Source organism: Pogona vitticeps, chromosome 6 (genome assembly GCF_051106095.1).
Source record: "Pogona vitticeps strain Pit_001003342236 chromosome 6, PviZW2.1, whole genome shotgun sequence".
NCBI lineage: Eukaryota > Metazoa > Chordata > Lepidosauria > Squamata > Agamidae > Pogona > Pogona vitticeps.
The window spans coordinates 22,273,427-22,502,160 of NC_135788.1; the positions used below are offsets into that span (position 1 = coordinate 22,273,427).

At 39.4% G+C, this 228,734-nt stretch overlaps 2 protein-coding genes and 1 long non-coding RNA gene across 5 annotated transcripts; 2 read left to right on the plus strand and 1 right to left on the minus strand.

The window, feature by feature from the left end:
- The first annotated feature begins 273 nt into the window (after nt 1-273).
- Nucleotides 274-33,470, plus strand: MINDY3 (MINDY lysine 48 deubiquitinase 3). Its single transcript, XM_020806650.3, has 15 exons — nt 274-518; nt 4,682-4,761; nt 5,414-5,471; nt 6,948-7,121; nt 13,710-13,761; nt 14,857-14,971; nt 16,215-16,288; nt 16,648-16,727; nt 19,303-19,373; nt 20,297-20,377; nt 26,688-26,760; nt 27,369-27,441; nt 29,557-29,644; nt 30,831-30,902; nt 32,300-33,470. Exons 1-15 carry the CDS (start codon nt 422-424, stop codon nt 32,447-32,449), a joined length of 1,338 nt encoding a protein of 445 aa, XP_020662309.2. The 5' UTR covers nt 274-421; the 3' UTR covers nt 32,450-33,470.
- A 6,225-nt stretch (nt 33,471-39,695) lies between these two features.
- ITGA8 (integrin subunit alpha 8) lies at nt 39,696-180,402 on the plus strand. Of its 3 annotated transcripts, XM_020806655.3 has the most exons (30): nt 39,696-40,073; nt 43,404-43,528; nt 61,288-61,388; nt 69,064-69,187; nt 70,359-70,420; nt 74,677-74,722; nt 75,609-75,734; nt 77,499-77,543; nt 79,749-79,792; nt 80,757-80,813; nt 81,012-81,064; nt 85,229-85,434; nt 86,696-86,887; nt 98,352-98,397; nt 100,558-100,665; nt 109,298-109,353; nt 111,547-111,701; nt 113,486-113,623; nt 114,064-114,131; nt 115,204-115,351; nt 120,275-120,367; nt 123,439-123,518; nt 125,181-125,261; nt 127,970-128,075; nt 129,147-129,305; nt 131,785-131,907; nt 136,690-136,803; nt 150,269-150,370; nt 173,883-174,005; nt 178,032-180,402. In XM_020806655.3, exons 1-30 carry the CDS (start codon nt 39,841-39,843, stop codon nt 178,116-178,118), a joined length of 3,201 nt encoding a protein of 1,066 aa, XP_020662314.3. In that variant the 5' UTR covers nt 39,696-39,840; the 3' UTR covers nt 178,119-180,402. The 3 variants fall into 3 exon arrangements, with proteins under 3 accessions (XP_020662314.3, XP_072859222.2, XP_072859223.2); XM_073003121.2 differs by lacking the exon at nt 150,269-150,370; XM_073003122.2 differs by lacking the exons at nt 39,696-40,073; nt 43,404-43,528 and adding an exon at nt 46,280-46,332.
- Nucleotides 180,403-192,223: 11,821 nt separating this feature from the next.
- Nucleotides 192,224-207,980, minus strand: LOC144583819 (uncharacterized). Its single transcript, XR_013537789.1, has 2 exons — nt 196,182-207,980; nt 192,224-194,612 (listed from the first exon to the last, which is right to left on the minus strand). It is a non-coding gene; the product is annotated as an uncharacterized LOC144583819 (long non-coding RNA).
- Nucleotides 207,981-228,734: the final 20,754 nt, after the last annotated feature.

A 228,734-nucleotide genomic window follows, 5' to 3' on the forward strand; every position in this document is an offset into this window, starting at 1 on the left:
TTATTATTATTATTATTATTATTATTATTATTATTATTATTATTATTATTATTATTATTATTATTATTTTATTATTATTATTATTATTATTATTATTATTATTATTGCTGCGCTGGGCCTCGCCTGTCCCTCCTCGCCGCCTCCCTGTTGACCCTTCTCTCCTTTTTTTGACTCCCTCAGGCCTGCCAGCCCGGAGTGTCAGCCTCGTCCTCCACCTCCTCCTCCTCCCGGCGAAAGACCCTCCTGGCCGGTTTTCGCCTCCCGCCCCAGCAGCCCATGTTCAGCGCAGACGGGTTGGCAGCCGCCCCTCAACCGCCGCCTCGTCGGCCTCGTCTTTTCCCTCTGGCTTCCGCCGCCGCCGGGAGTTGCCTCGGAGCCGCCCGGCTAGAGGGCCGCCCCGGTCGCTCTTGTTGCCGCCACCATGGCAGAATTAGGGCAGGAGGTGGTCCACTTGGTCTGGGGCAAGAAGCCCGGCTCGCAGGGCCTCGGAGACACCATCTTCTGCCGCTGGGCGCAAGGTAGGTCCCTCGTCCCGGGGCTCCTCCTCCCGGCCTCCACCCAGTCTTCCCCTCTAGGAGCTCCCTTCTTGTGCCTTTGTTTTCCCTTCCTGCTTCTCTTCATGCCTTTCTCTCCCCCCCCCCTTTAGATTCCCTTTTATCCCACTTCTTTAACACCCACACCTCTACACCGCCATTTGCCAAAAATAATGCTCCTCCTCCTAGTTTATTTGTTTATTTATTACATATTTATTACTATTTTATACCAACCAATAGCTGAAACTGTTAGATTCCTTTGTAGACCAAGATTTGTTACGCTAATTTTCTTCTCCCTTTGGGGTAATGAGGGAAAATGAAGCATGGGTGTTTATCTGAGGAATAATTATTCATGCTTGTTTGCAGGGCCTTGATCTGTTTGTTTATAGGGCTTTAATGACTATGAGGTGGATGACTTGCAACTTGCATATGAGGGAATAAAGGATATTCTCTTTGCTTTTTTCTCAGTTTCTGAATTATGGTAGGTAAGATGAGATTGACTGTATCCACTTCTTCATATTAGTCCTGCATTCTTCCCTTCTCCTCTGCCTTTTTCTGGTGGGTGGGAAAGAATCCAAATACACCAGTTGTGATAAATGCTAAAAGGCTTCTCCCCCATCCATTTTACATATGGATATGAGATGTCATTTCCAATTTGTAATATAGAAACTTTATTTAGATAGGCAGTAACTTTTTGCACATTATAATTGGGAGGAGTTTATTTGTTATCTCTAGTTGAGGAACTGATGCATCTTTTCTCTTCTCTGTTTATGGCCATTGCCAAAGTAGTTATTCTACAAGTAGTATTTTATCATAAGTATTGTATTAGCTTAAATATAGCTTAATTGCTCTCTATAATAACCATCTTGTATTGTTGATATTTGTGGTCTTTGGTAACATGTGGAAGTTGAAGTCCCAAGGCTCTTTTATAATGGCCATCCAATTGTTATGTATTCCTCTGCTATGTTATATGTCTTGTACATTTTGTTAATTGTCTGGTTTGTCAGGACTGGGAAAATCCCCACTACCAGGCTATACAGGCATCTAGAAAACAGATGCTAGTAGCCATGAATCTGAAGTGTTTTCCTCATCCTTACAAAGGCTGGATTTTAAAAAGGTTTTGGCACTTGGTCTCTAAAAGCCTTTTGGTGTTATTCTGAATGTAAAGGATATAAGACCCTATTGCAAAGTTTTTTTCTGCTTCAAGCATGCTCTTTACTTATACCGTGGAAATAATGGAGCATCACTGACAGTGGAGTTTATCACTACATTGCCCATGAATAATAAATTCAGATACTTCACAAACTAGTATTGTTGCTGTTGGAGGTTTTTTTAAATCTGAAGATTCTTGTATTCTTGGATGAAATATTTTATCTTTGATAATGATTCTCAAGGTTGATACCAGCTGTAAATGGCTTAGTAGAATGTTAGGGAATAAAGGCAATGAAGAAACAGCACCTTATCCAAGAGGAATGATCTTTTTGCCCAACCCAGTAGCCCAGCTAAAGTAACTAACAGCATAACCTTGTCAATGCTATATGTAGAGATGGGGGTGTTTTTATATGCATACGAATGTCCCTTTGCAGCTAGATTTAATGAGGGGCCAGCCCCTGGGGCCGGACCATCCACTCATGCATCTGGTGGTGCCGGCGGCCCGGCTCATTCTTCCAATCATGCCCAGAGCCCTGCTCTCTTCGCACTCGGCTAGCCACTCAGCGTCCATGCAGAGAGACTTGTCCTCCCTCCCCCTGCCTGGAGTGGCTAGCCAAGTGGGAAGAGCGGCACTCTGGGAGTAATTGGAAGGATGAGTGAGGCCACCACCAGGGCCAGGCCCTCGTTAAATCTAAGTGCATGGGGATATTCATATACAAATACCCCCATCTCTAGCTATATGCTTAGAGGGGAGTGATATGATGTTACAGTATTAATGTTAAAAATTTTCAAATGCAATTGCAGTATGTCTTCTGCAAAGATAGAGTATTTGCACAATATATCTACTAATTGAAATGTGTCCAATAAACCCCACGGCAATTCTACAGAAGAGGCACTAGTAAGTGCAATATGTAATATCATTGCCTCTGGACTGACAACCTTGAAACTTTCTCTCCTCCCTTCCAGCGTAAAGCTGAAAGATATAGCAATCCGCATTAGGAAAATATTTATTTTGCTATGACAGATTTATTGAAGAAAGAATATAAACTTGACTGGTGATAAACATATCTCAGAGCATTAAACAGTAAACCAGAATATATAATTTACTTCCTGTTATAAGCAGGTACTGAGATGTAGTTTACCATTCCCTCCTTCTGGGGACATCCTGGGGCTGTGCAGCAAGCCTTGCCCAAGGCCACACAGGCTGTTTTTTATGTGAGGAACTGGAATTTCAACCTCTAGCTCCAGAGGCCAGATACTACTGAATTCACTGGGTTATCCAGCCAGCTTCTGTTGATACAGTTACTATGTTATGGCTACTATGTTTTATCCTTCCTTTCCCCTCACTTGGATTCTTATTCTCTTCTTGCTGTATTTGACTCCCTGCAGTTTTCTGAAAAGTCAGAAGTAGAAGCTCTAACATTAGAAACTACTTTTTTTTTATTAATATAGGCTTTAGTTATTTGAGTTGTTATAGTCTTACAGATAACGTCAAACTGCTGTTTCTCTGCAGTATCGTTGCAAAATTATTTATGATTGTAAAAGTATCCATACATTATATTGAGATAACAAGTCTTTGATCTTGGTTGATATCAATCTTATTTAGCTATTGGAGTAACTAAACTAAAGTGACTTTTGTACACCATTCATTCCAGTATTTCACTTGTGTCAAAACAGTAAACTCTGATCGTTTTAAAAGGTTGTATAAAGTATGGACAATCCAATATAAATTCAGCAAAACTGCAGAACACAGCTGATTTTGGCCAAAGATTATCATAAGAGAATGCATCCATTCTCAGAGCAATGTTCCCTCTAAGATGCACTGGTGCAGGCATGCAGATAATTAGAGGGAACATTGGTTCAGAGGGAACTTACCACTTGAACATTGCTGAAGGTAATCCCGTGATACTATGATGATTTTTTTTAACCTGTGGACATTGTAATGTAGATGATTTTGTGAGTATCTCCCTATTTTTTTGCCCCAGAGCTTTTACCTTAAAATAAAAAGTATGGTCTCTCCTATTATCCCTTAGAGTTCAATCCAGGGTTTCACTCCCATCTGGAAAACAGAACTTTATTTGAGGTCTTTAATTATTTTGATTATGGCAAATGTAATTATATTATTGGCTGAAATGGGGTTGCATAGCTTCACTTGAGTAACTTGAAGTTGCAAGAGCAATTGTGAAATTTGCAGCAAGATGAAAGTATCCAGGAAATAGTTTCTTAGATGCAGTAATGTGGTCATTTGCACAGTTTCTTGTGTACCCAGGTGTGGGCTAACTCAGCATGAACGTCGACAGTTGTGACTTGATAGTATGCCACATGCTATAGGATTTCAGACATTATTTAATTTATTTTAATTTGTTTTGTTTTTACTTCATTTTCCAGGATGTTTGTTAGTTATTTTCCACTGTTTTCTAATTTATAACGAATGGTGAAATAAAAGAGTAATGAGATATCAGTGTGAAGTTTTGATTATCCCAAATTTGGTCTTTTTAATGTCATATTGTTTAGGCTTGTAGGATTTTAAAGAAAGCCCAAACATTGCAGAATGGATAAAGAGCAAGCATTTAGATATTCCTTGTGTAGGAGAACATGCATTGTGTGATTCTTTGTGATAGGTTAGGAAAGTACCGTGAATGCTTGATCTGTTGACTCGCAGGCAAAGAAGTGATGATAGAACTGGCTTTCTCATTACTCCTGCAGTTTGTTATTGTGCTCTCAGTTTTTAACAGAAGTGAGGTAAAAGTAACAAGATTATAGACAGTCAAGAAGGGAAAATTATGTATAAATCTCTCCAAGCACTGTCTGATGTCTGTAATTTCCTGAGAACATACTGTAACTGCAGTTCTTTTATACTGTTTAAAGAATAATGAGTTTGAAAACATAGGCAGAGAATAATGAAAATAGCATGCTGCAGTTTGACCCTGACAAAAATAAGTGTCTTAACTTTGCTTTGGAAAAAAATAATTTATCATTTTTGTTCCTTCTTTTAGGTTTTGTGTTCAGTGAATCAGAATCTACTGCACTAGAACAATTTGAAGGAGGTCCTTGTGCTGTGATTGCACCTGTTCAGGTAATACAATAAAGATCTGTGGAAACTAAATTGGTAATATATTTACCCTTCTTTCTTTGCTGAAGTTAGTAATTTAATGTAATAAAGCATATTTGAGTGGGTTTATTATTGGAGACTGCATTCTGTATGTACCACTCTAAGGTAAACAGCAATTGCTTTGACACTCTTTTGATATGTTGTGTGTACCATTCATTTAATATAATAAAAAATAATACAAATATCTACATATTTTGAGCAATTTTGAACACAACATTTATTTAATATGTACAAAACCAGCACAAACACCTGACTTAGATGCAAGTTCAACAGTTAATTTGCTTCTTCCCCATGTGTTTCTGCAGCATTGACTCCCGTTAAAAGTAACAGATAGGTAGAGGAATATTTGTCCATTGTCATCAAATTCTTCAAGCATTTTCAGGTCAGGAAAAGGTAGTGTAGCTGCCCAAATTAGTAATCCCTTCTGCAGTTAAGCGGTTCATAAACTATTCAGCTATCTATGGTAGACTGTTGCATGTTTGAATGAGAGAAAGTTTTCAATAATTTGGAATATCTTTTTTTTAAAAAAAAAAATCAGTATTGAAAATGGAGTGTTTTGCACCACTGGGGAACAAATCATACATTTCTGATATGTCAATATTATTTTTAATATAAGGCATTTCTTCTGAAGAAGTTGTTCAGTTGGGAAAAATCTGCTTGGAGACAATGTCAAGGTAATGATAAAACTACTCTCAAGGGTGATTTAGATGTTGTACTTGTCATCAAATATGATATGCTAAGCCTATGTAAGTTTTCTATCATTGGTAAATACTTCTGAGTGATGCTTTCCTGCAGTAATTAACATAAAATAGAGAATATGTAACTGAGTTTTCCAAATCTTCCATAAGAAAGGCCAGATCCTATAAATCAAATCATTGGGCAAATTTGGTAAGCATAAAAAAAGTCACTAGTGTATGTGTTCTTCTGACCGGACAGTCTATCTTACTGTTTTACAGAGATTTTTCTTTCTTTCTCTTGGGGCCAGGGAAGGTGGATTAAGTTTAATTGATCATTGTCTTAAGTAGTTACAAGAGGAAGAATTTTACTGAATGAAGCTATGAACATGACCCTTGAATTTCTAAGACTTGATGGAAACCACCCATACAATCTAAGTTACTGCAATCTTACATTTTTTTAAAAAAATGAAACTAGATGTCATGATCTATGGTTTACTGAAAAACCGAAGATGATATGACCTTGGCTTGTTTGAGTAAACCGTAATTTTAAAGTAAGTGAGGTTTTGTAATCTCACTTATTTTAAACCAGGATACAGAGGGTTGTAATCTTACCTCATGGTTGCCCTAGAGGAGCGGAGGAAAGCGGTAAGCGTGAAAACCCAATGCTTCTTCAGGTTCATTCTTCTAGCCCTAAAGCAGAAGTAACCAACCTCTGAGGGTCCAGGGTCTTTTTGTCCTCTCCATAAGATCTCTGTCTTCTGGAGATCTCTCCCCCCCTTTTAACATTTATATGATTGCCATATCAGGCCTTCAGAACTCTCCAAAGGGTTTGATTTACCTTTTGCATATAATTTTGCCCTCCATAAGTTCTTTTGTGGACCAGAGAAGGTCTGATGAATGGTTTGTTTGTTTGACTTTTATACCACCCATCTGGCTGCCAAGACCGATCTGGACAGTTGCCTTGGCGGTCAGATGGGTGGTCGCCCAGAGTTTCAGGTTAGGTGACGTTTGGCCTCACATGTGACTTCCCCAGGTTGTGTTTATGGCTGGGGCTCCAATGTAGTAAAAGGATTTTGGCACAAGAAAGTTTATTGCACTCCTGGAGACTTCCAAAATCTGACCACTTTTTAAATAGGCGATTGCCTGCTCTAAATGATGATCCATTTAGAAGTAATGTTTGAATTTGGCTGGTGAGAAATGGAGGGCTGAAAGAGCCAAGACTTCATGCCTCACTGATTTCGTTCTCTTCCACAGCTTGCTGTTTAAATTAAGTAGAGAACTAAGTTGCTTGGTAGCTCCAAAGTTATGGGCTTCAACTAGAGATTTCAGGTTGCCAGTCCTCCTCCTGAATTGTCTTAAAGCTTAGAATGATTAAGTAGACTACTGGTTTATATAGTATAATGTACCTTGCTAGATTTTTTTGTAGACGTTACCTGTCAAAAATTGTATTTGTTCTCTATTTCACTATTTTAGAGGAAGAGCAGAAGAATCTCCTTTGCCATACATTAACAGAAATTTTGGAAATGGCTTGCTCTGATCATTCAGAATCTTACTGTTTGGCAACTTGGCAAAAAAGAAAGACTGCAGAAGAAAGTGCTAGTATTTCTGAGAGTCCAGCTGAGTCAAGCCATCAGGAGGAGCAGCCCTGTAAGATATGTCTTGTGTAACATAATTCCAAGTGAGGCTCCTGTGCTTCTGCAAGATTTCTTCTTCAAAAATCTTACTCATTCTAACTGTACTGCAGCTAATGGTCTGCCCAATGTCCTGGTATATGTAGGCTTTATGCTTCCAGGTTTGAACTCCAAAACTCAGTTAAGGTCTGTGGATCTAAAGTAACTGACAAGTGTTTTTAATAGAGGTTTGCTCTTTGATGTTTTCGGGCTGCATTCCCTAGAATTCTCCCAGAATTCCCCAGATGAGAATTCAGGCAGTTGCAGCATGCAGACACAACTCTTTAGACCTCTAGATTTCATCCTGCTAGATAAGGACTTCTGGATTATTTACCTCTGACATCGCAGCACATCCTCTATTGGCTGCCTTCTGTTGTTATTTTTTTGAAAAAGGAAGTTGCCCTGGTGCTTTCCAGGAGCCAGTTCTTGGGGAGATGTCCTTTAAAGCAGTGATCCCCAACCTTGGGCCTCCAGATGTTCTTGGACTACAATTCCCAGAAGCCTTCAGCACCCCCTCTGCTAGCCAGGATTTCTGGGAGTTGAAGTCTAAGAACATCTGGAGGCCCAAGGCTGGGGACCACTGCTTTATAGAGTCTAATGAAAAATTAGGATGTGATTCCCAGCATCCTCTGCATCTGAGAGCACTTGGCCCCTACTGGCCGATCATCAGTGATAGCAGTGGTGGTTGGCTGATTATTGGGGTCTGGGCTCTTCTGGGTGCCAAGGACACTGGTAGTTGTAGTCTCCCTGCCTGTTGGGCTCTGTAAAGGGTACCTCCCGAAGACTGAAGAACTCCCAGGAAGCACAGCAGCAACTTCCTTTTTTATATTTAATATAAAATATATATATTATATTATAAAATATAAAAAAGGAAGTTTTTATATATATTAAATATAAAATATAAAAATAGCAGAAAGCAACTAATGGTGGAAGTTTGGCAGCATGGGAGGCAAATAACCCCAAAAGCCTTATGTTTGTGCACTGCAACTCCCTGAATTCTGGGCAGGAAATTCTTGGAGAATTCTGAGAGTTGTAGTCCAAAAATGTGAAAGAGCATCTCCACCCACCCAGGTTCTTAGGAATAATGTTGCATCCCATTTTATGGTCCCAGGCCACTATAGCTATTAAAGATGAGAATTGCAATGTTTAGGTTACAAGTTGCCCAATTGCAACTTTGTAACATTCTACAAAGGCTGTAAGTGGCAAATACGATCTTAGAAGAAATACCCTGATATTTCCTCACCCCAATGCAACAAGGTGCAGAATGGCAGTAGCTGTAATATGTTTGTGTTGTTGTGATACCTATGTGTAGCTTAAAAACTCATCTGTGGATTTATTTCAATTTGTTAAATGTTGATTAAAGCTTGGAAGCTGGCATTGTATCTTATCAGGGCGGATTTGTTTTAAATCAAAAGAATCAGATTTTTTTGACTATTCAAATCAAAAAATCAATTTTTTATTTAGATCATGATTTGATTTTTAAAAATCATTGATTTTTATTCACCCTGCTACTTACACTGGCAGGTGCATCCCCTGAATTGAGTGCTCTTCATAGGACATTTCCACCAGGTTAAAGAGAAAGGCATCTTTCTCTGGCTTCCTAGTTTCCTGTATATCCTCAGAAAATGTACTTCAGATAGGGCATCCTTTGGAATACTGGCAGTAGAGGATGCACTCAACAAACATTACTTCACACCCCTCTTCTGCCAGCTGAATACAGTTCCTGTCCATGAAAGGAGGAAGCTCTTATGTCTATGAAAACCTAATTAGGCTTCACTCCATTGAACTAACTAATCTGTTTACAGGTGAAAATATATGAAAACTAGGTGACCAATTTGCAGATAACTTGCAGTCCTATTTTACAGTCCATGGTTAATTTCCTTTATATTTGTCCACTCTTCAGTTCTGCAGTCTTGTTTATTCTGCAGAATGGTATCTCCGAGTCATGCAGAATAAACAAGGAGAAGGGAAGAGTTTTTTCCCCCAAGGCAATTTAATCACTCTTGAATCAGTTTTATGTTAATCTGGTATTGTTGAAATGTTTCTCTCCTAATAAACAAATACAACAAGACAGTGAGAAACTTCTCCCTCAGCTAAAGATGCTTTATTAATATGTGGGTGCAGATCAAAATACTGTTCTTTTTGACTTACAACACCTTGTGGTAGGAGAATACAGTGGTGCCTCGCAAGACGAATGTAATTCATTCTGCGAGAAGTGCTGTCTTGCGAAAAAGTCATCTATGGGAACCTCGCAAGACAAATGAATTTTTTTCATCTTGCGAGGCATCAGCTTTTTAAAAAAGTCTTGCGAAGCACAGCCATAGAATAAATCGTTTTGCGAGGCACCATAGCAATCGCAAAAAACAATCGTCTTGTGGTTTTTTCGTCCCACGAGGCATTCGTCTTGCGAGGCACCACTGTATTGTGAAGCCTGATTAAATGCCTCTTCTGAAAATTATCATGAGTAATTTCTGATAAACATAGAGTGATACAATGATCTACTACCTTCACACCACTACAGTAGTATCTTATGCATATGGGTGTGCCATGTTAAGCTTGATCTTGGCATATTCTAATTTGAACTTTTCATCATCCCTTAATTTAATTGCACTGGAATGATCATATGTTTAATAATAACATGAGTATTGGGCATCTGTCTTGGGCCTTTAAGAGTATGTGTACAGCCTGAGTTAAAAATTAACAGACTAAGCCATATTAATTACAGAGTACCATATTAATTACAAAGTTGTCTCAGAGAAAAATGTCCATTGTGGAAGAATTTGCCTCTGTAATTTTTAGATCCTTTAACATTCCAGTCCCAAGTTAATGATATTATTTTCTGTATAATTCCCATTAGCCTACTTCCATTAACTTATGTGCTGGATAGTTTAAAAACCCCATAGGAATGTAGTATGTATAGGCTGTATTAAAGTAATATGTGCATGAAACAACTAACGTTTTTCTCTAAGTAGCTGCTGGTCTTCATTGGGAATGCTAATAATTTAAACTGGGAGAATTGACCAGTTGAGATGCAAGAGCATATTTTCCTTTCTTGAATCCCTGTTGAATAATTGAACTCTGAGGGCTATATTGTAGAATGTTCTTGGCTGTTAAACATAGAATTATCTTTTTAAGTACAGATGCATATAGCTTGTTGAAAGTGGAAACAGAAATGTTGTGATACAAATTATGTGTCTGGTCATTCCATTGCAACTCAGAATATATTAGGAAGAAACACGTGACCACAGTTTTGAATTGGTTGCACTCTTTTAGTACATGGCTTTGAAAGCCTAACTAATATGTGAAATATAGTTCACCGAATCTTAGAGCATAGTAAATTCTATGTTGGTTTTGCATTAGTGTTATAGTTCATAAATTAGGTTGTGCATGTAGCCCTATTTAATGCTTACTTATTCTCAGCTAAGGCTCTCTTAAAGTGCAGTGGGGCTTACTCCCCAGTATGTATTTATAGAACTAGAGTGTTAACACAATACTGGGCAGTCTCCAACGTCTGGAGGATTCAAACACCCATTTTTAGACCTTGGAGCGTCACAACTGCTCCCACAACCTCGAACTCCCCCCCCCAATTCTTACCTTTTTTTTTCCCCAAAAAAAGCGTTTTGGAGCTGCATATTTCCCATCCTGTTTTAACAAGTGGAAACCTAAAATATTTTTGTACTATGAAGGTTTGAGTAACAGGGAAGTATTGAGTGATTAGTATTCTAAAATCTGTCAAGCAATAGGGAAAGCTAGATACTTTACATTATTGTGAGTATAGCCATTGGTTGTGTTAAGTATTTAGATCATGAATCTCTGAAGTAAGGATATCTATATATATATGCTTCCTTTCTTTAGATGTTCTTGTTCAATGTGTGGGGAGATACTTGACATGGGGAGTCATGGACTCCCTGTTTTTTCTAATTACAGAATCTTCCATATATGAATAAAATATAAAGGGGTAGGAATTTCAAAATGACTGCTGTTGTTGTATCAGCTCACCAAATTTACTTTGTGATCATCCTTCACCCTGCTAGGTATTTCTTGCCATAAAATTGGCCTTTAAGAGTCTTAACTTGAGTTTCTGATTGCACGACATTTCAATCTACCAACATTGGCCATGAGTCGTAAAATGGGATGTAATATTGAAATTCTGTTTCTTATAATTTGTGAAGACAATGCACATCTGGAAAATCTTTTTTATTTTATATATTAATACTATGTTGTTTGCCAACATTTTGCTGGTCTGGTACATTATTTATATTTGATTCTCAAATATGTCTTTTTTTTTTTCCAAGCATGTACTAATTTGGAAACCCCTATTTTTTTCATGCTAGAATGTGAGGCATGAATATGTAAGATGTTGTGACCATTTAGTAAAGTACAATTTGAAATTGGTTCCTAGCATTTCAAATCACCACTTAATATATGCCACACTGGGATTTTTCAGCTCCTCTGTTGATGGCAATCTACCACATCTCCCTAGAGTTACTGAAGGATTAGAAATCTTTTAAAACAGCACCCCATGAGGAGTGCTTGCAAGAGAGCAAAACTTGTGGTTTTACCCTTGCTCTTCACATACCCTCCTGCATGCCAGCTAATTTGATTATGCTTATAAATTAAAAGGACAGTATTCTAAATACAATATAAAAATGACTTACAATTTTTTTTCTTAAAAGGACAAAGAAAAAGAATTAGCTGGAAAATCAGTGACAATTTTTCTTATTTTTCTCAGCATTTAATTCAAGAACTATAAAATGTGTTAGTATTTTATATTGGTAGCTGTAAACAAGAGAGCTGAGACTTTGGGTAAATCATCTTTTTGATACACATTTGACTACAAAATAAAGGTTTCATATTCTTTATCTATTAACTAGTGGATCAGACTTAATACTCTCCTGTTTTTCAGAAGATGTTTCTTTCAATAGTGTTTGTGTTCCTCTGTTCATAATTCCATCTTCTGCTGTCCCACCCAGTACAAAATGTCTGCAAAATTGGCAACCATCATTGATACACAGATTGCCAATACAAAGTCTCCTCGTTTCATCTGCTTTATGTGGTGTACATGTATGACTTGTTGCCATTCTTTTGGTTATAATAGTGCAAGTTCACAGGTTCAGATTTTTTTATATCATTATTCCTTCAACAATTTGTTTATTTGATCATAGGCATAACTTCTATAGTGGTACCTTACCCAATGTGGTGTAATGGATACAGTGATGGACTTGGACTCAAGACCTTTGTTCAGATCTTCACTCAGCCATGGAAACTCATGAGGGTGGCATGGGTAAAACTGTTCATTAAATATCTTGCTTACTTTGAAAACCCTATTAGGGTTACAGTGGACCCTTGACTTACAGACGGCTTGACTTACAGACTTTTTGAGTTACAGACTTCTCTGGCCGCAAAATTTAGATTTGACTTGCAGCCTGAGAATTGACTTACAGACCAGAAAAAAACCAAAATGGAACAAAAATGGCCTGTTACGGGATTAATCGGTTTTCAATGCACTGTAGGTCAATGGAGATTTGACTTACAGACTCTTTGACTCGAGAACCGCCTTCCAATACGGATTAAGTTCTCAAGTCAAGACCCCACTGTATTAGGGTTACTAAAAGTCAAATTCATATGACAGAGGCATATGACAAACATAAGTATTACCTTTTTCTTACTGTAATTGGAAACGCAAAAACTCCTATATGTCTTTTCCTATTTTATCAGTGTTAACAGTTCTGCTTACAAAGGTTGCTTGTACAGTAATTTTGGGGACTTCTCTTTTTATCTTTAGTTCTTAAATATGTTATGGATGGCTAGCTCAACTTCACAACATTTAAAACTGATTTTTAAATTAAATTATGCCGAACCCATTCATGTATATACCCTGTAGTCACAGTAGTAACTTTTTACTTCAGTCCTCTGTAGAAAAACCTCATTTCAATTTATCTTTCAAAGGAGTGAGGAAAGGTGATATAAAGTCTGAACCTGGGAAGGCACTAGGTGCTGTATTTTTTTTTCTACTGTTAGGTTATCTAATATTAAGTTGGATAGTTTTTTTAAAAAAATAAGAAAATGCATTACTTTAAAATATGTGGTTCTAATTCTTTTGCAGCACAATATTTGAAAGAAAGTGAATGAAAATAGAGAAAATACAGCCTTTTATCCCTAGTTTTGCTCTGAAATATGGGTATCCATGCTTATTTATCTTTTCAGAAAATCTGCTCAACTAGCAGACCTGTGTTCTGTATGCTTGCAGTTGGCGATTTCCCTGCAGTCATTGTACTCAAAGCTGCCCCTGGAACTGTTAAAGGCTATTAAACTGCAATGGTTTTGCTAGCCTTGGCAGTATTTTGTCTAATGGCTTTGTGCATCCAGTTCCCTGTAAAGTGGAGACTTAGATGGTTTGCTTTAAACTGGTTTGTGCCATGTAACTATGCAAGTCTAAGATGGTCCGAAAGAGGGTGGGGGAAGGGCTTAAATTATGAAAGGCTTGAAAGTATTCTAGCTTGCTGTGTGTTTCTTGTGTCACTTTTTGCCATGTGTAGTGCTGAAAAGTGTCTCTTGTGTATAGCTGCCTTGGCTGTCGAAGAGCTTGGCTTTGAGCGATTTCATGCATTAATTCAGTAAGTAACATGTTGGAACACTTAAATACACTATCTAGTCCCAGTAAACAAAATTTTATTTAAGCTGTGAGCCTAATACTGTTCAACTCCATGTGATTGAACACCAGAGTTGAAACCTGCTTATGAATGAACAGTTTATTACGGTCAAAGACCAGAAAAAAACCTGCTTATGAATACATAAGCAAGTTAGGTCTGGAAGCAAATGTGATAGCTATTCCAAACTATATTTTAACAGTTTCTTTACAAATGAGGGTTGGGGGTGGTTTCATTACCCATAGTTGAGCACTTAAGGTAGCCCTGAATATAAAGCTGTTCTTTGTGTGACACATATTTAGACAAGTTCACAATTTAGCAATCACCACAGTTGGGCTGTCTGTGTAGAAACATTTCTACAATCAGATTTTTTTTGTTTCTGATGCTCAGAAGCTGACTTGGAATTGGATGGACAGGTATGTATGTCTAGTGGCCAGTGATGCACCCCTTGAGAGTGAGGCTTATTACTAAGTGACCTGTGCTGTAACAGCCTTCTGAGTGAAAATTCTTAGTAGCAATAGCTGGGGTTGTGCTGATGGGGTACCTGAAATTACATTGCAAAAGTAAACATATGTGGGATGAGGCTTCATTATGTGAGTACAGGAGTACATGCACAGTTTTCTGAATTGGCCATCATTATGCTTGCTCATTTTTTTTACACTAACTTTGTTAGCTTTTTGATAATTTAAAACATTTATAAAAGGAAATGAATTAGTTGCATGTTATGCATTTATTACTAAAAACAAAATTTAAAGTGGTTATTATATGTGCCCTAAAAGAACTGCAGGTCTTTAGTGACTGTGGCATTGTGAGGTGTTTTCAAGTGAGAAATCTCAAGTCAAGCTTCTATAGTTCTGGCACATGCTGCCACACTGACACCATTAGTGCTGTGTACATGCTATAACTTATTTTTCTCTGTGTAGGCATTTGCTGCTGTTAAATTACAAACACTTTGCATTATGCTCCATTTTGTTCTTAGTCAACTACAAATACAAAATCAGATTCTAAAATTACAAACAAAGGCCAGTACAAAATCTAATTGTTATTTTTTTAAATCTGCAGCAAGCAGTCATTCACAAGTTTTCCTGATTTCAAAGAGGCAGTGTGGAATCACTTTTCGGTCTGGACAAACAAATTTGGCGTGTTGCTTTTTCTGTATTCTGTGATACTGACCAAGGTGTGTGTTTTTAACTAATTTAAAGTACTCATTTAACCTATATGTTAAGCATGTAGAATGAGGATTTGGAAAGGTAAGGTAAGGTTTACTTTATAAACTTGTGTGGTGAGAGCTGTACTAGGTATGAAAGGAAGGGTAGACGGCATTTCAGGTGGAGGTTGCTCAGTCTACTTGCAAGAAGAATAACACTTTATCTTACGGTTTTCCTTTTCTTGAAATGATGGTGACCTGAAGTTATCGGTCTTCTATTGGGTGGGTTAAATCACAATTTAATTTTTTTTTAATTGGATTTTATTTTACGATTTAAAATTTTAAAAATAGATTTTATTTGAATAAATGAACAAATTTATATATTACAGTTGGGTGACCAGCCCATAAAACATATTTATGGCTAAAATATACAAAATGCAGTTTAAAAATATATAACCAATTCATGAAACATATTATGTGGCTAAAATATACAAAATGCAATTTAAAAAGTGTACAACAGCCTCTATAGAAAAGCCTTCTCTATAGAAAAGACAGTACAGTAAGACATGACCTACAGTTTCCACTTGGCCATCATTACATGGACACGGGCAATCTGAGATAGGTATATGTTGAAATCTATTTAAATGAGGATTCATTTTTATTTTTTAAATTACTGATTTAAAATAATTCACTATTTAAGTAAATGTACTTCATATTAATAGGGACGTGGTGGCGCTGCAGGCTAAACCGCAGAAGCCTGTACTGCATGGTCAGAAGACCAGCAGTCGTAAGATCAAATCCACGCGACGGAGTGAGTGCCCGTCACTTGTCCCAGCTCTCGCCAACCTAGCGGTTCAAAAGCATGCAAATGCAAGTAGATAAATAGGGACCACCTTGGTGGGAAGGTAACAGCATTCCGTGTCTAAGTCGCACTGGCCATGTGACCACGGAAGATTGTCTTCGGACAAAACGCTGGCTCTATGGCTTGGAAACAGGGATGAGCACTGCCCCCTAGAGTCGAACACGACTGGACAAAAAAAAATTGTCAAGGGGAACCTTTACTTCATATTAAAATATAGCAGTTTATTTTTGAAGTGCCACAGTGTTTTAGTCACTTGGGTTATTTTCCCTATTGGAACAAATTAGTCAAACTGAGAGCTAGTTTTCAATATTTACATTTATGGTAGAAATTTAAGAGGTATTTATTTGTTTTAACATTTCATGACTCATGAGAAGGTTGCTGTAACTAGCATAAAATGTTGCCGTTTTTTAGGGCATTGAAAATATAAAAAATGAAATAGAAGATTCAACAGAGCCATTGATAGATCCAGTGTATGGTCATGGAAGGTAAGATCTGGTTGTTTTGGTGCTTCTGTTGAAACATTGACTGTTCTTTAATTAAAACATACTTCTGAAGTACAGTATTTGCGATAATAAACTATAAAGAAATTGACAGCAAATGCATGAAGGTCATCATTCATATCATCATTCATATCATTTCTTGAGATTGCTAACCAGATCACTTGTATTGTTGATATTCTTTTAGATTCGATAAGCTCAAAAGTTTGTCTTAGTGCATGTTCAGTTTACAGCATCTGATATACTTCTAAAAAAATTGGTTAGGGTGCCATTTGAATTCTCAGTTTAGAAAGAGATAAAATCATAACATGTTTGCAAATCTAAAATCTTCTCTTCTTCCTGTTAAGTCAAAGCTTAATTAACCTCTTGTTGACGGGGCATGCAGTATCTAACGTCTGGGATGGAGACAGAGAATGCTCAGGAATGAGTAAGTTTGTGTTTAATTTTTCTTGCTATAATATGATATGAGGAATGTATAATATTTGTTTAACTGTTTTGAATTTTAATACTAAATACTTCCTATAAATTTGAACTGTGGGGTTTTTTTTTAGCAATACTTGGTTCTTTTCATGCCTATTTATGATTGTTCTCTTCATATGTAACACTTTTGTGTTATCATGCTTGATATGGAGTCTGAAATTTATAAGAGCTGCCCTCCAGTCTGATTTCTGGTCACTTGTAAGTCACTTGTAAGAGTCTTGTGCTTGGCAGGATGTACTATAATTGAATACAGTATCACCTGCATGTCCTACAGTCTAAATTATGTCACTAAGTGTAGATAGCCAGGGTGCTGTTTTAATATGCAGGTAGAACAACTGGCCTGTGTACATGCTTCAGAAATCAGACTGAAATCTTGAGTGGGAAATTAGAACCACTGCTGCTCAGAGATTTTAATTTGGAATACTATGATTTACAGTACCTAATTTGCTGGTTATTGGGATAGAAATACCATCAGATGTAAACACATTAGGGGAGGAAAAGGAGAACAACTAGATTTACAGACTTATTTATTTATTTTATTTTATTGATTGATTGATTTGATTTGATTTGATTTGTATCCTGCCCATCTGGTCTATGCGACCACTCTGAGTGGCTTGGTATACTTAACACTTCATGGCCTCAACCTGGAGGACGACATGTCACATCTTCCATTCACATTGGAGTACTGTGCATGCTTAGTTTCACACTGGACACCAAACATCTTTATTTAAAACAATTGAAGAAAGTAGAAGCCAGAATATATTGGCACAATTCTTTCAGTTTTTCTGTTTTATTGATCATTTTACTGTGTGTATATTTTCCTGAAATCCACTTTTTGGTGATGTCAACATTCTTTAAATATGTAAGCTTGCATGCTTTGGTTTGCCACAAGATGGCAGTAGGCCCTAAGGAAAGAGAATAATTGAGGAAACTGTGCAAACCTAGGAGGGATGTAAAACTGCATGACAGAATGAGACAAGCAGGTGAATATGTTTGTTTCACTTTCAGAGGTAATTTCAATAAGAAGGCTGCTAGTTTTGTTTGTTTGTTTGTTTGTTTGTTTGTTTGTTTGTTTGTTTGTTTGTTTGTTCGGTTTATATCCCGCCCATCTGGTATATTCTACCACTTTTAATGTAGTACGCGTAGGCATCCTGGCAGAATCTCTTCTTGGATCTAGACTTGTGACATTATCAAAATGAAAAAAGAATGTGTGCCAACTGCTTAATAAATTCATCTCTGTGCCATGATTTTTTTCCATTTTTTATCCTGAGTATTTGTGTCTCATACATTACCATATATAGCAATATTGCTGTGAGTGAATCACAGACTCGAGATTGGGAAATTAAAAGTATAGCAATGTTGTCTGTTGTGCCTTCTAGGAAAAGAGTTCTATAGGATTCTCTAGTATGGCAGGAATTAATATAGAATGCATGGCCATATTCACTTTTCTTATGAAGATATCTCCATCAGATGCAGCCTGGACATAACACAATAATGTATTCCTTGGGTATTCAGAATGCATCTTGCAAACAAGTGCCTGTGGCAGAGCCCTAAAGATCACTGAGGAGCACTTGGAGGGGGAATGCTTAATCCTTTGCCTGCCAAGTGACCTTTTTGCTCCAGACAGGCTCATCTGCAAAATTACTTTCCTGGCACTTTATTCTGCTTTCCTTTAAAAAAAAAAAAAATTAAGATGCCCCTACCTCTTCCTCCTTTTGAACAGGGACTGAGCTAATACCACAAGCTTCAAAATACTTTTGCCTTTGTATTTAATATTCTGAGACACTCATGGAGTTGTGTGCTGGTAATAAATGTGTTTAACATACCTATTCTGGTCCTCTTCTGGAGTTTCTGAGACTGCTGCTCGGTATGTTTTTGTTGTAGTGGTTTGTACCAGGCAGTGTATCTCATCATCTATACATACATATCCATTGTAGAATGCTAAAAAGCAAAACAGAACAAAAACCCTCATACATATTTTACAAATATTCTTGAGACGTTTGCCTAGAGTTAAAGCATTCAGATCTTTAGCAGTTCAAACTCTAATTCTTCAATTTGTTTGCAGCATGTTCTGTGAGTTGTCAATAAAAATTTGCACTAATCCTGCATTTTTGGTCATCAAAAGGGCCCCTTTCGAAGACAAGTTTCTGGAAAAATGAAGAGCTCATCCTTAAATGCATATTCCGTGCAGAGGATAAATCAGATATGGAAAGAACAATGCCATAGTTCAGTATCTTTGCCAGCATTGTTTCTGTTGGATAATTTGCATTATATTTGACTTCATATGCTTTGTTAAAAATAAAAGCCTTTAAACAAAACACAGAACTTATTCTCTGACATTAAATGTTCTCTCATTAGCATTACTTGTCCTCACATATTTATAGTACACATCTTATTTCTCTGTTCTTAATTTGCTTTGTTTCTTAATTTGTCCGTCAGTGTTATGGCATGTTTTTGGCAAGAAAGGGAATATGAATAAAACTTTGTGACTGGTTTAACACACAGGATTTGTTTCTTTTCAGAACTGCTTGGAATACATAAACAAGCAGCTGTTGGTTTTCTGACACTTATGGAGTCACTGAGGTACTGTAAGGTAAGCTGTAAAAATTTTCTCATCTGAAATGTGGGATTGATCATGCTTTTTTTTTTTTGAAAGCATGGTATATCTTTGAATTGCTGTATCCAAAAATGAAGCATATGTATTTATAGTGATTTCTCAAAATCACATTAAAGCTTATTTTATTGTCCTGACTATTGTTTAAAAGGCGCTGCCTTTGCAAAACAGTTCTTTGAAGATAGCTCACAGTATTATGAACAGAAGAAACGATAATGTTACAAACCACAGAACTAATAGAAGTCATCAGGCATCTAGAAATAGTAACAGAAACTACAGTGTATGTATATATGTAAATCTGCCCTTTTTTAAAAAAAATAAGAATACACTATAAAAAAACAACAGTAACAATTACAGTCCTCCAAAGTAACATACACAACAAAGAGCAATAAGTTAACAGATCTATCCACATGAGAGGGTGAGCTGGCCTGTTTTGTGTGCATGTCATGTGTGTCTAGCTCTTTTGCCTCTATAAAAACAATATATTCTAATTTATATTCTATAAAATTATTTATATTCTAATTATTTATATTCTTATTACCCTTTTCCCCCAAAAATAAGAACCAACTTGTTGTCAGAGGCCTTTTTAGCATCTAATACGAGAACGGGAGCTTTACTGATTTTCTCATTATGTATCAGTCCAATATTATCAGTGCTCTGCTGATGCAGAATAAATCCGATTTACTCTGTGTAAAAGCCTGTTTGCTAAATTGTTTGGGTTGCTTTAAGACTTTCAGACCTTTTTCAATAGTTATTGTTGTTCTAAAACAATTAAAAACTAGTTTAAAAACATGTTTGTTTCGTTTTTTCTCCGGATGATGTGGTGCAGAATACTGCAGGCAGGATTTACATTATGAACTCACCAAACAGTACTTTCTATTATTGTCTCTCTTTTTTTAAAGGTTGGCTCCTACTTGAAGTCCCCAAAGTTCCCTATTTGGATTCTTGGCAGTGAAACTCATCTTACAGTCTTCTTTGCCAAAGTACGATTGTTTTCTTTTTATTTCATTACTCTGGGTCAAATCCCATTTAAGTCTTATGGTTCAGATCTTTTATAGAGTATAATTCTGTTAGCAAGATGTTTTAAAACCTTCAGTACCATTTTGTTATCACTGCAAGTTGTAAGAAAATGTACAGGGTTTTTACAGGATGACTTAAACTCCTGGTTTATTACAAGCCAAAAGATTTTGAGACTCATCTTAGAATCTACTTGTTCTTTTGTATGGCTAGGAATCAATTCTCAAAGACTCCTTATATTTTTGCTCGGATAAAGCCATTATTGTACATGGATATTTGTGCAACGTCAAGTATCAAATGCTGTAGTCCATTTTTTAACTGTTGGGACAGTGGATTGTTCTTCAACTGATCCCAGTTAGTATGAATTGCAACAAGGAATATGAATGTTGCTGCTGCTTCTAGTGCATTGATTTGTAAAACAAAGGAGGTTTGGAATGTTCCTGATGCCCAACATTATTTAAAACTTATCTTGACTTCTATCAGGTCACCTCTGTCTTGCCCACCATCATCTTCCATTGTTGGATGGGTGTTAAATTGCAAGAACGACTTTAATGATAGCTGTGGGTGAATAAGGTGAAAGGATGGAATGATATGAGAACAGGGGGATGAGTATGTAAAGAGAGAGACTGGGACATTTCAAGATGATATTAATCCATGATGTAAATATTACTCAAGAAGGAATTAGCTAACATGGCCTGAGGGTAAACTCAAACTTCCAGGGGGGGCAGAAGGCTTTCCAACTGTTTGTCCAAATGCCCAAAGTGGATTTGCATTCTCAGGCCTCACTAAAGATTTAATAACAGTCTTGTGAGTATGCAAAACATTATTGTGATAATGCTGGTTTGTTTTTACCTGTAAGTTACAACTTTGTATATTAAGTAAGTTGAATTTCCTTTAAAAGGAAACTAGGTCAGCAAGTGAAGCAATATCATTTCTATTTAACTTATTGCACCACTTTCCCCCCAATTTGTTAGTATTTGGGCTCTAAATTTCATAGCCTGAAAGACTGTTCATGGCTGAATATAAAGCACAAAAAATGTAATTGTATATGCCCCGAGGTGACTGAACCATTTATTTTCTTGGGGGAGGGGGAATCTATTTTCCATCTGTTTTCTTTTCAATTTGTAGAAGTTCCACATGGAATAACAACCAAATGTTTTGCATTTCACATAGTTGTAGATAGTAATAAGCTTGAAATGCAAATATTCAACAAGTATGAAGAACAGTGGAGTTGTAATTCAAGATAAATTAATTTTCTCAATCTTAATTTTACAAGGTGTTTCCTTGTATTTCCTAACAGGAATAATGAAAGCTGAGGATTTGAAATTCTTACATTCTTTATCATTACTCATTATTTGTTGATTAATTTTCTGTCTAATGTAACATAATTTTCTTTAATATTGTTCACTGCTCTAGAAGCTTCTTAGGTGAAAGGCATGCAGCGTAGACATTTTGAAAACAAATAAGTGACAGGAAGTGCAAATACAGTTTTTAAAACAGGTTTTATTTGTGGTGTTAAAATACATAATTAGGCAAATGCCTAGCCAACAGTTCAATGATTATTTAATAATACATGGGAGCTAACACTAAATCATAATTTGAGCTTAAATAAGAAGCAGTGGAGAAATTTTATGGTGCAGTCTTCCAAAGACAGTTTCATTCAGCAATGAAACGATGTTCTTGGTTTCTATATTCATTACTTGTGGTCACTATCTAAAGAATGAGCTTTCCTCAGGTATTAAATTGCTTATTTATTTACAGTATTTTTACCCTGCCTTTCTCCTTAAAAGGACCCAAGGTATCATCAAAAGACAATATTAAATCTAATAACAGTGATTAGATGTAGGTGATCGCAGAGCAAAGAAAGGCTATTAACCTTAGAGAAAGTACAGAGAAGTCGACCACAGATGTCCGAGCCAGCGGAGCTTAAAAGCAACACCTTGAGAACTCTTCTTATTAACTTGGCATGATTACACAGAATGTTGTGAGAATTCAGATAGGATATTGGTTACCTAATCACCACTAGGATTGGCCGGAGAAAGTCTTTGAACCTATGCCCTAACTCTTAAGGGAAAAGGCAGAATGAGGGGTCATTCCGCCCCCTGGGAGCTGCTGCTTTTGTGCCAGGAGTGTTTGTTCTCACTGTAACAGATAACAACTAACGGCCTTGGGTAGGAGCTTCCCACAAATATACAAATACTAAAAAAGATCAATCAACCTCTTTCCCAGCTACCACCCACATAAGAAGCTAATATGAGTGTGATCTCATACAGGGTCTAATAAAGTATAGGAACCTGCTGCAGCTTGTAACTAATATCAAATGATACTTTCAGTCTCCCTGTACTTGCTCAGCTGGGAGGGAGGTATTACCTTTTAGATATTTCACTGGATTTGTGAAGCTTGCTCCATGGCTTCCTGCTGACTTTTAACTCTTTTAACATCTGACTAATATATTGTTGAACTTCTGTGAACAGTGACACAAATTACATGGATGACAGAAACTTACTGAGTCTGTCTGTTTCCTGTAAGCTATTTGATAATCCAGCTAACAATAATGCATGTGGCAGCTGTTGACTGCCCATGAACATTGCATGTTATGTGGTATGCAGCATCCAATTTCATTGTCTACTAATTAATATCCTTGCAAATGCATTTCATGCTGTCTTTTGAAATGGTGAGAAATGAGGTTTACATTCCCTTCATTGTCTCCTTGTGTTGAGATAGATAACCTTATATAAATAACAGTATTTTTGTAGCTCTCTTAAGATAGCAGTTTTCCTGCAAGAACAATTTAAATACTTAGTCTTACTAGTGAAGGGTTTATTGATTCACTAGTTATAAATGCCGTTTTTACACCAGATATTGCACAATATATATCTAAATTAGAATGGTGATTTGTAGTCGAGAAATATGCAGTTTTATTTAACATCATAATTTAAGATTAAAATGCTCTTAAAGATGAAGGACCCAATCCACGTATTTCTTTGAATGAGTACCCCCCCCCCTTGCTGTGAAGTTTGTTCTATCTAATCTGTGGCAGGCATTGGCCTTTGTACTAGTGCTGATCTGGTGTGGGAAAACGTGCTAAAAGTTTGGCTAAGACACACTTATTCATACCCCGGCTGTCAACTCTCTACATGGACATGGTCCAGCTATTGTCTCTCTAGCCTAAGTCGTTTCCTCCACACATGATGTAGAGTGACATTTATCTAGTTGGTTTATGGATTTGCAGTTAGTGTTTGAGAAGCAATTTGAATTCCCAAATCATCCATGAATACAAAGGAACCACATATGCAGAGAGCTCACAACTTATTGTACATGTATGGAGTGCAGTGTAGAACATTTTAGCTAGCAAAAACGGATTCAGTGATATCTTTACAACTTCAGTAATTATTTGAAATTTTCAGTATTTGCTTCTTGTTTTCTATAGTGAACAGGAGCTACTTTAAAGATATAAATAGAAAATCATAGTCTGGATGCTCTAAGCTGCTAGTATATTCTGAGAACTATATAAATTATATAGTTGTGGTCATTTTAAAAACTTGATCTTGTTTGCCACAATTGCAAGTGAATGTAATTCTTAAATACTTTTCTAATGCAAAAAGACTCAGCTTCCTGTGTTTAAATACAGTAGTGCCCCGCATAGCAATGTTAATCCGTTCCAGGATTAACGTCGCTATCCGGATTCGTCGCTATGTGGGGGGGAAACCCCATAGGAACACATTAAACTCCGTTTAATGCATTCCTAATGGGGTTTTTTCGCCATTTAATGCGTTCCTATGGGGGAAAACTCACCGGTAAGCGAAGATTCCCCCATCCGGCCGCCATTTTCGCTGCCCGGTAAGCGAGGGCAGGGTGCGAAAACGCTGCGCGCGGCCATTTTGCTGATCTGGTGGCCATTTTGGTTAGTTCCCATATGAACTAATGCAAAGCCAATTAATCCATACTCTACCACTAGGGGGAGAATTTTTTTCTTCTTTTGACCTAAGATGAACTTAGGTCAAAAAAAGGGCAAGAAAGGGGGTTTTTTGTTCATACGTCAAAGCACAGTTCGTACCTCAAAGCAATATTCTGCATCCGGAGCTGTTCGTAACTCAAAACGTTAGTAGGTCAGGATGTTCATAAGACAAGGCACCACTGTATTGCTGAAACAGTGTAACTCAGGTGTTGAGGGCAAAGTAAGCTATTGACAGACAGAGTAGACAGTACTTGGCCACATCTGACTGCCATCATTATAGCTCCCACAGTGTTATGCTGTGTCTTTTGTTATTTACAGATGCAGTTGGTAAACTACATTAAAAGGCCTGTGTTCCAGCATGATAGTTCTAATATCCTTTGATTTTGTTTGTTGTTGCTGGAAGAATTATTTGAATTATTTGAACATATACAGAAAGGTTCTTGTGGTAATGCATTGGATTTTTGAATGGCTGGCACACATATCCATGTGCCAAAATAAGATTGTTCTGAAACTTCTGCTCATTCAGAAAAGAATTTGCTATGGAACATTTCAGAGGAGGGCAACTCTGTAAGACAAATGCAATAAAAATGGGCCAGGAGCTACTCTTTAAGATAAGTGTTTGGTCTCTTTTGGGCCATGTTTTAATATTTGATATATATTTATTTGATGTATGTTTGACTGTATTGGGTTGGATTCAATTTTTTTAATGTTTTGCTAGTTTCTGGCCTAACATATTATTCTAATGGTGTATTTAGCTGCAGCTTTCAAAAATGTATAAGAATTTTTTCGTCCCAAATGCTATAATAAGAATTGTCCACAGTTTTGTCTCACTTTGATTTATTTTTTTTTTAAACAATCAGTATTGTTTTCTTTAAAACCCCATAAGGTTTGTCAATACTGTAGTTATTGTAGGGACTGTACGTGCTGTTTTTGATTTTTTAAGAATGTAAACAGCTGAGATATATTTGTTATAATAGTGTGTGTTTGCCTTCAAGGGTAAGCATGAGGTCCTAAAAGAAACATGTATTGTCAAAGAGAATGGTTTTTAAAATGAATCTAAATGTTTTAAATCAGAAATATCATCAAAAGGTGAAGAATGTTTTATTTTGTTTTCTGCCTTTATGACATTGTGTACTTGATACTTTATGAATAGTATTTCCTTGTATGGAAGGTTAGAGATTCAGGACGTTTTTAGACAATTTGTAAGTCTTGGATGCTTGTGTTTGGCAGAAATTATGGAGCTTTGGCTGGTGAAATACATTTTTGGAGTGCTTCCCAAAGTGAATGAATTGCTTGCTTTTTACAAGTTGCAGAAATCAAATCTTGGCTGAGTAGGATGTAGGAAACACAAGACTTTCTGCAAACCAAACATAGTATATGACAGCCATAAGGTAGAAGCCGGCTGCTCCACTTGTGAACAGATCAAGAACTAAAATAATAGATGACAAGACAAGGAGAAGTAAGGCTGTTCACTTTGGACAGAGCTAGCTTGGCCTGCTTTTTCTTTGCCCTAGACTTGTGGTATGGACTTATTTTTTTCTTAAAGGAATAGTAACTTTTAAATTTTCTCTTCTTTAATCTGTGTCCAGCTAGGATTTGGTCTTGAACAGAGCAAAACTTACCTTGTAAAATACACAGTAGGCCTTTATAGTAATAATTCTTAATAGCTCTGACATTTTGAGAGCTTAAAATTAGAGTGGGTTTAGGAAACAGAGCAGGCAAATAGAATGAATTAAAACAATAGTGGACAGATAGAGACAGTAACAAGGCAGAAGCAGGCTAGGTTTGGGAGCTGCTCCCCCCCCTTTTTTCAGGCCTTCTTGTAGCCACACCAGCCCCTTGAAAAGAAAACCCAGAAGTCTTGTGAACCTACCCCCAACCCCTAAAACTACAGTAGAGGATTCACACCTTATTTTAGAGGAGGATTGCTACCCATTTATTTAATTGGTTGGTTTGGTGCAATGTTCCTTCTAAGCTGTGTGTGTGTCTGTGCACCTGTGCAGCAGTGCATTGATTCCACACAGCCAGATTGATGTTGCTGCCCATTTGTTTTCAGTTGCAGCTGGAACCCCGCATGGTGGGGGTGGAGTCTTGTGCAGCAGTAGCAGAAATTAGAGGGAACGTTGGTTTAGCATGATGTTTAATAGAAGGTCACACTGAACTAGTGTGACTGTCTACTTCAGAGAATGTCCTTTACTCTGGTTCGATTCTCATGGTTTATTTTTTCTTGTAGCTTTATATGAGGTGCTGCCACAGTTCATTCTTTAAAAACATTGCTTTTATGCTGTACTTAATCTTATGGATTTTTTTTTGTTAAGGATTTGGCTCTTGTTGCTCCTGAAGCTCCCTCAGAACAAGCCAGACGTGTCTTTCAAACATACGACCCTGAAGGTAAGAGGTGGAATGAGTTTATGTAACACTGAGCAATCCTTACTCCTGTTATTGGTATTATGGTCCTGTACTGTGTTGCTAAGTGGTAAAAAACAGTATTGTCTACATGGTTAATAATTAAACATTTTTCCAATGATTACCTAAAATTTCATTTTCAAAGCAAGAAAATGATTGTTCTTTATAACTTAACCTCCGAAACAAGGATATATTGTTTGAGTAGAATCTAATAAACAGATATATGCTTTTGTTTCTTAGGGTGTTGTATATCTTAAATGCAACTTCAGTGATTCTGATGTACAACTGAATTTTCCAGTTCTACATGTCTGCTCAGTTATTCTTTATTAGATTTGCCTACAATCTTATTTCAACACATCAGGACAAGTATTTTCATACAGTGAGGCTGTGTTGCAACAGCAGACCCATGTAGCATAGTTTAAACACACAGTACCCTAAAAATTAGCAAGACAGGTGTATTGCCCAAGAAAAATGAAATGTGCTGCATGAGGGCATTGGAAGTGCCAATAGTCATCAACTTGTATAAAGTTTCTATTTTAATGCTTGGGCGTTTGTTAGTATATACTAATTAACGTATTTCCCCCCCTTCCCAGATAATGGCTTTATACCAGATACTCTTTTAGAAGATGTAATGAAGGCTTTGGACCTTGTATCAGATCCTGAATAGTAAGTGCGTACTAATTTCTGTTGCTGTATTGGTTCCTTTAATTGCTTTCTATGATGATGTTTCATTTTAGAGAAGAGTTTTATTCCAATGTTTGCAGTTAGTTCAAGAATTTAATATTTTAGCTGTATGTTTTATAATATTTTGTAAGCCACCTAGAGTAGTCGCATGCTCACTTAAATGGGTGGGGTACAAATATAAATCAATCAGAAAGAAGGAAGGAAGGAAAGAAAGAAAGAATTACTGGATATTTATTTTTTGTCAACGTCCAAAATGAGTTGTAGTAGTTCTGATCTAAATAATTGACTATGTGTTATAAGGTGAGTTAGTTTAGAGCTGCTTTAGTATATACAGTGGTGCCTCGACTTACGAACTTAATTGGTTCTGGAACTCCCATCATAACTTGAAATGGTTGTAAGTTGAAGCACAATTTCCCATAGGAATGCATTGAAATACAATTAATCTGTTCCAGCCGAAGAAAGAAATCACACACACCCCCAAAAAAACATTGCAAGACCCATCAGAAACTCGATTAATCCGTTCCAGCTGGGAAAAAACCCTGAAAAGCAAACAAACCGTGCAAGACCCATCAGAAATACAAAAAAAAAAAAAAAAAAAGCAGAAAGCAAATAAACCGTGCAAGACCCATTGGAAATGGGCAAAAGGGAAAGCAGAAAGCAAACAAACCCTGCAAGACCCATCACAGCACAGAAACATAATCCCACCACCCAGCCCAAAATCACGCAGCAAAACCCCACCCAGAATAGCTTTTAAAAAGCAGAAAGCAGCACCTTACCTTACCAGGCAGTCCGAAGCCTCCTCCAAACACACATGTCTAGCCACTTGGGCGAAAGAGCTACAAAGAAGCACCCTCTTCGCCACCAATAGTTAGCAATTTGAATTCCCCGCCTTTCTTCCTTGCCCTTTTCTGGTTGTAACTTGAAGCTCCAGACCCAAGTCAAAGCAACATTTTGGCCTTCCAGGGGGGACATGGTGGTGCTGCGGGGTAAACCGCAGAAGCCTCTGTGTGCTGCAGGGTCAGAAGACCAAGCAGTCGTAAGATCGAATCTCCGCGACGGAGTGAGCTCCCGTCGCTTTGTCCCAGCTCCTCGCCAACCTAGCAGTTCAAAAGCATGTAAATGCGAGTAGATAAATAGGTACCATCTCGGTGGGAAGGTAAACAGCAAGTCGAGCTGGCCACGTGACAACGGAAACTGTCTTCGGACAAACGCTGGCTCTACGGCTTGGAAACGGGGATGAGCACCGCCCCCTAGAGTCGAACACAACTGACTAAAATGTCAAGGGGAACCTTTACCTTATGCATTCCAATAAATGGGCAATAGTTCTTTGGGAGGAGGGTGAAATATTTTTACTTGATTTTCAACAACAACAAAAAACAATAACTGAGATCAACAAACTATTTCACTCTAGAAATCAATTTCCTATTTTTAATCAGCAATCATACAGTGAAGCTTGATGTGCTTAGTTCAATATGTCGGTCCACATTTCTGCATGGTTATTAAATGGGGCAGAGATGCAGTTGGTAGGATTTGTATTGTCAGGGAAAGAACCAAGTGGCAAAGATTTTGCCAGTTTGTGATGTTAGTAGAGAATGCTCACAGGCAACATGGCTAATGATAAGGGATTGTAAAAGTTGCAACCCACAACATCAATGAGAAGCAGAAGGTTCCATGGCCATGCTTTGCTGCAGGCTTAGTTTTGTTCATTTCAGCTTGACACATAAATTTCTAAAAATGTTTGGTCTTATGCAAGACAGTTTGAAAGTTGATGGATGTGTTAAAGTGTAGGCCTTTTTGCAATATCCATTAAGTCTTCTGGAGTATAATCCCAGGAATTAGACAGTGTGCTTTTCCTGAAAACTTTACCTAATAAGGCATAGTATTTCAATTATTGCTGCGACTTTTCTTTTAAATAAGATTGGTTTAAAAATAACTCTGTTTTGGCAACAAGATGCCATTCCTTTGCACTCATCATTAAGATGTTAAGTACAACAGCTTGATTGTTTTTGGCAGTTGAAAGTGTTGCACAAGTATAGTACTTAGTCATGCAAGACTACAAATGCACCATATTTTGTGTTCTTCATTTTCTTATCTTAGTGTAAATCTCATGAAGACAAAATTAGATCCAGAAGGACTGGGAATCATATTGCTTGGTCCCTTTCTTCAAGAATTTTTTCCTGAACAGGTAATGTAATGACATATTTATGTTGCTATGTTGGGGGAATTTGTAGTCATACGTTGATCAGTGATGCATTCAACTTTTTTTAAATGTTCATAGTATCTCAAACTGTTCACATTTATCTATCCCCTCCCTCTTCTTCCTCTCTATTTTGTATACTGCAAATTAATGCAAAACACACTTCTGTAATCTGCAAACAGTAGAAACTACTTGAGGAACAACATACTAATTCCCTCTTTCCACACTTCCTATCTAGTAACACCTCCTTAGCCCCAGATGCTGAGAAGCTGATTTAAGTTACATGGTAGCTACTGTCACCTATGATAGAATGATAGTAAAACTGGAAAGCCACATTTGGGTTTTCATCTGAAAGTTTTGATGCAGCTTTAAAGGTTTAAACAAATTGAAACAAATCTTTAGATATTTTTATGGGGTGGTTCTGAAGCTCAGTGCTGGAGCATAAGCTTTTAATGCAGAAGGCTCTAAATTAAATTGCTATCTTCAGAAATATATGTCTGAAAACCAGTCAGTATAGGCAGTATTTTCTAGGTTAGAGATTCAGTGTAAAAGAAGAAAGGGATACTTTCATATGGGTGTTCACACTACATCTAGTTGCCTACTAGAGCAGTAGAGGTGTAACTCTTAGAAAAGAAAGAGGCAACAACTGAATCCTGTTGCGCAAATTACATTGTGGAAGGCTGAAGACATCATCAACTGTGGCCGTTTTTCTGAAATTAAAAATTTCTGATTTCTTCCCTGAAAATCTTGAGTCTCTTATGTAATTACTTTGAGAGCCACTGTCAGGAAGCCATTCCTGACATTTAATATCCAAAATTCACCACTACCAGGATGGCTTTACAGGATTTCAGCCAGTAATCTAAATTAGTCATTCTTGAGCCCAAGATCAGTGAAACAATTAACAATAATATTCTCTGTCTGCCTTTTGTAGTTATGTTTACTTTGCAAAGGCAGGGACAACATCATACGACGCAACATGTGCATGTTTAGTTAGACATAAGACCAAGTATATTCAGTAGGGCTTGCTCTCTGAAAGTGTGCAGAAGAATGCAACCTCAGTTTGCCTTTTTGTTCTCCTGACCTCAAAGTTCAGGTTGCATGTTTTGCAACAATGTATAAATGCTCTGTTAGGGAAGAAATATGTTCCATGATACTAACTTGAGTGTTTTCTTAGGATTCAAAGGTTCAAGAATCATTCACTGTATACCACTACAATGGACTGAAACAATCTAATTATAATGAAAAGGTATGGCACTATCAGGTGAAGCTAATTCAGAGTAGTGTTTTCTTGAAGTGGCAGTTACATGATATTGCATGAATTCCATGGAAAGTAATTATTTACACTGAACTGTTTCCCAAGGGAACAGCACTATAAAACAAAGCAATGAATTGACATTTTGCTAGTGGTTACATTTTACAGTGTGAAAAATTGAGTAATGATCTGAGAAAATGCAAAGGATTATTAAAATTTCAGAAAAGAAATTAGTGTTTTTTCAGTTCAGTCCAGTCAGTGTGAAGCAAACTAGGAGTCATTATAAAACCTGTAATGATACTCCAAACTGTCAGACATATTATCCTGGGCAGAGAGGGGAGGAATCATTTTGTGTTGTAAGAAGATATTCTGTTGCTAGAGCTTTGCTTTAGAATGCAAGGAAGAATATTCTGAAATGGGCCGTTTTCTTGCAGGTAATCTGTTAGCATCTGTTGTAAGTTTTCAAGTTTTCCTCTTTCAAGAATATAAGAATATTTCAGTCACCGTTAGCACTGCATACAGCTCTGTGTATGGTTTGTTGGTTTGTTTTTTGTTTTGAGGCAGTCAGGCAGGCAGCATGAGAGCAATAGCAATACTTATTCTTAGGAGAGCTGACAGTTGAGCTAGGAAGGAGCATATGTGCTTTCCCTGCCTTGTGTGTGCCTCTGCTGGGGGACATGCTGGGTGACTGAGAGGAGCAGCCATCTAAACCCCTATTTGAAAGCTGCCTCTCAGGAGTATTGATAAGGATGAACATGTGGGGAAGAAAATAATTAGTTGCAAAAATGCTACATTCTTCTCCACTGCTACCCACCCCTGTTGCTAATTCGCTTTGCAGGAGCACATCTAACAACAGGCTGAAGAAAGGGATAAAATGGGGAGGGCAGTTTGGCAGGAGAGGAAGTGCGTTTGTTTGGCTCACTTTAGCTAGAAAACCTGATTGCCCATTGCATGATGCACCTGAAGAAGTGCTTCATGATTAGCACCTTCCACCATAACACAATTGCAGCTGCAGTGGGTGTGTAACATCACATCACACGTGTAGCTACTCAACAGGATTTCAGCCAATATATCCATAGACCACCAATGTCTCTTCCATCCTATATTTTAAAAAGGTTATATGAAATTGTATCACATTGAGATTAAACTAATGAAAATGCCAGTTTTAGAACAGATTTTGTTTTCTTTATAGATGTTTCTACTTATTTTACAAAGATCATGTGTAATGAGGCACAAAAAATTAAGAGTTCTATTAGTTTTTTACTTCTGAAATTGCTGGTAGGGAAGAAAAGCTTTTGTTCTCTTGAAATGTGTAATGCCTGTTACTGATGTCAAATAATTTGACATTTCTTTGCAACAATATACTGAACTAGTTAATTCAACCCTGACAGGTCATGTATGTTGAGGGTACAGCAGTGATTATGGGCTTCGAAGACCCAATGCTACAGACTGATGATACTCCAATCAAGCGCTGTTTGCAGACAAAATGGCCATACGTAGAACTGCTCTGGACCACAGATCGCTCTCCTTCGTTAAATTGATGTTAAAAGGAGACTTTGTATTATTAATAACCAATGTTTTGAACGAGATTATGAGAGGCAGATGCCTATATTTAAAACAAAAACAAGCAAACTATATTTTGATTTTGTGCTATACACTGGTGTCATTGAGAAACTGTAAATAATCACTTTTTCAGTGTTAATTAGAATATTTAATTTTTTTAACAACAGGATTGATTTGTATTTTACCAATTAGTTCTTCTACAGGATTGCAGCACTGTTAAGTTTTCACCCAGAAGCCTCCTAAAAAGAACCTGAAAATACTCTAGTAGTGCAGCACCTGCAAATTAAATAAAAAATTGTCTTAAATACCATAGTTTCCACTGTTTGCACACTTCTTTACCCATGTTTTTAATTGGAATCATACTGCCTTAGAGCTCAATCCATCCAGGAGTTTCCTTCCATGAGCCCCAGCAAAATGGAAGAGGGCTGTGTGAGATCGTAGTAGTGTTTGTACACTTTTCCCACTTCAGTGGGGTCTATGCAGGGAACCTGCAAGATGATATTTAGTCTGGTACTATACTGCTGTATCTGAGCTTTGGGACTAGATTGGGATTTGCACTGAATATATTTAGATGAGTTACATTTACGTCTTTTCCCTCTGGTAATCTGACTTTTTACCTACATGGCTTTGTGCAAATGGAACAAAAATGATGACTAGCTATAAATGATAAATTATATTTATTGGTAGCTCTGTTCCCAAGGTTTACCTCCTTGGCACACTGAAAATAAAATTTTAAAAAATAGAATAATATTTAAAGTTGTGTACAAGAAATGTTTCTAAAAACCAACCTAACAGCTGAAGGAGTTGGTGCTATGATTTTTGAAGCTGTTCATATTATTGTTGCCAAGTACCTCTTCTCAAATTGTCCTAACAGAAACATGGGGCCAGAACTATTGTACATGTTAATTAATGCATGAAAACAACTGTTATTCAGGTAGTATACTCCATTATTTATTATCTAGGAAATACTACATTAAAAAAAACCCTGCTGAATACTTACCTGATGGCTTTCTTCCTTGTCCATTTCATTATTTTCATATACATCCACATTGGTTTTTAAAGGTTCATAAAAGAATTTAGATATTGCGTATGGTTTTAAGATATACTGTTTAATGAAGTTTGAGATTTCTCATGTGAAAAACAGAGTTACTTTAAAGGTAAGTCAACCTAACTACTGATAACAAAACTGTCTTGATTCCAAAGCATATGAGAAAAGAAGTTCTATCACTTCAGAGTAATTCATCTGTGACTTAATTTCTTCTTCCAGCTCCCCACCCTAACTTATACCAAAAATTGGGGGAAACAAGAAGAGATGAAACACAAGGTATGATGTCTTACTCAGCAGTGGCACACCACCTTTTCTTAAGTCTTCTGGAACTAAACAAATTCATCCATCATGTTAGTGGATCTACTTCAGTGTCACATGTGCATAGAGTTTCTGTATTCATAAAAGCTTAAGTACTTATCCTGCACAAAACAATTTTTTTAAAAAAATACATCCTTAGATGTATTATTGTATAAATGTACACAGCATTTTGCTCCACCCACCTCCTTTTTGATATATGGGTAATCCAAATTGTTCAAATATAGCCCTGTTAGAGCAGTACGGCAATGGAATCAGTTACCTTGAGAGGTGGTGAGTGCTCCAACATTAGAAGCATTCAAGAGACATTTTGACAACCACCTGGCAGATATGTTTTGATATGTATTCCTGCATTGAGCAGTGGGTTGGACTCAATGGTTCTGCAGGTCCCTTCCAGCTTCAGGGTGCTATGATTCCTTTGTGCTTCTCCTGCCTATACATTCACACCTGAACGTAAGTAGAGATAGAAATCTGGATCCTCTCAGTGGCAAAATGAGCTAGGCTCACTCAGCAGTACTACAAAGAACAGTACCTTTCATCACAGATCAATACGCTTAAATGTTTGCACATTATATTCCTGATGGAGCTTACTCTGCTAAGAATACTCCCAGTACAAACGAACTTCCAGAGTTTTTTTTAAAAGGTGATAGAGCTGTTTGATTGGCTCCTGCATGGAGACTTTAGCAAGTGGACACTTCTGGCTCAGACAGCATGCCAGTCCTTTCAGAAGAATGTATTAGACTGATTGGCTTTGTCATTATTGCGGTCTAGCTGATTTTAGCATCATTACTTCTTTTAAAAAAATACAGTTTGGGCAGGAGGAATATAGAAGTGCAAGAACTGTAGTGAAAAATATATTATGGAAGACTGCACAAATATACTGGAGTCCTGTATCTAAAAAGTTTAGATTCACTCACAGTAAAATGGTATTGAAATAGTATTTCTAATTCAAGTTGTGGATTTACACTCATTGCTCTAGTCTCAGGATCATGTAGCTGGCACGGTAATTTTATAATACAGAAGCATTCTCTTTATTTTTAAGAATTTTAAGTCATAACAGTTTTTAAAATGCATGTCTGCAGTAGTATCTTATGACCATCAAATTTCAAAACAGTAAGTGCCTACTTTTCACTATAGTCAATACTGGCATCTGCTCATTTGCTAAGATCAGATTCAGCACACATTCAAGAAACAAACACTTCAGGCAGTAGTAATCACAGAATAGAAACAAATTCCACTTTAAAAATTCAGCAGAAAATGTGTTTGAACTAAAAAGTTTATATATAAATCCAGATTAAAGTATAGTACTGTACATAAGAAACATCCAATTCTGTGGCTTCCGCAGTCCACTGAGGTTTCCTTTAGAAATCCTTTCTGTGGCCATAGTGGGAGAGTTTTCCTTGGAGAGTGATTGTCAAGTTAATACTTCATTAAGGAAGTATGTTTCTCCTTTATTTCAGTGCAGTGCATCAACTAGTTTCAAAACCAACAGGGTCAAGTTTAGCTGTCTCCATATTTCAGAATTGCAGGCTTCTTTTCTTGAAGGAGATGGGTAACAATTTCCAACTGTTTATGGAATAGAGACCCAATTGTTTCCAGTATTTTCCCAGTCCACAACTACAGATTATAAATGTTTCAGATTACTTTTACTCAAGAAGGTAGAGAGGACAGAAGCTGATTTCCATGGCTGTATTAAATTATAGCTCTAAACAGTTGCTCACTGTTGAGTTCAAGTGTATTACTGTATCTCTATTAGCACACAAGCAGGTTAATTTTTGTTGAAAACTGATCTTATTAATGATGGAAATGGTGATGATGCCACAATGTAGTCAAAAAAGGGGAAACAAGCATTGTAAATGAAAGAAGAACTGTAGAGGTAGGGAAAGGGAAAGGTTCCCCTTGACAATTTTTGTCCAGTTGTGTTCAACTCCAGAGGGCGGTGCTCATCCCCGTTTCCAAGCCATAGAGCCAGCGTTTGTCCGAAGACAATCTTCCGTGGTCACATGGCCAATGCGACTTAGACACGGAATGCTGTTACCTTCCCACCGAAGTGGTCCCTATTTATCTACTCGCATTTGCATGCTTTCGAACCGCTAGGTTGGCGGGATGAGGTAGGGGAAAAACAAAGATTAAGCCAACTGAAATACTAAAAATAGTGTCATGTCTTTGAAAGTAGCTAATGAGAAGCTTTCTGTTGTCCTGGTTTCAGTGCCATCCTGTACAATTTGAGAACAGAAGATTTCATACATTTCAGGTCCCTTTTATTCTAGGACTTCCCTTTCCATTTTCACTTATTTGAACCCAAAGGTCATGACCCTCCTGTATTTTTTCCTGTTGGGTTTTTTATTACACTGTTTTACTGTCATTGCTTTTCTTTTATTTCATGCTGCGTTTTTAAATTTTGCCTGTATGCTGCTTGGAGAACTTTAGTCATTTGCAGTCTAAACGTACAAGTAAATTAATTTAGAATTAGAGATTTAGGAGAGATCTCTGAATACAATCTACCCCAGCTCTGTTAATGCAGAAACCAGATCACTAAAGCACCCTCACTAAATGACTGTCCAGCTGCTGCTTAACTCATCAACAGAGATGGGATGTTTTAGCCCCCCAGAATTTAGTTTTGATTTAAAATTGACACAGAACTAAACCTGCAAAGGAGGCATTCACCTAAAGAGTTGTCTTACAAGTCTTTGGGTTTCAGCCACTGGTTATATGCAGGATGAATGTTAAAAATGTGATAAAAATTGTCCCAACATGATTTTTTCCCACTTTTTTTTTCCAGGAATGTCTTTTATTTTATTCTTTAGTTTGTCTAGTAAAAAAGTATTTGGACAAATTACTGATTACAGTATTTAAAGATCAATATCATAAGTATCAACCAGCACAGAATATTTTTAATGCAATAATAAGCATGAAAACATTCATTCTAACTCTGGGCACTTAATGAAGCTTAAATTTTACTTTAAAACATAGCCAGATTCCTATTATACAATTCTGCCTGTGCAGTGAGAATGATTACACTATTGTCAGTACATTAAAGACTTCCTTTTTTGATTTCAGCGCTCACCCCACTTATACACAATGAGTCAAAGTAATCTTTATCCTAACATTGAAAAAGGAGGTCTTTAATGAGTGGCAATCTGCCATTGATGATGATGTCATTTCATTGCACAGGATGAACCTGCTCAACAGGATTTTGGCCACAGACTAAAATTACTGGGAGGAGGTATGTCTTCACCTGAAACCAAAGTAATAACAATGTAGGTGCCTGGTAAGGCAGGACATGCTGCAAACTGTCTCAACTGAGAAGATTCTGTCACTCTCACCCTTGTGACTTCTCCCATCAGGATCCTCCAGGTGACAATCTCCAGCAATGGCCTGAAGATCTAGTCAGTTATATGCAGAAATATATCTAAAATTTATTCTAAAACCCTCTTACTTTGGAGCAATTGAAACAATAGGTAGTCCTTCAGAATATCTGGACATAGTTTATACCACCTCCTAATTGTCTTCCCTACAGTGAATGCTAAAATTTCTACAACAGATCTGTATCTGTTGAAGAAATTTTGGCATTCACTGTTTCTTCAGAGATTAAAAAAAAATCTTCAGTCATCTTTTAAAACGGTCAGGTACTCCAATTTCTTTAAGAACTTGCCATAGTTTGCTGTGGTCCACACAGTCAAAGGCTTTTGCGTAGTCAATGAAGCAAAAGTAGATATTTTCTGGAACTCTCGGGCTTACTCCATAATCCAGCACATGTTAGCCAATGCAAACTGGTGATGACAGCTTAGGGGCAACACACTTAACCTCAGGAATGAATACATTCTTATTTACAGTTTATTGCCTAAATCACATGCATTTGGGCTGCATGTACAGGCACCTAATATCTTAGGCTTTGTTTTTAAAACAGCTTCACTCCAGATGTTCCCAACCTACTCCTCAAAACTCCTCCTTCCACTACTTTTGTTTTTGCTGCTGTCAAAGCTGTACAATAAGCTGGTGCAACAGGATATATTTATGGTTAGTCAGCTTGGCAAAAAAATACTAGTTTTAAGGCATTGGAAAAGATTAAAAGGAATCTATTGTTCTGTAAACAACAGTCCTGTGGCATCTTGAAACCATTTATTAGGGCATAAGCTTTTGCAGAGTCAAGTCCCCTTCATCATGTGTAATTCAGTTGGTAGGTAGCTGAGATATTCTGTCAAGTCTCATCAGACTAACAACAACTCTGGTAGGGTTATCTTACTTTGGGCATATCAGGAGGCAAATTTTTCTGCAAAAGACAATAATGCTGGAAAAGTTTGAGGTCATCAGGAAAAGAGGAAAACCAAACATGAGATGAACTGACTCCCTAAATTCTTGAATTTACAAGAGCTGAGTAGGGCTGTTGAAGACAAGACATTTTAGAGATTGTTTATTTGTAGGATTCCTACACCTGGGAGGTGACCTGATGACAGCAGTTGAGTTTTCAAGATAAGTGAGATATTTAACAAGTGGTTTTGTTACCTGCAGGGGATGTGGTGGCGCAGGGGACGTGGTGGCGCTGCGGGCTAAACCGCAGAAGCCTGTGCTGCAGGGTCAGAAGACCAAGCAGTCGTAAGATCGAATCCACGCGACGGAGTGAGCTCCTGTCGCTTGTCCCAGCTCCCGCCAACCTAGTGGTTCGAAAGCATGCAAATGCAAGTAGATAAATAGAGACCACTTTGGTGGGAAGGTAACAGCGTTCCGTGTCTAAGTCGCACTGGCCATGTGACCACGGAAGATTGTCTTTGGACAAAACGCTGGCTCTATGGCTTGGAAACAGGGATGAGCACCGCCCCCTAGAGTTGAACACGACTGGACAAAAATTGTCAAGGGGAACCTTTACCTTTTACCTTTTGTTACCTGGAGTTTCCATGGCTGAGCAAAGATTGGAACCCAGGCCTCCTGAGTCGTAGTCCCTAACTTCATTTGCTATACCATTAGTGGACCCTCGATTTACGGAATTAATCCATATTGGAACGGTGGCTGCAGGTCAAAAAGTCTGTAGGTCGAGGCTCTGTTGACCTACAATGCATTGAAAACTGATTAATCCGTAACCAGCCGTTTTTGTTCCATTTTGTTTCTCCCCCCCCCCCCCCGTCTGTAGGTCGATTCTCCGGCTGCAAGTCGAACCTAAATTTTGCAGCCAGAGAAGTCTGTAACTCGAAAAGTCTGTAAGTCGAGCCGTCCGTAAGTCGAGGGTCCACTCTATTGGGTACACGCAGTAGGTGGCGAATGGCAAAGAATTGCAAACAACATGGCAGAGTGCTCAGGGTGAAACACCACACGGCTCTGCTGCCCACTCTGACCAGGGCTAGCAGAGTATTCAAGCCAGTTAAGTCATGTTGAGAAATGAGGCCAGCTGGGGCCCCCTCCCTCTCCTTGACAGTAAACACTCCGCAGTCAAACCCTTCCTCAAAACGTTCGCCATGTCTCCTGCTGCTCCTTCACGAGGTTCAGAATCCGTGACCTGAGGCAACGGCCTCAGCATGCTTAATAACATCAGCCCTCCGCCTCCCCCCAACCCGCTATGTATGGAAGTGCAGGACCTTTCCTCCACCAACTCGCCGGTGTCCCCCCCCCCCCTCCTTTCCTGGCCATTGCGCTCTGAGGCACGGCGCCCGGCGCTCAGTGCTCCCCCGGCCGGGGTGCGCGGGAACGACGCCAGGGGGCGCCCTGAGAGGCCGCCTCGCGCTTCCCCCCCCCCCGCCGCCTCTCCTCCGCCCGCCGGCGCGGCTCGAAGTTTGGAGGCGAGTGCCTTCGCGCCTCCCTCGCCATGGCATCTCTCGCTCAAGGCGGGCGGCTGGGGCGGCGGCGGCGGCGGCGCGCGCAGAGCGAGGCGCGGGGGTGGCGGCGAGGCTGCTTCTGGCGGCCCGCAGTCTCCGCGTGAGGCTCCCTGAGGCGGAGGCACGGTCGCCTTTCCCCTGCGCTTGGGCTTCGGGAGGAGACAGAGCGAGAGCAAAGGAGGGAAGCGCTGCCAGGAGGATGTGGAGGCGGCGGCGGAGGAGGTTACCGCTCCCGCCGCCTTCCACGTCCCCTTGGTGCTGGCGCTGCGCGGCGGGCGACGGCGCGCTCTTCTCGCTCTTGCTGCTCCTGGCCTCGCTGGTTGGGACTTTGCGCGCCTTCAACCTGGACCAGGAGAAGCTCACCGTCTACAGCGGCCCCGAAGGCAGCTACTTCGGCTACGCGCTGGATTTCTACAGCCCTGCGCCGCACGCGTAAGTAGCGCCGGGCTTTGACAGAGACGGATAGGGATGCTCCCGATTATTGCCAGCGGAGAAACGACTCGGTCCGGCACAAGAGCATCATCATCATCGCCGCCACCACCATATAGTGATAATTAAGCTATGCCTAGGGCTCCTGGACCCGGCTCGTATATTGCAGTCCCCGACAGATCCATTAAGAAGGAAGAGGCACTCGATTTTTATGGACATATAGTGCACTTTTCTCTCCTTCTAGGAGATCCGGTTATCTTTTCCCTATGCACGCGTGCCTTGCTCAGACGCGCATCCAGCGAGGTATCCCGTGCAAGCGCGCACACGACTGCAACTCTATAAGGCAGTTCTGTGCGGGTTTACTGAGAAAACAGATAGATTCCGTAAGGTAAACCTCTAAGTAAATGCGTATTGCAGAGTCTGCAATCTGCTGTTCGCGTTTTCCTAGTGCGGAGACCCATTGAAATCAATGCAACTTACTTCTGAATTAGACACTTCTGAGCCTTGTGCTGTTAAAAGTACAGGTCCGGGGGGGGGCTAACATCTGTGTGAGAAGCCCCATAAAACTTGTGATGTGACCTCTATAACAATACTCTAGAGCAGGGATTCTTAACGTGTCTTTCATGGATAGACCCCCCCAAGTGGTCAAGGAATTGAATACTCCCCCCCCCCTTCCATTTCTTGTTTCTCCAAAAATATTCTTAGTGGGAAAGAATGTCAAACTGTGTGCTATAATTCTTGGGAGAGGAGCTGAAGCTTCCATCATATTTTCAAAAGAGTCTGTGACCAAAAGAAAAAAAAAAGTTGAAGAGCAAATTTTGAGTTTATTTGCAACCTCCTCTAAATCATTTTTGAACTCCCAGAGAATTCATGGATGCTATGAAAATCACTGCAGATTTAAAAAAAAAATTCCAGCATCTCTTGAATCTTTAACTGTGCTGTGGCTCATGCAAACAGGTCACAATGCACCACATGGTTAGATTACTCTGGAACAGTGTCACACACCAGAAGTTTACAAATGAATGGAGTCTTCATTGTGAATTACTGTAATGTGATTTTTGGTTGTGCTGAGATAAACAGAAACTATGCAAATATAGAATCAAGTAGGAACATATGTCAAGCTGTGACAGGTGAATGTATATAATTAGTCAGTCTGAGAGAATCAGCTATTTGAACTTTACCCCAGAGATTAGCTGATGTAGTCCCTCCAGAACATAAGATGTATACATTCTCAACTCATGAGAAGGCCTGTCCATTTCAATGGAGCATCCATGAAGTCGGGACAGAGCAAGAGGTGAGTGGGTGGGTGTGATGGAGAGGTTAGCAGGTGAGATGCTTCCAGGCAGAAGATTCCTACTTCTCACAATGAAATGATATTGTTCAGGTATTCTGTATTTTTTTCTTTTTCACCTGCTTTGTCAAGAAAGAAATACGATGAAATAAATAACTAGACAATCTGGAAAGGGTTCCAAACTGAAGGTGGTGGGGTCAGTGCCGCCAACAAACATCCATGAATGAAACAATACAATTTTTCAATAAAACTCTTGTATGGAAATCTTCTGTGTTGATACGCATTTTGAAGATAACTTAAAGGAAATTTCTGCTGATTCAGCTCTACTACATACAGCATGACTAAAGTCGGTTGCTTTGTCTTAACTGGGCAAGAAATCAAAAAGCTGCTCTTTGATTTTAAGAAAACAGCTGTTTTCTCCTGATAGTTGCATTGTGGATTATTTCCTTAGACTTCAGTGGGGCTTCAGAGAAATCCTCCTGTCACTAGCTATGTATTGCTGTGATTTAATAGATTGGGCAGAACTGCTTCAAAGAGGCAACCATATGAGCAGAGCCTGGAAAAATTAATTTTATGGACTACAAGTGTCCAGGCTGGGAGTTGTACACAAAAACATAACATTTCCAAGCCCTGAAAACATGTCCAGCCAACCATGGGTTTGCACATGTATATCATTTGATCTCTGCACTATTGATTGCAAGATGATTGAATTCAATGAATTACCATTTCCCTCCACTATATTTTATTTACACTTGTCAGCTGAAAACTCGTAGGCCCTCTGAGTCTGTTGCTGAGAGATCAGCAATATAATTGCTGAATCAAGTGATCTTTCACCAGAATGAGAAACCGGCCAGAGACATTAGATGCCACGGTGACCAGGGATTTGAAGGAAGATGTTAGAAGGTAGAACTGTGTGTTTTAAACAAACTGCTTTATACGCGCAAAGCTAGTCTTCTGTGATGTAATGGTGCAAGCATCACCTGTGTTGAAGTCTGTTTGGCTTCTATTATGTGAAATGTTGCAGAGGAAATACATTATCACATCCTTCAATTCAGGCAGCAAAATATCTTAGGACAGCCTTGCTCTTGCTTTAAGGGTTTAATTACTCTTATCAAGCTTTTTCTGCCATCTACGTTGGCTTTTTCTTGGAATGTGCATTTGTACTGAAATAGGTTTGTTCTTGAACTTTCACAAAATGCATCGGACACATAGGTATTAAGCAGAAGTGTCATATTTGTGCAGTTGATGATAACTGCCAGTTAATGATAACTGCCACACTTCCCCAGGCAGCATGCACACAAATCTTGCACACCTTTAGTCTTAAGATTATGGCATTACAACGAGTAACATGTCATCACCATAATCATCATCAACATGTTCTGACTTCTGGCAATCATTTTCAAGCTTTTCCAGGTAGAGAATACTCAGAAGCGGTTTACTATCCCCATCATCTGGGGGCAACCTGGGATGTACAGCTTTCCCAAGGCCACAAAGGATGGCTAATTGAACTCCCAACCTCTGGCTCCACACCCAGTTACCTAAACCACTGATCCGTCCAGCCAACTAAGCAACATATCTATGAAAAAAATGGAAGCTGACTTTCCAGTGGTCAAAGTTGTGAGCAATTACCAGGAAATCTGATGCTCTTACCCATGACTGGCTATGCTTCTGTTGTTTTGTGAGCAAACAGGTTCCCAGGAAGAGTATTGGAAAATCAATGTTTAGGCCAATAGCTGTCTCTGCCTCTTTTTTTTTGTTTTGTAGATCTTCTTGATGATCTCATCAGCAGCACTAGGAGGCATGGAACCAAAATGCTCTAATTTCATCAAAAAACAGAAAACAGAAAAATGAGGGGAGAGGAGATTCTGTGCTATCACCTGGGGTCATATAATAATTATAATTACTCTTTGCACAATCAAAAAGTTGTTATAGCTATTGGGCTACCATTCTACAAGCAGGCACTTCTCAAGTAGAATAACTAGCACAGATACTTGAGAGTCATTTTCTATCTTTCATGATTTTTCCCCTTCTGTATTCTCCAGAGTCAGTGTCCTCATAGGAGCTCCAAAGGCCAACACAACTCAGCCAGACATCGTGGAAGGAGGAGCAGTCTACTATTGTCCCTGGCCAGCCGTCGAGTGTAAACAGATCCCCTTTGATACTACAAGTAAGTCAAATGGCATTGTACCACCATCGGCATGGGAACATTCTGGTGAGATTCAATATTTACAGGATTGCCCTACCTGTGAAAACAGGTTGTATGCTTTCTCCAGTGTTTTGTAGTTAATGGTCCTCACAGAAACAACAGTGGGATGACCTCTAGAGCTTGCACTCATATGCTGTACCTTAACTAAGTAGTCTGATTTCCCCCCTTTGTCTTTCCACATTATGTGGTTTACAGTGGACTTATAGATACATATGAGTGTGTGTTTCAAACAGAGTTTTACATAATGAATCCTTGGTTCAGTGTTCCTTTCCAAAGTTGCAATCTGCATGTTTTGGTGTTTAACACTACTCTCTACCAGCAATGTTCTGTCCAAGTTAAGTGAACCAAAATGTACACTGTAGAGCATTCAGTTCTTTTCAGAAAAAGAAAAGGAATAGAGGCTGGGTAGAAACCAATGTAGGAATAATATGGGTTACATACAATTCAAACTCACCCCCCATCCAACAGATGGTTTCTATTTAATTAAAGGGAAAACACATTTGAGACAATTTGGACTGTTTATGTTTTCTGTTGTTCTCCCTTTATGGCCCTTGAAAAACATTTACTGCTAGTGTCTTCTGAAGCATTAAAATTGAAAGGTTTCAATTTAGACATATCTGATCTTTAGAAGTGATGGCTATGATTCATCAAACTCAATTTAACTTTCATGGGACTTTGATGAATGCATGAGTTTAACAAATTCATTCTTGTTGTTGTTGTTTAGTTGTTAAGTCATGTCCGACTCTTCGTGACCCCATGGACCAGAGCACGCCAGACCCTCCTGTCTTCCACTCCTCCTGGAGTTGGGTCAGATTCATGTTGGTAGCTTTGATGATACTCTCCAACCATCTTGTCCTCTGTCACCCCCTTCTCCTCTTGCCCTCACACTTTCCTAACATCAGAGTATCTTCCAGGGAGTCTTCTCTTCTCATGAGATGGCCAAAATGCTGGAGCCTCAGCTTCAGGATCTGTCCTTCCAGGGAGCACTCAGGGTTTATTTCCTTTAGAACGGATAGGCTTGTTCTCTTTGCAGTCCAGGGAACTCTTAAGAGTCTCCTCCAGCATCACAATTCAAAAGCATAAATTCTTTGGTGGTCAGCCTTCTTTATGGTCCAGCTCTCACTTCCATACATCGCTACTGGAAAAACCATAGCTTTGACTATGTGGACTTTTGTTGGCAAGGTGATGTCTCTGCTTTTTAAGATGCTTTTGAGGTTTGTCATCACTTCCCTCCCAAGAAGCAGGTGTCTCTTAATTTTGTGGCTGCTGTCGCCATCTGCAGTGATCATGGAGCCCAGGAAAGTAAAATCTGTCACTGCCTCCATATCTTCCCCTTCTATTTGCCAGGAGGTGATGGGACCAGTGGCCATGATCTTAGTTTTTAGTTGGAGCATTCTTTGCCACTGCCCTTCTTTGGGATTCGGATGCAGACTGATTTTTTCCAATCCTCTGGCCACTGTTAAGTTTTCCAAAATTGCTGGCATATTGAGTGTAGCACCTTAACAGCATCATCTTTTAAGATTTTAAATAGTTCAAATAGAATGCCATCACTTCCTTCAGATCTCCTTCAGGCACAAATACAAAAGCTGGAAGTAAAACTTCGCTTGCCTGCACAGACAGCATGCAATCTCTCAAAAGGCAAAAGGGGGCTCTGCATGAGTAAATAGTGTAATCGGTAATTAGGCTTTTCTCCACCACACATGAAGTCATGTGAGACAAAGAAGTTAGTCTTAAGAGATTATGCAGACTCTTGTAGTGACTCACAAAGAAGCAGTGGTTGGCTTTTATTAAATATGTGTGCACGTGTATGTGCATGTGTGGTTCCTGCACACACGATACAATGACCATGCTCTGAATGGTGGAATCGGAGATCTTTGAGGCTTTATTTTGGAATTGTCATCACATTCTACAAAGTTTCAGTGCTAGGTCTGAATAAGTAGGTTCATCCTCATGTGTAGGCACTACATGTGAGTGTGGACCCTGGAAAATGTAGCTTGCATGTAGAGCTTACACACAAACAGAAGTCTTTTCTTCAGATCTCATGCTGGAACCTTGAAAAGTGTTGCCAGTGCAGGATAGTACCAAAGGCTGCTCTAAGCATGCTCACAGCCTCAAGTAATGTAATGCCTGGTTAGGGCTTTTGAGGACAGGCCAACAGGGACACAGAAGTGCCAACGGGAGATAGGTTTGATTTGGTGATAGGCTGATTTACTGGGTCTTACAGCAAGGGGGCAGGAGAGAGATGGAGATCTACTGGTTGAGCTCTGTACTAATTTTGTGGGCTAAAGTGCAGTCTGCCTCCAAGTTGATTAACAGCTGCATCACCAAAACAGTTTTCTCTCGCCCTCATACCTTTTAAATCAGATTTCTGAAGAAAGCTTGACTGGAAAACCAGGAGTGGATTTGGTTCTTAATTCTAAGTGTATGTATACCATTGCTACCCCAGCCAGTATATTGCATCTGGTTCTCTTTGGTAGACACTGGAAAAACAAAGTAGATTTCTCAAGCCCTTCTCTTCTGCAGTAGAAATACTGGCCCACATGGAACATGTTGGGGAAGTACAATTTGGCATGCTTCTCCTTTAACACTGGTTTTCTATGGGAAGAATGCTCTGTATTAGACACTAAACTTAAAGGATACTCCCCCATGCTGCTCTTTCCTTTTGTTAGCTGCCTTTCCTTTCTTCTCCATTTTCTGCTCTCTGCAGATAGACATCTAGAAATGTAGCTGCACTCTCTACATATAAAAGAACAAAGCCATGAATTGTAAGTAAAAGTTTGTCTCCTTTCACCAAGAAGCATCTGAACTGGTCGTTTTTAACTTATCCAAGGGAAAGGATGAGAATAGGGTAAAACAGTAGATCTTTCCATGCTTTTCTCTGCACTGAAAAGGGAATAGCCCAATTCCAAACCTCTACAACAGTCTAGTATGGTTTTGGAAGCTAATTAGGATCAGGTGTGGTTATCATTTGGATGGGAAATGAGCCAAGAATGGCAGGTATATAATAGACAGGGTCAGTTGCTCAGTGATACAGCATACATTTTTTATAGAAAATCCCAGGTTCAGTTCCCAGTATCTCCAGATAGGATTCAGAAAGATTTCTGCTGAAAGTCCTGGAGAGCTGCTGCCAGGCAGAGCTGACCATACAGGGTTAAATGGATCAGTGTTCTGACTTGATTTAAAGCAGTTCCTCATGATCCTTGAAATGAAGCTAAAATTTCTGCAGCAATAGCCAAGGTAAGAATGTAGCAGAACTGTGGAAGATGCTTTAACACGGTATCTAACTGGTAGAGAGACCTCTACCAAGAGGCAAGCTAGGACCAGGGTGAGGAGAAGCCACCTTTGCAAGGCCAGCTCTATCCCCTACTACTCATGATAGTGCTTTTGGATGGGGTACAGCCTATAAGGATAGCAGACTCCGGAGATAGAAAGACACATGAACACCAGTCTTGGGCTAAGCTGCCCAGCTCCAAGACACAAGGTACAAGCCATGTTTCATCTGCAATATTGTTTCACAGATTTCTGCCTTGTCATGGCAAAGGGGCTTGAGTAATTCAGAGAAGCTATGGGCTATGCAGTGCAGGGACACCCAAGACGGACAGGTCATCATAGAGAGTTCTGACTAAACGTGATCCACCTGGACTGGGTAGGTAGGGCTCGTCAGCCTTGGGAGGCAGCCCATGTAGGAGAAGGAAAACTCCTATCCCAAACCTCCACTGCCTTGTGGCTATATCCACTCATGGAAAAGGCTTCAGGAGTTAACCTCGAGGCAAAATCCGGAGCCAGAGTCCCGGAGGCAGTTCATGTCGTTCTGGCAACTCCTGTGACGTCACTGGAACCAGTTGTATTGGCTCTTGCCTTTCCATTGGACTATTTCAGCAATGTGGAGAGGGGGGATTTGCTGCTTGGGTAACAGCCTATCCTCCATATTATTCTACCTGGGCTTCGTGCTCTGGAGAGGACACTCATACAGAGCACGTTACCATGGTCTTTTGAGACTGAGGGATATCTAAGATTGTTTTGTAGATTGTTTTGAGAGTTGCCTGGAGGACCATATGTCGCAACGTTAGAGTATATATCTTGAACATAAATAAAAGCACTTGTGATGTGGCTAGAGGGAGTCACATAGGAAAGCATTTGCATGGCCCCCAAACTGAACCACTAATGGTTCACATCATGGCCTTACCTCCTCTTCTTTCCAGGCAAAAGAATCTGTCTGTTGTTGAAGGATACCATGTGGGAATGGAATCCAGCTGGCTTTAATTATTGAAAATGGGACCAGTTCAAACATTATGAACTTTATAGAATTGGGGTTTGCTAATATCAAAAGCTGGAGTGCTGGATGTGACCTCCTAAAACTAATGAGACTGGGGAGTGAGAATGTTTTCTTTCAGAATGTCCAGAAGCTCAGTTCTAGAAGAAGAGAAAACAACATACATTTGAATTCAGTTTCACTAATAATTTTTTTTTGTAATACAAGAAAACCAGTGATTAATGACCATTATGTAAGAAAGATTATAGACCTTATAATTACAGGCAAGAAAATAATATGTCAGGCCATGAAACACATTCCTAGTGTGGCCCCCCAAGCCCAGCTTGCTCTTAAAGAGGGATTAAAGATTTTCACACTAAGAGGCTTATGCTCCCCCCTCCCCAATTTTTACAAGTGAGCTGCGTCTTCAAATGTTTAATGGGGTTTGTAATCTTTCATTGTAGACAGACTGGACAGAACACTTGGGTGGGTTTCTCACTTCCAGTGCCAACAATAACTGTCATAAAATAAACAGAAGACTGGCAGGAATAAGAGGACTTCCTGCAACCACAGGAAAAGCAATAGGAATATTTCTCTTTTGACTGGCACCCCTTTGAAGTGATTGCCCCTGATTGTGGGTTGGTGTCACTGAATGTGCCCACCCAAACTTGGGAGAACAGAACTGCTACAAAGCAAGTTATCTGTGTCAGAAGTGCCAGTGTAGTGTAATGGATGGAGGGTCAGTTCAAGACTCAAGAGATCTGGGTTCAAAGGTTTCCATGGAAACAGTCTAAGGGGTGGTAATGATAGGCTTGTAGCCGAACATCTCACATGTCTCAAAAACCCTATTAGGGCGGCCATAAGTCAGAAGCAATTTGACAGCTCATAACAACAGCAACAAATCTATAGGCAGGCTGTTCTTTACTCAAATACTCTTCCATCTATAGTATTTGACAGAGGTGTCCAAAGATTTACAGTAAAGTAATATGTACAGTTTGAATACTTGTAAGTGCTATACAAATAAGTAAAGTAAGTAAATATGAATACAGTGGTGCCTCGCAAGATGAGCGGCCCGTTTAACGATGAAATCGCACTACAACGAACTTTTTGCGATCGCAAAAGCGATCACAAAACAATGTTTCCTATGGGGGAATTTCGCTTTGCGATGATCGGTTCCCTGCTTCGGGAACTGATTCTCGCAAAACGATGATTTTCGGCCAGCTGATCGGTGGTTCCAAAATGGCCACCGGGTAAAAAAATTGCTCCCCGCTCTTTTCTGGGATGGATTCCTCGCTACACGGGCAGCGAAAATGGCCGCGCTATGGAGGATCTTCGCTGGATGGTGAGTTTCAAGCCCATAGAAATGCATTAATCAGGTTTTAATGCATTTCTATGGGCTTTTTTATTTCACATTATGACATTTTCGTTCTACAGCGATTTCGCTGTAACGAATTAACGTCGTAATGCGAGGCACCACTGTATATAATAAAATATTAAGTATACATACACAATTACATTGCACTTGTAATGTCAATTTATTTTTGTTAACTTATTCTAAGTATGTGTGCATGCATGCATGCATGCGTGTGTGTGTGTGTAAGTATGTCCGTTGTTGAAGGATACCATGTGCATGGATACTCTCTGCATATATATATGAGAGATAGAGATATACTGTATATCTTTGTTTTTCTTGGTGTTGAATGGGCTGGATCCAGAGTTAGTCATATTATGGTAAATAAACTGAAATTAGTGAGACAAAAAATAATTATGACAATTTCTCATTGGTATTAATGTGTTTTCTCAAGAGAGAAACAAACACTTGTCTAAATGAGCAAAAGAACCACAGCAAATGGGCTAATTTTGATTCTTCCTGGTCTTGAACTTTAAAATGTTGGTAGCAGTATTTATGTCTTTATTGCTTTACTCTTCCATTGGATTCATTTCCTTAGTCCATAAATCTTTCATTTGGTTTTATGCATTAGTTTCCTTGTACCGTGTCACCAAAAAAAAAAAAAAGGACAAAACTTTGTGTATAATTTGAATATGATAATTTCTCGGACAAGATGTAAATTTAAAAATAATAAATGTGATTTAAATTAAAATATATACTTCACTGGGGTTGATTGTAATCAGGTGACTTACCTTTATAGCTTATTCTGCTGTGCACCTGATAACTGTTCACAAGCATCTTCCAGATTTATGTTTTTCTTGCAGTTCTTTCCTTGTAATCCAGATTTGGACTGGGCTGTCCTTCTGAGTTTGAAAGTACTTAGTTACAAATAACTGGGAAGGAATTTATAATGAGCAACTAGTTATAAATAATTAGCTACTTGTGATTAATTCATTCTGCAGTCATGAATGGATATGATGATTACATTACAATTAGCTACAACTAATAGCTTCACTCTGTTTGTGGTGTAACAATAACTTTTAACAAAGGTTAGCCTTACTTGGTGGTGGAAAAATGCTGTCACATGTTTTGAGTGTTGGTTTCTGTTCTATGTTGCCATGGAAACAGGCAATTATTGGGATAGAATTGCTGCACTTCAATTATTATATTGTTATTTTGATTGTTGCTTATTGTCTTATGGAATGATAATTGTTTACTGCATGTTTTTATCATTGTAATTATGTTATGGTTGTATTTTAACCGTTTTTGACTATAGGAATGCGCTCTGGTATAGAGTGCAATATAAATAAATATTATTATTGTATTATTATGTTGTGCTTTTCCCACATGCTCTGTTCCGACCATTGAGGCAACCGTTAGGTGAATAAAAGTTTCGTTTCTTTTGGATTAAAAATATATCTGTGAGTTGATTTAGAACTTGATCTATTTACTGCTTATGTACTGCTTCTCTGTCTTGGCAAATACTATGGCATTTCCAAGGAAAATGATTTTCTAAGATGAAGTCATGTGCTGAAAAGCTTTGATTTAATGAGAAGCAACAGCCCAAGTGCAGCTGATGATTTCAAAATGTGTCTATTCTTCAAGTTTTTAATCTTTTTACCAAAGGTCTTTGTGAGAGACAAGGAATTAATGTGACTTCTGCATGAAGTAGGCAGTAGCTTTAAAGATGGTCAGTAGACTCCCACCCTGTACATTGAGGAGACACCCCCCAAAAACTTCATAAAGTGAACCGTATAGTCAGATCTTCATGGACTCACACCAGAGTTGTACAGAGGTACAGTAGAAAAAGGACATGAATCAGAGCCTGCTTGGTGGCACCTCCCAGCAGGGCAAAGCCCCAGAAGGGCTCTACCTTAGGGGAACCAGCACACAATGCTCTTGTCCCACTTCCAAATCATGGCAACTCAAATGATTTTGACAACTGAAGCACCACATCCCTCAAGCACCTCTGACTCTCTTTGACAGGAAAAACACAACAGCAATACGTTCCTTAGCTAGCAATTTGCTGCCCTTTCTTGACACCTATGTCCAGTTGCCAGAAACAGCCACCTCACTTTGCCTAATGGTAGAGCAAATCCCGACACCAGTATTTGAACTCTTCTGCCTGCAGAAATTCACCTTGTTCTCCCATGCAGGGCTTAAGATGGCAAGCCAAGTTGGTTCTCTTGTAGAGAATGTTTGGGATCTTCTGAGTATTTCAGTGAATAACTGTACATTGGTTAGCTTATTTATCTTCCATACATTTGCCTTGATCCCTTTCAAAGTCATCTAAGCTGTCAGTTTTCATTGCATCTAACTTTGGATAATATCACAGTTTAATTATGCTGATTTTGCCTGGTACGTTCCTGTTTTTTGTGCTTTCCTTAGTCTGTTTCTTCTGTATGTGTTTTTTTTTTCACCCTTTGTATTGGAAAGCAGAATATAAATATTTAAATAAAGAAAGAAACAAATAATTTCCTTTTGAAAATACTGTATTTCTCTGAACTGACCAGAAGAGGTAACTAGAGAGCAATATTGAAACATATCTCTTTATTAGATAGGGATTAGAGATGGGGACGAATATAAAAACGGATTGCTTTTTCTGACGAATAAAGCCGACTCATTAAATATTTGTCGATCTGTATTTGTGGGTTTCAGAGATCCCCACGAATACAAAGGGACAAATATTTAACTGTTTTTATTCATCCTTTGTATTAAAAAAAACCCCGAAACCCCACCATTCTGCCTACCGGCCACCGATCAGCTGATTGATGGCAGAAACGTAGCCACCACCCCACACAGCCACCCAATATCACAGCCTACTCCCCACCCCCTTCCTTTCCCTACCTTAGGCCCCACCCCACCCCGCCCACCCCCTCTTACCTTAATCGCTGCTGCTGAGGTCTTCTGGTCTTGGAGCCACACATGTAAAAATGGAGACTGGCTGCCCTTTGCAAAGATGGCAACTGCAGGTTCATTTAGAATAGGGAAGCTGCAGCTACCATCTTTGCAAAGGGCAGCCTGGATTTCCTTAGCCTGCCTTTAGGGAATCCAGGCTGCCCTTTGCAAATATGTCAGCTGCGCCTTCCCTACTCTAAATGAAGCCCCAAATGCCATCTTTGCAAAAGGCAGCCAGTCTCCCTTTTTACACCCAGTGGCTGTGAAGGCCTGATGGAGACCTTGGCAGCAGCTATTAAGGTAAAGGGGTGTCGGTGGAAGTGGGGTGGGGGGCTAAGGTAGGGAAAGGAAGGGGGTGTGGGATTAGGCTGTTGGGGTTGCTGGATGTAGGGGTGGGGTGGCTGCCTATTGGCTTCTGATCAGCTGATCGGTGGCCAGTAGGCAAAATGGGCTTCTGTGCCATGTGGTAAACTCTCCTGGGGGGGACACCCAATTTGTGGGTGAATAACTAGGATGTCCAATATCCAATCTTCACCAAGAAGCTCCATTGTGATTTTGGAGTCTCTAAGTACCTGAGGGGAGCTTTCCTGGGGGGTCCTTTTTGTGACTATATAACTTGGGGGTCTGTGATCCATTACTCACCAAACTTTCAGGATTTGTAGAAAAGCATCTGGGTAAGCTTTCCTGCAAATTTGGTGTCTCTAGGTCATGGGTGGGCAATTTATTTCTATAGGGGTCCACATGAAAAATCTGAACTGTGTTCAGGGGCCAGACCAACTTTACTTAAAAATAAAAGATAAGCAACTGATCAACTTTAGACAAAAAGCTATGAATGGTTTTGATGTTCAACTTGTTCAGTGAGAGAAATCCAGTCTGTCTTGGGCTTGAACAAACGCTTGAACTGGAGTGATGATCAGCAGGCCGGACAGGAGCAGCTTGTGGGCCGTATGTGGCCCTCGGGCCGCACCTTGCCCAGGTCTGTTCTAGGTGGTTGGGGGCCAGTGTTATAGCTGTTTAAAGTGCAGACAAATTGATGGATTGATCCATCGATTCGTCAAAGAATATTCATATATTCGTATTTGTTGATCTGTTAACCTTGACGAATAACAGATCAAAACGAATTGCCTTCCCGCCCCCATCTCTAATAGGGAGGATGAGATTTTTGCTTCTTTTGTTTATTGGAACTTTAGGAAATTTTCAAAATTCTTCTTAAGTTGGAAGGGGGAACTTGTGATTTAAAAAAACAGTTTGATTGGCAAGTAAAATTGACAGATTCAATCCTACTTGTCAATCAAAGGTAGAAGATTTGAGTAGCTAGCCCTTGAGTTAACTCTGGTTTTGAATCTATGCCTACCTCCCCCATGCTCCTAAAAACCTATTATAGTGGGCTACAAACCCTTTTTGGGCAGTAGCTCTGGGGTGAGAAGTTTCATCTTGCTGATGTTTAGATCTGAATACTGAATTTAGACCCATGTTTGTTGTGCTGAGTTAGGTTTGCCAGCTATTCCCTCTCATAGGCTTCTCATGTGCCCCCTTTAAGAGCCAGATGGTAGAAGGTATAACTTGGTTCTCTCTCCATACTGGGAATAGCTGTATATGTTGAGCTCAATGCAGGTCACTGACAATTTTTGAGAAGAACAAGATTGGCCATTTTCTTTGTAAAGCATTTGAGATTTCTTCCCCAAATTCCCCTTACCTTCTGTACTCCTTACCCTATCCCCAGTTTTTAAAAAAAGAAGGAAAAAAAGAATTTCAGATTTTGAAATTTTGGGAGTGTGGGAGAAAGGAAAGTTGACAGACCCATGCACTGTTGTATCTAAATCTAAGGATATTGTTCAGATGGAGTCTGAAAGACATTTATAAAAAGACATTGGTTTAAAAATGTATTCACTAAAATGTAGTTGTTCTCCTCCTCTGGCCAATGTTAACATGAAAAATTGCTAGAACAAGATATCCTGATTACTGTGGGTGATCAGGATATTTTTTGGCCTTTTGGGACTAACTCAGTCACATCTCGGTGAAATAAGTTGTGCTTTTCAATCAAAGTATTAACTGCCTGTCAAGACTAAAAAAGGAAAAATCTTTGGCCAAGTGTGTTGCTGAGAGAAAACATGAGTCAGAAGCAGAGTTGATCCTAACAAAGGCCAGGTGCTGTTCAACTTTAAGTAGAAAAGATGTCTTGTGAGACACTGGGGAATAAACAGATGATTAACCATAGAGATGGTAAGACATTTATCACAGAAAATATTGATAAAAAAGAAGTTTGCCCGTTGCTTGCGGACAGTAGAGAGGTGGGGATGACTGCATCACCTCTAAATGTTATGGAGCCATTTGCTCATTGCCAAAAAAAGAGAGGTAAGGATGCAGATCTGCATGATATTTGCAGGAAATAATTTATATATGTATATGCAAATTATGAAACATTTACTATCTTTTCAGTAGAAATAGTGGCAAAGAGTGATTAGATGATCTGGGGGCCTTCTGCATCTGTCCAGGGGTTCACTGTGGATAGACAGTTTCAAAGGCCATGGTACTATTCCCTTTTGACCCCTGTTTTTCCTTAAACTGGAGTTGGACTATCCAGACTCTCAAACAGAACAGGAGTTGGCAACTCTGGCTCTCTAAGTGATGCTAGAATACAATCCCTAGAATTCTTCACCAGTATTTTTGCTGGCTAAGACTGATCAGAGTTGTACGCTGAATATATCTACATGTATCCTTTTCTGAATTAGGGGATTGTTTAATGAGGAATGTCCTTGATAAAGTAGGGCATAGGCCCTCTGGATATATGATAAAATATAAAGCCCTAAACAGTCTAGGACCTCGATATCTAGCGGAACGCTTCCTCCCACCTAGATCTACCTGAATCATTCATTCTAGCCAGGAAGGGCGGCTGAGGGGCCTAACGCTGAGGGAGGCCCAGAGAGAAAGAATAAGAAACCGGGCCTTCTCGGCAGTGGCCACTCACCTTTGGAACAGTCTACCCAGAGATCTGTCTGGCTCCCTCACTGTATGTTTTAAGAGCTAACTGAAGACCTGGCTCTTTAGGCAGGCTTTCCCTCCTGTCATTACCTGATTATTTTTCCCATCTTGAACTATATTATTACTGTTGTTTTTTTTTAATTTTATTATATTGTTTTTATTTTATCTATTATTGTTAGCCATGCAGAGTAGACTTTGGTCTAGATGGGCGGGGCATAAATTTAATTAATAAATACATAATAAATAAATAATAAATATGATAGGTTGTTGTGGGTTTTTCGGGCTCTTTGGCCGTGTTCTGAAGGTTGTTCTTCCTAATGTTTCACAGCAATGCACTTTTCCACTGCAAAAAGCCAGAAAAATAATGATTTAAACCCAACATATTTGGGGCAATTTCTTGCAACATCTGCATATATTAGTAGAAAATATCGATGAATTTGCCGGTAAAGTTTTAGAAGGTTCTGTTGCAGAAGTTAATTGAAGAAAGGAAATGTGGGAAATTGGTTAAAATTGAAACTCATAGATTAATATATCCTAGGTGTCTTTTGAAGTCTGCTTAGGTGAAATAGACCTGTGAGTTCAATCACAGAAGAAAAAACTAGTGGTTGCTATAAACCAACAGTTTGGTGACTCATAATCCCTCCAACCAGCATAATTTCCATGCTTTGCAATACTGTAGTTACAAAATCCTACCCACCACCTTCGAATCATTCTTAAAAGAGTTCATTCCATTAAACTGCTTTCAGAAATAATGCATTATCTTTGTTCACTGTCTATTATGTTTGTGTCCAAATTTTGAATACTGCTATGAATGACCCTTTAAAAAAACCCCACAAACCCTAAAAAGTTAAAAGAGTTCTAAATATTTACTTCTTAGAAGGAGACTTAGGTTTCTTCCCCCCTTTTAAGTCAAGGTCATGTCTGAGTTTCAGACTCTGAAAGTTTTGTTTTCAATTAAGACTGCATATTTGAGCAATTTATGCATTCAAATATGCTAGCTTAATTGCCAATGAAAAACTGTAAAACATGAAGCTTATTTGATCTGTCTCCATTTCCCTAGTGAGCAGCAGCAGCAATAACAACAACAATAGTAGTAGTAGCGATAATAGCTTTTCTTTATGGATCTCTTAAACAGAGGTGGGAAAAGTCGCTTCAGTATACTTTCCACAAGTTCTATGGTCCTGTCAGCCATCCTACAGTTTTCATTGCTCATTCTCTACATTGTTGGACAACTGGTGTTCTTATTTCACAGGCCTTTGGATGTACCAAGCAAGGACTCACAAAATAAATAAATAAATAAATTATCAAGTGTTAAATTGTGTTGCTAGTACGTGGTGGCACTGCGGGCTAAACCGCAGAAGCCTTTGTGTGCTGCAGGGTCAGAAGACGAGCAGTCGTAAGATCGAATCCACGCAATGGAGTGAGCTCCCGTCGCTTTCTCCCAGCTCCTCGCCAACTTAGCAGTTCGAAAGCATGCAAATGCGAGTAGATAAATAGGTACCACCTCGGTGGGAAGGTAAAACAGCGCTCCCTAGTCACGTTAGCTACGTGACAACAGAAACTGTCTTCGGACAAGCGCTGGCTCTACAGCTTGGAAAACAGGATGAGCACCGCCCCCTAGAGTTGGATACGACTGGACTAAAAATGTCAAGGGAAACCTTTACCTTTACTTGATGTTTTTAGTATTCTTCATGAGATTTTTCAGCATCTGTTTCTTTAAGCAGAAGCACTGCTCTCTTTTTTAAAGTAAAAATGAGGAACTGGAATATGATAAATAATATCCTCAAAACAAGATGCTTTTTTGACGACCCTTCATATGGAGGTCTCCTCTGTAAGGTAGAATACACGGTCACCCAGTAGCAGTTTATCCTCGCTTTTCAGCTATCTGAGGTGGGAATCAAAGCACCGTCTTCCGCACTCAGGGAGCAGCCCAGAGACTGGGAGGTGTGTTCTGCAAAGCTGCACCAACTACAAGAAGCCGCTAGAGCTGGTTGCTTCCTAACCGTTTGGCTCCAAGCAGTTCTCCGAAAGGAAAGGACACGGCTTATGCGTGTTTCCAACATAGTGAGAAGCACTGTTCTCCCTCCCACTGAGACATTTAACATTTTGTAGCATATAGGTTTCTGGAACATTGTTTTCCATCTTGGGTGTTCTGACCTCTAAGGGGGTGTTTTCTGGGGGGGGTTTACGGGTCACCGTGCATATATTATAGTCGTTAAATAATTTCTTCCTTGACCTTTTGGAGCTGGATATATATGAAAAACGGGCCCTTTGGTGGGGTGAAAGAAAGCTCTACTTTCTTAGAAGGGTTGTTTCACAGCACAGTGGTTAAACTGCTGTACTGCAGGCAAAACTGTGCTCACGACTCAGGGTTCAAGCCCAAGTAGCCAGCTCAAGGTTCACTCAGTCTTCCATAATTCTGAGGACAGTAAAAATGAGTACTAAGCTCACTGGGGGGGGGGATGGGAAATGTGTAGTCTGCATAATTAACTTGTAAAATGCCCAGAGATTGCTTTAAGTACTATGGGGCAGTATAGAAGCAGAAAACTTTCCATTAAAAATTACTATTTATGCAAATATGACACGTGATCACAGGCTACTTGGCTATTATAAAAGGGGATTGTGAATTTAAAAAGGTTGGGAAACACTGGTCTAGAAACCTGACTACAGTGATCTTTACAGCCAGAGTGTTCTGGAGAGGGGTGGCCAAAATTATCTCCTGACAGGGGAACAGTAACAGATGAAAAAGGGTCCTGCTGACCCTTCCTTCCTTCTCCTTCTCCAAGAGTGTGGGGTATGGGAAGGTAGTGGTGGATTGAATAAGACTGCATGGCACTACTTTTCCTCCCATCTTGGGTGGCAGGAAAGTTTGCACTGGCATTTCCTCAGCAGTAACATGGTCACAATTACGTTAGCGCTGAAACTATCCTATCCTACTATTGTACAGTAAAGCTCATGGGTCATATAGCTGTCTCTCAGGAGAAAAAACCCAGCTTCATGGCTTTGGGCAAGCTGCATGATCCCAGAGCGCCACCAGAAGGAAGGATTGGTAAACCACTTTTGATTACGTTATACCTGGAAATCCCTCGGTCGCATTAAAGGGAACCACAGAAGCTTAGAGGGGGAGACTTGAGGGCAGAGCAGAAGCTGGGAGTACACAAACCCACAAGCCCAAAGTCTGGCTATCTGGAATGTTAAGCCTGCGCTGTGGTGCAAATATTAACCAGTGTTACTGGTATGTGTTTTGTATTTCAGTTTTGTAAATATGTATAATATAATCCGACAATGAAAAAATACTTTACATTCCTTCTTTGACAGAATGTGTGTTTTTATTTTCACTTAGCGCGAATAACAAAAGTAGGTCTTGGTGAACAACTCCTTGATATGAACCAGAAGCAGAGCATGACTACCCAGATACGAGGGGCAAAAGGGGTTTTGCGTTCACTTGTGGGTATAAATAGAGAAGTTCATTAGGAGTGACTGGCGAGGGAGGAACGTAGTTCAGGGAACATGTGGGAAATCATTTCACTTCAGAGGACTGAGGGTGAAAGGAGTGTAGGTCTGCTTTTTATTAAAACCTGAAATGCATTATAATTGGGCTGAGTTTTTACCCAGATGGCTTTTCTTATGTTGACATCTGCAGTGTGTGTCTTAGCCATGTTAAAGAGCTGTCTCTTGTAGCAAGGTAGCATGCATGTAATGCTGGTCAGAAATGGAGTCTTCTGTTGTCTCCAGAGCTAACTGTGGAGCAGTAGATGGTGAGAAATGGCCCTGGTCCAATCAGAACTTGGAAAAGTTTCTTTTTGGGAACTACAGCTCCCCATAACTCACAGCTAACATGACCATGCGATGCTGGCTGGGCAGTTCAGACAGTTGTACATTAGTTGTTCCCCAGACTAGCTTTTCCAGGCCCTGCGACCGGTCAGGTTGGGCTGCACTGGATGGTTCATCCTGAAGTTAGGATTAGGACCTCTTAGAAATATGCATTTCTTGGTTATTTCTTTGTTTCATAATAAGAATACTGAAGAATATTGGCTAGTGGATTTGAAGATAGGCAAACAAATGGGTTTTGCAGCCAACAATCTGAACAATTTCGTTTTCAATTTGTGAACAAAACTTGTCATAAAAAGGTTTACACAAGTCTGCATAAAGTGCATCCCTATATACACGTCTGTGTCTATTTTTCATGCTGTATAAATTTTAGAATACACTTTTCACAAGCACTTCAACATAATAGAATACACGGAGATGTGGGTTTTGTTTTATTTTTTATTTTGTTTTCTTCTATTGACTAATTAATTAATTAATGTAGTTTTACTGGACCATTGAATTTTGAAAAATGCAGATTTTGGCATGTGATTGTGATCTGGTTCATTTTCCACAGATCCAAATTTAGTAAATGCTGTTCTGGTTTGGTTTTCACAGACCCAATTTTAGTAAATGCATGTAAATATCCAGACCTAATTTATTCCTCCTACATCTCTAGATGATATTCTTAGATTATAGCTGCAGGACAGGATTACTTTTTAATTTCCCAGTTTATTTTTATTGAAACTAAATGAAATTCAGCAGAGAGATGTCACTTTGTTTAGTCTTCATTTCTTTTTAATTCTTGAAGTATTTAACAAATTTGAATGATGTCAAAATATCAATAACTTTAGAAATTACCTATATTGTGACCAAAGTATAAACTCATTATTCTGAAGGAAATCTTTCTTATGTACACAGACCAGAGACTGAAGTGAAATAAGGGATTACTGTATTTGCATATAATTGCTCTGGTGTAGCTTCTTATGTATATTGCAGAGCACACATGGGGCAGGCATGCTCTTTTTTATTTTTGTTTTTATAGTTAGGTATTTTAATTAATTATTTATGATGTGAAAGACAGTTCTGCTGTCTTTATGAACAGGAAAATTGTATAAGATCTTGATGTGTGGATCAGAGTGAATGTGTTCCTAAAGGAACTGGAGTGACTCAGCAAATAGATTACTAAACTGGAAGATTCAGAGATTCGAAATGGTGTTTCACACGAAAGGGTTAACACAAAATCAAAATCCTGATCCAGAGCACAGGTTGCTGTCCTCTGAAGATGCCGGCCACAGAGACTGGCGAAACGTCAGGAAGAACAACCTTCAGAACACGGCCAAAGAGCCCGAAAAACCCAGAACAACCACATGATTCAGAAACATTAACTATTTTAGTGATAATTTAAAATTAATTCATAATGTTAATTGTGATCTCTTGAATCCCTTTAATAGGAGGAAGCTGTGATATAAATAAAGTGAATGAAGGAATGGTTCAACATTTACAGTATTTTAACAAAAGAAAATTTAAATTGTGTTCTCAATGGCTTTCACAGCTGGGATCTGGTGGTTGTTGTGGGTTTTTCAGGCTGTTTGGCCGTGTTCTGGAGGTTTTTCTTCCTAACGTTTCGCCAGTCTCTGGCTGGCATCTTCAGAAGACAGGAGCTAGAACTCTGTCTGTGTCCTGGTGTAGTCCCACACACTACACCAACAACCCCACACACTACTTCTGAAGATGCCGGCCACAGAGACTTGCAAAACATTAGGAAGAAAAACCTCCAGAACATGGCCAAACAGCCTGAAAAACCCACAACAACCATCAAAATATAAATTCTTAAATATGGGCAATTTGCGAAATGACCTGCAGAAGTAATGAGAAACTAATGTAAAATTTTACATCATTACTCCTGTTGACCTTGTTGTCATTTAGCAATTTAAATAATAACTTTTGCAGTTATTGCTGTTTTTGTGACAGAAATCTTTGAATTAGAAGTAATGAATGAATTTGTAATATTTCTAAGCTGTGGCTTATCTGAAATCTTTCTGTGTAACTTTGAGTCTCAAAGTTTCTTAGCTTTTGTTTGCCAGCTCAAGAATGAGAATGAATGACACAAGAATAGAAGCTCTTTATATACTTTAGCCTTTACCACACTTGGAAATAAGCTTCACTGTTATAAGTTGAAGAATGTGTGTTTATAAACACTGGGTTGTATCTGGAGTTGGTTAGTTGCACTCCATCCACACAGAAATCAGTAGGGTAAGTTAGTGGTGATTATTTGTGAAAAGTTCAGCTAACCTAGCCTAATATTTTCAATAAGATAATAATTTGCATTCTGTCCTATCCATGATGATAAGTGGACCAGAAATATATTGTATTTCCTCTCTTTTGCAGACAATAGGAAAATAAAAGTGAATGGCACAAGGGAACCTATTGAGTTTAAATCAAATCAATGGTTTGGAGCAACAGTCAGAGCTCATAAAGGAAAAGTTGTGGTAAGTTATTAGATTTTTCTGGCATTCAATTTTCTGAGATTTTTCTTTTTCAGTCATATATGTTCAAAATGAACACACACATATAACTATGAATAAGCGAAGGTAGTCCTTGTCAACCTGGTCCTTTAGGGGGGAAAACTCTCTTCAAAGACCATAGTTGAGGATTATTTTTACTAGGGGGCCATAAAACAAGGTGTGAGCTTTCTAGTTCTCCAGAACTCTTCATCAGGTCGGGATAGTACAAAAAGAAAATATGTAATGGTATGGCTGTTTAATTTTCATGTTGAGCCTGGAAGATGCACCCAAGCCTTTATTCCAACATAGCCTAGAACAAGCACAGAGAGAATCAAAATGTGTGTGCAAGAGGAAAATTAGAAGACAGGATAGTATACAGCCCACAAGCCACAAGAACACTTGAGGGGGTTACTAAAGCCAGGTGAAGTATTCCTGTCTCCTGTTGATGCCGGTGACCATTGTTCCTGTCGGAGATGGAAGAGGTTGTGCTTTGCACAAACTAATGTAGAAGCCTACAGTTCCTCCATGCTGTAAGAAATACCAGATATATGCTAGGCCCACCTAGTTCAATGACACCTTCCCTGTGCATTCTTTCAATGTTCTTGGGAGTGAGGATCATTTGAATATCCTAAAATACAGAAAAGGAAGGATTGGGAAGGATCTGAAAGTGAGATTTCCAAAAGTAATTTTAACTGATGGACCATTTTGGAGCCTCAGTCCTAGATAATTCTTCATGGGCAGCATGAATGACATAAAGTTAGTATGTACAGCAAACGGTTAAGTATAAATTGTTACCTTTGATTGATTTCAGGCAATTTAGGCCTCTAGGTGAGCATGTAATTAGTGATCTGGTTGTCTTTCTCTAGTCCAGTCAATATAAAAATAGAAATGACTTGGTATGAATTGAAGGGATTCTGCAGTTTCCTCTATCAACTGCTTGTACTTCATCCCAGAAGCCTACATCATAGTGGCAAATCTGTGAGATTAATGGGACTATGATTCCAAATCCAAAGTTTTCTTTAAAAAAAACTCTATGTGCCTGTTGTGATTTTATAGAGCTTTTTACGAGAACTGATAGAAACCCGCAAGTGCTACTCCATAATGATCTATCTGTGTTCTTTCAAGCAGTTTTATTAACTAGTAGGGTGATGGCAACAGTAATTTGTTTGCTACTTAGACAGGCATTTTATGTTAACAGCTAATGTGCTGGGATAATAAAAGGCTTTATAAATGACAATGAAATATCTTGCCTAGTGAACCTTGAGTTTGGTCATGCTTAATTTTCCCAAACAAGTACGAAGCAACAAGTGTTGTCTGGGGATTTGTTTTAGAACGATTCAAATTATTTTTAATGGGAATGTGTATCTAAAGGAAATGCCTTGCTTTAAATATTCACTCATGTGGTTAACCCCAGAAAAGGACTTTGACATAAAACAGGTGATGAATAAAACATCACCTTCTCCTGTTACGGAGCTAGCCTGCATGTTGGATTCCCAGCAGTCTTTCCTCTGAGCAATCACAGCTCTCAGATTCCAAACACAGCACCTTTAGTTTACCTCCTTTGGGCATATTCTCTCTCATGCACACTCTCTAAATGCAAAGTTGATTTCCTTACATAAAGTGAGTGTTAGAAATAAATCCTGTATGCGCATGTGACCCAATGACCTTCCGTGGTCCTTGAGTATGTAGTTCAAAGAAGGGGAGTATTTTCTTCCAAAAAATAAAATCACACATGCACATCCTACTTCAGTGTTTTGTTTTGTTTTGTTTTTGGTGGCTTGTAGTGATTTAAGGAGGGTTACAGAACAGTGAAAAGGGCATATAAAATTGTATTATTACAAGCTTTCCAGTCCTCTGTGTGATGAAGCCCTAGGGTTTGGTTTCCTTTGAATTAGAAACGAAGACTCTAATGTCTCTGTAATATTTAAAGGAATACAGTGGCAGAAATCATACAGTTATGGAAAAGGTGTAGCTTTTAGAGATAAATCTCAGTAGACTTTATTTATTGCATGCCTATTCATATGACTTACCATGCAACGGATAATGCCTGCAGAGATGTCTTAACTTACCGCAAATAACCTCTAAACATTATGCCTTTTATATAACTGTGCGATAGGATTTGGGCCAGTTTCTCTGTACAATATTGTACAAATGCACAAGCAGACCATAAGGTGAGAGAGAGATATTCCTCCATAGCAGCACATCCACTATTCTGTCTGAGATCTTCATGTTGAAATTCTGCACCCCCTCACCTTCATCCAACCTGCACCTCTGTCTCCTGCACCCTCCTATTGCAAAATGATGAGCAAGTGGGTACACATGTGCCTGAAAGAGTGAGACAGACCAGATGGACTTCCCATGTTATCTCCTAAACAAATAAAAGGCAGTATCCCATTGCTAGTTTCAGCTATAGAGAATAGATACACTAAATCAATTGCTGAACAACACTTCTGTAAATCCTGTTGAGTCAGCAGGTTTGCTCTCATTGGGACATGCAATAGGATACTGACCAACATGTACACAACACATGCAAATGTGCATTGCACTAAGTCAGTTACTGTGGGAAGGAAATCACTACCCTGACACTGAAGGTACCATGCATAATAAAATCAGATGTTCTTCCTCTTCCAGTACCACTCACTCTGAAATTCATCTCCCTGAAGAAATAAGCATAGCACTTCCTTGAGACTTCAGCTGGTAACCTGAGTACTAGCAACCTTACTACCTTCTACTGTAGTTCAAAACTATCTACCAGTTTGTGTCTTGGAGCCAAACTGCATGTTACAGGGAACAAATAGTTTTCCTTCAGTATCAACATGGCATGGGCAGGTTTGCACCTTTCTAGGAACAAATCCTAGCACATGGTTTCCTGCCCTTGCGTACTCCATGTACATTGCAAATGTAACTGCCCCTCTTGTGTCTGCTGTTAAAGTAACCCTCTCAAAAAGTCTCCATGTAGAAAGCACACTTAGAAGAAAGGCAATGGGTCTGTGGAAGGAAAATCTTGTTTCTTGGTAACAGCTGGTAACAATGATCAATATCAGGTCTAACTGTAGAAGCATATTGGTGTTCCTTGCACAAACTATTGATTAGTGGTTTGCATCACTTGTCAGACTTTTATAGAAGGAAGGATCAGGATTTCTCTATTAGCATGTCAGTGGTTCTTTGATATACAGAGCAAATAAAACAACTTTCTGGAGTAGCTATTTCTGAACCACTGAAGGCCAAAAAGGCTTGAAACGAGCATGACTAAAGGATGCTTCTTCCTCCCATTCTGTTTCATTTATCTGGGTACCCTTCTCTGAGAAAGGTATATATAGTACCAAAGAAAGTGTCTCCTCTCACCATTGTCATCTCAGCTTTTGGAAGAAGCCTTCCTAGACCTAAAGCTTGGGAAAGTTACAATTTTGGACTCTGCCTTCTAGAATCCTCCAACCAGCACAGACAGATAGCTCGAGAGATTTTCAGAGTTGTCATCCAAAATGGAAGTTTTCCAAGCTCCACATCAGATTAATTCATGACATGCTTCTACTGGAGATTTTTTTAGCTGTCCAAAGTAAAAAAAAAAGTATTTAATGTATTCTCGAATGCTTTCACAGCCGGGATCTGATGGTTGTTGTGGGTTTTTTGGGCTCTTTGGCCATGAATGAATGAATACTTTATTACGGTCAAAGACCAGTAAAACCAGATCAATATAAAATAGATACATATAATTATAGCTTGGTAAGATCAGTCCAATAAATTCCAATAAAACATGATAAAACAACCCTTCTTTCCAGTTAATAACATTGTGTATCCTTGATATAAATAAAACCTCAATCAGTGTTATATTTAAAACATATCCATCTAAAATCACCTATCCAAACATTTGATTACGAATAACCATTGCTGCCGCACAGAATTTGGCCACTTGTCTCGTAATATAAGGAGTGTTGTCAGAGAGTAGCAGTTGGACATAATCCTCCTCTGATCTCCCAGGAGATTTACAAATAATAGGTGATAAAAGCTCCATACGAAGATCCCGATAGCAGGTACAGAAAAGGAGAACATGACCAACTGATTCAACTTTCTCACTGTTACAAGGGCAGAGACAATCTGCTGTAGGCAAACCTCGAAATTTTCCCTCCAAAAGCTTGGAAGGAAATACATTGAGCCTAGCTAGCATAAAAGCCCTTATGGCTTTAGGTGACATAGTGCTGGCTAAATACGAGGAGATGATAAAAGCAGATTTCTTTAGAAAATTATATTTCCCTAACTGGCCAACATGGTCCTGTAGTTCAATGTCCCATACCCTTAACTTCACTGCTTTGATGGCATCCTTGAGACCCATTGCTATGAGTATACTGGGGGAAAAGCCAATTTTCGATAACTGTTCATTTATATGCTTCTTCCACTCTGACTGATAGGGATCAAGTAGGGTCAGTGGGGCCAAGCCTTCTACTGCAAAAATCAGTTTAAGCCAGTATTTCACCATAAGGACTTTAGCCCGTGCTTTGATGGAGATTAGCCCAACCTCTAAGCGAAGAGCCACATTGGAAGTACAAGGTGGAACTCCAAGAATGGCTCTCACGAATTTGGTCTGGACAGTCTCCAGAGGTTGTAGATTAGCGCAAGCGAATAGTTGAGAGCCATAAAGCATTTGTGAAATAATCCTGGCCTTAAAAACTTGTATTGCTGATGGTACATGTTTACCCCCATCAGTATGTTGTGAAGGTTGTTCTTCCTAACATTTTGCCAGTCTCTGTAGCTGGCATCTTCAGAGGACTGGAGTAAGAAATCTGTCTGTGCTGTGGCTTTTTAATGACACTTTTGACAGATGTGTTCCTGGATTTACCATGATGTTCATTGCATTTATTGCTGTTAGTTTTACTGTAGCAATTACTTAATTTCATAAATTATTCACTTTGAATATCTTTTAGCAGAAAAGTAGTGTTAAATAATATCTGTTTTTAAACAATAAATCTGCACAATCCATCCAAGCTTTTTAATGCTGTGAAGCCTTCTCTGCAGAGTGGGAGAAAACATAGTTAAAAGTAAACCAAGTGCCAGTTTCTCTTTCCTTTTATCTCCCAGACTTCCCTCTCTATGTGTTCTTCTTGGTTTAAATTGGAATTGTTTTAATAATTTAGAAACTTCTCAGATCATTGGAGCCTTAAACATTTGTTGTGGGGTGCTTTTAAACAGCTCTGTGCAAGATGCAGCTGCTGATATACAAAACTTGGACTAAAAGCATCTAAGTACTTTTTTCATTTTTGTGTTGTTTGCTTGTTTGTTAAACAAAAGACTTAAACACACTTTTGTGTATCTATATGTGCCTATAAGCCACAGTCCTATACTTCACAAGCTGGTGAAAGACATTGAAAAAGATACCACATGCTACTTCAGGTTGTTCATCTGTCTGGTCTAGATTGCTCTGGCTTGCCAGGGTCTTCAGTAAATACCTGTTGCATCTCATCCTACCTGAAGTGTTTAATTGGACATGTTAGGAATCAAACCTAAGACTTTCTTCTTCATCATTTTTTGGCCTTGTGAATGCCTTCTGAAGAGGGCTAGAGGTATGGGGCATGCAATGTAGATTTTTCCACACCAAGTGTAGAAAACATTCTAATGATTTATAGTTTGTAATTCTGTTCAGGAATAAGGTTTGGTGGAACAGTTTTCAGGCATACAAAGTGAAGTTCAGTTCTATGCAGTTCTTAACTCAGAATTCAGCCCAGTGCAAAGCATAGCTCAGTTCCAAACTTTTAAATAGCATCCTATCTGCAATCACTGTTCAGAGATAGCAGCAGCAGAAGTTTGCAGACCACACTGGGGAACTTCCATAGACTGGATCCAGACTTCCTTATCCTTCTGCAATGCTGTGGGTTGTTTGCTGAATTTCTTGGAGAAATAATATTCAGTTCATAATACATTATGGCCCAAATCCTATTACATAATGTTAAGCAAAGTAAATTCTTGGGAAGCACACAGAAAAAATCAAACCAGTGTGTACCTACACCTCTGAGAATTATGACAGGACTCTTTATTTGCCCATGAGGAACAGACTGAAACTTATGATTTTTCTTATGTTACATGATAGGGTTTCAGCCATTATGTTGTACTGTAAGCTGATGTTCCAAACAAGATAATTTTAGCTTTTAGTAACATCAGTATAGTTCTGTCACATTTTTACCGATGGGCAAGCAGACAACAGCTTCAGTCCTGGTCCAGTTTTATCATCATCATCATCATCTGAGAACTGCAGAGCTGGAAGGGACTGTATAGATAATCAACTCCAGCCCCCATCAAGGAGGCACAGTCAGGAATCAAACTCCTGATGCCTTAAACCACTGAACTATCCAAGAATTCCTCTGCTGTCAGTTACAGACACCCCAAATGTCTTATTAAACAAGAAATAAAATAGCTTGAAAAAAATAAAGCAATAAAATGATACAAATTTTAAACAGTTCATTAGAAAACAGGGTTAACTTGAAATGTTAGTAGTCAGGGAAATCTTTGGATAAACATGTCTTTAATTGATGGGAGCAACACCCAACACTGGTAAACATGTCTGATTTCTGTATTAATCTTTGAGACTTTTCTTTATCTCCTACATTTAAAGGACTGTCCAGTTAAAGTTTGATTTAAAGATAGAGAACTACAAGTAGGGACACCAAGAAGCTTCAGGCTTCTCATATTTATTTAAAATATTTTTACCCTGTCTTTCTCCTTAAAAAGGACCCAAAGATGCTTACTTCATTAAAAACACAAAATTAAAAGCTAAAAACAGTGAATTATTCAAATATTTAAAAAGAATTAATCATATTTAAAAGGTTAGATAACAGCATTACTAAAAACAGGTTTAGAAGCAACAGAATATAAACCATCCTGCTTATTGTTTCCTAAGGTTAAGGTAAATAAAAGGTTCCCCTTGACAATTTTTGTCCAGTCATGTTTGACTCTAGGGGGCAGTGCTCATCCCTGTTTCCAAGCCATAGAGCCAGCGTTTCTCTGTAGACACTTTCCGTGGTCATGTGGCCAGTGCGACTTAGACACGGAACGCTGTTACATTTCCACCAAGGTGATCCCTATTTATCTACTCGCATTTACATGCTTTTGAACCGCTAGGTTGGCGGGAGCTGGGACAAGTGACGGGTGCTTACTCCGTTGCGTGGATTCGATATTATGACTGCTGGTCTTCTGACCTTACAGCACAGAGGCTTCTGTGGTTTAACTCGCAGCGCCACCACGTCCCTAAGCAATCACTAAGGTTTCCTAAACAGTCACTAAAGAAGAATCTACTTTACAGGACGAGGGTGACAGTAGTCTTCTATTGTCTTGATGCTTTCATAGATCAGCCATCATCCCAGACATTCTGTTGCACAAGCAACAACAAAACAGAGAGCTGGGAAAAGTGAGTGCAACTCTCATTAAAGTCATATATTCTGACTACCTGGGCAGCACACTCAACAGGCAGATGGTCACTTGGTCTTCCCATCTGCCCTAGTGAGATGCATCACAGGTCAATTTAAATTCTAAATATAATTTCTGATTTTTACATCTGTTTAAATAAGTCAGCATATGCAATTTTGTACAAAATTGTCTTTTGTCCTCCTTTTGTGTAATGCATGCCGCCACCAGGTGAAAATGGCCACCTTATTTGCAACTCTTGTTTTGATAGGCGTGTGCTCCTTTGTATCACTGGAGGACGCTAAAGACTTCACCCGAAAAGGACCCGGTCGGCACGTGCTATGTTGCAATTCAGAATTTCAGCACGTATGCTGAATATTCTCCTTGTCGCAACAGTAAGTTATTTGCCTTTCTTACTTGAACTAAATAATGCCTGTTATTGTTATACTGTTGTCATAATGAAATTTTGTAAATGTTATAGTAATAACAAATAGATTTATAATAATAATAATAACAACCTTAGAACTGCAGAGCTGGAAGAGCCCGTTATGGAACACTGAGTCCAACCCCTTTCAAGAAGGTACAGTAGGAAATCCATCTCCACAGCCAGATAACTAAACCACTGAGCTATCCAAAATTAGCTCATGTAGACCTGAAAATGTAGACAGTGCTTTCATGCATTCATCCCAGGTGTAGACTTGACTGAATGGCCCCTCCCAGGAAATATTTTCTCACAAAGTAGATCTTGAGTTAAAAAGAGACATCAAATTATATGTTTCTACTTGAATGCTTTTCTATTTAATTAAAAGAGTACAGATGAAGCTGGTGCTCGCATGCTGACATGTGAAGACAAAATTGGCTTAATTTAAAAGTGCTTTAAATATACCGAACAGATCTAGATAAGCGGAAGCCAACTTTTAAAAGCAGCTGATTATTTCAAATGGAACACATTCTCCCCTCTCTTTTTATAGAACTAACAACCTACAGGTTGTACTTATGATGAAATAATCATACTGTTTTGTAAGCAGGCTGGCTATTGGTCATAGCGTAGAATGGGGATGTAACTATGAATTGTGTAATGTCTACAAAGCTTCTAATAAGTCTTCTGTTTGACTGCAATGTCCTGAAAACAATTGTTTGAACATATTAAGGCAACACTGAATTAAGCAGAGGTCTGTGGTGTTTTTGCTAACTCAAGGTCATTTTCTTGACCCTGGCTGGTGTCAGTTAGGATAAACCAAGTGTAACATCTCACATTCACCTTTAAATCTGCCAAAACAGATTTGAAATTTGAACTTCTTGTTTTGGGTTCAGATTTTCCTGGCAGAATTCACGTATTTCTGGTTTTGACATGAGCTTTGGATAATCACTTTTTCTTCCTCTTTGAAGCCGCCATTCAGCTTGGAAATCAGTGCTTGAATTTCAGCACAAAAACAACAGATGAACTTTTCAGATGCTTGCCTCGTTTTCTTTCTTTCTTGTAAAGCTGTCTCCATTTCCTGTGGTAATATATGCGTCCTTCCATATTACACAACTAATTTAAACTTTTTGTTTTGATGACTTCAGACAACCCAGATCCTGAGGGACAAGGCTACTGTCAAGCGGGATTCAGCTTAGACTTTTATGAGGTGAGAGGGTGCAGTGGTGGGCTTGGCTTCGCACCTAGCAGCTTTCACCTTTACTCTTAAGATACATGGAGGGATGTGGTGGCGCTGTGGGCTAAACCGCAGAAGCCTGTGCTGCAGGGTCAGAAGACCAAGCAGTCGTAAGATCGAATCCACGTGACGGAGTGAGCGCCCGTCGCTTGTCCCAGCTCCCGCCAACCTAGCGGTTCGAAAGCATGCAAATGCAAGTAGATAAATAGGGACCACCTCAGTGGAAAGGTAAACAGCGTTCCGTGTCTAAATCACACTGGCCATGTGACCACGGAAGATTGTCTTCGGACAAAACGCTGGCTCTATGGCTTGGAAATGGGGATGAGCACCGCCCCCTAGAGTCGAACACGACTGGACAAAAATTGTCAAGGGGAACCTTTACCTTTATCTTAAGATACATAATTATTACTTCCAATTCATTCTTTCACATCTCAAAATGTTTTTCTTAATTTTTTTTAAACATGGTAACAGATATCTGGAAACTACTGAGTTCCATTCAGATATATCAGATAGTTTTTATCTTAATCATAGAAAGGAATCAAATATATCCTCCTGCACTTAAGAGGAGATTACATCTTAACTGAAAAATTGATTAAAGAACAAATTATTAATCAGTAAACAATTATGTGGCCAGTTGGTAATAATAATTATGTGCTGCAAAGTCAATTTAGACTTACGCAACCATTTCCAGAGTATTGTTCTTGTTTAGTCATGTCCTACTCTTTGTGGCCCCATGGACCAGAACATGCCAGGCCCTCCTGTTTTCCACTGCCTCCTGGGATTTGGTCAAATTCATGTTGATAGCTTCGATGATGCTGTCCAACCATCTCGTCCTCTGTCATCCCCTTCTCCTCTTGCCCTCACACTTTCCCAACATCAGAGTCTTTTCCAGAAAGTTTTCTCTTCTCATGAGATGGCCAAAGTATTGGAGCCTCAGCTTCAGGATCTGTCCAATTTAACTGTTGCTTCCTGTCCCACATATAGATTTCTCACAGGAGATGGATAAGTTGGTCAGGCACTCCCATTTCTTTAAGAACTTGCCGTAGTTTGCTGTGGTCCACACAGTCAAAGGCTTTTGCGTAGTCAATGAAGCAGATGTAGATGTTTTTCTGGAATTCTCTGGCTTTCTCCATAATCCAGCACATGCTAGCAATTTGGTCTCTAGTTCCTCTGCCCCTTTGAAATACAGCGTATACTTCTGGGAGTTCTCGGTCCACGTACTGCTGAAGCCTACTTTGTAGGATTTTGAGCATAACCTTGCTAGCGTGGGAAATGAGTGCAATTGTATGGTAGTTGGAGCACTCTTTGACACTGCCCTTCTTTGGCATTGAGATGTAGACTGATCTTTTCAAATCCTCTGGCCACTGTTGAGTCTTCCAAACTTGCTGGCATATTGAGTGCAACACTTTAATAGTGTCATATTTTAAAATTTAAAATAGTTCAGCTGGAATGCCATCACCTCCACTGGCCTTGTTGTTAATCATGCTTTCTAAGGCCCACTTGACTTCACTCTCCAGTATGTCTGGCTCAAGGTCAGCAGACACACTATCTGAGTTGTCCGGGGCATCCAGATCTTTCTGGTATAATTCCTCTGCATATTGTTGCCACCTCTTCTTAATGTCTTCTGCTTCTGTGAGGTCTCTACCATTTTTGTCCTTTATCATGTCCATCTTTGCACAAAATGTTCCTTTAACATCTCCAATTTTCTTGAACAGATCTCTGTTTTTTCCCTTTCTATTATTTTCCTCTATTTCTTTGCATTGTTCATTTAAGAAGGCCCTCTTGTCTCTCCTTGCTATTCTTCGGAAGTCTGCTTTCCATTTTCTGTAACTTTCCTTATCTCCATTGCATTTTGTTTCCCTTCTCTTCTCTGCTATTTGTAAGGCCTCATTGGACAGCCAACTTTGCTTTCTTGCATTTCCTTTTCTTTAGGATGGTTTTTGTTGCTGTCTCCTGTACAATGTTACGAGTCTCCATCCATAGTTCTTCAGGCACTCTGTCCAACCAATCTACTTCCTTAAATCTGTTCTTCACTTCCACTGTGTATTCATAAGGGATTTGGTTTAGATTATACCTGACTAGCCCAGTGGTTTGTGTTTGTGATGACCAACTTATTCTCTTGACAGAACTTTATTAGCCTTTGCCCTGCTTCATTTAGAACTCCAAGGCCAAATTTATCTGTTGTTCCTTTTATCTCTTGACTCTCTAATTTAGCATTTCAATCCCCTATAATGAGAAGAACAATATTTATTTGGTGTCAGTTCTAGAAGGTGTTGTAAGTCTTCATAGAATTGGTCAATTTCGGCATCTTCAGCATCGGTGGTTGGTGCATAAACTTGGATTACTGTGATGTTGAAAGGTCTGCCTTGGATTCGTATTGAAATCATTCTATCATTTTTTAGATTGTATCCGAGTACAGCTTTTCACATCTTTTGTTGCCTATGAGGGCTACTCCATTTCTTCTACGGGATTCTTGCCCACAATAGTAGATATGATAATAATGTGAATTGAATTCGCCCATTCCTGGCCATTTTAACTCACCAATGCCCAGGATGTCAATGTTTATTCATCAATCTTACATTCCAGGTTCCTATGCAGTATTTTTCTTTGCAACATCAGACTTTCCTTTCACTTCCAGGTGCGTCCGCAGCTGAGTGTCCTTTCGGCTTTGGCCTAACCACTTCATTAGCTTTGGGGCTACTTGTACTTGTCCTCTGCTCTTCCTCAGTAGCATGTTGGACGCCTTCTGACCTGAGGGTCCCATCTTCCAGTGTCATATCTTTTATCCTTTTGTTTCTGTCCATGGAGTTTTCTTGGCAAAGATACTGGAGTGGCTTGCCAGTTCCCGCTCCAGGTGGATTACGTTTAGTCAGAACTCTCCACTATGACCTGTCTGTCTTGGGTGTCCCTGCATGGCATAGCCCATAGCTTCTCTGAATTACTCAAGCCCCTTCTCCACGACAAGGCAGCAATCCGTGAAGGGGTTCCAGAGAATACTAAGTATATTCATAAGTAGTTTATCAGTTTCTGCTGCTGGTGCTGTGGGACTGTGTAGCTCCCTCAAGGTTGCACAGGTGGCGGGGCACAGAAGCCACCTGTGTAGCTTCTGCATCAGCCACACAGGCTCTTGGTGATGTTGACTGGCTCCTCTCCCAGGAGGCGTAATAAGGCTTCAGGGTTCCAATCCCTGACGCCACAGAAAGCAGCACCAACCCACTGAGCTGATAATCCTCATAAAAACATGAGATTTCTGATTCACCAAATAAGTGCTGATGTAGTTCAACAACAAAGATAGTAAAAAAAAAAACTACAATTTCTGAGGCAATCTGGCCACCCAGGTGTTTCATTATCTGCAAGTCCTATTAGTCCTAGCCAGGATATACAATAGTTAATAGTTTCCAGGAGAGCAGCCATGTTAGTTTATTGCCTGAAACAGTAAACAGTCTTATGACATCTTAAAGACCAATCAGTTTTATTGTGGCTTAAACTTATATGGACTACAGCCCAGCAATACAAAGTCGTATATATATATATAACTAGCAAGGTTGCCAGTAAATATTTTTGGCTATATTAAAAGATAGTTCCGTTTATAATGCACAAGCTTTGTGGACCTTCTCCGCTTCACTTAGTTTGTTATGCTGAGCTATGAAAACACTGTTATGTACTAAGACTGTGTGAATTGGCTTCTTAATGGGCAAACATTAGACAAATTGTACTGACTCTAATTGAAATGGTGTACATACTGTAATGAAGAGATTTGAAAAATTACTTTTTGAATCACAGCACCAAGAATGCACTAGGCAGCAAGTTCACTAGAGTAGGGAATTCCTGGAACTGCTGTCCAAAATAGTAACTTTTTCAAGCAAATTCCAAAGATGGGCAAATTGCATTTTTGCTCCAATGACATCATAACTGTGGGCCATGCCTTGTATATATTTATTTTTCTCCCACCAAGACGGGTGAGATCAGAAGTGCAGGTTATGTGGCCCTGCAGATGCTGCTGGATTGCAGCCACCCCATCAGTCCTGGTCATAATTGTGTGCTGTCAACTTGATTGCCTTCTTTTGGGAATTGCAGTCTAGTAACATCTGGAGTAACATCCGTGCAGTCCATCCCTGGATTGCATGGTACTAATAGATGAACATTACTTGTTTGAGTCATTTGGTTTTATATACGTTTGCTTTTGGTTACTGATATATTCATAGTTTTCTTGTCTATCATGTCTCTAGAATGGAGATCTCATAGTAGGAGGACCTGGCAGTTTTTATTGGCAAGGTATGTTCCTCCACTTTAATGAGAGAAGACGAAATGACAGGGAAAAGCAATGCCTTTTGAAAAGTCGTCAAATAAGACGTGCAATCCTGATTCACTTGCTAGGGAGTATGGCCAATTTAACAATTTAACACATTGAGGGTTGCACTTCTCAGCTGTAAGTTTTTGTTCTTAGTCACATCATTGAAACCTGCCAGTGGAATGAGAGATCTAAACCACTGGTTCTTAACCTTGGGTTACTCAGGAGTTTTGGACTGCAAATCCCAGAAGCCTTCGCCACCAGCTGTCCTGACTGGGGTTTCTGGGAGTCGCAGTTCAAAAGCATCCGAGTAACAAAGGTTAAGAACCACTGATCTAAACCATACTCTTAATCCCCCTTACATTGCAAGTAAGACAGATATCCCATTGTTTGAATGTTGCTCACTGCAGGGTTTTCCAGTCATGTTTTCTATGGGTTGAGTTTGTTTATGACATATCTACCATTCATTGTCTTGCTTTCTTTCAGTCCTGTACCCTCTTGCATCTCTTAATTACTAACTTTCACTACTGCTATAATCCACTGCAACCAATAGCAACATGATTATTTAAAAGAAAGTATGTTTTACTGTGTTTTCTTTTTCTTCTTCCTGTCACTCTCTCTCGGCTTAGGCAAACATTTATCTGTTCTCTTCAACTATCCTTTCCTCTTTTTTTGGTCTCAGATTTCCTTGTTTAAAACTGTAAGTTTGTGGAAATTTGGTCTTGTTCGTATATACTGCCTTAACCACAACATAATACATGAAGGAAAGAAACAGTATTTATTAAGTGATGGTTTAGAAACCTTAATTGTTATTCCCTAACTTGGCTCTTTGTAGGACTTTTTCATCTCCTTTTTTTTTTTAAATCACAGGTCAGATTATCACTAGTAGTGTTGCTGATATTATCACAGGCTATTCATTCAAGAATATTTTGAGGAAACTATCACGAGAAAAGCAAACTGGAGTAGCACCATCAATATATGATGACAACTATCTGGGTAAGTGTTACTGGATGGTTTTATTGGACACTGTGTTGTGCCAATCTGGAAATGTAATATAAAAATATTTACTGTGGCCCAGAAAGAGAGAGAGGTGCAAGGAGTCTTACATTTAAGTTTTCTGTGCTGCCATACATGCAAATCAGGATACTCACCAAACATCTGCTGCATATGCTGGAGTCATATGTTAATACAAACAGGGATGCAAGGGAAAATGCCAATTGTTATCTATCACTGGTATAACTATGGCAACTACAGTGGTGCCCCGCTTGACGTTACCCCACTCCACGACGAATCCGCTTTATGTTGAGGTTTTTGCGATCGCTATTGCAATCACAAAACGATGTTTGAATGGGGAAAATTCGCTTTATGATGATCGGTTCCTTGCTTTGGGAGCCAATTTTTCGCTTAACGATGGTTTTGAAACAGCTGATCGGCAAAATGGCTCCCCGCTGTGCAAAATGGCTCCCTGTTGTGTTTAGGACGGATTCCTCACTTAATAGGCACCAGAAAATGGCCGCCCTATGGAGGATCTTCGCTGCACAATGAGGTATTTCACCCACTGGAACGTATTGAACCAGTTTTCAATGCATTTCAATGGGTTTTTTTACTTTCACTTGACAATGATTTTGTTCTACAGCGATTTTGCTGGAATGGATTATCGTCATCAAGTGAGGCACCACTGTAGATTGGAAGTTGTTATAAACTAACATTTACATCCATAATAACTTGGCAAGATTAATCACACCGTAAAAAGGATTAGAGCTTGAAACAGCTTGAAAATAGCTGAAATTCTACCACATGTGGTTTAGATTGATATAAGCATTTCTTATCACCATACATGTTGATTACGTACTGCTTTTTCTGACTAGCCATGTTTAATAACATAATTGTAAATGAGTTTGTTCCAGATTTATTCATACTTAGAGTTTAACCCATTAAAATAAACAGGACTTAAAGTTGGTCATTGATTTCAATAGAGATACTCTAATCATGATGAAATCTCTAACCAGCCCACTGCCTGTATTTCTTCTTTCACTGGATTCTCGCTGTTTAGAACCCTGCCCCTGGGACCATAATTGCAATTGATTGTAAGATTCCACATGTCTGATGAAGCTGACTTTTGTTTGCAAAAGCTTATGCCTCAATAAATCTGTTAATCTTTGAGGTGCGGCATGACTCTTCATTGAGTTTTGTTACAACAAATTGGCACGGTTATTCTGCTAGAAAATATTTTTGTATTTCAGATTCTGTTAAAGATGCAAATATTTGCTGCATGTTACATGCTGTTGAAGACCTTGTACATCAACTAATCTTTCGGCTAGCTAGGTTAATCTCATTTATCCTCTAGAAAGCAACAGTGGCAACAGAATACGTAGAGAACAGCTAGTGTTTACATTCTGTGCAAATAGGTAGCGTTTACATTCAAAAATACAATAATGCTATCTCTTCTTCTGGACACTTCAGAATATGGTGCAGTCCATCCCATTTATGTTTAATCTAGCTAAATTATAAAGTATTAATGCAGCTTATCTTGAGATATAATTACAGTCATGCTTTTCCTAGTTGTTTCATTTTGTAGATTTATTGTGCTTCTGAGACACATAACAAAATTAGTCATAAAATCCTGACAAATTGTTTTCCTTTCCCTGACCTTAAATACTCTACTTTGTAAAAGTGTTTTTAATTTCCTTCCAGAAATGAGTCTTTTCAGACATAAGTGTTTTGTCAGATTTCATACTCATAGTTTTGTTTTTTAAATAGGGTACTCAGTGACTGCTGGTGAATTTACTGGAGACTTTCAGCAAGGTAAGACACCAGAATTTTTCAAAGTAAAAAATCTGTGGTCTGTGATATAGCTACTTATTCTGATTTTTTTCTTTATTTTAGTAAGAAGATGCTTAAGCCTTTTAGTAATTAGGCTAACTTAATACCCACACAGAGTCAATTTGTACCATACATTATCTCCATCCATGTAAACACTACTTACCTTGGCTATGGATTATACTAGTTCTTGTGAGTGTGGCACAACATTTTCCATCCGCAGCTTATACAGGACACTTTACTGACTATAGCAGCAGTTATTGGATGTACTTGTAACAGTTGTCCACACAAATTCATATTTCAGCAAGGTGCAAGCTATTTAAATAGACAAAAGGTGTGTTGTGTGAATAAGCTCCCATTGAAATACAAATACAGTCCAAAGTGTAATGAAACCTGTAGCATTGTTTGTGCCTTGTGCATTGCATTTTATGCAATGGCAATGTAGTGTGTGAGTATGTTAGAGGCATGACCTCTGATCTAGAGTTCTGTATACAATGTGGTACCTAGTGTGGCGTGGCGGACAGAGTGATTCAGTGAAGAGACTTGGGTTCAGATTCCAGCTTGGCCATGGAAACTCAGTGGGTGGGGAGCAGCACCAGTGAAATCACTGCTTAAATATCACACTTAAGCCTGAAAGCCCTGTTACGGTCATTGTAAACCAGTTCTAACTTGGTAACACACAACACATGCACACACATCATAGTAACGCTCAAGTGGCCCTTCTGCTTGAATGTACTTGAGCATAATTTTTTGATCCAAAACAACCTACAGGAAATAATTTATGTACAGGTATAGGTGTCTGCAACAGACTCTGAAGTTCATAACCACACAGACGTTTGCACAGTATCATATTCTCCCTTTCTCTATCTCTCTTTCTCTTTCAGGACAGTGATAAGAGCTTGGAAAAATTCCCTTTTTTTGGGCTGCAGTTCCCAGACTGATTCTGGCAACCATTAAAAAGATGCAGCTCTCTTTAAAAGTAGTACTTGCTATCCTAAACTTGTCAATCCTTTGTTACAAATTCTGTACTTAGTAACAGAAAATAATAGAGTTTGCTGTTTGGTACTTCAGCAGTCTCCTGGAAGTCTTGTTTGAATAAGACTGACAAGCAGATGTACAAATTGCTGCATTCTTTCTAAGCAGAACTTATGGTAGTTGAGTTGAAAATCTTGGCGCTCCTGTCATTGTATCAATATAGAGCCAGTCCTACCATTGGACAGAATGAGATGCTTGTCTTATATGCCAGTTTCTACAGAGTGCCAAGCAAGATGTGAGAGAAAAGTTGCCTGTCATAAAGTCTCCCTAAGCTAGCCTGCTGCCTAATGGATAGTAGAGGATGTTGTCGCTTTACCCAGAGTGAAGTTAAGATTAAACTTTCCAGTTCAATCAGGATTTATTCTTGAGAAGGGAGTGGCTATCATCTTATTCTTCCCCCGTGACAGAAAAATGGCTTGAGCTGGTTTTCTGTCATATTGTACTGAAATCAATCAGTGTTTTTCTATAGCAGTGTAGGATGCCTGGTAGCGGATTCCTTCTTAAATTTCGATGTCTAACCATCCAAATATGTCTTAATATTTATGATACAATTAATACTACTGGCATATCCTCAAAAATAGACCTCTGTGGCAACCCCAGACCTACTGGAGTATCCCACCTGTAGTTATGCTGCCACCAACCATTCGCTCTACCAAGTCACCCAGACCAGGAATGGATTTTAATAAACAAAAGAACAAGGTTTATTGAAACAACAAACAGGGTAAATAAAAGGATCAGGTAAATAGGATACTGGAACTTGGTATAGTCCCAATCATACACATACAACAGATTGGTTCCCACGGAACACTTTAAGGTAACGCACAGACCCTGAACCTATCAGTTCTGGCTACCTAGATAGAAACCTGAACCTATCAGGTATGTACTATCTGACGAACAGTTGTACCCAGTCTGACCCACAGTCTGACCCACAGACTCCAACTCCACTTCTCCACACCCGCTCCAAATATATATACAGTACAGCTCCTCCCCCCTGGTGTCCCGCCTTCCACTCCCCATAGGATGGAACTTTCCCTCCAAACCCATGACAGACAGGTACCATCAGTGCTGTATGTGACAACCTCCTAATCCAGTTTCTGAGTAATTGCTGTTTAAGTGAGTGCTGCACTAACTTTCAGGATATTGTTTTCTTTTTAGAGCTGGTTGCTGGAGTTCCACGAGGTGCACAAAACTTTGGTTATGTATGTAGTCTACCAAATCTTTTATTTCCTCCCTCCCTTGTCCCCTGCAGTGAACAGAACTTGGAAGATTTACTTTTGGTAAATTATTCCCACGTTCTAGGAACTGTGGTCAGAAACAGTAACTTCTCCAGCCTGTGACAATGAATTAGCAACAAAATGTATTTCATTTTTCTCATGAATTAAAAAAGTGATGTTTTAAAAATAGTTGTTTCATATTGATTTGATTTCTACTCATTAAAAAAAACCCTCAGCTGACCGAGATGCATACGCTTTAGCTGAAGTGCAGTCTTCATTAACCATTGAATGGGTTTTCAATAATGATGCTGCAAATACTGTGAATAGCAAAAGCCATGTGACCCATTAGATAAAGTGTACTCCTTTAAAAAGCCCTCCCACTAAAAATAATATACCCTATGGGATCTTTGTCCTGTACTGACTATCCACCTTCAGTTGTTTCCCATGCAATACAGCAGACAATAATTTTTTGTTTTAAAGACAAATAGATGAAGTCAAAACCCTGTTTGAGTTTTATGTGCACACAAGAGAGATCACATCAATTGCTGCAGCTAAGTGCAGGCAATTGATGAGGTGCTTGGCATGTAACCAGATGTGTGCTGTCATGGTCATTGGGAGCATGACTGGGCCTGTGAGTGATGTGTGCCTAGCACCTCATCAATGAACCATGACAGCTACCATGATTCCTTTAGTATGTACATAAAATCCCAGTGGAATTTTGGCCGGACAGGAATGGTTCTCTATATTGGATGAGTCAGTATTATTTGATTATTTTTGTTGCATCTACAACAAAAGTTGTAGAGGTGCCAAAGGACCCAAATTCATTCTTTTATTGGGATCAGTAGTATCTAGACTAACACAAGTGCACATTTAAAACAGTCTCCTTGTAAATATTCAGGAATGTAATGATTTATGACCTGACTGAGAGATTGCTGTTTTCCATTTTCAGGTTTCAATTATAAATTCTACGGATTTAACCTTTATTCAAAATTTTACTGGTGAACAGGTAATTACTGTCAATAATTCAGCATACTTTCACATCACTGTTTAAAAATAGGGAATATGTCCCTATCTACGTAGTTACAGCATAAAATACATTTGAAGCAATCCTGTTTAAAATGGATTGTGATGGCATGTTGCCAGTGGCAAGTAGAGCTTTGAAAGCGACCGGTGATATAAAAATAAAAGTGTTCTTTCTTTACAGATGGCCTCTTACTTTGGATATACTGTTGCAGTATCAGATGTTAATAATGATGGGTAAGTTGGTAAAAGCAATATATCACTCAATGCTTCATTTTCTCTTCATGCCCTGTTTAGTGACTAATTTACAGGGAAGAAACAGGCATTCCAAAAAGAATGATACTCATCTGTTAAAAAGCTAGAAGAAATAAGCCATTCAATTGCCTTTGCATTCCTTTTTTTTTGTTTTATCTTGCTTTGTGTTTTTCATTTAAGTAAAGTTCTTTTCAGAAAATTGATACTTGGGTGCTGCATACTCTTCCTCTCCAACTAACCTTGCCAATTACGGTAGCTTCAAGAGTTGTTCAATGGAAAATATCCCCACTCCGTCCCATGCTGCTAGCATATCTGTTGAAGGTGGAATGCAATATGTACTGTAGATACCCAGAGCATTTGTTGGTTAATGCCTGTGAAACACCATTACTCATAAACAGCTCATTATTTTTGAGTATACCTGCACTGTTTAAGCACTTTCTTTCATTAATTTTAGGTAAAATTAACTGATTGTGTGAAAGGTTGAAAGCTTACTACTCTATTGCCTAGCAGACACGCTCCATCAGCAAGTTAAAATTAAGCAGAACTGTAGTAAATAGGGTCAAAGTTTAAATTTTAGCAGAACTTAGATTTCAATTGGAATTACAGTGGTGCCTCGCAAGACAAATGCTCGCAAGACAAATGTTTTTGGCAATGGGGTTGATGACTCACAAGACAAATGTTCCTATGGCCGTGCTTCGCAAGACGAATGTTTTCCGTTTTTTGTTCCTGCCTCATGTTTGCTGATTTTAAATGTTTTTCTATGATGTTTAAAAAGTTAAGGTTTTTTGACTGAAATTTTTTAAATCATCTGCACAATATGTATGGCTTTAAAGAGCACTTAATAAACCCTTTGTAAACCAAATTTGACTTTGTTCTGACTTTTTTTGCACATAGGAACACATTAATTAGATTTCACGGCATTCCTATGGGAAAACGTGTTTCGCAAGATGAATTGTTCGCAAGACATCATTAACCGTGGAACGAATTAAATTCGTCTTCCGAGGCACCACTGTAGAACCCAAATGGATGAGTTAGGGAACTTTCCACTTAGACACAGAACAGACAAGCAGTAAAGGAGATTTCATTCTCGATTCTGTAGCTTCACAAGTTGCAAATCAGCTTGCTTTTGTTTGATGATTGGTCATTGGGAAATCTATTTGCATGTTGATTTTGCAAACATTGGGCACCCTTAAAACTGTTTCCTGCAAAGCTACATGTCTATTTTGGCCCTTACAGTAAAAATTCTTTTGCTAATAATTGAGAAGGTTTGAAATCAAATGAGGAGCTGATTTTTGAGCTATAATAATTTCAGTAGCTGTGTTGGCCAGGATTTCTGGGAGTTGTGTTCCAAGAACATCTGGGGACCCAAACTTGGTAACCACTGAATTAGAGGACAGGTTACAAATGGTGTAGTTTATAATCATCTTAGCAACATATCAGGCATTGATGTCTACTGCATCAAGGAGTCTTGAAGCTACGTCTTGCTTACTAATGTAGATGATGTACTTGGAAATTCTAGGAATCTCCCCAAATGTTTTGTTTGATGACCTGACCTCTCAATTCTAACATTTTCTAGTTCCCACATGAAAGGATTCCTGCTATCATCTTAAGGACCATACTCCCAGTTCTCCCCCAGTTGCTAGATTTTGTTGTGCTATGTCTCAACATCTTGCTTCCCACCCAATAGACTCTTTCCCACCCATCATCTTGACCATCAGCTATTAGAGAAGGCAAACATGATAGCTCCGGTGGTACTCTGCCATGTTGTTCTCCCTTCCTAGCACACACCAGCAAATTAAATTTTTGGAAAAAAAATGCCAATACAGGATTCAAGGGAGATTTGTCAGTTTAAAAAATGTTTATAAAAAAGTATGCTTTGAGGTATGGGAGCAGGTGCAGCCCTCCAAGGATCATGGTGGACTTATGTGGCACCCAAATCTCTGGAAATTGCTCACCCAGGTTTCTGCTGACTGACAGCATCTCTCAAGGGTTTCAGAAAAGGATGCATTCCCAAGCACTACTTGGAGGTGCCAGGAGTTGAGCCAGAGATCCTCTGCTCACCAATAGCATGCTGTGCTGCAGAGTTCCACCCCTTCTCTTAAAGCCAAGGGGTGCAAAATGTTGACTGCATAGATCCCTCTGTGGTTAGTTTGGGCTGTCTTAAATAGACAGAGATGTGAAATGAGTGGTGCCGATTGGGCAGTAATTTCTGCACAAGAACACGGTGCAGAGAAGAATTATTTATGTCAGGTTAAAACATGTGTCTAATAAAAATACATTAGCAATCCTTTATTTGTGTTCTAGCAAAGCTCCAAGTACTTCTCCAGCATTGTTCTATACCCCTGCTGTTCACTGCCCAACAGCACACAAAAGAATAGTGTAAGATGTTCAGCAGGTGGTCGTTTTTTGTACTGTATTGAATGCCATTTTATTAAACCAGGAAGTAACTGTGCTTCTTCTGTGTTAATGCATGGCAACTGTTTGATTAATAGTACCCAAATGAAACATCAAGACATAGCCATGAAAACAACATCACCTTTTAATTTACTACAGCTCCCAGAATTCCATTTCCCCCCTATAGCTTCCAGAATTTTCTATCCAGAATGGCCAGTGAAGTTTTCTAAACTCTAGTTGGGGCTTTTTTATATGTCTCTTGAATAATGTAGCATTATTTCTATACCCCCTCTTCTTTTTAGCTTGCGTTTGGCTCCTAAACAGAACTATTTATAACTGAAGACAAGCAGAAATGTTCCGTGGTTTAGATTTTTCTACTGCAAACAGATGTTTCAAAACATACAACTCCCCACGCATTGTTTGAACGCTTGCAGAGAGACTGAGTCCTGGGCAGGGCAGGAGAGAACAAATAGAAGTGGAATTGACATCATTGTTTTTATTATCCAAATTAGGATATGGAATGCAAAACACTGCAAAGATCATAAATAGTGCAAGAACAGAGGGATATAATGAGTAATTCCATTGATGTAGAGGTACATAATATCAGAGGAGAAAGAGAGACTATTGCGAGGGGCAGGCCATTCCCATAGGCTATATCTAGGTCTCGCCACCAACATTAGTGCCACAAGTTCATTAGCTCTGCTTCAGTTGGATTCCTTCTTGACCTCTGTGTGGCCCAGATGTTTTGCATGAAGGAGATTCAGAAGACAGGGCTGTGAACGAGCCACTATGCAAATCCCTAGAGGCTGCTGTAGCTTAATGGCAACACCACAAAGGAAGTTGTGTTCTATGTGCAAGGAATGAAGTACAGGACTAGCCAACCGTTAGAATGTGGTAGGTGCCTCATAAAGCATATTGGGGTACAGTATTATGAAGGAGCAGCAAACAGATGATAATTTGATGTATATTTAAACTTATTTTATTATTGTATTTTTACTGCCAGGAAGAGTAGAGATGCCTGGTCCTTCCAAGTGCTTCCTGTTTCTTAAAAGAGTTATTTCTGACCTCTAAAAAAGCTGGAGCTGCTGGTTATTTCAGTAGTTTAGGTATCCAGCTGTGGAGCCAAAGGTTAGGAGTTCAGTTCCCCGCTGTGTCTCCTTAGAGTAGAACCAGCCTGTGTGGCTTTGAACAAGCTAGATAGGCAATCCCAGAGCTTCCCCAGAAGAAGGGAATAGTAAACCACTTCCGAATATTCTGTACCTGGAAAACCCTGAAAAGGATTGAATTGAAGGCAGAATTGAATTGATGGTGCATGAATATTATTATTTAAAAGCTAGGGGATAAATTAACATACAAATGATCAGTTACCATTCCTCTAGACCACTGAGGGCAAAACTGGCCCATTTTCATACCAGTTGGTTGTTGTGGGTTTTTCGGGCTCTTTGGCCTAAGGAAGAATGACCTCTTTAAAAGTAGGAAGAACAACCTTCAGAACACAGCCAAAGAGCCCAAAAAACTCACAACAACCATTAGATCCTGGCTGTGAAAGCCTTCGCGAATACATTCATACCAGTTGTTTTTCAGTGTGGAGGATAACTTGGGGCCAAGGTTTAGGGAAGTTGTGTCGTGTTTCCTATAATTGCTGAAGTTGCCCATCTCTAGATAAAACCATTCATATTTATAAAATAAAGGATATTTTAAATGTTGAATTGTTCTTTTCGTTTGTGTTTCCCCTCTGTTCCCAAATTCCAGGTTGGATGACATCCTTGTTGGTGCTCCTCTTTTCATGGAGCGAGAATTTGAGAGCAACCCTAAGGAAGTTGGGCAGGTGTATCTGTACCTGCAAGTTAGTGCCTTATATTTCAGAGAAGCACAGACACTGTCAGGCACGGAGGTATTTGGTAGATTTGGCAATTCCATCGCACATCTGGGAGATCTGAACCAAGATGGATATAATGGTAATACATCATATCTTTAGTGATTGCACAAAAAACTTATTAGCTAGCTGAATGCAGGAATGAAGAACCTTTACGTGTGGCTTGTTAAGAGTTGTAGTTAGTTGTACTCTAGTTGGTTAGTTGTACTGTCCCTATTCATGTCATGACATTCTACTTTCTATTTGTTGGGAAAGTAGAATGTCATGACATGAATAGGGACAGTTCTATGGAGCAAATAACTCTCCTGCTAAAACAGCTGCTCTGGCTGCTAGTCCATTTCCGGGCCCCATTCAAAGTGTTGGTTATGATGTCTAAAGCACTATAAAGTGTGTCTCTAGGTTGTCTGTATCTTCCAACATGAGCCTTTCCACCTCTTAATATTTTCTGAGCAGGTCTTTCTTTTGATCCCATGGCCGTTACAGGTGTGCTTGATGGGGACTGTTGAGAGGGCCTTCTCTGTGACTGTTCTCAAGTTGTAGAATGCTTTCTCTTGGGAGGTCAGGTTGACTCTCTCCCTTTTATCTTCCTGCCAACAGTTGAAGACCTACCTCTTCAAGCAGTCCTTGAGTGCTTTTCTTTGTTGGTCGGTTTTCTAGGCGTGTGTTTTAATGTTTTATTTGGTGGAATTTTAATTATTATTGCATGCTTAATTGTTTTTAACCTGTAATTTATTATACTTTTAGTGTCATTTGTGTTATCATTGTGAGCCACCTTGAGTCCCCTCACCAGAAGAAAGATGGGTTTCAAATGATACAAATTAATAAAATATATTTGTCATTGAAAGGTGATATGCTGTTAAGCTACACCTTTATCTGTTTTTCAGAAGACAATCCTGTATTTGAATGGCTTTCGCAAAGCAGTCCGTCATTTGAAGTTTTATCCAAATTCAGTTTAAAGTAAATGATCCACATGAAGCCAGAGCAGGGACCTTGGATTTCACCCCATCAACTGTAGTGCTTAGACAGTAGACTGAGCAGACAAATCATTCATCTGGGCACAGTCTTCTCTGCTATTTTGATTGCAGTTTTTATTTTACTGATAGTAATCATGTCTTAATTTGCACCTAAGCACATATCCTTATCTCATGCATATGTTACACAGACTGTCCTTTCTATGGTGCTGCAGATATCACCACGCTGTATTCTAGGGCTGCTTCTCTGAGTGTGTGTCTCAGGTTCACATCCCAGATTGGTTACTGAGCCTAGCAAAGTTTTCAAAATAAAAAGCAACAAGTCACCTTTGCAACCTTGACATCTCTCATTGTTTTTTTTTTTCCTTCCAGATATTGCAATAGGGGCGCCCTTTGCTGGAGAAGACAGAAAGGGGAAAGTACTCATTTACAATGGGTTCAGTATTGGGTTAAATCCTAAACCTTCCCAAGTTCTCAGCGGAATGTGGGCCTCCCAATCTATGCCTGCGGGATTTGGCTTTACGCTCAGAGGAGACTCAGACATAGACAAGAATGATTACCCAGGTAAGGCTCTTCCACAAGAGAGGCGATTTTTATCTTTTCTTTCTCTGGAAAACCCATCACTCCTAAGCTGTTCTTTTTTTTTGGAAGGCAGAGGTCAAAATATAAATACTTTTGTGTGTAATTCCGAGCTTGGCTTCCCTGAGAATGTGAACAAGACAAATACTCCCTTTCCTGTCATGAGAAATCAGGAAGAATGCAAGAAGGGTTGAAACAGATATATTAACATGAAACACCTGAATTGTTACAGCAGGAATGAAATGGGTTTGGGGAGACTGAACCTGTGTCCCCACCCAAATTCTGAATGGGAGTGTTTTCTGGGCACTTTGCAAGCATTTCCCCCCCCCCCAAATGCTATTTTAAAACTTGAAATTTCTCTCTCTTTTTATCCTGAAAATGTACAAAGTATATATAAATGCATATAAAATTCTCACTACAAAACAACGCGGAAACATCAGTATTTAAAACAATTGTAGTTCAGAAACAGCAAAATGAAATTTGCCCTTTCACTTAGAGTTGTAGGAACATTGGAAGTTGTCTTCACACTAAGTCAGATTATTGTTCCTTCTAACCCAGTATCATCATCTCTGACTGGCTGCAGCTCTTCAGAGTTTTAGGCAAGGTTTTGTCCTAGCCTTACCTTTACATTCCTGGTATTCCTGGGTGGTCTCCCATCCGAGTACAAAGCAGCCACATCCCTGCTTATCCAAGCATAAACTGGAAGTTACACAACCACTGTGTGTAATTACTGTAGCTGGTTGTCATATACTCAGACATACCCAGTTCGTCCATTTGCTTACAAACTTGGTGGTATGCCTGCATGTACAATAGAGGGCCAGAAAAGCGCAAAAAAATTATGTGATTCTCCTTATGCCTGTGATATTTTGCAGCAAGATTTGGGCCAGTGTGTTCAACTAGTACAAACTAGACATTAAGAGGAACATACGTTTCCTTGGATCAACATGTTTTCTTCTTATGATTGGATTTTTAAAAAGTTGCATTGCTTAACAATCAGACTTGCAAATCAATGTGATATTTACTTTTCAATGGGCTACTGCAAAACAAAGCACACTACACTACAGTAGAAGATGTGTTTGTGTGTCTGTGCCATCAAGTCAGAACCAACTTATAACAACCCTAATAGGGCTTTCAAGGTAAGTTCGATATTTAAGGAGTGGTTTTTGCCAATTCCATTCCCCCAGTGAGTTTCTATGAAGATCTGAACCTGGGTCTCTTGAGTCCAGTCTATCACTCAGTCCACTACACCAGAAGATATATAGTTGATGAAAATCATGTACTGTGACAAACAGATGTTTTTCACTATGTAAGAGAACACCACTGGTGAAAATAGGCTAAATGTAATTGTCTAATTTAATCCTAGTGCTAGTAGTTGGTATTTTTATGTTTGTCATTTGCACTACTTAAAGATCTGTTATGAATGTTCCCAAGCCTGAACAGAGAAGAAGTGCATTCCCAAGTAACATAGCACTATAATCAAGGAGGAAAAGCATGAGCTAAAAGTTTCCCCACACTATGAAAGCAATGGATGGTTTTCGGCAAAAAAAAATTACCTGTGAGCCAGAGACATCCCCATAATTTGTTCTACAGAATGAAATACAATGTCAGCCTATTGGTCTGGTTGTTCTAAGGATTGCCAGGCCAACTTGGAGCCCTTTGGGGGAAATTATTATATAAATATTGGGCTGGATACAGTCCTAGTGAGTCACAGTTTTGCCCCATCCATATCAGCGGAACCTTTAATAATAATGACTGACAACCTATCAATTTCAGGGGGGCTAAGGCACATTTTCCCCAGAGGAAAGGATTGATAAACCACTTCTGTGTATGACCTACCTCGAAAACTCTGAAAAGGGTCACTGTGAGTCGGAATTGATTTGATGGCACATAATTATTATTAAGGCATATTTGGATACAGCCTATTCATTGTTACTGTATTATTATTAGAAACACATATGCAGATCCAGGAAGGGTGTTTTTTTTTTAAATATATATATATATATAGGTATACTTTCACAGCCTTCCTGGCCTGGTCATTTTTCTTTAATTAGTTTTGTTTTGAATGTTTTCCCTTAACAATTAATATTTAACTGATGTCATCTGGTATGTATCAACACCGCTTCACTATTTGGAGTTTTCACCCTTTATTTCTTGAATTGGAATGTATCCAATTTGGGGCAATGTTCCAACACCATCTGTAGCCTAAATGCACAACATCATTTTAATTTGTTTCTCTCCATTTCCCCCCTCCTTGGGGATCAAGCCTATGGCAGACCACAACATTTCTCTTTGTAGGGATTTGAGAAGGCTCTCTGCAGTTGTAACATAACCCACACAGTAGAACTGCTGTAGTTCAAGCCTGAGATTGTTTTGCTGGCAGAAGCTCTATTGTAATTAATGAGACAATGCTCCCTGAACATTCGGGAGTATCTTTGTCACTGTGCTCTATTAACCTACTGTACTAATATTTTGAATAGTTTATGTTTTGTGACTGTTTTCAGTACTTATTTTTGTCTCAGCTCTTGTTTGCCTTACTCCAGCTGGCTGGGCTTGTTTTATATTTACATCTTCATTTGCTTTGAAAAAGGGACAAAAAGAGTCTGAACGCACGGGGCATTTTTATGCCCTTTGGTCTTTTTCTGATTACAAAGGCAGTGGTTTTCAGTGCATTGCTTGGAAACAGCTTCTACTGGAAGAGCCTCCCCAAGTTTTAAGACCTTCAGGGAGTGCCTTATTCTCAGTCCTCTTGAAAAAATGAAGAGTGAAAAGTCCTGCTCTCCGTCCCACCATCCTTAGAGTCATTCCTGGGGGTGATGTAGGAGATGGCTTTTCCAGCAGCTGTTCCCAGCACATGGAGCTCCCTACCAAAGAAGGTCAGTTGGCCACCTCCACGTTGCCCTTCTGCTGGCAGGCAAAGACCTTTCTCTTAAGGCAGACACTCAGCAGCACGATTAGCTGCTTTACTGGGAGATACTGTACAGTACTTTTCTACTTTTCCAACTCTACCTTTTTAAATTATTTTAGATTTTGGTTTTAATTCACTGATAATGATTAATTGCTTTTAAAAGAGTGATTTACTGGCTGAAATCCTGTTGTGCAGTTATGCAGATTGGTGCAACTTTTGGAAGAGAACTGCTATAGTTTAAGAAACCTCCATAGACAGTACACTGAATTGTGCAACTAATCATGTGACAGTTAAGGTCTACAGACATGTCTTAACTTTGCATCTTAAAAGTATAATGTTTGCATCATGTGCTACAAGCTGGCTTTGGTCCATTAGGGACAAAGGTGGAATATAAAAAATATGGATGGATGGATGGATGGATGGATGGATGGATGGATGGATGGATGGATGGATGGATGGATGGATGGATGGATGGATGGATGGCACAGGACCAAATTTCATATTCTGAGGGAGATCAATGGAAACTTACTATTTAAAAGTAACTGTTGGAGAGTGTTTACTTGATTGGAGCAGGATAGAGCCAGCCTGAGACTTTTTATTTGCCTGAGGCCAATGACAAGCCCACTGCTCATTTCACATGCAGAAGCCAACTGATCTGGCAGTTGAGTTGTGCATCAATCAGGGCAAGAATGAAGATGATTTGCTGAACCACTCCTGCATCTGTCACCAGAGGCCATTGCTTCATTTCATCTGATAGTAGGGCAGCCCAGAACAGAATTGTGTGTTTTGTAGAAATGCCAGTTACAGCCAACCACAAACTAATCACACACACACACACACACCAACAAGGCAAGCAGTAGCAGCTTGTGAAGGCGTGGAGACTTTATCAAAATAGTGAAAGTTGCTATCATCTAAATCACTCTCTATTGTGATTTTGCTTTCAAAATAAGCATTTGGGAAATAGGTCTCCTTTCTAATATCTAAATTGGCCCAAAGATTGGAAATGTTTGTGGGGGGTTTTGGATGAAAGTGTATGGAGTTCTACAGCCAGTAGCTGTGGCAGATACAGGACTTTGGAAGCTGTAGCCCAAAACAAATGTTTTTCTATCTTTAGGTTAGTTCCAAGTATATCTCCTAAGGTTAGGGCTCCTGAACTTGGATTTTACCTGCTTCGTTGTTTATTCCATAAATTTGGTACATGCTCAGCATCCACTTTCAAAATAAAAGAGGAAAAATGAATCCCTTTGGGACAAGAGTGGCAGTATGAGGTAAAAATACAGTACTATGCTTCGAAACAAATTGAAATCAAATAATAGCGGAAAACCAGTAACATAAAGTGATGCTGCTTAAGTCTGGTGACATTGTCAGCTATGGCTGTACTTTGATAATTAAAAGTTTCTTCTCCCTCCTCTGCACTCCCTGGCTCTGTTGGGATCTCAATCTCTCTCTCTTTCTCAATCTCTCTCTCTCTCTCAGTCTGTTCATTATTAATAATCACGTGCGGTCAAGGAAATTCTGATCTACGGCTGTTGCAGAGTTTTTGAATTTTCAGTTAAATTCCTCTAGATGCCCACATAGGTGCAGAGATTCACAAAGCAGAATAGCTTCAAGTTCCTCAAATTAGTCCACCTCTTTCTCGCATTAACTGACACTCACCTTCTCAATAACTCACTCTCAGTCATCAGTAGAAAAAGAATGAAAAGGTTTCATTACTTACAGTGAACAGATAACAGCAAGCTAACAACATGACTGACTGCTTACAGCAACAGGCCTCAACATATTTTAGATGGGAAAAACACAGCAGAGAAGCAAGACTCCTTTGAAATCAGAGGCAGGGAAGGACGGTTAGTGCTGGATAGATTGACAGTCACCCCAGCTCAGAAATGTTCCTGTTGGCAAAGCCTGCAAAAGGCAACATGTGAGGTTGTAAGAACTCAAAAAAAAATGTGACCCTTTTCAGCATTTCCCAGGTAGAAAGTACTTAGAAGTGGTTTAGCATTCCTTTCTTCTGAGGGTGCCCTGGGACTGTGCTTACACAAGACCACACAGGCTGGCTTTATTCATAGGAGCCACAGTGGGGAATCGAACTCCCAACCTTTGGCTCTGCAGCCAGATACATAAACTAGTGAGCGATGCAGCCAGGAAAACATCTGTAATCTGAGTGATAATAATTGTTGAATAATATCATAACTCTTCTCACCATGTGGAAAAGTCATTTCATAACTAAGGATGAGAGTGAAAAGGATATTGATCCCATTAGACTGGTATTCTCTATTCCAACATCTACATGCGGAAATGGCCCAAGACATTTTCCTACCTGAAACAAAGGACAAAATAGTGCCTGCCTTATTCCACATACAGAGTGGCAGTCTTTCATCCCTGCTGAGAAAAGTGAGCAAGCTTAAGAGATCCTTGGTAGGCTATAAACATAACGGTTCTGCTTCTCACTTCTTCTCTCTGCTACATTCCTGCCTGAGATGGTTGCCTCATTGTGCCCAACAATACAGCCAGCCTGCCAACAGATTGGATCCGTGAATCAAGCATTTGGTTTCTTCTCTAGCTCTTTTCATTAAATACCTGCCCAGTTGTAATCAACAGTCGCTTCTCCACTCTTAAGAGTGGCATGGGTGAACAGGAAGAACTCTTCTTTGTGTATAGACTCTACATGCAAGCAGTAATGTAGCTTGCCTAGGGTTCCAGGTTGTGTCTAGAGCCTACACATGAGCCAGAATCGCTCTGGATTTACCCTCTGCCTATGGCGAAAGCAATGATGGATAGTGTCGATTACAGCTAGCGAGGGGCCACAACTGAATGGGGCCACTGTTTGGGTCCATTCAAAGTGACAATGGACACAAGGTTCCATTGAGTTCCAATTTTTTTCAGGCTGTGGATATTAAGAGTGCAGCCTTTGTTGCATTTTTACATATGTAACTTGGTCTATGTATAGTCACAGTTTTAAAGAGGAAAACCTTTTAATTTTTGGAATGAGTTCAGTTTCCCCGTCATAATAATTAATAAACTTATTTGTTATGGGATCTATTTCTCAGTATGCTTATTTTGCTATATCTTGAATGGCACAGAATTTTATTTTGCACAGAATAAGATTTTATTTTAAATAGGTCTTTTAGCTGCTTAATCAGTAAAACAATTTGGTCAAATGCTGTTGATCAAAAGAAAAAGTATCCCCAATTAACAGGACTTCAACTTAAAAAAATTATTCTAAAATAATAGCTGACAAACTATGGATGCAAAAAATTAACTTCTAAGCATTTTCCTTTTTAAATTAAGAATGTGGGTAATTCTTCAAAGGTGGCAGCGTGTCTGTTGTCTAAACAAATATAGTTCACTTTTTGTTCAATAATGATATATTGCTGTGCATATATATGCAGATGTAATTGTTCGAAATTTTAGTCAACTAAGATTTCTTGAAGTGCACAGTTTAATATTAAAAGTGTACCATCTTAAAGTCATTTTCCAAATTGATCATTTGTGATAATAGTTACTGGGGAATTTCTCAATATAGCTCATGACAAATCATGCCACTGGTTCAGAATGACAGCTGTATATGCTAATGAAAATGGATGATAGATGCCTTTAAGTATTTGAAATATAATCTTTCAAGTTGTGATTGAACTTAAACAACTTAAGTAGATACATTAGTCAGAATTAACAGCGACAACAAACTTAGAAGAAAATTTATTTCTCTTTGCTTAATAATTTGATGCCAATGTCTTGGTGAAAACTATCCTTAGGAAGAACCCAAGTGGAATGTTTTGATTATGTTGGTTTCAGGATTTTCCTCTTCAGTTCTGAACATTCAAAACATTTTGGAGCAATCTTAACCTCAAGTCAGCATGTTTGTTTGTTTGTTTGTTTGTTTACTTTACTATGTTCTGTATCAGATTTTTAGCAAAGTGCTAAAATGCAGCAAATGCAAATAGCTTAATTTCCATCCTGTCCAACTTTGCTGTTGTGTGTGATGAAGAGCTGGGGGGGGGGGGGAGAGAGAACAGCTCATTTCTGAAGAATGTAATCCACCTTACTCTTTAGAGCCTTTTCCCTGAAATGTCTTGCTTGGCAAATTGTTTAGAAATCAAATCTATACCTTATGCATGTATCAGAGGAACATTGATAATTTGGGGAGAATAATAGTTGGGGAGGGAAAAATTGCGGAGGCATTGCAATGGGCCCTTTCTCTGAAGGCATTTTTAATCTGAACAATTAAAAACTGGGATGGATATTTTGTCATTGTAATATTTGACTGATAGAGCAAGGGGACTCCTGTTTCACCACAGCTCTACATGCTTCTTGAAAGACCTGCTCCAGAGGGTTTCACAGGACCCAGGACCCTTTCACCACTTCCATCAAATGAAGAACCCCTTTTGATGACTTTTATCTGTACAAGAGGGAGGTGATTTCTGTTGTTCTCAGTGGGTCCTTTAATTCTTTTTCATCTTTTGGCTATGGCCCAGTTTACAAAGTTCCATGGGCACTATAGTATATGTAGCCATTATCTGGAATGAGAGGTCCAGATACACCTTTTATTCATAACCAAATAAGATTAGTTGTATTTGGGCTGATTTTGGTGGATAGGCTGTGCCTAACCTTTGCATTGCTAATGTGAATTTATGGGTCTAATTACTTTTTAATTGTGGTAAATTAGCTCGGCTAACTGAGCAACTATGGTCCATATCCTGACTAGTCACTCTTTTGAGAAACATGCCATTGCTTCTTAAGATTACTTCTTACAAGGATGCTTTTTATTTATTTTTTATGATATTTATCTTGCACTCACTTCGAAACTGAACACATCTTTCATCATTTAATGACAGGAATCAGGAAATGCCATGCTTTTAATGTCAAATGGCATAAGATGAATAGCTTTGCATTTGCACTGTTAAACAATGTCTGTTTATATCAGCATGGCTTTTCTCACCTCTCTTATCTTTCAAATTACTTTGTTTTGGTTTGTCATTGGTCATCAAGAGATAAAGACAGGCTTCATTTCAAAATCTGAATGCTATCAGCTTCTAAAAGTGAATTTACTGACACATCTAATTGGCTCTCTGTATCCACAAGTGCCATCATCTCACCATGGCTGTGACAAATAAGAGTTAAAAAAAATTTCTGGTGATGTCTAAGCTTGGAAAAGTTACTTTTTAGGCCTATAACTCCTGGAGCATTGAAAGATTCTGCTAGTTTTAATCCCCAAAAGTGATGTTTCCAAACTCTGGGGAGTCAGAAACTAGCCAAGAAATAACCATGTAAATCCTATGGACAAAATCCTGTTGTTTAGTGTAGTAAACTGCACTAGAACAGACCCATTGAATCAATGGGGATTTGATGAGCCAACTCCTCCATAAGTTCCACTATGCAGGTTTGGACTGAATCTGAATTTGATCATTCTATATTGACGTTCCTAAAACACCCCAGTGAGTTAACAACACTAGCAACATTTAGGAAAGCAACACCTATTGCAAATTGGACAAAAGGTCCTTCAATGCCAGATGTTCTTGGACTTCAACTCCCAGAAATCCTGGCCAGCAGAAGGGGTGGTGAGGGCTTCTGGGAGCTGTAGTCCAAGAACATCTGGAGGCCCAACATTGGGGACCACTGCTCTAGTCAACATGGTCACTTGTAGTCAAAATCCTAACTATTCTTAGTTTCCTACTGCAGTAAAACCTGAAATAGCAATATGCTGATGGGTCATCATCACCCAAGAGTGAAGTGAGGACAGTGAATCCCAACCCTAGACTCTTTAGCTGGATACCTCAGTTAGCTTGAGCTATCAAGCTAACTGGTGACTTTGTCTTTATTGCTCTGCCACAACTCCCAAAAGCAGCCTGTTTAGCTGGGTCTTATACACTCAGATATAGCATACACACTGAGAACACTGTGATCATGTAGCAATATAACATGTGGTGTCCTTGTGTCATCAAATGGGGGGGTCATACCAGTTCATTTAATGTCTCTGATCTCTACTATAGATAGATGAGAGGTTTCAGGGAACATATTTGATGGGAGGCTTTTTAAAAAGAAGGTGGTTCATAGTTATTTCATTGCTTCTTAAGCCATATCCCTACGGCCAACAATAGGCATTATTCATTATCTATATGGAGAGCAGATGATTACTCCTGTTGGGAGGCAGAAATACATGGCTGGAATTCAGAGCTGGAATGTCAAGTCCAAACTTTGTGGAACTTCAGTTATGTCTTAGTAATAGTTTACAGAAAACTGCTTACTTAAATCAATGCCATGGGTATTTATTTGTTCCTAATTTTTTACAAGAAAAAATAAATAAAATTCCCAGTAAATAAATAATATAATTTTGTGCAGCTTTTTTCAGGTTTTACTTGGAAAGAATTTAGATACTTAATTTAAGATAGCTATCTCTTCTCATTTTACTAAAAATTGTCTGTGTGTTGTGTTAATCATTTTTGTTTTTAGATGGCAAGACTGTATCTTTGGTATTTTCTGGAAAGAAACATGCATGTAATGAGTGAACTGTTCTGTATTTTTAGAATAATGGGACTGCCAGACTCCAATTAGTGTAGACAGCTTGGACATTTGTTTTTGTTTGTTTTCTTTTGTAGAATTCAGAATATATATATATATATATTTTAAAAATCTCATTAATGTTTTTGGCACTGCCAATGTTTAAAGATATCCTTTAGCTGATGGAGGTTAAAAAAAGTTAATTGTGGAACTGAATTGGCCCGTGAAAGATTCTGAAACAAGAATACATACTAAATGCAAGAAAATGGCACAGTGTGGAATATCCAGGTGGTAACCTTTTCCCTTTGGTCAATAAACCATTCTTTGAACCTTGCCTGTCCAGGTTCTCAAGAGTTGTTCCTTGTTTCTGGACCTCTCTGTTAAAGGAGGCCAGTTAGTTGTAGGCAACAATCTTTTTATTCAGATTGATCTTTGACATTAATGGTAGCTTGCTTGCTTGCTTGCTTGCTTGCTTGCTTGCTTGTTTATATACTGCCGTACTAATGCACAGCACTATTCTGGGTATTGTACATAAAAAACCAGAGGTATAATGCAATTAAAAGAAGAGAATATATATAGAAACCAAAATAGCAACAAACAAGAAATAGACCAACACAGTGCTTTGATGGTGCACCATTGCAGAGCAGCAGTACAGAGGTGAATAACTTCAAAAGCCTCTTGAAAGGGATGGGTCTTCAACAGCCTATTAAAGCTAGGGAGGGAAAGAGACAGGTGTAGCTCCACTGGGAGGTGATTTCAAAGAGACGGTGCCGCCATCAAGAAGGCCCGGCCTCTTGAATATTTTCTGGTCTCCTTCAATGTTGCTACCCAGGGGAGCATAATGTGAAAGGATCTGGTGGTGTGGGAAGATGACCTTGGGAAGAGATTCTTGTACTTTTCTCTTACCACTGAAGGGTGTTTTGAAACCTGACATTTATTAATTATGCTTAACTGTGATTTGTTTCAAACTATGTCTAAATGTTGGGTTTTAAAACTGGCTTGCTTTAGCAAAACATAAATGAGACTGATTTCTACTCAGGGGTTGCTTAAATTGTCTCTGACTCTTTTTGCATCCACTGCCACCCACTACCCATGCGATTTAAATTGTGCCTAATAAACAAAATGCAGAAGTACCAACTCCTTCAATCACATACAAGAAGGGGGAGCAACTTTTGAGCATGAGCCTCATCTAGCATTCTTCATGAATAAAAGGAGTTGTTTGCTTGCTTACTCTCCAAATACAGTTGACTTGTATCTCATAGGAAAATGACCAAAACATCATTTTAGATATACAAGAGTTTAAACTTTGAAGGGGCTACTGGGAAAAGGATGAGAAGACATAAGGGTTATGCTTGTGTGTGCTAAAGATGAGGACAGAGGAAAGGCCTGAGGAAACTTCAGAAGATAAAAGGAAGCAGATAAAAGTAGATACGAAAGCAATGATGGCAACAGGAGAACAAGCAAATAATGAGTAAAATATGTAGAGCTAGGATTAAAAGGAAGGGAGAACCATGGGGGAGAAAGATTTAGAAGGTCATTGCTGTTTGGTTCCTGCTTTGTTCCATGTATGAGAAAGCTGTGAGAGTGTTTCGAAGGAAAGCATAAAGCGCTACTTATATACTCTCCCATGGATACTCTCTGAGGGTGGTGGCAATGGAAAACCATTCTGTGAACATCATCAGTTTGTATCGCTGCTTAAAGCTGTTCTTATTGGTGAAACTCCTACTGTTCAACTTCATTGGGTGACCTGCGTTTGAGGATTATGAGAGAACACTTTAATTTCTTCACTTCCTTCTCACTATTTACTAGTTTATAAACTTTAATCTTGTCCTCCTATACTTTACCACTTAAGCTAAATAGTAAGGCAGAGTACAACAAAATTTAATTTTTTTTTAATGTTAAAGTTTCTGTGATGTTTCGTGTGCTTATGTCAAGTACATGCGTGCCAGTTAAATTCATCCATTTTCACTACCAATAATTTAGATTATGGAGTGAGGGACTTCCATTTGTGCCTATGTTTTGAACATTTCTTCTTTTAAAACTTTTCAGATTTAATTGTGGGTGCATTTGGAGCTGGAAAAGTTGTTGTTTACAGGTATGTGGTACTATTCCTGCACTTGTTTTCTTTCCAGCGATAAAAGATTTGCTATTGTTAATACTTTTCTTTCAGATTAATTTTTTGAAAACTGTATTCTTGCTCTTCCCTGACCAAAATGTTTTTTTTAAAAAACAAGGTTTTGTTCTAGAAAGAGCTGATCAAAAGCTTTGAAATACTTATAATAAAGTTACACATAATTGGATGAGCGAAAACTCATATTACAGTCTGAACTGCAATCTATTTGAAAAAGTTAATTTTAAACTAATTATGAGCAATTTGTTATAATTTTTTCATTCATTTTATTCAACTAATTTTTTATCCCTGGATCTGGAGAAAAGACCAAATTATATTTAATTTTCTAGTGAGCTATTGTGGTCTGTGGATTAGGAAAGAAGACTCTTATGCATGCTCATTCATTTCATGAAACAGTGTTGTTTTACATTTCAGCCTCATTCTAGCCATGTTTGTTTCTAGCTGCTTTTTCTGCTGCAGTCAATGTCTTCTTCTTTTGGAAATGTAGGCTATTTGGCTTAAGATCTATCATCTCTTTTTGTATCGGGGAGTACTAAGAACAAGTTTAATCTCTTCTTTCCAGATGATATTAAGCACAGGTTCAGGATGTATGAGAAATAAAGCAGAATATCTTTTCTTTTGCTGGATAATATTCGACTGTTGAGATGGAGCTTTTGTATATGCTCTACAGCTTGATGCAATCAATTCATGGAAGGGGAGTAGGACCGCAGACCACTGCATCCCAGATGTGCATTGACCAGACTCTCTCTTTTAGCCTTGCTTTGAAGTTGTAGTCTGGTGGCCATAGCTGACCAGGAATTGCCTTCAAGTACATGGTTAGAATTTTAAAGAATGTGTTGGCTGTTGAGTAATAAATCTACATGTATAGGCTCCTGTATAAGCAATACAGGACCATTTGTTACATACAGGCACCCAAGAACAGCACTATTTTTAAACAGGTTGAAGGCGCTGCTTTGAGGAGAAGACCACAAGGAGAGAGAAATTGTCCCATTTGGCCACATATGTGACAAGTATTGCCACTCCTGCCTTGTCTCCATTCTAACCTCCTATTGCCACATTACCTTCTCCTTATCCCTCCTTCTTTCCCTTTCATGTTCACTTATGTGGGGTCCCGCTTCACCCCCCCCCCCGGACTACCCTCAATGGAAAGAAGCACCAGAACTGATGAACTGCAAATCCACCTCTTTGCCACCACTTTCACTTTTCTCTGCCTCCCTTTATTATAAGGCTGTTGAGTTATGACAGGATGCAGGGAAGAGGTCTATGTGCATCTGGGGCGGGGATACATTCTGGTGGTTTAGAAGAAGACATAATGCATTCATGGTCCATGGTTCAAAGCTGGGGGCAACAGTAACTGCTTTTATGTGACCTCAAAAAGCAGAAGAACTTAGGGTGCCACCACAGGTACTTAAATCCTCACAGGTGTGTGTGTGAGGTGTCTACATAGAGTCCAATCTTCTGCTCCTATTCTCTTTTAGAAAGTCTGGTTGGTTGGCTTGTTTTTGAGTTGTAAAACACTCTTCCTGCCCATCTGTAGCCTACAGCCCCCAGTGTAAGGCTTCTGGCAGGTCCAGACAACAAACTGCCACTATACGCCATCACAGTAACTTTCAATTCACTTTGTGCAAGCCCAATAAGATTGTGGCCCTCACACTGTAACACACTAGAGTTGTATAATGTGGCCCTTTTAAAGTTCTGGTTTTGAACCTTGTTGGATTGTGCTAGTTAATTCCCTACAATAGGAACAAAAAGCCTACCCAGATCAGAGCACCTCTGGGTACACAGATGTATTTAGATAATCCCTATTAGGAGAGAGAGGGACAAAGAATAGATCATAATCATATGTACAAACACAGCAAATGTGAATTAATCATAAACATTTAAACCAGACACTTGTGCATTGTCCCTTTATAAAGCTGCATGTGGTGCTGATGGAGGTAGCTTTTATGGATGTTCCCCCAGGAGTTTGAATATTTATGGTATGCACTAATACAGGAAGTGTGACTCATGCTCTCTGTTGTCCCACATGTTATTAACATCCACAGTAACTAAATACTCTCTCTTCCTCTCTTTTTTAGCTTCTTTCTTTCCTATGTGTTGAGCCTTTGTTCTCTTCTCCTGCAGAGCAAGACCGGTGGTGACAGTGGATGCTCGGCTGTTGCTATCCACAGAGATTATAAATCCAGAAAATAAAACCTGTCAGCTTCCTGTCACTAAGACTTCTGTAGCTTGGTAAGCTAGCAATGAAGAAGATCCTGTTCACATTAGTCATTCTGATCCGGAATCACACCGTCACAGCACTGAGTTTTTTTTGAAGAGTAGCCTCCTGCTTTGGGGTGGGGAATTCCTCTAATCCTGCAAGATAATCTAAAACTAATGTTAAATAAAAAGCTTGTTGTTCCTTTCTGTGGACAAAATGCATCATTGTGGTTCTCAGAGCTGCTTCCTCCACTTAAGACACTGATTCCTAAACGTGGGTAAACCAGGCATTCATGGACTGCAACTCTCAGAAGCCCCAGTCAGCACAGCTGGTAGTGAAGGCCTGTGGGAATTGCAGTCCAAGAAGACCTGGGTTATCCAAGATAGGAAACCACTTATTTATGAGAACAGGAAAGCTTCACATATATGTGCTTATATGTATATACTTGTAGCAAAATACAAGTGGGGCTTGCCTTCAGATTTTTAAGCTCTTTTTGTCCTCTTGGCCTTCCTTTGGACAACCTTCTTTGGCAAAAGGCTGTCTTCTTGCCATGCAATACTGAATCTTCATAGTTCCTGTGCAGTTTATACAATCAAGTAACACCTGGAAAAACTGAAACATTAAAAAAAACCATGCCCATCTCAGAGCCATCATGTGAAGTCTTGGTCTAAACTAGGCATTCATTGAATAACATACATCTGTGCCTGGCACATGACTCCATGCTATAGAGCTGTTGTTACTGGCAAAGAGGCATTGGTAGTGCTTGGGCTAGAGCATAAGATAAGAGAGCTTTCAGAAGCTGCGGCACTTGTACCTCTTGGAGTGATATAACAAGGAAGTCCAACAAAAAAAGAGAGCGAAAAATAGCCATGTGGCCCTTGTAAAGAAAAGGGTGGGTGATGCCATTATGAATACTAACCATATGCCATCAAGTCAATTCTGACATAGAGATCCTTTTCAAGATTTTCTAGCTAGAGAGAAGTGGTTACCATTCCTTTCTTCAAGGCTACACAGGCTGGCTCTTCTCCCTGGAAATACATTGAGGAATCGAACTCCCAGCCTCTGACTCTTTAGCCAGATACCTGAAACATTAAGCTATCTAACCGGCTGATGCCTTTAGAAGACCACTACAAAATTACAAAAATAAGCTAGCTGACTTCTTACATCTGTGGTGCTCAGTCTACCTCTGTGGTGCCCAGGCTGATGAAGACCTGTACATTTGTGACTTTTAGTGGTCTAATAAAGGTTTCATTTGTCCTTGCTTTTGAATAGCAAGGAAGTGCTATTCAGCATCTTCCTTACAAGAACAGTAAATCAGCTGTAGGTCAGTGAGATATTACAGTAATGTAGATGGAAGCCTAAATGGAAGCTATGTGAAGTGATATACTCTGAATATTTTAGCTCTGTACTCTGAGGCCACTTGAAACCACCAACGCATGAAATTTCAAGCAATCAGCAAATACCACACAAATGTATTGTTGCTAGATCGATGCAGCCATTTACTACCTACTTCTTTGTTTCAGAAGGGACTCTAGTCTTCTAGTACTATAGAAAAAAAGGAGGGTAGAAGGTACATCTGGATTTACAAGTAGATAGATCTGGGGATTATATGCTGTACAGTATACTGGCAAGGATTTCTGGCTCACTGTTCTTTAATGATAGTGGCAACAAAATGTATCCTCCCCATCAGAAATTAAGAATGTTTGGAGTAACAAGGAGTATTTTTGAGGAAGGACTGTGAACAGTCTTCATTTCTAATACTCAAAACAAATAAGTGGGTTCAAAATTTCTATCAGATCTATCCTACCCCATCTATTTATTTAGCAGACTGACGTGCAGATGAGGTAATAGTAAAATCATAATTAGGTAGAATGGAGTGTTCTATGCTGGGCCATTGCAGTGGAATATCTCTTTTAACTGATATCACTGTTGTTATTCTTAAAAAAAAACAATTTTAAATCCATACAATTAGAAAGCTAGCACATAGGAAGGAAAAATGGGCTAGAATTATTCTCCCTGAAATGGTAGCTCTATCCTTTCAACTTGCAAGGAATTTATGTTGCAGGGGAAGGTTCAGTATGATATTCCTTGCCTGTATTTGCAGCCTTTCCACCACCTCAAGATGCTGTTCCTCCATCCTCCTCCCTTTACAGACACTTCAAAACTGCTTTCAGGTTTTGCCATCTTCCTGGAAAGAGGCTTCTGTGGGGAAAGAACTGTTTGAATATGAGTTTTCTCACAGCTGTGTATAAAGGTATACATTATATAGGCGTCACTCCTGATGGATGGTTACGGTTCTGACCATTACATTGCAATGTATGGTTCCCTAAAGATTTTACCCCTGCTATAAAATATTTAATCCAACCTTTCCCAAATGATTGAAGAGCAGCTGTAAGTTTTCCATTCTCCAGTTTTTTTTTTCTGCAGTTGTTATAACCTTGCATTGTACATATGCAAACAATTATTAGGGAATCTCCAGCAGACAGATATTTCCTTTGCCCCATGGGATAGATCTCTGTATCTTTTAGCCAGCTGTGCAGCTTGTGCAAAATGCCCTTTGATTGACATTTCAAAATAAAAAGAATGAAAGGAGATCATCTTAACCAGAAAAGGTTTGGGAAGACGTGAATTCTGAGACACTATCCAGTCAAAGTAAAATAGTTTTAACCAAGCAAGGTATCGTTAAGAAAACATGTTTTGTTTTTCTGCACATTTAAAAAAAATGCTGCAGACCTCATTTAAAACCTGGGATACATTAGAATGTGGTAAAATGTAATGCAATAAACAGCAGGTGAATTCAAATTAAGTTAGTCATGCTTCATTCCTGTAGAAATCATGGAGAAAACGTAAAACTATTCTCATTTAAATAGAATTAAAACATGCCAGAGAATGAGAACCTTTAATGTTTGCTGGGAGGAATGATGGAGAGGACATTGCACTCCCTTCTCCTGTGCCTAGTTCTCCTGTATCAGACTTCGGTTCCCAGAATCCCCCGGTCAACATGCCTGCTGAAGTTGCCAGAAATTAATGTTTTCTTCTTATGGAGGGTCTTCACAGGAGCAAGGGACCCAAATATCCCAGTGTTCTTCTTCATGTGGATAATTATGTTCATATGTTTCATGTGAACAAAACCCATTCCTCTTCAGACCCATGGATAATTATGGGATCAAAGCAATGATTGGGAGAGGCAGGCTAAAAGTACTCCTTTTTCAGTACTGTTGTGTTGATGACACACAGAACAGGCCTTTTCAATGTTTCAAATATAGCTTCCCTTTTTGAACACGTTTTTAAAACTGACAAGATTACCCCTCAGATATTGTATATTAAATAGGGAGACCCTAGGAATGAACTCTGTGTACCAGCTTCCTAATTTACATAGTACACATGTGTTTTATGCTCAGATAATAATGGCCTGTTACAAGTGAGGAACAATAAGAAGATACCCAAATACAAGATATTTTGAGAATTAGGTCAGAATGAATATTGGTGGCTTCACAACTATTTTCAAGAGTTTGCAATATATATACAAATAATGTATCTCTTGGGGAACATGGAGGTATTAAACAAATTTGAATCTTTAAGTGTAGTATGGCTTATTTCTTCATATTTACTTATGCTACAAATTCTTGACATCAATAAATATTCCACAGTAGTGTTGAACTAGAAGACAATTGTGGCAATATCTAAGGTCTCAATTTTAAAACACACTACCGAGTAAATAACATTGAATACAGTACTCATCTACTTATGAGTAAAGGTAAAATTACATTGTAAAGCTTCCGTTTTGAGAGGAAGAACACTCAAAGGAAAGAATATTTATTTTCAAATACTATGTGCATATCTTTGTGCACATATGTGTATGTATGTTACAGCCTTTATAAATGCTTGTAAATAAGCCACTGGGGAGTTGCTTTAGTCAGGAAATTTCTAGTCTGTATTGCTGAAATTGCTTATTGTGCAGATTGTGTAAAGGTCACCGTTCGTCAGTGACCTTTACACAAGGGTAGCAAGACCCTTTTCGTCAGCAGCATCTCAGCTTTGCATATGACATTATTATGACAGGCAAAGCCACACAGATGTAGGATGGGGCTTCCTGACTTCCTCGTTGTTTCTTATCTGCTGTTCTTTTCTTCCGGCAATTGTTCTAATATTTCTAAATAGATTAGGAGCAGAGCAGACTGACATTTATAAATGGAGCTGGATACTCAGTGCATGCATTTTTCTACAGACTTGTAGATTAATCATGGTCATACGTCCATCCAATTCAGTTCTTAGTTGCTCTTTAACTTCAGTGCCAACTTCCCAAAACATAACCTGTTAATTTTGCTGTGAAGCAGCTAATGATCGAGAAATTTGGTTTTTTTTTCTCACTGCAATGTGATATCTCCACAAGCATTCTTCTCCCATCTAATTTCTGCATCAGGTTAGGTGACTTTTCCCCCGCTTCCTGTATGGACATTGTGTATATTTTGCACAGTAGCAAAAGACACATTGGTAGTTTCTGCAATAACTTCATTTTTTAAAATGTTTTTCTTAACATATATCATTTTTCACATTTTTCCATTGCCTACATAATGGACTAATTCCTGCTACTTAGAATAGTGGATTGCATTAGAGAAGGCCCATTGAATCTTTGAGGATTTGGTGAGTCAACTCCTTACTATGCTAAAGTGGGTGCTACGTGTATCATCTGTGTTGGAGGCATACCATCTTTCCATCAGCTCCTCATCAGAGGGTACAGTCAGACCAGCTCTTTGAAGTGGGTTGGTGCAGGCTAAATAAAATTGCCTGGGATAAGATGGAGTTGTGATATGACAATTGGTGTGATCTTCTCAGCAAATGGCATATTGGAGCAAGTGACCATATTTGGTCTAGCTCCTTCTGGTTGGAATTTCCAATATCATGAAGTGGCTTAATAAGCAAGCTACTTCAGGATATTGACAAACTGAACACTTCCTCTGCTCCTCAGTGGAAGGTCAGAGGAAACTGGGGTTTGTTTTTAGACCGCAGTAGACCACTGTGTAGTGTTATAAAAACATATTTAAAAATATTTTTAAATTCTTTGCCTTATTTTGAAGGACTGGTTGAGAAACTGCCCACAGCCAAATCCATGAATTCATGATATGTTTGATATAGTTGTCTCTGTGTGTCTTTTCTGATGCTATAAGAACATGACAACATGATGGCAAAGCATGGCATTATCGTGAATAATCACAAATCCCACACCTATCTGCTAGAATTATCCGAAGGGAAGTGAGTGTGTCACCTGACAAACTCTGGCAGCTGTGGGTGTGCTTTTGCCTGCTGAGTCCCCACTCATAGGAGTGTCAGACATCACAAAAATGGGCAGCAGGTAAAGAGGAGGAAGAGAGGGGAAATGAAAAGCTAATGAGGAAGGATGATGCAGTAAGGTATGGTAAGAGCCACAAGGGAAAGAAATTAGCATGCAGCAGCACAATAATGACAGGTGTCTTTTTCCCTTTTGTGACTCACTAGATGCTTTTGGAAGAAGTGTCATCCACAGCAACCAATACTCAGCAAAATGCAATCCTGCATTTGAATATTGTTTAAGTTACAACTGTGACTTGTAGCTCCTAGCCTGTCCTCTGCTGCCTGAAATTTCTCCCATCTAAGGAATTGCAGAGATTGAAGCAGCATTCCTATGACAACAACCCACCCCAAATCAGATTGAGTTGGTCATGCTCTTGCAGTAAAGTGTTATACTGTTATTTGTGGATACCCAGTGCAATGTACTGGTTGGACTGGGATTTGAGAGGTCCAAGTGCAGATCCCCACTGAGTCATGAAACTCATTAGTTAGCACATGTACAGAGTCATACTATTGGTTCCTCCTGCCTAGTATCGCCAACTCTGATTGCCTGTCTAGCTCTACAGGGTTTCACACATAATTCTTTCCTAGCTGTATGTGAAGATTCTTTATATTTCCTTATGATTTTCCATTGGTGGTTTCATTATAGAATGTAGCCTTAGACAAATCATTATTTTTCCATGAGGACTACTTTGCAGAGTTCTTTTGAAGACAATGTGAGGAAGGCGAAAGCCATGTGCAGCACTTTGAGATCTTTGGAAGAAAGACAGGATATAAATGTGCCAATAAATGAATGAATGAATGAATGAATAAATAAATAAATAAATAAATAAATTGATGATGATGATGATAAATAAAATAAAATAAAATAAAATAAAATAAAATAAAATAAAATAAAATAAAATAATAATAATAATAATAATAATAATAATAATAATAATAATAATAATAATAATAATAATAATAATAATAATAATAATAATAATAATAATAATAATAATAATAATAATAATAATAATAGAGTTTGAGAAACAAATGATGTTGTATGGAGGGTGATTTTCTTCAGTGCAAAGAATGCATGAACTCCTAGAGCTTAAAAAATTAAATGTATTGGTGATACATAATTGTTGCTAATTCTTGCACTGTAGGTATTATAGACGCATAGCATCCATTCAGAATGTTTTTTCCCTTGTGCTGTTTCCAGAAATAGCATCACTAGTCTGGTAGGATAAGCCCAAAGTTGGTCTTCCTGTTAGGAAGAGGGAGGAGAAAACATCGGGCAGCATATGCTGAACAGCGTAGCTATGACAAGAGTAGATCTTGCTGTTCCTCCTGAGCCTCTTAGCCATTTCTTCTCTCTTGTGGGGCAGAGCTGTAAGCTGTATACAAGCTATCCTCCACTTCTACCTGTTGCTTTCATATGTGGCGAGGAAACCCACCCCATTAACAGCGCTGTTCTGCTTCCAATCTAGTTGTCTTCTGTGTATGAAATGGAAGGTGGTGTTCCATCATACCTTTTGTCTCTGCTAGCAAAATACCTAGGGATGGGTGTACATAAGGCAATGCCACCTTTTTATAGTGCTGTCCAGTTGACTCTATATGGCCCCATAAAGATTTACTGTAATTGTAGAGGAAAGTAAAACTTTAAACCATACATATCTCATGTCAACATTTTCTTTTTCTCCCTTATTTTCTACACTGTACTTCTCAGTACATTTTCTGTAATGCTGAATTTTTAATCTCTTGGCTTTTCCCAAGGAAATGGAAATGGGCTAGAAATTGTGTTTTCTTGGAGCCTTGTCTACGGGAAAGTCCTGCTTCATGGTACATGGCAAATTGTTTGTCCTGAAGGGGGATATTGAGTATGGTCATGCACTATGGAAGAAATGTGGCTCATTTTTTTGTGGACTATTAGAGGAATCTGATGCACATTTCTGATAAGATTACAGGCTACTCAGAGCTGATACTGCTAGTTTGGAACTTACAATGTGCACAGGTACCTATTTAATGAAGCAAAGAATTTGGAAAAGTTTCTGTTTAGGCTACAAGTCACCATGATGGGTGATGAATTCTAAGACTTGTAGATCCCAAACGCTGATGAAATGGGGGTAAGAAGGAATGGACATTGGGCTTTACCAAACAAGTTGTCCTATATGTTTTGCTGTTTATGTAAAATAATCTCAATCACATGAGTGGTGACAATCTTGGGCAAAACCAATCTCTAACATACGTATCTACAATAAGCACCTAAGGTTTTCCAGGTTTAGTACATAGAGGCTTTTATCACAGTCTTAGGAATTTTCATTTTTGCATAAAACTTTGTCTTCTTTGGTTCTAGTTTCCAATCATGGGAGTGCTTAGATTGGCCTGTTGTTAGGAATAAGCCATGAGCGATGGGTTCCCAAGCAACTCTGTTTAGCAGGAAATTGTCCTTTTCTCTAACCATATAGACTTTGTTATAATGATTTAACCAATCCTCTGCGGTTATTTGTGAAAGCCTTTTGAGTGTCACCTAATTAAATATTGATACTTTTGTAATCTAGGGGGAAAGTATTTCAGTCCAAGTGCTTTTCATTTTATTATTTTGAATGTGTTTTATCTACAGAGTTACTTGGTTTGTGAACCTGATTTGGCCAACTAAGTGGAGTATATAAAATATTTAACATAAATTATGTTCTCATGGTGATTAGATTGGGAATTAGGGCTGTATGTGCACCAGCTAGTTCAGGTAGCTCAATAGAATGAAAGCAGGAAGTTAATAAGCAACAAATAAGTGTGCTGAATATGAAAATGGAGATAATTGTTCCTTTGGATTTTGGAACACTGCGATATAGTGGTTAGAACATTTTGCCTAAAGTCCCCCATAGCAAGTGATAAAGGATTGTAGCAGTTGGTGGACCTCAGTCAGAGTTAGAGTATTGGACTAAGAATGGTAGAGATCTTGGTTCAAATATCCACTCAGTTGTGAAGCTCTTTGGGTACGTTTGGCCAGTCACTATCTGCCATGTAGGTGGCTAAAATGGTACGAGAAAGTAGTTAGCCTCTCTTTCATCATAATCATTTCAAAAATGAAGAAATCTACAGTATATCACAGAAGTGAGTTCACATTTCATAAATATTTTAGTATATCTTTTCATGTGACAACACTGAACAAATGACACTTGGCTACAATGTAAAGAAGTGAGTATACAGCTTGTATAACAGTATAAAAGTGCTGTCTACTCAAAATAACGCAACACACAGCCATTAATGTCTAAACCGCTGGCAACAAAAGTGAGTACATCCCTAAGTACGCCCCTAATTGCAAATGAATTCTCTTTTCCATTTTCCCTATAGTTTTACCATAAACGTCTGTGTGAGTTTTGAAGGTCCAGGCATTTCAGATAAAATAGGTAAGTGTTTTGTTTGTTTGTTTTGTTTGTTTGTTGTTTTGTTTTGTTTGTTTGTTTTGCATTGGCATGGCTGTACTCAAGATTCTTTGAATTCTGTTTGAATAGTTAAAATTGTTTTAACACTGTGTGACTAGAAAAGGCCTGACTAGAGGTGACTGTAATTCCATGTATAAATATTTGCCATGCATTCTCTCTCTTATGTCTAAGGAAGTCAACGTGATCCAAGAAAGCTCCCATTAAAATATAGCAGTTAGTCTTTAAGGTGCCACAATGATTTTATCTTCTTTTATTTCTTCTTTTGTTTTTGATGCGATATTCTAACACAGACTAACATGGCTACCTCTAAAAGTCAATTGCATGGATTCCATTAACACTGATGTTTTTGCTGTATAAATATCCATGACGTGGAAGACAATTGGATAATCTCTAGGACATGGGAACTGATAGAGAAGGGGATCTTGACTTCCTTGATGTCACATTCTCAACATGAAAAAAGTTATCCAAAAAGTATCCTATCTTCTTTGTGTTTATGTAAAAGAGGTCTTACTAGTTTTGTTGCGACCAATTCTCAAGAACATCTGCATGCAATTTTACTTCTTATCTTGACTATTCTTCTTCCTTTATTTACTTAAAATTGAGGCTGAGACCAGGTTTCATGTGAGCCTGGATATAGCAGGCCTTTCCCAATATCCTCCTAAAACTTGTATGCATCCATATGTGAGAGGTGACAGTAATTCACGATGGTAAGCCATCGCATTGAAAACAGGGCAGCTGGGGTAACCACTTACACCATGAAGGAGGACATACTTCACTAGAAAAGCAAACAAAACACTGATCTGCATGAAAATAGCATGTGCTATATATATACAGATTTAGGGAGATGCATTGTAGTTCTGTTTGTGTGTGTGTGTACACACACACACACACACACACACACACACACACACACACACACACACAAAGAGAGAGAGAGAGAGAGAGAGAGAGAGAGAGAGAGAACTACAATGCATCTCCCTAAATCCGGGTGACCTGTTCTGTGCAACCCTTTGGCAGATACCTTAAATGCACACAAGTCAGCTACACAGTACTATCTCAGTAGAGTGCTGTGAAGAAGGAGCAGAGCTTGGAAAACCTTACTTTTTTGGTTTAAGAACTTCTAGAATCTATGCTGAATGGATGATTCTGGGAGCTGTAGTCCAAAAAAGTAAATGTTCCAAGTTCTGAGGTGAAAGTAACAGTGTTCATTGTCCCAGCAGTATACCTCTGGGAAGCACAGAGTTATGCAGGGTAATGAAGGTGGGAGCAGCTATGCCCACCTGGCTCAACAGCCTGGCTCTTTGGATAGCTGGGGCATTTAAAAGGTTGAGGGATTAGGGATTTTTTTCCTCATAAGGGAGGCTAATGCTAGCCATGGTAGACCTTTGCATCTGCCTTCAGCTTGTGGGTGGTGATGCCAGCCCTGGTTAAGACATGAACATAGAAATAATTTACTTGAAAAAATATGGAGATATTATTATTCACCTAAAGCTTTTGTTTATCATCTTTCTTTCCAACGGAGCTCCAAAAGTGATATCCCATGGACTGAAATTCAGACTGAAATCGGGGGGGGGGGGGGGGGATGAGATTTTAAACACTGTTTTTAAAAAACAGATTTTAAAAACTCCTATATTAGGCATAAAGGGCTCTCGGAACCTTTCAGTGTTAGTTACCCATTGGACGCTCAACAAAACCAGAACTGGCTTAACCCCTCTTGGGAGAGCATCCCACAATGAAGGTGCTTTACAGAGAAAAACCTGTTTTGTGTTCCCATTGATCTAGCTTCTTGGGACAATAGGACACAAAATAGGGTCTCTGTTGAGGATGTCAAGTTTGCATCTTTTTTTGAATACACCTGAACCTCAGGTGAAAATACAGTGAAAGATTTTGCCACATTCTGTGCTCTTCTGTTTATAATCATGTAAACAGATATCAGAACTCAGTTTTCAAAATAAAATTTTGATAGAAAAAAAAATCAAATTTCCAAGTTCTGGACATAGGAAGTGTTTAAGCAGCTTGATTTTAGAAAATGAATATGAGCTAACTGAACACAGAAATCCTGTCAGATGCAAAAAAGGGGCCCTTTTCTGTAAATCTAGAGCAGAATTTGAAAGAGCAGATGCAGTTATGTTGTTTCATTTGCCTTATGTTATTTAGCTCTGAGAGCTGAACTACAGTTGGATTCCTTAAAGGTCAAAGGAGCAGTTAAGCGGACTCTCTTCCTTGATTACCATCAATCACAGCACATTTTCCTCTTCACTGTATCCAGGCAGAATTGGTTCACTTGCAAGAACTTTGTGGTTTATCTCAGAGTAAGTGGTTCTTTTCTGCTAGGTTAAGAAAATGATTATTTCACTGGGAATCATTTTAGGGCGTACTTGGTGTCTGATTACACAAGGACAGACAGTAAAATGAATAACAGTCACGGGGTCTTTTTAAAAATCTGATTTTAATCTGATTTTCTAGTGGTGTTCACCACTAAGAAATTAAACAGTGGCAGTCCTGAAGATCTTTCTTCTTTTGGACTGGGGCTCTTAGAATCCCAGGATTTGCAGTCCCAACTTTGTACGTTTGCTTAGTAAAATAGTTCTGGTCTGTAACCAGTTTTCAGAGATTGTTTTATTATTATTATGTTGTCACCCACAGTTCTTTCAGGGCCTTTTGTACAGCTCTGTGACTGATTTCCAGAACTCGTATCTAAGCAAATAAATTGTTTTTTCCAATTAATTGCTGGAACATTTTCTCCTTCAGTGAATAAGTGAATTAAAACACAAAATTTCAAAACCAGACCAAAAAAAAATGCTTCTGTTCTTATTGACTACAGTTTCTCTGCAGTACAGAGCCTCAGAGTAAATTGCAATGTGTTCTAGGGCTGTAGTTTCCAATGTGTTTGTTATGACACCCCACCTCCCCAGTCACTTAGGGTACATTCAGATGGGTATTTATCCCACTGTTTGGTCTGCTGCAAGAATGTCTTGTTCTCTCCTTTTTCCAGCTGTCATGTCATAGAATTGCTAAAATGAAACAACCTGCCCCCAGAGTGTTCTTACCTGTACCTTTCTAGGGCTACAACTTTTTCCCCATGGAGCACATTTATATGTTTACTGCAGTTGTCCCCAAACTTTCTCGACTTGCAGTTCCCTTGACTTGTTGGCCACTAGCCATGGTTCCCCCAATACGATACTTTGGGCGAGTGGAGGAGAAAGGAGGGGGAAGCTCGGTCTGAGTAGTACTTCCAAGGATTCTGTGGCACCCCTGGCTAGATTGGGTGGTACCCTGGGGTGCTGTGGTGCATATTTTGGGAACCACTGGCATTTCGTTATTATATTTTTCCTGTAGAAAAAGCAAGACATTAAGAGAAACACTTACATGTCGGAAGCTGGTGTTCACAAGCCAAAAGATCACAGGCAGATAATCTGGCAGGTTGAGTTGATAGGAAACCTTTCTGGAAGGACATGGGGACTGAAGAAAATGCCATGTCTCGCACTGTGTCTGTGTCCCACTAATATTATATGTATTACTTACAATGCACTTTGCGTTCATGGTGGGCAATGGTGAACAAATCAACACAATTGCCTTCATGAATTCACAACCCTGCCCTTTCTGCTGGGCAATGAAGAACATATTGAAATCTGCCTTTTTAGAGCAGGTGTTGGGAGTCCTTGGCCTTCCAAGTGTTGATAGACTTCTAATTCCCATCATCCCAAACGTGGATGGCCAGTGGTTATGGATAATGAGATTTCTAGTCCAACAATATTTGAAGGAACACTTACCTGTGTTTTAAAGATGAGACTTTATGGTAGATTACTGCTTCCGAATAAAATTAGGTTCTGTTTTATTTAACAAACTGCTTCCCAAGTGTGGAACACTGACAATCTACTTGTTTTCCGCACTTTGCAAATCTGGACTGCAGTTGAACACATGCTCATATAGCAAGAATGAGGGTTAATCCAACTGAACAGAGAGGTCCTTATCCAGAGAAGACAGCCATAGGATCTAGATGTTAATCCTTCATTACTGAAACAGATGAAAATTATTTACATTAATGAAGTACACACCTATTATAAAGAATTTCCTTTTAATTTACTCCTGGTAGGATGAAACAGAATTTCGGGATAAATTGTCTCCAATCCACATTACTCTGAATTACAGCTTGGATGAATCTGCTTTCTCACATGACTTGACTGTGAACCCAATCTTAAACTACTACCAAGAAAATGTCATTGGGGAGCAGGTAATGGACCTTGCATGCAAATACTGTCATGCTGTGTGTGGTTTTTATAGGATGCTTTGTTCTGTGGCTTCAGCATTCCCTCCATATATACAGCGAGGGTTTAATTTGTTCATGATGGTGAGTTAATCAAACCAGTCCTATCAGAAATTTGTGGAAACTCTTCCAGACGGCATTTTCTAAATGTTCTCGTTCTCACACTTCTAGCTAAATGTAGCAGCATGTAAATAATATTCCCTGCCTAGGCATGAAGGAAAAATATATACACACCCTCTAATATGCACCCTTTGTATTGGCTTCAGAGTTTGGAATGCTCATGTCTTTTTGGGAAAATATTTTTAATGGCTATCAAATAAACAAACAAAAAAGAAAGGAAAGGAAATGATTGAAATTCCATTTCAAAAAAACTCTAACATGAATGATGCATGTTTTGGGCAATGCAGGCTTACATTCTTGTGGATTGTGGAGAGGACAACGTGTGCATTCCCGACTTGAAACTTTCCGCTGTGCCGTAAGTTTGAACAAATAAACTGGTGTATTGCTCTTAATGGGATAAAGGTGTTCATTAGAAAGCTGCTTAGCGGAGGAGAGAAAGAAAGGGAGGAACCAATCAGGGTTGCCCTTGTGACAAGACTTTACTGCTGCATACTGAGACTAGCTTTTATGTCTCTGGTTTGCTTTTTATGGTCCTCAAGTGCATGACTTCAAAGGTTTGTCACATTTTAAAACCCAAACGAAATCACCTCTGTATGTCTCCACGGTTTCAAATAAAAATAGGGAGGGATGTTTCAGATACTATTTTCCGCGACTGTGCTTGAGCAAAACAAAAAAAAACATGCAGTTGATTTTCCTCAAGGCTGCAGCCTTCTCTTTTGTCCAGAGTGTATCACGAGTTGTGGGTGTGCAGGTATGGGTGTGGAAGGAACTAGTTGTAGATAAGAGTGCCCATCTTTGAATGGCATATGAGCATTCCTCAGAGTAGTTCTGGCCTTCTGCCTAAAGGCTGGACTTCAGAATCCCACATCCAGGATTGTCCCCAGCTATTAGCCATACAATCTGGGATACTGTTGATATGGAAATCAAAAAAGTAATTTTTCTGAGTATTAGCCGTATTATATATCCCACTTTAACATAACTCCTTCACCCTATTGGGGAATGATTGATAGACTTCAGTTAAGTTTTATAGCAAGTCATGAGAACATCACAATGTCCGCTGTATTCCAACATCTTCTCCTTAATGACCAAGTGTTGCATGATAATTTTAATTTTTATGTGAATAGCTTCTCAGAAGCCATTCACCTGTATTTATTACTTTTATTGCATTTTAACCCATCCTTCCTCCAAGAGTGGCATTTGTAATTATTTGTCTTTCATTCAAATTTATGTTCACAGCGAGCTTGTGAGATAGGTTAGAATGGGAGACAGGGACTTGACCAAGATCATCTGGCTATGTTGTTTAGTGCCATGGATGTAGAAACTCCATCTCACATTGGGAGAATATGATAGCTTTCCAAGTCAGAAATGAATGCAATAACTCAGTTCAAAAAAAGACAGTAACAAAAAAATTACTTTTTTTCATGTAGAGATAGGGATCAGATCATAATTGGGGAGGAAAACTGCATCATGCTAATGATCAATTCAAGAAATGAAGGAGAAGGTGCCTATGAGGCTGAGCTTCACATAAAAATACCTCCTGAGGCAGATTACACTGGCATTGAACGTAACAACAAGGTAATGTTAAAAAGTTGTTTGTTTGGCTGCCATCTTTTTTCTCCAACAAAGCCTGTTTAGTAGCTAATCTGTACAATATCCTTGTATGGGAAAGTTGGAGACAGAAGTTGGAAATATTGTTTTCATGTAGGGCAACTCTCAACATACCCAACCAGCGTGACCATTGGCCTTCTTATCTGAGAATTATTGGAGTTGTAGTTCCAAGACAACTTTCACAAGCTCTGAGAAGAGGAGCAATTGCAGTTCAAAATATTGCATACACATCTTATTTGTATTTATTTATCTGAAGTAATGAATCTTGAAATAACAAATACTTCACTCAAATGCAAAGTTTCGCCCCATCCCTGAAGATTTCTTTCTAAGGTGGCGATGAGTGTAGCAAAGGTTTGTAGCTGTTCAGCAGGCCATGTAGAGCTTGAACTGAGCTGGACATAGCTTGCTTTACTTGAAAGGTTTTGGAGGCACAAGGAGGGGGTAGCTCTAGAGGAGCCAAAATGAAATTCTATCCCCTAAGTACACAGACAGTGTATGTGTTCACTACAGGGAAGAATATATCAACTCATCTGACTACAAAGCCTGCAAGCTGATCCTGCATGAACTTTATTTTGGATGGTTCAAAGCATGACACACACACCCCCAAAAAAGAGGGACCAAGGTGTGCCAAGTTAATTTCCTTCTTGCAGCAAATATTTTTGTTGTGCTGAAAATAACTTCCTGCTCTTGTTTCACTGATATAAAACTCACAGTAGAAAAGGACAACAATGGGAGAAAAATATGCCTCCATAATAGTTGAGAAGAAATAAGATCTTGCTTTTCCTGGAGACTAAATTTTATATTTAACAGAGATTTGTTTTGTTTTTGTAGACTCATCTTTAAAAATACCCTTTCCCCTTACTGCCCGATATATTGTGGTGTTCTTTATGACTTAATTTTGGAGATTGCAGCATATAAGTTTTTATTATTGTATTAGGATAGCGTAGGTTAGCCTTCCACAGGGTGAGATGATGGAGTTTGGCATATAGGGAAGATAGGATGCTGGGAAGACAGGTGTTGATTGTACAGGCAGATACACAAGAACTATGGAGGCTTTCTCCCACATTTACATTTTGATAAAATCTTATCAGAATTGAAGTAAAACAGAATTCTTGTCTCTCTGTAGTAGGAGCCAGTGATGAGTTTTGAACTATGTTGAGTACTTGTTTCCTTGGATCTCTTTGATAAAGCAAGAACATGTAGTGTTGGTTGCTGTGGCTTTTTCGGGCTCTTTGGCCATGTTCTGAAGGTTGTTCTTAACATTTCATCAGTCTCTGTGGCCAGCATCTTCAGAAGACAGCACTCTGTGCTCTGGTGCAGTTTGTTTGGGAGTTGAGTATTTATGGCTGTGAGATCAGCTTTTGTCCTTTTTAGGAGAAGGGTGATTATGGTGATCAGTGTGTTTTTGTTGTGGGTGTATTGTTGTGATAAGGAGGAGAGATTATCTGTCACTGTGATTGATGGGTGTCGTTAGCTGGTCTATCCTGTGTAGTGATCATTGGTCATTGTGGCTGGGTAGAGTTTGTTGACCTTTTGCATGCTGTATTTTTCAGTGCTGGGAGCCAAGTTTTGCTGAGTTTCAAACTTCTTTCTTGTTGAAATTCTGCTGATGTTTGTGTTGATACCTTTTGATCATTGCCCGTTAGGGATACAGTAACTGTTTCTGTGTTGTTGTTTTTAGTTTTGGCAGGAAACTGGGGTAGAATTAGTAGATTACTTAGAAATTCAGACACAATTTTTTTTGCACAAACACTTACGGTCCCAGAAAAATTGTTCAATAACAGGCCTTTGATGTATGATGGGGGCTTGAAAAAGTTACTAAAGTTTACATTTGACCATGTTGGTTTTTGGATTCTGGGACTTATAGTTCAGAAGGTAACTTTTCCAAGATTTGCTTTCCCAGACTAGTCAAAGTACATGAGAGGAGCTTAAGGATTTTTTTATGAAGACCGCTAATGAAACTAAATTTAAATTTCAAGACCAAGCTGTATGATTGAGAACATACAGTAGAACAGCCCATCTTCTCCACAAGCTACTTATGCCAATGGACAAGTTAATGAATATTTTTAATATAAAGCAAAAAGAGAGAGTATGCTGTTTATTTGCCACTTCATGTTGCTTAAGGCGCTCTCTAGGCAGTTTACAATTTTATTGTGCAGGCTACACATTCATGGAGCAAACTGGGTACTCAAGAAGGATGGAAGGCGGAGTCAACCTCGAGCCGGCTATCTGAGCCCATCAGGATTGAACTCAGGTCGTGAGCATAGTCTTCACTGCAGTACTGCAGTTTAACCACTGTGCCACAAGTCTCCTATATATTTGTTTGTTTGTTTATTTATTTAGTGTCAATTGTAGGCTGCCATTCTCCTGATGAGGTGAAAGGACAGCAGTGAAGTCCTTTTCTATGTTATTGAAGGCAGACAAGCATGGTGAGATGAGACCAGTTACTGTATATTTTGGAAAACAGAGTATATGTTCTGTCAGAAAAGAGGAATTTTGTAATTTGTGAAGGAGTCCCCAATTCTGTGTCCTCTTTTGAGAGGATAGAAAGCAAAGACAAGGAAGTTGTAAATTGCATGATGTGCTTGTTTATATTGGGATGATCATGTACATCATCTGCAAGGACAACTATAGGTATGGTAAGACCTGCACACTTTTTGTGGGTAGTGGTGTTAATTTATTGAAATACCTATAAATTAGCTTTCAACTAAGAGTTTCCATGATAATTAGAAACGATACATAATGATATGTCATGCAAAAATAGTAGTTTTAAGAAAAGAGAAAGAAACAGCACAGATTAGCTCTTCTACTGATTATGACAACAATAACAAAAGAGAACACTAGGAAGGGACAGAGATGGAAATGTTGCTCTTTTTTTGGACTACAGTGGTGCCTCATAAGATGATTGCCTCATGGGGCGAAAAACCCACAAGACAATTGTTTTTTGCAATCCCTATGGTGCTTTGCAAGATGGTTTTTTCTATGACCATGCTTCACAAGACATTTTTTCGAGACCGATGCCTCGCAAGATGAATAAATTTCATTCGTCTTGCGAGGTTCCCACAGGGAACCTTGCAATATGATATTTTCACAAGACGACGATTTTTGTGGAACGAATTAAAATCGTCTTGCGAGGCACCACTGTGTAACTACCACAATTCCCCAACTAGTGGCTCTGATAGCTGGAAGTTCAGGGAGTCATAGTCCACAAAAGCAACTTCCCAACTCGTAAAGAAGGAAGCCTAAAGCTCATTGAAAAGAGGATCATCTTGGCCTGTTGTCTAAGAGCAATCAAGAAGAGCAACAATCAAACTTTCCCAGGGAACAAGGGCCTGTAACTTGGGGAAAAATATTTTTCCTGTATCACTGTTATATCAGACTGCGGGGGTACAAAATGCAGAGGGTTGTGAATGTTATGCTCTGGAAAGGTTTGACCATTTTCCCCTCCACATTTTAGAAATGTGATAACTGGAAATCTGGTTGACTAGACCCTTCTCACTTGGGGGCAGTACAGAGAATGAAAGAAACCTTAGTTGTTGGACCTTAAATATACCTGCTCCTCAACCACATCATTGAATCTAGGGTCACAGTTCCATGTAACTTTCTTTGCAAGACCTGGATGTTAAAATGTCAGCCACGAACATACAGTTCATTAATATCTGGACCTTGGGGAAATACATTGTGGCCAATGATGAATCATTGTCATGCAAGCTGCTCTGCCAGATTTAAAGCCTTACAGCTCCATTAATCTAAGATAACCAGGTTATCCGTTTTCATTCACATTCCAGTCACTTCCACTTGAAACACAATCCAAGTTGTTCTGCCACTAATTGGTAAAACTTTGCTACTGTTCAGAACTGTAAAAGAAGCCACATGTTCATGGGGGTTGTTCCTCAGGTCTAGTAAAAAGCTAGTGTGACTAGCTTTTTACTATTTATACATGAGTGTTGATGGGTTTACATACATGACTACCAAAGTGGCTATCAGAACATGTGTCAATTCTTCTTATTTTTCTCTTACAAAGACCTGTGTCTTTATTCCCTAGTGCAAATATTCATTTCTGCTGTCCTGCCATCCCTTGAATTAAGTAAATTCAGTGTAAAGATTTCTCAGCAATGACAGAACTTTTAAGTCAGTGGTTTAGTGTAACCATAGCTTATCCATAGCAAAGATTTCAGGGATCCTGTCTTAAGAATTCTGTGGTCCCTCAACAATTTATTAAGGGTTTGTTATTAAGATGCTTTGTTGTTTAGAGAACAGAGTGTTATGGATTGGCTAAGAGTGCTGGACTGGAATGAGAGAGATTCAAATTCCAATCCCTATTGGTGGAGGTGGGTTCCCCACATTTCTTGCTCATTTTGAAGGTCATTAAAATGAGTTTGGACTATCGTAGGCAGTCCAAAATGACTAACTCTTACAGTATATTCAGAATAGCAGAAGTAACCCACAACAACCATTAGATCCTGGCCGTGAAAGCCTTCGCAAATACATAGTTCAGTTTTGCCTCTACAAATTTATTTTTCCCTCCTGAGCTAAGTCACCAATGCCAAGTGGGCTGGAAATTATGGGTGATTCAATCAAGAAACCTATTTGGAGATGGGCGCACTTTTTTTTTTTTGCACCTACAGCTGAAGAAGTAGATGCAAATAGTATAGTATTTAAATACCGTAATATTCATTCCTATCCTTGCATCTCTTTCAAAGTACAGACAGATTTCTGATTTTTTCCCTTCCATTTGCTGTGACTTCCTTAGTCATGAATGAATGATTGGCCTTCTGTGCAGGTGCTGGAAATCAACAGCTATCTTGCTGTCTACAAGCCGTTAATTTTGCCAACAGGATACATTCTGGATTGACCATTGACCTCCCTCTTGGTGTTCTTTGGTTACAGGCACTACGTGCACTGAGCTGTGATTACAAAATGGAAAACGAAACAAGAATGGTGATTTGTGACCTTGGGAACCCTATGGCAGCTGGAACAAATGTAAGACAAAACCAGAAACATTTGCTGATTTTTATCAGATTGAATTGTTTGGGGAGTTAATGGAAAACCACCTCAATCAGGGGAATTTGTGTCAATATGTGGCAGCTAAAAACATTCTTTGGGCAGGAAATTGTTGATATAATAGACAGCAACATTATGCTATATTAGAGAGACAGAGAGAGCATATAATCTAGTTGGTTAATTTATTTATGACCCTGAATCAGCTCAGCTATTTCTAAAAGTAGTTATACTTGAAGACTTCAGTGTACATGAGTCTGATTTCTTTCACTGAGATACGGGCTGCATTCCAGTGTACACAATTGTAAGAGTGGGTGATACTTTTTATTGGACCATTAAAAATCAAACATATTGCAATATTTCATGGAGGAATCCCACTTCTTCAGGCTAAGCACCATGGCTTCAACTTCTCCACAAAAGCTTGCAATTTGTTTATTTTTTTAATTGTTTGATTAAAACTGTATAATCTTGGGGACTAAAAAGCCTTTCCATATTTATTCCAGTGTACAGTTAGTTAGGAGTATGCCTCATGGAAGTTATTCAGTGTGGTGCTTTCTCATAAACAGACAAATATAGGACTTTTACAATCATTCTATATACCTTGGGCTTCATCCCTTGCAAACTCCTTCCAAATGGTTACCTCTGAAAAGATAACAACAGCATGAAAGAGTAGCTATGATCCCATAAATAAACTGAGCATTAGTAAAGATGGTGCATTACTGGTGTAATGTGTGAGTAAGAGAAACATCCAGTTCCAGTCAATACACTTGCCGAGCACTAGCCATCAATCATAAACTCCACAGCCATATGCCTATGGAGAATTCCAAATGCTGCCAGCTGGGTTGATGTGCATGGAGCTGCACAAATAGAACTTAACATTTTTCTAGGAGTCTATTTTCTCAGCATTAGAGAGAACGGACTGCCCCTTCCCCAACTGTTTGGATGACTGCATTTAACCTCAGAAGGAGGTGGAAGGGTTACAGGGCTAGGCAGAGGACAGCATGACTCCTGCCCATCAGAAATTCCCAGAGCTTCATCCTTGTGAGCCCCATCTCTCCCACACAGTTGCATTTGTGGCCATATTTTTTTTACTAACTGAAGTTCATTGTTTCATTGAAAGCAAACCCAGAAGAACTGCACTAAAACCAGAATTTGCCATGAAGTTTTAACCCTTTTCTAGCAAATGGAAGTTTTGCGACATTTTCAGAGGTTTCCTTTTAAAGATTTCTAGACCAAACTATAGTTTTACCAGAACACTTGTATTTACTAATCCTTCCTTGTCTTTCCTTGAGTCCCTCCCACACATACAGACACTTCACTGCACATTCAAAAATGGGGTTGCAAGTGTTTAAATTATGCCATGAAGGTAAAACTATCTTGACAGATTTTTGAGAGCTCAGAACTCCTCTCTGAGGTAAACAGGTAAAATTCCATTGACCTCTGTTGTGTTTTATTGTAGGCATATGTGAACCTCATTTGCCCATTATTACTAACAGCATCTAGGACTAAAAGCCACCATTAAAACCCTTTGCCACACAGAGACACCATCTGCTGCTCATTAGTGTCTTACAACTGGAGTGCAGTTTTATGTTGTCAGTAAAGCATTAAAGTGAGGCTAATGTGGAGTGGGAGCTCATAGATCATTGGAACTGTGTTACGTGTCTGCACCAGTGGTTTGCAGACAACCGGATAACTATGTGCCTTGGTGCCAGAAGTAAGTGCAATGGGTACACCATTCAAGTTACAACAGTTTTGCAATAACTGTGCAATAACTTAACCATGCAGTAACTGTGCAACTCAATGGGGTAAAACATGGATATAGATGAGCTGAGTATATATGGATTCTTTGTTGTGCACTCATCCAGGAGATATAAACTTCATAAATTGATGGGGTACTGTCATGTTATTTGAGTTGCATGCAGAAGGCCTTTAGTTCAAGGCTTTGCATTTATATCACAGGATGATCAGAGCTTGGAGACTCAGTCAGAGCAGACAGTAATAGGATAGATGTTGATCCTATATAAGATGAGTCACATGTACAGTCCTGAATGCTTCAAGACCTCAAAGCTATATGAACAATCAGAGGCAAATTCAGGTTCTGAAAAGCTGCAATTCCTTTTTCAAAGCCTGGGCTTCTTGTCCAAAATCCACTTGATAGTCACATCTGGAGTATACCCATTGAATTCAATGGCTAAAGGGTAAATTAACACTTACATGTGCCCCATTGTCTAGAATCGGGTTGGTGATTTACACTTGTGTAAGTTGCGGCATACCGTAGGTTATATCAGCAAATTGCCACTCATTAATCAGGCATTGCACCTAGAAATGCAACTAGTACATCCTTTTAATTAGTGGCAACTTGCCAACATAGTTTATGTCATTTCACTTGAACAAACATAAACCACCAATTGGATTCTGGACAATGATTCAGTCGTTCTACTGAGATCTACTAACTGGATCCAAGTCCTTGTTTAGAACTTTTTGCAACCATCTACTCCTGTTTCTGACATTTTATACCTAATACATATGTGCAGGCTTGTAATGGTAGGCTCACATTTGGTAGCTAAAAACTGCCTCCTATAGACCTCCTTTGATGTGTGACAGAAAGGCGAGGCTTTGCCATTCTCCTTCCTTCTAATCTTCGATAGCTCGTCTAAGAGGCTTGTTTTTGTTTTAAATGGGCCCCAAACAGTAAAGGAGTAAGGTAAAGGAGTAGAGTGGGGAGGCTAGGCAATGACACCCTGAACAATTATTTGCAGTGACATGCCTTTGTAAGATTTACATTTTAAAAAAACTGCTCAATGGCAACTACCGGCACCCCCAATAGAGGTGAGGGCTTGGTAACCTTACTGTTTTAGACTACAACTCCCAGATACTTGAGGCCAGTATGGTCACAGCCATAGCCATCATGATTAGTGGTTTTGGGGAGTTGTAATAAAAAGACAACAGCATTTCCAGGTTGTGCTTCAGGCCACCTGAGGCCTTAAACTTTAACCTATATGCTCAGTTCAGTGAAATACTTACATGTCTAATAACTTAATTCTGATTCCTAGTTTTCTTCAGGCATCAGATTTACTGTTCAGCGATTTGACAATCCCGAGTCAAACATCCAGTTTGAATTGCAAATAAGAAGGTAAGAAATTGTGTTTGAGGGAGAGAGTGTGTGTGTGTGCTAATCTGGACCTGCTTAACTATGTCACATTGTTGATTTCTTTGATCCAGTTCATATGCTTGGTTTCCCTAGCATACCATTTCATTCCAGATTATTCTAGAGTCCTTAAACATTTGATTTGAGGACATAGAGCAAGTTGATCTAAAAACAATAATTTACTGTGATCATTCAGCTTTCTTTGAAACACCGTTTGAGGACTGCTCAAGGAGTATCGCTGAATTCTACTCATAACTGCTGATTTTAGAAGCATGCGTATTCTTTTATGGCAGGAAAATTGTTCAATGAATACATTTGAATTGAAAGCACAATTGCTGATGAAAGAGGTGAAAGGGAACATTCCTACCTTGAAAAAATAGGAAAACCCCTGAAAGGAATTTACTTTCCTTAAAAGATTCTCCATCCTTCAGAACCCAGACATTTTAATTGAGTGTACTTCCATGGCCATATGAGCTGGGGGATTCTGGGAATTATAGCCCCCAAAATAAATTTGTCATGTTCTGGTTATATTATTCCCAGTCACAAACTGGATATTTTTTAAAAAAAAAAACAAGACAATTTATTTACTCGAATGTGATCCAGCTGCTATGCAAGCAGTGATCTCTTGATAAGAAAAGACATACTCTTTGTGGTTTAAAACAGAACTTTCTGAAAGAAAAACTGCCATCCTTTTGGAACTGTGTCATAACCACATTATAAGGTTTATCTTCCGATGGACTGTGTTTGGTTGCATTACCACAATATATAATGTGATTGTTATCTTAGTAATGCATTTTCTCATTGCTATATTGATATATAATAATGCAATATAAGTGCTTATATTATAAACATAACATACTTCTTAATTAACAGCAAATGCATTTTCACATGCAATTAAACATGCCCTTCTAGGTTGTTAATATCTTTAAACTTCTGAAAGCATCCAATGTTGCATACAAAGTACGATAGAGCTACAATGTATCACTAGATCAGAATAAGCAATTTTGTTAAGGTGGGCAGGAAAAAATTTGTTGCTGTGGTTTAGAAAGATGGAAGCAGATAGACCGGTGATACTTTCAGATGTACTCCTAGGAGGTGCAGAGACCATCTGGAGGTATTTGTTAACGGTTGTGCTGTTGTCAAAGGATGGTGAAGATTAGAACCTAAAAATGCTTCTTTTCTCATCTTCAGTTTCCAGAAGCTCCCAGTTAGCAAACTGGGTGGAGGATCCTGGTAGTTGCAGTATGGAATGAAGGGAGGGAAGGAGGGAACTGTGAGCTCAAATGCAGATATGAAGCCCTGTTGGTGTACTTTTTTGTGCAATTTTATTGGGAAGGAATGTCTACTAGTGTTGATCCATGTCTCTGCTCTAAAATTTTCATGGCCGTATCATTTTGATAAGGTAGTTTATAATTCCCTTATGATAAGTGTTATGAAAATGGACATGTAATGGAATACAATCATGGAGGTCTTGTCAATTATCTCTATGACCCCAGACAGAGACTGCTTCCCTGCGCTGCTTTCTTCTATCTCTGAAAAGGAGAATTGTTAATTTGATAAATGCTACAGTTTTGAGCGTTACAAGTTAAAATGTTTTCAGTTTTATATATTTGAAACATAGCTAACTTTTTCACAAATGTATTTCAGTTCCAACAAGGTTAATCCCAACAGTAATTTGGTTGACCTTCAGATTGACATAAGCGCAACAGCTCAAGTACAGGTCAGGGGGTAAGTACATTTATTTTTAGCTTAAGACATATAACTTGTTTGTTTGATTTAGCTTTCTGTGATAGTACAATATTTAAGCCTCAGTGTGGATTACATCCAAGATGGGGTTGGCCTCACATGATCTTTCTAGCTCAGAAGAACCATTAATTTCTCATTCCACTGGAACAATTCTTCTCTTCAAAACTGTGATGAACAGGAATGCCAACGTTTGATACTACCATATGGGGACATCCAGTACAGTGGCTAGAGTGCTGAACTGGGACTTAACAGATTCCAGCTCAAATTTCTGCTGATGCATAAAACTCTGTCAAGTCACTCTGTCTGTCTCTGCCTTGCTTCACAGAGTTGTTTAGATAATTAAGTAGGAAGGAAGTGAACCATGAATGCTTCCTGAAAGAAAGGCATAATATAAATCTTATGAATAAGGTCAATACAAACACATGAACAGGTTGTATATTTCCATATCAGTATGCTAACTTTGTTGTCTTATTGGAAGAAAACATGCAGATCTGCCTAGTGCAGCACCTACTCATAAAACACCCAAATTACTTTATTTTGCCTTTTACCAAATATTCCCTTTTAAAATGAATACTTTCCTTTATGGTCATACTAATATGAATAAGTGAATTTCAGTGCAAGCGTTGAAAGATAGCAAAGTAGTCATCTCTAACAGAAGAGAATATAGAACAATGTGTTCTGTAAGCTGAAAGGTGCTCTGTTTATCTGAACAAAAAGATATTTGTGTGAAGTTAGAACTGCTGTCTGTTTGGAAGCATCCTGTGACTAGGTTTGTGAACTGCTGACTTTTCTATCCCATCTGCATGGCCATGTCATGAGACTAAAGCCAGAATTCTCACCATCCTTCTGTAACTAGAACTAGAGCCTCAAAACTGTTGCTTTATTTTTGGGAAGGGAAGTGCATGGAAACACTGGGCAATTATTTAAGAACTATGCATTATCTGTCACTGTTTTTCCTTCTCTAAGGGAAGGATACTGAGTAGCCAAGGTTGTGATGAGCAACCAAAGAGATAGGAAGGTTCATTCATTCATTCATTCATTCATTCATTCATTCATTCATTCATTCATTCATTCATTCATTCATTCATTCATTCATTCATTCATTCATTCAACTCTACCTTTCTCCTTAGAAAAAGACCCAAGGTAGCTTACATTAAAAGACAATATTTAAGAACAAAACAATGAGTATGCAAAGGTGACGTATATTATTAAAAGATTATATTTAACACTAAAAACACTAAGTATAGAAATATTTAAAAGCAACAAACAAATACCACACTTAGAAACGGGAAACATAAGCAATACTAAAAACACAGTCAAAGCAGTGATGCATAACAATCCATCTGAAAAGAGCACACGTAGGGACTGAGGGTAAGCTTGCCTGAAGAGAAAGGTCTTCAGCTGCTTGAGGAAGGACAACAAAGATGGGGCCAGTTTGGTCTCCTGTGAGAAGGAGTTCCAAAGCCGTACAGCAGTGACAGAGAAGGCCCTCTCTTGTGTCCCAATCAAACACACTTGTGAAGGTAGTGGGACTGAGAAAAAGGCCTCCCCGATGATCTTAATAACAAAGCAGGTTCATAATGGGAGATGCAGTCTTTGAGCTAGCTTGGGCCCATGCTGTTTAGGGCTTTATAGGTTTAAACCAGCACTTTGAATTGTGCCTGGAAAAAAGAGCAGCAGCCAGGGGAGCTGTTTTAACAGGGTGTTATATTGTGTGCGATCTGGTGGGGGAAGTGATAAGCAGCACCTAGAGCCAGAGCTTGGAGATGTTACCTGGTTCTTTTTACTACAACCTCCAGAATCTCTCAGCTAACATGGTAATAACCATGTTGGATGAGGATTTTAGAAACTGTAGTCCAAATAAGTAGCTTTTCCAAGCTCTGCTCAGACTGCATCGACTGTACGTGAAGCCCAAGTTCACACAGCTTCTTCACACAACTTTAACCGCTCTCGCAAGGATGCTTCTGTAACTCAAGACTGATTCAAATATAAATTCAAACCACGATGTGATGCTATAAGGACGAGACTTAAAGAATCTTTGGGACCACTTCCCCCTCTCCTAATTCCATACAATTCCCTCCCTCTCTTCCTGGTTTGCCGTAAATCATGCTTTGTAACTTCATCCAAAATAACAAACTGTGTTTCTTACTTGCCTGTAAAACACAGACTAATTTAAGGTTGTAGACCGGCCAGCTAATTTGCTTAACTAGCTAGAGTCTCTTTTTAAACCACAGTCTTTGGATTGTAAGTAGCAATAATCCATCTTTCCTTTAAAGTGGAACTAAATTCTTCATCAGGTATCTTTCTGGCCACAAGAAAGGAGGGGAAGGGCAGAATCAGGTTAATGGATATCGCAATAAATCTTGGTTTAGTATTATGAACAAACTCAATATCTAACTGCAGTCTCTTTTTCAAGAGCAGTCTATATGAGCAGTAAGCACCTATGTGCACATTCTATTGCATGATTTCCTATATTCTTGTGGCCACTCCCTGGTTTGATATTCTGCACATCTATCTTTTCCAATAATTTTTGTAGACTGCAACTCTTAGAATCCCCCAACCAGGATGGCCACCAAATACATATAATGGCTGAGAGTTACAGCATGTTGTAGCCTAAAGTTTTTTCCAAACTAATGGTTTCATTTGTTATTCATTGTATATCATATGGCTGCATTTGTGAAACATTACAGCGTCTCTGATCCTCCACAAATTGTTTTGCCAATTCCCAACTGGCAAGCTAAGGCTGAACCTACCAAAGAAGAGGACATTGGACCTCTAGTGGAACATATATATGAGGTAAAAAAAAACATACAAAGAAACCTTTAAAATGAAGAATTGGGTTTCCCTTAACATTTAGAGCTAGAAATTAGACATACACCAAAATGAACTCTGTTCCTCAAACAAACTAGACAAATCAAACGAATTTACAATAAAATGTAATTAGAAGTAAATTAAACCCCCCAACGGCGAAGTGAATAGGACGTTTTTAAATTGCAAGCCTATTATCATTATTTCATCCTAAAAATCCACTGAAACAAGGACTTAGGGGGAGGTGGAATGCAATGAATTTGCAATGTCTTTGGAATTTGATGGATAACCCCTGTTTGAGCCTGAAACAGGATGCTTCACATATGGTTCCTGTTTACAAGCCAGTAGGCAGAACAGGACGGGCAACCTCAGGGGAAAACGTTGATGTCAACACATAAACAAAATTCTGAGCTTACATCTTGCTAGGCAAGTACTATGATGTATTGTATGCTAAGAATTTTCAGAGCTTCAGAAGCAGCCCTGCTGTCTAGGGGATGCTAAGAGCTTATCCAAGAAAGGTAATGTTTTTAAGGTCTTTAGAAAAAGTCTCAACACATGAAACACTATACCTATCATAATTTGGAATCAAATTTAAGATGCTAGATTATCATTTGCTGAACATACATACATGCATGAGGACCACAATAGTCTTAAACTTGGAGGGGCAGTTTTAGAGGTCCAGAAGTACCTATTGAATAAGCGGATTGGAGGTTAATACCATAAAGGCTACATACAAAACCTTTAAGCATCAGTAAGGAATGTTGTGATCCTTTGTATTGGGATCAGGGATCTTGGTTGAATAGTCACATGCATCATTTGTTTCATATGGACCAGACTAGCAACATGATTAGTTGCTGCTAATACACATAGTCAAGTGAAAAGGGAAAGGCTGGAAAAGTTGGTCAGGAGAAACAGCAGCGAAAGCAAGCATAAGCAAAAATCAAGCCCATCAACCACATTCATCTTCTCAACCTCCACCCACAAAAGCTCAGCTTTTATTATGTTAAAAGGGAAATCTTTCATTCTGGGTCTAATTTAGTTTGCCGATTGACTCAACAGTTGCACAACATTGGGCCAAGTGCTATCAATGACACAGTGTTGTATGTGGAGTGGCCAATGCGGAGCAAGGAGGAGTTCCTTCTTTACATCCTTCACATTCAGACTCATGGACCATTGCAATGTCAGACAAGCTCTGCAATCAACAGTTTAGGAATAAAGGTGAGAAATTTAAAGTGGAGCATGTGAGCTACCTGCCTGTTTTTTTACAAAATTGGTTTGGAGTCTTTTAATTGCTATCCCATTCATAAGTTCCTTACTGAAGTCATTTTAGATTTTCATCATCCAAGACCCACAGTGTGTAGCAGCTGCCCATAAAACAAGCTGTCTCTGCATAACAAAAGAGAAAAGAAAGAGAAAAGAAAGTAGTCTCATGGCATCTTGAAGACTAGCAGATTTAGCACGAGATTTCATGGATTACAGCTGGCTAGACTGCTTTGTGAGTTAGGTATCTGGCTGCAGAGCCAGCGGTTGGAGGTTCCATTCCCCACTGTAACTCCTGGGAGAAGAGTCATCCTGTGTAGCCTTGGGTAAGTTGCATGGTCCCAGGACGCCACCAGAAGAAGGCAATGCTAAATCACCTCTGAATACCTAGAAAACCTTGGAAAGGGTCACCCTAAATCAAAATTAACTTGATTGCACATAATTGTTCTTTATTATTCATGGATTACAATCTGCTTCCTCAGATATGGAGAGTACAATGACATTGTGGGTCCTGATGGCAATTTTTAGAGTATATGTTTTAATTGTATTTTAATTGTTTAATCTTTTTTACTGTAGTTAAATTGTTATAAGCAGCCCAGAGACCTTTGGGTAGCGTGGGCGGCCTATAAAATAAATAAAATAAAAATAAATTGTCTGTATTGTTGGATCTAAGGAAGATTATTCTGCACAAAAGGTCATGCTAAAATAATAACAGTTGTATTTAAACATTCCAAGAGACTTTTAAATATATATATATACCTTTTTCTAGTTTGCAGCTGTATGATAAAAATGCAGAACTCACTTGGAAATTTGTATGATATGAACAGCCACCACATGATTATATTTCAAGTATTGTTTCAGAGCCTGGAATGCTATTTATAAGAGAAGTGAATATAAGGATATGTGATGCCATCCTTAACCAAGCAGTGGTAGTATGGGATGTGGTCATGCCAGAAGGGGAGAGAGAGTTGGTGGGAGGCTATCGTCATTTAGCACCATATCCAATGTAGTGAAAGCTTATGACCATGTTGGGCGAGTGCTTCTTCTGAAATGTTCAGGTGAGGTGACCCTTTGTCCTGGTCCACAAGGTGCCCATGACCCAAATTGTATCTCTATTTCTTGACTGGGATATGTCCATCTTTAAGGCCTTGATATATCACATGAGATGTATTCTAAATTATTTATGATCTGACTTATCCAGATTATTAGTTTATAGAGCGATATCATGTCACTTTTCTCGCAAGCATTAAAGTATGATTTGTTTTATCATTTTGATATAATTTGACTCACTTTGGAGAAAAATGCAGAGTTACTCTACTTATGAAATCAAGGAGGTAAAGATAAAGTTTCCTCTTGACAATTTTTGTCCAGTCGTATCTGACTCTAGGGGGCGGTGCTCATCCCCGTTTCCAAGAGCCAGCGTTTGTCCGAAGACAATCTTCTGTGGTCACATGGCCAGTGCGACTTAGACACGGAATGCTGTTACCTCCCACCGAGGTGGTCCCTATTTATCTACTCGCATTTTTACATGCTTTCGAACCGCTAGGTTGGTGGGAGCTGGGACAAGCGACGGGAGCTCACTACATCGCGTGGATTCGATCTTACGACTGCTTGGTCTTCTGACCCTGCAGCACAGGCTTCTGCGGTTTAGCCCACAGCGCCACCACATCCCTTACTCTACTTATGAAATCAAGGAGAGAGAAAAATTATTCCTGTTTCTTTCCAAATTGACATTCTGTTGGAACTACCAAAAAAACCAAACAAACCTGAGTCTTAATTTAGGGTAAATCCAACTGTTATTCCCAGCTAGAGTAGATTCACTGAATGAATGGGATTTGTTAAATCCATACACATGTCAATTCCATTTGTTCAGTGAGTCTATACTATTTGGGAAGAAGAACCACACATAGCAAATTCTTTGGAATTAGGAACAAACCCCCAGATGCTAGCAAAAAGAGTCACAGATTCTTCCAAAAAAGATGTATTTTGAACTGTTTTTCCAAAGGCAAGAAACCGTTAGTTTAAATAATCGGTTTTCCAGAAAACCTGAACAAGTCATCATGCAAGAAGAAACTGCTGGTGCCGATGAAGTTATTAACCACAAGATTTCAGGGCATTAGTAGACACAAGTGAAATTTTCACCTGTACAATGATGAACAGACTCTATCCCCAAAAGTTTAATCAGTACAAAACGTGGTTACAAAGGGTTATTCAAATGGCTCCCAAAATGTCAACTCGTCTTTTTAATAAGTACTGTATCTTTCTTGGCAGTAATCAGTCTTCCTGCTATTCGAAGAGAAACTAGCTCTCAAGGAAAAGATGCTAAATGAAAACAGGGAGGGGGAAGTTGCTTTCAATCCCAAAATGTCTAAAAGCAATATATCTGTTAGAGCAATTGTGGGATAGATTTACATCTCATTTTTCTTACTCTTTGCAGTTTGCTATCCCAGAGGACACACCAGAACTTGCTGCTTTTTTACGCAACTCCTCTATCCCGCACTACGTTGGCCGCAGAGAAGTCAAAACAGTAGAGCATCCAAAGAGCTCTGCAAGAATTCTGGTGAGTTAATGTCCTGACAGCTTACAGGTGCAGTCTTAAGAATGTAGAATCTGCATTATCCTTGTCTTGACATTAGCTTGAAAAATTCCACCTTCGAGTCTGCAGTTTCCAGAAACCTTCATCACCAGCTATGCTGCACAAAATTTCTAGGAGTTGTAGTACAAGAACACCTGAGTTACCCAAAGTTGGGAACCACTGCTCTATGTCTTCTTGGACATATTGCCTTTTAATGATGGAAGTCAGATTTGTATACTCATTGTTTTTAGTTTTAAAATATAAAGTGTGTGTGTGTGTGTCAATATGATGAGCTGTTGCTCAATCCTGTTTACATTAAAATCTTGAACTCCGCTAAGTTTTGCCAGAAACTCCCCCCTCCATCTCCTGGAACATGTCAAAATACCCTCTTGTATAAACCAGGAACATATATATCCAGGCAGTACAATGGTTCTCTTCGTCCTAGGACAGGAACAAAAAGAAGGAAAGAAGTGGAGCAAAGAACAATAGAGAGCAAGAGAAAAAAATAGGGATTAAGGAGTCCCTTCCACTTTCCTTCTTAACCTCTGCTGTGCTTCTTGCTTTCTCGATCTTAGCTTATCCCTGCTGCACCAACTACCCAGACTGCCAGTTCTTTCCCTCCTCCCAGTTTACGATTCCAGCTGACTCAGTGGTCCATTCTTCTCCTGATTGGGAAGTTCTGGAATTTGCTTTACCTCCAGACTCCTTATCTAAAGTTTCTTTTTGTACTTTTGTAACTGTTAGGAGCTTCTCCAAGTTTCCATATAGTTCCCTTCAGATTATGGGTAGTTCTGCTTTGGTTTAAGAGTTCCCAGTGTTAATTCACCTTCAGCCCCACCAGATTCAGCAGAGGGTGGGGAGAAAATCAGCCTTGTTTGCAGCTTGTTAACCATTTGAATCATCCTCTTCCCATACCTGCTGCCTGGATCTGCTTGTTTCCCAGTTCCATTTTTTTCCTACTACTTCTTTTTTCAAAGCTAAATTTATTTAAAAGGCTTCCTGTCCTAGCACTAGGATAATTAGGTGGTGAAAGAGGAAAATGTGAGGGGTTGGCACACACAGAGAGAGAATGAGAGAGAAAGAGGAGCACAATTTAAGGTAGTACTGCTCTGGCTGTCCAGATCTGGAGGAGGCATGGTTATTGTAGAGCTACCTTAAAACTTCTTCCTCTCTCTGTTATTTCTGTGTTTCTCTTCCTTTGGTCACCAAACTGCCCAAGTATTAGGATAGCTTTAAAAGAGAGGGGGGAAGGGAGAGAGGGAGGGAAAGAAAGAAAGAAAGAAAGAAAGAAAGAAAGAAAGAAAGAAAGAAAGAAAGAAAGAAAGAAAGAAAGAAAGAAAGAAAGAAAGAAAGAAAGAAAGAAAGAAAGAAAGAAAGAAAGAAGCAGACCTAAGCACCAGGTGTGGGGAGGTGAGGATTCAAACTGGAATGGCTTTTCCACATCAGCTCTACCAAATGAATAATCTGAATTGATACAAATGCTTTCAATTTCAAAAAAGTAAAAGTCCCAGCAGCAGAAGGAAAAAAAACCTACAGATTTGGGAGATGGGATCCAAGCTTATTCACTTGGATTTTTACATCATGTAGTCAATGGAAAACCATGCAAATAAAATCATCCCAATCCTGGATCATTTCCCTCAATGTAGTTATAAACTTAGATTTTGTGTGGAATTTATGCATACACATCTCTGTGCCAGGTTTTTTCCCCCAAAAGCATACAGATCTTTTTAATGCAAGAGAAAATTCTGAAATGATCCAATCCTTCAATTTGATTTAAAAAAATTAAGATAATCAAATTACAAGTTGCAAATCTTGGAGATCTTGGGTTGCTCTCCCAATCACCAAGACCAAACTAAAATTAGTTTAAATTCCACAGAGCCCACTTTTTACAAGATTTTTATTCAGTCATAAGGGACATTATCCCAAGTGGTGCCTCACAATTATCTTTCAAAATGACTAGTCTTTTGAGTTGCCAATAGAAATTCAACAACTGCATCTGATCAGCTCCACAGCTAACTGTGTGAAAGATCTGCATTTTACACTCTAAAAATAAACAGCAGCAAACCTTTCGTTTGGTAGCTTGATCCAAGCTTATTGTATTTGGAATTATCTTAACACTATTTAGTATGATGTCATTCTCAAATCACATTTTAGTTGGCCTTTTTGGGCAGCTGAGAAGAAGTAGGGGAGTGGTGAATGCAAATGTATACTTTCTCTTATGTTTCCAGATCTCAGCATCCCTTTGTGCTACTGGTTCCAGTATGCATATTGGGGTTCTGATTTGGGACCAGCATATTATCCAAGCTTTGAAAAGTTACTTCTTTGAACTACAGCTCCCTATGGCCATGCTGGGGGTTTCGGGGAGCTGTCATCCCCAAAATAAACTTTTTCCAGCTCCACACCTCTCTTGAGTGAGAAATATCCTTATGTGTATAAGTTCCCTTTTGTGCATGGAGCATTCTGAACATAGAAAGGAATGATTTCTGGCTTCCTGCCCACAAGCAAGCTTTGTATTCCAATAGAATCATGGATTGCAACTCGTGGCTGGAATTCAGAAGACTTACATCTGGTGAGTCTTAGAATTGTTGACAAGCTCTCCTCCCACCATCCTCTCTGAAGAGCATGTTTCATGCCAACTCCTTCTCTTCCAAAATCTGGCTTAACATTTCTCATGAGGGCAGTCCAAACCATCCTAGTAATTATAGAGCAGTATTTGTATTTCATATCTCATTCCAGGAGCATGGAAAGTTACTTTTTGGACTATGTCTTCCAACAAGGCCAATGGCTAGACGTTGTGCTGTTTGTACTCCAAAAAGTAACTTTTCCAATCCATGCCTTACCCATGAGTCTATTCAGTTACTGCAACACCAACATCAGAAAAACTTTTCTAAAGAACATTACATACATGTGGGGGAAAATAGTATTATCGTGAGTCTTTAATTATCTGAATCTTAATTGGTCTAGTGTGATTATGAATTGAAAAGAAAACATGCCCTACTTGCTTCTACGAGATAGAAGAATAAACATATCTGGCCAGATTAAAACATGATTAAATAGGGGAAGGTAAACAAACACATCCTCTCAAACATTGCTTTGCAGTAAGTGCTATATAATCAAGTTCCTGTTGAGGAAGTACACAGGAGTTTAAAAAAACACAACCTCTCATTTCGTTGCAATGGAGGAACGTTTCATCTAACATTGTATTATTTGGTTTGCACTTCCATTCATGCAGTGTAAAATCTGCATCCAATTAGTTTTGTGAGATGCTATTCTACAGATAGATACTATGATGCAGAATATAGTTTTATAGATACTAATCCTAGAGTGTTGTGTTCTGTGTCGGAGATGTTATTTATTTTATTGGCTACATTGATTACCTCTGTCTCCTGCGAGGAGCTCCAAGTTACATTCATGGTCCTCTTCCTAATTTTTATCCTCACAACAATCATATGTGGAAGGTTAGGGTGAGAGATGGTAACTGGTAGTGGTTCCCAACCTTGAGTAACCCAGGTGTTCTAGGACTGCAGCTCCCAGAAGCCCTTACCACCAGCTGTGCTGGCCAGGGTTTCTGGGAGTTGCAGTCCGAGAACACCTGGGTTACCCAAAGTTGGGAACCACTGGACTAAGGTATAATTATAGACCAAATTAGGGTGCTTGTGTGGTCCAGTAGCAACTATCAGATAATGCAAGTATCTCCTGGTCATCACAACCATGGCACTCTGCCTGTCATGTTCAGTCCAGCATTCTTGGGGCTAAAAATGAATAAAAATAAGAAAGACATGGCACACAAGGGCTGGACTCAAGGATCCATCCCTTTTAGTAAAAGTAAAAGAGAAATAAAATTAAGCTGGTGCCAAATAAAATGGACAGGTGAGATGCCCCCATGAAGCCCCAGATGTCTTGTGGACTCTCCAAACTCTGAGGTGCTGATTAGCCTTTCTAAGAGAAGAGACCAGCTTGCATCAGCCATTCTGCATACTTTTTAAAATGCAGTGCAAACTGAGAAAATCTACCCAATATTGTAATATCTTTTTTTACTTTAAAAAGGTTTATTAATTGCATTACTAGGACAGAGAGAGAGAAAGAGAGAGAGAGAGAGAGAGAGAGAGAGAGAGAATGCCTGTGTGTGCACATATAGATGCCTGCACTCTTCTGGTTCAATTACAATTTCTCTTTAGGATGTTAGAGTCTGTATCCCCAACCCACTATTTTGATTTCTCTTCTCTTTTTGGTATTGAAGTCACTGGTAAAGTTTGGTACACCTGTTTCCTGCCTTTCTTTCTCTTCTGTCCTCTATGTCTGTCAGTCTTTAAGGTGTCACTGGACTCTTTGTTCCTATGTTTGCTCATACAATTGATAAATTTCATCACAAGTCTCATCAGTAGTCCTAGCCCAGGCCAATTTGACAATCCATGCATGCATGTTTCATTGAAAGCACAACCTTATGAAGATGCCAGCAGACATTTTAGCTTCTTCATTGTTATCATGTACTGAGGAAACTAGAATCTTTTTTGATGTGTTTTGAGGTGTATGGAAATAAGTACAGAACCATGAAACCACCAATTCAGCACCATCCCTTGTCATTTAAATAATGTGGTGATCTTTAAAAAAAATTAAGATCATTTGAGTTAGAAATGCAATTTCAGTCTTATTAAGATTCGAAATTCCAGAATCTAAACACCCTCTCTAACATGTACATCTCTTGCTACCTGTGCAGTTATCTTGGTGCTAAAGGATAATTATTGTCTCCCATTCTTTCTTACACAGAATTGCACAAATGTGGAGTGCTTAATGATCACTTGTTCCGTGGGGCTCTTAGAAAGAGGGAAAAGTGCTGCCTTGAAAATACGATCTCGTTTATGGGCCTCAACATTTCTAAAGGTGAGAAAATGCAAGCAAAAATACGTTGTGGAATGTTACACTTGTGTATGCATATGTATTATGTAACTTCATGTTCTTCAGATGTTTTAGACATCTGTTGGCAAGTTTCCTGGCCATTGGCTATGCTGATGAGGGCTACTGGAATGGGAGCACTAGGACTTTCTAATTACTGTATTTTTCCATGTATATGAACCCCCCCATGTATAAAACAACCCCCTAATTTTGACTCTTGATGCCTGCCTCCCTCGCCTGCCCGATCACCTTCTCCAGTGCTCAACTCCGGCTCAACTCTGCCTTGTCCCCTGCCCTGAGGAGATGGTCGCTAGAGGAGGTGATCTGGTGACAGTAGCAGCAGGAAGAGGCCCCAGAGTGCATGCGAATGCTCCTTTGCTTCCATCTCCGCCTCCTGTTGCTGCTGCTGCCTCTGCCATTGGAGGGGACAAGGCGTGAGCTTTGCAAGAGGCAATTGGGCAGTGGCAGCAGCAAGAGGTGCCCAAGCACACACGCACGACTGCCTCCTTCCATGTATAAAACAACCCTCAATTTTCCACTAATTATTTTAGGAAAAAGTGTCATTTTATACATGGAAAAATATGGTATGAGGAATGATGGTGTTATCTGCTGCTACCCCCTGCAACAAACCTAGCTACCTGTCCTCTGAGACCTTAGTTGATATCCTTGCAGTAATTTAGAGGGAAATAGATTTTCTCAGTAAGAGCAGTTAGTTGTGAGATATCTTTGTTGCTACACCAAGTATTTTAGAATGGTGATTAAGAGCCATTACCTTTACAAAAGACCTGCTCCTGATATAGAAAGAAACTGCTAGAAACAAGGCTTTTAAAAATAGAAGTCAATACTGCTGCCTGTATTAGGGTGGATCTCCTGGGGAATGTCTATGACACATATCATGAAGAGCACTTGTTCAAAATTTACTGCCACACCACTGGTGATACCACACATTCCACTTCTTTGTCCCCCTCATATGAATGTTGGTATGTGAAAGGAAAACTGAACTTCCAAACTTCCCTGTATGCAGGTCAGACTGTTTGGTGTGACATTTTTCTATGTGGCACATTTAAACTTAAAGGGAAGCTGTTCCATTACTTTGTAAAATGTCATGATGAACTACATAATAAAAGGAAAAATGCTTCTTCAATTCAATTTTTCAATTAAACTTTTTAACTAAAGCATAAGTACCTTTGCAATCCAGATTGAGCACGATAAATTGAAATGTTCTTTTAAAAGGAGGTACAGCTTGTTGCCATCCAGAAAACTGCTTAGGCTTCTGGACGAAGGGGGAAATAATTTTACTCTTTGGGAAAATACTTGAGGACTCCCACCCTTGGAGAGAAATATTTATAAATGTTCCATGTCTAAATTTCCCTAGGCATGCTTAAAAACAAAACTTGTTAAGTTGCCTTGTAAGCTTGGCAGTAGAGGACTTGAATCCCAACCCACCCCAGCTCTTTCATTTGGTTTTTCAAATAATTTGATTACAGTGGTGCCTCGCTTAATGATTTTAATTGGTTCAAAAAAAAACATCGCTATGTGAAAACATCGTTAAGCGAAACACCATTTCCCATAGAGATGCATTGAAAACCGGATAATCCGTTTGAATTGGAACGGATTACCATCCTTAAGCGAAAATCCCCATAGGAAAAAACGTTAAGCGAAACCCATTGAAATGCATTGAAGCCTATTTCAATGGGGGAAAAAAATTCACAAAAAATTCAAAAAGACTCAGAACAAAGCCAAATTAAGTTAACGAAGGTTTTATTAGGTGCACTAATGATTCCAAGCATTTTAAACATTTTTAAACATTTTAGAATATTTTAAAAATAGCAAAAACGGGGCTGTAAAAAAAACGTTAAGCGAAACAAGGGGACCTAAAACTGTCATCGTTAAGTGAAGCATGGTCCCAAAATCGTTAAGCGAAAATCACCCATAGGGAAAATCGTTAAGTGAAGCACAAGATCACTCTGAAAAAGCCATCATTAAGTGAATTTTTCGTTGTATGAAGCAATCATTAAGCGAGGCACCACTGTATAGAAAAAACTCCCCTCTACAACTAGTGAGTATACAAGTAACTGTTTATGCAGTATCTAAATCCAGCTATAGACTAAAACATGGCAAGGATCGCATTGCCTTATGTACATTTTCCCTGTCCACTGCCTATAGGGCTTTGTATTTGCCCACTTTCCATCTTATCTGTCGATCTATCCTGCAGCTTTAAAAAGTTATATATATATTTTTTGAAAATAAAATTATCAAACTCTTCCAGACAGTATGGTTACTGAGATTCTGGGAGTTACAGTCAAAAACAGGAACTCTTCCAAGCTTTCACTATCTGTTTACCTATATCTGCAAAGATTGAGTTTAATTGAAAAATTGAATTGAAGAAGCGTTTTCCTCTTCATTATGTAGTCCATCATGACATTTTACAAAGTAATGGAACAGTTTCCCTTTCCAAATATGAAAGTGTAATCCTGGCGAGCATTTAATCCATTGTGATTTATTTTAAGAATAAAAAACACATGTTTCATTTCAAAGAATTATATAGATTATTTTTTTGTAATTTATTCAGTGACATTCTAGCTTTCTGTTGTATTAGCATGACATTTGCTGACTGTTCTGTCTCACATCAAGTTGTAGCCTGTCACCTAAAAACCTAAACGTTTATCACAAACTGCAGTTATATGAAGTGAGATGATTAAACATGTTTAGGTAAACAGGCAGACTTGGTTCCCTGAATGAGCCAACAAAGATAAAGAAGGCTGTTGAATCCAAGCCAAGAAAGGACAGGAATTGGGTTTTTTGGCTTTACTTCAAAGCTTGAATGCAAATCTGAACATATGTTGAATTTTGTCATCAGTCTAGCTGAACCAGCAAATCGTCATTTCCCTCATTTGTACCAAAAAGAAATAGCCTTATTTGGTTAGATTACATTGTATTTCCATTATGGCCTCTATTAACTTCCAGTCTGTTTATTTTTGACACATCTGATGTGTTTATAAAATAAACTCTAGTTGCACAGGCAACCTATATGTTATTTGCAAACATATTTAACGATGTCCAGTAAACCAGCTTTTGGAAGGATTTCGTTCTGAGTAGAGAAGCAGCAGGGAGCCTCTGGACAGGATTCAGAGTACAGATACATCCAACAAAACTAGGGTTAAGCTTCCCAGTGCTATTTCTTGTCACAAAATTGCAGCATTCTGAAGATTCGTTTCCAGAAAAATGTATCATAGTTTGTCCCAACATGCAAGTGTGTGTGTTTTAGACAGAGGGAAGGAGAGACAGAATAGGATTGGTCCGTGTTCGGGAGGATAGTGCAGACAATCCATATTTATGTGATCATATCTGAGCATACTAAGCCAGGATAAGCAGCCATAGTTGTACTTTTGCTATCCAACATGAACAGCAAATTAACTGTAGTTTCTCTTTCCACACATGCTTCCAAGAAAACACAATTCGCTTCCAGGTCATAACTTGTTTAGAAGCCATTAGCTATACTTAACTGTGGCTTCCTGACTTTTTCACTTGCTCATGCAAAGAGAGGAACCAAGGCAGCAGCAAATGGGCTCGATATAGATGCATGGAGTTTGTGCATAACCTAGCTTAATAAACCAGGATTTGGTCATTTGAACTTTACTGTAACAGTAATGGGTAATATGAGCTCTGTGTCCTAATCAACTTTCGTGGTAGTAGATTACCACTTCCACATAACAGTGAATTAAGTAGCAACATTAATAAAAATTTCAGCCTGGGCAGTTTTCCTTGTAGTTAAGGTTTTCTCATCAGCTTCAAAGTTTAAGTATGCACTCCGGGTATATGGGAACCATAGTCTTAAACATGGGTATCATGTTGTTATATGCTGCCTAGTCACTTTTGATTTACTGCAACCATCATAGGGTTTTCAAGATACGTGAGATGTTTGTAAAGTAGTTTACCGTTGCTGTGGCCATCACCCATGGGTTTCCATGGTTGGGCAGGGTCTTCTGAGTCTTAGGTCTTCTGGGTCTTACGTTGACACTCTACCACTCTAGCTTTTACGGTTACCCTAATAACCACAAAACACTTAAAACACTCTTAAAGTAAAAGGCGGGCATTTGCTCAAGTACAAAGAAACATGTGAGGCCATAACTCACTTCAAAACTCTTCTCTGTGTTAGAAGTCTAATGCCAGTGGCAATAATTTATAACAATTAATAATTGATAACAAATTCTTGCAGGTGGACTGGACATTAAATCTGAATTCCTATATACTGCCCTTCACTGTCATATGTATGTGATAAAATATGCCATCTGCATTTTCTGCACCCACCCCACCTCTTATAATGGGAGAAAGAGTACCATTCATTTAAAGACTTTTTTATGCTTACACTGCATCAGTGCCTGGGAGTTTTGGAAAATACAATCACAATTACGTTCACGCCCACAGAGATGAAGTCATAATGAACAGTTTAGCTAATGAAGATATTGAAAATAGTTTCCCTTTTTTCCAAAACTCTTACATTGTTTTGCATCTCTGACCACAGATCTTAATAATGAACTTTCGGTTACCATCCTGCCCCACACTTTTATTTTGTGATTTCCTTCATTGCAATCTTATTTAAATCCCTCCACTCAATTCCTTTTAAATAAATACGCCATGACCATTTAACATCTAGAGTAAGGTTCAGTGGGAATCCCATGCATGCCTCTCAGGTTTGGCTGGGCCTTCAGAAAGCTCCTCCTTTCATAAATTACGTAAGTATACAATATTTTTAAAACAGGGTTATAAATACATTTTCAAAAAGGTACCTCAGAGTGAATTATGGAATGACCTCCACCCCATGCACTTGTTTTGGGGCTTTTTCATGGCAGTTATTTGATTTCTGCTAGTAGGATCTCAAGCAGAGATGGAATGCTAATGAATTCCCATTGTGCACATTTAAATGGCAGCTATACGTTTCTCATTCTCTCCCACTTAAAATATGCCAGACACCAGTGGAAATGAGGTGGAACCTCTCTCTTCCCCCTTACTCTTTTTTTTCAATGAAGCAAGTCTGACCTCTTCTTCTTCTTCTTCTTTTTAACAAAATAGGCAGAAAATATATTTGCAGTGTGCTTTGGCCTAGGAACCAAGCTCAAAACTACTGCAAGACTCTATGGTTTAAGAAATGAATTTTTGTAGCCTCTCCACAGGAAAAAAAAATGTTTTGTGTTACTGTTTGCCCCAAACCAAAGCTATCCCTCAAGCTAGCCGAAGTATAGTGGCACTGTCCCCATTGTACATTGGAGTCAATATTTGTGAAGATTGGGACATTATCCAAATAGGAGTGGATACAGGAGCCCTGGTGGCCCTGACAGCCTCATGGCACAGTGATTAAATTGCAATACTGCAGGGAAGACTCTGCTCACCATCTGAGTTCAATCCTGGACTCAGGTAGCCAGCTTGAGGTTGACTTAACCTTCCCTCCTTCCAAGGATGATAAAGTGAGTACCCAACTCATGGTGGTAGGGAATTGTATAGCCTGCATAATTGTAAACCTCACAGAGAGAGCCTTAAGCACTATGGGCTGGTATATAAGCAGCACACTTTGCTTTCTCTTAGAATCAGCTAACTGTTGCAATGGACTACAACAACTGTTTTCTCTTTTTCTTCCTCCTCCTCCATCCTATGCATTCCCACCTGCAAGCCAGATGCAATTTATTTTTGTCCTTACATGCCTTGCTTGGCCTCCCCTGCAGTACCCTACGGATTGAGTTATTGACTTCGGCTGTTGTGCCTCATTGGGACCAAGGCAGGCACCATCATCCATCAAGATGCCTACAGAGAACTCGTTTAAATTGTTTCTTACTACTTAGGTGGGCCAGGAGGCTGACGTGCTTTCCAAATTACCTCTGCATGTGTCTGGCTAGTATGCAGACTGATGCCGTACTCAGTGTGCATTGGAAAAACGTATCTGATTTGAATCCAGGTGCCCATGTGTTTTCAATTGTAGAACCAAAGGGCCTGGGTCCCCCCTGCCATATGATAATTGGATTTTTATTTTTCATCTATCTAGGCAGGTCACTAGTATTCCTGAGAGTGATGAAGATACATATCAGTAAAAATGTAGGCTAAATCTATGATGCTCCCTAGAACTCCCTTAGAAGCACAATCTTATGGCTACAGTGCATAAGAGGGGGAAACATATGATTCTTTAAGAGAAAGCTAGTCTAACTCTGATCCCTTACATAATTTCTACTACTGGTCTTAATTACTTTTAGAATTGCTTTTTATGAAGCATTTTGACATTAATTTTTATGACATTATCTTGTCAGGCATAAGATTTTTCATTTGTTTCTCCTGGTAAGGAGCAGACTAGAAAAGTAACAAGCAATGAATGGAATAACTTGCATTTTTTTAAAAAGAAATCAATGGCTCAAATCCTATTGGTGTAAGTTACACCACGGATCTCCAGTGACATCAGCTGCAGTTATGCCATGTCCATCTGGGGAAATTAAAAGCTTAACATCTCTATCCTCTATCAGGCTGTGGGAATTCCTAGGGATCCCTTTTATCTTTAGAAGCTTTCAAGAGCCATGGACTGGGGTAGAGAATTATCTAAACTAAGACAATGACGAGTCCCAGGAGTAGAGATCTGTGTCATGACTTATTCTGACAAGATTCTGTTCAATGCAAGAAATACCAAGGAAGAATTACTTTTTAAACACTGCAATGAGCCAAAGGAAATACTTTTTAAAAAGCCAAGCTGATTTTGCATGCTGCTGAATACCAATCACTCTTGAATGCCTACACATAATTCACTGAATGCGATTAGGCCTCCTCTTATGTCTGTAAGGCTCTGTATGTAGACACTAGGCATGCAGCGTCTGATGGGAGTGAGGCAGGAAGCACAGATCCACTCCACATCCATCTATGAAGGAGCCTTGCTGGATAAGACTGGTGTTTTAGTGGAAGACAAATCTGGAGGCATTCCACTTTTTTTAAACTAAGCTTTTACCTTTTCTGTAACATCATATTCCAAACTACTAGTACATTGTGTTCCAACAAAAACTGGAAGTTTAAGCATAGGCAATTTAAATCTTGTTCTGTGACAGGAGAAATATTGTTGCTGTATATTGAACTGGAAGTTCTCTAATGAAATACATGAGAAGAAAAAGCATTCATATCTGTCTGTATCCATAAGTCTGGACAACACCAGAAGATTCGGTTTTAGTCTATTGCTGACTGTACACATTGTATGAGCCCTGTTTTTTTCTTTTGTTTTGTTTTGTTTTGCTACGGACAAAATGTCCCATAGATATTTGACATGATACATGGTGCAGCTCTTGCCATCCTCTTTCAGTGTTTATTAAGTGATAGAATTGAATTCCAGCTTGCTTCCTGGAGCTTAAGAAATAGCTGGGCCAAGGAAGAATTTTGGATTTTGTAAAGTCCTAACAAATGTTAATCCCCAAGACATGCTCTATAGTAGACTTGTTACTCTACAAGCTAAACTTTAAAACAGGACACATCGAACTGAGGTTAAAATATATATATATGGTTGATGTATTTATTGCAGAATGATCTTTGCAAAAGGCCAATGCCCTTTACTACTCATTTGTCAGTCCGATTGTGTAATATGGTGTTCTGTACTCTGTTTGGCAATGTTGAATTCATGGAGAAGCCAGGATATGGACTTCATTCAGAATTTTTTTCTGTAAATCATATACAGCATATTTTGGATGTGGACAGTGGAGCATTTAAAGCTTCTTGGGGGATGTGCTGCTAAGTCACCTAATATAAGCTTTGGAATATCAATGTAGTTCTTCATTCACCAGGTCTTCTGTTTTGAGAATTATAGCCAAATATCTTTCTAAGTCAAAGTCAAGATAAAAAGGAAACAATTAAAACAAAAGGCACCATAGGTACAAGAATATAGATTATGAAGGACCATTTTTTTTCTCCAATCCCAAAATGTAATGTCACTAATACATTCCAGTCACACCTGTGGCACCAAGAAAGTAATGATCCCTGGCCCTATGGAGAGCCTCTATGAGTGGCAGAATGGTAGTCCCTCTGCTCTGAAGACAGCAAAAGATCAATGACTTGGACTACTCTCATTCAGATTGAATGAGTACTGTAATTAACAGTATTAAACTGGTTACATGAATGGGTACTGGAAAATAGTTTAGGAACTACTCAAAGGGAGGATAACTTACAGAGTTATTTTTGTTTGTTTTTTTGTCTGTTTTGCTAAGTAGAGTTTCAAACTGAGGGCATGTAGCTTCTGCAATTCCTCTGTGACCAACGTGAGAGGCATTTTATGTTTACAAATGGAAGTAGGAGTATATTGATGACATTTACTGATGACCCCAGATAGGACGACTTTTTTTCACATTACAGAGAATGGTCAAGAAGTTATAGAGAGTGATATGAATGATCTTTTGAACTTGAGTAATAGAAATGGAATGAGACTGAATAGTGCAAAATATTATAGTCATATGCTCTGGGACTAATAGCAAACATGTTTGCTGTCATCTGGGGAATTCAGTAGCTGGAAACAACAGAAGAGGGAAAAGATCTATGAAAGTGATACCCGGAATGTAGGAGTTTGTGTACAGAAGTACAGATTGTTTGGGGATTAAGAATTTACGGTTATGAAATGACCCAAAAGTTGGGCATCGTAGGAAAATTTTCTAAATTTAAGTCAAAGTTCTGACATTGTGTAAAAATGCTTAGAATCATGGGATTATTGGAGCTGTTTAAAACAGCTTATAGTAGTACCATCAGAAAGTACAAAAACATGGCACATAACATAATAATACAATATTCTTTGGCAGTGGAACATGTAAGATGGAATACAGACATCACCTAGGTGGGATGCAGGGTTGTCAAAAGAATTCTAAGAATCAATTGTCTTTGGCTGGAATCTTACTGGTATCCATGTAAAGTTTGTATACCTTGCTATGGCTAATTGTGGCAAACTGGTGAGGTGCTGGAACACATCTTGATAGTGCAGTTGAGTCCGTGACCAGGCACACAACGAAGATGTGCCCCATCACCTTGCCAATTAGCCACAATAGTCACAGCAAGTTATTGCAGTCTTTATACAGACACTGATATGATTCTGGCCTTTGTGTTTTACACTTCCAACAGTAGTGAATTTTATCCCCAAGAGTATTGTTACTACAGATGGGGCTTTCAGGGGAGAAAACAACAACTCCCTGTCCCTATATGTCGCAATATTTCATGGGAGAATGAATGCCAGTGGAGGCTGCCTCCATACACTCTTTATGGTGGCAGTCTCGTTCGAAATTTGCAGGGAATCCTCACAATTCACAAAGATGCCTGGCACATTTTGAAAAAGCTATGAAGACGTGGCAAGGGAATGGCATGGAGTTAAGAGATCTGCTCTACCTCCTCCTCCTTTTGACAGCTCGAAGACCTATTATTCAGCCTAGGGGGTGGGAGTTCCCAGGAAACTGTGGGGTTTAATTTTTTTTTCCTGAATGTCCCACTCTAAATTGTTACAATATTCAGCTACTGTTAGAATAATTGTCTCAGCTTCTTTGTGTTTAGTTCCAACAATACTGCTGCAATTGTTATGTTCTTAACTGCTGGATAGCTCGGTGGTTTAGGTATCAGATTGCAGAGCCAGACGTTGGAAGCTCAACTCCTCAATGTGCCTCCATCTGGCCACAGTCTTCCCCACTATTTCTACTATATGGTCTGTTTAAATTGTAGCAATGATTTCTAAATTTGCAGCTAGTGTTGTTAGCAGCACCACAGGACATGAGATTTTAAAGCCAAACCCTGAGACTTGGGAGGTGGTTCTTTGTGGTGCCGTGGAACATGACATGCACGAGTTTGTTTCTCGGCTAGCTTACTTTGGAAATGAACATGAGGAGAATACAGGTAGATGCTTCCAGAATCTGGATTAAAAACCAGTTAGCCAGATAATGCAGCAACCCAGAGTCAGGAAGACAAACATCTTCCAGCCCCTGGTTAGATGGCTTAAATGCACTCAGCAGCTACAGGGATTGCCACTGTTAGAACTTGCTTTCTGCTGTACCTGCAACACATATGACATAGATGGATCTTTCCCCCCAGGCCCTGTGCTGCTCCTATGACTTTTGGAAGACTTCCCCCAAGTACTTGGGGAAATTGTTTTGGTCCTCCCTCCACCCAGTCTGGCACCATTGCTGTCAGGGCTTGTACAATAAGAAGGCTCATGCATGAGCTAAAATGCTGGTGCTCCCCTTCCTGCCTTGCTTGACATGGCACATTGGCCCCAACTGAATGGCTGTCTCCTCACTCTTCTCTCCTTGCCACTGACTTTTTTTTAACAAATGCAACACACATACATATACTTTTATGATGAGCCTGTTGGTCCTAACATTAACTAGAAATGTGCAGAGCCTGTTGCCCAGGCTTGAAGATGCATCATAGTTCAAGCCGGGCAAATAATCTTGGTACAAAATTCCAGAAGAGTCTCTCCCCCTTCTTGGCATCAAAGTGTCAATGGGCAGAATCCTACTTCTTAACCCTGCTATTGTTAAATGTACCAGCTTAAATCTCAGCAGCAAATTGCCACTAGTTATGAAGTTGGTGTAGGCACTTGCTGTACAAATTACCGTATTTTTCGCTCCATAAGACGCACCTCTCCATAAGTCGCACCAAATTTTTAGGAGAAGAAAACAGGAAAAAATAATCTGTTTTCTTTGCTCCATAAGATGCACAGACTTTCCACCCCCCTGTTTTGTGGAAAAAAGTGTGTCTTATAGTGCGAAAAATATGGTAGTTACACAACTCAGTGCATGGCAGCAAATACTTGGACTGACTTCTTTACTAGTGGCAATGCACTGCTGAGATTTATACGGATGGAGTTACACTGCTGTATTTTTTAAAATTGGATTCTGTCCATTAATAACAAAATTAGTAACTAATTATAAACTCAGTTTTTGTGATACTCAAAATCTGCTACTTCACACGATACCTCACTGCCTTATGAAAGGGCTGAATTTCTCTCTTTCCTGAATCCTTCTACAGCTCTGCAAATATTTGTTTTGTTTTGGCCTTAGCAACCAAATGTCTAAAGCCTTTACATTTATGATGCAAATTAAAGAAGAAAGTTGGCCAACAGACTTCTAGTAACTTAAGGAAAGGAAAAGGAAAGGCGACTAAGCTTTTAGCTGTAAGGGACAGTGGTAAATTTCCCAATGTCACATGTTCCGTCAAATGAGTGTATGTTTGGATAAGCCCCACCCTCAAGGGCAAAGGTCAGGGATTAGTGTACTCATAAATCCTCTTCACTGATGAGCGATAAAATAACTTAGGGAGGCCTGCTCTGAACAGCAGCTGCAGAGGGAGAAAGTATCACAGAAATAATGGGGGAGCAGGCTGATGCTGCAGGAAATTCCAGAGAATATAAACATTTTGCACTGGTGAGATGAGAATGCTGTGGCCTCATTGAAAATGTATAAAAGAGAGCCCCAGAATCTGTCCCAGAGCAAAGAGCAAGGAAGAAAGATCCTCCTTCGAAACACAGTAGATTTTTTCCCAGGTGCAGGATATAAACTGGACAATAAAGTTTCAAAAATGGGCTTTTGCCAAAACAAAAACTAAGGGGAAAAGCAAAATATGAAACACAATGATTTTCTGCGATGCTAACAAGGTCTAATGTGCCAGAAAATGGGGAGTATTGTATTACTTTGTACATAGAGTATACTTTCAGAATAATATGTGTATTTCAATTCTCTCATCTTTTCCACTTTTAGATAGATTTTCTTCATAAGTCCTTTATGATATTAAGTGGAAAGTGAGCTTTATATAATAGAGACTGTGCCAGTTAGTTTCTTGAGCATGCTGCCAGCCTGCAAACTATTGCTGCCAAAATCTGAAGCAGCTTTTGAGAATAAATAAGCAATGATAATTCACCTGAATGTTGTCTGGATTTTGCTCCTGAAGCAGAGCAGAGTCTTGTTTAAGAAAGGTGAATGGACTAGGGCAACCTGTTGTCCTCCAGGTGCATTTGACTATAAAACTCATCATCCCCACCCATCAGAACCAATGGCCATGCCTGCAGATGAGGAAGGGAGATGTAGTTCAGCAACACCTTTGGAGGACACGAGGTTGTGGGAATCTGGACCACACTGAGCAATATAGAGAAAATATAAGACAAGTAAAAAAAAACCTGAACAGTAGAATTGATCATGGGAGACTATGAAAAGTTTGGTAGCAACTTGCAATGAATGGAGGCTGGTTTAAGGGAGCCATATGTCCTCTTTTAAATGGCAATACCTTTTTTGCAGGCACCCTATATTTTAAAGAACCAGAAAGGGTAGAACAGGAGCCTTGAAATTGCCCATCAACACTTAGCATCTGGGTAACAGACTGAGCAAGCAAAGAGGTCACTTAGATATCTTTCAAACATAGCATTTGTTCCGCCTTTAGAACATGGTTATTTTCTCATTGTTTTGGAAATGTCACCATCCAGAGGATGTTCCTCTTATCTCACTTGGTACCATGATGTCTGCATGAGTTCCTGCACCTTTTTTGTGCCTCATGAACCCCTTGTACTGCTTTGTATTAGCAGTGCAGTTTGGTACTATAATGCTCCCCATATGCTTTGATGCTGATAGTAGGGTCCTCCTGATCAGACGCCTACAAATGCTTTTTTTTTAATTATGGAAATCAGATTAGTTAATTTTAAAGGACTAAGTTCATTAATGGGAACTGAAAAATCCATTCTTTGATAGACTAGACTGTTGAATTAAGAACCATTTGTATAAATAATCTAGATTAGTTCTGTGCTACCACTCATCAAGGGGGCAGGGAGGCTCCAGTGTTGCATACACTGTTGAAATGTGGCAACAGGAGGAACTGAGAGCAAAGGAGGGAGGTGCCAGGTGGTGGATAGAGGCAGAAAAGACAAAATGAATACATTAGGATTTTTTAAAAAAGTGATAACCATCAACAGTAAAAAAAAAGTGAAGCAAAGTGCTGTGGGTGGCATTTCTAGAAGCTTAAGTCCTGTTGCCTTCGCAGTATAGACTACGGGAACCTTGGCCTGTTTCAAGACCATAAAGCTGGCTGAAAGCCTAGAGCTAGGACTGAAAATGTGACCACATAAAAAACAAACAGGGTGCACTGTCAAATGCTGAGATGTAATATTCAGAATGGGGTAACATTCAAGTTATAGGAAGTACTTCAGTCGTCTTTCTCTTGGTAGTTAGTGAGCCTCATTTATATAAAGAAATAATGGTGGACTCTGTTGAGTTCCTTCCAAAATTCTTGATCTCTGCAATTCTTGTTACTCAAAATCTATATGGCCTCATTGGCCAACTGAAACTGCTGTCCAACATGGTATCCTGCTGCAATGTTTGGTAGCATCAAAGCATCAATAACAATATTGTTAAACCTTTAATAGTTTGATGTACGGGGAAAGAACTTTTTTTAAAAAAAACGCTCCCATCTCTGTTTTATTCTTCAGAGGAAAAATGGCCACTATTCCCTTTCCGTCAATGTGTCATTTGAAGTAAAGAAGATGCCATACAAAGTTCAGCCGGCAAAACTCCCTGAAGGAAGTGTAGCAGTGAGTAACACCCAAAATAAATAACCCACTGATGCAAAACACATGCATTGTTTTAGTTGTCTTGATTATTGCTATATAAGGTATTTATAGACAGGAGATTCAAGATAAGAATATCCTGTGTTTCTACAGCAAGTACATCCTCTGAATACAATTTAAAGGAAATGTATGTAAGATTTTTTTTTAAATGATCCTAACATTTAGTAAATGGTTGTGTGTCTGTTAGAATTGTGCTTATTGGTACATTGAGATGACAGAAATAAACTGGAAAAGGCTCCCGAAGGTCTCTACAGGGGTCCCCTGATTTGAGTCAAGACCCATAAGACGCACCTTTCCATAAGACGCACCAATTTTTTAGGAGAAGAAAACAGGAAAATATAATCTGTTTTCTTCTCTCCATAAGACGCACAGACTTTCCATCCCCCCTGTTTTGTGGGGGAAAAGTGCATCTTATGGTGCGAAAAATACAGTAATTCAGTTCAGAACAATTTGCAGTTGATCGGATTTATATTCACTCAAATGTAAATATAAATTTAGAAATCCAAATTTGTTGGATTTGTGTTGGGAAATTAAAATGTCTGTCTCTCTGTCTCTCTGTCTCTCTGTCTCTCTGTCTCTCTGTCTCTCTCTCTCTCTCTCTCTCTCTCTATCTATCTATCTGAATGAGTGTTCATGAAAATGGTAATGTGCTGGCCACAGTTTCTGGGAGTTGTAGTCCAAGGGCACCTGTGTTACCCAAGTTTGGGAACCACTGTTTTGCTGTAGGAATCACTGGATCAATTTGGATTGACCGAGATTGGATTGAAATCCTATTTGGACCAATTCAGTCGACCTCAGATTTGATCTGAATAGGTCTAAAACAAACTAATTCCATTTGAGATTCAGATAAATTTCTTGTATAGTTTATGCTAAAAGAGAAACTACAGTGAATATTTTGTGGGGTTAGGAATACCAGTGTCCAGAGCCACCCCAAGACATTTGGCTTCCCTTCTATTCCATATACAGAGGTCAATTGGACTGGCAGTTGAATTTTGCTTCAGTGCTAGAAATTATGGGGAAGTGTCTTCCATTAGTGGATGTGTCTTTATGACTGAAAGCAGGTGTGTACTTTAGGGCAGTGGTTCTTAACCTTCAGGTGCTTTTGGACTGCAACTCCCAGAAGCCTTCACCACCAGCCATGCTGGCTGGGGTTTCTGGGAGTTGCAGTTCAAAAACACCTGAGTAACCCAAGGTTAAGAACCACTGCTTTAGGGAGTCCAGAACAGGCTATGTGCCATTGCTTTGCTTTGATTAGAGGATGATGGCCAAGGGTTCAGAAAAACAGCAATGAGCTGCTGCCACTGTCTCTCAGACACTGCTGCTTAGGGAGGTTGCCTCACGGCACCTAATGGTAGGGATGGCTTTGTCCCTATGTGTTTTATAGATTTGAATCTTGCAGCTTCTCATTTTGGCTTTCTCACTTCTTCTCACAGCAAGATTTCTCTGCAAGGAGAAATCCCTTTTGCAGTTGTAACGTTGTCCAGCCTACCACTCTAGGTTTCTGTTGTTCATTTAGACCAAAGATAGTGTGAGTGTGAGGGAGATCTCATTTCCTGTTTCTTTCTAGGGGGAAAGGGTCATATCTTCCTCATTTTTTCTTGCTTCATACCTTTTGGCTTGCAGTCTTTATATTCTGTGGGATCCTTCTGGCCTTTGTTAAGTTTTTTTGTATCAAATGTATAGAAATCAATTCCTAAATCGAGCCACTTAGTTTTAAACCAGCTGTATTCACAATGCTGACACACACAAAAAATTGTCTGGGGCATTTGAGAAAACAGCCAAAGCAGTATGAATTTCATGTTCTAATCCCACAAAGTGACCAACTATTCTCAACAAAACCCAAATCATTGTTCATGAAACAAGACCCTGATTTTAATATATATACAATTCTAATAGTTATTTTAAACGCATTCTTGGTTCCATTCCAATACACTGAACACAAGGGTTTGTGGTTCAAGTATGGAATTTTTTATTTTTCAGTCAGACTTCATCTGAACTTTAAATAGCTACCTCTTTTTCTGAAAAGCAATGTATGCTGCATGATTTACCAAAAAGGTCCTCAACTCTTATCTTACGGAAGGTGTGCTGTTAATTACACACCAGAAATCTATCCGAGATTATATATTTCTAATTATGCCTATAAGTAGAGTGGGAATGGAGGCTATTCCCAAGCTACCTTCCTCATTTTTAGAAGGAGATGCAGTTATCGAGAAAAGAAATAGTGTCTCAGTTCCATGTTTTCAAACGTTTTCATGTTAGAATAACTCAAGAGAACCTAAAAATGTGTTTCCTGATGTTTATTAGCATAGAGGCAGCCACAAGCGTCTGCAGGGATTAAGCACTATTCTACAAAGCAGGAATTTACAAAGCACTATTTTATATTTGAGGTGTAGATACCTGGAGGTGCCAGTTCCATCTCCTAAGGTTTCATATGGGAAGCTGAAGGAATTCATACATTAAGATTCCCTCCAAGGGCATCCCCTTTTACATGAGATAAAACACATCTTGTGCTGGATGGAGAACAACACGGCTTTGTGTTGTGTCACATAGTATTTTGTTCTGTTTTGTAACTGTACCTGTTTCTCTCTAGATCAGTAGAATCTGGTGGAAATCTGCCACCCTTTGGAGGTTGAGGAACTATACTCGTGATAACTGATTGGAATGTGTGTCCCAAAACATTTGGAGGAGCATAGAGGCCTGTCCAGACTGGCTGTTTTGGGTGTGGGGATAGATCAGGGTATAAAGTGTCTGTTGTGGGGGGAGCAATATGCCATTTGGCATGCTCCTCCTGTCTGAACAGCAAATGACCTCTTGAAGCCTGATCAGCTGTCAGTTAAGCACTTCCCCTGATCATCTCCAAAGGGTCAGGGGAAGTGAATTTTTTTTTTACATTGCTCCTCCCTCCCTTTGTTGGTGCGGTTCAGTTTTCTCTCTCCCTCCCTGCTTCCCTTCCCTGGTTCTCCCTCCACTTTCTCTCCTTCTCCCTCAGAACCTGCAGCTATGATGGCAAACGGAAGCTGAGGTTGCTGCAGACTTCTGGCTAAACTGTGAGCATGCCAAAAATAATGCATGCCCTATTACTAAGCCAAAAAGTTGTGTGACCGTTCTTAAAGGGGAAGGATGAATCGTTCTAGTAGGAACACTTGCAGATGAGATCTTTTTTTCCAATCCAAACTGTGTCATCAACGATCCATATACCATATCTATAAGTCTGGATGAACAGTCCCAATGCTGTCACAGGAAAATATAATGAATAGAACTATTGAGTAGTTGCTGTGTGGACTTAAAAAAAAAGAGAGAGAAAGAATCTGGCTATATTGCTTGGGCAGGAAGTAAAACTGGTATTTTTCTCTGGGGGGGTCAAGGGGAGGTGGGAGTATTGGTGCTAAATTACAAAAAAAAAATAATTTGGGAAGGAGGGATCTAGGAAGGAAATAATCTGGGATATTATGTGTTGAACAGATAAGGTGATTAATTGAGAATGAACTGATTTTGAGAAGTTTGATGCGTGTCTAAGACACCCCAACCTTGTAGTTGTATAAATTTTATGGCCTGAGGTGACTCACTTATTTCTGCTGTGAAGTTTTGGATTTCTGGTTAAATTCTTGTAGCTGCACAGCAGAGGTGCAGGGATTCACAGAGCAGAATATAGCTTGAAGTTCCCCAGATTCGTCCACTTCTTTTCTTATTAGCTGGCCTTTTCAGTCTCAGTAACACTCTGAGACGTTAATAGAAGAAAGAATAAGAACCATTTTCTTTACTGACAGTTCTGAACAGATCAATCAGCAAACTAAGAAAACATGGCTGAATTCAGAGGTAAGATGAGCTATTTAGTTAGTGCTGGACAGACTGACAGTCACGCCAACATGCGAGGTTGCAAAATAAATAAATAAATCCAAGTAGTAGCACCCTTACTACTATAAGTGTGAAAACACTTGAGGGCTATTAATGTCAAGCAATGTCCTCTCTTGAAAATGTGGACAGAAAATCTGTGTATGCCAGGTGCTGAGTTTATGACCATACAATGAACATGCCTAAATTAGTCATATATATAATATTGAATGTATTGTTTTCTTTTATATGTTAATCAATCATGGGACTCCTGAGTAGTTCAGGTTTCTTTAGTTCAGAAATGTGTCCCTATTATGTGCTACTAGAAAGTAGGATATTTTCCTTTATTCAAGAGGACTAACAGCATCATGAGAAAAATATTAGAAGATAGGGAGGGATTCTGCCAGCAGACAGGATTCGTGGTCTAGTTCATGGCTAGTGTCTCCCTTTGATGCCTGCTGAAGAAAGATGATTTACCTTTAGGCTGGAAAACAGAACGTTTTGATCCTTAACAGTCAGTGCTCATCCAAAAAGGTTCAAAGATACCACAGTAGAAGATAAATTCTGGCCCTTTCTGTTCTCTTGCTGCATATGTTTCTGTAGCAGAAACACATGTTACGTGTTTCTCTAGCAGAAACACATGTTACCCAAAATGGCTGCTAAGTACTGTCTCCATCTGTGCTAGGGTGCTTTGCTACAGGTGATAGCCTGTTATTCTCAACAGCTCTCAGATGATATACCAAATGATCAGATAAGTTTTTCTGCAGTACTACTTGAGAATGAGACATATTGTTCCACAGAGTTGATTTACTGCCAGATGCCCCAAACAGCAAATGTGAACGCTTGAAAAATGATAGTGCTTTTATGGTCTCTTAGATCTGACCATGAGGGTGGAGACTTGCCAGTTCTACAGCTGGATATGTCCTAGGCAAAAGCTCTTTTGAAGTTTCTGAGAGCAGTACTTTTTTTTTCATGTCCGCCCCTCCTGAAATCGATCAATAGTACATTTAATGTTAGACTTAGAGGTGTCTTTCTGAAATGCAAAGGAGCTTTTCGAAGGCAAAGTACAGAAAGAGTTTAGAAATTCATTTAAGGAAACTGCAGCATTGTTATAATTGAGAAGCATGATTGTATATTCTGGGGCAGTATGCTTCTTTCTTACATTTCCTTCCAGAGAATGGTTAAAAGATTACATGTTGTTACCCTGAGAAAAAAACCCTGAGATCATCATGTTGTTATCCCAAAATAGGTGAACAAAAACCTGCAGTGTTTCAACCAAAAAAGGTTTGTTATCTTGTGCCATTCATGAGATACCATGTCTCTGTTGAACAACCATTTTCACATACTGGCACAAACAAAAATGCTTTTGTTTCTGTGATCCTCTGAATGAAGGAGGGATGAAACAGGAATTAAGAACTCCTGATCATGTCTGGCATTCTGCCTCTCCCAGTAGACCCTTTCACCTTTATTGCGCCCTTCCTCTCCTTCCTGTTCTTCATTTAACACAAGAATTATAACATTATTATCTCGCCGTATTAGGCAAAAGCAAAATAAAAATAAAAATAGGCACCTTGGGACTAACTGCTATATTTTAATGTGAGCTTTCATGGACAAGTCCAGTTCCTTAGACATGAGGAAGATCTGGTCTGAGGAAGTGGATTTGTCCCGGAAAGCTCTCATTAATATATAAGAGTGCCAGAACATTTTTGTCTTTTGTCTTTTTTTAATTTTTATTTTGTTTTTACCTGATCTGCTAGCACAGGCTAACACTTCTAAAATGACAGTTATCATGCCACATGCTTGACAGGGCCAGCCCTACCATTAGGCAAAATGGGGAAGTCATTTCAGCTGGCAGATCCTGAGGAGCAACAGGGTGGTGAAGACCAGAATCTATTGGGGAGTGGCAATTGTGAACTTTCTCTTGATGATCATATCTAGCTCAAAAGCCTTAGTCAGGTTGCTATACATCAGTGCAATCAAGTTTCCACTTTGTTTTGTGCAATCCAGCAGAGAGTGCTGAGGATCATATAGCTTAAGCAACACAGAAGATTCATATAACCATCATGGCTGGTAACCATTGACAGGTTTCTCCTCCGTGAATTTATCTAATATTTTAAAGGTCAATCTCAACTAGAGAACATCCCTGCTCTGTATGGCAGTCAGTTCCATCAGATATGCGTGATACCTTCTGTATCCTTTGATCACGATGCTAAACAAATGTATGACTCTGTTTCTTTCACTTCCTGCTGAGTGTAGTTCTGTGTGATTCCAGTGAGTAATCCAAACCTGTATTCATTATTCTTCATCCATTTATTCTGTGCATGGAAAGAGAAATGGCAAACAAATGATTAACTTGAACTGCTAAATGTATCACTGTCCTATTAAAGCGAATCATGCTGACTTACAGATGACTTGGATTATATTCAGGATAACATCCCAAGAACTCAGAATTAAATAATCATCAGAAGATTTTTCTTAAAGTGAAGTTTGTAGAAGATGATGCAGAATAAAGTTGCTATTCCTGTTTTTATGGTCAGTATTATTTCCCATGAGAATTTAAAATTCAGAGTTAAACACCAATTATCTAAGTCCATCTGTGAGTCCCAACAGATTTTTAATCCAAGAATAGACCTATTGAATCAATAAGATGTAATAGAACTGTTGATTTTCTCAAATGCCATTGATTCAATGGGTATACTCCCATTGGGATTAACAATTGGATTAGGCCTTAATCTCTGTTAATTTTAGTAGGTTTTCTAAAACACTCCTAACTTTCTATAGGGTGTGGTCTTTGTATATGCTCTAAAATATTTAGGCAGAAAAAGAAATAAATGTACTCAAATATCACTTAGATCACTAATGGCACAGTATGTGAATGTTTGCGGGTTTGAAGTATCTGTATTTTAAGTGGTGTATTTATAGAATATTCATTTTAAACTTGGTTTGTTTCTCCCTATTATGTATGTTTATACAATAAAAGGGAGCTATAATATGCAAGCACACATGTCAATATTAATTATGAGTCTGGGCTCAGGGGAGCTTTTTCCAAAATATAAAAAAAGGCAAACATTTCCTTGAGAATATGTAATATGCAGGAGTATTAAAGAATAATTTATGAGCTTTCAACTTCTGTAAGCAAACATGATTATAGATCAGAGAAAGGTCGGTTATGCACGGAAGTGCTAGTGGCATTACAAAAATAATGCACTTACTGTAAATCCACAGCTACTTGACTCTAACTCAACAGCAGATAAATCAGAATACAACAATTTGATTGCCATTTATAGGATAAACATATACTATTTAAAAGTTTATCCAATCTTCTAAGTTTTCCCTACAACCCTTTATGTTTGTTCTGAGTTATATACACAGTGATGGACCCACTGAGTCAGTAGAGATTTGGTGAGTCAACTCATTTGCAAATTCTGTTGATTTAATGGCCCTACCCTAGTTGCAGCTTACTAGTTGTCGTCAGTGATGTGTCACTCCATTAACAGTTCACATTCTGTTCATATTGTACACCTATTGCTTTAGATAGGATGCTGTGTATTTGATCAGAATGGTTAATTTTCCCTATGGTTGCGTTTCCTTACTTTACAGAGTCTCTGATGCTGGTGTGGAACATAACCAGACCATTAGCCCCATCTATATACACCTCATATACAAAGGGATGTGGTGACGCTGTGGGTTAAACCACAGAAGCCTCTGTGCTGCAAGGTCAGAAGACCTGCAGTCATAAGATCGAATCAACGCGAATGAGTGAGCCCCCATTGCTTGTCCCAGCTCCTACCAACCTAGTGGTTCAAAAGCATGCAAAATGCGAGTAGATAAATAGGTACCACCATGGTGGGAAGGTAATGGCATTCCGTGTCTAGTCACGTTGACCGCGTGACCATGGAAGATTGTCTTTGGACAAACGCTAGCTCTATGGGAGATTAGCACCACCCCCTAGAATCAGACATGATGGGACAAATTGTCAAGGGGAACCTTTACCTTTACCTTTACCTTTACCTTTATATACACTCTATGGTCTTAATATTGCTGTTGTGTTGTGGAACGTATGCCACAGGTTAAGATGCTGTAGAATTTAATTAAGTCTGCAGCTTTGAGCAAAACTACCGAATTCATCCTTCCCAAACGGATCCCAAATGTGCAATGGAACTTTCATCTCAAAAAAGCACATACAAAAATAGTTATTTTTAATGGAACTGTATACAGTATATGTTAAACATAAAATTTTGTATACATGTGTTTTTTAATTTGCTGAAAATAGGACAGAAAAGATTTATGACTGAACTCGTGCACAATTTACATAGAGTAGAAATAGATTGATCTGTTCTTCCCTAGAACCAATCTCATTGTCCACAATAATGCATTCATGGGTTCTAATGTTCATTTTATTATGAACTAAATCTTTTCAGCAGAACATGGTTATTATTTTTGTACTGAGTGAGTTGAGGGGTATTTTCTCACCTCAGTGTGAATTCAGGGTTAGCAGTAGGGTTATTATTGAATTGAAGGCTAGCAGTAGGGCTAGAAGTGTGGTTAGGGTCCTATACACTATGCATATTTCCTTGCCCCACTGAAAATCTGATTGGCCCATTTGATTGGGGCCAACCTATTGCTATCCAAAGCATCTCGTTTCTGCTCTTATTTATTTATTTATTTATTTATTTATTTATTTATTTATTTATTTATTTATTTATTTATTTATTTATTTATTTATTTATTTATTTATATCCCGCCCATCTGGTCTGGTCGACCACTCTGGGCGGCTTGCAACGAGGAGTATACAATAAACCATAAAATTTAACAAACCAAGTGTGATACATGCAATAATAGAACAAAAACAATGAGAAAAGGAAAGAAAATTAAGTATTGACAGGAGGGAAGGCCTGGACGTACAGCCATGTCTTTAGTTGTCTCTTAAAAGTGCCCAGCGTAGGGGCCGCACGAATCGCCAGAGCAAGGTTATTCCAGAGGCGAGGAGCCACCGCCGAGAAGGCCTGGTTTCGTGTCCTTTCCTTCCGGGCCTCCCTCGGCGTTAGGCTCCTCAGCCTCACCTCCTGACTCATGCAGGTGATCCGAGTAGATCTAGGTGGAAGCAGGCGTTCCGCCAAGTATTGAGGTCCTAAACCGTTTAAGGCCTTATAGGTAAGCATTAACACTTTGAAGTCAATGCGGAAGCAGATGGGCAGCCAGTGCAGCATGGCCAGAGTAGGAGAAATATGATGGTACTTTCTCACTCCAGTAAGGAGTCTGGCCGCCACATTCTGCACCACCTGAAGTTTCCGCATCAGCCTCAAAGGAAGCCCCACGTAGAGCGTGTTACAGTGATCTAATCTAGAGATTACAAGCGCATATACTAAGGTGGTGAGTGCCCCTGTGTCAAGGTAAGGTCGCAGCCGGGCAATCCGCCAGAGATGGAAAAAGACGGTACTGCATCATAGTTTACTGAAACATGTACCCCACCCCACCCAGCATGGGGTATTTGTGTGTGTGTGTGTGTGTGTGTGTGTTAGATGTCCCATTATATTACATTGGCTGAAACAAAAACTACTTCAGTGAAAAAAAGCAATAGTTGTGTTGGGACATATTTTGTCCTGAGTGTGTCCAAAATTGAAAGAATGAGCTTTCCCTACATTCACAAGGCATCAATCCATGAAGACTCTCTGCGTGAGCCAGAAGTTTGATTTTCCCTTGTTCTGGCTCACAGAGAGAACCTTCACAAACAGATGAGGAGATTCTGCAAGAAAATGTAATTCTGAATGGCTAAGATGTCCCATCCTAGTGCATGGCAATAACAACAGCAGTACTGAATGCTCTTCTACCAGTTATCAACAGAAGAACACAGTACTGAATAAAGCTGTCTTCTATAACAGGTTATAGACAGAAAAAGCATTGACACCCTAAAGCTTTGACCTCTGTAAGTAAAGGAAGTAAAATAGCAGAATATAGAAAAGTGCCTTTTTTTGCTGAAAATCTTGGAGAGCTGCTCCACTAGAAAACAAATTGTCTGTTCTGGGAAAAGGCAGCTTCTGGTATTCTATGCAGAAGATCCTGGAAAATAACTAGCAGTTACTCCAGTTCCTTATAAAGATCCTTTACTATCTTGACAGTGATAACTGTTGCCCTTCATACAGAGTTGTTTTTAACACTGGTTATGGGAGGCCATTGTGTTTATCAGAGGTACACTGCCAAAAACATCATAAGATGAGTATTAGTCTTCCACAGCTGCATCTGTGGCCAACTCAGATCAAAGGATAAGCAGAGGGATATTAACTGACTATCCTTAATCCTCATTTTAAGACTTCATTTTCCTCTGTAATTTTTTTTAAATATAATAAAAGCAAGATTTTTAAAAAGAGATAAAACACTTCTGATTTATTACATGCTCTAGGCTCATAGGATAATATTAAACCTAGAACCATATGGCAAAATGTAGGACCCATCCAAGGGGAAGAACACATACCTAGATGAAGTCATTATTAAGAGCCTTTTTTTCAGATAGCATTGTTCTGTTTTGTTGCTACTCCTGCACACAGTGTCCATTGACTGGATATCAGATGATTGAACATCAATGGACTGATGACTTTATAACTCCTTCAACATTCATACAGATGACATTTCACCAACAACTGCACATGGATACAGTACTCACCTGGAAATTTGGTCAGGTTTCATAAAAGTATATGCCCAGAATTTTTTTTACTCTAAGACTCCTCTTCTCTTTTCTTCTTTTTATGAAAATCTTCTTATCCTTCTATTTATTGTCCCCACCTTTAAAATTCAGATTTGTTTCTAACCCATTATCTGGGGTATGTCTCTACATGGTTTTTCCTTGTTCTTTTATGACTTAGAACATGATAAAAATGAATTTTTAAAAACTGATGCACACATGCATATGCCCACATGCGAACATAAACATACACACCAAAGGAATAAGGAATTTGATCTGTGTGAATTCAAACAGGGTCTGCCTTGATTGTTACCTCCCATAACATGCTTATCTGCTTCTGGAAATTTTGCAATGCAGCTCTTGCTTCAAAGGGGCATATTTTGGGACAAAAGTTTTTTGAAAAGCGTATGTTTAATCTAAAACTAAATTTAAGTGTGTGCACTCTGCAGCAAAGTAAATGCGCACTGAAACAAGAATGTTTGTGAAGATTTACTAGAAGCCAATTAATGTAGAAGTACGTATGAGCACAGGTGAAAATGACACAGACTGGAAAAATTTAGTGGGAAGCCTTAGAAATGCTATTATATCTCAGCCTATCCTTCATTGAGAAGTTGTGGCAAGGTACTGTAACGCATTGGTTCTCAATAAGTGTTATGTAAATGACCAATGGTGAGAAGAAGTAGCCTAGGTGGGTTTTTCATAACGGAATTGCTACTTCTGTTTGTCTTTTAGTCATAACAATAAAATTTATTCCCATTGACACTGCTGCAACTTTTATTTATTATCTTTTCCTTTTAACATTATTGTAGCACCAATAGTTATACAATAGTATTAGCTTTCTGGATAGCTCAGGGTTGGAAGTTCAATTCCCCATTGTGCATTTCCAGAAGAGCCAGCCTGTGTGGCCTTGGGCAAGCTGCACAGTGCCAGATGCCCCCCAGAAAAAGGGAATATTATTACATTTTTCAGCCACTAATGGAATTACTATTTTTTATTTGTGCATACATCCTGAAAACATACTGTAAATATGACTTTTTGGGGGTTGAATCCTGTTGCCATATACAGCTACAGTTACATAAGGGAATCACACACAGGGAGTGAGTGTCTATTCAATACCCTAATGTTCTCTGATCATGCAGTCAGTTGCATGATGATCAGCCAGGGATAAAGGTTAAGAGCTTGATTCCCCACTTTGCCTCCATGGAAAAGACCCAGTCTTTGTAGCCTTGGGCAAGCTGCACAGCCCGACTCTTCCTGAAAGAGGGGAATGGTACATGACTTCTGAGTGCTCTGTACTTAGAAATCCTTGGAAGGGGTAGCCATTAGATATGGGCACAAACCAAAAAACTAATCAGAAATATTGTGGAAAATGTTTAGTTCGTTCAGTTCAGGTTTGTCCAAACCAGAGAAGCCAAACTGCCCCAAACCATGAACTTTGTTAGCATTTTCCCAAACTTCCTGGTTCATTTCCCCACCTCCACAGCCTACCCCCCCCATTCCCACTGACCCCAGGGGTCTCAAACTGTGGCCCTCCAGATGTTCTTAGTCTACAGCTCCCAGAAGCCTTCAGCACCACCTCTGCTGGCCAGGATTTCTGGGAGTTGAAGTCCAAGAACATCTGGAGGGCCACAGTTTGAGACCCCTGCACTGACCCCATCACCTCCCTTTTGCAGCCACCTCTTCCAGTGCCACCACTGCACTGCCATCTTGAGAGGCAGCCCGGCCTCTCAGCTGTCTTTAAAAAAACCCAAAAAACAAAATGAATGAACAGACAAACAGATTTGTGGTTCATTCAGGAAAAGTTTGGAAGTTCATGGCTTGTGGGCTTTGACAAGCCATGAACCAAGACTAACTGCCATTTTGCTGGCTCATGGCCATCTCTAGTTGCCATAAGTCAGAATCAACTTAACTGTTATTACTGTATTATTAAACTAAACAGAACACTGACCTTTTTTTCTCTAATGATGGGATACAGATTCTTTGATCCGGGATGCAAAATCCAAAAAGTTGAGAACCAATGCTAGAAAGTACCTTATATGTTTGAATATTTCTATGGAAATGCATAATAGATAATCAAAAGAAAGAAAAAATATAGTATTGTTAATGGCGTGTGAAATGAAAATTATTTTGTATAGGCATTCCTTTGTCTCTCTGTGCTTTTGTAGATCTACTATTTTTTTGTGGATTTCCTTTCTTGCAAACAAATACTATACACATTTCATTCAAGGATATGCTGTACAGTTGGGAGTATACAATGTTGTCTGGCTTGTATTATTTATCCTGATATCAGACTTTCAGTTGTTTTGATGTTTTACCATGAAATTCTAATCTCCAGCATTACACTGGAGTAAAAAACTGCTATGAGTACAATTAGTTACAGATTCCTGTTCAGGAAAGGCTATTTTACTTGTAAAGAATCTGGCAAGGAAAAAAGAAATCTTTCCAGCCTGTAACTCCAGACATATCTCTTTCATTTTCTGTATTTCTCTTTGAGTTTTCATGTTGATAGAATTACTATTATTATTTGTTGGTGATAAAATCGCTTTCCAAAAGGGGTGATCATTTTTGCAAGGTAAAATGAAGTTTCTAATGGAGGAGAAGCAGGCAAGAGAGACCAGATACAGCCTGGTGCCAATTTCATTGAGGAGCTACCATCTTTGTAATATATTGCAAATTTCAAAGAAGACAGTGGCAGTAAAGATAGTAGTGATTGTGTTGGTCTTCCCTAATGAGTGGCTCCTGGATGTCCGCAATACCACAGAGAGAGCCAGCAACACCAGGAGGAGCAAGTGCTCCATCTTGCGACTCACCCTGTATGACGGGAACACCTCATTCTCATCACGAACACTCTGGAGATTTCCATGAAGGATTTAGTCTGAAGCAAGGCACTGGAGGAGATCCTGAGTGAATATATTGTCATGCTTAAGTACCTCCGTGAGGCCCTTGAGACCCAAGCCAATGTGAACACCCAATGTGAAGCCACCACCATTTTTCGGGGGGTGGGTGGATGGAGTGGCCACCACTGGCACCACCAAAGAGTGGGCCAGGAACAAGGAGCCAATGTAAATGAGAAAAGTGCCCCCACCTGTCTTCTTTGGTGAAGCAGCAGCTAGAGATGAGGAGCAGGTGACAAGTCGAAGGCCCTTCTTGCCAAGCCCCATGAATGAGCTGGGTGGCTCTGAAGGAAGAGGAGGCAAAGCAGCCGCCACTGAGGACACAGAAGCCCCAGCGCAGACTGAGATGCAAACACCTTCTTCAAGGCAGCTAGTGGGCTGCAGTGGCAACAGCAGTGACAATCAAGCTAACTTTAGTTAGTGCTGCGCAGAAGGTATCGGTGGTAAACCCCCTGCCGAACATTTCTTACCATGGAAATCCTGTGACTGTTGAAAATAAAACAAGAGGGAGTGCCGGAAGACAAGAAACCCAGGTTGGAAAGCACTCAGTCACCTACCAGAGAAGAGCACAAGCCAAATACAAATAGCTCTGTCACTATTAATGCAACTAGATTAAAGCTGAAAAGATGCATAGTGGCTGTCATGACTTCCAGGACCATCCCAAGTTATTCTGCAGCCTGAGACAGACAAGGTTGCATCTTCTCCCCTCCCGCATTCCATGTACAGAAGCTGGCTGGAATGGCAGTGCAATCTTACTTCAGTGCTGATGAACAAACAGTGCCCTCCAATGCAACTGAGGCATCTGGCTAGTTTATGGAGCCAAGAACATAATGGCCAGAACCCTGTTCCATTTTTACATCAGTGTAGGGAAAGTGAGAGGAAGGGCCAAAGCAGGATGCAGCTGAATGTTAAGACAAAAATGGTGACTACGGAAGAACCACACAGCTTTAATGAGGATAATGAAGACATGGAAATAGTCAAATATTTTGTTCAATCATCAGTCCAAATGGAAATTGCAACCAAGAAATCAAAGGAAGAATGAAACTCAAAAGGAAGCAATGAAAAAATTAGAGAATGTCTTCAAGTGTAAGGATTTGTCACTGGAAACAAGACCAAGATCATCCACACTCTCGTATTTCTCATCACCATGTATGGGTGTGAAAGCTGGATAGTAAAGAAAGGAGGGGAGACACAAATGCTGGAGGAGAACTTTGCATATACCCTGAACTTCCAGAAAGATGACAAATGGGTCGCAGAGCAAATCCTGAATCATCTTTGGAGGAAAAATTTATGAAATTGAGGGTGTCCTACTTTGGGCACATCATGAAAAGGCAGGATTCTCTGAAAAAGACAATAACACTGGAAAAGGTTGAGGACAGCAAGGAAAGAGGAATATCAAATGTGAGATAGATTGATCCCCTCAAGGAAGTACAGACTTGGATTTACAAGGGCTGAGCAGGGCTGTTGAGGACCGGATATTTTGGAGATTGCTGATTCATAGGTTTGACATTAGTCGGAGGTGACTTGATGGCACATAACAAAGAGAATGGAGGATAAGGATCCATATTTTGTCACAGAAACAAGTTCATCTCATTGTCAGAGTAGAAGCTTCGAAAAATTACATTTCTGGAAAAGAGCCTCCAGAATCTTCCAGGCATGCTAGCTGTGATGGTTCAGAGAGTTGTTATCCAAAATGTTCTGATAGAGGGTAGCCTGTAATCATTTTTTTAATGATTGCAGCCTCTTTGTTTAATTTTTCTCATAGATCCATGGAAGCAGTTGACCTCTGTTGATGAAACCATTGAATAAAGAAATCAACTTCTGTGTTTGGTGGCTGAACATTACTTTGCTGTGTGGAACTTTGATTAATAGTCTGCCCTTGTCGGTTGATATTTTAACTGTGGGAGTCAATGGTTTGGAGATTATCTCCATAAAGCCGGGAATCTCTGTGTGTATTTTTTTAATGAGATACCCATCAGACCTTGGAGGATTCCTGCTGAGGAGAGGGAACAAGCAAAAAACGGCACTTGACAGTTTTGAATGCTGAGTGTTTCTAGCTGGAAATGACTTTACTGGGGGAGGAGCACACAAGGGCTCCTTGTGGGGTCATCTGCCCTGTTGTGTGCCTTTATTTTTGTATTTCTGTAAGCAAAATGGATTTTACAGTGATAATATTTTAATTCTCCCTGTTTTGCTCATCTAAGCCCACTAGAGCAGGGACGAGCTGCTTGTCACCTTCAAGGTATTATTGGACCAAAGCTCCATTGATCTCTCGCTAATATTTGTTAATATTGACTAGGGCCAATGGGGGAGTTGCAGTCCAGCAACATCTACAAATTGCCAAGTCCCGCACTAGAGCCGCCCTGAAGCCACTTTATTGTTCTGGGAACAAAAAGTACATAACACCATGATTAGAGCTGGGCCAAGACACTTACTCCCTAAGGAAAAGAACAGCCTGATGACCTTTCCTGTTCTGTATATTGCCAAGGGGATTGGCAATGTTTAAAACTGACAGTGGGGCAGCCACACCTGAAGGCAACACACTGGCTTAGGGGGCACAGAGCAGGCTGCCTTGTGTATAGTTCTCCCTTCTAATTGCTTGATGTTGCGTCTTAGCATCTAATGATAGGGCTGTCCTTGATTGTAAATAGATAACGCCTGGTGCTGTACAAAACAACATCAATATCTTTTGAGAGACTTCTGTCCTAAAGCAGAATACAATCCTTGGTTCTGGTCTCTAGCCAAGTCTCTGCCAAATGTTGTCATGCCAACAGCATCCACATCCTGGAACCTCCTGCATTAGTTGATCTCCTTCACTGAGTGCTCTGTGTAGAAGATGGCTGTAAATAGAGCAACTGATGTTCTCTCTTTCCTCCTGCCCTTAGTGTTTTCATGCCAGCAACAGCCTTGTAAAGGAACACAAGGAAAGCCATTGAGAAATCTTTATCAGTTAATTAAAATGGGCCACTTCTACTGTGAGTGTTAGGAAGCTTCTACAATTGACTTGTGTCCCTTAAAAGGCACTGGGAATGTGTCTATTTTAGGGTGCTTTGCATACTATACTGTATATTCTGGTAGATCTATTAGATTACACATTTGAGAATTTATCTGAATTAATTATTCTTTTTCCTTACTACTCCCGTCAAATAATGTAGTGTATTTTATTTTGACATATGCACTTTAACATGTGCATATTTTAAACTTTTTGCTTCTGTGCTGAAAGGTCAGAAGACCAGCAATCGTAAGATCAAATCCACACAACGGAGTGCACTCCCGTCACTTGTCCCAGCTCCTGCCAACCTAGCAGTTCGAAAGCATGCAAATGCAAGTAGATAAATAGGTACCACCATGATGGGAAGGTAACGGTGTTCCATGTCTAGTTGCGCTGGCCATGTGACCACTGTCTACGGACAAACACTGGCTCTATGGCTTGGAGATGAAGATGTACCACACCCTAGAGTCGGACATAGGCATCCTTCAGTCTAGAGAGACTATGGTAACATGCTCTGAATCGAGGAGTGTCCTCTCCAGAGCATGAAGCCCGGGTAAAGTAATATGGAGGATAAGCTGTTACCCAAGCAGCAGATCCCCCCTCTCCACATTGCTGAAATGGTCCAATGGAAAGGCAAGAGCCAATACGACTGGTTCCAGCAACGTCGCAGGAGTTGGCAGAACAACACGAGCTGCCTTCGGGACTCCGGCTCCGGATTTTGCCTCTAGGTTAACTCCTGAAGCCTTTTCCATGAGTGGATATAGCCACAAGGCAGTGGAGGTTTGAAATCGGAGTTTTCCTTCTCCTAGATGGGCTACCTTCCATGGCTGACGAGCCCCAACTACCCGGCCTGCTCTTTAATAGTGCGAAAGTATGATCTGACCCTTAAAACTTTCCTGCCTCCCAGGCCTATGCAAATCTAATTGGCTTTCCTATTTACCATATTAAGGCCAGAGATAGAATTTGATAATTGTGGTGAGGAGACAAAAAGAAAGCCTACAAAAAAAAAAAAAAAACCTCAGCAAAACATCCATTCAAACATACCTGGCCTTCACCCTCAGCCCAGCTTCCCAGGGAAAAGGGTCCAGGGTCCTGGGACACATTCTTTTAAAGCAGAAAGTCCCACCCCCTGGGCCCCACTCCCAGGCCATATGGTGAGGAGACAAAAAGACAGCCCAGAAAAAAAAACCCTCAGCAAACCTTCCATTCAAACATACCTGGCCTTCACCCTCAGCCCAGCTTCCCAGGGAAAAGGGTCCAGGGTCCTGGGACACATTCTTTTAAAGCAGAAAGTCCCACCCCCTGGGCCCCACTCCCAGGCCATATGGTGAGGAGACAAAAAGACAGCCCAGAAAAAAAACCTCAGCAAACCTTCCATTCAAACATACCTGGCCTTCACCCTCAGCCCAGCTTCCCAGGGAAAAGGGTCCAGGGTCCTGGGATACACTCTTTTAAAGCAGAAAGTCCCACCCCCTAGGCCCCACCCCCAGGCCATGTGGTACAGTCCAGATACTCTTTCAGAAAGCACAGACCTCAAGGATGGCAAAAGGTTGATGAATATGTGTCTTGCTTTTGATTTTGCAAAACAGTAACCATTATGACATTTCTTTTTTGGACACACAGAAAATCTCGCTGAAATACACACCACGTGGTTTCTGCACATATTTTAAAGGATGTCATCATCTAATGACTGACAGTGTTACATCAGGATTTGACCTTGCTACCACTTCAGTAATGAAGTTGCCAACCTGAAAGAGAAATTGAAGAATGAGTACTGCACAGTTTCGGATATGAGGGAACAAGCACACTTTGTTGCTCTCAATAAGCACCTCTACAGCTGGATCCAAGGACAAAAGGGTCAAGTCTTTGTAGTTTGGTGAAACTATACATTTTATCTAATGAGATGAGCACTTTCTCTAAGCAGTGAATTGTGCTCATAGGGTGAGATGCTAATACAACTGCAGAAATATTTGGAACCTAACAGATGCCATTTGCTGTAGTAGAAAGTATAAAGTTACTAGGAGTATATTCAACACTGCCTAATTCCTGAATGGCAAAGTTATATTTTGCAGTTACACTATTTCAGAGCATAACTAGCATTTCTCTTCTCATGCTCAGAACTCTATGGCAAGGGCATGTCTGGTGTTTTGCTGTAGATACTTGCTGCTTTGTTATATCTGTAACATGCACCTGACTTAGTCCCATATGCTTGATTGGTCAGGCACATCTGATCTATATCCTCTCTGCACAGTCTGCAGTGATCTATATTTTACAGATATCACCCAACCAAAGAGATGAGAGAATCTAGTGTGCTATACTAGGGCAGAGGGCTGTGCTCAAAACTGCAGTGAAGAAGCATCCATCCTGATATAGCTTATGTTACTTCCAAAATATCTCTCTGACTCAAGCTATTTCCTTTAGTACAAAATATAAACTGTGATTATATTTTGTACTAAAGGAAATAAAATTAAACTTGTATTTTCATGGCAAACAACAAACTGTGATACACAAATATCTAGCAGATACCTAGAAAGACACCTGTCTTTTAATTTGAAAATATGAGGCTCTTGATTTGGAAATTAAAAAACAACAACAACACAAAGCAAAACCACTCCAAAAACACATAACCTTAGCATCAGCGGTTCAAAGCAAATCTGAATAAAAACCCAATTTACCAGTAAAAAGATTTTTCAGAATCTATATTGTAACACCTTCCTTGTGATTTTCATATATAGAAAACATGGTGAGTGAGATACACTGGCTGAAATCCTGTTTTTTTATGAATGCAGAAGGCAACTACTGTATCAGCTTCTAGCTGGCAATTAATGAATCACCACTGGGATTTTTGGAGGCATGTGTGCTTGATGGCTTGGTGGCTAGGATTCTTTCAAGAATCCTACCTGGGATTTATTAACTGTCAGCTAGAAGCACCTGAATACCTTCTGTAGGCATAAGAAAGCAACAGGATTTCAGCCACTGTTCATAATTTGAAATATTAAACTGATTACTGCAATTGATATGCATATGGTGTATTTGACAAATGGGTTTTTTTCAGTTAGCTGTATGCAAAACACATTAGTAGCTTTGTTTGGTTAAAACACTGGTTCTTAACCTTGGGTTACTCAGGAGTTTTGGACTGCAACTCCCAGAAGCCTTCACCACCAACTGTGCTGCCTGGGGTTTCTGAGAGTTGCAGTTCAAAAACATCCGAGTAACAAAGGTTAAGAACCACTGGGTTAAAACATTTGCAGAACAAAAAAGCTCTCATATCCTCTGATGCCATATTTTTGTCCAACAGAGTTTGCATATAATTAAATCTACCTGGCTCAAGGCTCAAGGAACAGCTGCATCAGTCTACCGCTATAACACAATAGAAGAAGACTGCTAGTTAAATAAAATTATGTCCTTTACAGCAACAACTTTTAAAGCAATGGCAAGAATTATTAGATTAATGAATCATATCATAGCCCATCAGAAACCTAATTTCTCTGTACATAAAGAGTTCTGAGATCTGAGGGGGAAAGTTTCTATACATTACATTTTGGCTATGCTTTTCTACAAGTGTTATTAATATCGTAATGAATCAAATATCCTGGGAGCAGCACTTAACCAGTTCTTAAGCCAAGAAATAATGCTATTGCTCAACTGCAACACCGGTAAGCTTGCACTAAAATAAATGAGTCTGCGATTAAATGGAAACACCTTTTGATTTCCAAAGTAACACTTCCATTCTTTGGTGACACCTTGAACTACTGAGTAAATTATTGGTTCTTTCACATATCTTAAAAAAAGGCTGGATAGCTCAGCATGTTAGGATACCTGATTGTGGAGCCAGGGATAAGGAGCTCAATAATCTACTTTCCTCCTAGAACAACAGTCAGTGTGTAGCCTTGGACAAACTGCATAGTTCTAGAGCACCACCAGCAGAAGGGACTTGCAAACCACTTTTTGGTACAGTATTTATACTTTGGAAACACTTGTAAGGATTGCCAGAAGTTGGAACTGACTTTGATGGCATGTAATAAATTAAATTAAAGGAAGCCAGCTGCATTGTAATCCTGGAGACACAAAAGGTGATGTTTTTCTGAGTTTTTTCAAATGAAATGTCTCCTGTTTCCTTGTTGTATCAATTTGTAAGGGCACCGGAGCAAACTGGGTTTATTTCTTTCTGAAATATAATGCCTCCAATCCACACAGAAAATGAATGAACTCATAGAAGGAAAACAATGTCCAATGCCTTCCTCCTAGTGCCCATAGAGATGGGGAAGGGGCAGTGTGAGAGTTTTCTGATGGTCTCAAAATAACCTGAAAGGAAGGGAGAGAGGGAACGGTTAGGCCAGATCCAAACTGCTGGTTTATTCAGTGGTTTAGATATCTGGCTGTGGAGCCACAGGACAGGAATTCAATTCTCCACTGTACCTCCTTGATGGGACGGGGCTCAGAGAGGGAGGCCTCTCTGAGGTCCCCTGTCCACGCAGTCTTTCCCAGGGTGTACTGACCTGCTAGGGGAGGGCTTCCCCGTGGGCCCGGTCTACTCCCTGGGAAAGCCTGGTAGACCGGGCCTACTAGGAGAAGCCCTCTCCTGGTACGCCCCGTCCACCCTCGGAAGGCCTGCGTCGGTGGGGGACCTCCGAGAGGCCTCTGGCAGCGGCGGGGGAGCCCTTGGAGGCCTCGGGCAGCAGCGATGGTGGTGGTGGTGAACCCCTGGAAGGCTTTGGAAAGGTAAGGTCTTTTCATGTGGCTTATTTTCAATTTTTTGTGTTCGGGGGTTTCTTGGGCCGCTTACGGATTAAATGGTTTTCAGTGCATTCCTATGGGAAATGCATATTCAACCTATGGACTTTTTAACCTACGGACACCGTTCCAATACGGATTAATTCCATAGGTCGTAGGTCCACTGTAATGGTCACAGTAGCAAGACTAATATTTGCAAAAAGTTGGAAAAATGACAAACAAATTAATCTTGAAGACTGGTATAAAGAAATGTGGAGTTTAGTGATAAACAATAAGCTAACGTGAAATAAAAGTAAGAAGAGGAATCACAAAATACAATGATTTTGAAGAGGTATGGAATCTATATTTGAAATATGTTTTTATAAAAGGGAAAGGTCATAAGCCAGCAGAAGAATCAATGTATTTTGGAGTGGAATGGGGTGAAAAGAGATCAAAAGAATATATTTTATTATCTGGTCCCAAGGGTGATGGTGGCACAGGGGGGGAATTTTTGTATGGTATATATGTACACACTTTTTATGTTAGTATTGTCATTATTGTTTTTCTTTAATTAATAAGAAATAATAATCTTAGAACTGCAGAGCTGAAACAGAGTCGGACACAACTGGACTAAATGTCAAGGAACAATGAGGAATAATTACAAGTTGATTTAGAGAAAGGATACATTTTGGCAATTTGCCAAATAGTAAGCTGGAGGAGGCTGGGAGACAGGAAAAACAGAGTGGACAAAGTTCAAGGAGTAGCATCAACTGGAAATTACTTCTCAGCCAAAAATCTTAATGAAAGATACTCTGAGTTCATTGTACATTGAAGTGATTATTTCAAATATTAGATCCTTTTCACCAGATGGCTGATGCTGTAGATCTCATGTGAGGTTGGAGCAATGTGCTTGAGAGTCCATTAGTGATCTGATCACTGATAAGATCCCTGCTCCGACTTGGAGAACAAGCATTTGGAATTCCTAGTTATACTTGGCGTTTGGAACTCCAAGGGCCTTCCATGTTGAGATTCTAGTTAACACATCATTACTCAGAATAGACAACACTGGAGGTCAGCAGCACTGTAAACCTCAGATAAATGGAAATTAAGCATTTAATATTTAAAGCTGCTGCAAAAACAGAGTTGGGAAATGTGTAGGGTTGAAAAAATATATAATTTCTCATTTCTGGAAAGTATATAATTGTCCTCTGGAGACCCACCAAAGCCAAAGCTTAAGTATTTCAAAAGCTTTCATGCGATGAAAAGACTGTTTTGTCTTCACTGTTTTATGCAGTAGGGGCTTTTTGCCCAAACTTTAAGAAGGTATGTAGCTGTGTCAGCTGTCTGAAACCACAATGCAATAAAAGTGCTAACTATTTTGGAATCAATTCTTTCTAACAGCATAGCCTAAAGGAGCTCAGATTTATTTGGCTTTGGTCATAATATAAACTCCAGCAAATTTTAAATGTAACAATCCAAGGTAATGTGGTTTTCAGAGTACCATTTCACTTGACATATTGCATTCCAGAAAAGATACCCAAGTACAAAACATAGGTACCTTGTAACAATTGCTCATGTTTAAAGTGACCATTTAAGCAAGTACTTGCTATTTAGAAGTTGTTTGCAACTCCAAGGCCCTTCCATGTTGACATTCAAGTTAACACAAGCAGCAAGGCCAGCCCTTACATTTAGGCATAGAAAGACAATTTGCATCAAGGGGAAGATATTAGGAGGGGAAGAGTGTCTACTGCCTTCTTCTTCTTCTTCTTCTTCTTCTTCTTCTTCTTCTTCTTCTTGATTCCACTGTTGTTTCTCTCTACCATATGTCCCAAATTCTTATGTTTTTATGCCAGTGTAATATAACCATTATATCTTGGTGGTGAATTGCCACGAATTAAGTCAGCATAGGCATTTGCTGTTGCACGCTGACTTGTACAACACCAAATGCCCATGCTGACTTCTTAATTTGCAGCTGTTTGTATTGATGTTTACACTAGCAGTGTTATACTGGCATAAAAATGGAAACAGGGTTCTGGCCATTATGTTCTTGGCTCCATAAACTAGCCAGATGCCTCAGTTGCACTGGAGGGCACTGTTTGTTCATCAGCACTGATGTACGATTGCACTGCCATTCCAGCCAGCTTCTGTACATGGAATGCGGGAGGGGAGAAGATGCCACCTTGTCTGTCTCAGGCTGCAGAATAACTTGGGATGGCCCTGGAAGTTGTGACATCTATTGTGTGATTAATTTTAAGACAGCCATTTTAACTTTTCATTTGGTACAAAGAATGCATTTCTTTTTTCCTCTGGAATATTATTACAATTTTCACTTCACCCTTCACTTTGTTCTTTGTTTTTTAATTTCAGATTAAAACATCAGTTATTTGGGCTACCCCAAATATCTCCTTTGCAATCCCATTGTGGGTTATAATATTGGCCATACTCCTTGGCCTGCTAGTTCTGGCTATGCTGACCTTAGCTTTGTGGAAGGTACGTTATGTATTGGTGTTGAACTAGAAAAGGTGTTAATAAAACAAAATCAGTATGGGATGGGGTGGTGTGGGGTGAGGCAGGGTGGAGGGGTAAAGAAACAAAAGAATTTGTGATCTGCTGAACAAAGTAATCACAGACATCCGAGATCAGTGTGTTATTTATTTTGGGTAACTGACATGTTTGTGTTGCTAGCCTTTTAAAAGAGGCAGCTTGTTTTCAAAGACTCACATTATTAAAGGCTTGTTAGAAGTAACCAGTGAGAGACTGACTGTGTTTCCCAAGACCTATGCTCTGCTTTCATCCTGGGAGACAGTGTGTCATGCAGGATGCTGCAAACAAGCATCTCCTGGCTTTGTTTCTCCCTAAAACCTCAAGGAATAATCCTTGGTAATGTGATCTTGCAGCCCTGTTTAGAGGGAGAGAAATGTTATATTGCTGAAGCTGCAAGTGATTTTATTTTAATATTGGTGGGTTCTCTTTGATGTTTTTACTACATCACAAAAAGACTTGCAGTCATTGAGGTACTTGCAGCCTATAAGTTTTTGGTTCAGCAACTTGGAAACAATTGTCTTCGAAGTACTGTACTGAAAAGCACCACCTTTGCACATCAGAGGCATAGTTTCCCTCCCACTGCCTGCCATGGATGCCATTTCCTATTTGCCTTTGACCTACATTATATATAGTCATTGCACTGGCTGATCTATTCTGATCCAGTACTTTCTTGTGTATTTCATATCCCTAAGTCTTTCATTTCATTTTTATTCCTTGGCAACCATTGTTAAGATAAATACATAGGATTGTTTATCAAACACCATATACTATAATTATGAACAATGAAAAACAATGTTCTTTATTGAGCACTAATAGTTCTTAGTGAGTATATGCACACTGGACAATGGGGATTTCAATTCATATTTTGGCACGATGACCTTATTTCCTGTGCAGACTGGATTGAAAGTAACTAATTGTGTCACATACATAACAAGGCAAATAAATGACCCCAAACTTAATAGCATTCTAGTCATTCGGAAGAATAAGTAACATGTGAAGAATATTTTTGCCTCTTACATGCATGTTTTCTGCACCATTACCTGATGAATTAATTTAAATAATTACTCAATTAAACACACACACAAAGAACATTTGATCCTGATACATACCACATTTCTCATTTTCTAGTTCATGCATTTCGTAAACAAGAGTACCTATCAAGGTATAGCATGCAACCGGAAATGTATTAGATGTCTGGTTGGTTATCTGCACATATGTAATAAGGACACTAAGCAAAATCATTTATTATTATTATTATTATTATTTAAATTTATATACTAGTGCAATGCACTGCTTTTTGTTTAGAGCAAATAAAAGCACATAGACAAAAAATTAATATAAAATACATAGATAATAACAATAAACTCAAGAGGCGTAATTTACGGCTTATGAACGGAATATGAGGCATAATGAAAAATTAGACTGTGTAACCAAGGAAATGGAGAGTTTCCAAGATCGTGTAAGTGAAACCATGAGCCAAAGTGCAGATATTTTTCACAGGGTTATGAATTTATTTTTTTTAAAGGACTATAACGTGTTTGTTTATATGAAATTCTGGTTGTTTTTAAGGCAAGCTGTTGTTTTAAACCAGCTAGCTGGATAGCAAAGTGAGTTAGGTGTCTGGCTGCAGAACTAGAGTTTGGGAGTTCAATTCTTCACTGTGCCTTCTGAGAGAAAAGCCATCCTATGTGGCCTTAAGCAAACTGCGCAGTCCCAGGGTACCCCCAGAAGGAAGGAACGCTAAACCACTTTTGAGTGCTTCCTACCTAGAAAACCCAGGAAAAGGTTGCCATAAGTCAGAACAGACATGATGGCACATGATTATTATTATTATTATAATATTGTTTTAAAGCACACCATACAGATTTTTTTAAAACAATCAAAAACTTTTGAGTTGAATGGGTGGTTGTTAGCATGTTTATTTTCGTGCATTTACCACTTATTTCATATGTTTCAAATTTTCTGAATCTTAAGAAAGTAGAAAACACATAAGAACTCTCATATTGATTTTTGTTTGTTTGTTTCCTGAACAATTTAAACCCTAGTAAACTAAAGCTAGCTGCAACAGCGGTTTTGCAAAGACACTCTGTGCGCATGTAAGACAGACCTAGGACTTGGCGAGCAGCCTCCCCAAATAACTTTTCCAGCATATAGATAAGGCAGCAAAACCTTTCACCCACCAGTCTGGACACAGGCTACTTTCCATGAATTATAGTCTGCAAATGTTTGGCATTTTCTCTGTTTTTGCAATCACAGACAGGTGGCAAAACCACGAATTTGGTTGAGCTCTCTTAGCAGACAATGTGGGTGAGCTACATTCAGCTTGGCAAGACATAAATTGTGTAAAACAATTTCATAAGAACAGAATGTCCATAGTTCCTCTTGTTATCCATTATTCCAAGAGATAATCTCGCAACACAGCACAGATCTCGTTTTAAAAAGAAACCCAAAACACCCACATTCCATTCCTTTATATCCTTTCCATTTGGACAGATAATCAAAGCCACTCATGCAGATGAAGCAGGTGAGAAGGTCTTGCCCAACACCAGATTCTTATCATTTGATAATTTGCCCCATCTTGCCTTCATAGCAGGAGAAGAGGTCAGCTGTAGTGCAACTTGGTATGAAAACTCCAAGTACTCTGATATGATTCAGATTCACCAGCTGTTCTGATCTGCCCCAGTGTGATTCATGTGGTACAAATGGGGTAGGCTGCAGAATTGAACTCTTTACTTTCTGGAGGTTTTTCCCCTTTCTTTCTTGTCTAATACTTAACACCACGCTTTCACTGGTGTCCCTTCCATAGGAGCACTCCAGTGCCATCACACTCACATACAGAAAAAGTTTTTCACATCACCTAGATATTATCTTCTTGTGAAGTTTACATCCCTGCTGTCACATCTGGAATAACAACATGTTTCAGGAGATGTGGCTGAATATCAAAATCATGTAGTCAGTTTCAATGTCTGGTGACTTTCCCAGGCTTCTTTAGATATACTATAAACTATTCAGGAGTGGTTTATTAGTCTTTACTTCTGGAAATGCTCTAGGACTCTGCACCTTGACTACATAGTTGATGAGGCATTTAATACCATCAGCCATACAAACCCTGGTCATCTTGGCTGGCCCAGGTGCTCCAACCCACTGAGCTACACCACATCAGCAGTTGGGTAATGGCACCAGCAGCTTAATGGCACAGTATAGATGGTGTGATAAACCTTGGGATAGATTCTATTTTAATGAAGACAAAGCCAATGTGGACCAATATATTTTCACCCAAAAAGCTATTTGCTCATTGGTATATTCTTCCTCGTGCACTTTATGAGATGTGCAATAAATCGTATGCATGTTTATTCCAAAGAAAACCTGGTTACATTCAGTGGGCTTAAACAAGGAGTCTTCAACACCTTAAGGACTAAAAATTTTATTATGGCATAAACTTTCAAGATATTTCAGAAGTTCATAGCTTCACCTGCTTTTTAGGACAAATTCTCCCAGTCTATTTATCCAAACTCCTGTTTTTGACCATATTTTTTAGAAGATTGAATTCTAAAAAATATGAGGGATGGGATGTCAAACCTAATGTCTGACGTCTGCTAGCCATCAGGATGGCCTTGATTTAGTGGCCATAGTGTATCAGCAAACCAAGGGAGTATGATATGCTTCTGGCAAACTCTTTGGTGACTAGGAGCCACCTCTAGTCATAATGTGCTGTGCAAGAGTATTTGTAACATCTTAATTAGTCCTGTTTATGCAGAAAGCATCCTATGGAGATTTGGCCTGTGATTTTGTAAGCCAAAGGTACTGCTGACAGCATGTGGCTTGTTCCTCTATGTGCTTGCAAAAGCAAAAGCAGATCCAAATGAGCCCTATAGAGCATTTTTAGGGCAAGATCTGGAAATCAGAGAATTGATGTTGTGTCAGTTGAGTGGTTACTTTGTTTACTTGTCTTGATTGTTTGTTTTGTTCTAGTGTGGCTTCTTCGACAGAGCAAGACCACCCAGAGACGACATGGCTGATAGGGTTCAGCTAACAAGTGACAAGACTACTGATGCATAGAAAAGGAAATATCTGCAGAAAAATCCTAGAGTGGAGAGTTCATCCTCCAGAAGCCCACCTTTGAACGCAGGTCTTCCCAAGATGTTGGCATGAGCTGATGTTTTACATGTTGGCTACATCATAACCTTGAAGAACAGAAAAGAACATCATTGATTCAAGAGTATATCCATATGCTAAACTATTTTTAAGAAGCTATTGCAGGAAGAAACGGTTCACTTATTTGAAACTGTGATGGATTCTTCATGTTGCATGGGGTTAATTAAGAGGACTCTTCATCCAAACCATGCTGGGTTGAAGACTCTTTTTTTGTGGTGTGGCTTGAAGAGGAGTGGGACAGAATATTTTTCATCAAACTCTACTGTATCATGGCAGAACATGTGGCGCCTCCCTAAGGAGAAAAACTTCTATGAAACTGGCTCAGGGAGACAAGCAATATTCCTGGTACTGTGAAAGTACTTCTGAAAAAAAAGAAGCAGAAGAAGCAGAAATAGCTTTTAAATATGCTTATTATAAGTGAGGCATGATTATTTATTTTTTCCATCTGTCATTGATTATATATCATAACAAAAATAAGTCACAAAGTTTTGTATTCCAATGGTAACAGCTTCAGTACTTTGTATGTAAATAGAAAGAATGTATCCTGCACATTCCTTATATCAGTTATAAGTGCTTGGAGGGAAATGTACATGTATATGATTTTATAGGATGAAAAGTGTGATTTCAAAAAGTAATGAAATCATAGGTCTGGAAAGTGACTCTGGAGATTATCTAGCTCATCCCTGAGACACAGGACATAGAACTTTCCATTTATTTAATACCACCACAAAACAAGCCTAGCATTTATTTAATAGCATCATGCCCTCAACCTAACAATTCAGTGTTATCCACTTCATAATGACTGTCGAGCACAAATAAGTCTAGCATCTTGTTTCAGAGATATGTAGAAAAATTTTAACATATTGTCTGTACCCTACTAATATACTCCAACCGTTCCTAGTAAATCACTAAACCACTTTCTTGAAAAGCATGATAAATAAGCCAGGTAGAAAACGTGTGGAGAAAACATCTTATGTAAATAAAATAAGTGTCTGCTATGATGTAATTCCCATTTACCAACCCTTCCTCAGAGATGTTCTTCTCTGGCTCACTAACACAAGTCAATTATACTCAACGTCTGCATCCACTGGAACAACCACAGATGATTTAGAGGAAAAAATAATCAGAGCTTGGAATATTATTTTGAAAAGGAACTCATAGTATTATTCATTGTGTACAAATTCCCATTGAAATGCCTCAAAAATATTTTAAATGCATTTTGGAAGTAGGTAGAAAGTATTGCTCATTAGACCAAAAATAGCTTTTTATTTTTGAAATATAACTACAGCTTTGTTAGCCCAAATACTGGCTGAAATCCTATTGGGTGGCTATGCTTGCGTAACTCCATGTTACCCAAGCAGTAAGTCACTCTAATTGCTCCAAAGCCGATTTGCTGTTCACAAGTTCTTCTGCACTTGCACTGTGCAATTCGGTCACAGAGGGGACCACATGACTCATTCTGCAATCAGATAACACTATCCTGGTTGCCTGGGTGGAATGCCCAGTACATTTACAATGACAGTACTTGGTGCTATGTGAAGACGAAGAGTATATATTTACAGGGAGGATTGCTTATTATAACTGCTTTCAGTAATTCCAGATTTATAGCATTACAAACCCTCCTTAGTCTCCCACCAGATTAAAAATGTTAAAATGGCCATCAGAAATAATGCCAAATGTTTTTAAGACCATTATGAGGATTATTTATTGGGTTTGCTTTATGCTCCCATAATTTTTCCAGAACATGCTTAATAATTACATATCTAATCATTAAGAACTTAATTTTGCTTTCCTATTTCAATTGATTAGTGGACACCATACCTATACTATTCTATTGTATTCGAGACATGAAACCTTCTGTGTATGCATGGAGTTTCCTTCACATGCAACAGTTTTCTACTGAGTTCTGAAAGAGAACTGATCAGTGTGCATTTCATGTATAAAAATAAGCAGGATGCTACTGACATTAAGTGGGATGCTGTGGATAAAAGTGTACCGTAGATCGATTTTTTTTAAAAAAAAAAATCAGAATGATTTTGCCCATGTGTATGTGTTGATATTGTCATTCACCACTGAATTTTATTTCTCTGTTGACTTGTATGAATGCCCTGTAACTTCTCTTCACAGACCCTGGACCAAATCCAGCATGACTTCCAAGGAATATTATAAATACCAACTTTTGGAATAATCACCCATCTGTAGTCTTTGTAATGCTGGGCCAGAATACCATACACTTACATAGCAGACCTCAATTAATGAATTTCAAAGACATTTGTGGTGAAAAACAGCTGCCTGAAGTTTTTAGTGTTCCACATTTCCATAATCTATTTGTAGAAGTATCTTTTTGAATCTAACAGTGCACTGCTGAGTGGAGAAACATGCATCTTTCTCACCTGTTCTTTCCTTCTCTTGATTAGTTTTTTTTTTTTACTTCATGTTTAGCATGAGAGGTCCTAGAATCAGTTCTTCCAATGATTCTAATTTATGTCCTGCCAAAACCTAGAAGTGCTCTGCAGTGTTTGTTATCATGAACTGTTTTTTTAAACCCAGCCTTCCCCCCCTCAAAAAAAAAGGAATTTAGAAATTTCGCTCAAATCACATGGGGAAAGGAAACTCAAAAGGCTTGGTACGACATCCCAAATTTTCATTATTGACCAGCTTGTCTTAAACAGCTGCCAAACAATTAATTCATTCTCTGAGAAAGACCAATAAATTAATCCTTGTCATCATTCCTATCATAACAAAGCAATATAAATGGTGGGGTTTCAGCCATGCTTTCAGAAGTCTTCTTAATATCTGCCAGGAGAAGGCTCGTTTTGCTTTTTCATTTGCATTCTGTGAAATAAACTGAAATGTATTCCTAAGGTGGGGAATACAGTTAGTGTTTTGATACATTCCAGACATGAATAATTTCCTTGGTCAATCATAAATATCACTGCATATAAATGAAGACTGTAAAATTGCATAGCATGGTGAAATCCATGGGCCTACAGTAATGGTTTTCATGTTTCATGGCATTATGATGCCCTGGGGAGATCGTGAGGAAATCAAGGAACTTTAGAAGGTGTGAATTCAAATTCTGTCCCTGTAGTCTGTAAAATGAGGAAGCCTATGTTTCCTTAACCAGGATTGCTCAGAATGAAAAATCAACAACAGAGCAAAGCAAAGTGTGCTGCTTGTATATACAGAGGTCACACTTCTGGACCAGTATCTTCCCACACAATATGCAGTTGCCAAAATTTGTGAGCTGTGTCTTCAGATGTGTTTCCAGTTCATGTGTGCTGAGGGAAAGTTCTTGCAGACATGGCTAAGGTCAAGAATGAGCCCTTGACTGCAGTCCAACATTCATGAAAAATACAGGTTGTGTATAACCTTTTGAGATTTTGGAGGCAGAAGAGACATGTCTGTGTCAAAGTGGCTGCCCTGCTCTACAGATCTCCAGCTTGTGTTCATCTGTGGCATCTCAAAAATTAACTAGATTTGTAATGGACAGAAGATGAATCTCAGAGTGATTTGCACTCGACCTTGAACTACTTCTGTCTCCTTCCATTCTTTTTTTCCTTCTAAATTAGACAGACAAAAGGAAGGAAGCCAGTGAGAACCAAGGGTGGATTCTAGTGAGAAAACACTTGAACTGAAGTAATAGTACAGAAAATACATTATTGAACCAAACTGGTGCTTAGAGCCAATCTCTTTCTTAATATTAATTGCATGCTTAATGCCACCCCTGGTAGACATTTTGCACTTGGATTTCTGTGATTCTTTTAGAAATTTGGGTTCTAGTAATATACAAATCAAAATAGACTCCCCAATCCAGAAGATTACCCAGGCATAGTAGTTTGTGAATTACAATATATTTTTTTCTGATACAAATTATAAGTAGCTGTCAAATGGGGATGAAAACAATTTTTTAAAAAATCAAATGAGCAAAATGGCCATAAGCAAAGTGCTTATCTGAGACTGATATTGCAAGGAAGTGAACTTCTGTAGAAATGTGCGCCTCAATCATTCTGGTATAGTCTAATGTGCCATATGTTGTGGATTTTGCCTTCCTCTGAGACTCCTGTCTGTTCTGCTATTTGATTTGTTGTGGGTCTCTATTACTACTGCATTTCATCTTGGTAGGAAGAGTTAAGACGGAGTGCTCACTCATACTAAATCCCTACCAGTTCCAAGTGTTCCTGTAACATGTGAAGGATGCCTCCACAATTAGAAACCCAGTTCTTCAAATTTCTGTGCCCTACTCAGTTTACTAATATCTATCTATGCAAAGAAAGTGGGTTGTATCTCTTGCAAATACCAAAATTACTGAGTTATAATCTCATTTTATCTAGAAGAATGACCTGAGTGAACAAATGCTAATTAGACATGGAATATTCGTAATCGTATCCCAGGGGATACAAATATCGGCACCACTGGCTAAACCAGATTTCTCCCTCCCCCTGAACTGGCAGGTACACCTACTGCTCACTGTGCAGGGCACGCAGCTGGCGTCACTCCTGTTGCCCCAATCCAGGAAGCAACCTGGGCACCGCTGCCCTGCCTCCCTCAACTGCCGACCACTCGGGCAAGGAGGTAGGATGGTGAGTCTCCCCATTCAGCTGCTGAGTGGTCAGAAGCATGGGGAGGTGGGGAAGCGCTGGCCGAGCTGCTTCCTGGATTGGCGCAACAGGAGTGACACTGGCTGCACATGCCCTGTGGCGAGCAGTATATGGGCCTGTACTGTATTCCCCTGGCATACAAATACAAATATCCCATGTCTAATGCACATCCAGTGCACCAAGTCCTCTTTAAATGGATGAAAAATCATTAACAAATGTGGAAGGGTGGGTTTTTTTGTATGTGCAATAGTTTATATTATCTGTGTATCTGGTGCATGTTTGCACTGGCATTTGTGTTTGTTTTTTAAACTTTTGGATATATTGGTTAACAAATAAAAAAATTAACTCATCCACCATATTTTCAGGCTTTGTTGCCATTGCTTTAAAATATTTTCAGTTTCAGATGAGCCCTCGAATCAGATGAGATGAATAACAGTTGGCTGGATTTGTCCTTTGGCCATAGAATTCCTGTGCTCGTTCTACTCACGAGGGCAAGCCAACAGTACCCTATTAATTTCAATAGAGAAGAAATATCTTTTCAATATCCTACCAATCTCTTTTCCTACTGAAACACAGAAGCATTACTTAGCAACCACCCACAAATTGAAATTTCCAGATCCATCAAAATTAACTCTATGTATTGGATTCGGTTTTAGTCATTAACATTAGTTTTAATGTAGTTGGGGATGGGAAGCTACAGCGATCAAAACAATGTCATCAGTCACAACCAGCCTGGCCGAAGTCCATTCATTGCAGCTGCACCATGTCATCAAGAAGTGAGTGGCACATGAGCTGACATGGCTTACTTTGAGAAAGCTTTCTTTTCAGATTTCTGTTCCTTGGCGCATTGCATTCCCTCGCAGCAACATTTGTAGCTTTAGGCTATCAGGAGCTGCAGCTTTTCAGCAGTTACCCTAGGTTTAAGGATGTACATTGCACACTGAAAGCTAGGCAGCTCTGTGTTATCCACATAGAGATTACCAGCTCATCATAGAAGCTAGCTCTTCTATGGTTTAAATTTGTTTATTCACATCAGATTTGGTGAGTTGTGTGGTTTTTATTTTATCATTTATAGTTAATGTTTATAATAAGTATTGTATTATCTGCCATTTTTACGCGTTGGTGGTTAACTGCCCAGAGAGTGCATCTCATGTTATTGGGCGGTATATAAGTTAAAGAAATAAATGCCAGTTTACACTGGGCTTTCTTTTATACATGGATAATCTAACCCCTATGAAAATCTAGATTGCACAGACTGATAAGTCCTTATCGTACCACTGACAGATATACCAGCCTTTGAACGCTGCTATAACTCTTTTCATTAAAAGTCAAGGGTCAGCAGAACAATTGAGAGCCGTAATTCAGGGCAGATACTTCAACTACTAGTAGCAAATGTTCTTTTCATTCTTCCAAAAAAATAAAATAAAATTTAAAAAGCATGCTTGACATACTGCCTCAAGATATTGTTTATGAGCAAATTCTTTATTTATGCTTGCTGGCAAACATCCATGTTGAAAGGCAGCCTGACGTTAGTGCCTCTTGACAGTATAAAGTCTTGACTTTAGCTTATGCCGGCGCCATGATGTGACACAGCAGGAATGTTTTTAATATCTAAGAACTGGTGCTTGTTTTGATTGACTTCTCATTGTACTGCAGAGACGTCACTGTTGTTGCTTTGCTGTGTGCAAAAAGAAAAAGGGAGCTGATTCAGAAGAGGGAAATTGGGGGAGGGAATCAAATGTATCACTCAATTCTGAATGGATAGGTAACCAACAGTTTATCAGAGCAGGGTGTTTAGTACTGGTTGTATTCTAATTTTTTCCCCTTTTCAAAGAAAGGTCAATGTGGTATTGCTTTTTCAGAAAGTATCTTCCCCATAGGCCAAGAATAGGGAATATTCCCTTGGAGGCTATCATAGCAATTCCATTCCCTTGTCTGTTTCCTACCTTTCATCACACTGACATCGCAGTACAACCGTTTATTTTCATCTTTGCAAGACCTAGGAATGCTTGCGCCTTCTCTTCCAAGGTTCTGGAAACACAACCACCCTTCCCAAAAGACTGGTTTGAGATAAGTTATGTGTTCAAATAACATGCACATTCTAGGCATTTGGGACAAGGACCAGAATTTTGGTTCAGGATTGGTGTGAGCTATATTAACCGGCCATGTTTTGTATCAGCTCAAGGTTTCTGGATGCATCCTTCAGGAGTAACCCTGTGTAGAGCTCAGTGCAGTAGTCTAAACACATGGTAGCCAAGACATGGGTAACTGCTGCCAACTCAAGAAGGGTTGTATCTGACAAAGTAAACATAGCTGAGCAAAAACACAGTCTTTGTCACCTACTATAGTGACGAGCTACGGCTAGATTTAGTATTGGTGGTGCTACCTACTTAATCAGTGGTCTCCAACCTTGGGCCTCCAGATGTTCTTGGACTTCAACTCCCAGAAATCCTGGACAGCAGAGGTGGTGGTGAAGGCTTCTGGGAGTTGAAGTCCAAGAACATCTGGAGGCCCAAGGTTGGGGACCACTGTACTTAATGACCTACAGGCACTAAGAGTGGAATTGGAGTTCATTCTGAACCTGCTATAAAATCTGTTTATTCCATCAGCCTGTTTATTACCATCAGCCTTGAGATCATCTGAATTCCTATTCCAGTGCAAGCATTAAGGCGTATTAATGCCATCAACTGATTGTTTCCCAAGCTGTTTGTAATGCCTGCCAGGTAGGTGGGAGCCATTTAAGTGTCAACAAACATCCTCTGTGCTTCAGTTCCATGGGTCCTATAAGGACTTATCTTGTATTCCTATTAAAGGACAGTGATTGTTTATTAAGGAATTCTATGGCTGAAATCCTGTTGCTTAGCACAGTAAGGGCTCAATCACACGCACCAAAAGAACCCCCAGTGTGAATGTTGCTATTAATTTATTCCCTTTGCAAAGGAGCTAAATTTTTGGGTGCTGTGGTCATAGTAACCTTTTTTCAATTTTTTAAAAAAGGGATGTTGTTAAATAGCTAGTAGCAGCCACCTCTGAATACATTGCTCAGAAGGAGACAGCCTTCCCTCCCCCCCCCCCATGAGCTGAGAAAGGGACATTTCCTGCTTTGAATGGTAAAGAAAGGGGTGTTGCATTAATGTCTCCTTTCTCTTATTTTTAACCTTGCTTTTCACAATACTTTGCCAATCTTTCAAAACCCACTTCCTCCTCCTGACACCGTGCAAAAGGGAAAAGAAAAATGAAAAACAAGTACTGAGAGGAAGAGATATGCAGGGAAATAGGAAAGGGGGATGAGTGAGTAAAGAGGGGAAGGGAAAAGGGGAAGAGAGACGGCTCATACCACTCTATCGATATATCACTTTCGTGATTTTTTTTAAAGGACGAGGGGGGCTGATTGCCCCAAGAAACAGTAGAGAAAATGAATCAACACAAAATTAAAGAGTAGCATAGCCTACTAGAATAGTTCAAATAGAAATGTAGCAATGCAGTTCAAAACAATGCAAACACTTCAGCTGATATATATATCACATGACTGCTGAAAATCATGTATCAGGACAACTGAGGGATGAAGATAGTCAGTATAACTGGATTCTTTTCTCACATGTGATTGAGTCCTATGCCCCAACTAGAACAGGCCCACTAAATCCGTGAGGATCTGGTGAGTCAGATTCTCCATAAGCGTTACTGATTCAATGGGAATATTTGGATTGTGACTTTCTACGCTGCACAACAGGATTTCAGCTTATATAACATGTACAACTTGGCTTAGGAGCTTTCCTTAGTAACAAAAATAACCATGTTTTCAGAATACACTTTTTGTTAAGCAATAGATCTGAATCATTTTCCTGTGCGATTGCTGGAAACGAACCAAAAGCCAGTCTTCCTCTAATTTGCCAATTATCATCAAGTGGCTTAAGAAGAGAGCCACTGCACAATATTGGCAAATTAAACACTTCCTTGACTCCATGGCAAGGTCCTTACTCTCCAAATCAGAATGCAGATATATTTCAGCTGGAGAGTGGGGTTTTTTTCCCCAGAATACTGTACCTTGTTTCTTTACATTAGACCACTCTCATATTGGTCAGTATCTGCCAAAACCTTTTCCCATGATTTTGCTGTGTCAAAGGATAACAAGTTTGTTTGTTTGTCTTAAAGGACACTGAAGGGTTACATCTGGATAGTGTTAATTCCTATGGCTTTTGAAACAGTCAGAATTCAGGCAACCCAGAAGTTCCTTGAGTACGGTAATGTTGTTTTCTTCAGGGAGGTTGCAGAAAGGAGCTGCTTTATTTCAATGAATCCAAGATTCATGGAAATCTCATTGGTGTCCCTGAGAATATTGCAAAATATAAATGTGCTTGCTTTGTTTCTCTGCTTTTCTGCTTTTCAGGACTGCCATGCGTGGTTGGTATGTTGCAGATTAAGGCCAGATGCAAGACAGACCATATTAGTTAAGAACCCAGCTCATCTTAATTAGTCTTACAGTTGGGTGGTATGCAAGTTGAAGTAATAAATAGAATACTAATAATGAATAAATGCAGTTGTGGTTTTCAATTTTTTTAATCCAACGGCTCAAAAATTGTGACACATTTGGTATGGCCCACAACATTGTGCTGCATAAGACAAGAAACGAGATGACACTACCTTTTACTGGAGCTATAGAAGCTAGCTGGATTGGCAATTGAATCTTATTTCAGTACTGGATGCTTCCATTCTGTGTGAAAGGAGAAAACCAGGCCCTGTGACAGACCAGCACCCCTTATCCACCATTTAAGGTGACATCACATTTTGCTTGTTTATTATCACATAAAAACAGTGAACTTAGAGGTCAAATACTCAATGTCTGAAATCCCGTTGTACAATTTTGCACCACACAACAAGGATAACATCATCACCCAGCAGCATTACTCTCTGTTTTCATCTAATTTAAAACTTCCTATCCCTGCCTTCAGCTTCCAAAGTTTCCTATGGATCCTTCTTAGCCTTGGAGAAGTCTTGGGAAGCCTCAGGACCCAGGCGGGGAGGGAAAAACTTTTATATTGGAAAACTGCCTTCTCTATAAGAAGGATGAATGGACATTGAACCAGGCCAAAATAAAAGAAACACGATGGACCAAATCAACTATACTGCAGCTTAGGATAGCAAAAACAAAACAAAACAAAAAACCCGGTCAGAACGTCTTTGCTTCTGTTGAGGAAAAGGTGGCCTTAGCAGGACTAGAAAGTCTTTTTAGGAACAACCAGTCACGCTAACAGTCAGTCTGAACTGTTGCTAATTGATTTGACAGAAAAATCAAAGTTGTTCTTAATGCAAAGACAATATGCCAAGTAACAAAATGTCCAGCTGGAGCAAAATAAGGGCTGAGTGGTTATTAGGGAAAATTAGCAGGAGAAGGTGTTATTCTGTTTCTAAACCCCCTTAAGTGGCTGGTGGTGGATGCAAAGGGGGGCACTATACGGTCTTTTAAAAGACAAGATGATTGTTCCCTTCAAAGACTACTAGAAGGTGATCCTCCTCCTCAATTTCAAGAGCTGACCCATCTTAAACTGAAAAAAAAAATACCACGGGGAAGAAGGTCTGAGAACTTGAAATGGTTCATCCTTTGTCAGAACCAAGACAGCAGACTTACCTGGCACACAGGACACCATCTCATAGTCCTACCCACCTGCCTTAGATGCACTGTAATTCTGTTTGCATCAGTTGAAACAAATCCGTATCTATATGTGCAAATTGGCATGTGCATGTTTAATGCGAATCTATTTCTCTCTTTCATTCTCTGTGTTGGGGATGTATGTCTTCTCTTTCAGTGATCTGTTCAGTGGTCACCCTAGCTGCACAGACAACGCTTGATGGAGTGGGGGAGTTCTTACTGACACTGTAGCCCACCTGCCACTGCCCAGAAGATCCAGAGGTATTGTTAAGTAACTAACAAAGCCAAATGCCATGCAAAGTAAAATCTGAAGTAAATTTCATGTTTTATTGCTAAAGTAACCACTCAGAGAAGATGTTGTATGCCTGCCTGATAACCTCAATATTATGCATAGTTGGAATATATTAAAATACTGGCAAATACTTGAACTTGTCTGCCGGGCAAATGTGAATATGCAATTCTTTCCACTGGAAACTTTTTTCCTTGCCAGAGGCAGGAGAAAAAGAAAAGATCAGCTCTAAATATGGCCAGTTTGGAATGGGCTAGAAGACATTATCAGGAGACTCAAAGATAGCAAGAGTTCATTATCCCCAAGATGCTTACAGGAAAGGAGTTAAGTTTGGTAAATAATTCCAAATGACTGGAGAAATGTATATTCCATTTGGGAAGGGGAGTCCAGCCCCTGTCAAGGAGGCACAGTGGGGAATCATACTCCCAACCCAGATGCTTAAAACACTGAGCTGTCCAGGTCAAGCTCTTTTTCTATGTGTGTAGAAGGAGAGATCAAGGGCCTTCCAACACAGTACACAAGCTAGTGTACGTACTGGAACCATTTGAGCAAGCATGAAATCTTGTGTTATTTCAGGGTAGCGCTTGAAGTTCCACCAGCACTCAGCAGGATCCTAGCCATTGTTGTTACACTAGTATATATTTCATGTTTTCTTTTGAAACCTACATTTACCACATCAGCTTAGAACATGACTGCATTTCCTGCTGTCCCACAGCTGGTGTTGCAGAACAGAGACAAGAGGACATGTGAGCTAGATCATGCCTAGCAGAGGAAAGATCATGTATTGTAGGAAAAGAACCCTGTTGCTACTGACACACCATTCTGGAACCTGTCCAGCCATGCTGTCTCTCTAAAATTACATCTGGTGACCAATTCTGTTTTATTATCTTGTTTGGCTTTAGAACTACAGTACACTACGAAAGCCACAATATACTTAATCTGTTGCTCTAATGAAGAGAGTAGGAAAAACCACTGGGCCACTCAGGTATAATCTAAACCAAATCCCCTATGAGTACACAGTGGAAGTAAAGAACAGATTTAAGGAACTAGATTTGGTGGACAGAGTGTCTGAAGAACTTTGGATAGAGGCTCGTAACATTGTCCAGGAGGCAGCAACGAAAATCATCCCAAAGAAAAGGAAATGCAAGAAAGCAAAGTGGCTGTCCAACGAGGCCTTAGAAATAGCAGAGAGGAGAAGGGAAGCAAAATGCAAGGGAGATAGGGAAAGTTACAGAAAATTGAATGCAGACTTCCAAAGAATAGCAAGGAGAGACAAGAGGGCCTTCTTAAATGAACAATGCAAAGAAATAGAGGAAGATAACAGAAAAGGAAAGACCAGAGATCTGTTCAGGAAAATTGGAGATACTAGAGGAACATTTTGCGCAAAGATGAACATGATAAAAGACAAAAATGGGAGGGACCTAACAGAAGCAGAAGACGTCAAGAAGAGGTGGCAAGAATACACAGAGGAATTATATCAGAAAGATTTGGATATCCCGGACAACCCAGACAATGTAGTTGCTGACCTTGAGCCAGACATCCTGGAGAGCGAAGTCAAGTGGGCCTTAGAAAGCCTGGCTAACAACAAGGCCAGTGGAGGTGATGGCATTCCAGTTGAACTACTTAAAATCTTGAAAGATGATGCTGTTAAGGTGCTACATTCAATATGCCAGCAAGTTTGGAAAACTCAACAGTGGCCAGAGGACTGGAAAAGATCAGTCTACATCCCAATCCCAAAGAAAGGCAGTGCCAAAGAATGCTCCAACTACCGTACAATTGCACTCATTTCACACGCTAGCAAGGTTATGCTCAAAATCCTCCAAGGTAGGCTTCAGCAGTATGTGGACCGAGAACTCCCAGAAGTACAAGCTGGATTCCGAAGAGGCAGAGGAACTCGAGACCAAATTGCTAACTTGCGCTGGATTATGGAGAAAGCCAGAGAGTTCCAGAAAAATATCTACTTTTGCTTCATTGACTATGCCAAAGCCTTTGACTGTGTGGACCACAGCAAACTATGGCAAGTCCTTAAAGAAATGGGAGTGCCTCACCACCTTATCCATCTCCTAAGAAACCTATATGTGGGACAGGAAGCAACAGTCAGAACTGGTCATGGAACAACTGAGTGGTTCAAAATTGGGAAAGGAGTACGGCAAGGCTGTATACTGTCCCCCAGCTTATTTAACTTATATGCAGAATACATCATGCGGAAGGCTGGACTGGAAGAAACCCAAGCCGGAATTAAGATTGCCGGAAGAAATATCAACAACCTCCGATATGCAGATGATACCACTCTGATGGCAGAAAGTGAGGAGGAATTAAAGAACCTTGTAATGAGAGTGAAAGAGGAGAGTGCAAAAAACGGTCTGAAACTCAACATCAAAAAAACTAAGATCATGGCCACTGGTCCCATCACCTCCTGGCAAATAGAAGGGGAAGATATGGAGGCAGTGTCAAATTTTATCTTCCTGGGCTCCATGATCACTGCAGATGGAGACAGCAGCCCTGAAATTAAAAGACACCTTCTTCTTGGGAGGAAAGCGATGACAAATCTTGACAGCATCTTGAAAAGCAGAGACATCACATTGCCAACAAAAGTCCGAATAGTCAAAGCTATGGTTTTTCCTGTCGTGATGTATGGAAGTGAGAGCTGGACCATAAAGAAAGCAGACCGCCGAAGAATTGATGCCTTTGAATTGTGGTGCTGGAGGAGGCTCTTGAGAATCCCCTGGACTGCAAGGAGAACAAACCTATCAGTTCTAAAGGAAATCAACCCTGAGGGCTCACTGGAAGGACAGATCCTGAAGCTGAGGCTCCAGTACTTTGGCCATCTCATGAGAAGAAAAGAGTCCTTGGAAAAAACCCTGATGTTAGGAAGGTGTGACGGCAAGAGGAGAAGGGGACGACCGAGGATGAGATGGCTGGACAGTGTCTGCGAAGCAACCAACATGAACCTGACACAACTCCGGGAGGCAGTAGAAGACAGGAGGGCCTGGCGTGCTCTGGTCCATGGGGTCACGAAGAGTCGGACACGACTAAACGACTAAACACAACACACACACACGTTGCTCTAATAATCAGAACAATCTTTATAAAAAGTGCACAGGATTTGAAAATTTTATTCATTTTTGAACTTGAGTGTTAATATGCCCTCTTTCATAAAGACATGTCCGGCCTTTTCTGGTCTAAGTAAAGTTTCCAAGTAAGCAGAGGAGTGGGGAGAGAACTGAAAACCATACTCACTTAAATAACAAAGGAAACACTGCATCTTAGGATGTGTCTGTCATCACTGGATAGAAAATAAAGTATACCTATTTGGGTATTTCTTTTCTCTTAGACTAGTCCAGTCATCCCTGAGGAAGGCCCTAGAACAGAGATCCTTAACCTGGGGACCCTACAAGGTCAACGGATGAGCTTCAGGGAGTCCATGAACTAGACACAAACCTTTCTATTTTTTTTCCTTCCACAATTTTCCTATTACTTGGAAGATAGTATGCAAAAATCCATAAGTTTATGTTTATGCACGTATTTCTGGGAAGGGATTCTGTGGCTTTCATCAAACCTTAAGAGGGTCCATGAGCCAACATTTCAAGGACCACTACCCTAGGATATATATTGGGCTGAAACATATTGTGTAATATTTATACAGAAAAATATAGGACACAACTAGAGATGGGCACAAACCATCAGTTTGGCAGTTTGTGCCAGTTCATTTATCAGCCGAAGAGGTGTTTGAGGCTTCGAAGCCTCACCCCCCTCTAGTGGATGCCCACTTAGAGGCAGCACACAGAGGAGGCGGGGCAGGAAAGCCCATCAACTATTTCTGACTGTGCATCTGCCAGAGGAGGCAGGGCTTTGAAGCAACAAACAACTGTTCAGCCAATAAACAAACTAGCACGAACTGCCGAACTGGCGGTTTGTGCCCATCTCTAGACACAACCTGTAGTACCCTGAGATGTGGGTTCTCTTTTGCAGAACTACAACTGGAAAGAATGAAAATGAAAAAGTCAAAGAAAGGAGAATAAAAGCCCTGAAGTTGTCTCTCAATAGTTAGTACTTTCACAGGAGACTGAGCAAGCTGATTATCACCTGCTCATGGGTTTCTTCTCACTAGGCTGAAATGTACATCTATCAAAACTGGATATTTCTTAACCCCTTTGCTGTTGTTTCATGCTGCCAAGCTACTTCTGACTTACAATGACCTCAGTAGAGGTTTCAAAGAATGTGAGGTGTTCAAGAAGAGATTTACCATTGCCACTGCCAGCCCCATTGAGTTTTCATGGCTCAGTGGTAATTTGAATCCAGGTCTCCTGAGTTCTAATGCAACATTCTATCTACCACAACACTCTGGCTCTCCCATAGGTCTTCATTTTTTCTGCAAATATTTTCTCTCTCTTGCCCTTCATTTGGGGAATGGATTTCACTATGAGAAGATTTTTAATTTGAACTCTGAGGAGGATGTTACTAAATAATTACATATTGACCAGCAATAGCCTTCTCTAGTATGCTGCATCTCTAGTATGTTTGCAGCCTCTTCTTTAGGGCCACTGAAGTAAGAGTTCCATTTGGGGGGAAAAGACACCAACTAGAGGAAAGTATTCATGGCAATGCATTCACTCCCACTTGGAGATGTCTGTTTTCACTGTGGATTTATGGAGCAACTTGGTGGGACGGTTTCATGTTGAGTTCATGCTTGACAGAATTTTAGGGCAATGCATGTATCTTGTAGGAAAGTCAGCTCTGAAACTTTGCTTTTGACTATAAATGTCTCTCCAAACATAGATATAAATAGAAAATGTGTCAAGTAAAATGAGAAGATGTAAAACTCTTTTTTTTTTCCCTTAAAGGAGGGGAAAATACTCCCTCCAGCAGGGTGTCAGCGTCAGAACATCTGCATTATGTTGGTTTCTCGTGATAATCTATTCTGTCTAGCATCCGTATGAGACAATTAAAGATCGTAAATCATAAAGCCTTTCTTGCTTTTAAAGATCCCAGATGCTCCGCAGGACATAAAAATAGAGATGTCTTGTCCCACCTTAGAATTTGTGTCAGCACTTGGCAGATTTAAGTACGAAAAGAGGACAGAGGTCCCTCAAATGCAGGTTTTCAAGCCTAATCTCCCTGGAAATGTTTCGGATTTGAGGGGGTGGAGAGAGACATCGACACACTGCTCTTGACCAATGAACTTCTTATTTGTGTTCATCTGATGAGTCATCTAATCAAAAATCCTTTAAAAATCAGTTCATAAATTAGAAGATAGTTTTACAGCAAAAGCTTAAGGAAGGTCAGAATTATTCATTAATGTTTATTCATGCCTTTTCTAGGATAGGTTCCAAGAAAGTCTGTATACAAGGCAGTTTGCAGTAAAATATCACATGCGGTGACATGGTACCTAGATAAAGAACATTTTATTATGCACTGCAAAGATAATTAAAGGCAAATGATTTAATAAGTGCTCGAACACTCTGTGAAATCATTAAATAAATACTAAGCATTTTAATATACAAGTTGATTTGTTATCTTTCAGAAGACCACATTTGGTTATTTTGTTTGTTCAGAATCTGAATTTTCTAGGCCAAGAGAAAGTGGGGAAGAATACATATAGTGAAGGTATACATATATTATACATATGTGACTAAACTTCTAGCTTATCTGTAATGTAGTAGGAATGAGGGACCATTTCATTCAATGTGCATTTCAGCAGAACTTACCTATTTTTTATAATTCCCAAATCAATATTTGAAGTAGAATCCAAAACAGGGATTCCCATTTTTCGGAATTTTCTGGTGCAGCACTCCAAACCAGAACTGCATACCAAAATATGTATATTAGGGTATTGCATATTTTGAGACAAGAAAAAAAACCTGAAAACAGAATACATGTATATTAGAAAATGTTGCTCATGTAAAAATACACATAAATCTTCTACTATTTTAAAATCACAAACAGGAGAGGACACCTTTAAGATGGGAAAATGAGAAGAAACAAAATTGGAGTTTGGGTTGTTTCATAAATTGTTTAAGCTCAAAATCAATCTGAACTACCAAAATAATGACTGAAATCCAGTGGTAAATTGCAAATAGGAGGCCCATTGAATCAATGGGGATTTGGTGAGTCAGCTCCTCCATACAAAGGAGAGATAACAAATTTAAGAGAAAAGGGTTAATAGTTTAATGAAGTGTTTGTGAATTCAGTGGCTGTCTCAATAGAAATATCTGACTCTTAACATTTTTCTACTGTTTTTCATCCCTGAAGTTATTACCTTATTTTACAATAAAAATAGCCTTTCAAGGGAACACATCTCTTTCAGTAGCAGAGTTCCAGTATGAAGATTACTGTATTTTTTGCACCATAAGACTCACTTTTTTCCCACAAAACAGGGGGGTGGAAAGTCTGTGCATCTTATGGAACGAAGAAAACAGATTATATTTTCCTGTTTTCTTCTCCTAAAAAATCGGTGCGTCTTATGGAAAGGTGCGTCTTATAGAGCGAAAAATACGGTAATTATGATACAAAATTCACTTAACTTAAATATTTAAATGGCTTTATAAATAATTAAATTTCTTTTTTCTTCTTCTTTCAGGCAGCTGATTGAAACATTATCAAACATCTTAGTGACTAAAGCCAGCTATCTATATCTACATCCACATTTACATCCATATCAACATCTATATACCTATGAATATGAATATGTCTATCTCTATTTATATGCGTGAATATACATATATATATATGGAAAGGAGGGGAAGAGAGTTACTGGCTTTTAAAAGAAATAAACATATTGTTGAGTTTTATTCAGAGAAAATAGAAAAAAATAGTTCCACCGGTATGGTAACCTTTTCTTGTGGAAGTCTCTGTTGATCTCTTACAGGGCAAAATTGTATTCTGTCTTTCTGCTCATATAACAGGCTGTTACTTAAGTGGGCCAATGTTTGAGGATTTTGTCCCAACCCCTCTTACCTAAGTGGGATCCCAACTGGTTTGACTGGGCACTCTCTCCAGTCTGTTATGTTATGTTACATTGGTGTTTGACAGGATTCTGCCCATGATCTATGGCTGACCATCCAAAATAAACATAACTGAAAGACATTATGTAAATCATGCACATATATATGACCATTTCCAGAAACCAAGTTTCTTTAGCTATATATAGACTTCCTTATCCAGTACAGTAAACGTACCTAAAAGGGGGTGCTGTAATGTACCATCTGTCCCTGACCCCAGCCAGCAATTTGGTAGAATGCCTCTACGTGTAAGTTGCATGCCCTGAATATTTTCTCCACATGTTGGAGAACCTTTCTTTTCTAAGATTCCAGAAAGCTATATTCCATGCATTTTATAACACACATACATGAAACAGGGAAGGGCTTCCCTGCCACCATACTTATACATTAAACTGTTTGTCATGAAAAACCTGTGCCATTTTTTCTTACCTACTTCACCACTTCATACAGTGGTGGCCCCTTCAATCAGATCCTTGGGATGGTCTATGTAAGTCTACTCCAATATGGTGAACTCCACATGTTTTACACTCCACAGAGGGAGAGAGGGAAAATCCAACAATATTTCCTATCTCTTTATTTACTGGTTTCATCAAGCAGCAGACATTTGTACACACTGCTTGCAGCATTTCCAGTAGAGATACCAGTCTACTGATCATTTGCATCAGAGCAGTAATTTGATCAGCTTCCCTCCTTCCTTCCAGGTAGACACTTTTCTAAACACTGCACTAGCCAGCTTGGTCATATTTCACTGCTTCCTTTTTTTCATGCAGGACTCACTCAGAAAAACAGGAGGGCATTTCTTTGTTCATACAGCCAGCTGTTTTTTAATGTTGATTGTTCGGTCCAATACCTGTTGTTCTTGCTGCCTTGACAACAGGCTTTCTCTTCCACCTCCTCCCTTCCCTGGCAAAACGCTAAGCTCTGATATTGCTAAAGAAACATTGCTTGAAAACACCAAACGTTAAGTCAAGTATGTTTGTTTTTAAAGGACATTGCCATTTACATTAACAAATATCCTAACAATTGATTATACCACATTATTGCCTCTCTCCGGATCCACATTTTCTCCATGTAGCTGTGCATTCAAGACATGGAGGAATTCAGCAGTGTGAAACTGTTCCTCTCTTCTCATGGTACAGAAGGGCCCCCAAATTATCCCCCTGCCACAAGAAGTGTATCTTCAGTGAAGCTTCTAGTCCATTTACTGATTTATAACCGTAGAGCACAAAACGTACTGATTTAGTGACATGGGGTTCCTGAACCAAATTGTTTCCAAACATTGATCTTTCTTCTACCCACACAAAAAGAGTTAAACAAAGATGTTTCCCATATGTGAGAGGGAGCTCAAGGACACTGAATGTTTGTGTGCGTGCGTGCATAAAATGTGTTCCTCAAATCAGACCCAGAAAGTGATTTTAATGCGCTTCTGATGGGAGATGGGGGCTTGGTGGCGTAAGCATAAACTGTATATTATTATATGTGCCATTGAAAGTGTTTTACATTCCTTTGCAAGTTTCATCAAATATGTCCTGTTCACAGACAAGGAGAGGAATTTCTAAAGCTTGCATTATTAAATATTTCCATATGGGCCGAATAATTAAAATATATAAAGAAAGCATGGTATGTTTCAGGGCACAAGGAACAACTTGGTATTGACCTTACAGAAGGGATACGTACTGTATATTTATTTGTTTCATACAGATTATAACTGGCCTTTGGCTCTGAGGCAGCCTCTTAAAATCAGCAGTGGTTGTAATGAAGGACAAAAATAGACGCTGAAGTGACAGACAGCTCTCAACAATGCAATTTAACTTGAGACTTCTGGGTTTCTTCCTTTGCTCTTACAGAACTTTATGGTTTCAGTAAACAATATGAAGAAACACTAGCAACAGGAAATAAGTATATTTGGTAAAGGGGGAAATGAGACCACCTTGGTAACTTGACAGTCTGAATTAGTGTTGGCAGACCATGTAAATGTGCTAGTTAATGCATAGAGAACAGGAATCAAGATGGATGCAGCTACTTCTATTTTGAATCTTCCTACATTCAATTGATATTTTGAACAATTCATATACATGTATAGCCAGGGACACCGGTTGATAAGTAGAGCAGAGCTGACGACTTTGGTTTACCTGAAGGCCAGATTTTTTATCCACAGTAACTCCCATAGGCTGTACCAGTCTCAGAAACTGCCTCAAAACTGGAAGTCTACTTCTGATTTTGATGTTTTAAATCAGGGAAGGTTTAAAGTCTAGGAGCCTTCCATGAGAAAACCTCTGTTCCTGGGGGCCTCCAGGAGCAGAAAAAAACTACGTTTTTGCTCAAAATGTTGTTTGGAATGAAGGTGGTGCTGGAGGGCTATGAAGGAGACTGAAGACCCCAGAAACAGCCTTGTGGGCACATGAGCACCCAACCCATCTGCACTTTGTGTATCTCTGAAGTACAGTGAGGCTGAGGAGGCTGCCTATGTAAGTCCATCGTATTGAATGTATCATTAAGGAATGGAAAATTGTTACTTATTTACATTCCTACCATCATATTTTCATTGCTGAGAGTGGTACTTGCATTATTTTCTGCCTCAGCACCAAAATCAGGCCTGGAGTAGCTAGCATACTTGGGAATGAAGGGTTGCCATTTGCTGCTCTCTCCATGGCAACAAAACATTTTGGACTTGCCCTGTGGTAATCTGTACAGAGAGAGCCTCTGTGTGTATGGAGAAGTCAAACACTGATCTTTTATGGGGATTTCCAAACAGATGTACAGATCCTACAATTGAAAATCTGTAATGCACCTAGAATCTATTCAGCCCTTCAGATGAATGAATGCATGGAGATGGGGGACAAGATGTGCAACCCTAATTACAATGTTATATGTAGAGATGGCCATGAACCACTGGTTCGTGCCAAGTTTGGGTTTTTTTTTTGCCAAACAGGTGTTTAGCACTTCCCGGCCCTGCCTCTTCTAAGGGCATCGACTTAGAGACAGTGTCCAGACTTCCCTGCCACAACTCCACTGGGTGCTGCCTCTGAGTGGATGCCTGCCAGAGGAGATGGGGCTGGGAAAACACTGAACCCCTGTTTGGCCAAAACACCAACCAGCATGAACCACCAGTTCGGCAGTTCGCCCCCATCTCTATTTATGTCTTTAATGAATGTATTGCCATATTGTTTTCTCGCTGCTTTGCCATCTGTTAAATGGCTACGATGACCTCACCATCTTTGCTGTGGTGATCACATGTTATGCTGTATAAACAGCAGTTTTCGGTTTCACCTCATACAACTCCCTTGAACAAACGCTAAAAGGCCTGCAGCAATTTCATAACATGAGGCAATTTGCTTCTAAAAATTAAGCCATTTCTACTACATCAGGGTAACTGGGTAAGAGAATTTAGGTAATTGTGTGCAAATCTGTGCTCTCTCTTTTCTCATGATGCCTTTCTTTTTTTTTCTTCCCAAGAATATGTTACATTTGTGATTACTGTTGAATCACAGGGAAGCTGTATAAGAAGTACAGATTACCTCCCCTCATCCATTCCTGGCACTCTCCTATCCTGATTCCTATTACTTTCATTATGTGAGGATTGGTTTGGAGAGGGGAGGGGGTTGCAAGACCAAATTCCAGCACTCTCCCCCTCACCCACCCTAGCACACACTCATCTGTTTCTCAGAATGTTCTGTCCTTTTCTTTTCACATGACCAGCTTATTTTAATCGTTTTTGTTGTGTTTGATGTATGCTGCCCAGCATAGTCGAAATGACTAGGTTGGCGGGATAGAAATGTAATAAATAAATAAATAAATAAATAAATAAATAAATAAATAAATAAATAAATAAATAAATAAATAAATAAATATTTCACCCCGTTGCTTCTTCTCCCCTGCATACAACTTCTCTTAATTCCTATATATGTGATTTATTTATATATTAATAATTTTGTTATTCCTTTTGTTAGCAGAGTACAAAGCGGGTGTCTGTGTGTGGAGAAATCCCGGTCTCACCAGTCCTTCCTTGGGACACCCAGTCTCGACCTTTCTGAAGTAGAAATCGTCACTCTAGACAAAGAAGCGAACTTCACTCAGTTATCAGCCGTTGTTGCAATCAGAAGGAAAAACGACAAAATGGAGTTTCTAGAATGAAGAAAAAGATCTGTGCTTGCTTCTCAAAAGGTACTCAGGAAAGAAGTGACAAACAATAACAAATAAAAAGGGTCTGATCCAATTACAGGGACAGAAAACAAACTCTACCAAACAAATAAAAGATAAGTAATAAAAGCAATAGGGCATGCTCCTTTTCCTCTGGTATTCAGATGGTCTGTTTGAAGCTATTCCACCTAAATACAGCAGCTGTGAGAAAGGCAGGGCAACAGAGAAACCGGCTGCCATTTGAGCTCTCTCTTCCGCCAACCTGATGTCTAGGTCTGCTTATTTTCTTTCTTCCCTTTCTGTTCTATTCTGTTTCGTTTCGTTTCTTTTTTAAATTTCTGGTGCCATTACTCAGAAAGAGTAACAATGTCTACTGCAAATATGTATGGCTGCAGCAGAGCTACCTTAACAAGCTGCAAACAGGAATGATCACCAATTTCCTTTACACTCTTTGCTGACTTCTGTGTGGTCAACTAAACTGAATTTACCTAGGGGAACCAGACTTTCTGAGTGTGGTTTCTTAACAGAGCCATTCTCGTTTTTTCTACTCTGTAGTCAAATCCTTAGAATGTCTGAAAGGCTTAAAATAGAGGAAGGTAGACTGGTTCCCCAGAGGGCCAGACTAAATTTAATGGGCATAATTTACATGATAGTATATTTAACTGATAGAAATGTCTTGACTCTAAGAGCAGTTTGACAGTGGAATCAACTACCTTAGTCTTCCTCAGTGAAGATCTTCAGGCAGAAGATAGAGCATCTCTTAAGCTTCAACAGGCTTTTAATTTAAGGAGGAGAAGCTGCAGCTTGTTTGATTGTTTGCGTCTTTTATTATCAAATTTATATGCTGCCCATCTAGCAAATTGCTACTCTAGGTGGTGTACAACAAAGAAAAGATATATACATTATAAAATTACTTTAAAACACTAAACTATCCCAGGGATATGTCTGGCTCAACTTCCAGATATCCCAGGGATACGTACATAGATCTGGCTGGACAACGTTTTCTATTATACAGAGCAATAATTGTGTACAACTCTTGACATTAGGTCTTTTGATTAATTTCACCACAGGACAAGTGATATCGGAGCCATAAGCAATACCAGCTGACCAGGCTGAGGTAAGAATAAGATCTATCTTATTTCCACCTTTCATAGTGCTTATCTTCAATGTTATCTCCTTTGAGGCAAAGATCACAGCTCCTTACTTTTCCATATAGTTCTTAGCACAATGGGATTTGGTCTTGATTACAGGCTACAGCAGGGTAGATCATAAAGGCAGCCTTTAAAACAACACAAAGCAGGCACAATAGGTTGAGTCTAGGGCATGCTGAGAGAACATTGCTTGTAAAACTCTGAATCTGAACCTCCTAGAGGGGCTTTTATGTCCTCAATTACAAGGAGAGAAGAATTGTTATTCAAAGCTCTTGCCCCCAGGACAGGAAAACAAAGAGGAAGGTATGTGAGGGACCTGGTGACCTCAGTCTATTGCTGGCTTTTTGGATAGCAAGAGAATCCTTGAAATTGAAATCCAGCCTCCAAAATCCAACCCACTTCCTGTCACCAGAACATGGGGCAGAGGGTCAAGAGAAAGGAGGATAGAGTCATGGGAATGCGGGGGAGGGCTCTCAAAACTACTGAAAAAGACATTCACAGAGCAGTATTTTGTTTTCTATGTTTTCTCCTTGTTCTGTATTTACAGAACAAGAAGAAAACATAATGGAGCTCCAGATTTTGGTAAATGGTATTCTTTTTAGTCTACCAAAGGAAATTAGGTACTCTTATTAGAAATTAACCCTGAAATAGTCTTTAGATTTTTTAAAAAATTCTGAACTGTAGCTCCACTTGTTGATGTATCTAAATAAACGTTAAATTATAGGAAAGGGTTGCCTGTTCTAATTGAAATCCAGAATAACCTTATTAAAGTAGAACATGACTTTACATAGATAATCAAAGCCAACCTTTCACCTCACATAGTCATTAGCTAAACAAGGTTGAAGGCCCTTCAATATTTAAGATGTTTAATGTAGGCTGCAATCACATGCTCTTCTATGAGGGAATAAATTTTTACACCATCTTTTGTGTATATTTTATATTGTTTGCACATTATTTTGCTTAATGAAGCATATTAGCTTTCCCTCAACTTCTGTGCACATTGCTCTTCATATTGCTACTTTTACTCAGTCAATCTATCTTATGTTATGGCTTCCTCTTTTTCTAATGCCTTCAACTTCTGTCAGCATCATCATCTTTTCCAGTGAATCTTGTCTTCTCATGATATGTCAGTATTAAAACCTCAGTTCAGTCATTTTAGCTTTAGCTAAGAATGCAAGTGCTCTACAACCCATTTATTAATCTTTCTGGGGATCCCTATTATGTGTAGGCTGTCCTCATAACAAAATAATCAATTTTTCCCAGTCTGCTTCATCCACTGTCCAGTTGTCACATCTGTACACAGCTATTGGAAATACGAGAGCATGGATTACCTAGACATTGGTTTTCAGCAATATATCCTTAAGAAACTTTTCTAATTCTTTCATAAGTTGCCTTTCCAATTCTGCCTTCTGATTTGTTGGCCTCCATTTTGGAGATAGCAGCCTTCATCTTCCTGAAAGCAAGATCTGAAGGGAAAAATGTTGCTGAATTCAAAGAGAAATAAGTAGCATGATAAAATACAGTAGGCATGCATGACTAGCGCATGAAGTAAACCATGAATGTTTCTGCATAGCTGTTAGGAGTTGGAGATTTCATGCTGTCCATGAAAACATCCAGATTTTCACACAAAGGCTACAGTCCTGCTCATATTTCAGTCTCAGATGACAAGAAGCTGCTTTATACTGATAATGAGCCATTATTTAATTGTGATACTACTTACTCAAGAGGTCAGCAACTTCCAGATGGTATTGGGTTCCAGCTCCCATCAGTCACAGCCAACCTAGCAAATGGTTGGGCATGCTGCAGAGTATTGAATTTCTGGTTAAATTCCTCTATCTGCACAGCAGAAGTGCAGGGAGTCACAGAGCGGAATAGCTTCAAGTCCCCCAAAAGCTATTCTCATTAACTGGCACTTACAATCTCAAACTCAGTCTGAGACATTTGTAAGACCAAGAAGAAAGTGTTTCATTATTTGCAATTAAACAGATCAAACAGCAAACTAACAAAACACAACTGCTTTCAGCAACAGACTCTAAAGAGGGAAAGAGAAGCACAGAGCAGAGAGGTGGGGTTCTCTTTGAATTCAGAGGCAGGGAATGAACAATTGATCAGTGCTGGATAGATTAACAGTCAAAGGCATAAACAACTATACTAGTTTTTTATGTCTGAGATTGAGATAATATCTCAATTATTTTAAATATAGTGGTGCCTCGCATTACAATGTTAATTCGTTCCAGCGAAATCGCTGTAGAATGAAAACATCATAAAGCGAAATTAAAAAGCCCATAGAAACATATTAAAACCCGATTAATGCATTCCTATGGGCTTGAAACTCACCGTCCAGCAAAGATCCTCCATAGAGCGGCCATTTTCGCTGCCCGTGCAGTGAGAAATCCGTCCCAGAAAAGAGCGGGGAGCCATTTCTTTTACCCGGCGGCCATTTTGAAACAGCCGATCAGCTGAAGGAAAATCGTCGTTTTGCGAGAACATCACAAAGTGAAATTCCCCCATAGGAAACATCATTTTACGATTGCTTTTGCAATCGCAAAAACTTCATCGTAATGTGATTTCGTCGTAAAACGGAGCACTCGTCTTGAGAGGCACCACTGTATAGTGATCATTCCCCACTGCCAGAGTGTTTGGCAATTGCACCTGAGTCTCTGAAAATAACACAGTGTCATTCTGACAGCTTAGAAGAAGAGTCTGAATTAGACTCTTCAGCGGCAGTGCTGATAGCCACCTCACAGGGGCAAGGAGTAGAAAGTACTAGGATCCACCTCGGGCCCATGGACCTCTGTCAGGTGGCGTACATATCTCAACAGCCACTAATTCAGTGTTTCTTGTGTAGGCACCTTGCCTGGGGAATGGTCTTTTATTGTCTCTGTTTGCGCCAACTTATGCACAGAGGGAATATAGCCGATCCATGGTTTGAAAGTTTTAAGATGGGATACGACAATGACCACTATGTATCCTTTTGTCTTATTGACCGGCACAGATTTACTAAAGAGAGGGGGGGGGAATCATTAAATAAAAATATTAAGTAGTTCAGCAATCTTTGTCTTTCTCCTCCTGTGGAACAGTTTGTTGCCGATGAGTGGATGCGAAATGAACATAAAACTTAACAACTCTGTGTCAGCCCTCAGGGACCAAGTTGCTAGAAATTTGCTATCTTCTGCTAAAGTCTGCTGGCTCCATTTGTTTGAAAGCACGACAAAAGAAATAGTTCCATTCTACAAGGAAACATCTTTATGTAAGACTTATTTGATATACCCAGAGAATTCAAGGAGCCGCATTCACTTTTTAAAAGGTTACATACAAAGCAGCCTAAGCTGGGTATTTACATTTTGGCACCCCCAAGTACAAAAAGTGACACTTGCATTAGCTCCATCAGAGCCTAGAGTGGTCACTTGTTTGAATTAGCCATACTGGAGGAGGCCTTTTAAAAAAGAGTACATTTTCAGCGTCAGGGATCCAGATTCAAGGTCAGTTCAAGCTGTCTTCCTCCTTTGATTCATAGCTGCTGGATAGCTCAGTGGTTTAGGCAAAGGTTGGGAGTTTGATTCCTCACTGTGCCTCCTTGACAAGGACTGGATTTTATTGTGGGCCCTGATAGGACAATGGGCCTCTGGATGATCTTCCACTGTCCACATAGCTGGGTGGGTGTCCTCTACAAGCATAGACTCCCCCTGTGACCCAGAATCCTATGTGATCAGGCTCTTAAATAATGATTTAAGCATAGGTCTAATTCTTCTGCACAGCTGCATCACCCAACCCATGGAGGACAGAGGACAGAAGTGCCAACAGCCACAGTCTGCCCATTATGTGATTGCCAGTCCCATGAGGGGGGTAAAGGGCTGAACAGGATCTGCAAAGGCTCTTACTTCCATTCTCAGAAATATGGAACACTCTATTTAAAGTTAAATAAAGTTAACTAAATAATTACTTTTAGTTTCTTTGGCAAAAAAAACCTCAGAATGCTAGAAGAAGCAAAGCTGCCCCTCATACCTATGACTCAAGGATTCTAGGAGTTGTAGATCCCTCGGACCTCCCTGATGCTTGGTCCTGGAGTACAAGAAGCAGCTGTATGCCATCATCCTGCCGCACCTAATTGCTCCTTTAGTGGCTGCAATATCATTTGAAAGGAAGGGAGTAAAGCTACAGATAAAATGCCCAGACTATACAAAACAGGCATTTTTGTCTTGAGCACTCCTGGAAATAATGAAGGCAAGTGAAGCTCTTTATTCCTTTATACCAGAACTGCAAGGCTTAGCATTCCTGACAGATGTCTAAGTAGAGGTACTGGTCTCCATTTCGTAGCTCAGATAGTTAGAAAGTCTGCCCAGGCTGGTTAGGCAGAGAGTCACCACAGCCACACACACTCATATTTACAGATGGAAGATGAGTCAAACATGAAATAACTTTGATCAAAGGAAGATATTTTTCAAGGGGAAGGCCAGCTATTTTTTCCCCCATGAAAAGATTGAAAACAGACTCCTGTGTGAGCAAGATTCCTTCATACACAGTAGTTCTCAGGAATATCTGCTCTATATAAACCATTAAAGAGAAAGCACTTTGCTGAATCTGTATATTTAGTCTAGCACAGATTTTTTTAAAAGTTACTTTCTAGTCAGCATGGAAATTGTTGGAGCAATGATCCGATAGTTACTGTACTCCTTGGCATCTCCTTTCTGTTAAATGTCTGGGGGCCACTATTTCTCCTCCCCCCCCGTGCATATTTGTTGGCATATTCTTATTAGGATTTTGACAGATTTTGTCTCTGTGGCTTAAAACAGCTCTATCAATATCTGATCTGCTCCTGATGATTTATTTCTTCCTATTGCTTTCAGAGCAGCTTTATCTTTGCTTTCTAGAACTGCAGTTTCTTTGTCATGGGATCCCTTTTCAAAGGAGTCTGTCATTTATTTATGTCTTCTGTATAGGTCTTCAGTATACAATTTCCACCATCTCTTTATTTTCTTCTGGTCAGATAGTGTGCTCCCCATTTTAAATCTTCCAAAACCTGAATCTGCCCAAACTGACTTTGGTTCGACACAGAACCAAATCTGTCCACTCTGCTTCAGTTCAGAATTCATATAAATTGGTCCAGATCAGGCTGATTTGATTAGAGCTTCCAGATTTGGCCAAAGCTGCTGCTTAAGTCCAATGTGGGGCCAGCCCAGTGCCATAAAAACAATATATAACTTTAAAGAACAGTTCAGTAATACTGTAAAAAGACAATAGAATAAAAGCAGAACGAAATATCATTTCAAGGAAGGTAGAATGATTTTCAAATCCATCAAGGATTTAGCTTTCTCACTCTGATTAATAGGTTGGTGAGCACCTACCGAGGATTGTTTTTCTCTCCCTAAACTATCTTGTACTTCTGAAAAGCTTGGGATTTCCAGGATTTTTAAACCCAACTCTTATGTATGTTTTGACATCATGAGCAAAAGCTCTGAACCTTGGAAACAGAAGGAACTGGTCTTTATTTAGGATGGGTTTACTTTTGGAAACTAATGAAATTGGGTTGAATGTTGATCTGCATTGATTATAGATTGAACTGTTCTAAGCCTGTCCATTCTGTCTCAAGAGTAAAAGGCTGTTATTCGTTGTTACTGTGGAATGGCCTCGGTTTCCAAACGCATGACCAACTTTGCTGTATTTCAAACATGTACACAATAGACGAAGGACCATCACTGGCTGCAATGCAGAAAAATACAGTATCAGAGAGCGGATATAGCACAATAGGAAATGCCCTGTCCTTCAAACAGTTCATTTATATCTGTCCACACAAAGGAAAGGAGTTTGTGGCCTGCCCATGTCAGAGATCACTTGCCCACAGATGACAAGCCAGATAAGAACCGTCGTGGCTATAAAAACATTAAATGAGTTTATATAGACAAAGCCTGAGGCCTCAATAGTGCACACCCATGAAGCTGTGGTGGAATAGACAGCAAGGAACCTCTTTAATGCCATTTTTAAAAGTGCTGTTGATTTGAGAAAAGAGTCCCAAAGATTACAGCGTTGTAAGATGGATTCAAATATATGTTAACAGACCTCATGGCAGGAAACTATAAACTAGCAAATGTAACATTGTTTGTAAAGAAACCTGGAAACTATTTAAAGTGGTTTGTCTCAAGGAAGAACACCTGGAGGGTAAGGCGTTTAATGTATATAACTGGTGATTTTTTTTTCCTTAAAAAGAAGAAGTCACTCCTGTTGTGGGTGAGACTGTATTCACATCCAGATCTTAGGCTGTCTGCTGTTTCACACTCAAGCTAGATCAAGACATAGTGAATGAAAGACTTTCTGCCTTATGACCAAGGTTTGGAAATCTGACATTTTAATACATTTCTGACGTGCAGGCTAAGGCATTCTGGAAGCTGTAGTATGAAAATGTCACGTCTCTAAGGTCTGTGTAGCCAATAAATTTGCAGATTGCTGCTTTTTGCATTTGCAAATCTGCTTGAAACATACTTTTATCACCATGGCAACAGGGGAAGTTTTTCTATTTGGGAGTGTACTTCCCACCTGCACACACATAGGACTTCCAAGTTCAGGCTGAAATGATGAGGATCAGAACTGCTCAGCACCTCCAATGAATCCCTGGAGACCGACCAGCAGAGTACGGAAGAAGCATGAATTCGTGACTAATTTCTCATCCCAGAATTGTGCATTTCTGTTTTCACCTTCCAGCATCACCCTCACTTAATTTATACAGGTTTTGCATCGTTGCATTCTCTCCCAATGCATATCCTGATGGATTTGTTTCTGGTTTGTTCTGAAAAGTATTTGAAGGATGAAGGAAGGTGAATGTTGGATTAGGACAGTAGATTCAAGCCTTTGGGACTGTGAAGTATCAGAACCAATAAAGAAGCAACTTAAGTGTGGAAACGATATTACTTGAGTTTTTTTTTTTAATGGAGAAAAATAAGCAGAATAATAAGCAGACTGGGTGGTGTTTTTTTTTTTTTTGTGAGCTACACATGTTCTCTTACTGTCTTTTAATCTCCATTCCAAAGAGCTTAAGAAAGTGAAAGGTTTGGCTATCTAGTGTGGAAAAATATTTTTCTAGTAAAAATGTTTGTTATTTTTGGGGAATCGGTTGTCTGAAATGCGGTGCACTTGCCTTCCTTTCTTCTTTTCCTAAGTTAGTTGTGTGTGGGTGTGGGTGTGAGTGTGTTACTCCTTTCTTCCCCAGATGCTTTCTGCCCAAAGTTTGCCCTTGCCCACCATGTCAGTTGGAGAAGTATTGCCACCAGCAGAGGTTTCAGTCATTTCTTTAACTCCCAGTCACAAACTGGAGGAAAAAGTTGAGGCAGAAAGGACAGGGAAGGGGAGACTTCAACTTCTCTGTGGATGGTGGTCTCAATCTGGATCAGGGCCCCACGGGCTCCCTTTAGAGAAATGAGAAACAAGAAAGAGAGCTGTGTGCCACAGTACATTTAAAAAAAACCTAAACTGTTGTTTGCTCTTATCTTCGTTTTTATTTTTTCAGGCTATTTTTGTTTCAATTAATGGGGAACCTGAGACATCTAAGAATCCTCTCAGTAAACGGCTTTAATTAATTAGGCAGGCTAGACAGAGCTTTCTTAAATAAATGGGCTATTTTTAAGGCTATTGTTGTGTTCTAATCAATAAGCATCCATAAACAGGATGGTGAGATTGTCAGCAGCCAGGACATGACACCCAGGCATACTCCTTGGAGGATTCTGGAAGCTACAGTGCAAAAAAGAGTAACTATCTCCAAGTTCTGTCTAACTTACTGTAATGCAGTGAGCCTGGAAGTAACTAGTTCCAACTTCTATACTTGTGCATAACTATCTCTTAGTTACTTTAGCATAGTGAGTAATGTAACTGATAGTTACAAAGTTACTTTTAGGTGTAGTGAGTGGCACCTGTTGCTTAGATATTGTGAGTAAGACTTAATTACCTCCAAAGGTTATGTTCAAAAGGGATTTTAAGGCATTTTAGAGGAATTTTAACAATAAATTTTCAGGTTCTGCACCATTAAGGTATCAATGAATGGTTATGGGAAATATTACAGTACAGTATTTGGCTTCGCCTTTTAAATTATATTTCCAAAGTGCAATATAAGAATTGGCCACTAGAGGGTACTAAAGAGCATTTCCTTGTCCGCTGCTGCTTAAGTCAAAGCAAGAAATTAAATGACAATAACAGTAAACCTGCTGCTGGGAAGTAATGACTAATTTAACAAATTCCTTTTGAAATACAGTCTTCCAGGCTTTGGTTCTGAATAGCCTTAGCCTGAGGTAGGAATCAATTTAAGGAATTACAGTTTCAGCCTTTGTCATTCTGCATTTCTGAGGCTTTCCTATTTCCTTCTAGTAGCACTAGCTCATTCTCCGCATTGCCTGCCTATGATCTTTGTTGCAAAGGCAGAGATCCTGTTTCTTTCCTTCTGTGGACTGTTCTTCTCCCTTGAGCCCCTTAGACTTCTTCCTTCCCCAGCCTCTTCATAAGCCTTTATTCCTATCTTGATGCAGGATAGTTCACTCTGTGTGCATGTAAAGAACCAGAGCTGGCTATGCCATGACTTCCATATCTACCACTACTGGCTAGATGTCACCGTGCAAAAGAATAAGATCAAAGTGTTCCCTGATGGCGCATCGCAGATGATGCCTAAAATCTGTCTCCCCATGATGCTGTGTTCAAAGAGCAAAGCGCACATAGGAGGCGGAATCCTTCTCACCTTTCACCAGTTTGACCATTGGGGGCAAGAAGCCAGCAAAGAAGAAACACAAAGTTTTCTTGTGGAAATATATTACCCGTGAGTATTGAAAACATAACTGGTAAAATACTTAGAGCAGTATGACTAAAACATCGCTGCATTCTCATTAGCTCAGCAATTCATTTCCAAAGGGATTCCTTTAGTGGAAGAAGAACAGTTACATTTATCCCTGTATGTAGCCAAAGAGGTTCAGAGAGGCACTTACCATTCAAAGCACTGGGAACATTTTTTCATAATATTTAGATAAAAAGAGATTTTTGGCCAGTCCTGAAAAGTATATTTCCCTGAATCTTTCCAGACAGCATGGCCTGTGCTTGTGTGAGAACCATAGTCCAAAAAAGCAACATTTCCAAGTTCTGAATTTGACAGTGGTTATCCTGCCCCTTCCCGTGCATTTCTAGAGTCTATTCAGGTGCTGGTTTTAGGGCAGAAACAAATGTTATCGATTGCTTATGATTAGAACTCAAAGTACACCAGTCAGACAGATTGATGTATCTGAGAAAGCAGCCTTCAAACTGCTTAAATCCCAAAGACAAATCAGAAAACAAAACAAGCCAATTTAATCAGTACATATGATGACAAAATGTGTACTCACATGCTTTTAGCAGTTAAGAAATTCCCTCTTCTAATGACAGGTTATCTATAACATATCTTTCGACCCTAAATAAATAAAGCTTAGGACAGTTTGAGGTCACCAGTGTACTTTTCTCTGTTGTGAACAGCTCTGCAAGTTTACTATTTAGAGAAGAAATCAGATAGCTGGTACAGTAACCCACAAAAATGTGGAGTAACCTTTGCTGACAAGTAAAGGTAGGCAAACAAACATATTTGTTCACTGAAGCTATTAGCCTGCAATCCTATGATCCTTGGGAAGGTATTAGTAAGGAGTGTTGTTTGATTCTCTTGCTTGAGGAGCAGAGAAAGAGAATGTGAAATCCAGCGTTAGACACCCTATCGACCAGAAGTCAGAAGTAAAAAGTTATAGTGAATATCATGACTTGTAACAAATTAGATGGAGGGTTCCACTGTTGGCATACCACAATTTTAGATATTTTAAATGTAATGTTAAAACATCTAAAAAGCGAATGGGTTGGATCCAGACTTAAGTGTTAACTAGACCTACTGGCCTTTCTCTCAGCCATTCCTCCTCCCATATTTTTTTTTGTCCACCAACCTGCACAGGGAAAAGTTCTCACAGAAAGTTACTTTCATATGATGTTTGTCTCCTTAAGCTGTCCTATCTAAAGATATTGTCCTAATACGGACAATGAGATTCAGGCTTAGCATGATTAAAGGAGATCTTGTACTCTAAACATAACTAAATGACAATTCAGCTCAACACACAAAGTGAAAACATGGCCATTGCATTGATGAAGACTGCATTACAGATTCGTTGTTGCATGTACATGTACCAGACTCAGAAAACAACCTTTTGAGAGTCTTCATAATATAAGGCATCAAAAATATGTCTGTTGATATGGATCTCTACCTCTCATGGTTATCTTTCTCTCTCTTCCTAAAGACTATAAGGTTAATCTCTCTGGGAAGGTGAACAAGAAAAGAAAAGGAACTCTGAATTGGGAAGCTAGTCAGCTGATTCTTATCAACTGTCCTCCTGAACTTTATAGAGAACATTGTGCCATTCTTCCATCCACAATAGCCTTATGCAACGTTAGATGGGCACTTTCTTCTCCCACAAGACCACAAAATCACATCGGACAAAAAGGCCCCATAGCTATCCTTCCATCCCACTGCTGTTGGGTTTCTGTTCAGTTACTTGTTCAAATTCCATACAGCAGCTACAGCTGGAAGTACAGAGAAGCCAGGAATTTACTTGGAACATTTTAACATTTTGGTGCCATCTATCGGAAAAGGGGGGAAACGCCAGGACACCAGGTTGCTAACCATGAGTGGAAACAGCAAAACTTTCCTTTTTTATTTCAGTTTTTAAAACTTCTAAGGGCGTTGTTTGTGTTACATTATCCATTGTACCCATGCAGAAGGGATTTTTTAATTCCTGGTGGCCGTGCATGAAACAGTTATGAATAGAATACCTAGCTTTAGCACTCAAAGTGGAGGGTAACACTCAAAGAAGCAGCAGGCCACTGAAGGAAATAATAATGATGATGATAATTATTTGGAGGATCAGGATTCTCTGAAAGATCAGAAATAGCCCAATGAAAGGGGAGAATCATTCTTTGGAGAATGAGAACATCATGCCTAGAGTGGGCAGTTTACAGTCATGAAACCTGTGTTGTATTTAGGAATCACACACACACACATTTGCTTCTTGAATTTCTGGAAGTATCCTAAGAGAGTCTTTTGCTCATCTGCCCCTATATCATGCGAGGAGAAGGGTGGGTGGGTGAAACCTGGTTTGACCTTTGCATGTGCTCATCTCGAGTAGTGATGGTTGATGGCTATATCTACCATCACTTGTGGTTGATGGCTACATCTACCATCACTTGTGGTTGATGGCTACATCTACCATCACTCCTGGTCATTGGACTGCTGAGAACTGGGTGGGAATTGGAGTCCAATAACAATAAGAAGGTGACAGATTCCCCTGTCTTGCCTTTAAGGGGAAAAAAAACCCCAGAAAGATTGTCATGGATATTTAAAACCATAGAAAGTCAACCATGTTCCAGAGTGGAGCTAAAATAGGTTCTAATGAGGGGAACAAGGGATGTGGTGGTGCTGCAGGTTAAACCACAGAAGCCTTTGTGCTGCAAGGTCAGAAGATTGAATCCACGCGACGGGAGTGAGCCCCCGTCGCTTGTCCCAGCTCCCGCCAACCTAGCCGTTTGAAAGCATGCAAAAGGCAAAAATGCAAGTCGATAAATAGGTACCACCTTGGAGGGAACGTAAACAGTGTTCCGTGTCTAGTCACGCTGGCCACATGACCATGGAGGATTGTCTGTGGACAAACGCTAGCTCTATGGGTTGGAAACGGAGATGAGCACCGCCGCCTAGAGTCGGACACGACTGGACATTTGTCAAGGGGAACCTTTACCTTTAATGAGGGGAACATGGTTCTGTGTTGGAGTGAGTAGAAGATATGTCCTCCTGCCACCAGCCAGGTCTGGTTATGAGGCAACCATTACACGATCAAATACATGGAATTTGCTCCACTTATAAAATGGATGAATTTGAAGTAATTTTTTATTGACCACATAATTCAAAGGCTGATTCAGATTGGCCCAGCTGTTTTTGCTCCCAAAGCAGCTTTTTTCTCTGCTGCTGGGGAGGGGGGGGGTCTACTTTGTCAAGGTAGAACAATGTAATTTTTTTCTCTGCATGTGATTAGTTTACATAATTTAAAAGGCAGGAGGCATGTCTATAAGTAGTGTTTCGATGACATAGGCAGCTAGGGCATGATGTTCAGGGCAGGGAGGTGACATACCTCCACATTCTTTCTTCTCCCCCAATCATTCTCTGAATTTTAAATTTTTTTTTTTTAAATTGTACACATATGAGATTACTGCTAGATCACTCTGTCACCTTATAGTTTAGGTAAAAGTAAAGGTTCCCTTGACATTTAGTCCAGTCATGTCCGACTCTAGGTGGCCGTGCTCATCCCTGTTGAGCCATAGAGCCAGCGTTTGTCCATAGACCGTTTCTGTGGCCACGTGGTCAGTGCAACTAGACACGGAACGCCGTTACCTTCCCACCGTGGTGGTACCTATTTATCTACTCACATTTTACATGCTTTCGAACTGCTAGGTTGGCAGGAGCTGGGACAAGTGAGGGAAGCTCACTCCCTCACGTGGATTCAATCTTACCACGACTGGTCTTCTGACCTTGCAGCATAGAGGCTTCTACGGTTTAACCCACAGCACCACCACATCCCACACCTTATAGCTGGGTTGATACTACTATTTATTACATTTAAACCCCATAGAAGGATCGGCAGAGGTGGGACTAAAGGAAGGCAGGCAGGCTCTCTGGCTGTGGGCTGTAAACTAAATTGCATCACATCCAGTATGAATGGTGAAATTTTGCAGTTCCTGTGTGAGCAATGAATGCAATTTCAAATGTAATCCAGGTTGCGGACCAAATTTCTGCAAAGCCAAATTGCCCTGATTCAGCTTTCCAGTGTAGCTGCATCCTACACCTGAAAATGTTGAAAGTCAGCTGCTGTGATTTTCAAGCTAGCACAGCCAATGGAAAGGGATCTTGGGGGTTGGAGATGTAAGCATGTGGAGGCTCAAAGATCAAGAATCAGTGATCTAGAGCAGTGCTCCCCAACCTTGGGCGCCCAGAGGTTCTTGGACTACAACTCCCAGAAGTCTTCACCACCACCTCTGCTGGCCAGGATTTCTGGGAGTTGAAGTCCAAGAACATCTGGAGGCCCAAGGTTGGCCATCACTGATCTAGAGGACAAACATTTTTTTTGAAAAATATGCTACAGCAAAGCCTGATGGGGTATAAGTTCCACCTTCAACAAGGTTTCAATTAAGAGTTATAAATAAAACAACTTGGGGTAAGTTCTGCTTTTCCCACTATGATCACTCAGACAAATGATGCTAATTATAAACTCCAAAGCCATTTGCTCCAGTGCATTGATCTCTTCTGATTTGGGGCTCTTTGTAAAACACAGTGTTAGAATGCCTTTGCTATTCATTCCACAGGAAGAAGCCTATGAATATGAAGTTGTTTGGGCAGAAAGATTTTCTCTTTCTAGCAACATGAACAAGAAACTTTCGTTTGCTTTAGAACCTGAGAGTATATTTGAAGGTGAAGATTGCGCTCTATAATGGAGTACAGTTCTGCCAACGTAAAGCAAAGTCTACCCACATAGGCATCATGTGGCAAGTAAGAAAACTGCATACAGTTGAACAGACCTTAAAACAGTTTCCTTTTTAAGATCTCTGCTTTGCATAGATACTAGACTTTGCATCCTGCGGTTTATTGCATTCCTTCTTTTAGTTACACCTAGTTTATTAGAATATAAATATCTTGGAAAAAATCTCTGACTCTATGAAAACTTTTTAAAGTGTGGAAGGCCAAGAGACTAATTCCTTCTTTGCATTCTCAGATGCAATCTGAAATGAGAGTTAAAATCAGAGTTGTGATTATTTTTTATGTATTTTAGTCCCCTTAGCTGAGTTTAAATCTTTTTACAATAGCCTCTGGCCAAGGCTGACATGATTGTGTATTCCTGAAGCCCTGGAATCTATGGAGAAAGCAAGAATTTATTCCATTCTGTAATAGATTTCAATCTCAAAACCATTATTTCCTTTTCTGGTGTCTTGTTTTCTACTTTGTTTTACTGCATGGGTTATTGTTCACATTGACTTTTTATATTCAGAAGACATATATTAGATCTCTCTCTCTCTTCTTTCTTTTTTTCTTTTCTTTTTTAAAAATGTTTCTAGCATAGCAAAGAAACATTAGCAAAGATTACAGAAACATTAGCAAAGATTATAGAAGAAGGCATGTGTGTTACCACTAACATAAAAGATAGCATCATGCATTTTCTTTGTTTGTACAAATCCTGTAAGGGAATATGTTCAAGTAGAAGAAGAAAGGGTAATGTATGGCCCTCCAGATTTTGGACTTCAGCTTCCCTGAGCCCTTGCCATGTAGCCAGTGGTGGATAGTTACAGGAGATGTACTCTACTAACATCTGGAGGGTCATGTATTTATCACCCTTGAAGTACATCTTAGTTTAGACACCATCTATGGGGAAGTCCTCCATTGTAATCTCCATAGGGGAAAAAAAGCAAGATTCTGAAGGCTTAAATCTGGACATTAGGAAAACTGCAAAGGAAAACATAGATCATCTACAGTTTAGCACCCCTGCCTTTGAAGGCACAGACGTGCCAGTTCTATGATTAGGCTGCATGATAATACCTTGTGCTTTGCCCTCTACCTCTAAGCTAGCCTCTTGGTGGCTCTATAAAGGTGGTGAAGAATGCATTCCCATTGCCTTGTGGGAGAAAATTTAAACAGCTGGTAACCATTGGCTAACCATCTTGATTTTTACTCAGGCTGCAAAATCCCTTCTGCTAGCCCCAAGACACATGCAAGACCAGCACTGGGAAGGTTTCCATCTTCCAAGATCTACTACATTTAGCCTAGTGAGAAACATAAACACTCAGGATGAAAGAATTCTGAGATTTGTTTTTATTGCCAGAACTGCAGGGGTCAGAAATCCATGCAGATCTACACGTGAAAAATGAAAACTAGCTAGTCTCAAAGGTGCTACAAGACGCCTGGTTTCGCTTGTGCTACAGCAGACTACCATGGCTAAATGTAGACCTACAGTAGATCAAATGGTTGTTATGTGCCATCAAGTCGCCTATGACTTACGGCAACCCTATGAATTGGTAGTGGTAAGTGAATTGGAGTGGTAAGTGAATGGAGTGAATTGGTAGTGGTAAGAATCCTTCCTCTAGATGCCCTTTTGCTCTTCTCAGTAATTCAGAAAGCTTTGAACTTCTTTTTCTGGAGAACTTTTATTTTTTTTAGCAAGGAAAGGAATGTATATCAGGAGGCAGGGCCCTTAAGGGAGATCACTAAGTTATTGGCTAAATTTATACAAAAGAACAGAACAAATCCTTATGCTGTATTTGGAAATGTGGCTTCCGCTTGAACTTTGGAGTAAACAGCAATATTTTATTTATAGAACGGGATATTGTTCAATTGTTCTGCTTTTTATATTTCTCAGTCTTTCATTTCTGAACATTTCTAAATTGCTGATTCCAAAAGGAAAATCATCATGTTCCAGTGAAGCCTCCTTTGACTTGAATACGTCCATATATGGGAGTGGGTCAGACTTGTAGTTCTCCTTTAGGGTTTAGAAATAATGTGCTCCACAGAACTAGGAGGAGAAAATGCCTTTTTGGCTACCCTTGACTTCATTATACTGCTCCAAAGAAACATACATACCTAAAGACACTGCTTTTGAAATCAGAAATAGAATTAACTTTTTGGGCTATGCGTGGTTCTGTTCATCCATGAGTTTCGTGCAGAGCTGCATATGTGAGGATCTGCACAGCTGTATTTTTGGAAAGATTACCTATACAGTTGTTGACCAGTCATAAAGTGACTGTTTCAGATTTCAAGGGGGGGGGGAATCAAACTAAAAACACCATGCTTTGGATTGTTCTGTTTTCCCCAGCAGGTAGCGAGCTACTGCTAAACCTGCTCCGAAAGACAGAGGAGGCTTGCAGGCCACAGAGGGTCTGAATTTGGCCCATGAGGACTCCAGAAAAAAGCCATGTCACTCTCCAAAGGGGAACATTAGTGAATTTTTATATGTAACGAAAACAGAGATGAAGCAGTGAGAAAACATGGGAGAATTACCTGGCATAGTCTGTAGCCCTAGTTAGATGCTGGGGTGGGGGGGTCAAGTTGGATCAACCTCTTATTTGCATTTTGGGGTGGTAGTATGAAGTGAGGGGCTTCTGAGAGTCCCTCATACTACCTTGGCTTTGCCGATTTTTTATTATTTCTTTTTAAAAGCTTGGTAAGCTATGTTTTTAAAAACTGGTATGCTGGCTGGATAGCTCAGTGGTTTAGGTATCTGGCTGCAGAGCCAGAGGTTGGGAGCTCAATTCCCTGCTTTGCCTCCTGCGAGCAGAGCCAACCTGTGTGGCCTTGGGCAAGCTGCACAACCTCAGGGCACCCCTAAAAGAAGGGAATGGGTAAACCACTGTTGAGTATTCCCTACCTGGAGAAACCTGAAAAGGGTCATTGTAAGTCAGAATTGATTGGACAACACATGCTTATTATTATTAAGCTACATGACTGTTGTTGTTTAGTTGTTAAGTCATGTCCGACTCCTCGTGACCCCATGGACCAGAGCATGCCAGGCCCTCCTGTCTTCCACTGCCTCCCGGAGTTGGGTCAAATTCATGTTGGTAGCTTCGATGACACTGTCCAACCATCTCGTCCTCTGTTGTCTCCTTCTCATCTTGCCCTCACACTTTCCCAACTTCAGGGTCTTTTTCAGGGAGTCTTATCTTCTCATGAGATGGCCAAAGTATTGGAGCCTCAGCTTCGGCATCTGTCCTTCCAGTGAGCACTCAGGGTTGATTTCCTTCAAAATTGATAGGTTTGTTCTCCTTGCAGTCCAGGGGACTCTCAAGAGTCTCCTCCAACACCACAATTCAAAAGCATCAGTTCTTCAGCGGTCAGCCTTCTTTATGGTCCAGCTCTCACTTCCATACATCGCTACTGGAAAAACCATAGCTTTGACTATGTGGACCTTTGTCGGCAAGATGATGTCTCTGTTTTTTAAGATGCTGTCTAGGTTTGTCATCGCTTTCCTCCCAAGAAGCAGGCATCTTTTAATTTCGTGACTGCTGTCAGCATATGCAGTGATCATGGAACCCAAGAAAGTAAAATCCATCACTGCCTCCATATCTTCCCCTTCTATTTGCCAGGAGGTGATGGGACCAGTGGCCCTGATCTTAGGTTTTTTGAAGCTACATGATTAGGACTGAGTATACATGTGCAGATGAATGTCTGCATAATTGGAGTTAGCGGGTAATTCTCTTTAAGATATTAGGATCTCTCTCATTCCGTTATTGAAACATAATATATTGTTATTAGTCAGTCTTGTCACTGTGTTCTGGGTATTTCTCATGAGGCATGTTGAAGGGGTGGCATTCCGTTCTTTATTTTGCTATCTTTTGAAAATCTAAATAGTGAGAGAGCAAGAAGGAGCTCTGTGCATGCTCAGAAGCTGCTCTTTTATGCTGCTTCTATGGCACCAACAGAAATTCTGTTCCAAGATCCAACATCGATCCCATGAATCAAGGCTCCTGAGTGAGACCAAATCTATCCCTGTGAAGGAAGGAGCAGGGCAGGAATAGGTAGGGGCTGAGACTTGCTCTAGTCAGAGTGGACGACATGCTCCCCCCACTCGGCATACCTAAATTTCAAATCATATCTCTCCCCTATCCATATTGAAAAGCCCTATGCAGTCATGCCATAGATTATATGGAGCCGACAATGCTAAAGGGAACACACTAGCTCTGCACCCACCCTTTAGTCACCCCTTTAGTTACAGAAATGGAAAGGCAGGTACTCAAGTAGCCCCTCTACGTGAGCCCAAACTATGGTTTTTTTGGGGGGGGTTGGCTGCTGTGGAGAGGCGACAGAGCCACCTCCTCTTCAGACTGTCACACTTCCATGATGAAAGAAATGATAGCAGGGCGAACACATTTACCTTAATGTGTGCGAGCTGAACCTGCATTAAAGCTACACTCTTTTTAAAGCAATGGTTCCCACCTGTGAATCCCCAGATCTTCTTAGATGAAAACTCCCAGAAGCTTTCACCACTAGCGGTGCCGGCCAGGATTTCTGAAAGCTGTAGTCCAAGAACATCTGGGGAACCAACGCTAGAAACAACTAGTGCAAAGCAAGGGTACACAGTTCTAGCAAGACTACTTACGGCCCTGGCTTTGGGACTGGAAGCATACACCCATTCCCATGGTCAGATTTCCTTACAGAGAAGGAAAGTTGGACTTTCTCTCCAACCCTAGGGGTCTTAATACTATTGCTCTCCTTCTCCCTGTCAGCAGCAGAAAGGGAAGGGTAATCTGTAAGAAAATGCTCCTAAATCAGAAGGAGGGTGAATTGGTATCAGACTGCACTGGAGTGCTCTTAAAGCCACTGGGCTGCAGGTTATGCATCTTTGACCTGGAACCGTAATGTCTTATGTTGAAAATTTGCATTCTATTCTGCTGTCATAATGCTTCCTTCTCCATGATTTAATGGGGCAAAATTGATTCCTTATGGCTATATGGAGGTAAAAATACTTTCCTCTGTTCTCTCTGCTGTTGCTTCTTTTCATTAGCTCCTCTATCTGGAATGTTGTTTTTTTTAAATTGTGCTGGAGTTCTTGCTGTTCTGTTTTCATTTTAAGACTCGGTATTTATCATATCACAAAGAGAAACCCTTGACACTTCTGTGATCCAGGGGCTTCAAAGGTCTCATTTACCTTTGGGAGGAAGGGAAAGCTCCATTTCACAATCAGTCAAAAAATTTAAAGGGGAGAAAAAGAGAGGGAAAGAATCAAAGAGAAGGAGAGAACATGCACTCATAGCTGCCAAAGCAAACACTTATTCCCCCAAAAGGTAAATGTTTTCAACAATTATTATTTACCAGAAGAAAAATGTCCTCTGTATTAAACCACTACTAGTAGAAGCAGTAATACTAATAAAAACTTTGCGTATTTATAAAATGCCATTGCATTATTTGAAATCTCTTGAAAGTACACCATCACCATCTGCTGCTTGGTTGGTTGAACTACTAGCAACATCTAAGCATTCCATTTATATTGTCTTCAAATGCAAATGTAGTTTAATCATCATCATCATGTGCTGTAGAGTCAATTCTGACTTATGGTAATCCTTCTCAGAGTTTTCTAGGTAGAGAATACTCAGAAGTACTTTACCATTTTGAGGTGCCCTGGGTCTGTGCAGTTTACCCATGGCCACACAAGGCTGGCTCTGTTCTCAGGAGGGAACTGAACTCTCAGCTTCTAGCTCTGCAGCCAGATACCTAAATCACTGAGCTATCCAGCTGTCTTGGACAATCAGATGCTGAGGGACACCCATTTCTCTTTATACACTGCTATATACTCACCCAATAAATATTGACGAAGTTCCGAAACAATGGATGAAAGTACTTATGCAATTGCTTCTTGTCCTTATCAGGTAACTGTGTGTTCTGCGCTGTGTCAACCGTGCCAACTCTGTCTCTCCGGAAGTTATTGGACTACATCTTCCATCTGCATTAGCCAATAGATCCAATGGTGAGGAATGCTGGGAGCTGTAGCCCAAGAACATTTGGAAAGCCACTTTTTGTTTGCCCCTGCAATAAAGATATTACCCAATTATGTATTTTGTTTTCTGCCACAGGAACAAAAGATATCACTTTCTATATTCATTGTTCAATAATGTTTAAAATGTGAATAAATTAAAAATACATGGGATTAGAAGGGAAAATAACAGGGATGATGAAATAGAAGCATTAATTGCTTTATAAATATTGTTTGACCAAAGAGGTTACATTTGTGGAGGGATGTAGACCATCCTCTATTATTTAGTTTAGTGTTCTATTTATAAAACCCAGTTCCACTTTGAATTATATTACTAGGACACTGAGATGAATAATGATAGACCTTATCTACAGCACCTGTGCTACAAATACAATGTGTTTGATCATACAGGACGTCACTGTAACAGCTATTCAAAACAGCTGAGAGGATTTGCTGGACCTTAAGCCAAAAAAAACCCCCATCCTTACTTAGAATGTTCAAAGAAAGATCAGGCAAGTAGCTTTCATCATTACACTCAAATTGAATCATGTTGTACAATAGGGAAGATTTCAACTGGCTAATGGATCTTGTTGGATGGCAACAGGTCTCACAATCCAATTCCAGGAACAATTCAATGTGCTGATTCTAAACTATAAAGCCCTAAACAGCTTGGGTCTAAGCTATTTCAAAGACTGCCTCTCCCTTTATGAGCTTGCCTGAGTGTTAAGATAATCAGGAGAGGCATTTCTATGGATCCTGCCACCTTCACAGGTGCATTTCTTGGGGACATGGGAGAGGGCCTTCTCTGTTGCTGTTCCCAAGCTTTGGAACTCCCTCCTGTAGGAAGCTAAGCTCCTCCCATTTTTTGTGTCCTTCTACAAGCAGGCTAAGACCTTTCTCTTCAGGCAAGCTTTCCCTTAGTGACTGGCTGGTGTGGAGCATGAGTGGGAGGATGCTGCTGCATTCATGTCCTGCTTGCGAGTTTCCCATAGATATCAGGCAGGAATAGAATTTCTTCACTTTGTTCTGGCCCTGCAGGGCTTGGCTTACATTCTGATAGATTTTCTAGCCAAACTACAGTATAAGCTTCACCTTGTTGTAATAGATACATAGCTATTCAGAGTTGAAAGAGTTTACCAAAGCTTTGCATTACAACATCAGGACTAATTCATGACCCATGATAATAGGTTGGATCAAAGGCTTCCTTCATTCAGCAGAACAACAATACTAATTCATGACCAAGTACATAAGGATAATGGGTTGGATCAAAGGCTTCCTCCATTCAGCAGAAAGTGCTTCTCTGATGGAAGGAGCCTTTTTATAACCATAATCAGAATAACACCTACCATTGCAGGAAGTTTCCTATTAGAGGAAACTCCTTCTATCAACCAAGGGGAACTTTGAGTCCACCCAGTGACCTTACAGAGAGCTCTTTATGCTCCAGTTCTCCATAGGTCTTGAAAAGCTATTATGAAAAGTTTCCTTGTTTGCTTTCATTCATTACAGCATAAATATTCTACCCTGCCTGATACAAGTTAGCCTTAGGATCAGATCTACCCGGATCACTCGTGCGAGTCAGGAGTTGAGGCTTGAGGGGCCTGACGCCAAGAGAGGCCTGGAAGGAAAAGACATGAAACCGGGCCTTCTCGGCGATGGCTCCTCGCCTCTGGAACCACCTCCCTCTGGAGATTCGTGCGGCCCCTATCCTGGGTGCTTTCAAAAGTCAATTACAAACATGGCTGTATATTCAGGCCTTCCCTCCAGCTAATATCTGATCTTTTTTCATTTTTCCTTTATTTATTTCATATTGGTCTTTGTATTGTATTTGTTATTTTATGACTTATGTAATATTTTGTGTTATTTTACTGCTTTATGTGATGTTGGAAGCCGCCTAGAGTGGTCTTGTAGACCAGATGGGCGGGGTATAAATCAAATCAAATAAATAAATAAATAAATAAATATTCATTCAAGGATGATGCATATTCTGTCTATCCTTTTCAATATTTTATACCCTAGTATGCTAACCTATGACTACTAGATGTCATCCATCCTTCATCTAATTTTGGAGCAACTTCCCTCCCTTATTTAACTTTAAAATTTGGGGGCCAAAACACCTTCTTAGTGTGTTGAGAGAAGCAACACGTTACTCCAGGAATAGAATTTGAAATGAAGAATGAACATTGCAATTCTGTTTATATCTCCACAGAAGTAAGTTCCACTCATTTCTATTACGTTGACATAGGATTGCAGCTTAACCATACTGAAGGCAGAACTGTATTTATTCAAGATACTAGTGCTGTTTTATAAGATATCTGAGGTCATTAAAATGCCACTGTAGGTATAGATATGCCACAAAAATATTTTAACTCACAATGTTGAACTTTGCTCAAAACACCACTGTTCCTTTTAAAGTTATTTATTTGATTTTTTTTAATCAGATAACTATAAAACAGATTATCAGTGGTAGAACTCTATTTATTTTAATGCTGGTACAAGTAAGGTGTATTTAAAAGCTCAAAGACAAATTTATGAATGAGTTAAAATATTCTGATGTGCCAGTTCAAACAGTGAAAGACATGGGTTCATTCACTTGCTCTGCCATCTCTTTTGTCTTCTTTGTTCCATGTCTTGTTATTTATTTATCAAAAGATATGAGCCTGTCTTCTGGTAAACACAGTGTAAAGAAGAGGTATGCCTTGTCTGGGAGAACGGGAATCATGAAAGACACCCCTGTGTCATCCATTACTTGACAGAATGCTCAGGGTCAACATCCAAACACCAAACACAACATCTATTGTGAACTATGTACAATGTTTCTTCACCCAGGTAGTAACAGGAAATCGGCTATTGTCCAAGGCACTCACTCTCACTCTCTTCTTTCCCTTATGCCCCACACCAACTGGCATAACCATTGGAACTGCTGTTCTCTGTGCAGGCAGCAATGGTGGTTCGGGGGTCAAGTCCTCTCAACTGACCTGTCCCTCCTTTGGCACCTGTTTGTTGTCCTGGAGTTTAAGTTCAGTTTTTCTGGGCTAAAGTCCTGGAGTCCTCCAGGTAGAGCTCCTTCAAATAGTCTAGGATCCAGTTAGCCAACAGAGGACTGAATCACGAAGTCCCCAAACCCACACCTCCACATTGTGCAGCTCACTTCCCCACTCAGGAGCATCTGCCCAATCCTCGTTGTTGCTCTCTTCCTCATCGCATCTTGCAATGTCCCCCAACTTCTCCTCTTGCTTCCTTCTATGCCCTGCTTCATGGATGGGCTTCTTTCTGCCTTGCTTCTGTCTCTGCCCCTTTGCCTCTAGTGTGGCATTCACTCCTGGATAGTGTTCTGGGGAGGGGTCCACTCTGTGCCCACCACATAGTCCTGGCAGGGATTATGGATGGCCAGTAGGACATGGAGGCAGAACCTCCCTGCTCACCACATACACGTCCTAAGAAAATGTACACAGTACAAACTCAAAAGAAAACAGTGAACTAGTGACTTCCAAAGGGAAAAGCAAGAAAAAAATATTAGAGAAGTATCCATGCTAGAGAGCCAGTTTGTAGCTTAGGACTCAGGAGACCTGGGTTCAAATTCCTGCTCAGCCATGGAAATTCAAAGGAGCAGCGGCAATGGTGAACATTTCCTTGAACATATCACACATCTCAAAATCTCTGTCAGGGTTGTCATAAGTCAAAAGTGACTTGATGGCACAACATCTACAGTATTTTGATTTATTGGAGCAAAACCACAAAAGGCCTACCAGTTCCTTAAATAACATTTTTAAAAATCACACAAACTCTCAAAAACTACAATGCACTTAATGAGATACATAAAGTCTTATCCTCAATTATGGGAAATAGGGGTGGGTAGGAATTGTCAACTTTTATAGTCCTTATTGAAGCATGCATTCATATACAGTATCTCTAATTTGATAACATTTCCTGCATCTGGTGATGTACTGTAGTCTACGAAAGCTCTTACTATAATAAATCTGCTGAGACCTAAAGGTGCCACAAGGCAACAACATGCTGCAATAATAAATATGACTCAGCAGTAATAAAATTAGTAATATAAAAGTACAATGTAAATATTTTGGGCTCACACAACTGAGAGTTGTCATCTGAAAAGGTACGTAACTTTTCCAAGCTCTACACTTGCTGAAAAAGTCAGACTTTTAAGAACAGAGTGCCTTTTCAGTAAGACAGGGGAGGAAAATTGTTTTCCCCGTGGAGGGGGATAAATTTTCCAGTTGTAAAGGGTCTCTGAGGAAGCATTTCCAGCAGTGATCCGGGCTGAATATGTGTGACAGCACCAGAACAAAGGGGTAAAGGACCAGAAACCCTTATTTCCCATTGGGCCGTTTCCAAACATACCAAACATACAAAGTGCAGCGCAACTCATCAAGATCCATAATCCAATGGAAGTTCAGTCTTAACTACACTTTTGTCAAGTCCTGACTGCTTCGTTTTATCTTCTTTGAAGCTTACTCTTGCTCTTGATGTTAGAGGATCAGAGTATTATTGACTGGCATTGGGTTTCCTAACACCTGCTTTCTGTTTTGGTTTGTACCCGTGTCCACCATCTTGCTGCAGAGCAAACAATGGGCTGCCTTATAGAGCACCTGCTTCTCTAGCAACATTTACAAAGAGAAATGAGGCTAACAGGAGGATTCTGGGAATTAAGAGTTCAAAGCTGTAACTTTTTCAATCTGTTTTCTCTGCAATTAATACTTTGCTTGCTTACACAATCTTAGCCACAATAATGGCAATTTTAAAGGAGGGATTGAAAGAGAAGGCAATGTCTGTCTTCTCTTGGATTCTGCAACACTATCACAAAAATGAACAGACAGGACACATTTGCAACCAAAATACATAACAGTGTTGACATGTGTTAACAAGTTGCAACTAGAGTAGACCTATTTGGTTGTTGGAACTGACACAGATGGTCAGTCACCAAATTTCCACCAATTTATGGGTCTATATTAGTTGTCATCTACTACTGGATTTCCTAACTGGTGGAAATCCAGTAGTAAATCAGAACTAGAATAGGCTATTGAATCAGTGAAGATTTGGTGAATTTACTCTATAAATTCCATTGATTCAATGGGCCTATTCTAGCTGTAACTTACTATGGTCATTGTATACTTGTTTATAGTTGGATAAGAACTGAACCACTTCAGAGAAGGCCCTACATCTTACATGCATTGACCTAATCCATTTACTGGCAGACATATGAGCTGGGCTTTTGTGACTGATCTGAGGGTTAGGTGTTTACCAGCAGCAATGTACAGTGGGGTCTCTACTTAAGAACGTCCCTACTTAAGAACAATCCAACTTAAGAACAGCTCCATTTGCTAAATTTTGCTTCTACTTGAGAACAGAAATCCAAGATAAGAACAGGAAAAAAAACCTTTCCTGCTCTTTTTTTAACCTTAGGTCATCTTAGGTTAAAAAAAAAATTCTCCCCCTAGTGGTAGAGTACGTATTAACCAGCTTTGCATTAGTTCCTATGGGAACTAATGCTTCAATGTACGAACGCACCTCTACATAACAAAAAAACAGCCAGAACGGATTAATTGGTTTTCAGTCCATTCCTATGGGAAATTTTGCTTCAACTTAAGAACGTTTCAACTTAAGAACACCATTCCAAAACGAATTAAGTTCTTAAGTAGAGGTTCCACTGTAGTTTCTATGGACGGAAAAGAGCAGATACGGATTAAATGGTTTTCAATGCATTCCTATGGGAAATGCAGATTCAACATAAGAACTTTTCAACTTGAGAACCACCTTCCAATACGGATTAAGTTCTTAAGTAGAGACCCCATGGTAGTAGAGTCAGTGGTCAGAGTCAAAGTCTGAGGTCTTTCTGAATAGTAGAGAATGTGCCCTCATCCAGTCTTCCACACTTTCATGTTCCTTCTGAATTTAGCTGTGATCCCGGCCATTGTTGGGAGAGAAATGGATTTTCCCAGGAACAGTATATTTTTGCAAGCTGCTCTTAGTTGTAATGCGAAGTATTTGAGGGTGATTTGGTCTTGAATGGGCAGTTAGGAACCATTAACTTGACACAATGCCTGGTTTTCCTTTGTTGATACAGACTGATCTAGTTGCCTGCACTTTTTAACTCCCCTTATGGATAGGGGTGGGGAAGCTGACTATGGGGACTGTCATGATCACCACCTTGCACTTCCAAATGTACTGCTACACCACTGAGTGTACAGTAGCAGACTTTCAACTAATTTGGTTCCAAACCATGTATGTGAAGGAAGAGAAAGAATTTTTTTTGAGAGGGGGCTATTTTTACAAAGAGTTTGGCAATATTTGTCTAAAGAATGAAGAAGAGGAAATGATCACAAAACTGATGAATCACCATGGCAAGCGATTCTCATCCTGGCTGTAAAAAGCCTCTCTACTTTCCTGATACAGACAGACTGACTCACAATCTGGAGCTTATGTACAAAATGATCACATATTGTTCTGTTTGGTAGCTGATGGGCAAATTTCTGCTTTTGTTCCAGAAAGATGGTGAATAAGAAGTTACCTTGAGGTGAGCATGAAATAGTTTGGATATTTCTACGTGCTCATCTATATGGATATAATTTGGTGGAGACTTGAACTTCAAAACCTATCTCTAGCATGCTAACCCCTAGACCACACTAGAATGTGAGTAGATAACTAGGGACCACCACGGTGGGAAGGTAACAGCGTTCTGTGTCTAGTTGCGCTGGCCATGTGACCACAGAAACTGTCTACGGACAAACGCTGGCTCTACGGCTTGGGGACGGGGATGAGCACCGCGCCCTAGAGTCGGACACAAGTGGACTAAATGTCAAGGGGAACCTTTACCTGTTATGGAAAAGGAAACTTTTCTGATATGTCACATGTGTTATGTATTGTCAACTCACTTCAGAGTTATGGGAACCCTATAATTATGTAAATGACTTCCCAAAAGTCCTACTGTATCATGAACAGCCCTGCTGTGGCTTCCTTTATTGAATCAATCCATCTCGTGCTGGGTCTTCCTCTTTTCTTTCTGTCTTCTATTTTTCCCACTATTATTGTCTTTTCTGGTATGTCTTCTCTTCCCACGATGTGCCCAAAGTATGAAAGCCTATCCCTTTTTGTTTGTTTGTTTGGATTTTGCTTGATATGTTTGCACAAGCTAACACGGCTACCTCTTCTAAAACTATCCTAAGGAGTGTATAACAGGTTGTTGTGATGGCAATGATTCAAGTCGAGTTTGGCATATTTTATTTACAGGAAAAAAAAATTATAACCTCTCTTTCCACCATTCTGGCCACTAAAATAACCATTGACTGAAACAGCATAGTTGCATAGTAACAGCATATGAATTATGGACATAAACAATCAAAGACAGCACCTGAGTTTTGTTATAAGATCTTCAGAATGTAATGCTCCTCAAGGTTTGAACAAATCAAAACAGAAGTTTTTCACTGGCACCTAACAAGATACAGTGGTGCCTCGCTAGACTATGATAATCCGTTCCACTGAAGTAGCTGTTTAGCGAAAAGCATTTCCCCATTGGAATGCATTGAAACCTGTTTAATGCGTTCCAGTGGGGAAGAATCGTCATCTAGTGAAGATCGGCCATTGGAAAGCCACTTTGCGAACCACCGATCAGCTGTTTAAATCGCTGTCTTCCGAAGTTTAGGTCCTGAAAACACCTGTTTTGCAAGCATGGATGAAGCTGTCAAAATCGTCATCTAGTGAAAATTGGTTTGCGAAGCAGGGCCCAAACATTGTCCAGCGAAATTCCCCCATAGGAATCACTGTTTTGTGAATCACTACAGCGATCGCAAAAAGTCAATGTCTAGGGGAAAAGACTTCCATGCGGGGTAACTGTCAAGCAAGGCACCACTGTATCAAAGTGAAATTCTAAGGCAGTGGCTCCCAACCTGTTACTGGACTACAACTCCCAGAATTCTTGGTCAGCACAGCTAGTGGTGAAGGCTGCTGAGAGTTTTAGTCCAAAAACATATGTAGACCCAAGTTTGGGAACCACTGTTTTACCGAATGTTGATGGAAAACATGGTGGGAGCCACAAAGAAGGTTTCAACTTGCCCTGGAGTCCCCTTATTTCTTTTCTGGCCAAAATCCTGTTGTTTAACATAACCCTAAATTACGCCAGAGTAAGCCATAGAACCAATGGGGATTTG

Excerpts from the sequence above, each read along its gene's own strand:
- MINDY3 (XM_020806650.3), top strand. The coding sequence starts at position 422 with ATGGCAGAATTAGGGCAGGAGGTGGTCCACTTGGTCTGGGGCAAGAAG. Across the intron at positions 13,762-14,856 it reads CGATTTCATGCATTAATTCA|CAAGCAGTCATTCACAAGTT; the intron begins GTAAGTAACATG and ends TTAAATCTGCAG. Across the intron at positions 16,728-19,302 it reads CAGAGAATGCTCAGGAATGA|AACTGCTTGGAATACATAAA; the intron begins GTAAGTTTGTGT and ends GTTTCTTTTCAG.
- ITGA8 (XM_020806655.3), top strand. The coding sequence starts at position 39,841 with ATGTGGAGGCGGCGGCGGAGGAGGTTACCGCTCCCGCCGCCTTCCACG. Across the intron at positions 70,421-74,676 it reads TCAGCTTAGACTTTTATGAG|AATGGAGATCTCATAGTAGG; the intron begins GTGAGAGGGTGC and ends TCATGTCTCTAG. Across the intron at positions 75,735-77,498 it reads ATATGATGACAACTATCTGG|GGTACTCAGTGACTGCTGGT; the intron begins GTAAGTGTTACT and ends TTTTTTAAATAG.